This window comes from Amphibalanus amphitrite, unplaced genomic scaffold (assembly GCF_019059575.1).
Source record: "Amphibalanus amphitrite isolate SeventyFive unplaced genomic scaffold, NRLGWU_Aamphi_draft 000081F_arrow, whole genome shotgun sequence".
NCBI classification, from domain to species: domain Eukaryota; kingdom Metazoa; phylum Arthropoda; class Thecostraca; order Balanomorpha; family Balanidae; genus Amphibalanus; species Amphibalanus amphitrite.
This window is the reverse complement of record NW_024881577.1, coordinates 482,045-765,000: the sequence shown is the minus strand read 5'-3', so window position 1 is coordinate 765,000 and position 282,956 is coordinate 482,045. Positions and strand designations below refer to the sequence as shown.

Sequence of the window (282,956 nt, the reverse complement as noted above, 5' to 3'; positions counted from 1 at the left end):
TAAAGAACTCGTTGAGCTGCGTCTTTTCATGTCCTTAATTTGCAATTTGCTTAAAACCTCGATTTTTGGCGATTTTTTAAACATTTACCATTTTTTGACTGAAAACGCCATGTAGTTACATCACTAAAATCGATATATCTCAAAAATTTTTGGTTTTTTTTCTTAAAAATTGCACAGGAGACGTCAAATTGATGGGGGAGAAGGTATGCGAAGTTTCAAGTTGATAGCTCAAGCGGTTCATGAGTTATTCAAGAAAAACGGAGTGGGGGGGTCGGATCCGACCCCCCCCCAGGCGGTCGCGGGTTAAAATGCCAAAATCAAAGGGGGCACGGTGCCCCGGTGCCCTCCCCGTTCCACGGCCTATGACAGGATGGGGACGCTTTTATGGTCGTCGTTGGGGGCTCGGCACTAATGGGGTCTGGGGATGATGTTGAAGGTTTTGCAAATGTTTCATAAAAGAGATGCTATTTTTTGCACAACCTACTAAACATTTTTTTACGTTTGCTATGAAAATGTTAGGCCCAGTTCCTTCAAGATCAGGTCCACGACTCCACAGCTTACAACAGGAGCTAGCTAACAGTAACATAACAATTAACCCGCGCCGTGTTGGTGGCATGAACTTTCCGTCGAGTGCTGGGGGGGGGGGGGCGTTTCACGCCCCTCCGTCTGACTCAGCTCCTGGGCCACGTAGCGACACGCGGTAAGCGGCAATCGAAAGAGCGTCAAAAATAAGGAGGAAAACAATCGGTCATTTTAAGGTCAGGGCAAAGGTAAGGTCACCAGGGTTCATCAAAGGTCAAATTATGTTGATTTCAACGATTTTGAACACCCGACGGCTAACTCGGGAACCAATAGAGCTACAGCGCACTGTAGGCCGGCAGCCCGAAAAAGCGCTAGAAATTCCCCCAAACTGACTCTCCGCAATATGAACAAAATAGGTATCATTTAATCCCAAATTGATCGAAGAATACGATTCCGATGCCAGTTTTTCCCTAAGGTCAAAATTGAGGTCGTCAGTTGTCACCAAACACAAGACAATTTAGACTCTCTAGTGGCCACCACATTTACCGATTTTCATGATGATCTTCAGTGGTAATTTATTAGCTGACCAATCGTCGTTTTGAACGAAATTTCCTCACAGACTAGTTTAGGGCACTGTTGTTCACTGTGCCAACATCATTCTTACATATTGCATCGCTTTTCTGCAAGATAAGCTAGCTTTTTGCAAGCAGCTGCAAGACGTAATTAAAAATCATTTCTAATTTTTTAATTAGACTTTTATAAAAATGTGATTTCGAGCAGCTAAAAATGAACATTTTATACTAGCCTCTGATTACTCATCTTTCGTTCCATATAGGTGCTTTGCTGCTTTTCCCTGCTACTTTTCGAGATATGCGCAAGTAAACCACATGATGTAGGGGCAATTGTCACCTCGCCGCTCTACTGAAGGCCCGGCGCTCTTTAAAGCGCTGGAAGTTTTGAAAAACAAACGCGTATAATCAGAATAGAATATATGTCCCTGAGCTCAGAATTGATCAACGCACACAATGCTGTTAAAAATTTTGGCCCAAACTAAAAAATTCAGTCGTTATTAACCCCCAAACACAAGTCAGTGATAATCAACAACAACTTGCTCTTTAGTCAGACTTTTTGAGAAATGTTATTTCGAGCCGCTAAAAATGACCATGCCATACAAACCACTAACCATCTTTCTGTCATGCCCTACTCGCAATTTTTGCTAATGCCTGCTACTCTTCGAGGTCACGTGACCTCACCAATAAAAGTCAATGGGGAAATAAGGAAACTGCTGTTTTTGCGCAAGAAATGACCTCAAACTATCTCAAGCACTCGGAATCGTGATTTCATGCACTCCTTGCAAGATCCGATGCTTTACTTTTGCATTTTTGACCTTCCGTGACGTCATTTATGACGTCATTACGGTCATAGGAGTTTTTCGTCAATAACTCATGATCAAATTGAGCCAGCGACTCGGGAAAGCCACCAATGGACTCGGGAAGACCTCCCGAATCGAATGATATGCAATACGACTTCCTTCGATTAAGTTCGTGGCCTGATGGGCTCTGAACTGACCTTGACTCGAGGTCAACACCTTAAGTTGACCTCACCCGGACAAAAAGTATACCATTCGACGCGCCTGAGCCAGGCGAACACGATGGTGCCAAAATCGCTGCTCTGCGGCCATTTTTTGCGAAATTATTTACCAAAAACTAAACCCTACCTTGGGCTTTTTGACTTCACCTCAGAGGCTACCGGTTGACCTGGGACCTTAAAATCGGGTATCAATCGTTTCGTCTTGAAACGGCGCACACGCTTGTTTTTTCCGCGAGGCTCTAGCTCCATTAGGGGCGAAACGGCGAAAAGGGGTCGTACCAATCCTCCCCCTCGGCTGGCCGAGGGGGGGGGGGGGGGTCCGACAATAGGTCCGGCGAGGGTTAAGCAGCCCCACGTCGTTTTTAGCATGTTTGCTTGTCACTGAGATCAACAACTCAATCACAGATAATTTCTAGCACTTTTCCGGGCCCCCGGCCCAGTGTGCAGCGCCGCGGAAAAGCGCATTCGATAGCTCTTTTAACGCTCTTTCGCCGCCATGTCCTCAAATTTGACCTCAGATCAACGCTTTAGCCCCCACAGGGCACCGCTCTGATTGACCTCAAATTTGACCTCAGATCACCGGTGTTTTCACCGCTCTAGCACGTCTCTGTCAAAAGTAAAAAACTGCTGAAGACCTTTTAAGTCCTAAAATGACATCAGGGGCACACACAGGGGTCACAGGTGCAATTTTCCGATTCAGTGTGTCATGTTTACCTATGGACTGATGTTTGAGAGGGTGTAGAACGAAATTCGTTCAAAAGAGGCGCATTTCAATTTTCTCCCATTGACTTTATACCTAATGGAGCAGTCGCAAAATTGACCTGACCTTAGGTCACAGACCTAAAAAATCCGAGGTATCCATTTTATACATACTGTTACCCTAAGCAATTACTGAGAGTTTTAAAGTGATCGCTCAGTCGGTGTAGCTACAGCGAGCTTTCGATTTTTTTTCTGAGGTAAGGTCACTTGACGTTACCTGGTGACCTGACCTTGAATGACGCTACGCGTCGCGTCGCCGTTTTTGAGATATTCGCGAAAAACCTGAGGGGGAAGGGCGTAAAAACGCCCCTCCCCCCAGCACGGCGCGGGTCGTCGACATAGCGACTCGGACTGAACAAATGCCTTTCACGTTTCAACGGTTGAATAAGGTGAGAGGATTGAGGTAGGCTTGTATCGGATTTTCTTCTGCTTGTCGTAGTTTAGGTTGAAGTTAATTTCGTGAGCTGTCCATAATCATTCAAGAGGGAAAATTCAGCTGCACATCGTTCGGGTCAAAGTAATACCAAACATTCTCAAATTTTGTAGTAAAGAGCCGGTAGTCTACGAATATATTCAAAAAACAATTAGAAAAAGAATAAGCGGACCGGTTTCGTCTATCAAAGACTTCTTCAGCGCTTTTTCAAAAACGTATAAGAAGAAAACTAGCACAGTGACAATCGTTTGAAATAAAATTGGATTCAGTAAGGACTAAGAAAGAACTTCATTGTCCGAAAACCGCTGACAGTTGATAGCTCAATGACACTAAGAGCCGTGCATAAGGAGGCGTGAAAACACTCTCCTCATCTCGTTCTACTACGAGAGGAACCTGTCATGGCGTGAGAAAGGTGTTCTCAAAATAAATGACACTGTATGAGTGAATAAATAATCCGCACCCCCTTGGGCCATTGGCGGACCCTACCACCTGATCGGGTGGTGCAGCCGTTTCACCTTCCACTTGAGATCTCGGAAAGTTACCGACCGATTTTGAACATTCAAAGAGCGTTCGATAGCCCCACCAGGGAACTACCTTGTTACCAGGTTTCGTTGACCTAGGTGCAACCCATGACGCCACAAGTCAGGTCAAAGGTCGTATTTTTTCACCGATTTAGTCTAAGGAATGCGTTACAGTCAGTTAACACATCAAACAAAAGGCATGTTATCGAAAAACATCGATGTAGCGTTGGTTGTCTAATACATATGTTGCCTTAAGAGGTCATTGATGCCAGGTCAGTTTACAGAGGTCAAGTCACTAAGGGTCACAATATGAACCCAACTATGCTAGGGTCGTGTGATACATGTTTTATGGCTAATTTTACATTTAAAATTCAATGGTGTGGGCTAGACGGCCATTGGGGCCAGTTTAGATGACATTCTGGTGGAGGTCAGGTCAAGGTCAGGTCAAAGAAGGTCAGATTTCAAAGTTGATATTTTGCATAAAAGGGGTATCTTTTCGATGATGCAGCTCATCACAGGAAATCCATTGGTGGTCTTTGACTTGCTCTGTGTGTTCTGTGACGGCTGAAATTTGAATTTGAAAATTTTACGGAATAAATTTTGAGTAGTTTTTTTGCCATATCTTTGCTAAAAATGGAGCTATCGAGTTTAAGTTTGGCATATCTAGAGCAGATAGTTCTATAACATATATTTCAGTTTTAATTTTGAAAGTTGTTGGTATTTTGGGGGCGTTATACTTCTATAGTTTTGATGGTCAAAATCAGTTTTTGTTTGGAAATAAGAGTTTGGTAGCACTGTTTATTTTACATCTTTTTGATCTTGAATATTTTTCGTTACCTTCAAAACTGTAAGCGTGACAGCTCTTCCCGCTAAACCTTTTATTGGGTCGAAAATGACAGAACATGACATCCCTCTGACGTAATTTGTGACTAACCTTTCATAAGAGCTCTGGAAAAATTTGGTCACAAGGTGTAAAAATGATGCCCGGAGGGGTCTTGAAAGTTTAGTGGTGACATTTGCTATACTTTAGGAGATACCGACTGAAAAGGAGAGAGGGGGCCGTTTCGCGCCGCCCTCCCCCCTCAACGGGGCTTTCAGTTGCTGCTCTCACAGAACTCTTGGTTATATTACAACGTAGTGGAATTGCAAGTGGCAGTATAAGCTTCCTGCCAGCGCCGGCCCAGAGTTTTAACATGCAGGCTTAATTTTAACATTTAACTTTTGAATTTTTAAACCGTTGAGCTTTTTATAAGTTGTATGAACTGTTCAGCTCCTTTTTTGGTCCATCACAGCGGGCTTGTATGTCATTTGTCAACCAAAATCGAATTAAAAACTTTTTATTTGGTCTGGCTACCTCGCCAACTTCTTAACTGGATCGTTTAGTAGCTTTTGACTGGGCACTGCCCACGTTGTCTGTCTAGCTTTTCGTTTCATAGACACGAGAAGAGGGTGCTGACATCGTTTGTCGCGGTTGGATAATACCAATCCACGTCCCAGTGGCTGCTCGATCGCACTTTCCCTGGCCCACCTCTCCCACCAGGCTAGACTTTGCCCGGCACAGCCGTCGACCCAGTGCCTCGGGCGGTGACTCGTTCAAAGGGGCTCACAATTCGTATGGTGCCGAGGCTCTCAAACCAATACAGAACAGTGAAACGCAAAGGCTCACTTTCCATATAAGGCGAACGGCTGATTCTGGCGCCGGGGCTTCATTCATGCTAAGGCGCCCAATCACAGCGCCGCATTTCAGTTAGTGTCGGGCGCAAAAGCTACTATGCTCCGCCCCTCCATCACGTGACCCTGCCCTCACGTGGCCTCAGTCACGTGGTGTTTCCACTTCTTGGCGCATGGCGGCGCTAGTCTCGCAGGGGCGGTGGTAGCTTGCTCCCCCGCCGTCCGAGGGTGATGGGTAGCAACTGCTGGTGACTGTACGGTAGAGGCGGGGCCCGTCTACATGGTACAGGTGGTGAGTACGGGATACATGGATGTCAGCCTGGGAGATCAGCTGTCTTCAGGGACAGGGAAAGGGCAAAGAGCAGGAAGTAGGATAGAGCGGAGTTGTCAGTCATGCATAAGGGTTAAGGCTGAAACAGCAGACTCTTTGCAAGCGAGAGCCTATTCAAATTCATTAAATAAATCATGCACGCGTTAATCATCCGCACCTCCCTATGTACTTCAATGCGAGCGCAATTTAATGTATTTGAATAGGCTCTGGCATCCGATTTCCTGACTGCGTAAAGAGTCTGTTTCATCATTTACAAGGACTACGTGCAGGCCGAGATGGTCCATTGATCTCACATTCCAACGTCCCGTTCCCACTGCGGTTTCCAGGCGCTCGATAAGATGCACGCCGAGCGGATCGGTCACGGCTACCACGTGCTGGAGGACGAGGAGCTGTATAAACGCTGTATCAAGGAGCGCGTCCACTTCGAGTGCTGCCCCTCCTCCAGCTACCTGACAGGCGCCGTGTCACTCACACAGACTAAGCACCCTGTTCAGAGGCGAGTTTTTGTGTCTAGCAGAGCGTCATGAAATATTTAGTGCATCAAACAGTTTTAAATATTATCTTTGATCGATATACATATCTAGAGAATGCACAAAACTGTTAACCCGCGCCGTGCTGGTGGCCTGAACTTTCCGCCGAGTGCTGGGGGGGGGGGGGGCGTTTTCACGCCCCCCCGTCTAACTCGGCTCCTGGGCCACGTAGCGACACGCGGTAAGCGGCAATCGAAAGAGCGTCAAAAATAAGGACGAAAACACTTCGGTCATTTTTTGGGTCAGGTCAAAGGTCAGGTCACCAGAGGTCACCAAAGGTAAAATGTTGACTATTTCAACATTTTGGAAACTGCCAACGGCTATCTCGGGAACCGATAGAGCTACAGCGCCGCGGAAAAGCGCATTCGATAGCCCTTTTACAGACCTTTCTGAGTAATGTTCTCAGATTTGACCTCAGGTCAACGGTTTAGCCTCCAGAGGGCAAAAACTCCAAAAATAGCCGTTTTTACGAAAAACGTTTTTTCGTCAATAACTTTTGACTCATAAGCGCCATGACATTACTTTTGCCAGCATCGTGCTCCTCTCGTCGAGACGCGTCGAATGAACTATTTGTTGACCTTGAAAGGTCATTTTGAAAATTTGACCTCAGGTCAAGGTCATGACCTGACCGAAAAGGGTCATGTTGCATATCAGTCGATCCGTATCGTCGAGCTGAACACATCTGACGTGTTTTCACCGCTCTAGCACGTCTCTATCAAAAGTTATAGCCAAAAAACTGCTGGCGACCGTTCATGACCTGAGATGACCTCAGGGGCACACAGAGGGGTCACAGGTGCATTTTTCCTATTCAGTGTGTCATGTTTACCTATGAACCGATATTTGAGAGCGTTTTGAACGATATTCGTCCAAAAGAGGCGCATTTCAATTTTCTCCCATTGACTTATAATGGAGAGGTCGCAAAATTGACCTGACCTTAGGTCACAGATATCAAAAATCCGAGATATACATTTTATACATACTGTTACTCATATCAATCGCTGAAAGTTTCAAAGTGATCGTTCAGTCGGTGTAGCTATAGCGAGCCTTTGAACTTTTTCTGAGGTAAGGTCACTTGACGTGACCTGGTGACCTGACCTTGAACGGCCTAGGTCTGAAATTTTCACAACATGTGCGGAAATGATGTAGGAACACGTGTACCAAAAACGGCGGCGCTGCGCGCCGCCGTTTTTGAGATATTCGCGAAAAACCTGAGGGGGGGGGGCGTAAAAACGCCCCCCCCCCCCAGCACGGCGCGGGTTAAACATTGTAGACAGAGATGAATTCACCTTGCGTCGATGTATGTATAACAAATGTCATAGCTTGGCGTAGTAACGCGTTCTTTCCTTACGGCAGATTTTATGAGGACGGCGCCAGTTTCTCGGTGAACCTGGACGACCCGACCGTGATCCAGGCGGACATGGACACAGAGTACAGTCTGCTCCGCCGAATGGGCTTCAACGAGGCCATGTTCGCTACCATGGTGAGTGGCCGTCAATTCGTCGACGCGATGGGGACAAATGAAAAATACCCATGACGGGAGTACGTTAGATTGCCATCGTGGGCATGGAGAGCATGCCAGCTGCAAACCTACGCGTGCAGCTGGGAAAACTGATAAGTTGATCTTATTGTGAACTTCTCGTAGACGCTTCTATGTATCTTTGTATTTGGAACGCGGGCACTACTCAAGGAATCGGTTCGCCACCCAACATTCGGCCGAATGGCATTCCCGAGTCCCGTCATCCTGCCTTGCATAGACTGAAATGCATGGTGCTTTTTCAGAATTTCAACGCAGCGAAAGCAAGTTTCCTGCCCGATAGCGAGAAAAAAGAACTGCTGAAGAAGCTTCGTGAGGCTTTCGGTGTGCCGGAAACTGACTAACGACCGAACACACACCGTTGATACATTCCTACCATATCGTGAACTGCATGCTACGTGTACCGTCACTGCTGATTAATGTGAAATACAATAGTTACTGAGCATACGTTCCACTGTTTCAGACGAGATCATTCAGTGCATATTTTGGTGTACAATGGGAGACATGAGAATCACACGGGTCCCAGAAATTTGTGGGTGATCATCTGCAAGCGATAGTGATGTAGCGATGCTTCCAGGATGTGTGGTCAAAAATATCCTCCCGCCCATGAAAATGTTAAAATTCAACAGACGATTAATGTTTTTCCGGCGCCCGGCCAACGGCGACCATCAAATTTGATAGGCGTGGTGGTGGAACTCTTGGCACCGACTCCACCCTGGGTTTGGCATCAAACGTCCGTCATCCCAGCTCCCTCAACTCCTCAAAAAGTCAATCATACGGCCTCCGCTGATATTTATTCATCGGAAGTCGGTCTCAGGTATGATGAATGTGTTGAAAGTTCAATGATGTGTTCGAACTACGGGCGCCGAAGTTGGCACCAACCCTCCCACCTTTCACAGCAGTATCCTCCCTCCAGCGCCGCCCCCACCAGACGCAGTTCTCACCACAAACGCTTACGCTCTCACACTCTCGCCTCACAACGCCACGTCACTGAAGACTCGCGCTCGGTCCTACGCCCCCCGGCTGGCCGTTCACGGGTCGGTGGCACCTGTTGGTGGGCGAACCCCATCCGCAGCCGCCGACAGCGACACAGGCGGGCCTGCCGGCGGCGCTAAACATAGCCGGCGCGCCTCCCCAGATTCCTGGCACCGCTGCGTGCAACGGCAGGCTCCGCCGCGGCCCCGGTGTGGTAAGACCTCGCTCCAATGGGGACCTCGCCTCCAAAGATCTCGCACACAGGGAGACTCCCACGCTTGACGAGAGTGTGCTCGTTGAATCGCGTCGCCGCATGGCGTCAGCCGAGTCGAGGTTAATATACTGTCCGGTGTGGTGCCGCGAGTGAGTGGCAACCTCACTCAAGGGAACGCATTTATATCGCACAAACGGCTGTCTCGCTTTCCCCTATCCCCGTCACAGCGTTCACCCTTGTATCATTGACCCTTGGCAACGCGTCACAGAGCTTTACAAACTCGCCGTGCCCGCACCTGGTCACAAATTTACGACGCTACGTGAAAGCCAAACAAAACAATTATGTGAGCCCAAACAAACGGATGAACTACGTCGGTGGTTGCCACGAGCCGTCAGCCACGGTCGCTTTTTCAGCGAACGACCCTGGGATGTAGCGCAGTCGGTAAACAAATATAACTGCAGCGTGCCGCAATAAAAAGGAACACTAAGAACAGCTGTCGGGTAACGCGAGGGGCGGTGAAACGGTCGCGTGCTCCGGGGGACCGGGGACAGCACCTGGTCCGGAGAGGCCGGGTCGCTCAGTCCCGCAGCGCCAGGAACTGGTGGAAGGCGTCCAGCACGTGCGGGTCCAGGTCCTGGGTGAACAGCAGCGTCTCCAGCGTTTGGCTGTACTTGTGCACCTGCTCGTTGTGCTGTGGGCAGGGGGAGAGAAACTCGTCAGGTAAAGCAGCATGTGTTAGGCTACAGAGAATGAAGAGGCTAGTTTCATCTAGGAATCGCCGCCTGAAAGGTTGTTGTTTATTAGGGCTTTAGACGTAAGGCGCCTGAAAGGCTTTCGCCTCGATGATACCGGTCAGGACATTCTGAGGCAGAGTCTCTGCTAGTCGTTCTACTTCTAAGTGCGGATAAAGTGCCTCCACTAATCAATGGCCATGACCAACCAATAGCAAATCGATTTCGCCGCAGTGTAGACGAGCAGAGTGCACGAGCAATCGACTGAAGTGCTTTGAAGTGTTTACAAAAGTTAGCCGATTAACCACCAGGATTAATGCAAACAAATTCAATAATAAATGGAAAGCAACAGACGTCGATATATCAAAACTTGTCTGAAACCGTTTGAACTCCTACCCCGTTCAGAATTTATGGATGAGTTGTTCAATGATCGATAAAAAGACGATTAACCAACCGGAAAAAAGTCAGCGACTGATCCAGGAGCAGCCATTAGCTAGGTTTTGCTATGCCACAAGCGACATGCAGCTAAGTGAAACTAAAAATTGGCACAGAAACTAGTCGAGACTCAGTCAACTTCATGCCAGGTCCGACCAAAGTTCTCGACATGGCATACGACGACGAGCCGAGTGCACACTACATAGTTCACACTGCATGGGTTCATGTAAGTACTCGACGCTGCGCCACATGTTGTCGGGCGGACGCTACGTTCAATTGAAATTGAGTGCCGATGATAATGCGTGAGCATCCTGTTCAATCGGCACGGCAGTACAAAGGTCAATTCGGTTGAGAGGCTGATGGAATTAATCCTACTACATGGCCATGGCCGATGGATTCCACGTGGCGGAGTGGCCGGAATGGTTCAGTGTCTGAGAGAACATACAAACGAAAGCACAAACAAAAAGGCGGACGATGGCCGCCGAGGAAGCATGAAATCAGGGTAATCAAACCCGAGATCTGTCTCATAAATTACGCCAATTCATGGTACAAATCAATAGCTTCTACGCCAGTTATTCGTTGGACGTATGAAAGGCATCAGTCATTACCAGATAATGGCTTCTCATGTTCCAGGAAGTGAACAACGGTATATTGTGCCATTGCTCGTTAGGTACCTTCATACGGACGGCTGGAGCAGGCGGTCAAACTAAAGGTCTGCTGTAAGCCGGCAGCTGCTATGATGAATATATGCCACGTCCTCACGATTTACATCGAGTCCAATTTAGTTTCATGCTGTGGTCCAAGTACCAGATCTACCACACAGTGATAACGTTACCCAGCAGACAATAGCCATAGCATCTACAAACAGAACGCGAGATCGCTGCTTATCTGTCACTGCCAAAGAATAATAATAGTGGCATTGTTCATAAGTCTGATATAAGCTCACACTTACTCTAAATTTTTGGACTAGATCGCCACTGGCCTCCACGGCACGCTATCCGAACAACGCAAAGTGCCGTACTCCGTAGACGCGATACGCTCCACTGACCTGCATGAAGATCTGCTGGAGCCGGCCGAAGGTCCACTTCCACCAGTGGGTGCGGAAGTCCTTGCCGTCGGTGTCGGAGCGCACCAGGTGCTCCGACAGGATCATGATGAACCGCTGAAGGACACAAAGGTTTGTTAGCTCATACGTAATTGCAGCTTGTGGATTACAGATCATGCAATTATTCGTCTACCAAATAATGTCATAGTTGCAAAAATGTGAGCAAGCCATTTTATCATACAAGTCATACAGTCAGCCGGGTAACCTGCTCCGATGTCAGAATATCGCCTCCTACCAATATATCAGCGATCGGACAGGACAAAAACAATAGAGAGGGAAAACAAACATTCCAACATTCCAACAGACACTCACTCCAGCACATCAAACCGGCACACTAGCCAGCGTCGCCCCAACCGTCTTTGAGTCTCTAGCGCGCCCTACTCGGCATACTAACCTACACACACCTCATCCGTCAGCCTCCTAGCGACAGCGCCCTACCCGGCATACTAGCCAGCGTCAGCCCCAGCCACTACCCCACAGCCCCCCTTCCCGGCACCCTCACCTGGAAGATGATGAGGAAAAGCGTCTTCTGGTCGGACTGGGCCTGCTCGAGGCGCTCCTCCATGCGTTCCACCTGCTCGTCACTGGGCCGGTCGCGCCGGTCGTCGTCGCTGTCCGAGTCGTCGCCAGAGTCGTGGTGCAGCCGCGCGCGCGCCTCGGCCGCCTCCACCGTCAGCTTGTGCACGTGCTGACTCATCTTGCGGATGGTCAGGTTCAGGATCTCCCACACGTAGGACCTGCGAGGAGACACGGCGCCGGTAACTAGAGGGTTTAGCAGAGACCAAAATCTATCGGAATCGGTGGATAGTGTCTTATAATACGGTGTCTTATTATGCTTTCTACGTCCTACTAAACCACTACCCGCTGAATATTTCTAGGAATTGCTTACATTTTAATATTCAAACAAAAGGAGCAATGCAACGAGGCCGAAAGTTTATCAAACACTCCACAACCACCTCGACCATTCCAGGAAGTTTCTTAGCTTCGACCTTACTATTTCAAAACCGTGCTCACTTGAGGAAATCGGCGTTCATCTCCCGCGAGAAGATCCAGTTGGCCACTGCTGAGCACTCGACTATCTGCGTCTTGAGCATCTTGTCGACGAGGACGCACATCATCTGCGGGTGGTCCCTCCACACGTTGTAGAGACTCCGCAGCACGCAGATCTGGGCCTCCTCAGTCTCCGCCAGCACCTGGGGAGGAAGGGCGTGGTGAGAGGCAGGGAGAGCTGCGGAACAGCTCGCCGAAAACAGAGACTAACTGACTGACTGACTGACTGACTGAGTAGTGAGTGATGACGATCAGCTCAAATGAGTGCAAAAGCTATTGTTTTGAATTGCGAATGATTGAATACACCTTCAAAATGAAATTTTGCCAACCGGTTCACCATAATAATGTACATATTGTGCCGTGCCGATTCTGATCAAAATCAAACTAATAAATCACTATTAAAGTTACTTTAGAATTTAGAGCATAAGCTTCTACCAAAAAGCCCCAAACACATACCTTAAACACATAATGGAACTTGGCTATGGCGGCGAACGCGTGTGAGAAGCTCTTGGAGCCGACGAACAGCAGAGTCTCCGTGAACACCTCGATCTTGAGCGGGTTGTGCGTGGGCTCGGCGTCGTCGTCGGCCGTCTTCAGCGGATTGTGGAGCTCCTTGAGGAGCCGGATGGCCTCCTCGGGCGAGCAGCGCTCCTTGATGGCCGACATGAGCTGGTGGGCGATCATGGTGCCGGGGAGGGAGCCGGCGCCCTCCTCTCGATACCGCAGCCGCGGCTTGGTCTCCACCGGCACCAGTGCGGCAAACTCCTGGCCGGCCATCTCCTGTGGGGGAGTGAGTGAGTGAGTGAGTGAAAGAGTGAGTGAGTGAGTGAGTGAGTGACAGGTCTGCGAGGGAGAAATAAAAGGGAGGGAAACAGCATAAAGATGACAACATCACATATCAAGTGCGTGATTTGGGCATGCGGATACGAAAGGTACCCAGAGGCCAGAATGCACAGTCACAAGGACTGCATAATGCATAAATTCACAAGAATCCATGCCAATGTATCGCTGCATGAGGCATAATGTTTAAAGTCACAAGCAATTACCATGACAGTCCACGTAGTTCACGCATGAGCAATGGCATTATTTCCGTCCCAGGGGGCGACTCGCGATCACACACGTCCCTCGCCACGCCCGCCCTCACCTGAATCCGCTGGTGGTAGCTGAGTCGGAGACACTTTTCGAACGTCTCGCGGACAAACTTTGGTTTGGGGTGCTCGGGGTCGAGCGCCAGACAGTCGGCCCAGTCGGACCACTGCCATCGGAAGTGGAAGTTGCTCAGGTGGTAGCTGAACCAGCCGACAAACCTGACAAACGAGAGAAACAGGGTTAGCAAGAAGTTGACACGAAACAAGTGTTAAAACGGCGAACGTTGCCAGATACGTGCCATACGATCGTCATTCTCATTGACCTATAAATACCATTCACACAAGACGGATATCCAAAGGCAATTATCAAAATCATGGCGGCGCCGTAACTGAACCCCGATATCGACATCCTTCGGTTCTACTGCCTGAATAACCATGAGAAGCTACTAGCTAGACATCACGGCACGTCACTGAGCACAACCCATCACTTGGGTGATCAGTGATCACCACTCGCTGACTACGAATTACTGTGCATCTCCACACGGTGGGTAATTTCCCTCCACTCACACCCCGTCGTCCTTCACCCACCTCTGGAAGGCGGAGACGTTCATGGTGTCGATCCTGTCGAACATGATCTCTGTGGCCTGCGCCAACACCTGCGGGATGGTGCTCGGCTGCAGCTTACACAGCTCGATCAGGATACAGCCGTAGTTGATCTCCAAATACCTGGCGGGAGAGTGTGGAAATTCAGCGGATGGGAGGTAGGGGTGAATAGTAATACACGGTCACAACAGGCTCAGCTATGGGTGTGTATAAAAACTAAATCAGTGGGCAGAAGATAAACAGCGTAAAAAACGTGAAATTAACTACGGCCTTTAGTTTGAAACCCAGCCTAACCCAACAGACTATCGGCAGATTAACCCACCTGGGTGCCGGCATCTGGAAGAGCTCAGAAAAGATCACCTCGACAATCATGTAGTCCAGCGGGATCTTGGTCTTGTGCGGGAAGTTGAGAAGCTGCGCAGAGCTGGAAGTCGACACGAGTAGATGGTTAGAAACATCATCCAGTACCCGATCGCTGAGCGACTGTAGTGTTAGACCGGTGACACTCATTCAACGGACAGTGAAACACACTTGGACTTGATTATGGCTGGGTTACAGTGCTGGAATCTTCTCAGACTTGCCCTAGTACTTAGCCCTGTTCTTAGCATCCGAATACTTTTCGTGGTTTATCCGTTTCGAAGATATTTGTACTAAAACGACAATCATACATACTGCACTGGGACGTAGCCTGTCATCTTGACGTCATTTCCCCGACACTACTCAATGGAACTGGCGCGTCAAGCCCGGGCCAGCCGAACAGCGGGACAGACCAAACAGTCCGTGTTTGCCGTCAACAAACACGTCCGCCGCATTATTGGCAACCGTCGGCAGTCGGGTCTCTGCAAGCCGCCATTCCATTCTGCGTCCGACAATAACGTATCGAGAAAACAGCACGTCACCAACTGTGAGCTAGAATATGAAGTGTTCTTATCCCACCCTTACAGCGCTTCTCTTTCACATATATCTGGTCGGCGCGGCGACTCACCACTCCTTGCGGTCGTTGTGGTGCACCTCCAGAATATGGTGTAGGTGCTCCTCGATCAAATACCGCTCGATACTGTGAGAGCCGGGCAGAATCGGGCCGTTCTGAAACAGTAGACGAGCCGCAAGTGAACAACACGATTCGGAAGACGTTACATAGGCCGGTAGTCCAAGCCTACACTAGGATTCTGCCACAAACTAGACTAGGTTAGATTTAGGTTGAACTTCAGCGTAAACATTGAAAATCTAGACACTCGCATCGGAACAGAAGATTTGCATCCAAACACCCGCCTTGACAGGCCTTTGAACACCCGTCACCATTTTCACATTCAAACATTTAATGTTCATATTCGTCACAGTTACGCATAAGGTCAGGCTATTACCACACCGCACTAGACAGTTACATATTCGACACATTCAATGACCACCCCAAACCACCGGCCCGACCCGCCTAGTCTCACCTCGGGGCAGTCTGTGTAGTCGAACATGCGGAACACGACGCGCGGCTGTGGGTATACGTTGGACGCGTGGTGCGGCGGCGCCTTGATCTCCGGCAGCTTGTGCTGCAGTGCCTCCGAGAGGATCGAGTCGAACGCCAGGTACGGTCGCAGGATGTGCTTCTCCTGCCAATTGTCGGCGCGCAGTTTGGAGATCTGCGCCCACAGACAGTCGAGGTGCTCCTCCTGCGGGTGCGGGTCGTCGCCGGACCAGACGCGCAGCGCCGGCACGTGCTTCTTGCTGCGCCGGTCCAGGTAGGAGGAGACGGTGGCCAGCAGCCGGTCCAGCTCCGTCTCGCGCTTCTCGAACAGCTCGCGGCCCACCCACGGCAGGCAGGTGAGCACAGCGTACACCAGCCAGTCGGTACGCACCTAATGGAACGGAGTGGGGACGGGTCAGTCAATGATGGAGGGGCAACCGGCCAATGACAGAACGGCAAGCTTTAACGACGGGACGAGTGTAATAGGGACCACAGACGACCAGCAACGAAATCGCCCCCCCCCCCACACAAAAAAAAACAAGGAAACGAGCTCATACAAATTATTCTAAAATTTATTGGCAGTGAGTAATACCAGCCAATGTCTTCTGTACTTCGAAATCAACTTACCTAAGCTACGGTCGCAAATGCAGACTTCATACCCCTATCACCCACCGAACCTGTTACATTTCAGCCATCAGCAGCAACACCCCGAGACGGACTAGGGAGAGGAGCGGCGGCCGCCGTATCAGTCTTGTGGGGAGCGGCGGGGGCCCGTCTCACCTGTGGCACGCCCTGCTCCAGGGCCGCGTCCAGGAAGTTGTCGTAGACCGCCATCAGTGACGAGGCCGAGACCACGTGGCAGTTGACCAGGTCAGAGAGGAAGCGTAGGCAGTTGCGCGCCTTGTCCCACTCGCAGATCTTCAGACTGTCCTTCAGACAGCGCACCAGCGACTCGGCAAACTGCCACACCGGGGAGGGGAGGGGTCAGTCGAACCGCACGAGGGAGGGGGGGGGGGGGGGGCGTTCTGAAATCGGAAATATCGGAGGGTGGAGCAATTGTGCGCAAACCATACCGACATTGAATTTAAGAACAAGTAAGTACTGTTATAGTAAATGGAATTTTAACGAGCTTCCAGTCGAAAGAACGACGAACGTAATGGTTTGGAGGTAAAACATGTAGAAACGCCATGGATGAACATAATGCAACTAATGTGGCACAAAGGATAATAAACTGACATATTGACGTACCTCGCCACCGAAGTTGTAGTTTTTGGCGTTCAGAAGACCGACTAGAGTCGAGTAGACAGACGATCGCTCCGGCATCTTGGACGCACAGTCCACCAAAATTCTTTGGATTTTATCTTTGGCCTTGACCAGATCATTTTCCAGCACAGACGAGAGACCTTCGAGATTTGACTCCAGAGATGCTGTACTCTGAAAAATTAACACGTGCACAAATTCAAAATAATTTCACTTGGCCAAGCCAAGGCTGAATGCACTTATCTCAAGTGAATGAAAAAAGAGAAACAACTACAACACACAAATGAATAATTACCCAGAAGACAAAAATACATTGTCAGTTTCAGGTATGCAATGCTCTAAAAAATGATTGCTGATAAGACTTCAGTTCACACGTTTCACACACCGCCAAAATTGAGAATATCAGAAAAAGTAATTCCATGTTATGAATGTTTGTCGCACTACCACATACCCTCTCGCCAACACGGATAATGAGAGACTCGAGACGGTCTTCAATCTCGACGGCATCTCCCGACAGCCGGCGGCGCTTGGCCGATCTGTCGTCTGAAACAAACACGTATAGGCATTGAAATAAAGTAGCCCCTACACAAACTGCATGCATGGGCGAGCCCACAGACACACTGAGTATATTTTCAGCACATTCATCACATTGATCTTAATCCAGCAGTTGCTGGGGTATTTCGCTACCCACTGTTTGCTGAGGGGAGGGCGTTTAACGCCCCAGCCGATGACTCGAGAACCAATAGGCGTAGCGAAATGCACGAGGAGGCAAACGAAAGAACGCGACGAGCCGCTTCAGATGAGTATTTGAAAGTTGAATTTCGAGGTTAAAGGTCGGGTCAAAGTTGGGTCAAACACTTTCAATTGGGGGTTCAGTAGCATGGACTTTAGAACCTCGTACTGTCGCGTCTTTTGTCATAAACTCTGTCAAGACTATGCACCATCCGTGATGTAAATGCTACAATAGGTACCGTAAAATGGGGTGTTAAGGGACAGTGGGGTGTTAAGGGACAGTTGCATGGGAAAAACTTTGAGTCATATTAACTTCCTAATTTGAGAAGGTTCAATAAAAACTTCAGTGTGGTAGTTGACACTGTTTTGCTCTTAACCATAGGACAAAATGCAATGTTTTTTCATGCAAGTGATTTGGTTCAAAAATGGATTTGAAAATCATGCTACATTTTCACAAAATTGAAACATCTCCAAAACTCTGTGTGTACCTCATAAACTAGTGGGTGTACAGGGAAAATGAATGCATAGGTGTATTGTCACATGTATTGCACATGTTTCCTGAAAAACTTGTGCAAATCCACCCATTCATTCATCATCCTCTTTCTCTTTTCCGGATACATGCATATTTTGAGGTGGATGTGGGGTGCTAAGGGACAGGGAAGAAAAATAAAAAATAAAATCTAAATAAAATTTAATCAAGTTTTCTTTCAGTAGGCATGGAAAACACCAAATTCCACAAAAAATGCTGGCAAGTTCATGCTTTTATCTCTAACACATCTAAAGTTATGTCACAAAACATCTCAACACTCTCTTTTACAATGATGGGTCAATGGAGACTGATGTAGGGAAATGTGATGTCATCATAAATAGGCCAAAACAAAGAGGGCAACATAATGACAAGTGACTAGCTTCAACATGGGTTTTTATTGATGACAGAAGATTACTTTTTGGTTCTGTTTACCTTATAATTAGCACATTTTCCACAAGCGTAAACAGCATTACACGTAATTGGCTAAAAAGGTCATTAGTGGTGAATGAACCTGACTTGTTTTGTGACAGAATATGCAAAACATTTCAATAAATAAATTGTGTGCCCTTCCACACCCCAATTGTGGGCATTTGATGATCATTTCTTGGAATAACATAAGTGTCCCTTAACACCCCACATTGGGGTGCTAAGGGACAGTGATGAAAAATAATAAAAAATAATATGCAGGCAGAAATCTTCAAAACCTTAATGTGGCAGGCATGTTAAGCACCAAATTCCACATAAAATGCTGACAATTTGATGCTTCTATCTCCAACCCTTCTTGAGTTATATAACAAAACACCTCAAAACTGTCCCTTAACACCCCGTTTTACGGTAGTGACAGATCCATGTAGGGGTCAGTCAATCCTAGGTTACTTAGGGTAAAAGTCAGGTCGGTCAGGTAAGCACATATCCAATAAAATCAAAACTGCTATTCGCAGCAATTGCCTAAATTCACATCAAGATTTTGGAAAATGTAGAATGATAATCAACAATTGAAGAAAGCCATTTGACTGTTCATGGTATTGCCAGTCTAGTGTTTATGGGACCAATGTCTGTATGTGTTCTCTGTGATTTTATGATTTTTTTTTTGCATATGCCATTTTGGTCGAAAACTTAAAAATCAGGACCACTAAAACCTCTATGTCTCAAATGTTTTATGACTGATTTTTCATTTTATCGCAATAAACTTCATTCAACTCCCTACAGATACCCAAAATTTGGCATGTCTGTGGTGCACCATTTTTAGCTACAGCCAGGCAAAAAAGTGGGGGGGGGGGGGTGCACCCCCAGCAACTTATGGGCTAAGAAACTTACCATCATAGTCATCATCATACTTCCTCCTCACTGATTTACTCATTTTGTAATAAATCTGAAAAATAAGATAAGCCCAACTGTCAAATAATATCAACATCAAAATTGGGCAATGAGCATTCAAACACTGGTCAGTGGTCACAGGACATTTTCTGCACAATTTTCAAAACAGCCAAAGCAGGCCAGGCAGGTCAGACAACCTAAGAACTGTAAAATAGCACCTTTAACCGTGATTTAGCTTATCACATAGGTAGACTTTCAAATATGGGTAAAAGTATACATTGAGTCCGAGTGACTGTTAAAGGATAAAGTTTTCATATTCTTACATTATTTGACATCCTGAATCCATAAATGATGCTTATATGTCTTGGAAATAAAAGAAAAAACATAATCAAACCTGACCTAACCTTACCTATTTACCTACAACCTACAAACCTACAACCTAACAACCTAAAACCTACCAACCTAAAACCTAAAACCTACAAACCTACAACCTAACCTAACCTAAAACCTAGATTTTTTGCTGTTACATATTTGTATCAACAGCGTCACAATTGTCCACTCGGACCTAATATATACTAATACCCAAATATGTAGTAGGTAAGAGTTCTGGGCTGTGTTCTGTGTGCCTGCAGCCTGGGTACCTATGTTTGTTGCCCTCACTTGTTTATTGCCATTTGGCTTTGAAATGTTGTTTGTGGCATGAGAATACCAATGTCATAGTAAAGGCTGAAACACTCCTCAATCAGGAAATCGCATGCAAGAGCCTAATCAGCTACATTATACCTACCTATAGTTCGTTTTTTTTTAAAAGGACGCTGGCTCCAAGTATGTTTTTCGAACAAGCACGTGTTTTAGCGAGCAAAACGAGCAAAAACTGAACCTGAGAAAATCGAACGTCGACTAATTTTAACATGTGATTTCTTCCCGATAATTTCCATATGTGCGTTTTGGAACCAGATATGAGAACAGTGGTGACATCATGCTGTCGAACATGTATTGCAATGTAACGTATAACTATCATGGACGAAACCGCTTACTCGATCATAAGCTCGGCAACAGTGAAAAACTAAGTTTCACCCAAATTCGTTGACACTTGTCCCATTGCACGGACATTTGGGTGCCTGCTGCCACCAGTGACGTCATAATAATATGTTCATTTTTAAGAAACAATTTCCAGCTACTTATCATACACAATTTGAAATCGATTGTTTTTTTCGGTAAGAAATTCTTGGCCAGACACTGAAGTTGCCAAAACTCACGTGAGAGCTTCGATATTGAACTTTGAGCCAGCGTCCTTTTGAAAAAAAACGAACTATAGTTCTACCCGCATCAATCACATGTAGGAGGTGCATGCAATTGATGCATGCATGCTTCCATGCATCTGAATAGGCTCTCGCATGTGAATTCCTGACAGTGGAAATAGTCTGCTTCAGGCTTAAGACCGGAGGCGGAGCACACCTCTCATGCCACGGAACAAAGGGCATTTTGAAGCCAGACTGAGACAGCAAAAAAAACTGTTGTTGTATGGGTGTCAGTGATATACAATTGAAATATGACATTTACTTTAAGGTTTAAGACTTTTTTTGCTGGTGTTTACATCCAAACTTTCATGCATGACTGGCAGATGCTCTCACTGCTGGGTGCTGGCCCATATTCATACACAAGCATCTGAAAAATTAGATACTCTACAGTAACACTATGATTTGTTTATCATTTTTTAACTGTGCCCCTTCTTGTAACTATGTTCTGCCTTAAAAGTGTCTGCCGTCCAGGCATGTTTTGTACTGTATCAGTATGTACAAATCATAATCATCAGCATTGTAGTGTATGGGATGTTCTGATGTCATATAATTAAAAATCAAGCTCTTAATCACTGGGGTGGGGTGATGTCTTTCAGTTTCATGCCTTTAATTTATCTTTTTGTATCATTTTATTCAGAGCTGGGCAAGTGCGTTCCTTTAGTGCGTTCCTGCGTTCTTCCGTACGTACGCACCGCCCTTTTTAGGAACGCAAGAACGCAGGAACGCAAAGTTTTTCAAAGGAACGCAAGTAAGAGGAACGCACCACCCGAAATTTTAAAGCGTTCCCGCGTTCTTGCGGAACCACCCGAAAAATTATATTGCTGCCAATGAACTCTGTGTCAAATGTTTGAATCTCGAGTACGTGTGTTTGCCGGGAGGCGCCACTTGTCGGTCGAATCGAGTAAGGCTTGCTTAGATTTAGTGGTGATGTTTACTATTCGATTCGGTTTCAGGCATTAAATGTGTAAAGATTTTTAGTGGTGATGTTTACTATTCGATTCAGTTTCAAGCATTAAATGTGTAAAGTAAATATGATAACTTTTACTATGATTCATCTTTTAACTTAACTATTGTTTTTAAGCAGGTCGTATTTTTGTTGAAAACCCTACGGATGATATTGGTAAAACGTATTTCAGATATTCGATTCGGAAAAGAGATGTCGAGTTGCTTTTCGGCCCCACGTCGCCATTCTGGGTATTCTGTGATCGATTCGCCCCGTGTTTGGTTGGGCCCGCGCCGCGTGGTTCGGCGGTATTTTTGAGGGAGGAACGCAGGAACGCAGGAACGCTAACGCACCGAACGAAAAAAAATTGAGGAACGCTATTCCAGGAACGCACTAACCGCGGCCGGAGGAACGCAGGAACGCTAACGCACTACCGAAAATCGAGGAACGCGCCCAGCTCTGATTTTATTTGATTTGAAAGTTCAAGATGTGACAAGACTAGCTGAAGATAAAAAAAAAATATCCTCAAAATTAACCATCCCAAATTGACATTTAAATGCTCCACTGAAAGGAAAGGAAGCCAAGTAGCCAGGAATGAAAAAAAATTAACCAAATAGCACCCAAATATACTTACATAAGGCCAGGTAACAGCAAAAATAATCCAGAAATGCTCAAACAAAATACACAATTCTACCGGCTGCGGCAATGGCGGCAATTACCACGCAGCGAAACTTATCAAGGTTGAAAGATCACTTGGTCCGAATAGCGAATAGCCAATTATTTTGACGTCTTTAGCTCAATAAAATAAAGCTAAAGACTCAAAAAGTCCGACCGATTTGGACCACTTAGGGTGGACCAATAAAATTTTTTTTTTTATAAAAAACGGCACCGTTTCAGACAACGGCGCGTCTAATGGTGAAGGTTTCATCGAAATCGGTTCAGTAGTTTCGGAGCATGGGCTCGTCTGCAACAGATTTTAGGGGGTTTGGACCGATTTGGACCACTTAGGGTGGACCAATCAAAAAATTATCAAAAACAGCACCGTTTCAGACCACGGCGCGTCTAATGGTGAAGGTTTCATCGAAATCGGTTCAGTAGTTTCGGAGCATGGACTCGTCTGCAAGAGATTTTAGCGGTTTTGGACCGATTTGGACCACTTAGGGTGGGCCAATCAAAAAATTATCCATAACGGCACCGTTTCAGACCACGGCGCGTCTAATGGTGAAGGTTTCATCGAAATCGGTCCAGTAGTTTCGGAGCATGGGTTCGTCTGCAACAGATTTTAGGGGTTTTGGACCGATTTGGACCACTTAGGTTGGACCAATCAAGAAATTATCAAAAACGGCATCGTTTCAGACCACGGCGCGTCTAATGGTGAAGGTTTCATCGAAATCGGTCCAGTAGTTTCGGAGCATGGGCTCGTCTGCTTTTAAGGGGGTGTATGGTTCTGGACCATTTTGGTCCGATTGGTCCAGTCAGAGTGAACCAATCGCCAAAAAACGAAAAACGGCACCTATATAAGTTCCGTGCTATTGAATGGTGAAAGAATTATCAAAATCGGTCCAGTAGTTACTGAGCATGGGCTCGTCTACTAATCTCGTCTGCTTTTTAGACAAGCTCCCCACCTTAAAGGGACCCTCCCACCTTCAAAAAAGTTAATGAATTGGCATGAATGTGATGTCCCTTGGTTCAGAAAGAGCGAAAACGAATATCTACCAAATTTCACCGAAAAATATTCACTGGTTTTCAAGATATTAGGCTTTTACTTTTGTTTACTTTTTGGGATCTCCCTGTTACTAGCGACTTTATTTGGAAGCAATAATTTGGCAGCCTTAAAGTGCGGCAGACGTTGCGCGCAAAGCAGCGTATACCACCACGTGTTAACGATGGTTTTAGTCTAAGATTTGAAAATCGTTAGATCTCCGCTGACGTCACAAATTCTAAGGGGGCATACCAATGCATTAGCCCCTTAGAATCCGAAAACTGCAAGTTTGAAATTCCATATCTTCGAATTAAAGCATTTCTCGATGTTGTGAGTGCCCAAACCGGTATTTGCAGGCCATGGCCACCAATTTGGCTATCTCAACTCAAAACTAATGTTAAGGTGGGAGGGTCCCTTTAAGGATATCGGCCTATTGCGGCTAAAGTTGACCAGCTGTCATGTTTGATGATATCTCAAATTGTACCTCAGTTATTTTGGCATCAAATAACAACTCCCAATTTGTATCACACCCAGAAAAATTAACAAGAGAAAAGCTTTCCGGCACATCTGCAAAGGGCGCATTTACGGACTCCCCCATCAAAAAGCGCCCATGCCTCTCATGTAGGCCTAAAAGCGCCCTATTAAAAACAACGGTTTGTCACCTAACTAAGTAGCCTATTTGAACGTGTCAGCCCATTAACCATTTATGCTGTGAAGGTTAAGGTAATGGTAAGGTGAGCGCTCTAACAGGGCCTATTTTAACATGTTAACTGGGGGGCAAATGCCCCCGCACTCAACAGAATTGCCCCCCAGTCGTCGAGATGTGCCCACTATAAAAATGGGCATAAAGGAACACGGTGACAAACATACAACTGTGACTTGTTTTGCAATGGATGTCAAATGAGTCAGTCTGCAAGTAATGACCAGTGGTGGATCCAATGGTGGGTCATATGGGTTATGACCCCCGCCCCCTTTGGCCCGGGGACACCACAGGCCTCCCTGGGGCACCACCGGCCTATCAGGGGCACCACAGACCTGTTGGGAGCACCATCGACCTAGGAAGAGCACCATAGGTCTGCCAGGGGCACCACAGACCTGCCAGAGGCCCCACCGGCCTCGCAGGGGCGCCACCTTGGGCCTGTCAGGGATACCACCACAGGCCCGCCAGGGGCACCACAGGCCTGCCAGAGGCACCACAGGCCTAGCAAGGGCACCACGGACCTGTCAGCGACACCACGGGCCTGTCGGGGGCACCTCAAGCTTGTCAGGGCCAAGGGACACCACAGGCCTGTCAGGGGAACCAGAGGCCTAGCAGGGACACCACATGTCTGGCAGGGGCACCACCGGCCTCGCAGGGACATCTTGGGCCTGTAAGTGGCACCACGTGCCTGTCGGGGACACTCCAGGCTTGTCAGGAGAACCACAGTCCTCTCAGGGCCCAGGGGCACCAGCGGCCTAGCAGAGGCACCACCGGCCTAGCAGGGACACCAACGGCCTCGCAAGGGCATCATGGGCCTGTCAGGGGCACCACGGGCCTGTCGTTGGAACTTCAGGCTTGTCAGGGGCACCCACAGTTCTTTCAGATGCACCGACGGCCTAGCACCATGGCACCATGTTTGGCCGGGATTGCGATTCGGCGCATGTCGCCTCGCATTAGCCGCTCGTTTGCAGTCTTTTCGTGGTTTCAAACGTTCAAACATGGGATATGATGTTGCTCCCATGCATAAGGGTGGGTGTCAAGGTCACCGGAAGGTCAGGTCAGGTCATTTACCTTTGATGACCTCGGTTCACATTTTCGAGTTCTATAAGATTCTAGGCTAGTTTTTTTGAGCTAAATTCGAATTTAGCAACCATTTGACCGTTTGCGAAGTAGTTTTGGTGCCTTCGTAACATGTTACGAGGCTGTCAGAGGCGGTTGCCACCTACTACGAACACCCGGCAAAACCCCTACTGGTTGACCTGACCTGACCTGACCCGACCTGGCCTAAATGTATGAAGACATCATCTATAATCATAACTAACATGATATTCGTGATCATCACCCCGAAAAAACATAGCAGCCACCCTTTACGATGCTCTAACAGGTCTCGATTTTCCCGACTTTTGGGTCATTGACCTGACCTGGAAGGTCAAGTGATGACGACCTAGGACCTTAACACTCGCCGGCACAGGCCATTTTGCGTCCTTCGACGGCACAAGGGGGGTTGGTACGACCCCCTCGCGTTTGGCCCCTGATCGAGCTAGAGCTTCGCGGAAAAAACGAGCGTGCTGCCCGTCACGAGAGGAAGCCGATGATATCCAATTTTAATGTCCTAGGTCATCGGGTGACCTTCCAGGTCAGGTCAATGACCCGAAAATCGGGAAAATCGGGACCTGTTAGAACGTCGTAAAGTGTGGCTGCTATGGGGTTTTTCGGGGTGCTGATCCGAATGATATCATGTGAGTTTTGATCACAGATGATGTCTTCATGCATTTAGTCCAGGTCGGGTCAGGTCAGGTCAGGTCAACCAGTAGGGGTCCTGCCGGGTATTCCTAGTAGGTGTCAACCGCCTCTTACAGCTTCGTAACATGCTACAAAGGCACTAAAACTACAGGCTTCGTAAATGTTCATCGGGTTGCTAAATTCGAATTCAGCTCCAAAAACTGGCCTATAGAAACATGTAAAACTCGAAAAAGTGAACCGAGGTCATCAAAGGTCACTGACCTGACCTGACCTTCAGGTGACCTTGACATCCACCCTAATGCATGGGAGCAACATCAAATCACATGTTTGAACGTTTGAAAGCACGAAAAGCTTGCAAAAGCGCGGCTAATGCGAGTCGACATACGCCGAATCGTGATTCCGGCCAAACATGGTCTCGGAAAGTAGGTCACAGCCCACAGGTCAAAGGTCATTTGGGTCAGGGTCATGAAATTTTCAGGGTAGGTGTAAAATTGATAAATGCGAGGGTACTGAAAGTTTCGTTGCAATCGGCAGCTTTTTACGCGAGTTATTCGCGAAAAAACCTTAGGGGGGTTGCATCAACCCCCCCCCCTGTGTCGGCGAGGGTCGGCGAGGGTTAAAATTGGGTATCATCGGCTTCCTTTCATCACGGGCAACACGGTCGTTTTTTCCACGAAGCTCTAGCTCGAGCAGGGTCGAAACGGCAAGGGGAAGGTCCAACGGACCCCCCCCCCCCCCCCATATACGTTCGCAGCTGGAAAATACCAATACGGGCGAGGGTTGATGGATTATTAGAGACAATTTTCCAGGTTGCCCCCCCAGTCAAATTCCCTTAAAATAGGCTCTGCGCTCTAATAATCAAAGTGTTCAATGAAATGTGTCCCAACCACCAGATGCTGTTTCTCTGGGTTGAAGAATAGGGCGCAAATAGGGTGGGCGCAATTACGAATGGAACACATTTTTCATGAGCTTCAAATATGGCGACGACAGCGAAGCCACGGTGGTGATAAACTTTCAAAAGTCAAAACTACCATTAAACGAGCAAGTAACAATGATTATTAGTTGAATCACTATCTCTAAGATAAACCATGACACTAGCAAAGGTCGAAATAGACTGTTTCGCGTAAGAAAATAGAGGAAATCACAAAAAATGGTCTGCGAGAAAGCTGAGACACCTCACCTGCCCCCGTGGACCGGAATAAGAGCGAGTTATTGGTGGTGAAGTAAATGCACACATTCGAGTATTCGTTCGAATCGAATTTTGGGCAGGAGGAAGGTGTGGCGCAATATGACCTCTCTCCCCTACCTATCTATACCTAAGTCAATGGGAGAAAATTGAAAAGTGTCTGTTTTGCACGAACGCTATTCTAGACACTCTCAAACATCGAGATGTAGGTCAAAAATTGACACACTGAACCGGAAATGGCAACTGTGCCCCTTGTTATGTCCCCGAGGTCATCTCAGGTCACGAACAGAATCTAACAGTTTTTCGCTAATAACTTCTGATAGAGGCGTGCTAGAGCGCTGAAAACACCTTAGATGTGTTCGGCTCGACGTTGCGGATCGACTGATATGCAACATTACCTTTCGCGGTCAGGTCATGACCTTGACCTGAGGTCAAATTTTCAAGTTGACCTTTCAAGGTCAAATTATAGTTCATTCGACGCGTCTCGACGAGAGGAACACGATGCTAGCAAAAGTAATTTCATGGCTCTTTGGAGTCAAAAGTTATTGCCGAAGAAACGTTTTTCGTAAAAACGGCTTTTTTGGAGTTTTTGCCCTCTGGAGGACGGAGGCTAAACCGTTGACCTGAGGTCAAATCTGAGAACAATAGTCAGAAAGCTCTGTAAAAGGGCCATCGAATGCGCTTTTCCGCGGCGCTGTAGCTCTATCGGTTCCCGAGATAGCCGTCGGCAGTTTTCTGGTGACCCGACCATTGACTTGACCCAAAAAATGACTGAAGTGGTTTCGTCCTTATTTTAGACTTTCTTTCAATGCGTGTCGCTACGTGGCCCAGGAGCCGAGTTAGAAGGGGGGTGTTCAGACACCCCCCCCGGGCCGGCGCGGAATCTCAGAGCACAGGCCCGGCGCGGGTTAACATTAGTCTTATCAGGGCGTTGCATGAAAAGAATGGGACCAAAAGTCGGCAGTGTCCCCCCCTTAATTGAAGGTGTTCCGCCGCTACTGAATTGTGGTTACCTGGGGCATTCCACGATAGATCGTACCACTTTTTTCCAATTTGACACCCTCATCTCTCGGATTTTAACAATAATTGGTCTAAGGGGTAATCAGGGGCTCTGAATCCTCCTGTAACAATTTCAGGCTTATCAGATGAGTGGTTTTTGAGTTATAATGTATAACATGTTTCGGATCTTGCGTTGCAGCCCCAAATTTGGCGGGCTGTTAAGACGGATAATCCAAATGCCAAATGCTATACGGCATTCAACTTGCATTGAAACAAAGAATAATATACATTTTTAAAATTTTGAAATATATACTATTTTTGATATATAACACCTCGAGTTTCTTTTCATTTGCATTTGTATGCCTTTGGGACCAATTTTTTTTGAATTTTTATTTACTTAAAAACATTTTTGGATCATTTTTAAGTAGTATGCAAAAATTTAGGAAGGTGTTCTTTCTATAAATGTGCTTATTTTGCGTCACCGTAATGGTCTCGAATTGTGATTTCGGAAGAGAGCCTACAAATGGTGTGGTAAAGCTGCCTAGTGACATCACTGGTTACTGAAAGTTCAATTGAAGTCATTTTTGCCTCACTTTTGCATTGTTGACCTTGCGTGACGTCATTCGTACGTAACTAGGGTCATAAGAGTTTTCCGTCAATAACTTTCGATCAAATTGAGCTAGAGAGACGGGAAAGCTACCAATGGACTCGGGAAGACCTTGCGAATCGAATGATGTGCAATATGATCTCATTCACCCAGCTTCGTGGCCTGACCCGACTGTTAACCATCTCTGTAGCGGCGCTGTTTGTCCGGCGCCGCGCTGCACACTGCACAGTGGGCGATCCGGCCGGTGTAGCCTCGCGAAACCTATCGGCATTCATAACATCCATGTTTTTGAAGCTAGAACCACAATATTTAGGAGCAACCTTCTTGAATATCCAATGAGCATATGTTTTAAATAAGGACTACCTCTTATAGGATTTGTGCTCTGTGGCGAGCTTGCAATTTGCCTAATTGCTGTTCAAATAACGCATGAATATTTTTGAGGGTAGGACGAAATTTATGACGATATGAGCTGGGTAGGACATTGAAATGGTGTGTACCTCCATAGAAAATTGCTTCCAAACCAATTTTTTATTCAAACGATAATGCCCTACCAATTTATACATATCATGAAACAGCGTAAATCTCGCCCGGCAAGGCCCCATTTCATAACGTGACCCAAGCAGTGGGTTTGGTTTTTGGTAAATAACTTCGCAAAAAATGGCCGCAGAACCACGATTTTGACATCGTCGTGTTCGCCTTGCTCAGGCGCGTCGAATGGTATACTTTTGTTTAGGTGAGGCCACCGTAAGGTCAACCTGGCCTTGACCTCGAGTCAAGGTCAGGTCAGAGGTCTTCAAATCATGAAGTTGGTCGAAGGAGGTCATATCGCATATCATTCGATTCGGCAGGTCTTCCGGAGTCCATTGGTGACCTTGTCGACTCGCTAGCTCAATTTGATTGGGAGTTATTGACGAAAAACTCGTATGACCCTAGTGACGTCATAAATGACGTCATGCAAGGTCAACAATGCAAAAATGCAGCATCAGATCTTGCAAGGAGTGCATGAAGTAACAATTCCATGCATTTGAGACAATTGAATATCATTCCTGGCGCCAAAATAACAGTTTTCATATTTCCCCATTGACTTATAGGTGAGGTCACGTGACCAACCTGACTTTATGTGACATTTAGGAAAAATCTGAGATATGCAAGTTGTAAGACCTCTGAAGGACAATAAGTCCTGCAAGTCTCACCTCCCTGTGAAAGTTACTCTGGCACTGAGAGCGTTGCAAGGTTGCAACATCTGAGGATCGTGCAGAGGTTAATTTATGACGTCATAGGTCAGTGACCTGACCTGACTTGAAAGTGCGGCTGGTGTCACAAGATCCAGCGTGCATCAAAGGTCAGGTATGCCAGGTTGCAGCTCTCTATTGCCTGGGTGTTTTGAGCTATCGCGAAAACACCCTTTGGGGCATTTACCACTTGTGCTCAAGTGCACCAAGCCACGGCCAACCCTTAGAAGAAAAAAGTGTCTGGATGCTAGGGCTGCAAGTTGCTGCAAATTTTCACTAGCTCCCCTAATAGATAGTGTCTTAGTGCATGCGATACAGCATTATTTTCAGTTCATCCTCGTAAAACTGTTTTTGCTGGGCTTGGTTAATTCAGTGAACGTAATGTTCAGTGGTAGAAAAAAAAATATAAAAAGTTAACCTAATTATAAGACATTTTGAACTGATTTTGTCTACTTGCTTTCTATGGCGGAATCGTCTAAACACCTAAATTTCACTTTCCATGCGAAATGGATGCTCAACACCTAGCAATTTCATCGTTCCGCAAAATATTCAAAGAGCGTAAAAATCGGCTGTGATTATCCCCCTTATGAAGTGTTACGGAACGCTGTCTTTAACGATACTTTTGTCTAAGAAAAAATGTCTCCTGAGCCATGCAAATGCACTAATCGTAATCTTTGATGAATTTTCTGTCGACTAGTATGCATTGTTTTCCAATTTTCGGAAAAAAGTGTCTTTGAGGTTTCGCGAGGCTAGACCGGCCCGATCGCCTACCGTGCACTGGTCGGAAACGCTCCAGCGAGAGGCCAGCGGCCTTTCCGCAAAAGTTTTTTGCTTGTTATTCCACAACTAGTGAAGCAAACTTCATAAAACTTTGCATACCTTCTCTGTTATATGTAAGCTATCATTTGGATGTCAAGCACTAAATATATGACGTGAATCTGTTAAGTTATGACGTCATAATTGAGTATGATACAGGATCTAGCACCACTTTAAGTGAACAAGGGGAATTGGAAGCTGCTATTCGGGCACCGGGAATGGTTTCATGCACTCCTTGCAAGGTCCGGTGCTTCACTTTAGCATTGTTGACTTTGCGTGACGTCATTTATGACGTCACTAAGGCCATATAAGTTTTTCGTCAATAACTCCTGATCAGATGGAGCTAGAGAGTCGGGAAAGCCACCATTGGACTCGGGAAGACCTGCCGAATCGAGTGATATGCGATATGTCCTCTTTCAACCATTTTCGTGACCTGAGGGGCTCCGACCTGACCTTGACCCGACGTCAACGCCTTAAGTTGACTTCACCCGAACACCAAGTATAGCATTCGACGCTCCTGAGCTAGACAAACACGATGATGCCAAAATCGCGGCAGTGCGACCATTTTTGGCAAAGTAATTAACCAAAAACCGAGCCCGTGCCTTGTGGCACTTACCTGACCTAAGAGGTCACTGGCTGACCTAAGACCTTAAATCGGGTATTACTTGCTGCGTCTTATAACGGCACACAAGCTCGTTTTTTCCGCGAGGCTCTAGCTCAATTAGAGGCGAAACGGCGAGGGAGTTGTATCAACCCTCCCCGGTCAATTTAGAAAACCAATCGGTCCGGCCAGGGCTAAATACCGGAATTGTGATCTAAAGTAAAAAGACGGCCCAAGGTAACCTGACGCCAGTGACATGTGTCCTATTTTCGCAGCGTCTTATATTCACGAAGGTCTCAATTTCCACTTTCTTCAGCCGAGTGATGGTTACTAACAGCAAGGCTCTCTAAATGCAAGCCGTAATCGCCACGCAATATGTGGAAGGCTTTTGATGTCAATACATACATAAATGCAATAATAAAACCATATTGTATGCGCCTTCCACAAAATTCATAAACTCAAGCGCGTCTGTTTTTAATGACCAGTCAACTACGCATGGATGCGTGCAGGCCACACAGGTCAGCGTAAGCCGGGCGCGGCCGGCGGCCGAGCCGAAACTGGGGCGGGGCGGGCGGTAGTTGGGTAGGAATAGCGGCTCCTGCAAATTTTGCGCAATATGCGCAGTTAGCTTTTATGTTGCCCTGGTGTAAATTTAAATCCTGCTTCATCTCACAAAAAAATCAGAGTGGGACTAGATGGGACTACCTGTTGTTTCCTTACCTAAACTTTGCAGTTATATTCCAGAATCACTCTAGGAGAGCCCTCATAAAAAAGCTACAGTAGATCTTAGTTGGGGAAAAAGTATACCAAAAAATTTGCACTGACCAGTCGGCAACTTCATAACAAACATGTTGATGCATAATATGTGGGATTTCAATTTGGTGTCTATCAGCAATAAGACTCTGAATATCCGGCTCAAGAAACCTCTTGCTCCGCGTCAGTTTCCGAGTTCTGGGATACCCCATCTTCGGGGGCTGATTACAGTTATTTTTGGTCACCCGGATTAGTTTTTTGGCCTAATTATAATAATTTGATCAATTTCAAATCGATCTATATAAAAAATAATCCGAAACTCCGGAATCGCCCGTGGCCTCTCGTGAGGGCGTTTCCGACCAGTGTGCGCTGGTTGGCTTTGCCGCGGACTCGGGCGGTCACGTGATGCCCGGGGGCTGGCTGCCGGCTGGGCCGCCCGGTCGGGGAGCGGAGCCAAATACCTACACGGCAGTGTGCTGACCCGAGGTCAGCGACTTAAGCTGACCTCACCAGAACAAACAGTATACAATTCGACGCGCCGGAGCTAGGCAAACACAAAGATGTTAAAATCGCGGCTCTACGACCATTTGTTACGAAGTTATGGTGTCGAATTACGAATAGTGGTGTAGTTACGAATCGTGGTGTTTACGAATCGTGGTGTTGAGCGGGCCGGGACGCTGCACTGTCACTACAGTCCTCACAACTGGTGCCGTGCAGTGGTGCCGACCCCGGGCCGCCGACCGGAGCGGTGCACTCTGACAGGACGGAGCTGGCGCAAACTGGACACCGCAGGGGCGAGCCGCCGCCTGTGGGCTGTGGACTGGAGCCCTGTGTACCGCAGTGCTGACCCGGGCGAGCAGTGGGACTATTTTATCGCGGTGACTATGCCCATTATTGACAGTCTGGCCCCGGCCAGACGGTTCCGAGTGCGTAACCCGACGGCGCCCCCAGTAACGGAAGCCACAAAGGACCTAATGGCCCGGCGGCGGGCGGCGCTACGTGCCTCAGATCGTGCCTTGTATAAGGAACTGAACCGGCAGGTTAGGTCGGCCGTCCGCCGTGACACGCGAGAGGAGATCGACCGGCGCGTGCGGGAGAGCGGGCCGAGCTCCTTGTGGCGCAGTGTCCGGCCGGTCATCGCGGGGAAGCGGACGACCAAACCTTCACCGGACGCAGACACGGACGCAGTGAACCAGTACTTCGCCAGTATTGGGACCGCCACGGCCCGACAGGTGGACTCCGCGGGGCCCGAGCTGGCGGTGCGGCTGCCGCGCGTTTCCACCGGCCGTTTTCAGGTGGCACCCGTTACACCGGAACAACTGTCGCGTGTCGTTGGTAGGATGGCCAGCAGTACATCGTGTGGCGCTGACGGACTATGCATACGTTTTATCAAACAGTGTTTTGGCTCCATCTATCCCGTCATCACCCACATCGTCAACTCCAGCATCACCAGTCACAGCGTCCCTAGCTCATGGAAATTAGCCTTGATCCATCCCATCCAGAAATCACCCAAATCCACAGACGTAACCAACTTCCGCCCCATATCAATCCTTCCCACCATCGCCAAAATCACTGAACGCGTCGTTTACGAGCAGCTTTTTACCTATTTCACCTGTCATCATTTATTCTCGTCTAGTCAGCACGGTTTTAGGACGAACCATTCTACCGACACCGCACTTTTAGATGTTACAGACCGAGTGTTTGAGGCTATGGACCGTAAGGAAATCACACTTTTGTGTCTTTTAGATCTGTCCAAATGCTTTGACGTCGTACCGCACGCCGGACTTTTACGTAAACTCGAACTGTACAATGTCGACACGCGCTGGTTTGAGAGTTATTTGGCCGACCACCAGCAGCAGGTGGTAGCTGAGAGCCACTCTGGCTCTCGAACTCTGTCGGCGGCGCTGCCGAACCCCATCGGCACCTATCAGGGGACATCGCTCGGACCGCTCTTGTACAGCATCTATGCTAATGATATGTCGCTATTCGTTGATGACGCGAGCATCGTGCAGTACGCGGACGACACTCAGGTTCTCGTGGGCGGGAGGCCCGGAGACATTGGCGCCCTGATCGGATCCATGGAACGAAATTTGTCACTGCTCTCGAACTGGTTTGGCAAAAATTGCATGAAAATCAACGCTCAGAAAACTCAGCTCATTGTTCTCGGCACTCGTCAAAATCTCCGGCAGCTTCCAACAGTCAGCATCAACTTTATGGGCGCCACTGTCTCCGGCTCTCCCGCGGTGCGGAATCTGGGTGTCGTATTTGACCAATGTATGTCGTTTGCCGCCCATACCGATGATGTCGTCCGGCGCTGCACAGGTATTTTAATCGGATTGAGTCACTCTAGACATATTTTACCGCATTCGACGCTCACCACCCTAGTCCAAAGTCTAGTCATTTCGCTCATCCGCTATTGTATCAGTGTGTACGGCTCCTGCAATACCACTCAGCTCGCACGTCTGCAAAAGCTGCTGAATTTCTCAGCCCGTGTGATATCGGGGCGTCGGAAGTTTGATCATGTTAGTGACGTCCTGCGTGACCTGGGATGGCTGTCCGCGCGTAACATGTACTTATACCATGTGCTGACCCTATTGAAACGTATGCTGGTCACTGCGCAGCCCGAGTCAATCGCGAGTAGAATAGTGCATAGACGTGACGTACATCAGCGAGCCACAAGACAGATAGATATGCTACATGTGCCCAGAATCAAATCGGAGTCCGGGAGGAGACGATTCCTCTTTACTGCCGTGACAGCTTTTAATAGCCTACCACCGGCGATGTGTGACCTGAACCTGCGCGCGTTCAAGGCAGAGTTGCGCCGGCACTTGTTGCGACAACAGGCGGCCGACCGTTAGCAATACTTCATGACGACACGTTTGTGAGAGAGTGACTGCGAACGAATGTCTGTCTGTGTGCGTGCGTGCGTATGTTTTTCCCACGACACCCATCATTTTATATTGCGACCCTGGCTCAGGAATAGCCATTTTTGTGGAATGAGCCTACGATGTCAAATAAATAAATAAATAAGTTATCTATCAAAAACCGGACCCATAATTTGGGTCACTTGAAATGACCTCAGGGGTCACCAATCAACCCGAGACCTTAAAATAAGGTATCATTCGATGCAACCGGCGTACATGCTTGTTTTTTCCGCAAGGTTCTAGCTCCATTAGAGGCGAAACGGCGAGCTGGGGTCGTACCGACCCCCCGGAAACCCATTTTGTATACATTCAAATGAGGATCTTATAGAAAGAACACCTTTCTAATTTTTTGCATGTCGATTTTAAAGGACCTGAGGTTTATTTTGAAGAAATAAAAATGGCAAAAATTTTGGTCCCAAGGGCCATTATAGACAATTTAAAAAAATACTAAGCCTTTTTTCAATATGTAAAGCTTTTCTTTCCAATTTTAAAAATACTGTATTAATCTTTGATTCATCGTTAGTTCAAAGCTGTTTACCGTTTGTTGCTTGCTTAGCTCGTTTTTGAGTTATAGCTCATCAAACTCACCCTTACAATCTGAAGTTTAGAAAATATTATGCAATGTAACTCAAAAAGTTTTCATCTGAGAAGTCCGATATTTTGGCACGTGTTTTTGGAGCCTATGATTACCCCTTGTACCAATTTTCATTCAAATCTGAGAGATGAGGGTGACGGGCCTGGTATGTACGACCTATCGTGGAATGCCCCACCTGCCAGGTTGTGACATTGGACCGTGCTGAAGTTCACTCATGATGAAACGTCTCCAACTATATGCCTCCAACAGTTTTTGACAATAACTACAGACGGAAACATGCTAGAGCGCTGAAAACACCAAAGACGAATCGACTGATATGCAAGCTGGGCCTGTTCGGTCGCTGTTTTATATCAGCGTGCTGTCGGTTTTCCCCATATAACCCGGGAGGCGGTGGGCCTCCCAGCCACCTTCCACGCGGTGGGGGGGGGGGGGGGGGGGGAGGGCATTTTTTGCTCCCCCCTCGTATCTCCGAAACTACTGGACGGATCCGGAAAATTCAAACGGCGTTCGATAGCCCTGTCCAACTTGTGTCATGAAAACAAATTTCATTGACCTCAGGTCACCGATGACGTCACAGGTCAGGTCAAAGACAAAATGTTTCACCGTTCACGGGGCTTCAAGGGAAAGCGCTATAACATATCGGGCTGAGCGCCGCTCGCTGGCAGCCGCCCCTGCGTGCGCTCTGTCGTTTTACCAGTTTTTCCGCGGAAATAGTGCCAGTGTGCTTTCAAGTATCAGCGATGTCGAACAGTGCTAGCTTCGGCAATGCGTGGTGATTTTTCGCTCGTCCCTCATCTTGTGGGCTTGCGAATAATATTCAAGTTTTGTTTTACTCTTCATGACAATCGAAAGCCTATGCCATGGCCCTCGTTTCGTTCGACCAAAATTCTACCGGTTTTAGAAGAGCTCCACCAGCCAATCACACGGCTCGGTCGTCGTCTACCGCCGCACGTTCCACCGCCGTCGACTCCGACGGTCGTCGGACACTCGGACCAGGGGAGAAACCCTCATGGACAGACCCATTAATCTCTCACCCAGCGGCGGAGTAAGGAGGCACTGCAGGGGGAGACGGGCCGGCCGCCACGTCCAGGCGCGCCGCAGACGTGCCATAGAGCACGAGCGGCGCCCGAGCCGCGGCCGTGTCCTGATCCCCCTAACAGGCAGCCCCGGACTCGTCCATGCAGGACGAGACCGGACGGCTGAACCCCGGGCTGGGCCGGGCCTGCCAGCGGACAGCAGCCGGCAGAAAGGCGTTGGGGCCAGTGGGGCCCGCCGTGTAGAGCGCCACCCTTCACTGGGAGAAACCAACCGACGTCTACCCCGGCACACTCTGAATATCGGTCATTCAAACGTTCGCTCTATCGTACCGAAGCTTAATGAAATCAATCAACTGTTAACGCAACAAGATTTGGACGTTTTATGCGTGACGGAAACATGGCTCTCAAAACCCGTTCAGAGCAGAATCTTAGCTTTCCCCGGATATCAGGTCATAAGAAGAGATCGGCTATCCCAACCCGAAACGGGGCAGAGAGGTACTGCTCGTGGAGGTGGTGTGGCTATCATACATCGTGAGGAGCTGACTACTAGTGTTCTGCCAATCCCTGCAGCCGGGCCTTGCGAGACTCTCTGGCTCAGCATCAGCGGCAGGGGTCTTCGCTCGGTCACAGTCGGCGTGGTGTACCGAGCACCATCCACATCGGTGGCCAGCGCTGTCGACGACCTCCTAGATCAGCTAAAACACGCGCTCGGCTACGGAAAGCCAGTTTTTTGCTTGGGCGACACAAATATAAATTTATTGCAACATGACGCTCCTGGAGTACGTCAGTACAAAGCCGCCTTGAACGAACTGGGTCTAACTCAACTAGTCACCGAGCCAACACATCTAGAACCCTCTACTTCACTCATCGATCACATCATCAGCAATGTTCCGGATCAAAACGCTTCAGTCCTAACATCATCTGACCAAATCGCCGATCACCTCACCATCATCGTTCGAGCACAGCTCCGTCGTCAGAGCCGTCGGCCGTCCCCGTTCAAGGCACGTCCCTGGCGGAAAGTGAATTGGGATGCCGTTTGCCTATCTTTGCTACTATCAGACTGGGGTGAAATGTACAGCGCGGATAGCGTGGACAAGAAATTAGCCGCTTTTCTAAATCTGTGGTGGAAGGTTGTGGACACTCACTGCCCCCTAAAAACTGTAACCCCTCGTCGACCACGGTGCCCCTGGATAGAGGATAATGAAGAGCTTAAACAACTCATGCGTGAAAGAGATACGGCTTTCCGTACATGGCAACGTTCTCGATCCGTCGATGATAGAGATGTGTACCGGAGATTGCGGAACCTTGTGAAAGGGCATCTATTAAAAAGTAAACGCGACTTTTTGTCAGCTCACTTGTTATCTGATCGACGATCTTTTTGGCGCAACATATCTGAATTTGCGGTGCGTCCTGCGTGTGGGGGCAAAAAAGGCATATGTGGGATGCCGACAGAACAGGCAGATGAGTTCAATCGTCATTTCGCCACCGTCGGATCGAAAATTGCTGCGGAGCTGGCCGTCAGCGGTCCCTCTCGGCTCCCGCCAAGGCCGCCGCGTGTGACGTCAGCGGGTCTGCGCCTGAAGCCGGCTACACTATCCGAACTGTCTTTGGCGTTGCGAAAGTTGTCTGCATCTAGAGCAGTGGGGCATGACGGTGTGCCACTACACGCAATCAGAGCATGTTTTCCTGTGATTGGTCCACACTTGCTGCATATCGTGAATGCATCGATAATATCATGTCATTTTCCATTATCATGGAAACTCGCGACCGTCGTACCACTTCATAAGTCCGGCGACATAGATAACCCGAGTAATTTCCGGCCCATCTCTCTCCTGTCGGTGCTCTCGAAGTTATGTGAAAAAGTTGTTTGTATGCAGCTGTCGTCCTTTCTTGCTACTAATCACCTGTTGGTCAATTCGCAATATGCATATAGAGCTGCTCACTCGACGGAGGATGCTTTGACCGATGCTGTCGAGTGGATGACGCGGCGCATCGACGAGGGTGACATCGTAGCTGTAACTTCAATTGACTTGAGCCGCGCTTTTGATAGCGTTGATCACGACGTCCTCCTTACGAAACTCTGCTGGTATGGAATAGATCCGAATTGGTTCCGAAGCTACCTGTCTGGTCGGCAACAGGTAGTGAGAGGCGGGTCTCTATCTTTGCCTCTGTCTCACGGTGTTCCACAGGGCTCCTTAGTTGGTCCCATCCTCTTCAGCATCTTCACAAATGATCTTCCAGCATATGTTCCCCACGGACGCTTGGTTTCTTATGCCGACGATACACAGTTACTAGATTCCACCGACCCCGCATCTCTGTCTACCCTAAAAGCGAGACAGGAGGAAAGCCTCAGTGCTGTTCTCAACTACTTCACGTCAAACTCTTTGAAAATGAACCCATCGAAGACTAGCCTTCTCATTTCTAGCACCCCCCAGAACCTGAAGAAAGCCTCAGCTTTCCATTTAAACCTACCGGGACATGTACTCAAGCCATCTTCTCAAGTGAAGATGCTAGGTGTAACCATTGATCCCAGCCTATCCTGGGAAAAGCACATTTCCAGTGTCGCCAAAAAATGCAATGCCGTCCTTATTTCTCTCTACAAAATTCGACATCACCTCTCAGCTGATGTTTTGAAACTTCTCATTCAATGTCATGTCTTCCCCCACATCATTTACTGCCTCTCAGTCTGGGGCGGGGCTGTAGGTTGTCACCTCAAGCGGGTGCAGAAAGTCATTAATTTCGCAGCTAGAATCGTATCTGGGGCGAAACACCGTGATCACATTTCCCCCGTGTTGTCTGCACTGGGCTGGCCCAAAATCACGGATTTAGTCACCTATCGCGACAACATTCGTGTTTTCAGAGCGCTGAAGGACCCGCTCGCTCCCGCGGCATTACGCACTTTGTTCACAACACGGGCGGCTGTGTCTGCGCGCGCCACACGCTCCACGCTGTCGGGTGCATTAGAGTTACCAAATTATCGCTTATCAATGTCGAGACGAGCTTTTTCCTACCGAGCGGCAACCTCCTGGAACCACCTCCCACCCACCACCACTAGCTCTGGAACACACGCTGAGTTTCTTCGCCACCTTGCTGCCTAGCGCTTTTGCCTTCTGTCATATCCGTGAAAATTGTGACGCGCTGGCTGCTCTGCACTCATCAGTCTACTGCGGCAGTGTTTGTGCATGTGTGCGTGTACGTGTGTGTGTGGGGGGGGGGGACGGGGTAGGTGTACCATGTCTTTTGTGTGTGTGATCGAATCAAATACTAAACCATGCAATGGAATGATTCGAAATACATTGAACTTGTACATTGAACTTGAACCGAGTAAAACGCATTTTGTCGAAAATCAGCGATACGGCGTCAGTTGTCTAGTACATATGTTGCTATTAGAGGTCACTGGTCATACCAGGTCAGGTCACAGGTCAGGTCACCAAAGGTCACCAAGGGTCACCACATGAACCCAACTTTACTAAGGTTGTGCGATGCATGTTTTATGGCTAGTTTTTCATTTCCAGCTCAATGGTATTGGTTATAAGACCATCAGGTACGGTTTAGGTCACTTTCTGGTGGAGGTCAGGTCAAGGTCAGGTCAAAAAAGGTCAAATTTCAAAGTTGATATTTTTGCATAAAATGGGTACTGATTCGATGCAACTCGTCACGGGGAGTCTAATGGTGGTCTTTGTTTTGCGCTACGAGGTCTAGAATTGCTACAAATTGAGTTTGAAAATTTGACGTCATCAATTTTGAACAGTTTTTTCGCTATAACCTGGCCAAAAAAGAGGTATTGATCTCAAATTTGGTATGTAGATAGAAGGCGGTAGGGACTATCACATATATTCCGGTTTTTTCGAAATTCAAAAAACTTTTTGGATTTTTCGGCTATTATTTTCAAAAAATCTATTTTTTTATTTTTGGGGGTCAAAATCCAAAAAATTCGAAAAACCGAAATATTAGTTTTGTAGCCCTCTTGATTCCACACCTTATATGTCAGAAACATTTTTCTGTATCTCTAAAGCTGTAGGCCTGACAGCTCTTCCCGCGAAACCTTTTTTGGGTCGAAAATTGCAAAAATGACGTCACTCTGACGTCATTAGCGGCCAACCTATCATAGCCTTTGGAAAATTTTTTGGTCACCATGTGCGCTAGCTACTCCCGGGAGGGTACTGAAAGTTTGGTAACGATCGGCGCAGCGGTTCTCGAGATATATCGAAAAAACTAAAGGGGGGGGGGGCAAAAAAATGCCCCCCACCGCCTGGTAGGATAAGGAAGTTATTGCTGGCGCTTCTTGGCCTCTCATTGGTCCAACGAATAGACCACTTGAATTCGACCGATGAGGGGCCAAGAAGTAGCAGCATGCTCGCAGCTTGCTGATAAATAAACGGGGGACGAACAGAGCTCTGACCTTTTTGTGATCTTGACCTGAGGTCAATTTAAAAAATTGCCTTTCAGGTCAATTTATAGCTCATTCGACGCGTCTCGACGAGAGAAACGCGATTACGGTAAAATCAAGGTAACACAAGCTTGGTGTCAAAAGGAATTGCAGAAAAAAACGTTTTCTGTAAAAACGTCAAACTGAGTTTTCGCCCTCTGGTAACTAGCTCAACCGTTGATCTAACGAATGCGGCTTTCCGCGGCACTGTAGCTCTTTTGGTTTCCGACTTATGCGCCGATTTGTGAAAGGTTGTCAAAATCGGAACCAGAATTCGTGATAATTTTACTTTTGGTGACATCCAGTGATCTCAGCGATGACCTGATCGAAAAATGACGTTCATGATTCTGAAAGATCTCATAACGAGCCAGGCACGTAGCCAGGATTTCGCTCAGGGAGAGGCCACAGGTCGCGGACTGGTGTCGCACCCCCTCCAAAAAGGAACCTCCTCGAATTTGGCCCACTACCTATTTTTGGGGGTGTGGTGCAGCTGTTCTTATTTATTTTTATCTTTTATTGAATTTTAGTTTTTTTCGCCTTCAGGGGGCATGGCCCCCTTGCCCCCCTTGACTACGTCCCTGTAACGAGCTGTATATATTGTTATAGACATAGTTAGCTATGTCCATGTTTTCGAGTCTTCCTAGCTTTCCTACTTTCCGAGATAACCTGCTGTGGCGAAATATGTGCCCTCCCCTCCCCCCTCTCACAATGTCGAAGTTGGCTGAGAGGCCGATCCGGGAGCGTGTTAGTATCTAATGATTGATATTCATAGTGAATAATATCTATGCATTATCAATCAGCATCAAACATTGTTTTTGACAGGTGTATTTCAATCAAAATCATGTTTGACCGGCTTGGTTTGATAATGACTGGTCACTGGATGTAGAAACACAACGTTGAATCATCACGAATCATCATACATAGCCGTCATTTATTCGTTTCATGAGCAATGTTGAATCGATTTGGAATCGATTTACGGATTCATGAGCCATTCACGTGCCTCTGGTGCGAGTGCAACCGCTCTTCAGTACGTTTCAGGGAATCCAAATGCCTTACAAATCTTCTCCAAAAGCTCTTTCTTCTCATTCTCGGGCAGGAAACATGCTTTGGCCGCATGGAAGTTCTGAAAGAGAAAAGAGCGTTTTTAACGTCCCATAGCCGACTCGAAGGACAATATCCCCTGTTGGATGGGGAAATTCGCCTCATGCTAAGCTCAACAGTCGCAACAGCCTTTCTAAAACCTTCCTTAATCAAACTTCTATGCTCCCGGTCCAGGCTGAAGGAGAGCTTACCCAGGCAACCGATGATAGCAACTCCTCCAAGTAACCTTATCCTAGCCGGAGTGACAGACAGTTAAAAGGACGGCTAGATATTGCAAAGTAGGTATATTTATGGTGGCCGATACTGAGAAAGTAGGGCTAGAAATAAGTCAACAGTAAGCGCAAGCCATTGAACATCCCGCTCACTGTTGGCTGTTTTGTGGCTGAAATCCAGCTCACCATGGTAGCAAACATGGCCTCGTTGAAGCCCATTCGGCGCATCAGCGAATACTCGCTGTCCATATTCCCCTGGATCACGGTCGGGTCGTCCACGTTCACCGAGAAACTGACGCCGTCTTCGTAGAATCTGCCATCAATCCAAAGATCGACAAGTTAAAGTTATACACAGCACAGTAGCTGAACCAGCATGCTGAGCCTTCACGAAGTATAACAGATTGTTTATTGAAAATGAATCGAATGAAGTGAAATACAAGTGGGCTGATAAGTGACAGAGAAAAAACTTTAAACGATAGCATAGAAATACTATATGTTATTGATGAGACGTTTTTCATTGATCATAAAATGTCTCATGCGGTTATTTCATAATAACAGTGATCCTGACATTTTTAAATAGGTAATACGTAGCCAATAAAAGCCAACAATAAAACTATAACAAAAAATCACCAACGAACCGAAACAATGGACTCGCCTTTGAACAGGGTGTTTGGTCTGTGTGAGCGGTACCGAGCCCGTCAGGTGGCTGGAGGAGGGGCAGCACTCGAAGTGGACGCGTTCCTTGATACAGCGTTTATACAGCTCCTTATCCTCCAGCACGTGGTAGCCGTGACCGATCCGCTCGGCGTGCATCTTATCGAGCGCCTGTACACGCATAAAGCAATAAAGAGCGTTATGGTATGGTATTTTAGTTCATAGTTACTGGATATATGCTCATTAGAAGGATAAAGAATTGCTCATTTCTGATAGAAATGAGCAACAGGATGTATGTTCGACCAAACTCGCTTGAAATTTTAAAACAGCAGTTCATTGAGGGAAGCGGAATGCGCAACGAGAACAAACGAGGCCTACATTCTTTTCACTTTTTTAGAACGATATAAATGCCTTCGGTTACCACTGCGGATAATACAACTCGTGCGGCATCAACTATCAGTCACTTCACTGAGGTTTGAATGCCTCTATACCAGTGGTCGGCAGGTCATTCGGGGTTGTGCCCCCTTTTTAGGCGCCAGGCAGGGCCATTACCCCCCACCTTTCAGACCCCATTGCTGACACAACCAAGTTTACTGAAATTCCATACCTTTCTGGAACTCTTTGGGTATTTCTGCATTTCCGATGCATCAAATTTAAAACATGACATTTCGTCCACAAAACATTTAATGTATCTCATTTAACCCTCGTACATATAGGGGCGGCGGGTGGTTTTTCATTAAAAGCTCACGTAAAAGCCGTTGGATCACGACCAAATTGTACCCTCGAGCCAATCATTTTTTTTCTTTACCTGCCCGGGAAAACCTGAGGCCAGTTTTACCAACAGAAAAATAGCCGCCTGCCGGAGTTTTTGCCTAAAAACCACTGCATACGATGAGCATGCGCTTCACATACGATGAGTAAGCGCGATGAGCATGTAAGTGGATAGGGCTTTACCGCTTACCGTATTTACGCTTTACCGTAGGTTAAGCGGTCTTTAGGCGAAAAATTCCGGCAGGCGGCTATTTTTCTGTCGGTAAAGTGGCCTCTGGACCGATATTGATCATGATTGGCTAATGAGCTTTTTCTGGAGATCATCTTGAGCCATAAAATCTCACTTCAAGAAGTCATAGCGGGTCCCGATTTTCTCGACACTTGTCTTTGACCTCCTGAATGAGACGAAATGACCAAGGACCTTAGAAATGGGCAGCAGCGGCTTCCTATAGTCACGGGTAATACGCTCGTTTTTTATGCACAGCTCCATCTCAGAGTCCGAGAGGCCGCGGGGGTCCGATCGACTCATCCCCCTTACGTTAGCGGCTGTGGAAACGCCAACAGACGGGCGAAGATTAAAAATTGCAGCTGCTTTTGTACGAGGGGTGTTCAAAAAGTTCCCGGCCCAACCATGAAGGAGTTGGAATTTCGGCCTGCAACGCGGTGTGTTCAATGATGTGCTATTGGGATGTCCACTTACGTAGCCATTAGCCAATCTGCCCTGTGATTGGTTCAGGCTGCTAATTAATCGTAACATAGTTTGCCATTCCCGGTCAGAATGGGCGACGCCCAGAAGAGAACAGTGATTTGGTTCATGTGTTGCAGAAAAATGCACCAAACGTTATTCACGAAAAGCTAGTGCCAACACATGTTGAGGTTTGTCTTTCTTACAGTAGCGTCAAAAAGTGGTTATCTCTGTTCAATTTTGGTCAACAGATCATTAATGGTCACTCCCACACTGGGCAGCCATCAACAGCATTGACTCAAGAAAATATGAAAAATAAACACTTCTTTGTGAAAAATGACAAATGTTCTGGTCTGGAACAACGCAGCAGAAGCGGAGGTGTCTATCAGGTTCCTCAAAGCCATTCTTCGATAGCGTATTAATATGTTTAAGATCTCTGCAAGATGCATCCCCCGTTTGCTGACTCCAGAGGAAAGGCAAACTCGAAAGGAGGCGTAACGCGAAAATTTTGGCCCCTATATCGAAGATCTAAAAGAGTTCATTGAACTACTTGTTACCGTGGAGGGATTGTGGGTGTCACACGTTGACCCTAAGGGCGTGACCGAGTTGCACAAGTGGAAGCACACTGAGTAAAGGCCACCAAATGTGTGCGACGTGTTAAGTCAGACGGCAAGGTGACAGTGGTTGCATTTTGGGATGCTGGCGGGGCTCTGCTCGTCAACTTTCCAAAACAGGGGCGCACAATTAATGATGAATACTACACCTCCCTTCGATAACAGTAGCGAGCAGCATATATCAAGGAGAGACTAGGGAAGCTAACTAAAAGTGTGCGCCTGATCCAGGACCACGCACCAGCACACATGAGCAGGGTGACGATCAGCGAAGCAGTGAGCTGTGGCCTCGAGTTGTTGTCACAGCCACTTTTTTATCCGTACCTTGCACCCTCAGGTTGTCACCTCTTCCCCAACACAAGGAAATTGCTTAGCAGTGGCAACTTCGCTGACAGCAAGGAGACAAAAGCAGCCGTCTTGGACGTGCCAGATGCGTTCAAAACCCACTTGGCTGTGGAGACCCAGGGGCCTCTCGCGAAGCGCTGCGCGAAATGTTTTTGTCTTAACGCTGGTTATTTGACTAAATGAACATTTTTGGTCTAATAAGTCGACGTCGTATCTCTACTCCTTCATGGTCGGGCCGAGAACTTTTTGAACGCCCCTCGTACGACTGTACGGAGCCGCGGTGAGATGGTGAGGCGAGCAGCTACGTGAAAATTGGTATCTAATCAATGTGTGCTGTGCCTTTGACCTGGGCTAATCTTTGAACCCTGGGATGCAACAGTCACGATGGTTCCATCAATGGAGCCACTAACTCTAAAAAGATAAGTTTTCTCAGAATCCCTCATTACCCCCACCGAAAGGGCTCCATTACCCCCAAAGGGGGCATGCCCCACCATTTGCCGACCCCTGCTCTATACTGATCAGCTATAGCGCGGTACATATGTACCGGGGTGTCGCACTCACTATTTGCACCATGTAGGCGGGGCCCGCCTCCCCTGAATGCACGGTGCGGTGGATCCCGCGGCGGGCCGCCTCCTGGAACAGTGCAATCTCCCTCTGCAGTAGCTGCTCAGAACTGTGCACTGTCGACATGTCACTGTCACAGGTCAGAGAACCAAGCAGGAGCTGCATCTCAAACCATCGGCGTTACAGAGGTCTTACCAATGTTATCAAACCAAAAGTCCATTTCGTCAGAATATGTGAGGATGGATAATACATAAAAATATTTCAACACCTGTTTGAGGCATAAGAATCCCGTTATAACTCATGAAGTGCAGTGGCGCTAGGAGATCTGTCGGGCCACTCACTGTCGCCATCTTCGGTCGTGGCGGTTGCCTCGTCTCCCGAAATGTCCATTCCGACCACTCCCTTGTCCCAGAACTCAGTGCACATCTCCAAGACGTCGTCGTAGTATTCTGAAAACGGCAGACGGTGTTACGCATTGAACTCTGATCGCGCACGTAAGTCGCAAGACGACCGCTGAGCCGACAGTCGAATGTGATCTCTATACCTTAACTACTATCGTTCTGGAGAAGGCACGTCTACTAAACGGGCGCCACCACTATTGGGTTCTCAAGCGATAATTCAACTGCCATTGCCATTTTTGTGGACATTCTATTACGCGAGGTCGATCAGAGAGATGAGTGCTCCACACTGACCGGAAAACCCGCGGACGCAGCAGAGCAGGAGGCGGGCGGTGACGCCGAACTGTTGCTGACCGCGCGCCAGGCCGCGCAGCACCGCCTCCGTCACCTGGCGGGCCGTCACCTGGCCGCCGGCGCCCACCAGCAGGTGCGGGCTGAACCGCGGCTCCGTGTACAGCACCGCGCTACCAGCCTCGTCCTCGACAAACTCGAACGCCACGCGCTCCATCGCGGCCAGGTCCCCCCTGCGGCGGTATACTCGGGGGCAGATTGATGTTCCACCACTCCCTACCCATCGGGCTCCCATGGCTCAGCACTGGCTGCTGCCAGTGGCAGCACTGGCAGCACTGGCACTGGCAGGCAGTGCTGAGCAGTGCTGAGGGCAGGCAACACTGGAAGCAGCCAGTGCTGAGCCATGGGATCGCCCGATGGGTAGGGAGTGGTGGAACATCAATCTGCCCCCGAGTGTACATGATTTCGAGTGATTTTGTGAAATCGTCTGATGCAATTTGGCGATACTAGTTGCTTAGACGACTCAAGTGCGTTTAATTATTTTTGAATGAGACCTCAGACAGTGCATGTCCCGAAACACAGCCGTGTTTCCTTAGCTGCTACATATGTGCTAATTTGTGCTTATTGTTTAGTGAGAAACCTGACATTTTTAATTTGACATATTAGACACAGAAATCTGACATGGGTAGGTATACCCACTAAAAATGTAAGGTTTCGGACTAATCTATATCTATTATCTAATCTATATATTTGCGTAAAAGACCGAACATAAAAAGGGTGGCCTTTTACAACAATACTGAAACCACACACCACCATATAGTTCGACTTACATGCACCCTCCGGTTCCCGTTCACATGATTAAAAACTATTCTAATTTCCCTGTTCTCCAATAATACCTAGGAAAGCATTGATCAGTTGACAGTTATCATCGTACATGACTGCTGGGCAGATCCATTTGAATCTGGCTAGGTAGTTTGCCAAGTCCACCGGCGAGCGAATTTTCATAGTCTCTTCGAGCTCCCTCAGGCTTCCATTTCCAGGCAGCGGTAAATTCTTCTGTCTGAAAACGTCAACCGTAACGATCAGAAATGTACTGTAATTGTAAGCACTATCATTTGCATGGGACATGCCGTTCAAATCGTTGTAATTGCAGGCATATGCCATAGTGAGCAGATATAGTATATAGATAATACAGATGGCCCAGAGACGTGTGGATGTTGTTTAGAGAGACACTGACCTGCTCAGCTCCCAGATGGTGGAGGGGCGGATGGCGCCATCCAGGTGAATGTGGAGGTGCACCTGTAGAGAACGCACCGACGCGACGGTCGGATTAGGGGGTGTAGGTATTACCGTATTAGGTCACTGGCAATGACCCCCGCTATGCAAGCCTGAAGTGGCGATCAATATCGTGCTGCTTAATTTAGCGAGAAACGAAGGACTCGAAATGACAATTCTTTTGTGCGACGTGATGAGGCGGACCTTCCGGATTCAGTACTTTACTTAATACCTAACGTGTAAATACAATACATTGCATATTGTGTGGTGCTTCCGGTTTGCCTTTTGTGTTTATCGCTCAATAGATATCAGCGTTCTAAAAGCACATATTTAAGAAAGGTTAGACGTTCCTAGCTTTGCATAAGCAACAGTATGTAGATTACAAAACAACGTTTGCTCAAAGCACTGTGAATTCTCGACATACTATACTTTGTCCGAATATCGCTTGTTTGCTCTATCGTAATTATAAAGACAGCGCTGTCGATTATCGTCATTCGGTGGGAATATTCTTACCATATAACGCAAGTTAGGTATCATGTTTTTTTTTTACTCGGCTAAAGTGATAGCTATCTCGTCTCAAGCAAACTTATCCTTCGCCCCCACTGATATCGATAGATATCAGTGGGGTGAATCAGACTGGTGGTTTGTGGGCGCGTCTATGGTGACACGGGGCCAGTCAAATGGCTGAGTGAGAGTCGTTGTATGCATAATGCATATACCTCATATATGTATACCTATATTATGAAGGATGTGGTTTTAAATGTAGCTTAAGTGGCGAAGGACTTGTAAGGTATATACTATATAACGTTTTTTTTTTTTTAGAAAGCATGCACAATGCCATAGATAACGTGAATCATGATTGATTACCATGACACATGAATCATGACATGAATCAAGATTCATGCTTCCTATGACAATGCACATGAACAATGCATTTATCATTACGTTCACGTTTATATTTGTACGATATTTAGCCACAATTATAAGTGATGATCTTCGCTGATCTCCCGCATTGTGGTCAAAAGACGCAAGTCTTTTTGTCACCACGGTTCTAGCAGCCACATGCAAACAAACAACGCTTTATCTAAATTACTGTCACATCTTTCTTTATCTCACGACCGATAAGCAGACTCACCCGGTATTTGGCGGGATTAGCGACTCTCTCAGTGACCTCCATGTTCCTCAGCGCGTGGTCGGGACCGCGGGGCGCGGTGTGTCACGCTCCAGCTCAGTCAATAGTTGGTCGGTTACTGCTGGCGACCTTGAGGAGCGTCTGGCGCCGCCGGGAACACAGTCCGGCCGATGACTGGCGGCCCCGCCCCCTGCTGTGAGCGCAGCTGACCCCAGGCGTCGCCACCGTCACCGGGGCGGCGCCGGGCCGGAGACAGGCCAACGCCTGACTTGCTCGATATACCTATTTTCGAGAAATCAAAATTTCAGTCCCCAGGGCCAGGTGCAATGACTTGGTGCCCTCAGAGTGTTATTGTAGTAAACCTAATTACTTATGAGACATTACATCAAAGAATATTAGAACATTATTCAAAAATAAGTTTTAGGAAAGCAGAAAACCTCTTTTAGACTATTGTAAAGCATACCTTTAGAAGTTTTAATTTTCACACCATTTCTTTAGATGCTTATGCAAAATCAATGAAGTTAATGGGAAAAACTGCTGCATCAAAGTATCTCAGACATCTTCCTATTTATGCAGTTGTAACCGTTTAAATAATGCAGCAGCAATATCGACCTAGACACAACGCTGTACCTATCTTGCTGTTGATACACTGCTGACTGTAACACTGTAACTGATAGGTATTTAGCTCATTGCATAGTGTGCAACGAATATTAAAAACGTAGCTTGCATTGCAATATATTTTTTAATTTTATTTTTACTTATCAACACGATGCGCATAAACAATAAACTCATTGTGAATTATGATGATGACTTCATTCCGCCGAATTCAATGCTCTTGAAATAAGCGGCACATTTCGCAGTTGAACCTCATTCTCCGCCTGCGCACTCTGGTTTAAAGCTGCAACAGTTCTGACCTCTGGACATGTCCGTTTATCCCACCGTGCACGCCGCCCGGCCGACCCGGAACCGGGCTGACAGGGGCCGGCGCCCCTGTCAGTAGTACGAGTGTCCGTGCAGGACTGAGAGGGCACCGGGGTCATTCCACCGCCATGAACATCACTGAGAGGGTCTCCACTCCCGTCAAATGCCGGGTGAGTCGGTGCTGACGATGCGCTAGAATGGCGTGGATTTGCTCGTGAAATCTTTTAGTGAACAGCATGTATGGGCATTGGAAATTGTACATAAATGCTTACTTGCCTTATCCATCTCTCGCTGAATGTGTAATGCGCAGCTAACGCGGCTCCGGCTGGCGCTGCTTATGCCAGCTGACGCTTATTGCTGTGACGACTGTCTTCAGTCACAGCTATCGTGACTCCTGGTAATGTGTCTGTCATATCGTGCCTTGAGACGGTATTGTGGGACCAATCGGGGTGAGCCTGCAGATGGCGTCTTGAGGCTTTTTACGATACGTATGAAATAATTGATCTGACTTTCGCCCGACATTGAAAAGCGGATCCTTGTAACAGAACAGGTACATATATCTGCATGTTTTTATTTTGCAAAATATATGCATTGCAATGGATGCACCACCGTGTTGCGTAAAAAAAAAACACACTGAAGATGTTGCTACATACTTATTGCGCCAGCTGAACGTTTCAATTCGGCGCAGCGAACTACGATATCTATCGGCTGACCGCTGACGTATTGTCCGATAAAACGATAAGGACTAAAATGATGTGCCCTCTTCCTGCCGATACGATAATAGTGTCTGTCTCCGAATGCACAGTCGCAATTCGACAGAGAACATAATGTAATGCCTTGCCGTCTTGTTGTAGCGTAAGTTTGATCTACTCGTAATTTAAGAATAATTCTTGCATATCAACAGTCGCACTCACAAATGATGGATGAATTGTGGACCGCCGAAGGAAGGGGACGAAAAGGACGGTGATCTACATACATTAACGGATCATTCAGAAGCCAGCAGAGCTGATGACTTTACTGTCACCGGAAATTAGAGATAAAATAGTAAAAAAAATCACTGAAGAAAGGGACTGCCAAGGCTGTTGGCTTGAATCCCACGACACAGAATGCCACGCCTTCAGGGCGCTAACATAAAACAAAACATACTTGTAGCCACCAATGACAAGCCTCCGAGTTGTGCCATTCCTTTGTCAGGTTCATCTACATGTTCACCTGGAAGGCTCGATGCGCTCATCGACGCTCTGGGACCTCAGAAGGTGAGAACGAACAGTTTGCGACAACAGGTGACATTATAATTTCAAAGCGGTCTTCAAAGTATCGCGATATCTTAACTCGTATAAATTACCAATATGGAACATGCCTCATGTACGCTAGCCTTTCCGAATCTATCGGGAGAATATGCAAGTTATACCTTAGCTATGTGCAACTGCTTCAATTGACCATGGTCTTTGTTATTGCATGTGTCATAGATAACATGAATCATGTTATCTATGCATATGCTAATTTAGCGTCAGCTTTTCAACATCAAGTGATTGCAGACATGTGAAACACATTTCAGACAGAAGAACTTGCCGTTACCTGGAAATGGCGCTTTGAAGGATCTCGAAGAAACCTTAAAGATAAACTCGCCGGGTGATCTGGCGTTCTGCCTGGAGAAATTCCAATGGCTGCTGCCCGCACTTGAGTAAGACATGTTGGCCGAACGGTATCCCTACAAACGGCTTTTGCGACATATAAAGGCCGTACATATAAACGTGAAACGAAGACGTTTCACGTTTTATGGAGTGGGGACTTTGTATGTTTCATTATGAGTGCTTGAATGATTATTATTGTAAGAGTGTCTGGATGTCAATTTATAATATTCATATGTTATGCTGGATGTTACTGCATTTCGTAAAATCATTTTTATTTTGTCAATTTTTTTTTATAATACGGTATTTTATATTCAGGTCATGACAGCTGTTCTCACTACAAGGCATTCTAGGGTATTTTCGCACACCAATAACGCTGAAGCCTGTTTCATTGCAAGTTGCACTACATTTGTCAGTCATTAGTTGCGTGGCATGCAGTTTATGTAATTCAATGCAATCAATTTAGTCCCACTGACTTACTATTTATGTGGTATGACACGCGTCTTGACCTCAGTTTACGCACCGCCGCGTCGCAGGGGGGACCTGGCCGCGATCGAGCGCGTGGCGTTCGAGTTTGTCGAGGACGAGGCTGGTGGCGCGGTGCTGTACACGGAGCCGCGGTTCAGCCCGCGCCTGCTGGTGGGCGCCGGCGGCCAGGTGACGGCCCGCCAGGTGACGGAGGCGGCGCTGCGCGGCCTGGCGCGCGGTCAGCAACAGTTCGGCGTCACCGCCCGCCTCCTGCTCTGCTGCATCAGGGGGATGCCCGGTAGGAAAAGACGTCATGGTGCATGCAATAATGCTTTTATCAGCCGATTTGGTACCGGACTGTTGTTCATGGGAATGATGGGGTTGTGTGTGTTTCGTAGGGCGTTTCGCGCTGACCTCGGTCACCCTTATAACAATTCAGAGATGAGAGAAGTGAGAGCGTCCTTTGATTGTAGATGATTATGCTTGACCTTGCTCGACAGGTAGCCTTATGATGGGACCTTGCTATTTAATATTATATGTGAGGCATGAGCGTCTATTTCAATCGTAAGGGCCATCCGTAAGGTTCATCGACAATACCATGGTGTATTACGACAGTTTGTTTGCTTATGAAGTCACATTTGCCACCGAAACAAGTTCATTTTTCCTCGCCGATCAAACATGAAAATCTATTGAGCACAGCATATGTTAGGGAGCGTTCATTATCGTATATCCGCTGTATTTGCTCCCCAGAGAACTACATGGACACGCTGGACATTTGCACAGAGTACCGCGACAAGGGCGTGGTGGGTATGGACATCGCAGGAGACGAGGCGATGGCCGTGCCAAAGGACGGCGACGGTGAGCATATGCTTTAGCGAATGAATATAGCGAATGAATAGGAAGCGATACAACGTCTTTTGAGTGAATACCAGAGGATGGAGATTCTGAATCGTGTGAAGATATTTCGGGCAAGCCATCGAGCATTGCTATTTAGTATAAAAAAGCTCTCGCAAAATAACAAGCAGGTACGGTACATTCACTGGCGTCCCAGGGGGGGGGGCCACGGGGGCCATGGCCCCCCCCTTTGGTGCTGAAAGGTGGGGCCATACTATCTTTTGGCCCCACCTTTCAGATCGAACAAAAGTCCTAGAAAAGCTTTTTGTATGTTTCATTTTCTTTCTTGCGCCATCAAAGGACGTAAATTTCACTCATGAGTGGGCTAAGTTTCGTATTCTGTCAATTTGGCGGTCAGCGTCGCTGGCACCGGTTCACGAGTATGGCCGCATCTTACATGGAATATCAGCGTGGGTTTACTTGAGGCTCTCGTAGGCCCAGCAATGGCTGGCATGAGACCTCTTCGGCAGTGGCGGGTGGGCCCTGCCAAAGGAGCGTGGCTCTAAGACACTAAAGTAAGACCTCATGGGTTCGTGCTGTGCACCTCAGAAGCCCAGTGGTGACGCCATATGCCGGCTTGGTTTCTTAAGGATTAGCGTGGGATCTCCGGGGCCTGCATAGAGTTTGCATTAGCTAGTATGTAATTTCAGAGGCCTGTATGTAATGTGTACACAGTGGCGGTCGCGGGGGGCATCAGGGCCATGCCCTCCCAAGGCACATAAAGAGGGCCATCATATCATTTGCCCCCCCCCCCCCTCAAGTAACCGATGGGCCCCCATAGGTGTATGGGACCCTGGCCCTGATTCGATCGTCACGAGGCTAAAAAAACACGCCCACACCGGTCTTTGAGCGTCCAACACTGACCTCTGAGGGAACTTCAGTGGCGGTCAAGCGCCCATGTTGACCGCTAAGAGCCCACATCGACCTCTGAGGCCCCACATCTGACCTATGAGGACCCCTTACCGGCCTCAGGGGCCCCAACCGGCGTCTGAGGGTCTCACACCGGTCTCTAGTGGCCTTATTGCTGTCTCTGGTGTCCCAAGACGAACATTTAGGTGCCAATGAGGGCCCCGCATTGGCTGCTGAAGACCCGATGCTGGCCTCTAAGGGCCTGCATTGGCCTCTGAGGAGGGCTCATCTTGGCCTTTGAGGGCCCTCTGCTGGCCTCTGGGTTCCAACGACGGCTCATTCCGGTCTTTTAGGGCCCCACGCTGACCTCTGAGGGCCCCATGTTGGCCTGTAATGAGTAGGACCCACATAAGCCTCCGAGAGCCCAACTCGGTCTCTGATGGTCTCAAACTACTGGCCTTTGCAGTTTGCAGGCCCTGTACTGGTCTCTGAGGGCCCTAAACTGGCCTCTAAGTGAAAACATACATGGGTGGGCTTCTGAAGATCACAGGGCTCACGCAGACTCCTGCACAGCCGTACGTTGGTCCTGATCGAGATTACTTTACGTCCTGATGGTCCCGCGCAGATTCCCTCATATTTCGACGTCGGGACCCCATGAGCCGGTGTGGGTCCTGGGGCTGGCAGAGACTGATGAAGTCCTTAGGGCTCAGGGCCAGTCTTTTTAGCAGTAGGACTATAAGGCAGGCTGAGTGAGCCCCAATAGAGCCGTTGCGAGGCCCCGCGCGAGTCGTGCGCGGCCCTCAGATGCCAGTTTTGAAAACCAGGAACCTGTGGGGCTGGGGGTCTCCAGAGGTCGGTGTACCTATTCTCTCCCGCCGCCAAACAGCTATATGGGTAGATGTCGTAGTCTGAAAATGATCTCTGGGTTTCACATGCTTGTTCAAAGCAAGAGGTACCTATCCGTACTTTTCCGAATTGTTTTATTCTGGTAAGGTCATGAATCCGCGTGCCCGACCCGACCTTCCAGTATATGCTACACCGATCCGTCGCCGTGGTGCAGTGGCCCGACCGGTGGAAACACCGTGGGACGGGAAATGGAACTGGTGCTTTTGCCTTAAATGCTTAAAGATTTCACCCAAGAATGAGGTGGATGAAGCATAAGTAATGCCAACTGCGCGGCGCCTCGTGGACGTAAAAAATTAGCCGATCACCCCCCCCCCAGTGACTGATAAATGTTATGTCCCGCGAGTGTGACTTTGGCCCCCCCTTTTGCGAGCGGCTGCGACCGCCAGTGGGTACATTCTCACATACTTAGCTAACAAAATGGTGCTCCTATAACTTCCTAGCTGTCGCGTCCCTGATATTCCACTTGCTCTGCAATTTATAGGCATGCGTGGTGCTATAACAAAAGTGCGCTGATGTCTGCTTTGCTGCACATGTGTTTAATTTTTCACAGCCGCCAGCTGCATACAAAGCTCAGCGGCAGAGTTGGCAGTGTTCCAGGAGGCGGCCCGGCGCGGGATCCACCGCACTGTTCACGCCGGGGAGATGGGCCCAGCCTTCATGGTGCAGATTGTAAGTGTGATAGCACGGTATACATATAACCACCATACAGCTTGGCCAATCTTCAAGCTTCATCGTCCAGCCGAAAAATGGTGAATGTGGTTATTTACAGCAATGAAGTTGCCCTCTACATCATCAATACGTATGCGCACAACTCAAAAGACGTAATTGAGGCGTCTTGAAGCGCTATTTACGTGCTCCACCATGCTTTAAATCTGACGGAAAGAGTTTCATCGTGTCCTTTCTTTGCTCATCCTAGCAAGGGGAACACCAATATGAAGGAACTCTTTTTTCCATTTTGAGATAAGTACGTATGTGCTACAGGCGCTCGATAAGATGCACGCCGAGCGGATCGGTCACGGCTACCACGTGCTGGAGGATGAGGAGCTGTATAGACGCTGTATCAAGGAGCGCGTCCACTTCGAGTGCTGTCCCTCCTCCAGCTATCACGCCGGACTAGTGCCGCTCACACAAACCAAACATCCCATTCAAAGGTGACTCTTCAATTCATAAGAACAAAGCCGTACTTATTTGAAAATTATATAAAAGATCACTTTCTGTGATATGAGGTTATCGGTGGAGCCAACAAATAACTATGTAAATGAAATTACTTTTGCTGACGTTTCGATTCCAAGGAACCTTCGTCAGAATTACAAGTTAAAATGTAAAAAACCGTATCAAAGTGCACATATTTTAAGCACACTGCGACTGAAAACATGTCAGTTTTCAGTCGCAGTGTGCTTGAAATATGTGCATTTTGATACGTATGTTTACATTTTAACTTGTAATTCTGACGAAGGCTGCTTGGAACCCGAACGTTAATAAAAGTAATTTCATTTAGTTATTTGTTGGCTCCAGCGATAACCTCATAACACAAATATGTCCTTACATAATCGGCATCACTTTCTGTCTAGTGTATATTTAGTTTTTTTTTTTAGCTGTTACAGCAATAATAAAATGCAATTGAATGTTTGATTTCAGGTTCTGTGAGGACGGAGCCAACTTTTCAGCGAATTTGGATGACACAATCATCTTCCAGTATTCTTTCGAGGACGAACACACCCTTTTGCGTCGTATGGGCTTCACCGAGGCTAACTTCGCCTCCATGGTAAGGATGCCGTCGAGTGCCGTGATGATTGTATGGCCTTGGCCATGATGAAGTTTTTCGCTGTCTTGCTCTTCTGGCGCTGTTTATCGTTGGAAAAAAAAAACATCAGGTGAAAACCTTATAAGCTTGCTGTCCTTAACCTGTGGGATGTGATGATGATATTTGGATCTCGAACTGAGTATTCCTTTGGTGTGTAGTGTATTGCTAGTTACTCTGATAAAATAAAAACTGTTATTACAAGGTTCCTATCTTAACCAATTATATGTAAGGTAAGTGAGGCATGAAGAGGCTGGTTTTTTTTCGTTTCAGAACTTTAACGCAGCTAAAGCCTGCTTCCTACCTGAAGACGAGAAAAAGGAACTGCTGAAGACACTGCTCAAAGCTCATGGTGTTCCTGACGTCATGTAGCATTACTTTACGTGTGCGTAATTACCCAATCTTCGGGCAACTCACATATTGTGAATGGAAAATGAAATAAACTTTTAACATGGGCTTTGAACGAAACAATTTTTCCTGCATGCTGGGGATGCCTTTAGTATGTACAGCACAAACCGGGCAGTAGGGTAGCCTGGGGCAAGACGCCCCAGATAATTTATTTTGCTACATAAATTTTGTCCCACATCACCTAAAAGGCCGAATTTGTGCTCAATGCGTTCTTTGGACATTTTACTTTAAATTGCACCCCTCAAATTGATTCACTTATGATCGGACTCCAAGCTAGGAAGTGATTTGTGAAGCAACTGCAAATGGGGCATTTTGCCCCAACCCCAGGGCAAAACGCCCCACGGCCTGGGGCAAGTAGCCCCATACCTTAGATTAAAGATTTAACATGGTAGTTGGCTAAATCTTATGTGAGAGGTCCGTTAGACCTCTGGAGGCACGGCACTGAAGTTAGCACATTCCACCCTGTCAGGTGCTCAGCATATGACACTGTTGTATGAGCAGGTTTTTCACCTAACTCATAAGACCAAATAATAAATTATTGCAATGCAAATGTTAACAAAATACTTCCTTTGCCATCCAGTTGCTGAGGAAAATACACATAAAGGCATAGAAACTTACTGTTCGCCAGCTACCGAACATTAGAAAGTGGGTAGCCCCAACAACACAAGAGGTAAAACGCCCCAGGGGCTTTTTGCCCCGCGACCTACTGGGGCGTTTTACCCCATCACGTAGTTCGGTCAGAGAACAACGCCTTGCACTCCAGTAAGACATAATTTAACACGAACCAACCCGGCATGATAAGCGTTAGACAATAGTTGTTCAAAATACATAAAAGTCGTTAACCTAATGTGGACCATAAAAGAACGCCATGATTCATAATCTGACAACAAAACATAAAAATCACTCAAAAACACATTTTTGGCTATATCTCCCGAAAGAGTCATCACAATTTCTTTCCAGTCTGCTCATATAATGATCATATAGTGCACGTTTTATAGAAGAGATGATGTTTCCCCAGAACCTTGCCAGTTCCGAGAAACATCGGTGAGGCGTTTTACCTCGGCGGGGCGACTTGCCCCGGTCTACCCTAATATATATTTTTTCTAACCGTGGTAACAGTTTCCAGTTTTTGATTAAATGTCAGTTGATAAAACCAGCTGGCGTCAAATCCTCAACAAGCTGTTGCTACCTATAGTAGATCTTCATGCATTTATGTGCATTGTACAATGTCTGAGAACGAAACCCCTTGCTATAAGCGTGCTGTTGGATGTTATCACAATAAAATACACGGTAATGTTGACAATTTGAGACTTTGAAATATAATGAAATAAAGAGAGGCCAAACATACCAAGATTGATGCAAAATTACTGGACACAAGCCTTCCAAAATATGATGATATACCACAATACCATTTGTTTCTTTAAACACGGTGATACATGCATTTATTTAGATAAATGTGATCTGCAGTATTGTAAGAAAACTTCAAATATACGAGACAGAGAGGATTCTTCATGGCTCCGAGTGGAAGATAAGGATATCTTTTCCAAGCGGGTTACTGAAAAACCGAGCGACGAAGGAGCGAGGTTTTTCTGTAACACGCGAGGAAAAGATATCCGATCTTCCATGAGTGAGCCATGAGGAATCCTATATCTTTCTATGTTGAAGTTTATTCCTAATTAATTGAAAATTATATTTAAAGAGTAGTTTGTTTTTATTTCATAAGTTTCATACATAAATAGCCATTAAAAATGCCGTTCGGTTATTGACCCATCATCAGTTGAACTCTTGATTTTTGGCTATGAACCCTCGAGACCTTATCTTTGCATCTCAGAGAGATGCAGAGATAACAAATTCTTATCTTTGCATCTCAGAGGAGTGCGAGATAGAAATATCCCTGCACTGTAGACCCAATGGCAAATAAACCTCAACTAGAAAGATAATGTTATCAGTCATGCAGTGCTAAAAAACACAACAATTTGTGCAAATAGTTTCACCGGAAATCTGAAAATGTTGAGTTCCGATGAACCATTCGCCGAAACTCTGCGTCAGCGGACAACCGATGGGCTGTCAGCCAAGTTCACCGAATCCGGGTCTAAATTTCCACACCGCTGCCACGCTCCTGGGGAAGGGGGCTGACGCTGAAGGGAGTAACTATATGCATTTGACGAGCGACACCTACGGGGTCGTGCGGCAAAAACTTTCTCTGTCCGCGGGCGCCACTGCAGCGACACCTGCCGTGTGGCTCCAACACTATTGGCTCAGTCTGTGCGCCCACGCCGTGCCGCGAACACTGATCCTACACATTGTTCAGCGTTCTTACTTCTTGTCTTTCCGATTGTAGTTGGACCACATCTGGTGAGTTCTCCCCACGTGGTGGGTGCATTACGCCGAGATGGCCTGGCTGGGCCGTGGTGTCGTATTTTTATGTTCGCCCAGTGGGCTCGCGGCACTGGCAGCCGGCTCTCAGTTAGGAACTGCCAGACCAAAGTACCAGTCGCTGGCTGTTTTATATTTTTTTTTCTATCATTGCCTCTAGGGCCCTTGCCGCAGGTTCCTGCACCACCGACAACTGTGGTGTCCCCTACGGCCGCAGGGGCGCGCCGCGGCCCGCGATCGCGTCGTCGGCCATAGCGCGTTTGCGCCGGCGACCGTATACGCAGTTACGCTCGTGCCGCAATTCAGGGAGTTACGTCTTATGCTGCCACCAGACTGCTAGCCTCGTATCTTGTTGTATTCATCGCCCTGTCCACGCGCATGACCTAATGTCTCTGTGCACCCAAGGCCAAGCCACCCTGACGCCATCTTGGCGGGTCCGAGCAGCAATCGTGTGACCTCTACCCAGCGATCGCGTGATCGTGACGTCAGCGGTAGGTGTGGACACCTCCAGCGCTGGTGGCGCCGCGGCGGCAGCGACAGCAACTGCTGGTAGCCACGTGGCCGCCAGCGGCGCAGGCGCGGGCGTGTCATTACGTAACCGTCATCCGCGCCGTGAGGCGGCCCGGGTGATTCACCCGCCGTGTCGTCAGCTGACCGTGACCGTGGCCTAGCGGCCTTTGGCCCGGCGACCGGACCGCAGGTCCGCAGCTGATTGGGGGTCGTCTTGCACCGGGTCTGCAGCGGGCCATCTGGGCTGGAGTCAGGTCACTGCTGGCTGTATGCCACTCTGTGGGAAGCAGCGTTAGTCGGTCACAATTTGGCCAGACGTGTACGCAATCGTGTATGCCTGAGAGGCAGCGTTAGTCGGTCACAGATTGGCCTGACGTGTACGCAACCGTATATGCCTGGGAGGCAGCGTTAGTCGGTCACAGATTGGCCTGACGTGTACGCAACGGTGTATGGGCTGGAGTCAGCTCACTGCTGGCCGTATGCCACTCTGTGGGACGCAGCGTTAGTCGGTCACAATTTGGCCAGACGTGTACGCAATCGTGGATGCCTGAGAGGCAGCGTTAGTCGGTCACAGATTGGCCTGACGTGTACGCAACCGTATATGCCTGAGAGGCAGCGTTAGTCGGTCACAGATTGGCCTGACGTGTACGCAACGGTGTATGCCTGAGCTGCAGCGCTAGTCGGTCACAGATTGGCTGGACGTATACGCAACCGTGTATGCTATATCGGTTTCGTCCGCGTCCCACTCTGGGAGCGTCCAGGGCTTACGTAATTTTGTTTTTCTCATTGCAGGCATGCTCGTCGTAGGGGACAGCTATGCTGTCCACCTCCCCCGCCGCTGTTCGCCCCACCTTGCCGTGGCGGCGGCCGGTGTTCGCGGAGGCTGCGTCAATGACGACGGCTTCAGGCGCTGGGCCATCCGGGCCGCAGTTCGTGCCCGTCCTCGCGTGGTCACGCTCGTGGCGGGCGGAAATGACCTCGCCAGAAGGGACTGCCGCGTTCAGCGGTGGCTCGCCAACCTCCAGGAACTGACGCTCGGGCTCCTGGCAGCCGGAGTCGTTCGCGTCTATGTGCTGCCCATCCCTCCGCGCACAGGCTTTCCATCCAGCGGCGTGTCGGCGCGAATTTTCCGGCGGCGGCGCTGGGTGGCCAACAAACTGTTGCGCCGCCTTTTCCGCCAACCGCCGGTGCTCCTGCTCCACTTTGTGCCGCCACCTGACTTTCTGGCGTCGGATGGGGTTCATCCGTCCGCGGCCGGGTGGCGCACCCTGGAGAGCGTGCTACAGGAGGCTATGGACGCCTCCTCCGGGATTTAGCGTGTACCGGGTCGCTCCCGTGCTGTGTCGTGTGTGTCCCCCCCCCCCTCCTAACCGGCTGGCCGTTTAAATACACATTCCCGCTAACATCGTCGTCTATTTTCATGCGTTCGGAGCTGCTATGCCACGGGCCAAGTCGTCGGCGGGCCGTGCCCCGGCACGCCCCCTGCCAGCGCCACGGACGGACGCGCCGCGACGCGCCACTACGAGACGCTCCGCGGCGGCCGCGGCCGCGTCTGGCGCTGGTGCCACGAGCCGCCGCACGCCCGCTGCTGCGGCGAGGCGACAGGCCGCAGTGATGGCCACCACTCCGCCCAATCCAGGGCGGGGCCATGCTGCTACAACGTCGGCCGCCGCCGCCTCGCCCCGGCGAGCATGACATTGTGAGGAACTATCGCTTCATCGGTGCTGGTCGTAAATTTAATTAGAGATTTAGCGTAACATAAGCGTATGACAAACCGTGTTCTGTGGTAATAATTAAACGGAATATCAGCGTCTCTAGTTTTGTTGTTTAATCTTCTGAACGTCTTCTACATCCAGACGGTTTTTTCTATCCACCATGCATCCACTTCCAGTGCCCGCGACAAAGCTATTGGTTCTAAGCAGTCATGTCGAACTGAGCCACGGCAATAATCAGTGTCATGATGTCCTTCATAGTTTGGATAAAGAGGCTCCTGTCCAGGATGAAGTATCCGTTCATGTTCATGTGGACCTGCTGTCCATCCAGTTTGGCCAGGAGGACCGCGTAGTCTGGGTCGTCGTCGGTCCGGCTGCTGGCCAGGGTGTGGCCTCGCACCAGTTCGGCGGCCCTCTGCGCCCGGCGCACCACACGGTCACCGGCGTTGGTGGTCAGCTTCAGCAGCAGCAGCGGCACCAGCGAGGCCAGCCGCTCCAGCCAGACGAGCACTGCCGAGCCCACGCCCACTTCTCTCTGGCCGCTCCGTGCGCGCAGGTAGATGTCCAGAGACAGGTCCAGCGCCATCGTGTAGATGCAGATGGTGAGCAGGCCGCCGAACGTGCGGCAAAACACGCCGGCCAGCTGGCAGAGCTGACCGTGCTGTCGCACCAGGCGCCGCAGCTGCGGGATGTTGTTCCGGCTCAGCGCCACCCGCAGGCGCCGGCTGACCCCGCGGAACGCGTCCGCCAGACTCAGGCACGAGCCGTCCATGATCATGAGCCATACAGCTGTGCCATTGGCCATGCCGCACATGTTGATGATCAGGGCCACTTGAAACCAGACTGGGAAGCTGCTAAAAACTTCCTCCATGTGGAATGTGTAGAATGTCGTCAAGGCAACCATGAGCCCTACGTAATTACGAACGTACCGTGTGGCGTTGGGCAGCTCCAGTGGGTAGAAATTGTTTTCATATTGAGAGCATGCTTTGAAGTAAACTTCCAAATGGCGAGCGTTAGACCATACCCATACAACCATCCAAAACCATTTCAGCGGAAGGATCAGAAAACGTAGAGCAGAGAACACCTGCAGGGCTGATCCGAACGTGAAGAAGGTCTTTGGGTAGCTGACGAATGCGGCCGCCCCGAGCGCCAGCAGCAGAGCGGAGATGAGCGCACTGCGCACCGCGGCCGTCGAGAGCGGTCTCCAGGTGCCGTCCGAGCCGGAGACGGGCACCACGCCGCACACAGAGCCCAGCAGCAGGGCGGGCCGCAGCGCGCGCAGAAACGCGCCCGGCCGGCCGCCTGCGGAACAGCGCCCCGGCCTGTCAGCTGGGCGCGCCGCATACCGTGCACACTGCACACCGCTCAGTCCAGAAAAGAAATAAAGGGAGAAATAATCAGCTTTATTTACGATTATTCATAATTTGAAACGCTTTGGGCATTGCCTTTCTATCCCAGCAACTACCAGCAACAAACAAAAATCAAGGAAAATAGATTGCAAAGATAGAAGTGCGTACCTTGTGGGAGTGCTGGTTTGCTCATCGCGAAGAGTCCGGCCTGACGGTTCGAGTACAAGACGGGGACACTGCCGACGCGATCTCTCATGTCCGTCTATGGCCCCGTGTGACCTGTGGTCTGCGTCTTTGTGCCGCGGTCGATAGTGTGTTTGCGCACCAGAGCCGATGCTGTCAGGCCGGGCTGACTCCTGTCAGAATACGATGACTGCAATGGCAGTGCTGACACCATCCACTGGTAACACCTTGGCTGTTCAGCCATTCATCAACGTGCCTGCGTATACCGGGCAGCAAGACAGGTGGCTTGTAAAGCTGAATGCATAACTTTGCTTGGCAAACACGTCTGCATCTCGAGTTTGATAGAAATGTGGACACACGTTGCGCCATTTTGTGAATAGAGCGTTTTGCCCGGAACGAATGAAAAGGTGTCATCTTGTCGTTGAATAGTAGCGCTTTGAAACGTAAAGTAATTGGATGGATGGTAGTGAGCACTCGGAATAAGACCTAATAACAGGAAGTTACAAGGAATTTCTGTAACGATGGAGCTGATGAATTCAGAGTAGGTACTAGAAAATAGGACCTTCTCTTTGCTTTTTCTTTCATTATCTATATTTTTTTCTCGGCATTATGTTTGCAAAACATGCAATAGCATAGCAGGTATCAAAGCACGTATGGCATCGTAAAAGATGTAACAATACGGTACGAGCCACCGCTCTTCAACATTTTTTTTTTTTTAACCCTGAGGGGTGAAAGCAGCACCACTCTACGAATGGGGCCGAGCTGGTGATACTGACCGGCCCGAGTTGAGTGGGGACGCGGAGGGCGGGGGCGGGTATATAGGCGGGATGTCAGCGGTCCGGAGCGGGATGGCCGACGGCCCGCCCGCGGAAGTCAGCCGGACGTGCTGTGGCGGTACCGCGCCCTCTCACTTCCGGCCGGCCGGGCGGGGCGGGGCGGGGCGGGACGGGCGGGCGGCGGAGCCCCCGTCGCACCTGTCGCAGGCCCAGTGAGCGCCGCCCGCCCGCCGTGTCTGCCCCAGCCGGCCACCGGCGGCGGCAGCTGCCCGAACCGCCCGCATCAGTGCAGAGTGGATCGGGTGGGCAGGTCACGAGCGAGCAGCTGGGGTGCAGAGAGCTCCCAGCAGCACGGGCAGTCGGTCTGGCCTGTTGGAACCGAAACTGCTCCCTGCGAGAGGTGCGTGGAAGCAGCGACCCGGCTTGGCTAATCTGTGGGCACTAGGGCTTTGGAGAAATAAGTGTGGGAAGTTTGTGTGCTCTGAAACTGAAGACTGGTGATTTAAAGTGATTAATGTAAACACAGCTTTGGTAGTGAGATGACCTGTGAAGGCACTAGGCTCTTGTTCAAACGAACCGGAAAGAGGAAACGAGCGAAGAAGCTAGTGATGGACACGGGTCAGCTTCGGCCGGGAGACCGGTGCCGTGACCGTGACCCGGCTGCCCGTGTACAAAGTGACTGTGTGACAGCTCGCGGGACAATATGTGGTGTGCAAGGTGCCGCGGAGGCTGCGAGGGCCCGAGAAAAGGACTGCTTAGTGTGGACTCAGCCTGTGAGGAGGGGCGCTGTGAGGACAGCCGTACAGCTCTGCCGAGTAGTGACCGTATTTGGTTTGTTGGTGGTTATACTGCCGGGAGTTACGGGTCAGGGACGCACTGCTCCGATCATCACCATACGACAGGGATCGCTGGAAGGGGTGAGTATCATTTCTCCGCTCACAAAACGTCGAGCAAACTGCCGAAGGATTGGCAACTCATGACGTGGTGTGATGTCACAGCCTGATCACGGTCAAAATCATGCAGTTTATTTATCATACTGCATCGTCCAGACAGAACCGTCATCCAGAGCCGTCAAAATCATAAAATTCTAGAGAATCGGAATATTTAATTTTATATGCATTTTAATTCCTACAGGATTCTTAGTTTTCTTCATTTTCAATCGGTTTATATCATATTGTGATCTAGGTTGGTATGTAATTTAGCGTTATTGACGAGATTGGATAAAATGGTTACACAGAATTTCGTGTTACGCTGTTTTTTTTTTTTGCTTCTGGTCATCTTTTACTTGAGCTTGTTTATCCGTCGATAAGGCGCACTGAAAGATGCCAGTTGTTTGGCCTCACTCACGTGATGTCTTTTCAGGTTCGGGAGTACGTGGACCCTCGCCAGAGGCCAGTGTTTTCTTACAAGGGCATTCCATACGCCACTCCGCCGGTGGGAAGCCTCCGATTCAAGGTGAGAAACGCTATGTTATATACTTTAAACTACGATAGTACTCACGCCTTTATCAAATAAATGAACATTGCCTTTCGTATGGAGTGATGGTCGTTTTTATGATGCTCTGAATTTTCATGAATGTCATGCTTTCCCGTATAACCAATTAAAGCGTTAAAACGTTTTATAAATGAAATCATGACCCTACCCTATTATTCAAAGCTCCTGCAATCTATAAGTGTATTTTCTTCTTCCGATGTTGGCAGCCGCCGGTTCGCGACTATGGATGGAACCGGACCCAGCGGTTCGACCGGTTCGGACCCGAGTGTCCCCAGCTGGACGTCCAGGGAGTGCCCGAGCCGGGCGTCTCGGAGGACTGTCTCACGCTCAACGTCTGGATACCGCAGGTAGGTCCTCATTCAACGTCTGGATCCCGCAGGCAGGTCCTCACACTCAACTCCTGGATCCCTGAAATGTGAAAGTAAATGCAGTGAAGATCTGACGTAAATCGTTACTCTAGACTCGTCAGAAAATCGTTAATCGTGAATCGTGAATCGTTAAATCGTCATATATTTAGAATTTAAATCGTTTTTAACGTCAACTTGTTACTTAAGATTTAGCGATAAACGATTTACAATTAATGATTTTATGACGATTCTACAGTAACGGTTTACGAAACATTTGGCTGCATTCACTTTCCTGCCTAATTTCATCAACATCCCGAAAATAGGATCTCACAGATATAGGTCACATCAGCAATGCCATACAAGCACATGCGGAACTTTATATACTGTGGTGGTTGTAGCTACAACCCCAATTTTTAAAAGTACAACCCCAATGGCAAAACTACAACCCCAACATTGGAAAATTAAGAATCAGCCTAAAACACATGAAAATGAACAAAATATGTATCATACAGAAGCAGATAATCGAGAAATATCAAGAAAGTGAAGATATCAATAAAAAGTAGGACATCTTTTTGAATTCCAGATGCTAAAAACATTGAAAGGGCTCTGTTAAGAACATACTATTCCGCTGAGACAGTGAGCATATGAAAGTTAATCACTTCACACTTCTTAAGCATACCTACTACGTGAATCATATTGAAAGTGTTCCAAAAATCTTAACATGTAACATGAAAGTGTGAAGCAAAAAAATCAAACCATTCATCATACTTTTGCAGTGATGACTCCAGCTTAGAGTTTTTTTTTTTTTTGAGGGGGCAAACCATAACAATTTATCGATTCTTTCCATGCCTCGTCCATAGGCATACTGTTAAAATTATGCCGTTTGGGAGGGGCAAATGCCTATTTTGCCCCCCCCCCTGGATCCGCCCCTGTACTTTTGGGTTTTCTCACTAAATATTTCATACCTGTGGGCTGTGCTTATCAAATAGATAAGCGTAGATGAAAAGTTTGACACATAAGCTTCAGAAATAAATCAACCTACCCTTAGCCTTCACCCCATGTAGCATTCTATCACCATAATCTGACCGTAATATTGCGTGTCAACGACCACAGAACGCACAATCAAAATACATTTCTTAAGTGAAATATCACTCTGTTCGCAATTTTGTCAGTTGGCACAATACCACCAATCAGCACGAATATTTGGCTAAAATGACGACACTTAAAACCAACGTTGCCGACCATAAAAACCAATCCTGTGCGATAATTAATGCTGATAATCTTACTGACAGGTTCGCGAACAGAATGCAAACTAAGTCACATGTGAGCCAACATGACGCATCTGATACAAATGCAAGGTTTTGGCGACGTCTGTCAATTCAGCAGCAACGAATATCAGCCTCACAGCAGCATATTTCGGGGACTTTCGATTTGGCTGAAAATCGGTACCCAGGGCCTCCTTGATGCGCTGATTCCGAAAATATACCTCTTTGGGGTGGTATTTTGCACCGTTAACGAGTTAACGACAAATTAACATTTTAACGGGAAACGGCGGGGTCTTTCGATTTGGCTGAAAATCGGTATACAGGGCCTCCTCGATGCGCTGATTTCGAAAATGTACCTCTTTGTGGTGGTATTTTGCACCGTTAACGAGTTAACGACTAATTAACATTTTAACGGGAAACGGCGGGGTCTTTCGATTTAGCTGAAAATCGGTGTACAGGGCAACCTCGATGCGCTGATTCCGAAAATGTACCTCTTTGGGGTGGTATTTTGCACCGTTAACGAGTAAACGGCCAATCAACATTTCAACAGGAAACGACGGGGTCTTTCGATTTGGCTGAAAATCGGTGAACAATGGCCTCCTCGATGCGCTTATTTTGAAAATGTACCTCTTTGGGGTGGTATTTTGCACCGTTAACGAGTTAACGACCAATTAACATTTTAACGGTAAACGGCGGGGTCTTTCGATTTAGCTGAAAATCGGTGTACGTTCAGTGTCTCAGGGGCAGACAGACAAGCCGTTATGTGTTCCTAGCCATCGTGGCTGTGAAGAGCATGCGTTTTGTTTACGATTCGCCAAACAATGCATAATACATTTACTCGTTGAAAAAAGATAATCTATTTAATGGTGATATGAAAAGGCTGTGGCATTTATTATTTAATTTCCTCAGGTTGAGATTATTTAGATCCAGTGTTAGGTTCTTTTGCGGCATTGTGTTCGGTATGTTGTTCTCGTTTGCAAAATATATCATGTCTGATGAGACAAATTTGAGGAAATCTATTCCTGATAACATGCTCCAAGTCCCCGGGTATAGACTATTCCGGAGAGATCGTATCATCGGCAGGAAGAAGTCGGGAGGAGGAGTTGCAATGTACGTCAGAGAAGAGATGCAAGCGGAGACGGTGAACCCGAAACAATCGCCCGGAGAATCTCATCTGGAGTCACTGTGGCTAAAAGCAGCGTTACCGCTGGCGTCTCGCTGGTTTCCCCAGATTCTCACGAAAATTTCCCTTTTTTAAAAATCATTTCCCTAGATGCGGTTATTTTCATGGAATTTGATGTACTTTCCTCATTTTAACCATTCGTGTTATAGTCAGTAGCGGCGGAACACCTTCAATTAAGGGGGGGGGGGCACTGACGACTTTTGGTCCCATCTTTCCATGCAACGCCCATAGGGCTAATGTTAAAATGCCAAAATCAAAGGGGGCACGGTGCTCCGGTGCCTTCCCCGTTCCGCCGCTTATGGTTATAGTCGGCGTCCTAAAACAGCGATTAACTACAATCTGTTACGTTAACGTAAGAGATTCTGATGAAATTGCTGGCATATAACAAATTACTGTATGTGGTATAATATAATTGTGTGATATATCGCAAATTGTGGTGTGTTGCAGGACGCGGGAAACTGCCGTATGGGTAGCGGTAGTGCTGGCGTAAGAGACGAGTCGATGCATTATTTTGCACCGTCAGTTTGACCGAATGGGAGTGATATGCGCTAGACATTGTATAAATTGCGCCAAAACAAAAACTTTGATGTAAAAAATTAGCCGCAACCGAAATGGAACAACGCAGAACTGCAGGCAAAAACAACAATTTTTCGGGCTGGTGGCATTTCCCTAGATTTCGTGTGAAATCCATATATCCCTAGATCTTCGCTGATTTCCATAGAAAAGGGAAATTTCCCTAGCAGCGGTAACCCTGGCTAAAAGTCAAGCTGGACAAGAGGAGGGTCACCATTCTGGGCGGTCTATATCGCCCGCCGTCTACAAATCCCCGACAAGTCCACGCTGACTATAGCCATCTTGAAGAAGAGCTCCAGGCGATCATCACTGCGCACCCATCTAACCGCATCATCCTGGCTGGTGATATGAACTCAGACTCCAAAACCAGTCCAGTAGCACACTCTCGATTGCAAGAACTAGGCAAATATGGCTTGCATTGCCAGGTTAACGAGCCTACCTTTGTTCGAGGCGACACAAAATCAATTCTAGACGTGTTCATGCTTTCTGACGCATTGTGTAGTACAAACTGTCCACCAAGTGTCTCTGTCGATGTATGTGATTATGCCGCGCACCACAAACGCGTATCGTTGTTAACCATCATCCCACGGGCCAAAACAGCGTCACAGTATCGCACGGGTCGTAACTGGCGTGCTTTTGATGCACAGGCATTCATTGCGGACTTACAGTCCACTGATTGGAATTGTGTCGTAAAAAGCAATGACTCATGCGACCAGCAATGGAGTTCTTTCTCTTCTGAAATGACGCGTATTTTGAATGTGCATGCCCCACTGCGTAGGTTTAAAGTAAATAACCCATCACCTCCCCCAGTATCTGATGAAACTCTGGATCTGATGAATCAAAGACGATTAGCAAAATCAACCGGTGACAATCTGACCTATAGGACTCTCAACGCTCAGGTTAAAAGGGCCATCAGAAGAGATGTAAGGGAAAGTATCAAACAAAAGGTTGACGAATCGTCACCTGCGGCACTATTTCATCACCTGAAACCAGTCATAGCGCCAAAACGTGGTCGCCGTGTTGAACCAGCCAATATCTCTTCAGACGAACTTAACAGTTATTTTACGTCGATCGGCACGCAAACCAGAGAGAAGGTGATGAGAGACTTTCGGAGTTCCGGAATGGAAAAACTCAACGTTCGCTTGCCTTGTGTTAACGCGCCGGTGCCCTCACGCTGACGCCTGTGACTTTAGATCATCTTAAAGCTGTTATATTCAGTATGCCAAACAAAAATTCCAGCATTGAAGGAGATGTGCCACTCAAAATTTTGAAGTTAAGTTTTGGAGTAGTAGGCAGATATTTGTTGCGCATAGTGAATACAAGCATAGTGACGGAAACTGTACCAGATGGATGGAAGAAGGCAGAGGTGCTACCCTTGCACAAAAGAAATGACCCCTCAGAAGCGGCGAATTTTAGACCCATAACCATTGTGAGTGTCATTTGTAAGATCATTGAAAAAATAGTTCACACCCAGGTGACTAGTTATCTGACTCAGCAACATTTATTCACCATCGATCAGCATGGCTTTATGCCAAATCATTCCACGGCAACGGCACTCGTATCAATGACTGACGAAATTTTGAAAGGTATGGACAATTCGGAAATTTCATTGCTAGCTCTTTTAGATTTAAGTCGGTGTTTTGATGTGGTCGATCATAGTACTATTCTTGAAAAATTGAGTCTCTTACAGATTAGGACAGGGTGGTTCAAGAGCTACCTCGAGGGACATACTCAGAGGGTAAGGATCGGCGACGAATTATCAGAACCCTTACCGATATCGATGGGATGCTTCCAGGGCTCAACGTTAGGAAGTTTATTGTTTAATATCCTAAGCAATGACATCGCATGTCACATTCCGTCTTCTGTGAACGGTTTCCGAGTAACTTTAATCAGGTATGCGGATGATACTCAGCTAGCACTAACCGGGTCGAGACACAAAATTCGGGATATGCAGTGTGCTATGGAAGACGTTTTAGGTATCTTGAGTAACTGGTTTATGCAAAACGGTATGATGGTTAATCCTAGTAAAACGGAACTGATGGTTTTCGGTGACAGACGGCAATTAGTCCAGTTAGATGAAGTTCCAAAAGTGTCATTCATGGGTGAAGTGGTGATGTCTACCGAGAGCGTGAGGAACTTAGGTGTGATAATGGACCCAAACCTGTCATGGGAGCGCCACGTGCAGACTTGTGATCAGCTCAGTTGAGCCGGCTCAAAAATCAGCTCAGCTCATGAGCCGGCTCAACATTTTGCCAAATTGTTGAGCTGTGAGCTGAGCCGGCTCAGTAATGCATTGAGCTGAGCTGCTGTCTGAGCTGAGCTGAATGAGCTTGAGCTGAGCTGAGCTGAATGAGCTTGAGCTGAGCTGAGCTGAGCTGAGCTGAGCGAGCTGAGCTGAGCTGAGCGAGCTGAGCGAGCTGAGCTGAGCTGAGCTGAGCTGAGCTGATTGAGCTGAGCTGAGCTGAGCTGATTGAGCTGAGCTGAGCTGAGCTGAGCTGAGCTGAGCTGAGCTGATTGAGCTGAGCTGATTTAGCTGAGCTGAGCTGATCCAGTTCTAATTCTTTTCAGTTCATGCTTGGAAATTAACTCAGGATTTGATGCTTCAGCTATGAGCTAGCTATGGAGTGAGCAATTACACTGCCTTCGTGATCGCACTTAAAAATATCAAAACTCTAAAGAAATCAATATTAATCACTAATCAAGCTTAATTTATTTCATCCATGTTGCATGGAAATTGGAAGACCAGGGTCTTGGCCAATTTACAGGCTAATACAGCCAGTCTCAAGTTTCAAGTCTGACTGCAAGATGAATACCTACTGTCAGGCTTTGATGCTTCGCCTTGACACTCTGCTCCGCAATGTACAATTCAGCATTCTTCACTTTGTTATTTAAGCAGTTATTTAAATTAATTTTATCGATAAGGGTTCTTACCTCTGCATAAAATATTTACAATTAGGAATTAGCAAATGTTCCTCTTCGTTGGTTGAATGTGGGCTAAGCAACCATATCCTATTGAAAGTGGGGTGGGGCAGAGGCGCTAACTGGAACTCTCACCTTCTGATGTCCATAATATGGGAAAAGCTCCCTTATTCACACGCCGACTATGAATTCTAATTGTGTTGACATTGCCTTGGTTGAGATCAGGGTGGTGTTTGGTTTCACTCAAGGTTTCACTGATAACAGCACGCTGCTATCACACGTGTCAAATGGGGTTTCCATGGAGATATAAACAAACTCTTATCTCCAAGTTCCAACACTACCCCAAAATGTAACGTCAGCTCCTGGCAGGGTGCCAAGAGCGGATGGCGGCGTGGGCGTGCTGCTCTCGGCCGTGAAACACCGCCTAGTTGAGATGATTCCATGGCGTTTTTTTCGTCTAGCAGATTTTCGTCCGACTTTTCTTCGTCTGGCATTTTTTCGTCTGTACATTTTTTTCGTCTGTAAACTTTTTCGTCCAGACTTTTTTCGTTCGTATATTTTGAACTTATATGTTATGTTAACATCGCGGGTGCACACTCTGATAACATGTGATAACACTGCCAAGAACAGTCCATTTCATGTAACTATAGTCTGAGTCCAAGTAGAAGTAGACGCACGACTCGCAAAGTCTCAAGGTCTTAATGAGCTTATCTCTTTTGCCCATTGTGTAAGTTGCCTCGCTCCTTGTTAGAGGAGACTTACTTATGCGCCAAGAGTTGGTCTGTTTTTTAACCCTCGCCCGTATTGGTGTTTTTCCAGCCGCGAACGTATAAGGGGGCGGGGGTCCGTTGGACCCCCCCTTGCCGTTTCGTCCCTGATCGAGCTAGAGCTTCGCGGAAAAAACGAGCGTGCTGCCCGCGACGAGAGGAAGCCGATGATACCCAATTTTAAGGTCCTAGGTTATCGGTTGACCTTCCAGGTCAGGTCAATGACCCAAAAGTCGGGAAAATCGGGACCTGTTAGAACGTCGTAAAACGTGGCTGCTATGGGGTTTTTCGGGGTGCTGATCACGAATATCATGTTAGTTATGATCACTGATGATGTCTTTATGCATTGAGGCCAGGTCGGGTCAGGTCAGGTCAACCAGTAAGGATTTTGCCGGGTATTCGTAGTAGCCTCTGACAGCTTCGTAACATGTTACGAAGGCACCAAAACTGCTTCGTAAATGTTCAAATGGTTGCTAAATTCGAATTCAGCTCCAAAAACTAGCCTAGAAACATGTAAAACTCGAAAAAGTGAACCGAGGTCATCAAAGGTCAATGACCTGACCTGACCTTCCGGTGACCTTGACACCCACCCTAATGCATGGGAGCAACATCATATGCCATGTTTGAACACTTGAAACCACAAAAAGACTGCTAACGCGCGGCTAATGCGAGCCGACATACGCCGAATCGCGATTCCGGCCAAACATGGTCTCGAAAAGTAGGTCACAGGTCAAAGGTCATTAGGGTCAGGGTCATGAAATTTTCAGGATAGGTGTAAAATTGATTATCGCGAGGGTACTGAAAGTTTCGTCGCGATCGGCCGCTTTTTACGCGAGTTATTCGCGAAAAACAGGGGGGTCCGTTCGACCCCCCCCCCTATACGGGCGAGGGTTAAGCATGTCCGATTTAAAAAGAACGACTGAGCGATCTAAGCGTGAATTTAACTGAGCGGAAACTGAGCTAAGCTGAATTGAGCGGAAACTGAGCTGAGCTGAACGGGAACTGAGCTGAGCTGAGCTGAGCGGAAACTGAGCTGAGCTGAGCGGAAACTGAGCTGAGCTGAGCGGAAACTGAGCTGAGCTGAGCTGAGCGGAAACTGAGCTGAGCTGAGCTGAGCGGAAACTGAGCTGAGCTGAGCTGAGCGGAAGCTGAGCTGAGCGGAAGCTGAGCTGAGCTGAGCTGAGCGGAAACTGAGCTGAGCTGAGCTGAGCGGAAACTGAGCTGAGCTGAGCTGAGCGGAAACTGAGCTGAGCTGAGCTGAGCGTGAGCGGAGCACAGCCGGTTTGAGCGGAGCGTGAGCTGAGCTGAGCCGTGTTAAACTGAGCGGGAGCTGAGCGGGAGCGGATAAAACGGAGTTGAGCTGAGCGAGCTCACTTTTTTCTTGAGCTGTCACAAGTCTGGCCACGTGCAACATGTTGTTAACAAATGTTTTGGCATTCTCATTGGAATCTCGCACGTTAAACATACTCTACCGGCTTCTGTTCTACCTCGTATCGTCGATTCTCTTGTACTTTCTCACATTCGATACTGTGCGCAGGTGTATGGTAGCTGTGGCAAAAATGTACTGACCGAACTACAAAAAATAGTCAACTTCGCAGCACGAGTTATTTCCGGTCGACGGAAATACGACCATGTTTCGGATGTCATTTCAGACTTAGGTTGGCTCACTATTCCAAAGCTAGTTGACTATTTTGACATGTGCATGATTCATAAAATTTTATCGCTGGACGTACCAATAGGATTGCGTGAAGCACTGTTGTTTAATCATGAATCAAGCTCTCGAAGAACACGGCAGTCGGATCATATTTCAACCACTCGCCCCCGCAACAACCATGGAAAACGTACATTCATCTATCGTGCATCCAAATTGTATAACACATTCGCCATAGATCATCATGTGAACCACCTTAGCATGACTTCTTTTAAGCGCCACATTCGCAAAATGTTGGCTGATGCATCGTGATTTTTTTTTTCGTGACTAGTTAGTTTATTTTAAGTGTCCGCGATTTTGTTCTCATGAAGATGTGTGTGTGTGTGTTTTTATAACTTGTTTTTTTTTTTATACCGTGCGGTGTTACATTGTATGACGAGGGTATTGGAATAGCCCATTTTGTGTGGAAATACCTGATGATGTGAAATAAATAAATAAATAAATAAATGTCTGATCAGTCACTATTCCGGTTTCTACTACCCGTTTCCGTAATAGACGTATTCCAGACGACAGTGGCATTAAAGGTATTATCAGGGTTTTTTCCAAAATTTCGGACTTACTCAGTGAAACGTGTAGAAGAAGGTGACTGAAGCCCCAATCCAAAGTCATTCGTCTCAAAATTGCCTAATTTTCCAATGGTGGGCCTCCAAAGTTTTCGCGGCTGCCAGCCGCGTAAACATGCGAGTACTTGGTGGTCCATCTCTAAACGCCCATAGGGTTTACACTAGCGGAGACTTTTCTAAATATTTCTAGGGAAAATATAATGGATCTAGGGAAAATATAATGGATCTAAGGAAAATATAATGGATTACATGCTCCATTATATTTTCCCAAGACAAAATAGGGAAATATAGCATAGGTCCGTAACACAACGAACACAACCTTCTTCTCATTCTTCTCAGCTTCTCTCTCATTCTAGATATCCTGTGGGTTATCAAACTAATTCAAATTAAAAAATTGTGTTGTGTGCGTTCAAACTAAGCTCATCCCGAGTGTAATTCAAGAATGTCTTCGTTCAAGTAATTAAACTTGAAAGTGATATAGCTCAAGCAATGAAGAAGCTTGGATGGAACTAGTGTTGAATCAAAGTTACCTATCATTTTTAATGCTAAGTGCTGAACGTTACCAATAATTCGAGACATCCGTTGTAAGATGTATGACGCAGATCAACTTTGATCAAGTGAAGAAAATAGATTTCAGATGAAATAATGTCAATGTTCAAGGCTGAGCGACTGGCAGATTTCGGAGTGAGCACGAGTGGCCTTGAGACATTCTGTTTCTGTAGGTACTCAAAATAAATAAATTATCATGTTGTGTGCTTTGAGGTTAAGTGTTATCAGTGGTGCTTCATGGTTGTGCTTTGTTGTTGGTGAATAGGCATGTTTTGAGCACATTGCAGCATGATATTGGTGGTGTGTAAAGCAACTGATCTCCGCAGACTTTGCACTTACTTGCAAAGCCTGCGGACTGACTTTGCAGACTTTGGCTGACAATGAGCAATGCATTGCTGACTGATATCATTTATTCTGTGTTTGTAGCACAAAGTACAGAAGTGGCACATACATTGTTACTTTGAAAACCTGATGTGAATTTTGATGTAGAAAATTGGTGGCTGACGTTGAGTCCTGACGTATTGTGAGTAGTGTACATCTGGTGCATTGAGCGCAGACTTGAGACCAGTGACGTTTGTATCAGTAGACTGTGTTTGAGTCTATTTATATGGGTAGTCATAAAGCAGGCGTCACACTTCTTTTTGCAACCAAGGAGATGCGCTATACCCAGAGATGCTTTCTCACCAAACCTTACCAAACCAAACCTAACCTACAGCGCCTCTCTTCGTTCGTTCATGGTTGCAAAAAAAAACAAGTGTGACGCCTGCTATACTACTACCCTTATATGGTCTTGGTTTGAGTGTGGTGACTGAGTAAGCTGGTGTGTATAGCCATGCAATAAGTGTTTTGAAATATATTTTTGGGACAGTATTGAAATGGTGTGTTTTGGCCATCTGGCATGGATGATGGAAAGCCACTAACTCAACTTCAGGAACGCTTCTTCATTATGCTCATCTAAAGCACAATGATCTATTTTCTCTTCGCAAGGATTGATTCCTAATTCACTGTCAATTATAACCTGGGCCAGAAGGTTTCGCTGAGCCACAGGGTTCATACAGATTCATCCACAGTGCTCAGCAGTGTATGTTTTCAGATTTCAACAGACTGTATTTTTTTCTGTATGTACATATGCATCATGCAAGGGTACAACAGATGCGGTATTTGGTAAGCAGTTGGCAGCAAGGTGGTGTTTGTACTTATTGGCAGAACTAGTTGAGCAGGACTAAAACTATCCTAGTTTCTCTCCAGTTTACTCAGATCCGTCTCAACACATTGAACATATTGAAAGCGTTCATCCATGAAATGTCTGCATGTATACTCATTTCCGAGAAGGCACGCTCGTCGCTCATCCATTGCCGAGCAGGCACGTGCGTGCCCATCGCCGGCGCGCATTAGCGCGCGTCCATGGCTGGGGCGCACGCGCGCGGCCATGGCCGGCATGCACGCGCGCGCGCCCATCGTCGGCACGCAAGCGCGCGCCGCGTCCTTACCCGGCGAGCACGCCGCGTCCGTACCCGGCGCGCACCCGCGCGCGTCCACAGCCGGGGCGCACCCAAGCGAGTTCGTACCCGGCACGTACCGGCGCGCACCCGCGCGCGTCCGTACCCGGCCCGCACCCGCGCGCGTCCACTGCCGGCACTGACAGACCCTGACAGACGGGCGTGCTGCCGTCGGCGGTCCTGACAGATGAGCGGCGGGCCCGGCTCCCGCAGCTCCGGCAGCGGGCGGCAGCCATGGTCGGCATACACGCGCGCGCGCCCATCGTCGGCACGCAAGCGCGCGCGCGTCCATAGCCGGCGCGCACCTGTACCTGGCGCGCACCCGCGCGCGTCCGTACCCGGCCCGCACCCGCGCGCGTCCACTGCCGGCACTGACAGACCCTGACAGACGGGCGTGCTGCCGTCGGCGGTCCTGACAGATGAGCGGCGGGCCCGGCTCCCGCAGCTCCGGCAGCGGGCGGCAGCTCCGGTGACTGTTCCGGCAGCTCCGGCAGCGAGCGGCGTCTCCGGCAGCGCTCAGCAGCGGCGCCAAGCAGCAGCAGCGGCTGAGCCAACAGGCGGCCGCGGAGGCACGCCCCCCCCCCCCTTTGCACATTGTTCGTCCATGGAGATGTCTGCAAGCACGCCCATTGTTGAGAAGGCACGTGCATCCATGGCTGAGCACTGAGCAGGCACGTGCGACCCCTTTGCACATTGTTCATCCATACATATCAATATAATTTACCTTATGATTAGTGTGAGTCTTACAAAATCTTAAACTCAGAAATACCACAAGGCAGGCTGCCTGGGTGAGTTGCTAATATGAACATAATGAACATTATACATTAGTGCAGTACCTATAAGCATCCATGCTGTGTGAAGGACTTGGCCCTCACGTTCATTCGTTTGGTGATTGCACATGGTGGCATGTGTACCAATTGTTCTCCCTAACCCTTCTTACAACTTTGACTAGCAAGTAGAAGCTGGCAAAATGCAAGGAGCTTACAAAGCATGCCTATATGTAGATAACTGAGGATGATTCTCTCAATTGAAGCATGATCCGCACTCAGCAGCTTCTTCTGTTCTGTTCCACAAACTAAAACTGAAATGCCTCAATTTTCCTCAAAATATATTCATTTATCACTCATAAACAACAAAAATATACATTAAGTAGGTACCAGGGCAATAAAAAACATACAAGTTACATATTTTTTCATGTACCGTCCTTTCACAGCAGCAATATGTAGAAACGCACCAAGACGTTCACGGAGAGCCCACCCATAACAAACTATAGTTGAAGCCGGGGCTCTGCTGCAGCAGCAGGGGAGACGTACAGGACACAGAGGTCATGTCACGACATCATGTTGTACAACCTGTTGTTCGAAAAAACAGATCAACATAGATCTTGAAAAACTGTAGGTAGCGCTTTCTTCAGTCACTTAGGTAAGCTTTCTCGCAAGACGTTACATTAGATTGACCACTCTTGACAAAATAATCAGATTGAAACTTAGCTCTTGTGCCTGATGCACTTACATTTCAATTTATTGAAATAAAACACTCAAATTTACCCTTGAAAATTGTTGACATTTAAATGATATTAATCAAGATTTGATGATCAGCAAACAAGCTCAAGCTATTCAAATCACACCCAAATCAAAATAATAACATTGGCAATGTTGATAACTCTTGCTGTCTTATTGAAAAGCAAATCTTCAATTTGTTCATATCCAAATTCAATGCCAAGCACTGAAATCTTGTTGCAAGGCCCTAAAAACAACAGACAAAAACAAAACAGACAAGGCCCGTCTTGTGGAAATCGACAGTGCGGTGCGGCGGCCTTGGCGAAATTTCCCAAGGCTGCTCTTTGTTTACATTTTAGTGATGGGCCAACTTGGCCGCCCAAGTACTTGTTTTGCGTGAGTAAGTACAATTTTGTCAATTTTGAAACGGCTATATCTCGCAAAATTTGGTACCGATTTACATTTTATGCATATATTTAGAATCGGCAGAGTCTGGGGAGTTCATTGATTGGAAATTTATGCCGATTCCTTTCAATTTTAAAACCCTGATAATCCCTTTAATATACAAAGATGGACTCGTTTTAAGTTTTTTAGTCTAAAAATAACGTATTCCTGTTGAGGTCTTCGTTGTCAATTGCCACGAGTGGCTTAAATTGTTACTCGTAGGGAAAGAGCCTTGCTCCAATACTGAGTAGTGTTTGTGTCAAATGTGGAAAGAAACAAGTATTCATAGGGACTGTGATTTTGGGCGTTTACCTACCGTTTCCGAATCGCCACGACCAGTAGCGGCGGAACACCCTCAATTACGACTTTTGGTCCCATTCTTTCCATGCAACGCCCATAGGGCTAATGTTAAAATGCCAAAATCAAAGGGGCACGGTGCCCCGGTGCCATCCCCGTTCCGCCGCCTATGGCCACGACCATGGTGGCGATACCCGAGTACCTACGAACAGGCACATAGTCAATGGAGGGACGACAGGGTCAGCCGTCTCTCCCTGGAGATGGACCACTTCTATTTTTTTTTTTTTGTAAATGAAAATGTGGGCCCCTCCCGAAAAATAGTGGGCCGAATCCGGGGACTTTTCGGGTTTTGGTGGGGGTATACCCTGGGCTCCGGCAAACTACAACCCCAATGAAAAACAAAAAGTTCCACCTCTGCATACAAGCGCGTAAACAACAGTGCACCGATGACAGAGATATGGGCCAAGTGGACACAAAAAGCAGCGGACAGATTTTAGATAACGCAGTTGAATAGTTATCAACGCACACACGCTGCATCCAGAGGTTTAAGTAAATAGGTGAGGCTGGAATGTGGGAGGCACTTATCACATACAATAGAGAGAGGACAATAGGATAAATATTATTAATATGTATATAGCGTTAAATTAAAAAGAAGAATGGTGATTTATCAGATTAGGTTCATTGCATACCACCTATAGTAATGTTACCGTATGGAAAGAAAGATCACTTGGTACAGATACCGCCTCGTCAGCTCAATGTCGAACCGCCATCCATCGATGCCTCATAATGCCTCATCGCAATGAGCGCCATGATTTAAGTGCGTAGCACTTTTGCGCCAATTGCATACTTTATTTGTTATATTCATCTGTTTGTTATTGAATAAATGGTCTCTCTCTCTCTCTCTCTCTCTCTCTCTCTCTCTCTCTCTCTCTCTCTCTCTCTCTCTCTCTCTCTCTCTCTCTCTCTCTCTCTCTCTCTCTCTCTCTCTCTCTCTCTCTCTCTCTCTCTCTCTCTCTCATCGAACTGATATGATTCGATGACTGGCAATCAGCGCCGCTTTCCACGCACGCCACGCCGGGCCGGGGGCTGCCACGCACCACGCGCACCGTTTCCGGCACCGTGGCCGGGGGAGGGGGGGGGGGGCGTGGCGGCCAGTTCCACACGTGCGCGGTGTGCCCCGCCCTGTCAGCACCCCCTCTCAGTCCCCGATCAGCGGAGCGTCACCTGACCCGGCAGACCGAGCGGCGGTGGCCCGAGGGTCTGGAGGGGCGCTGGGGGGGGGGGGGGAGCTGGGCGGGGAGGGACCGGTGCGCGGCTGCGGTAGGACGGACTGACGCCACCCGACCGTGACGTGTGACGTCATCGGTTAAACACCGGATCTGCTCTGTCAACGAGAGCGAATGGGGCCGGGGAATCCTGTCACGGGTTGAAACGAGACCAAACGAATGTGAACCTCTGCTCTGTATCAATATAAATCTATGTAAGGTGGTAAGTGGGAGATGTCTGCCGCCGCGCTGATGCGCCACAGCGGTCAAGTTCGTCCCATAAAACAGACCCAACCCGATGTTTCACAATTCACGCAGTGGCGCAAGCGGCCATACCGAAGGAATGCGCTCCTATTTTGACGCTTCCTTTCTGCGTTCCAGGTCCCGGACGGCTTCCAGCGTTTTCCCGTGGTCGTGTTTTTGAATGGAGAGCTGTTTTGGAGACAGAGGGCCTCCCGCTACCCTCTGGAGGAACTCAGCTCCGAAGATATTGTCACAGTCTCCGTCAGCTACAGAACTAACTTGTTCGGTGAGAAATTATTCAAATGCTGCTTCTGCAGCCGGTTTTTTGTTTGTTATATTTTCCCTTCGAGCTGGATAATACATCGGCTCACTTATTTATATCACCATTTCATCTCGAACTGCTAGCTCCACCAGTTGCACTCACTTAACACCCAATTTGATAAAATGTCATTTGCTAGCTAAAAGTTTTGACCACTCCTCTGGTCCCGCCAGGTTTCTTCACTCTGCAGTCGTCGGCGGCTCCGGGGAACCTTGGCCTGCGGGATCAGCAGCTGGCGCTGCTCTGGGTCCGCGAGAACATCGGGGCATTCGGCGGTGACCCCCGCCGGGTCACCCTGGTGGGCTTCTCGGCAGGCGCAGCTTCCGTCGGCCTCCACCTGGTGTCGCCCCAGTCGCAGGGTCTGTTTCAGCGCGCTATGCTGGTGTCCGGCTCCCCGCTGGCGACCTGGGCCCACATGGAGGCCGGGGAGGCGCGCCGGATCGGACAGGAGGTGACGGCCATCATGGGCTGTCGCAGCGGCAGTGACTGGGAAGCGGTGCGCTGCCTGCAGGACCAGGACTTCATGCGCCTGCTGACGGCCGCGCAGAGGATCCTCGAGGTGGGGAAGCACTCAGATTTGCGTTGATAAAATGATTTGTTTTTTGCCTTTTTAAGCAAAAAATGCAGATGCATAAGGCCTTTTTTCTGTACTGCTGAAAAGATATAGTATATCAGATAAAAGACGACTTTTATCTGATATGCTGATATTAAGAAGTAGGACAACCTATACTTCTTTAGAGTTCTTCTCATGGTTTGGAGTCTGGTATTACATCCTCACCAAGAGACACTTGTATTATTTGAAACGGCTGAACATCATTCACCAATATCAATGTTGCAAACACGTACACGTACTTGACTGTGTGTCCCGCCCCATTTCAGTCGCGTGGTCGGTTCCACCCGGTGTTCGCCCCGGTCACCGACTCGTTTGTCGTCTCACGTGACCAGTTTCTGCCCGAGGACCCTGACCGTCTCCTGAAGCGCGGTGACTTCGTCAAGGTGCCCGTCATGAGTGGAGTAGATGCGGACGACGGCGTTCTCCTGCTCTGTAAGTCCAACGAGAAGTACTGATAGAGATAAGCGAACTGTTATGAATGCCAAATGACAGCAATGCCATTTATTTCACTGGATTAAACTTACCCGTGGTGTGCGTCTTACTTACTTGTGGATTGCTTATATCTGAGCTGTTTCATTGCCGGTATGTTTACGAGTGTAGGTGCCAGACGATTACTTGGATTCTGACGTAGTTTTAGAAACAAGTCTCTGTAATTAAATGTTGATGTTAACCATGGCTCGATTTCCTGACGTTTGTCACCGGTTCACAGACCAGTACCCGGGCACGGACCGCCTGACGTTCTCGAACCTCACCGAGGTGCTGCGCCGGGTGGTGATCCCTCGCCTAATGGACCAGCAGGGCCTGACGCGGCGGCGCGCGCTGCTGACCGGCGTCCTCAGCTACCGCTACGTGGACACGGTGCCGCCCGGCAGCCAGCAGCAAATGCTGACCAGCTTCGTCAAGGTCAGAGGACAAAGTGCTGGTCCGGATGGAACCGACAGTGGGGAAGATGTTTCGACTGCATGGTGAAGAATGAACTGGCCCCTGTTACGTTATTCGTTTACGATTACGTGTATGATGGGTAAACAACAGCATTGCTCTTGTTGAGCATAATACAAAATACAGTGGCATTTACATAGCTGGCCATCCTGTTACAGTAGAATTACAGACATGACTTTTGTGTTTATTATGCCTTTTGCGATGCGTTTGTTAAGTGCACGGTATTTTCAATAAATATTGTTTGTTTTACAGATATTCAGTGACGCCTATTTTGTGGCGCCGCTGTACTCGTTTCTGGACCTGTACGCTCGCAGCGGTGCCGATTTGTACGCCTACGGCTATAATGGAGAGGGACCGGACATCTTCGGGAACATCGTCTCACTACCAAGTGCGTCTCGGGATGGGATGATTGTTCGCAACAGCGGTCCTGGAATTCGAATTTTTCCCGTTACACTACCGGCAACGTTTACGCTGCTCCTTCTTAAATAAACTTTTTTGGTTCTCTGTTGACGTAATCTGTGAATTAAATCAAAATAATAATTAAATCTTGGTGTGATAACGAAATATTGCATTCATTTATTTATTTGAAGGTAGGTAAATGTGAAAAGCTGTTATAAGCCACGGTTATTAGCCAATATTCTGGTACGGAATTCCAACGCCTGTGCCTACCCTAATCCATTTGTTATTTCCCGACTGCAGGTGCCAGCCACGGCTCTGAGCTTCTGTACGTGCTCGGCCCATCCATGTACCGGGATCTGGTCGGTGGAACGTACGGTGCCGTCCAGCAGAGGCTCGGTCAGAAACTGCGCACCTACTGGAAGGGATTCATCACCGACGGGTGAGGATTGGGTGAACAGGAATAGGGTGAAACGCTTGAACTTAAATGATCAGTACAAGTTCAGATGCAGAGCGAACTGAACTGCTGAGCGTGCTTTTTCGATAGCGGTGCCGTGCAAAGCTGAGTTCTTACTTTACATCGTCCCTCTAAGTAAGCTCTGACTTCTGAGACATCGGTGCAGCATGTATATACCGGATAAATTGTAGGTACGTGTGACATGGCGTTCGGACATTGGTCGGTGCGGGGATCGAATGCAGTTATGTCTCTCCGGCCAATGATCGGTGAAGTGACCTCACGTCCCGTGACCCGGTGATGTGACACCGCGTCCCCTGTCCCGCAGTACCCGGTGATATGACCCTATGTCCCACGTCCCCCGTGACCCGGTGATGTGACCCCACGTCCCCAGTGACCCGGTGATGTGACCCCATGTCTCCCCTGTCCCGCAGTGACCCGGTGATATGACCCAGTGATGTGACCCCGCGTCTCCCTGTCCCCAGTGACCCGGTGATGTGACCCCATGTCCCCCTGTCCCCGCAGTGACCCGGTGATGTGACCCCGCGTCTCCCTGTCCCGCAGGGACCCGGTGCGCGGCCGGTACGGGGAGCGCTGGGACCGGTACACCCTGGACCAGCCCGTGTTCCAGGACCTCGTCCACTCCGTCTCCGTGGTCGGCTACCGACGAGAGGACGCCAGCTACTGGAACAAGTTCCTCAGCTTTATTGCCGCTGAGAACACCGGGCCGAGCCCGACGGAAGGAGTCACTACTGAACCACTCGGTGAAAAACTGGGGAGAGCCTACAAAGAGATAGAAGTGCGGATTGCGGAAGTACATTAATTTTCGGCCAGGGAAGTGATGCAATGCATGACCCAGCTCCCGTCAGACGGTAACTTCTCTTTTTGACAATGGCCACCAGGTGTCACTAGGAGTCAACGCCTGAATATATACTGTACCGCACTACAGCTTTTATAACCGGAACTTCTTATTCCGCATAACAGTTGTCAATTAATCAAAAGAAGGTTATTAGTTGCTTTAACACAAGCTACTATTTGAAGCATTTTTTAAGCGAGAAAATGAATGCTCATTTTGGCCTGATCCTTCTCATAAAACGCGTTATGTTTACCGAGATTTGTCTTCGCTCTCAAGCCTTATAATGTTTTGTCCATTGCTACGATGGCCAGCTGATCTTCGATCTCCATTCCATGAAAGTTGCGATGTGTTTTTTATTCCAAGCTCCTTCCAGTAAACCATCCATCTGAATTCCGTGTCATTTTCTGCCGGCAGTGGGCTCGGGCCCGCAGTACGAGACGGCCACCTGGGTGCTGCTCGCCGTCCTCCTGCTGCTGATCGTCGGCCTGCTGGTGGCCTTCCTGCTCACCCGCCGACGGCGCCGGCTCAAGTCGGACATGGCGTACGGGTAGCAATCCGCCGCGGGGCCGCACGCGATGTACCGACGCAATTCTCTGGTAGCAGGTTTGTCGTCAACGTCTTCACGAGCGGCACGCCGGCGGGCGGCGAGTTCCGCCTCGGCCGACCGGATGGCGCGCAGGTCGCACCACCAGGGGGCCGCACTGGACGAGCCCGGCTCGCTCCGGCGGATGGCCGAGCTCAGCGCGGGGGTGGAACGGCTCGACCAGGGGGGACGCGACTCGCCGATGTCCGGCAGGTCGGGGAGATCGGGCAGGTCGGCCAGGTCAGGTCACCAGGGGATGGTGCCCTCCGGGAGAGGTCGTGACCGGCAGGAGCTCGTCCTGAGGGACGTGGCCGGCTCTCTGCGCCACCTGGCGGTGCTGAGCGCCGGCCGGGCGAGGCTCGACCGTCACGCCGCCGAACTGTCGCGAGCCTCGTCACGGGCCTCCTCTCGACCGTCCTCTCGGGCCTCGGCGAGACCCGGCTGGTCGAGGAGTCGCATCACCAGCGCGGTTCGCATCGAGCTGCACGAGACAGGCTCGCCCCGCCTGGATCGCTCGCCCCGCCTGGACCGCTCGCCCCGCCTCGACCGTCCCTCGCCCCGTCTCGACCGTCCCTCGCCCCGTCTCGACCGTCCCTCGCCCCGCCTCGACGTTCCTCACTCCTCACGGTCGGCCGTCCTAGATCGCGACGAGCTCGACCTGGATTGGTCCGACGGGGACGTCAGTGACACGGAGCGACCCGAGTGTGACGTCACCGACGCCGCCGAGCGGCCCGAGTGTGACGTCATCAGTCGGGGCGGCGGTCGCGTCGGGCGTTACGGTGTGCAGCGGCTGCCCTCGGGCTACGAGGGCGAGGTGGCGCACGAATACTGCGTGGTGGTCGATCATGTGCCCACTCCCGTGCCGCCGAACGCCGTCAGCGGGCTCGCCGACATGGAGACGCTCTTCTGACGTCATCTGTGTCTGCTGGTGACGTCATTTGTGCTATTGGTGAAGACGTTACGACGACAGAGCTTTCTCGGTACACAAAGCGTGCGGTCCCGTGGATCGTGTCAGGTGGCTGATGATGTATGCCGTTTCAGCCGCTGTATGTGTGGGTGTCTGCGTGTGCGCAAGTGTCCTAGTAACGTATGGGTTCACGTTTATGTGTGTGTGTGTGTTTTTTTTTTAATGGGTACTGAGTATTGACACGGATGTCCGGTTGTGCTGTAATGTCGCAATTTTATTATGAAAAGGGTTCAGTGAGAGTTATTTTATTTCTGCAGGAAGAGATGCTATTTGAATAAGAAAAGGTCTTGTTTTGTAATCACTCTAGACTTATAAATAATCCGCAATGCACCGAGCCATATCCGCTTAAGTAGGTAAATAAATGTCGCCCATGAATTTCGTTCTTTTAAAACTTTGCTAGTATTATTTGATGAGAAACGTGCATGTGGGTGCTAATTGATGTCGATGATCAGCATTTAAATGAAGTAGTTTGTAACTTTGTATGGTAATCGCATGACCATTCGATCAGCAACCATCTGCTGCTTTTATCAGGTGTAGGTAACTGTAGCGCTTTATGTAGAGTAGCGATTAGACTTGTCCTCCCGTATTGTTTTAGCTCAAACGGTATTATGTGCGTTTTCGTGTTAGCAATGAGCGCAAATTTGGAAGTTTTGCGTGCTTACATCAGCATCGGAACAAAACATTTTAGTTCGGAACAACTGTCTTATTATCTTACGAATCGTGTCACAACTCTACTCTCCCAGTGTTTACCTTTTTGAGCCATCTTAACCCTCGCCCGTAAACGGCGATCTGCCACCTTCGCCCATGCAGGGGGGGGGGTTGGTGCGACCCCCCCCCCTTGGCGTTTGAACACGGAGCGTCGTAGAGCTTAGCGGAAAAGACCAACGGATTGCTCTCGCCGAGATCTCGCGATTGGTGGTATATTTTTTGGTCCTAGATCAACATTTGACCTACTTTTGACCGGTCAAAGGTCAAATTTTCGGAAAAATAGACTTTTTCAAATTTTCCGCGGCGATTGCGGCAAAACGGTGGGAGATATCGACTTGAAACCTTCACTATCGTGTTCCTTGATCAATTCTCTATCGTTTGGTATGTATTTCGTTTCCCTAGCTCTAAAAATGGCGCGTTGGGAGCGCCGGAAGTCGGCAAGGTCACAGTCGGCGGCAGAAATTCGAAAAATCAAAATTTAAATTTTTGAAATCTGATTGTATTTTTGGATTTGGGATGTCCATTTGCTCCCTATAGAAGCTAATATTGCTGCATATTCCCATTGCGGTGACAAGAATTAGCAAAATAGTGGTTCGGGCGCTTTTCAAAAATAGTACCGGACGTTGTTCCTCTTGTGACGTCATAGCCCCGTGACCTGACCTGACCCGGTCAAGTTTCTTATACCATAATACCATATGAAAGCCAATACGTGCCCCAACATGCATGGGAAGTTTCATCACGATCCATCAACCGATGTCCGTACCACCGGCAGGAAACCTCGGGCGTTGGCACTCAGTTTGTGAAAATCCGGCCGGAGGCTGTTCCCTTTGTGACGTCATAACTCCGTGACCTGACATGACCCGGTCAAAATTTTTTTATCAAAAGATGCGCAAGGTTTGCCCCATAAGGTACCCAAAATTTGGCGGCGCTGCGCGCCGCCGTTTTTGCACTATTTCCGAAAAACCTCAGGGGGGGGGGGGTTGCACCAACCCCCCCTACATGGGCGAGGGTTAATATATCATTATACATGTCTCGGATGAAATTATTCATCGTTACTATACTGAGATTGCATGCTTCGTCATCATATGATGTCTCTGACGACTGAAAATAAACTCTGCTTCAGACACCCTGTTTTCTTTTTCTTTTTAATAGCTCGAACAATGGGGAAACTGAACGCTATTTTACTTTAGCGTTATTTACTGAGACAAAACCACATCACTGAAAGCCGTTAGTCGATAATAATTACCTGCGCCTACATCTACATCTACGTCTAGTAAAACGCATCAGGAGCAGCATTTTACGGGAGCGTTACTTTTGTTTTGTGATAACGTTATTTTCCATCATGTTTTAACGATGGAATTAGCAATTTAGAAGGACAAAAAATGTGACTAAAACTCGTAGCCTTACAATGATTTGACCATTTTTGGCACTATTTTGCCAAAGAATTAAAAAAACGGACTAAATGCACTTGGATACCAATATGTTCGCTATCATTGACTCATTGTCCATCGCTACGCTGACGCCCGGGCGATCAATGGCGCGTCCCTGGCGCTCTCTCCCACGGCACCATCCATGTTTTATTCGCTCCCACCCGGTCGGGCAGCGACGGGTCAACACAGGCTGCGTTCCGGTCCCTGAGGGCGACCTCAGACCGGCCCATCGACACTGCTGCAGGGAGTCGGGGCCTTCCCAGAGCGGGACGTGCAGGCGCGCCGCGCCCGGTGTCCCGCGGAGGTCACGGGTCACAGGTCACCCGCGGAGGTCACGGGTCACAGGTGACCCTCAGAGGTCAGCGTGCCGAGACAAGATGGCGTTCAGAGGGATCCGGCGACTGCTGGTGCTGTCACTCCTGGGACTGCAGGCGACACATCTGACAGGTTAGAGGATGCTTGCTCTGCGTTTGTATGACACAGACAAGAGGCAGCCAGCTGGTCCTGATAAGTTCTTTTCATTGTTTGAAGTTTGAAATTGGCGCAGTTTCTGATCTTTTTTTTAATATCCCTATCCCTCTTCCTCGATGTTTCCTATATTCTATGTACCTATATTGTTGTTAAATCATTTCGAACTGAATGTGTGTATTAGAAGTGATACTAAAATATCCTAAGGATTTCAAAGCGGGGAGCCCTGCAGTGCATGTAGCGCTCTTTTCAATGCAAACAGAGGCAGTAAGTCTATTCGGGTCGTTGAGCGACGCGATATAAGCTTGGCCATTCGTTTCCAACCATCCCGCGCCGCTCCCAGCTCTCTCACGACTCTGCGACCCCCCCCCCCCCCCAGGTGTATCGGCCATCCTCGTGGAGCGTCAGTGGGTCGCCTCAGACGAGTGGGCCGAGTCGCAGTGCCGCTGTGAGGGCGTCACCTGGCCAGAGAGGCACGTCGACTACGCCGACCCCGTCAAAGTGCTACCCGATGGTCTGACCCACATCGATATCGACGAGTTTATCCAGCTAAGACAGCAATTCCTCGAGGTAATTAGTTGAACGTGCATACATGTTGCAAGCATGCGGGTCTGTGGTTATTAGGTAGTGGGCACTGGGCAGTGAATTGAATATGTTTATCGCATCTATGCGACAGCATCATGGAATGGACGAATGTGGGATGATAGTTATTTCTCATTTTCCCGTAGCGACCATACTTACTTCTGGAATTGATTTAAGTGTGACACTTTCCGTAGAGTAAAGAGCGATGCATATGATTTATAAAAAAGGAGCGGAATGTCTTCACAACCTTTTTGCAAATCTCTCGACGTCCACATAACCACAAATCCCCTGTCCGACAGCGTCTGCACGGCCACCACTTCACGGACCTGGGGGCTCGGGTGGACCAGGAGCTGGACATCGCCTCAAACGACCCCAGTCACCCGCTGCGGGTGCTGGAGGACATGGGCTCGGCCGATTACGGGGAGTTTGCGCGCACGGCGCACCTGATGGCCGACGCGTGGGGTCTGCGCCGCAGCCTGGCCGTCCAGCGCGGCTCGTTCCTCTCTTGGATGAGGGTGCCCGGCGACCTGCTGATGCCCTGCATCTGTCCCACTGGTGAGAGAGAGAGAGAGAGAGAGAGAGAGAGAGAGAGAGAGAGAGAGAGAGAGAGAGAGAGAGAGAGAGAGAGAGAGAGAGAGAGAGAGAGAGAGAAAGAGAGAGAGAGGAGAGGAGGGAGAGAAAGAGAGAGAGAGAGAGGAGAGGAGGGAGAGAAAGAGAGAGAGAGAGAGGAAGACGAGAGAGGAGGGAGGGGAAGAACGGAGAGAGAGAGAGAGAGAGAGAGAGAGAGAGAGAGAGAGAGAGAGAGAGAGAGAGAGAGAGAGAGAGAGAGAGAGAGAGGAGAGGGGGGTTTCCCTTCCGCCGCCCTATCGGTTCGATAGGGCGGCGGAAGAACGATAGGGCGGCGGAAGAAGAAGGACTGGAAATCAGTCGGACGGGAAAGGGAAGCAAGAGGTGTGTGGTTTGCCAAATGTTGCGATGATAATTTATACCACTTGAAATGCGTTTAGGAGTTATACTGACTCTATATAAGCTTTCGATATAGTAACACGCTCTGTTCATGCTTCAGGAGCTGTAGTGGCCGTCAGCTTTAGGTTCCCAAACGAAGAGTTTGTGGATGAATTGAGGGATCCGACCTCCGAGCAGTATATAACATTTACGAACAACATTCGCGAGCAGGTTAGTCAATATTCTACTTTCTACTGAAAACTCAATGAAAGCACAGCAATATGTGTAGTGGAACAATGGTGCATGCGGCCTTGGTGCATGCACTTGTTGCATCATTACATCTGTTTTTAACCGACTTTATCTTGCATTTTTAAAACAATTCTGAGCAGCTCCTGGTGCTCTTATGCAGTTGCTCTTTAGTTACACTCCCAAATCGATTGCCTTTGATCCCGTCGAAGCAATTGAGCCCAGTCAGCACAAGGCTACTGGACACGTTACCACCGTTCACCCATTATGCAGGTGGCCTCGGCGCTGGCTAAGGTGGAGCCTGCCATCGTGGACCTGCACGTCATCTCGCTGGAAGCCGGCTCCGTGGTCGTCAATGCCGATGTCCTGATGTCCACCTCCATGGACAAGGAGGCGGCTCTTTCCAAGGTCGGCAGTTCTGCGTCGGGACCCACTCAATGTCAGACAATAAAACGGCGCAGTTTCAGAAGGTCATAGAACAAGGACCAGTTTTTTGTAAAACGCATGATGCATTGTAGAAGGCAAAGGTCATGTAACGTTAACTTCAATGGGTAAAGCTTTGAGTAGAGAAATGTGAAAAGAAGGTAGGCGGGCCTTTTGATAACTTGTAAATGAAGGATATCGAAGAGCCATAGATAATGGAGTCACAACTGCCGGTGCCGTTCATTCCCTCATAACCATTATTGTGCGTTATAAAAATACCTTTTCTAATCTGACCAGGTGCAGGCGGCTCTGAACGCAGCTAGTGGCCAGACTAGCCCACCGAGTCTGGCAGGCATGGAAGTCGACTCCGCCGGTTTCGTATATGAAGGTGACGTACCGATTATGCTTATTGCCTGGCTTGTAGCTTTGAGAGGTTTCTTAGCGCCGTTCTTCTTTTTCACTTAATTTCCATACTTTGTCCTCAACTTTCAGAGTCATCTAAGTGACTGGTCAACCGTATCAGTCATCGCGAATCTGGTTGCGATAATGCTAAGAACATTAACACAAAAATGTCTGTTCGTCCCCGAACCCTACTGTCTCTCTCCATCTGTCCCCTATGTTCTGGCGGCAGTGCTCGAGTGCGAGGAGTCCGCCCCCGCTCCGCCGGCTAACATGGAGCGGTCGGTGCCGAGTCACCGCACTACGGGCACACGCGCCACCTACACCTGTTCACCGGGCTTCGAGTGAGTGGCCGCACCGGAAATACCACCGGAAATGGGGAGGAGTGTCACTCAGTCTCACAGAGTCTCGATTGGACTGACGGTTTGACCGAACGACGAATAACAAATTCACATAGTAACCAGTGAGATGACTTACATTATTCTCGCCACGTATGACTTCGAAGTTCGTGAAGTCCTGCGAGTTATCAATCACCGCGAATATCTGAACTTCCTGCAGTTTTCACGGCATTCGATTCCACTTCATGGTGTTGGCAGCGTCGTACTGTTATAGGTGCAAAGTTAGCATAAATGATATCGATATTTTGTAATATTACCCCGACAGTATTACAAAACAATCTTACGATTTTATCCTCGTTTAGTTCACTTCCGTTATTATTCCTACTCGTCACCCTTCTTCCTTGCATTATCCGCTATTCAAGGCCACTTCCCATAATTATTTTGCTTCTTTCTCTGGTCTTATCTTCCCTCGCTCACTTCTCCTCTTCTTTCTTTCCTTCCTCGTCATATTTGGTTCTGTTCAGCCATTCATTTTCATTATGTCATTCATTCATTCATTCATTCATTCATTCATTCATTCATTCATTCATTCATTCATCCATTTATTCATTCAGTTGCTGATGATGATTTGGGGGCTTGGGGCACCCAGACTGCAGTAGTCATCGGTGCCCTTCATTCATTCATTCATTCATTCATTCATTGTAAGATCCATTCCTTTTTTGCTGCTGGCAGGTACCCCGACGGAAAGGCCTCCGAAGTGCTGACATGCGACCATGTGACCCGCACCTGGAGCAACGTGACCCAACTTTGCGAACGCCCGCGCACCACCACCACTGTGAGTGGTGAACGCACCACTGCCAGCACCACAACGGCGGCACCACCGGTCACCACCGAGGAGCCGGAGCTCGACTACCTGACCGTGGTCACCGTCCCAGCCACGGCCGGTGAGTGCCCGAGACAGGGGGCTGTGGAACGTTTGAAATACACTTTTTAACATTTAAAGGCAACCGTTTAGTCTCATGAGACATATGCTCGTGTATAGCAAATTTTCCAGCCGTTTGCGCAATAATTGCGCTTTTGATGTGTTGTGTTGCAGTGATGCTGTGTTAGAAGTTTGAACCACGATTGAACAGAACCTAATATGTAAATCCCGTTTGTTTCAGGCCTGATGACCTTTTTCTTCCTTTTGATCTGGTGCGTTTCCACGAAAGGGCCGATCTGCTCTTTGATCACAGACAAGGAGAAGAAGAAAAACTCCCAAATCCCTTAGATAAAACAGCAACTACCTGTACAGTAAACATTCAGGAAGAACGCAATCAGAGCAGCTGTGCAACAAAAACCGTGTTTCAACTTTTCAGCTTTAATCATGTTACTGACGACTTTACTCTCACCCAGCTTTCTCTTTTTGTGACGACTATAAATAGCGATGCTCTTGACGAGATGTTTGTTCAATGTTCACTAAACATTTTTTTTTTCTCGGCGCTATAATCTGTTGTGAAATAAACGTAGCTTTGACACTCACCGCATCGTTTTTAATGCTGATCTGAGGACATGACATGAAAATGTGAACTCCCAGTCTAGTCACCATTACGAAAATATATAATGCTTATAAATTTGTTATGTAAGCACCCGTCGGTTTAAGGACATCTGTGCAGACTTCCTGACTTCCCAAATGTCTTTTCCCGCAAGTGGGTTACGAGTCTATAATCAGCCTAATTTGTGGGAAATGTGGAACACTATCCCAACCACTTCACCAGTACCGCGCATTTACACCTTTCTAGAAACAATAACTCGGACCGGGTATTGGTGGTTCAGCCGTTTCTCGGGCCGACGCTGACCTCGCCTTCGTCGCCGGGCCTCTGGGCACTATCAGACATCACGCGAGCCTGCTTACCGTCCGGGGTTGCCCCCCGTAAGCTACCCCAGTGACTCAGTGGTCGTGTGTGACTCGCCGGGTGACCCACTCACACGCTGAGCGTCCCCAGTGCCCTCTACCGCCTCCGCGCAGCTCCCCACAGAGCTGCCGAGCTCCCCGCACAGCTGAGCTGCCCAGCCCCAGCCCTGTCGCGGCGCCACGCTGACTGCTCCCGCCGCCCCTGACCTAAATGGGCCTCCACCGGGCACCAATGGCGTGGCTGGTCTCAGACGGGCCGATACTCAGTCAGCCAGTCAGCAGAGACACTGCCGCCGCCGCCGCCGCCCCGCCGTCCACTCAGTCAAGGCTGGTTGCCGCCGCCGGCGCCAGCCTCGCCTGAGGTGGTGCCAACGCCCCCTGGACCAGCAGCACCAGGGGGCGCTGCGTGGTGCCGCTACTGCTGCTGCGGCTGACTGGCCGCGTCGCCCGCCCGCGCCGACCAGAAGCTGTCGGGACTGGAGTAGCTCGATGGGATATTTCCGGTTCTCAGTGAGCGGATGCTGGATTGGTGCGCTCGACAGACCTTTGGGCTCGGCCCGCTACGGAACTGCCGGGCCCGCACCCCGCGCGTGCCTTGTAGACAGCCGTGCGCACGGGCTTCCGCAAAGAGCCTGGGGGACTTCAACCTGAATTAGTCATGCTTCCGACCAACACATTGTATGCATAATGCGTGGTTTATGTTAGATGCATGATGCATTTCTTATGAGGCCATCTCAGAAGCCTTGGAACTCCCGCTTGTTGACGAGCTAGTGAGACAAAAAGTGAGCAAATAAGTGCGTGACAAGAATTTGGCCGGGTCTATTTCCTTGTAAGTAACCACCCTAATTCAGTTATTACAGGGTGATCGAAAAAAAGTGTCACCCCTAACTTAAAATCTACATAACTCGCGACTGGTAGGTCGGATGACTTCGCGCCAGGCAGCATCGGAAAGAGCAGGCAATTTCTCTTCAATTGAATGTATTCATGATTGTTTTCTATTCCAAATCATGTCCCCATGGGCTCAAAAACCAGTCAATGTGCGGCTTTCACGTGAAACGAAATTCACCGAACGTGATCGGACACCGCTGAACGAGAACAATGAGTATCGTAACTCAACATGACACACACCTTACACATTACACATGGAGTGTATGTTGTTCACTGCAGACTGTTTCTCAGCTGACCTTAGACTCGTTTCTCAGCTGACCTTAGACTCGTTTCTCAGCTGACCTTAGACAAGGAAGACCTTATCAGATCTTTCTTGCAAACATGCGGCCTCATTATTCACAAATTCGCCGGTAACTAACGAAACATTGCGACAACCTGCACTACAGGATTATCAATTTTATGCAGCGGTAACCATGGAACAGTTAAGAAAATGCTCACGTGAGCTGTCACGTGGGCTGTCAGATTAAAAACTCGATCAAAAGTACAAATTTGCACAACCAAACTTTTGAACACGCCAAATTGCGTCCTTAACATACTTTTTGAATAGCTACATCTTCGTTTGCGGCATAAACCATGCATATTTGCATCCATTCGAAAGGAAATTGTATGCTCTTTCCAATGCTGCCTGGCGCAAAGTCGTACGACCAACCAATCGCGAGTTATATGGCTTTTAAATTAGGGGTGACACTTTTTCTCGATCACCCTGTACAAAAACAGTTGACATTCTAATCCATGCGGCGCTAGGCCAGTGGTTTCCACCTTTTTTTTTGTTTCAACAGGGAATCCTTCATATATTTTCTTAGGTAGTGTTTTCCTTTTTAATTAATAGCGTCAATGATACCACTCAGGTCACAAAGGTCACTAATGTTAGCATTGGACACAGCGCCGTGAATCCTGGAGACTGAGATAGAGGTGCGTCGCGCGATTTCCGAGGCTCCTCCACTGAACCCAGCAGAACAAGAGGGATAGTCACAAATATTATCTGACTTCTCTGCGGGAACTGCTGTAAAAGAAAGCGAGTACCACTGGGTCAGAAGGGTATGTCGGAGTTTCCGTGTTTAGGCGGGGCGGGGAGATAAAACAGGGAGCCGGTACAGTCGTGCCACACAGTTAATCCTACTCGGGTGTCGCGTCCGTAAACGGAGACCGGTCTTAGTGGAGACTGGGCGGGAGTTTGACACTGATGCGTGATATCCCACCTGCATCCTGAAAAAACATCCCAAGTTCATGGCTGTCACCTCTGATAAACTAACGGACACAGAACGCGAGCTCCCTGGCCATCGAATATAAAGATTTATTCGAGTGAAACACATATTCTACCCTGGGAAACACATATCCTAAATATATTATATATTTCCCCCATTCAGAACAGATAACATTATTTTTGTGTACACCATTTACATTTTTTTATTCAAAATATAGCTTCTACCTTAATCAATGACATCTTAATGCTTAAAGTATGTTCGTCCTCCATGACCTCATAAAAAGGTTGTTCAAAAAATATGATAAAGGCAGGATGAACTTATTTATGTAAGGTAAACAATCTATATGTTTGATATTTAACAAATACATGGGTAAATTATTCCTTTGTTCCCCAACAGCGCATTTGCTTGTTTTCCCTTCCTTTATAACGTTTTGCATTAACCGGGACAATTAACGCAGATTCATAGCTGCGTTTAGGCTTGTCTCAACCGTGGGTCCATGGAAAGGGTACGAAATTGATGTTGGAACTTTGTTTTACCCTTGAAGACATTGCCTGTCACGTACCATATGTTGGTGTGAGAAGAATGAAAACATTTCCGTAAAAAATGTTTTCATTCCCATAAAAAGAATCCCATTTAAATATTTCCACTTGCGAGCGTTCCCAGATTATCCCAGGCCACCCGGTTGTTCGATCACGACGCCTTTGATTGCACTTCCTCGTCGCGGCGTTAACGGGAGCTCGCGTTTCCTCGGTCCCTTTCCTCTCCCTCTCCCTTCCACCCCGACCGTGACCTTCGAGCGCGAGAGAACTCGATCAGCGGGTCAGCGTGACAAGTAACAAACTCGTCACAGCGCCTTACATAACGCAACAATTACCCTGCGCGATGGCCTTTTTATAGTTCTGGGGCGCCCGCGGGGACAGCCGTTACGTAACCGGCAACAGGCGGGGATAGGGTTCAGCGGGTGCGCCCAGTGCGGAAGTAAGCACACACTGCGTGGGAGCTGCCCAGAGGCGCACGGGGGGCGGGCCAGAGTGACAACTCCATTTTCTGACCGGCACGCTGCTGAAGGCCCAAAGCTTACCACCTCGTCACTCCGGAAGAAAGGGGAAACTGAGACACTGTATGTGTGTTTGCAATCGATGCATAACTTTGTAGGCATCAACTTATTTCTATCGAGCATTGCATGTGATAAACCTAACAAATGGTCCTTAAATATGTGTTCTTTCGCGTCAGAACAAAATGGGCTGAACCCTTTCAGCATCGGAGGCAAACGAGCACATTGTACAGTCCACAGCAGAAGTAATGTGTGGTTTCAGTCATGGGTATGTTCTGCTTCTGAAGCCTAGGAACGATTAGCCAGACTGCAACGAGACTTTAAATGTAGATTACATGTATCTTCACCCTCGCAGCTACAACTTTATCTATTGACGTCTTCTTTTCAATCAGTCCGCATTTAAAAATCGTCGGTCAGAGCCATCCGTTGAGATTGGTAAAACCACACATTACTTAAGCGGTGGGCTGCACCTACAAGTAACTGAGCGTCACTGAGATCACCCGCTTAGACCTATTCGTGGCAGTCGCCGAGTCCCAGTTCCGCTGGGCTCCGTCGCCGGCGTCTGACCGATGGATTTACGGTGACAGAGCGCGGCCTCGTCCTCGCAGGGCCGGTGTTTAGGGTTTTACCCGCTCACCCGAGCCCAATGGCGGCGTAATGGAAGCCAATAGCCATGTACCGCTAATAATAGCACAATCAATCACAGAGGATGGTGGGATTCAATCAACTCGTCACCAAACCCCAGCCTTAGCACACGTTCACGATCGATTAAATTGAAGGACTATGAGTGAAGCCAGTTCAATAACTATCGGTGCACACTGCACAATTCACATTGTTGTAAGACGTATGAGTGTATTGTTTTGCATAGTGTTGTATCGTATTGCATAAAGAAGAGTTAATGGGGTTCTTTCACAAGCGCCTTTGCTGAGCTCTACTCTCTAAACACTAGACAGTAGACACAGAGGTGATGCACAGAACATGCAGAACAAACAAACACGTCACTTCTGAACTTCTGCTGACCAATGTAAATCTTATTGATCTAAGTGCACCTCCTGGCGGCAACCTACATACAATTTGCGGGACGTTTCACATATACAGAGGCCAGTTTTACAAACAGAAAAATAGCCGCCTGTCGGATTTTTTTGCCTAAAGACCGCTGGCCTCTGAACTGGCCTCTGAGTGCGTTTTGTTGATCTGCGTTGATGTCTGTTGTTTCCTTATTTTTCCTGTCGGCACTGGTGCCACGGCAGTTTGCTGGCATGTCCGAGGATGGCTTCGGGCCTTCCAGCAAAAAAGTCTCGGTGGGACACTTGGAGCCGTATACTCGGGGTCAGCCAGACGGAACAAACAGCGCCATCTCCTGCCATTATCCAGTGCGGTTACAGTTCGGAAGTGGGTGCGCGCGCGGTCCGGCCACCCAGTGTTCGGCATGTCCGGCCGGCCCGCGCCTCGGCATGGGACATCGGGACCCTCCTCCCCACCCACCGCCAAGGCCAGGGTCACACCGCGGCGGACCGCTCCAGAGCCGCTGTGACGTCACCAGGTCTGGTCACGAACCGGAAACTGCTCGGGGCGACGGGGGCGGGGAGGGGGTCTCACTCCCACGCCGCTCCTTACCTATATCCCGTCGCGCCGCAGACTCGCCTGCGTTCGAGCGAGGTTCGCAGAGACTGCGCTCTCGGGCACCGTGTCGTATTTCCGAGCCTGTGTCCAAGGGCACCGCTCCTGGGTTACGGTTGTCAATCGGAGGGGTTTTCCGGCTCTGTTGTCCAGCTAGTAAACGGGTCAATGAGATGGCTTTTCCACAGTGTAAGGGGATATCGCTGTTTCACCCTATGGTGACGTCATCGGTCTTGCCGCTAAAATGTGCCTATGGGTATACTCGTAACTCGAGCTGTTTAATGCGCTTTTCTGGGGCACTGAAGCTCTAATAACTTCCAAGTTTTGCGCCGGTTTGTTTAAAATTGTCGACATTTAACCTGAAAATTGGCAAATTGTGGCCTTCGATGACCTCTGGTGACCTGACCTTTGGTCTGACCTTAATTAAAGAGGTTGAATTAACTTCTTCATTATTATTGACGCTCTTTCGAACGCCGCTTACTGCGTATCGCTATGCGTCCCAGGATCTAGGTTAGAAGGGGTGTTCAAACCCCCCCCCCCCCAGCAGGGCGTGGAAATCCAGGACCCCCAGCAGGGCCCGGGTTAAGGTGTAAGTCATCATCTAGTTAGCAAGAACATATGTACATAACAAGCAAAATGTGATCCATAGACCACATTCCCCAGTTTCATCCATACTCTAAATGGGACGCAAATCAGCGCTGTGGGTGTCTCCGTGAGAAAGAGTACAGGGAAGTTGGGACATTGATAATCTGTTACGCCTAATTAGGCTGGCAGAAGCTGCGAGTTTCTTACGGTTGATGCTCGCACAGTGACGCCGGACACAGAGCGCCAAGTCAGCCCGACTCTGAGTGCTGGAACTGGGCCATGACGATGATGTAGGTGACGATGGTGGAGGTGACACTGAGCATGGTGGAGCGGCGAGCCGAGAAGAGGCCCAGGTCGCCGAGCGTCTCCAGGTCGCGCGAGACGGAGCGGAGCAGCAGCTGGCACCGCCCTGCCAGCCGCGGCTGCTGCCACTCCAGCTGCAGCAGCAGGTCGCGGCAGTCGCCCAGCCGGCTCAGCAGCTGCTGGCAGGTCTCACACAGGCCGGCCAGCGCGACCAGGGCGGCAGACAGCGGCAGCAGCAGGCGCATCAGCGAGCCGGCCTCCAGGCTGGGCAGGTTGATGACCGTCAGGGCGAGGACGATCTCGACCAGGATGCCGTAGGACATGACCAGAACCAGCTCGGAGGTCATGTCAGAGGTCAGCCGGGCGAATATGTCAGATAGTCTTCTCTGCAGACGGCCAAGGCGGTGTAGATAGGCGTCTTCGCAGCCGCTCGACGCCACCGCCTCCAGCTCTCTGTTGATATCCGAAAAGCCGGAATTTACCAGCAGGCCAACGAAAGCGAACTTCATCACCAGAAGCTCAAGAGCGAGAAAGTTATAGCCGTACAACACCGTTTCACCCAGTTTGTAGGCGCAAAGAAGTGCTGATTTCTCGCGGCACACAGGTGCAGCCGAGAGACCACCCTGAATCGCGTAAGTCGTCGTCAGCAGAAGAACCGCAGCCCACATGTACTCTCCGGCACGGTGTGCTCTCTTGCCCTTGTCGGCGACGCTCGGAAGCTTCTCGATTTCGGTGAGAGCTGAGAAGACATCGTGAAGTACCGCGTCGTACCGCCTTCGTCCCCAGAGGAAGCCGGCGGTCAGCGCAAGCCACTGCAGCAGGTTCGGAGACGCCACGTACCGGCTCTTGAACAGGGCTTGGAACAGCGGAATGCCGGCCGTTCGGAGTGAGGTGAACACCAGCAGAGACAGGCGCAGCAGTCTGTAGGTCATACCCGTCTGCAGGGCGTACAGGAGGCCGGACCACAGGTGGCCGGGCCACCCAGGGAGCGCGCACAGGCCGGTCACCCTCAGCAGGGTGACGAAGGCGCGGCTCGGCAGCCGCTCACGGTGCGGGACGTCCTCGGCACCGCTGCGAGACATATCCTCCTCCGAAACGTACTCAGCAGCGGGGGGAGACACAGAGATTCGCATGGACTTCTGTATGCTGCTCATTCCATTGCCGCTTACTCACTGCTTCAAAAATGCGATGGTGACCTTCTTCGGACGGTCGGTTCAGCACCCTCGACCGTTTCTTTCTGACCGTGGCGGACGACTGTCGTGGAAGAAGCAATGGCCTCACAGTTGACATAGTACCCCACATTGTGAGGGTAAAACAGAAAACACGGTCACTTCACTGGCAAGCCCGGTCGTCCAGTGTTTGCCGTCGACAGAGCATTCAGTGCCCGGCGAAAAGCCAAACATCTGAAAGTGCTATCGATTTGTGTGCAACCATACCGCCATTGCGAAAATGTTTCCCCTCCCTTCACAGAGGCTGTGCAGAGAGTACATAGAGACTGTTCAATAATCAACAAAGACTTCCAGAATGTCGCGGGTGTTGACGACAATAAATAAGCTATTGTACGATGAGCATTCGATCGAAGATCAATTATAACAAATGCCTACATATAGGTATGTACACCGCTCGACGTTTGCTGCCTTTGGTCCTTCGGTCAATTGTCAAATAGATTTCAGAACAAATATGACGACTTAGTGTCGTAGAAATTTGTCCTCATATGCCTTTATCGGTCAAAGGGGCGCGGCCAGTGGACATCGTGCAGCACTCAGTAATATTTATAAGATTATTTCATAAAGAAGCTGATTTGTTAAAGTGTGATTGTCTCGCGTACCGATCAAATGTTACCTATCAAAAACAATCACGAAGGTACTGTATGTAACGAATGCGTATATAACACCGCTGATGCCTAAATACATATTATTGATATTGTTTTTGCATTGGATCTGTGACGTAATGAGGATATGTTGTATCAGGGACTCCTCCTGATTTCCACATAGTTTATATCGATTACCAACATAATTACATTGTGCACCCAAAAACCCCACAAATTCAAGATTTGATTTTTTATTATGAAGGAATTCGAAGCATTACAGGAAGCGTTTATTAGATGTCTGAGAAATACTGAGCTATAAAACTATGTCCATGATTCTATGCTATGTCTTTGCATTGAGGTCATGTTAGTTCACTGAAAGGTCACCATTCGTTTTTCGACGATGACTTTTGATAGGCATTTTAGGACTTTGCGGATACTTCAAGTGTGCTAAACTCAAGTGTGCTATTCAAGTGTGCTAAAAACGAAGGGACCGACCGATGGCAACATGACTTTCTCCGGTCAGATCCTGGCTATGGGCTTGGGTCTAGTTTTATAATTGACCTTTACATGTCAATTTGTAGTTCACCTGAAAAGCTTCGACAATAGAAAGTCGATGCTTGATGGCCTCTGAAATAGCCTCTGGGGACCTGACGAGAGGTCTTCACCTACCGAATGATCACAATATTCTTTTAACTTTTACAGCCCTTCAACACTGTTTACCGCTTGTCGCTAGAGCCAAGTTGGAGCCAAACTGTGAACCTAGGGCCTATTAGGGAGGGCGTAAAACTTCCATGTCCCGCCTCCATCTGTTATAGGTACATAATTAGACCAAACTACACCTCAGCGACACGAGTTATCATGGATCATCTATAAAGACGACTCATCTGCACATAGGGGTTACACTTTCGCACACCCTCGCTCTCCGTAAGCCGCACCTCCGTCCCTAAGGCCGCCGATGATGTCCGGGCGAGGGTGACCCGTCCCCGCTGCCGCGGGCACATCGGTCTAAATCTGCGCAGTCGGCGGCGCGCCCCGCCCCCATCACTTCCGCTGGCCGTTATCAGAGCACCTGGCGACGCGCGGGTGGGACGGTCTATGATGACGTCCCGCCGCGAGGGCCGGCGATGACGTCTCAGACTCGAGATCGGAGTTCGAGGACAGAGCAGCGTTCACGGCCAAGGCCTGTCCCCGCTGCACCTTCACCCCTCCTGCTTCACATTTGCTGGTGATTTATGCCGAGAAGGATGAACTGATCGTGACTCGATGCACAGAGCCTGGGTGGATTTCTCAGCGCGAGCGTCTCTAATAAGCGGTAATGTTTGAGGAGGTGCCGAACGGAGCTGCATCCGGTGACGTCTCGGCAGGCAATAAATCGACAGACTATGAGTTATGAAACCAAACATGATCATGCTAGTGAGCAAAGCGTGACTCATATTGATCCCCGGGCGCACTCAGTATCAGCTGACTTGAATATTTATAGTGGGATCAAATTTATCTACGTTATGTTACTCCACCGGAACCCTAAAAATTATTTGTTGGAGTTATATTGCAAATATACAAAGCTCTTCCCTTTGTCTTATAATTGAGCGGATCACATCGTAAATTCAACGAGTTCCTACTATTAGAGGGATCATCCCCGGCATTAAACAGAAACACAATATTGAAGACTGGAGGGTCAGCGGGTACGAATCCCTGACAGCGGTTGTTATGAAGTCTTGGATCACTTATTTCTCAGGCCTGCCGACTAGAAGTTCAAGTGGTTCATTTTTTGTATTTTGCATTTGTATTTTGTATTTTGTATTTATATCTTTGTGGGATCCAAACAATGTTGGTTTTTACCACCACAGTGTCAAGTTACATAAAGACAAAGGTGAACACGGTGAGACTAGCAAACACATATGTAAAACAGTATTAAAAATAGAAACTGCAGTTTTCTGGCTTTCTTTGGGCATATCATTTTTATTTAAGATTTTAAGAATATGTTTGGAAAGTGCACATGTATACAACAGTCAACAACTATCAATAGCAAAAGTACCTAAACTATTTTTTACTTTGAAGTGTTTACCTAAATGTTTTGGAAATCTTAGTTTTCAAGTTAGGTAAGCTTTCTTAAAGTAAAATAAAAGCTAGCTGACAATAAGCAGACCACCTAGCTAATAACCATGCTCATTATTTTCTCGAAATTGGAACAGCTTAACTTTATTCCCACCCTGACCCACGTCTACAATTATGTATATTTTCACGCTTCATCCTTTCCTAACTGTTGTCTTATTTCAAAGACTCCTTACGCTGTAAATCACTCGTAACACGGTTTCTGAGGACCAGGACAGGCCCAATCACCTGCAGTCGGTCTACGGAACACCCGCGCAGCTCCGGATGTGGGCGCACCGTGTTAGATCGGAGTGCCTCTTACCTATACCGTGCTCCGGATGTGGGTGTACCGTGTCAGATCAGGACCTCGGGTCGGTGTGTGACCTCACCCTGCGGTTAGCCCGTGATGAGTCCCGGGCCGTGTTCGGCGACACCGGCCCCTGTTACTCACGTCGTTCTATACGCACTGTTCACACGAGCCTCAATGGCGGCTGGGTGGGGCTGGCACTGATTGCATGGGTTTCCCAGAGCGGTTCTACACTAACACGGCGTTCACCATTGACAGCATGGCGGCGGCGACAGTGAGAGGACAGGTACCGGGAGCCCCGTGCTCCGCCGACGACGTGAGCGGAAACACGGATAAAAGCGCGGACATTATTCATGGTGGGATGTTGCGAGAAACGTTAATAGTCCCCGTCATACTGACGTGCATGGGACCATATATGTATATTGTATATAGGTACACACATTATAGGTACACATAGGTACACATTACAGAAAGGCTTCCTCCGTAAATGGAGGCGATTTCTGGCATGGTATATATGGACACATGCTTGAAAAGAACGCGCAAATGTGCATTCTCCTTTCTCATCATGCCTGCCACAACGCCTGTCATCAATCATATCAGCCTATCGACTCGTCAGTATTCCCAATCACCAGTTATCCAATAACCATGCACATACCAATAATTGTACGCTAGCGCTGCAGATTTAGTGTGGTCATGCATTGCAAATTCATTGTTGTATCAGTATGTAATCACTTTTCCACTTTCCAGACGGAGAACGCAAACAAACGGAAAAATTGCCTTTTCGACTCTATTTAGTATGTACTATAGGGATTCCGATCCACTCTTTCTGCCTTATGGCTGCCTCCATTGCAGTGGTGGATGGTCCATAACCGAGGGCTGCTTTTGCTGCCTGGCTGCATGGTGACTGAAGAACGCGCTTCAAGTTTAAAAGATGGAATTTCCCAGGCAGCCGCTGAGAGGCTCAGATCATCGTGTTTATGAGCTTTTCACACATTTCGACTCCAGTTTTCCCTCTGTTATTACATTATATTACATGAAAGCAGATCCTGGTTGTGATGCTACACGTCGTTAGGAATCCGAAACAGCTGCCGGACCGGCAATCAAAATCGAACAAGGCCAATATAAAAAAGTCATATTTTTATCGCTTATAGACCGGTTAGGTGGAACTTGCGATTCATGCGTTTTGAGGAATGTGGTAACCAGTTGAAGGCGCCGTGTTTCTGCGTGCATATCAAAGCCCAAAGGAACCTCTACCAGGAATTCCCAGGCATTAAGGAAGCAAGTGTCCTGTTCTTACCGAAAGTTTGCAGATGTGACATTGCCCTGAAAGCCGTGCATAAGACGCGATTTGTGTGCGGCCTCAAAAGGCGCCGCAGCGGGGCCTCACACTGGCCAGTGGGTGCGAGACTGGGGGCTGATCCGTACCGTTAGTCAGAAACCCCTGCGCTGATCGCAGCCGGACACCAAGTGGCGCGGGGACGAGCGGGTTGGGCCCTACTTACAGGCGCGGCTGGACAATGGACATTGCTGGAGGAATTAACGCCCGGCTCATATGGATGGGAGCACGGGAGCGGCGGCTGATTGACTCGCTCTTATGTTGCAAAGTGAATATATTTGATGATAAATGGCACCTTTGAGTTTATCAAAATGCATATTTTTATGTTTGTTTCTCAGCCTTTTGTCCAAGAGTAACAAAGCCCAAAGCAAAACGTAGGCAAGCGTTTTCAGCGCCGAAACGGCTCGAACAAGGCTCTCATAATCAGCAATCAATCAGGCTAAAATAATTGCATGACTTAGTTATCACATGGCTTTCTTGACAACATTTCGAAGATTAAAAAAAAATCAAAACAGAATTAAGTCCTGTACCGCGCGCGCGTATATGCTATACCCTCTTGCATTGAAAGGCAAAGGCTTAGCAGCCATTAAAGCTAACAAGCGTTGGTGACTGGGATTTAATATGAAAGTGCATAAAATTAAACTGGATGAAGAAAATGAACGAACCTAGATTCTATCCACAATCTGTACCTATTTAGGGTAGGTATGACAACTGACTACTGAGGAAGATGCAAGCAATAGATAAAAGCAGCTGATTTCAATAATACGACAAAAATGCATAAAATACCTTTACCTTGGAAAGGGGACGTGATGGCAGCATAATAATTTTGCAATTTGTTTTGCGACGATGTGCTTAAAAGCTATTTGCTATTCAGGCTATTAAAACTGCTACAACACTTACCATGTGGTACCCAGAACCGCTTTGGCTCGGTGATGGGGTGGAACTGGGAATGAGTAGCTCCTTCCCCGAGGTGGGAACACCTTCATCCAGTGAGACTGAGAGTTGGTCTGAGTCATATGACCTGCCCTCCCCGCCCGACCCGGCCCGGCCCGCCCGGCGGGTGGGTGCAGGGGGCGGGGCGGCCGGCTGCGTCCCTTGGTCCGGGCGCCAGCCGCCGCCGCGGTCAGTCTTCACCCAGTGGCTGTGCCGTTCAGAGTTGACCGACACGCTCCGCTCCTGGCCGACGTTCACGCGCCTCCCCGGGCCTTACAGGCCGAGCACGACACTCGCCTCTCTGCAGGACAGGAGCCGACACAGCTCGCAGCCGAGCTGGACTCGCATTGAAACGAGACGCAAATAACTGGACGATATAATAAGCGCGAGACGCTCGGGTTTACTCGCAAAAGAGTCATCTGTAGTAAGCTTTCAAGCAAAGGTTATAATTGACATTTTCTTAAAAAGCCTCGTTAAATTATACCCCCAAGCAAATCCACCAGCATCAGCCGTCCGTCGACAACCTCCCGTGTTGTCGGTCTCCGTCCGCCTTCCGTCTGCCCCCCGGACGTGAGTCGAGCGGCAGATTTCGACCAGAATACCAGCACACCGGCAGACATGGTGGCTCCAGAGAAAGTTCGAAAAATCAAGAAGCTGATGGCCGCCGAACATCCCCTCCACGGTAAGTCGACAAACGGCTGATGTGCTGATTAGCTGGTCCACTGAATAATCTGAAATCTGAATGTTGCCGCAGCTCATTGCCATTTTCTACATGCCAAAGTGCTCGAGTACCTTCATGGACCTGCTCATAGTAATTTTACATTGTCAATGCATCCAAGAGTCTGCATGATAAAAGTCTGTAAAGCTAATATTATGGTTTATGTTATCCCGCGCCGTGCTGGGGGGGGCGTTTTTACGCCCCCCCCCTCAGGTTTTTCGCGAATATCTCAAAAACGGCGGCGCGCAGCGCCGCCGTTTTTGGTACACGTGTTCCTACATCATTTCCGCACATGTTGTGAAAATTTCAGACCTAGGCCGTTCAAGGTCAGGTCACCAGGTCACGTCAAGTGACCTTACCTCAGAAAAAGTTCAAAGGCTCGCTATAGCTACACCGACTGAACGATCACTTTGAAACTTTCAGCGATTGATATGAGTAACAGTATGTATAAAATGTATATCTCGGATTTTTGATATCTGTGACCTAAGGTCAGGTCAATTTTGCGACCTCTCCATTATAAGTCAATGGGAGAAAATTGAAATGCGCCTCTTTTGGACGAATATCGTTCAAAACGCTCTCAAACATCGGTTCATAGGTAAACATGACACACTGAATAGGAAAAATGCACCTGTGACCCCTCTGTGTGCCCCTGAGGTCATCTCAGGTCATGAACGGTCGCCAGCAGTTTTTTGGCTATAACTTTTGATAGAGACGTGCTAGAGCGGTGAAAACACGTCAGATGTGTTCAGCTCGACGATACGGATCGACTGATATGCAACATGACCCTTTTCGGTCAGGTCATGACCTTGACCTGAGGTCAAATTTTCAAAATGACCTTTCAAGGTCAACAAATAGTTCATTCGACGCGTCTCGACGAGAGGAACACGATGCTGGCAAAAGTAATGTCATGGCGCTTATGAGTCAAAAGTTATTGACGAAAAAACGTTTTTCGTAAAAACGGCTATTTTTGGAGTTTTTGCCCTCTGGAGGCTAAACCGTTGACCTGAGGTCAAATCTGAGAACATTACTCAGAAAGGTCTGTAAAAGGGCTATCGAATGCGCTTTTCCGCGGCGCTGTAGCTCTATCGGTTCCCGAGATAGCCGTTGGCAGTTTCCAAAATGTTGAAATAGTCAACATTTTACCTTTGGTGACCTCTGGTGACCTGACCTTTGACCTGACCCAAAAAATGACCGAAGTGTTTTCGTCCTTTTTTGACGCTCTTTCGATTGCCGCTTACCGCGTGTCGCTACGTGGCCCAGGAGCCGAGTTAGACGGGGGGGCGTGAAAACGCCCCCCCCCCCCCCAGCACTCGGCGGAAAGTTCAGGCCACCAGCACGGCGCGGGTTATCATGACATTTTGACCAGATACATTGCTGATATAATTCCCAGAAAATGCAGCCTTCTGAAGGTTATGTTTATTTGGCCTGTATTATTAGTATTGCGTGCCTAAAAACCATGTTACCTGTATGTCCAATGCGCGTCAATCTCAGGGTAGGCCAGAACTTCTCAAAGCTGTCAAAATCCCGCCGAAGGTTCACATTGCGACACCTGAACAGTCGCTAAGCGGCTCTGTTGTTCTGAGTCGGGATGATGCCGGGTGCATGACTGCAGATTTAGGTGGGAAAGACACGCATCGGAGCAGATCTAGCTGTGAGAACGAGCACAGCCCGTGTGGCAGATTACACGATGGGACACGCGGGCGTTGAGCCACCGGATGGAATGAATTGCACGCCTGGCACGTGCGCTAGTTAGCCGCGATTTATGTGTAACGTCGCCGTCTCATGGTATGTCGCTGACACAACATGCATCGTACCCGGTGGGGTAACACAATGACTGGCTATTGAGCTCGCCGGGGCTACCGGCACTTTTTGTCAGTTCATCCCATCGCCGAGGGCCGCATGGATCATTTTTTCATCGATAGGATGTGTCAAGCGTTATTGCATCAGTCATTACTCGTATCGCTAAACATAGGTAGGCGCTTAATAGAATGCATGTCTGAGGCGTACGATGTTGCTTTGGAGAGGACCATCGCAACCAATTGTAACGTCTGTTTCGCTGTATATACTAGATTCGCAAAGTGGATAGGTTCACATTACGCGCAACACGCTTCCTAGTACGTTAGTCCATAAAGAATCGATAAAAAACGCAAAAATTATAGTTGTCGGTTCTACCAAGCATGACAAGGTCGTCTCCTTTCATGCACCATGGGCCTTGCCTGCTGCCTAATATGGCAAAAAATACGATACACAATACATGTTCAACTCTAACTGTTTTAGAATCAGCTGACTATCTATGGTCAATCAAAAATGACCTGTACGCAAAAATCTCGCAGCGCATTGTTCATAGCCGGTGTGTGCGCTAATTCACTTGCTCATGTAAGCGTTACGCCTCCTGGAATAACATATGCCGGACCATAAATGACTTTTGAAATATCTTCGCTTGGTAAAAATGACAAGGACGTTACCGCGGCCGCATCTATCCTAACGTTCGTCCGCCACCCCACACGGCATAGGTCACGTTCTTCGTAATGAAGAATAGCGTGACTCTAGCTCGTTTCACACGCGACAACCCGTTCAGTTAGGGTGTGCTTCGCCCCGGCTAAGTGTCACTTCATAAGCTATCCACGCAGGCAGCCCGCAAATGAGCCATTAAAACGGCTGAGTGTGAGCGGACAGCCAGGAAAACCGCGACACCAGGAAGGACTGCCGCAAAAATGGACGGGGACCAGAGTAACAGCGCTACATGTTGCTCAATACTCGGGTGCGTCGTGTTTGGTTTGACTAATGATGACGATAGAATCAGCGACAATTGTTGTCGGTGAAATATAGTGTTTGATATGTATCCTATCCAAAGTATATGTTTCATATGATTCATCTTAAAAGTTTGAACATAGCACCATTGCTAGGTGAACCGGTCAATTCTCGATAAGCTACTCGACAACACTTCATTCTGTCGTCTGGTTCCTAATCAACGGTTGATCATCTTTTTTTGGTTCTTGGTTAGCTGGCCGTCATGTTTTCTTCCGGAGTTCTTGCATCGCCCTATCGTCTGGTTCTCGATCAGCTGATGGTCCGCCCAGCATCCTTTCGCAGCTGGTTTAGCCGTCCGCCAGACCGCCGTTCTGTTAATCCCTCGATCGACGTCAATGGGCAGCGTCCGGCTGTTGTGAGCCTCCAGGCACCGTGACCTTAACCGGCACGTCAGTTACTGGGCAGATGGCGACCTGGCGGGCTCCCTGGTTCGTAGGGACGGGCTAGGGCTTAGCTCACTGTCTCAGCTCGCGTGGCTCAGTTCACGAGCCTCCTCACTATTTGTCTTAGCTTAGAGCTGCAGCTCAGCAGACTCTCCTTATTTGCCGTGGTCGCTTGTTGAGGTTCACCGTTTAACATGAATTCAACATCAGAATGATGTTTGGCAAGTATCCTGAGCGCAATTTTTTTTTTTTCATAGGTCACATTTCGATTTAAACCGTTAGACAGAGAGGGATTTGTTTATCGACTCTTCAACGTCCCACGTGTTGTTGACGCACGTGCCATTTCGGAACTGATCACAGCTCGAGACAATAGCGCAACACCGCGCTGGCACAGCCGGAAAAGGGTGTCTGCTGAGCTGTCGTCCATCAGCTGCGGTGAAAGGAGAACACCCGGCGAGGGGCCGCACGGCATTGCTCACCCTGGCCGGTCATATCATTACCAAACTGATCTGAAGCAGCTGCAGCGGCGGCCGGTGTGTCCCAACTCTTCATGACGCCCGTGGTGACTCCGTATGGCGCCCGTGCCGTCACCTCACCTCTGGCCGACCCATTGACGGCCCGGTGACGACGTCAGGGGGTCGATGGTCACTGCGGTCACTGGGGACCGATCACCCCTCCGGTGACCGATCAGCCCCCCCCCCCCCGTCCCCCGGCGTGGCCTATATAGCGCGCTGTTTACGGCACTCCCAGACGGTGGCGCCGGCCGCCGCGGCACGGCAAATTGCCATCGGACCAATCAAGGACACGACTCCGACCGCAGGGGGCAGTGAGGCGAACAGCTCGCCGCCGGCACTGCCGGACGTTGGCGTGGGAACCCGCCGCCCTGAGGACGTCTGGGCGCTGGACTGGGCTCTTTTACGCTCTGAGTTGCAGAAAACCTGTCGGATAGATAATTTGCTACTGACTACGTTGTGTGTTTTATGCAAAGCTGTAAAACTGAATCAAATTCTTAAAACAAACGTAAGGTAACGCGGCAGTCCTGATATACGAAGACATCAATGGTAATTGGCGATATTGCTGCTAATTAGGTGCCACTGCGCCGTAAATTTAGGCATATACTCACGTCTCACATATACCTTTTCATATGGCATGGGAATAATAAGATTACAACCTGGTAAATGTCATCAGTGTTACTACCGACATAATCGGTACCTAACGTTTCACAAAGGATAATGTGCAAAGGAGTTGTTCGATACACAATGAACGATTTTTATTAAATTGTACTAGTCATTGCGCATTGTTTCGGTGGATCAATTACCTACTTGTTTACAAGCTGATGTCATTTACGATACGATATCACTTCTTAGGAAAAAGAGCAAGCTTAGGTATATTACCATGGGAGTGTGCAATCTCAAAAGAAAAGACGTGACGCGACATCTACCCATACAAACAAGGCGACCAAATAAAAGAGTGGCATTTCGCAGTGTTAGCCCCAGCATGGGCATAAGAAACCGGATAGGCTGCAATAAGCAATGAGTGGCGTAAGGCGTTGCTGGTGCACCTTCCAACGACGCCAGGAGGCCGCGATGTTGTTTTGTCCGCCGACCCGACCTGGCTGGCACGCCCGATGGCCCGCAGCTATTTTAAGGGCCGGCAGAGGTATCTGTGCGTGGCGTGTCTGGCGTGAGGCGAGCCAAACGGTCCGCGTGTTACGCTGGCGGTCAGCTGCCGCGAGGGTCATCGTGCCCTCAGCAGTGTCAGCACATGGTCCCCACGTGTTCAATCAATCTTCATGTATTCATGCAGCGTTACTAAATTATCAGAGCGCCAGCAAATCTAATCAGTTTATCATTGTGAACGTGGATACAGTAAATGCTGCTTACAAAGTAGCGCTCTGTAGGTACAGGTCTCGCGGGTTTTAGCGGTAGGTTTTGCACCTAGAACCTACAAAATTTAGTGTACTTAGGCTATATCTTCGTCGTCTTAAGCTTTTAACCCGCGCCCTGCTGGGGGGGGGGGGTGTTTGAACACCCCCCTTGTGGTTTTTCGCGAATATCTCAAAAACGGCGGCGCGGAGCGCCGCCGTTTTTGGTACACCTTATCATGCATCAATTCTACACATGTTGTGAAAATTTCAGACCAAGGTCATTCAAGGTCAGGTCACCAGGTCACTTGAAGTGACCTCACCTCATAAAAAGTTTCAATGTCTGTCATAGCTACACCGAGTGACCGATCGCTTTGAAACTTTCAGCGATTGCTAAGAGCAGTAGCATGTACAAAATGTATATCTCAGAATTTTGATATCGATGACCTAAGGTCAGGTCAATTTTGCGACCTCCCCATTATAAGTCAATGGGAGAAAATTGAAATGCGTCTCTTTTGGACGAAAGACATTATAAACACTCCCAAACACTGAATTACAAGTGGTTTAGACACACTGAACATGAAAATGGTGTCCGTGACCCCTGTTTATGCCCTGAGGTCATCTTAGGTCACGAATGGTATCTAACAGTTTTTCGCAAATAACTTTTGATAGAGGCATGCTAGAGCGATGAAAACGCCTTAGATGTGTTCAGCTCGACGATACGGATCGACTGATATGCAACATGACCCTTTCCGGTCAGGTCATGACCTTGACCTGAGGTCAAATTTTCAAGTTGACCTTTCAAGGTCAAGTTATAGTTCATTCGATGCGTCTTGACGAGAGGAACACGATGCCGGTAAAAGTAAGCTCGTACAAGGCTTGGGTCAAAAGTTATTGCAGAAAAACTGTTTCCGAAAAAATCGGCTATTTTTGCAGTTTTTGCCCCCTGCAGGCAAAACCGTTGACGTTAGGTCAAATCTGAGAGAATTACTCAGAAAGGGCGTTAATAGGGCTATCGAATGCGCTTTTCCGCGGCGCTGTAGCTCTATTGGTTCCCGAGTTATGGGTTGGCTTCTTGGAAATTTTCGACATTCGACCTGGAAATCGGCGAAATTTTGCCTTCAATGACCTCTGGTGACCTGACCTTTGACCTGACCAAAAAATTGACCGAAGTGATTTCGTCATTATTTTTGACGCTCTTTCGAACGCCGCCTTCCGCGTATCGCTACGTGGCCCAGGAGCCGAGTTAGAAGGGGGGGTGTTCAAACACCCCCCCCCCCAGCAGGGCGTGGAAATCCAGGACCCCCAGCCGGGCGCGGGTTAAGTGTTGAAGATGCGATCGACTTGTTGGTCCACAAGCCGGCCATGATCGTGTAAAATGGCTTCATCGTAGATCGATTAGTTTCTGAGATTAACCGGAAATGTGAAAGTGCAAAACCTACCGCTTAACCCGCGCGGGGCTGGGGGGGGGTAAATTTTACCCCCCCTCGCGAATTTTTGCGATATCTCAAAAACGGCGGCGCGCAGCGCCGCCAAACTTTCAGTACCTTTTCTTACATCAATTTGACACGTTCCCTGAAAATTTGAGCGAAATCCGTCGGAAATTTTTTGAGAAATTGACGTTTTAGTGACGTCATGTTCGCCATTTTCGCCTCAAAAACGGCAAAAGTTCAAACGCCGCTAACATCTTCATTTTTAAAGGAATCAAGACGTAACAAAAAAGGTTATACGTAATTTTACTTGGTCTATCAAATGGCTATCTCGGTTTTTTGAAAATTTTGGATTTTGGCCTAAATTTTTTCAAAAAACTGACTTTTTTTGGAAAATCATTATAAAATCCAAAATTTTGATTCTATCGAAAAAACCGGAATATATGTCAGAGAAGTGGTCTATGTGCACCTACATACCAAATTTTAGAAGAATCGGTTCAAAAATGTGGGAGTTATTCAAAATTTTATGACGTCGCGACACACAAATTTTTTGAAAAATGACTTTTTTGGAAATTCTAGACCTCGTACGGAAACAAAAATAGCACCATTCGATTCGCCGTGAAAAACTGCATCAGATAGACACCTTTTTAGGCCTTAACAACCAACTTCAAAATTTGACCTCACTTGACCTCACCTTGACCTGACCTCGACCTGAAATTCATCCAGAGGTGGTCCATATCACTTATTGAGTGTGCCTATTGAATTCTATGAGTAAAATGACCCATAAAACATGTGTCGCACATGCCCTTTTCTATATTTTGTTTTTTGGTGACCTGACCTGACCTGACCTGACCTTGACCTTGACCTCTGAATGATATTGTATGCAACGAATATTGTCTTGGTAGCCTAAGAACACGTTTTGGGCGATCAGTCTCAGTCCATGACTCCATTCTTCGGCAACTACGGTGCAAGGCCGATACTGTAGAAACTTGCAATTTGTACCCTTGACCTGACCTTGACCTTGACCTTAAACTTTAAATTAAGTACATGTTTTTAGTAGTTCGTGATGAGAGATTTCGATTGGCGTTTGAATTTTCCAAATCGGACCATTAGTTCGGGAGATAACAGGGGGGGTAAAATTTACCCCCCCCCCCAGCCCCGCGCGTTCGGCTGGAGACCCCAGCCCCGCGCGGGTTAATCTCGCGAGAGCCGTACCTATTATCACGTAATTCGGCCTAGAATTGTTTGGGATAAACATGGGTGAGGCCCGGCGGGCCCAATAATTACCAAAAAATGAAACTCATAGCAATGGGAAACGATTCGCCGCAGCTCTTCGCACGAAATTTTCACATCCATGGGACTTGATACCAAATCGGGTAAAAAGTAAGCTCGACGCGAACAAATAGGTACCTATACTGCCAGGCCCTATCAGTGTCTCATACATTACCGATGTTGGACGATTGTCCATCTTATATCAAGAGCAATAAAGCTACCCGATGACATACACGAATGTACCCAATATTTGTCTCAACCTTCGGTGACGACATACAAAAGAGCATCTGATCCATTCTGTCAATGTTTATTGTTTACATCCATCACCTCCACACATGGCCAGCTGATGACCCATGAAACCGTATTCTGACCCCGTGTGCGTCCGTTGCAGGCTGCTGGCAGCTGCTGACCACGCAGAAGCCGTACAGCCTGTACCTGCTGGCCATCCTGCTAGCCACCTACCTGCTCTCGCAGATCAACCAGTACGTGATGGCCGTGGTGGCCCGGCCCATGGCGCAGGTGAGACGATGGCGCGGCAGCGGGAGACGTTGACGGTAAACAGGACTGATAGTTGATACACAAATTGCCATTGTAAACATACCTGATAGAGACTGAGATATGTGTTGTTACACTTACAAATTTTTGCTATCGGTGGTAGGATATAAAATGGCATGTAATTCACTGACATTGCAAACTGACGTTCACCCTCGTCCTTTCTTCCAGGAAATAAAATTTGGAGAACGGTCATGTTTCGTCAACGAGACGATTTGCAATGGTGCAAGGTAAGTTTGCCTATGGGCTATGGCTATAGTCCCTCAAAATATAAATACCTATTAACATTTCATTGGCCATTTATACGATTATCAAACTAAGAAATATCACAAGCGAACTATTTTGAACATTTAACTTGAAGGCACCCAACCCCTGTCGCTCATTTCGAATAACTCGCTATTTCCGTTCCAGCTGTGCGGCAAACGCCTCGCACCCCGCCTTTCCCATCTCCGTCGGCAACGAGTCGCTGGCGCAGGTGATGGAGGAGATGAACAACATCACCCTGCTCTCCTCCACCCGCTCCAAGTCCAACTCCAACTCCAGCTCCAGCGGTGACTGTGAGCGTTGGGAGTACCGGCCGGCCGGCTACCAGTACACGGTCCTCATCGGACCGGCCTTCTTCCTCTTCTTCACTGCGACGGGCATCCCGCTGGGCATCCTGGCCGACGTCTACAGCAGAAAGGTGGGTCTGCGGGGACGGCAATGGTGCTGTAAGGGAAAGAGTAATTGGTTTCGGGGTCTAGATACATTGAACCCTCTGTTAAATAGCGAATTCTTCCAACACTTTTTTGTAAAGCTTAAATTGCGAGCAAAGCAAAACATGAAATCAGTCGTCGTTGTACCTACACTGTGTGCAGCCCTGATAAAGACAGACCGTCTCTGACCCAATAATGCTCCATCTGATGCCGCTGATGACTGTCTCCGCGCGATGTCCACCTGGAAGATGTCACTCGTGTCCCGTATGGACCCTACTGTCCCATGTGGACCCGGTCACTGGTGCTCTGCGCCCCGTGTGAACCGTATCATCGATGCACCAGTGTTGCAGCTCTGACCTGTTTTGCGGTAGTCCTGAAGTAACGCAAAACAATGCAAAAGCCTCTAACCATCTCTTATCAAAGTAAACGAATGAAAAAATAGTCTGACAAACACACAAACCACCTGACCTGACCTGACCGGTGACCTGTGCGCCCCCAGGCGATCCTGGGTGTGTGTCTGCTGCTGTGGTCGGCCTGTACGACCTGCACCGGCTTTGTGACCGGCTACTGGCAGCTGCTGCTTCTCAGGATCGGAGTGGCTGTCGGGTGAGTACGGAACGGCGCTCGAGCGAAACTCAGAGGGAACACTGCTAGAGTAATGCTGTAGTGGGGATTGCGAAATGACGGATCGTACCGATTTATTCGAGCAACAAAATTTCGTATTACTCCACACATCATTACACTTCCATGATAATAAAAGCGGTCATTTTTATAGAGATGTGACTATCCGTATGACATGACTATCCGTAAAAAAGTACAAATGCCCTAGCAAATAAGTGAATAATTGCCTGGCATAACAAAGCGACAGAAACTGGCATAGCAAATCGTATTTCGGCGATCATCATGCTGGAAAAGTCCGAAAAAGCCTCACTTGTCACAACATTACATTATTCAATTCCCATTCAGTAAGCCAGTAATCACAATTCTTACCGTGTGTTCTTTGGACTGTCTAGGAGCGGGGCCATGTAATCCGTGCATTTGTAAATGAACCAAGTTGCTGTGTCACTGTGATTATCCCCGCTCATTGTTGCGCTGCACTATGAGCCACTCCTCTCTCCGCTGTGTCACGAGGCACGAGCCCAAACCTTCACAGACCTGTGCCGCCACCCCTCCCCCACCTATACCCGCAGATCGAGGGTCGCTTCCCCACCTACCCTCCTGGACCATGGAGTCGCTCCACTCTTACCAGCGCCTTCGTAAACCAGAACCCCTCCCCAGTCCCCTCATAGACAATGCACCGCTACCCCTCCCCACCCTCAGATCGGGACCGCTCCCACCCCTCCCCCACGAACTGGGGGCCACTCCCCCTCCCATAAGCACCCTCACGGACTGGGGGACCACTCCCCCTCCCATTAGCACCCTCACGGACTGGGGGCCACTCCCCCCCACAGCACCCCACGGACTGGGGCGGTTCCCCACCGTGTACACCTCCCGCCCCGACGCCCCACGGGCCGCTCCCACGCCGCGTTTGGTATAGGTGACCGGCCGGAGCGGATGTTGGCGCGGTCGGCACACACAGAACGACTGACCCAGTTCCTGTAATTATCACAGCCGTGAGGTGTTTGCTGGCGCTCACAATACGACACTGTGCACTGAGTGTGCAGTTGAACAGTCGGTGCACTGCACATTTCGGGCGGCGGGGGTGACAGGGAGCACTGTTGAGGGTGGAGCGGTGTCGGTGGTATCAAACTCAGGGGAGCGGGAACAGATAAACAGGAGCGGTACCTACACCAGGGCGGTGTTGACTGTTGATAATGATAACAGGTATATTACGTGAGCGATGGCTGCTTGTTTTGACGGTCGATGTGTAAAGTAGGTTAAAACAAACCGTTTACCCTCTTGTTCCATGAGATGAGCATATTAGATTTAATTGCTTCTGATGGTGAATATGTTTGTGTTTCATGAGCGCCTGTCACATATTTTACTGAGCTAGTAATTTTCCTCATTTTCAGAGCATAGGGGAGAGTGGGGCACATTCGTGCAAAAAATGGATAAACCCATATATCTGTTCTTTGGTTAGTGCAATGGCAAAATTGTTGATTGTAGTATGGAAAGGAACTATTGCAGATAGTTTTCCTCTTTAAAAGTTATCCTCTAAAATTATTGCTTCCATTAGAAAAAATGACTTTTAATAACTCTGAACATTTGCACGAAACTGCCCCACCTATGGGGCACATTCGTTCAAGAGGTGGGGCACTTCCGTTCACCCTGCAAAGTTCGAGAAATTACCGGGCATTACCAGAAATTTACCAAAGGAAATTGGCAGGGGGTCATTTCACTTGATTCCTTTCGACAAGAATGCATTGCACAACATATGTAGAAAGAATGGGCTGGCCAACAAGAATGTGCCAACTGCCGGCCTCCGTGACCTCGCCAAGTTCGCGTGAATTGCTCGTCACGACGTCGCAAGCAGTCGAGACTGAGTCAGGCGAACGTCATTAGAGAAACCTACTACAGATAAAGTCATAAATCGCAAAAACTAAAAAAAATATGCACGAATGTGCCCCCAGGCAGTGCGTACACGAACCTGCCCCACAACGTTATTAGTAATATATTTCAAAATTTCTTTTTGAAAAAAATGACACTTTTTCAACAAACAAGTTTGCAGCAGTTCCGTGAATAGAGTGAGCTTCTTCACCCCCAATTTTGAAAAGCTGAACCACATTTCCGAGTCAGGATCACGAAAATGGATGATATGAGAAAAGTTTGGAAAGCTCACGAATGTTACAAATTTGCGTTTTTATCAAGCATGACAGCAGGTACAGTGTTGTCTTCTACGGTGAACGAAGGGCGGCAATGATAGACATATTTCCATAATTTACCTTGAGCTCGTGCAGTCACTCGTGTTCCCATAAACTGCTGAAAACGAATGTGCCCCATGCACGAATGTGCCCCACTCTCCCCTATATAGGGGGAAATTCCGCCAAATCACAAACGTTCCAATATCGCTGAATTGCCACTAAATTACCACTTTTTCAATTAGTCAGTGCAGGCAAATCAAACACCATAATGTTTATATCTAGACCCATTTTACGTAACTTCAGTCTTTTGAACAGTTTGCAACAGCTGTTTCTACCATGCTAAGTTTGCTAATGTTTTGCTCGCATACCACAATGTTCGGCGCCCTCTCAATAAATTCCCAACCATATAACGGGTCTGCCTCTCCTGTTTTCTCAGAGAGTCGGTGTGCGTGCCGCTGTGTACCAGTCTGATCGCCGACCACTTCAGCCAGCGAACACGCGGCGCCGCGCTAGGAGTGTTCAGCCTGGGCACCAACGCCGGCTACAGCCTGGCCTTCACCCTCGGAGACCTCATCACCAGGGCCAACTTCTACCAAATGGTCAGTCAGCGGCCGCGCACCTACAAAGCAACCTTCAGTCCACTCCAGACTGCAGCAACCCTCAGTCCACACCGCAGCAACCCTCAGTCTATTCCGCGGTAACCCTCGGTTCACGTCTCGTGAGCCTGGCGCACAACAGTCACCTTCGCTGTCGACACACTGCGATGTGATTTTAGTTACGTTCTTTCAGTTTCATAAATAAAAATCAGGTCGCGCACTAATATAATGTAGATAAGTTTACCGCATATGAAAACGTAACAAGTATCAAAAATCTAACGGCATTGTACACTCTAGAGTAACTATGTATATAGATTCATGTATTTCGGTCCGCCAGTGCTCGCCGCATTTCCATCTCCCACCCACAATGCGGAAGTGCTCGCCTTTGTTATCGAGTGGCGGGCGCGCCCTGGGAACGGTTCAGCGTAGCCTTGAGGCCGCCACTTCCTCACACACTCCCCGACACCTGTCACCTGGCCGTCATCTCCCCTCCATCTCCCCCTCCCCTGCCACATCTCCCGCGGACGACATACAACTGCTTTCCGGTCCTGCCGCGACAAATCCGTCACCTGTCGAGTATCATGTATTGTATATCAAAACGGCGCATCATAACCGCGACATCTCACGGACACATATCCTCGCTGCGGCAGGGCTGGCGGTGGGCGTTCATCCTCACCGGTCTGCCGGGCATCCTGCACAGCTTCATCATCAGCTTCACCGTCACCGAGCCGCCGAAGGTGGCCAAGAAGCGGCAGTTCTCCTCCAAGGCCTTCACCCGACACCGGCTGGGCACCAACGTGAAGCGCGTGCTGCAGCCGTTCGCCAGCGTCGGCCTGATCGCGCTGACGGCCGCCGCCGCGGTACGCACCACTGGTGAGTACTGATTGGTGAACGGAACCTGGGCTAGCACCACTGGTGAGTGCTGAGCAGTCCCTGGTGGTGAGCGATCCCAAGGCTAACACCACTGGTGGATGGTGAACTGTCCCAGGGGCTAGCATCACGCTGACTTGTGTGTGAAACAGGTGGTTATTGCAGAGAACGCCAGCTCCATAGCGTAGCTGTAAATTGAGTACAGTGCTATAGAGCGGCGCAGATAGTTGAAGCAGGTAAATAGACAGCGAAATTCGCGAATAACAATTATTGGACCCGTATTTGTTTGGTCGTCATAACTGAAACCTACCATCTGCATGAACAAAGGAACCGGTAACTCAAGACCGAATTTCTTCCAGATTCACGTGGGACATAATTAGAAGCCTCCGAAATTTCACGAGTCTTCTAATCCAGGATGAGTCACTTGACCGGCTCCATCCATCCGATTCATTATATAAGAGCTACTTGACTTGCACCCGTTATATAAGCGTTGTGTATAATCTTGCCCAGCGCAGGACAGACACCGCGGTCAGTTCACTCCAGACGACGGCGTTTCACAACGGAAAGCGCTGGTCGTAAAACGCACAACAGCCTGCTCGGCCGACACATGATATCGTCTGGTTTGTGGTAACGGCCTTGCCTTTGCTTAGCAGCGATTCTGAGACATCTCGATGTTTACGAGCTAACCCGTTTAGAGACCGACCCAGTGAACCGGCTAACGACTCACGAAACGTGTATCGTGTGTTGTCACCAGTGGTGAGGAATATCAATGCAGGTGTATGATACTTGCTCATAACCATGGTACGTAAATATTATAGAGATATGCATCCGTATGTGATCATACATTGTCTGTCCTCGCTAGCCACTTTGGCAGGGAAATGTGTCACCAGTGCTGGTTCTCAAATAGAATGCAGGAGCATTCATTTCGAGCCATGCAATAAAGGCAGTATTCAATTGCAAAACCGTATTAACTATTTGAAGCAACTATAAATGGGAAGCCTCCTACATCATACATAATTATGCGAGGAATAATTTTTCATGCAAAACTCATGCGAAGTTCTAATCGAAGCAATAATCAATATAAATAATTCATTTAATAAATATGCGATCACAGTTTCATAACAAAAGAAAACTGTTCTTGAGTAATATTAGCATAATGAACATGGGTAGATAAGTTGATAGTCCGATATATTCCGGACATCACTAAGGATAATCGGTCCGGCGCGGATGTAACATTTCCTGCGCCTCTGCCTGGTATTTTCCCGTTCACATCGACCGACCCGAGCGTGTCACAATTGTCCTCTGCGGGGGCCACTTTTCCCGACGGCCCGGGCCATGGAGGGCCAGTCAGGGACGTCTGAGCCAGAGACTCATCCTTCCCGAAACAAACCGGTTGATCGGTCTGCGTGACAGAGTGCCCCCGGCTCACTGCATTTGATGACAGAGGTCCCCCCGCGTTAGATGAGAGGCCCCGCCTGAGAACTTCCCGGGTCAATAGGTGTGCTTCTATCGCTTCCCATGGCGAGCAGACAAGGCTAGCTATATTTTACAGTATATTGCTGCATATACATAGGCATCGTGTTTTTGGCGTTAGTGAACCGGTATCCAGTCGATATACGCAGTGACCTATAAAATTTAGCCTGGACTCAGTTCCGCTGACCACAGGGGACATAAATATCCAGTCATGCTGAACATGTTGACCAGAGTGGCCTCCCCAGGGCCCGCTGTGTATTTAACAGCCTGACCAGTCGTGTGCTGGGTCGGCCCACCCCCTTATGCACACTGAAGTGATCTGAAGAAGGCTGTTGCTTCCTGTTCGCCTTGTAACATTTACGGTCATGTGACGAGTCATAGAAAGACGTCCTAGCACAACTCCATGCACCTCCTCTTCCGAGTAAATAGATTCTCTCAAGTTCTGTTAGTTTGGCCGGAAGACAAATAGGAAACCATCTCATGTTTGAGGAGAGCAACATGCATAAATTTGAACAGAGCGGCGGCCTTGATCCTTTGCCGTGTGTCACCACTCTTCACGAACAATGAACAAACCAACCGAAAATCGACCGAATCGAAATTAAATAGCCGTTCAACCAGTCTTTCAGTGTCATCCATCAAATCGAGAAAGCCTCACTTATCCTTTCTTCAACTTCGCTGTTCGGTTACCACCCCATGACCGAACTGAGACCCTGGGTCCCATCACTTGGGCTCACTCTCGCCCCGCAGACTTCTCCTGTCCCACCGACCTCATTGACCCTTCCCCTCTCTCTGCGTTCTCAGTGGGCATAATGTGGGCGTACAACGTGCAGCTGTATTTCGAGGCGGCCGGCGAGTCGTCGGCCGACATCGCGCAGTGGCTCTCCTGGATCCCGCTGGCGGCCGGCTCGCTGGGCGCCGTGCTCGGCGGCGTGCTCAGCGACGTGCTGTACGCGCGGCGTGGCCTGGCCGGCCGCGTGCTGGTGCTGGTCGTCAGCCAGCTGGCCACGGCGCCGTGCGCGGCCGCGGCGCTCTACCTGCGCCCGCCGCAGGCCTACTACCTGCTCATACCCGTCTACATACTCGGTACGTACCACCTGCTCATACCCGTCTACATACTCGGTACGTAATACCTGCTCATACCCGTTTACATACTCGGTACGTAATACCTGCTCATACCCGTCTACATACTCGGTACGTACCGCGCTACTTCCTGCTCAGTGCTCATACCACTCGGTGGGTACCGCTACTACCTACTCATACCCGTCTACATATATGTACTTGGTGGGTACCGCGCGGAGACTTGTCTTGGGGTTTAAGAGTAGGGGACAGGATGGCTCCATTAACTGGCATAAAACATTACAGGAGGTAGTCCATGACTATGTATCAAAATGTCCGTTCTGAGTAAAACCCGATCTTCTCAGGAACCGGTTGGTAATCTTCTCAGTAATAGTAACCTGCTGCTGTCACAACTCTGTACAGTGGCCGTTCTGTTATTCTAACACCGCTGTTCTTCTGTTCCCTCCCCCAGGCGAGATGTTCATCTCAGTGTGATGTTCGCCTCTAACACCCCGGTTCCCTCTCCAGGCGAGATGTTCATCTCAGTGACGGCGTCGGTGGTGGTGGAGCTGGTGCCCGAGGACCTGCGTTCCTCCACGGTGGCTGTGTTCACCTTCATCACGACTAACGTCGGCGGCTCGCTGCAGCTGCTGCTGGGACCGATCGTCTCGGCGTTCCGCGCGTCCGGCGCCTCCTACGAACACGCCTTCCGCAGTGAGTGGCGGCGGGCCGGGGCGGGTGGGGCTGCGGGGAGCCGGGAGTGAGAGGCGTGGGGTGGTGGGATGTAGACTTAGGTAGGTGTTAGAAGGTGGGAGAAAGGATTATTCAGCACGAGTGCTCTTTGGTTTGGTTTGACACTGGGTTCCAAATATGGCGAGAATCCTATACCAAATCTGCATTATCTATAATATCATCTTACCGCATCGCTTTGCATACAGTTTTGACTGATAAGTGATTCATCCTACCTCAAGCCGACCTCCGAAAATTTCCCGATCCCGAACCCGAGGTCGCCCGGGTTTATCCGTTGGTAACGCAACAAACAATCCAGTCTAGGAAACGGGAATCATATGGCAAAAAAAGGCGCGGGTCAGCACAGCTGTGACTTTCCGTGGCTCAAAATTTCCTTCCCAGAAGAAACCGTTGGCGCAGAGCTACGCGGATAAATGTTATCCAAGGAAGCTTTGTGCCCCAGCGGGTCTGAGGAAGTTGACCCAGTTCTGCAGACTAAATTCCTTTACCGAGGATCGTGTCTCAGCGATTCAGGAACATTCCGTTGTCTCCCGAGTCCCGTATGTCGTGCAAAGCTGTTTCCCACTGACATCCGCGTGCGCCCCGTTCCAGTAGGCCTGTATCCTTACTGACGCCCCGCTGTGTTGTTCCAGTAGGCCTGTATCCTTACTGACGCTCCGCTGTGAATTGTTCCAGTAGGCCTGTTCCTGCTGTTTCCGGGCGGGTTCGCGCTATGTGCCTGTACCCTCGTCCCTTACTGACGCTCCGTCACTGTGCCGTTCCAGTGGGCCTGTACCTGCTGTTCCCGGGCGGGTTCGCGCTGTGCGGCCTGCTGTTCGCCGTGGCGGCGCTGTGCGTGCCGCGTCGTCCTCCGACCGTCACCCCGCGGGACGCACTGCGCCAGTACCAGAAGAACTCGACCGACACACTGTATGGCGAGGAGCCTCCGGTAGTGGTGCCCAGCGTGGCCTACGGGGACCGGCCAGTGGCCGGGCTGCACTCGGAGGCGTGAGGGGGCCCGTGGCCTGGCGGGTGTCTCCGTGACTGATGACCTGAGGTCACGGAGAGAGGGGAGAGGGAACGAGAGGAGGGCTCCCGTTGAGTTTCGGTTGTCCTTGACAATTGGTTATTGTCCTCGGTGGATCCGCCGAATCGGGAATGAACCAGACCAGAGAGACTGCCACGCGGAGATAACAGCTACGTTAAATGTTAGGGATAAGGCATAATGACGCTAATTTTTCGATACTGTTTCTCATTACCTTTAAATATAAGTCGATTCATAACGGTTCCGATACTGAAGCTTGCCGTCAGCATAACCAAACTGACAAGGCAATGGCTTTATGCATCCCCAAGAAATCATGGACATTATGCATGGGGATAACAACACCTAATCAATCTCAATGATTTTCACGGCTTTCCGTTATCTGGTTTTGGGTTTCTTGACTATGGGGAAAGGGGGGGGGCTGTTGAGGACTATCGCGGCTTCTGGAAATGCTGCAAAATCATTTTGTTTTGTTGTGTTTAGTGAAAAGAGTTGGTGAAAGCTGTGTAGACATGTGTTCATTGTAGGGCTCTGGAAGCCATTTAGAAAATCATTCCACATAGTAGAATTTGATAGCTGCTGGTTGAAGGGCATAGACTCGTTACAGTTCGTGTTTTCGCTACATGTCTGTAGCCAGTGTACTTTTTGTAACTAATGATACGTTTAGGAAATGTCCTCACACCTGCATCTAGATGTTATCGGCTAGTTTTTGACTGGGTTATTCAATGCCACTGACGGATAAGCGGTAAATTGATCGAACCGTACAAAGACAGATTATCTTTCTACGCGTATCATATCCTGGTCTGCCATTCATACATTGACTGCTAACTTTATATTTCTTCGAAAGCGAAGCTCGATTGCGAGCATGCCAAATTATGAGATTTAGGTATCCAATATTACCCCAACAAATATTCCAGAAGTTAATGGCACAAGAACAAGAAAAAACAGCTCGGTTCCATCAACTTGCCGCGTTTCCGATAAGTATTTCCCCCCATGTCAACACCTAGAAATGCCAGAGAAGCGGTGCAGGAAGGACACTGATGACGCCACACCCTTATTATGACGTCATACTGCACCTTCAGTGCCATCCGCTCTGGCGGTCTGTCAGAATCTCAGCAGTATTCTGTGGCGAATGTGATACCGTCGATATGTGGATAGTCGGCGCGGTGGAGCGATGTTCATGCCATTAATGTGGGCGAGAAAAGCGCGGCCGGCGGCGCGGAGGGGTGTTTACGGGGAGCCCCCTGCCGGCACGCGCTGTCGTAATCCCGACATAGCGGGAGGGCTGTGTGTGAGATGTGTTACTGCGAGTACCCGCTGCACACGACACTAACGACGGTAGTGTGCCGTGTGCACACCTAGGTGTGGCGAGTGAGTTGTGTCTATTTGGATTATTTATTCGTCTATTTACAATACATATTTATGCCAATTCAGCAAAGACTTTCCTAGAACCAGAAAAAAACATGTCAGTGTTGATTCCATGAGCCGAATCCCCACGTTCTTCGCACTAATACACAGGAAATCCCATGACGCTTATTAAGAGTGAAGGAATGTTCCCATGCATCGCAGTAAAAAAAAAAAAAAATACCCACACCAAAGAAGACCAAACTGTCCCAGCTTCGGTCTAAACGTTACTGATATGAAAATTTGGCATTTGCATATTCTATAAACGCGTTCCCCCTGTCTACTTTGTGTGTGTGACAATGATAGGCAAAACAGGTCCTTGAAGTGAAACGGACGTGCACATTACAGAAGAGCTTGGTCAAGGAAACGTGTATCAACGTCTACCAGGTAATCAGTTCATAGAAAGTTGTTGCCTACCATTCGTTGGATAGGGTGTATTCGTTCAGAGGAAACGTAAAACCGTGTTAACTGTAAATGGTAAAACACTCATACGTTTTGACATAGGCAGCCGATCCACCAATGCCACAAAATTAATCTATAATCCAGTGCAGTTGTCACCAGCCTTCCGATTGGAATTATCACACCGTTTAGTTTGTCAGCAGAATAATTAAGCAGAAGCAAAAAAGGCTCTGAACAGGTACATTTTATATCAAAATCAAATGCATTTACATACTGTCAGTTTCGCAAAGAACAGTAGCCAGCGAGCTCCAATCACATTCTACAATGAAATCAAGTCTACAAAACACTTAAAAAAGTCGTGCGATAGTGATGGCAGTGGAAGTACTTCACTTATAATTGATGGCGATGTACATATGAGCAAAACCCAAACTACGTAACAAACAACTCGGCGGGTACGCACTCAAATAGCGATATAGACTTGGCAACCAAATATGCTGAGCATCATTGAAAAATTGCCGGTGTCATGTTCACGCAAATAGACTAACAAAGTTACAAACCAATAGAATAGTAGGTTTGTGCCCCATTGTCCCCGATACAGTGACGACAAATGCACAGCACGAAAGAATAACTCGTTCAACACTTCAGTTATCAGGTACCACTAGCTTTTCCACGAGATCGCTACATAACACTCACCACTGGCGCCGCCTTCCGTCCATTCTCCGAACCACAGCCTGCTCTGTTCACCAGTAGAAGGCGGCCTTTTCGCGGAGTGTGCGGACGCCGTGTGTGCGCCACTCGGCCGGCCGGATCCACAGCTCGCCGGCAGACTCCATACAGGCCATGATGCAGGCGCCCTTCCAGCCGACCACCTCTGGGTCCTGCTCACGCGGCTCAGTCACCACCTCCATGTGCTCTGAGGGAAGGGGGGAGGGGCACAGTCACAACCCCATGTGCTCTGAGGGCGGGGGGGGGGGGGGGAAGGAGCTCCGTCACCATACGAGGTCGTAGGTATATGAATTAGCCACCGCACCTTGACCAGACTGAGCAAGTACGAAAGTTGGCCACTCACCGGGTCGGAACTGGTATGTAATCTGCCAACTCACCGAGGCTGAATTGGTAGGGAATCTGGCCACTCGCCGTGTCGGAACTGGTAGGGAATCTGGCCACTCACCAGGTCGGAACTGGTAGGGGATCTGTCCACTCACCGGGTCTGAATTGGTAGGGAATCTGGCCACTCACCAGGTCGGAACTGGTAGGGGATCTGTCCACTCACCGGGTCTGAATTGGTAGGGAATCTGGCCACTCACCAGGTCGGAACTGGTAGGGCATACCTATGGCCACTCACCGGGTCTGAATTGGTAGGGAATCTGGGCACTCACCAGGTCGGAACTGGTAGGGGATCTGTCCACTCACCGGGTCTGAATTGGTAGGGAATCTGGGCACTCACCAGGTCGGAACTGGTAGGGGATCTGTCCACTGGTAGGAATCTGGCCACTCACCGGGTCGGAACTGGTAGGGGATCTGTCCACTCACCGGGTCTGAATTGGTAGGGAATCTGGCCACTCACCAGGTCGGAACTGGTAGGGCATACCTATGGCCACTCACCGGGTCTGAATTGGTAGGGAATCTGGCCACTCACTGGGTCGGAACTGTTAGGGCATATGGCCACTCACCGGGTCTGAACTGGTAGGGTATCTGCAGGGAGAGCCTGCTGCGGAGCCAGGTGGCGAAGCCGGTGAACTTGGCGCCGCCGCCCACCACGATCACGCACGAGTAGAACTTGCGCTTCAGCTCGTCACTGCCTGTGGGTGACACAGGACAGAGGGCGCTGGTGAGGGCGGGGAGCGGGCTGAGATAGAGCGCGTCTAGCAAATACGGTCATCACAGGCAGCTCTGAGCGCAGTGACAGGATGCAATACCCAACATACTGTAAATAAAACAGCACCCCAGGTACAGCTGTATCTCAGCGTAAAAATTGACAGCAGTCCCCAATAAACAAACGAGAACTCATGAAATAAAGCCCCTAATCCAATCCCCTGAACAAGTAAACTCCTCAGTACATCCACCGCTACTGAGACATCTTTCAAACTGCATGAAGATCTTACCACACTGATCCACGCTGTGAAGGATGGCCTGATCCAGGCTGAGCAGCTTGTCTATCTTGATCTGGCCCTTGCTGTCCTGTGATTGGCTGGGCTCTAAGGCATCGACCTCATCGTCGAGCTGCGATTGGTCCACCGCCTCGCTGGCGGTGTCAGCCGTCTCCCGCTTTCTCTGTAATATAGACGAGGGGTACGGTCAAACCATGACAGCAAGGCAGTTGACTATAAAGATCATACACGCAGAGCCTCATAACAAAGCAAACAGTCAAGAAAACACAACCAAGCAAATCGAATACCAAATGTATCTTTTATTTACATCTGCAGGAGCTGGATTAATGACATCACTAAAGGGAACGTAAACTAAAAACATCAATTTGGACGAAGTCAACAAAATTATGGTATCCACCACATCTCATTAAAGTTACTCGCACAATGCACACCAGCTCCCTGTCAGGAACCCAGCCGACCATCCACAACTGTCGACCCCCTCCCCGCCGGCCACTCACCCCGGTCTCTCGGAGGTAGCCGGTGTCGAGCGGGTCGTCCGAATCGCCCCGGTACGGGTCGTACAGCCACGACTGCTTCGGGCCGGTCAGCTGGAACAGCGACGCGTTGAAGTAGCTGTAAGACAAGGCGACAGAGGGTCACAGGTCATCAAACGTCGGGGCTGAGCCGGTGGAGGTCACGCCAGTTATGAGGTAAGAGCTGCAGAGGTCACTGTCGGAACAGCGAAGAGGTCAAGGGACATAAGAAGAGGGACATAATGCATTACCGTGACAACTGACAACACAAAGTGACGAAACAAATGTCAAGCAACTAGTGCTTGCTGTACATTGCTCTGCAAAATGTTCATACGATGGTAACATATTAGGATTTTTAAATAGCACGGGACTTAACGAAAAATGCATGTCCTAATGTCGTTCATTAACATCGATGAACCAGAAATATGGCCGTCACCACCGTCCGCTGATAAATGCCTCACTTCCCCCGTACCTGAGCGGTGCAATGATGCACTCGTCCCCCAACTGCAGCGTGTACTGCAGGGACGGGTGGTGCGGCTTGCTGACACGGAACGTGTGCTCCTGAGGGCCGCACGTGTCCTGAGGAAGTGGCAGGAGACACGGTCATCGTACAGCTGAACAAGTGATCCTGCACTCAGCACGGGCCCTGAGAGGGTGCTTAGGGGGAGCTACGGTCATTTTACAGCGACGGCGGCCGTGTTCTTCAGGTGGCGCGAAATTGAATGGGATTCCGGCTCATGACACCAAGGATGTCATCATACCATAAAGGAAGAACTCATGTGAGAATGAGGTCGAGAAAATGAATGACTTCTATTTTCTATGAGGATGACGTTATATCACGATTTCCAGTCATACCACGATGACAATTAGTTATGTAGCATACACAGGAGCAGCGTTTTCGGTCCACTGTCAGACGTTCTTACCAGGTCCACATGGCAGTAGGTCTCCTTAAGTTTGTGGAGCAGCAGCGCATCCAGCCGAGAGGCGGGCGAACACTGCTTGTACGGGAACGCGCTGCGGCGCAGCAGCCAGTAAAACACCTGGGTGACGTCACTGCCGCCGTAGTCCAGGTGAATCTGTCGGTGTGAGATCAGCTGGTGACGTCATAATGATGTAGGAGACCAGTCAGAGCAGGGCAACAGAAATAAACACAAACCAGTACAGACCGACAATAGCAGTGGTTTCAGGCGCCCAAGTCATATTATGCTATGAGACACGTGGGCGTAGATGAGACTTCATCATTAGATCACCCACACACGGATGTCTGGGAGCTGTCAACAGGGAGTTGTTAACGCCTGGATAACTTAACAAAACAAAGCATGTGTAATTACTCTATTTAGAACGCAACTGAAAACCAAGTCATGATAGATAATATGGTTTCAACTCTTAACTTGAATCAAATGCGTGCGATGGGCAGCTCCACAGTTCACATGAGAATATTTAAGCTACAGCCAGCCCCCAAAAAGACAGTTCCTGACCTGAATAGGTTTGGAGCTACATGCTTGATGCCTTGACAAAGTAGTTAACAATGACTGATTTGGTGATGAGACGCACCACAGATTTAACTCGTTAAGTCACCACATGCACTTACGAGGAACACATAAAAACAGCATCACATTAGTTAGGATCATCATCTTACTACACTGGACAGCTGTCATAAAAACATGAAAAAGAGTTGCGTATTTGGAGACCAGTCCCCAAAATGGCGGCGTAATTTGGGCGCGTTTCCCAGAAGGGTGTCCACCCCTAAGCGGGCCGATTCCGTTCCTGATGGGTTCCAGACGACCAGCGCTGCCGACGGAAGTTTGTGTCGACCTTTGACCAAGCTGCCATGGTTTTAGGGCGTGGATTGAGGCCGAACGCCGCGGGCCGCAGAAAACGGACCAAAACACGCAGACTCAAAACACAGAGAGGACACACAGAGCCACAGAAAGAAAACAGCCGATAGAGCTAATGATGGCCCGTAGCATAGAAATACCGGACCTTTTAGGAAACGTACTAAAATGCAAACAACAGTAAGAAAAGCAACGCATGCTGATTCAGATGAGAGAGCCACAAAAAAAAACGTACGAAATACGCGATACCGACTGAGGAAGGCGTGAAATTCATTGCGCTATATTGGATCTGAACATAAACAAAATCTGGCACATATGCTCCATGTGTTACACAACCTAAAATGTCGCGCTTCAAACCGCGCAGCCAAAATTGGCCAATGGCACGATATGCGTTGCGTCATTTGGGGCGAAAGGTCATTATAAACTGCCATCGAGGAAGCATAGGGTGAAGTCGTATAAGAGTACGCACTTAGTGGATTTCTTGCTCTCATTTGTTTAATATTTGAAGGAAAGAAATCGCAAATAGGGAATATTAAAGTTCATTGAATTAGCCATCAACCCATGGGGCACCGATCCTTCAGCGTAAATGGAAGTGGTCTAAAACTGACATTTTCTGAACCGTTGCACTTGCGTACTCTTACCATATGGGGTGTGTAAGAGTACGCACGCCAGGCGGGTGGAGTACGCAAGCATATGAACACACACCTATGCAGCTTGCACTGTCCAAATGCTTAACTTCAAACTCAGAAGGCATTTAAGTTAATTCTAGTATCCAAAAAGAAAAACATAAAATAAATCTTTCAAGTCTATAAATCAGGAAATAATCATGTCGTGTGTTTCTTAAAAAAATGCACAATCAAAAAGGAGAATAACTCGTATTTGGAAGAATTTCGGGTACGCATCTGCATCACAGTGCTCCATTGATGATATACCTACAAAACAATCGTCATTGAGCGATAGATTAATAATTCTATATTTCTGTATATTCGATTTAATGTATAATTCTGCGTACTCTTACCCTCCTGAACAGTGCGTCCTCTTACCGTACATGCAATTCGCGCACAAAACAACCCCGAAACGTTGTGCAAAGCTTCGCAAACAGAATATTGCACTGTACAGTATTTCCCCAGATAACCTCACAAGTTTCCCACAACAATCACGGAAATGTACCTTGTCTCAACTGCCAAGTATCAAAATTATTGTACCATATCATAATAATATCATAACGCTCGAAAATAATATTCATCGCCTTAAACTCAACAGCGTCGCCGCTCAACGCCCACGTTCCGTTGGTGACATGCACGCACTGGCGGCTTCATGTCACTTCATGAACTCGACAAACCCGCGTTGCTAAGCAACCGAAACAGCTGATGCGTACTCTTATCGCCCGCGTACTCTTACCCGCCCTTACCCTACTTACGACTGGCATTAACCCGCGCCCCACTGGGGTCTGTGTATAACACGCCCTACTGGGGGGGGGGGGGGCTATTCATAGCCCCCCCTCCTAACTCCGAAACTACTGGGCCGATCGTCAAAATTCAAACGGCGTCTGATAGCCCCGGAAAAACTGTCGAGCGAAACCTAATTTCATTGACCTCGAGGTCATCGATGACGTCACAGGTCAGGTCAAAGTAAAAATTATTAGCACTTTGGCTTGTTCACATTTTGGGCTCTGGCCGCCGTCTTACAAGTCAGATCAGGCTCATTTTTGGTTTCCACACTCGTGAACAGATGCTCTAGATACCTTGAGGGTACCAAACTTGTACTTTGATTTTCAGGTCAGGGTCAGGTCATCACAGGTCACGAAAATATTATATCATGCGTCGGTCACGTGACACATGTTTTATGGTCCATTTAGGCCATAGATTTCGAATTTGATGTCCTCTGTGTCATTCAAGGTCATTTGGAGTCGAAATTAGCTTAGGTCAGGTCACTTTCAGGTCAAAAAAGGTCAAATTTTGAAGTTGAAATTTTTCAACAAAAAAGGTGTCTATTGGATGCAGTTTGAGCTCAGGAACACGATGGTGCCATTTATATTGGTGTACGATGCCAAATACGTACTGAAAAATTGATTTGAAAAATTAATAATTGTGAATTTTTTGCAATAATGCGTATAACTTGGCCATTTTTGAAGATATTTAGCTAAAACTTGCTAAAGTTAGTCATAATCATGCGTTCTGTCACATATATTCCGGTTTTTTCGAAAAGTCAAAAACTTTTTGAAAAAAATATAAAAATATAAATTTTGAATATTATTATATAAAATTTTCGAAATTTTCAAAATTTTGAAAATCCGAGATAGCAGTTTGATAGCGCGGTCAATTCTGAGTTCTTTCATGCAAAGAAATTGGATCTAGCTTAAAAACTGAGCTCTTGGGAGCGATTGCCGTGGTTCAATGTTTTGCGTCGAAATCGGACGAACATGACGTCACTCTGACGTCATTTCCGGCCGACCTATGGTAGCTACGAAGTTCAAATTTTGACACAAGGTGTCAAATTGATGCAGCCGAAGGTACTGAAAGTTTGGCGTCGATTCGCCAAGCGGTTTAGAAGTTATTGCAGAAAAACGGGAGGGGGGGCTATAAATAGCCCCCCCCCCCCCCAGTGGGGCGCGGGTTAAGAGGGCTTGAAGAATCTTATACCTACTCATGCAAAGAATCAAAATGTGATTTTGTCCCATGTGACGACTGGATAATTTCACCGGTCCCCAAGGAGCGGTTACAGCACCTAGTAAAGAGGAGACTATCAGACAGGGGTAAGCCGTCGAGTATGTATTAGAGCAGTTTTTTTCCTAACAAATTCCCAGTTCTCCCCGTCGCAACTGATTCGCACTTCCAAATGACACGCATCCATCAAAGGACATGTCTTCTGCTGACCCATCCCGTCCTCATCTAGCCCACCTCGCTCCTCTGCTGACCCGCCCCGCCCCTCCGGCCTCCACTGACCCGCGTCTCTCGTATGGACATGCCGTCCGTCCACTGACCCGCGTCTCTCGTATGGACATGCCGTCCGTCCACTGACCCGCGTCTCTCGTATGGACATGCCGTCCTCCACGCAGGAGACGGACGTCTTCTGGTCTCCGACGTCCACCACGCAGGCTGAGGGCACGCCCGAGCCAAACGCCGCTGCCACGTGGTCCTGAAACAATGGGTACGGAGAGGCGAGTGAGAGCGTGTGATATCCAAAAACCTGACGCTTCCTGCGACTATACGACAGAGGAGGTCAACCCACGCCAGCCGCATGTGGGCGACATTGTCCAACTCTAACTCTCTCTATCCAGCTCCAATATCGGCTTCTAAAGCTGGTCAGTTTAAAGGTAGTGTGCCACCTTTGAAAGATTTCCCATTTTATTTTTCCTAGGATAAGAAGCTTCTGTTTTTACCTAATATCGCAAAAAAAATCAAAAATGGGCCTGGAATAGTGCCTTTTTCGCCTAAAAGTTTTTCGGTTTTTAGATATGTATAACAACTGTAGTGGGCTCACCTGCAAACAGGCGTCGGGCAACAATCGCGAATGCGGCGCACTTGTGACAATAAGCAAAGGTCATTATAGTGTTACGACCATACGACGTACGGGAATGAGTTATCAGCTGTCTAATCGTAGACAACACAATGTCGAGCCTTAAACTGTAAGCCCGTATTGGTATTGTTTCTTTTATTTGGCTGTCGAACATTATTTATGGTTTGAAATATGATTTTATGTAAAATAATTGATATAAAAAAGCCGTCTTATAAGTTATGACCCCATTTCACCACACGCAAGTGGCAGAAATGACAATGATCAGCTGACGCATTTTTCTTGGCCGAAGTCAGAGCGCGCGGCCCGACGCACCACGCGTATTTGGAAATTCCGACCTCGACGAGCATCAGAAGCCACCTAACAGGCGTGTTCGAAACCCCAGGAGATGATGATGAACGGGTTTATCGAAACTTGATTGGATGAGCATATCGGTAATAGCGATTTCAGTGTGTGCATTTATTGTTCATAGTGGTGTGAAATGTGGTTGGGGGGGTACGACCGACAACCCGTCGGGGCGAATTTCGCACTGGGGTACTCAAAATTTGAAGAATTTAAGACGTTTCCATGAGTTTTGAAGGTATGGATAAGTTCTAAAAATCCGGTTCTCCTTATCTGGGCCATTAACTCCATACGGTCCAAGAAAGCTGGCACACTACCTTTAACCCTCGCCCTGGCAGGGCATTTTTCATAACACAGCCTGGCAGGGGGGGGGGGGGGTCGATGCGACCCCCCTCGCGATTGGCTCCTATGGCACCTAGAAACACCAAATTTGGTAGGTAGGTGGGCCCCCTGGAGTTCTCGCCCCTGTGCAAATTTGGTTGCTCTAGGTCAATATTTAGGGGGGTTTTGGGGGGTATAAATGTACAAATTTCGCTAAGAACAGGTCAAAAGTTTTCGCTTATAACTTTTGATCTAATTAAGATAGAGCAAAAAGAAAAGCACCAGTGAACTCAGCACGTCAAGGCGCGTCGAATGATATACTTTTTAGCTTGCTTAAGTGTACTTAAAGTTTTTCTTAATTTTTAAGTAAACTTTAATTAATTAATTAAGTTCATATTAACCAAATTGCATAATATCGCATATCATTCGATTCGGCTGATCACCAGGAACACAATGATACCATTTTTTAAGCTCTAGCGTCATTATGTGCCAAGTTATTAGCAAAAACGTCATTTGACCTCAGTTGACCTCATTTGACCTGACCCATGGATAAGTACACCAAACGAAGAGGCACCAAGTGACCTGCTGTTAAGTACTGTGGTTTCAAAGCACAAAAGTGATAAAACGAAGCGGATATCTCCAGTATTTTCCGAATTTAGTATTTTCCCATAGGCTTAACATTACGACGTAATGACCTCTCACTGACCTCAGGTCAGTGACCTAAAAAAAAACCCGAACTATATGTTATACAACTCGGTGAACTTAGCACATCCTGAAATTTTGAAGAAAATCAGTCCAAAACTGTGGGTTGGACAGGTGCAAAAAGAAAATTGAAGTTTGACCATGGCCTTGTTGCGGTTTTTCTGACCTGGTGACCTGACCCAACGTCACCCGGACCTGAAATTTTCTGGTCATATGTAAAAAGGTTGCCCCATAGGCTGTGCCAAATTTGGCGGCGCGCACGACCCCCCCCCCCCCTGCCAGGGCGAGGACTTAAGAAAAAAGGGAACTGAAATGACTGAGAAAATGTCATGGGCAGCTAGCACAAAACAAGCTCGATAAAAAGTGTCAGAAATGATCAATTATCGAGGCCTCACCAGTGGGGCCAGTAAAAACCACAATCCCTAGCAGTTGTACAATGGACAAGCTGTGGTGTAAATGAAACGCAGAGGGGACCAGGGCCTTGGGAGTTGGGCCTCGGCCGCTGGAGGAAATAAAGTACCATTCCAGCAACAACAAGCTAGCACGCCCAGCAGTCTTTCAGGAAGGACATTGGATAAGCTAAGTGATGTCTGTATACAATAATAGCTACCTTATCTGAGAGAGGGAAACACCGATACATGTGTTGTGGCTCTGAGAGGGGGAACACCGATACATGTATTGTGGCTGTGTGTCGGACTTCAACGGACTGAGGGAATCCCAAGCATGAGCAAAAGCGAAAATGTGGTTTCTTCCATTTCCATACAACACAAATGTAACGTTTTTAAATGAAGTGACCTCTTCTCACGATAATGCTTCATGGTTCACTTACGCTACACGTAAAAAAGATACCATGCAAATAAAATAAAAAAGCGCGCGGATCGATGAGCCTTGTAGAATGCGTCACCGATAAGCATCCCTAACCACTACACACTAGGTACACAGTACACCGAATATACAACATTCGAACATGACTCATCCCCACAGAAGATGCCAACGAGTTGACTTCCTTTACAGTCATTCAAATTTATAGAAATCGTTGATTTTAGGTTTGCATTTATTCGGTGCCAAATCCATCTGCACTTTGATGGATTCCACCTCCGGCTCTGTTTATGCATGAAATTTTGTTACGGCTCCGACTCCCTCCGGACAAAAGGTGCCGGCTCCGGTTCATGCTCCGCATCCCCGCATGGCACACATTGGTACAAAACTCGTATATTGAAATAGGAAATCCGAAATGTTTCGAGCTCAAATCATCGTTTCGCCGCATTGCTCTCCAAACAGTGCAATGTCGGCAGTGCCGTGACGTCACCCGATCTCGGTGCTCGGTGATGAGTCTGTCTCTGAGCGGCGCGGACGTGATTGTGCCGGAGAGCAGAGTCGCTCAGGCGGCCGTCAGCCGGCGACCCTTGGCCGGCGGGGCGGGGACGGGGGCGGGGGCGGGGGACGGCGGGGGCGGCGGCACGACCACACCGTGTCGGCGCCGCACCGGCAGCAGTCACCGGCGGCACCTCGGACCGGCACCTCGGACCAGCAGCTCAGACCGGCACCTCGGACTGACAGCTCGGACCAGCAGCTCGGACCAGCAGCAGTCACCGGCGGGAGCTCGAACCGGCAGCAGTCACCGGCGGGAGTTCGAACCGGCAGCCGGTCCAGCGGCTACAGCACCAGCCGGAGAGAGACCAGTTCGAAACAAGGTAAGTATCTGGGCAGATCGGCGCATACCGGTGATAATAGTACAGCCCTCCGCAAACTGCGTGGTAGGTATTCTTATTTCGACAAAACCGATAATATCTCAAATGTTATGATTATCAGTCGGTCGGAACACATTGTATATACAGGGTGATTTTTTTTTTAACTGTTAAAAAGTAAACGTCAATGATGGTCCCTAAATCGAAAAATCGCGTGCAAAAAAGCAATGCACGTGATAGATAAATCTGGGACATTTTGTATGGTGTCATCATTTGTCCCTTTTCACCGACGGCCTCGGCCCCAATGGAGCCTGAAAATGTCCCACCAATCGGGCACGCATGGTCCACTGCCGTTCAGTAAGGAACGACACAAAACGATGATTTTGAAGCATTGAGGCAGTTTGAAGCATACGATGATCAAGGAGATACCTCAGAAAGACGTTAAATAACGCACGAACAAGTTTGTAGTCATAAATAACCTTCAAACGGTCTATCTGGCGTAAGTGCAGACTCTGAAGAATCAGTCTTCAGAGAGAAAGAAAAACAGCGAATCAGACACGACCAGGGCCGTCAGTATCAAAATCCTCGACCTGCCCTCCCTAGACTTCTAGTTTCTGGACCCATCTATGGCAGATATAATGAGAAAACAGTGGAAATATCTGGCAGAGCTGAAAATGGGCGATAGGAGCCTTTTCAGTCCGCCTAATGAGTATGGGAGTCCATGGTGCTGTTCAACACGTGCTCAGGCGGGCTGATTCGTGTCGGTGAGAGAGGGGGTAACTTCAAGCACAAGTAAAATACACGATGGACGTTCCTTCACATCGTGTCTGCATGAAATCAAAATGTCCCAGAATGCTCGTCATCCTGGTATATAATTTTGCAACATATATTTGCATTTTAACGCCACTAGACCTCATTACTTTTTAACAAGTAAAAAAATCACCCTGTAGATGCGCCATGCTCCACTCCTTCGATTGATTCAGTCACTGAACAAAGTGTACGCCTACCGTAGCAAAAAAAAAATTGTTTGGGGGGCAAATATAAACTTTTGTGTGTTGTTGTCAAACTAGATGGAAAACGTATACCAAAATAAGCCCAATCTAAGGTGCGGAGTCTCGCGCGTCTTGATGTTACGATTTCCGAATGACCGTTAGCATAGTATTCGCGTTATTCTCGGTTTTGTCGAAAAAAAGAATACCTACCACGCAGTTTGCAGAGGGCTGTACGTTAGCGGAGCAATGCGGCGTGCATTTGTCGTTTTTCTGCATAACTCAAAAAGTGATCATTTTCTACTCATTTATGATTGCGATTGCGAATTGCGATTTCGTCTCACAATCAACGAAATATTTTTATGGGTAATTACAAACGTAGTTAATACAGTTTTACAGTTTTACTTAACTGTAAATTAATAAAAACTGTAATTATAATAATGGTCGACGATCAATAAACCACGATGATTACACCATTCAATTACACTTCATGTTCAATCACACATTTCTTCCATACCTCAATCAATTTAATCGAAGATTAATTTAAAGTCAAGTTGAGGGAGTCAAGGGAGGGACCTGCTCATAATAAATCGTAACTAATCAATAATCAATATTGATATTCATCTAGGGAAATGACAGGTAAACAGACTGGGATTCGTTTCCGAGCCCCGGCCGATCGAAGCGGTAACGCTTCTGATCAATTTTGAAAGCTTGGCATTCAAAATTCCTGCTTGCTAGCCATTGCCGTTTGTGGAACATGAATTCCGCTTAATAAAATGAATGGATCCATAGCCACACAAGTGAGTTATTAAATCAGGCATTCCATTTGTTCGGAAATAGTCAACTTTACCTTCTTTTACCAAATAAACTTAAATTTTGATTCAAGCAATAAGTAACAAAATATTTTGTACATACAAAACTGGTCACAAATGACGAATTATACCGTCTTACCAACAGTTTTGCAAGACGTGGGACCAATCTACTTTGCATGTGAAAACCGTTTACTTTATGTTCGAACCGGTCATGCCAATATGTGATGCTCTCTTAAGTCTTAGGTCACATCAGTTCAAACCTCGTTCATCATTCGATTATGGTATCAAACCATCGTCATTACCTTTTTTCCCAAATAGGTATAGCCACTGCCGTCAGTTATAACTAAATATGCTCCACAAAAATGGAAACAGCTTGGATTTCAGCTACGCTGTCTTCTCATCGCTGTCTCATTGGTCCCCAAGGCCCACAATAGACAAAATGGACAGGGCACAAAAAATCTTAGTTTCCCCAGCGCCCGCTGTGGCAATGTCGCAGTCAATTTTATTAGAAGACAGGTCTCCATAATTCAGTGGAGGAGCATCCCTGGGAGTGGGAATAGGGGCCTTAGTCCCAGAGTAAACATTAGATAGGCCGACTTTTCTGGTCAAAATAGTAATCCAATCACAAACTACGATACTCGTTCGTTTTCTTCAGCTTTTATTTTCTTCCACCAGTGCAATCCGTGCTGCATATTGCGTTTTCCACGCCGTTTGAAAACGTCTCCGACCCCCTGATTACGTCAGCAGACACCAGCGGTCCATGCAGAGTTCAACACATACGCCGGCGTGCCAGACACCGCCCCGAATAAACTGTTTTGCTTACGCCGCAGACGCATGGTTTTCTGAGCAGCTCTTTAGACTGGTTCAAAGTCCCAGCACGGTCTGGACCGATCGTTACTGCTGTTATAAACAAGCGTGGCCCTAATGCAAATCAATAAGTGTCCAGAGGACACAGACGGTGGTGTCATTGCAACAACACACAGTGAATCAATGGGTCGGACAAAATGCACTGCTGGCTGTTTAACCATGATAATCGGGCTATTTGGACTGAAAACTTTTGGAATGTCAGTTAAGCCCCGCCCCCCCCCCCACACGTGACGTGCGAGAGCCACGCCCCGTTCATACCAAGGCCACACAGAATACGCAGTTCTCATGTCTGGATCCGGTCAAACTGAGTGCATTTCAAGTTCGACCCATATCTTCTTCACTCAGACGATAAAAACATACAACTCCCATTCAATGGCGCAACAACTGTGCCGCTTAAACGGTTCCACATGGATTTATTTGTATTAAATTTATTCTTTTCATAAAATTGAATTATTTCTATATCAGCTGGTCTGTCTACGGTATTGTCCCCATATTCTTGATAAGCTACATGTTTAATTAGCTTCTTCGCCAAAGTTTTGAGACAGCACTTCCTGTGATCCCTGGAAACCAAAAAGGCACGCATACAATGACTAGAGTTAGTCAGACACTTTTTCTGGTGCGGAGCCGGTTCACCTATCATCTCAAACCAGTCCGCGCTGATCGGTTCCAACCAGGGACAAGGCCGTCGGACCGCCGGCAGGTCCCTATATATATATATATTTGACCCTGGAAACTGTGCCAGTCATACTCCCTCTGCATGACTTCGAGGACGTCTGCAGAGGCGCCAAGGGCAAACACGCACCAAAAACGTTTATAATCACGCTAATCAAGTGAGCTAAATGCGTTTTGGGTCAAGTTCCACTTGCAGTCTGGCACCACGGCCCCGAGAATATCGGCTAGTGATCTGACAAACATTTGGATTGTGCAGCTTCAGGCGCCCGTGCCGCCAGTTCTAGGATAAGCTGGACCTGTTCCTGTTTTTCAGCCGACTGAGGAATCTGACGGAGCGGTGATGACGTCATCACAGGCCCACTGTGCGGTGTGGGCACTGGTGATCTGCACAGTCTTCGGCGCCCCCATCGTCCAAGGTAAGTTCCCATATACATGACGTCAATGGAAAGTCACGGACGGTGATTGCACCATTATGGCTTGAGGCAGTATGTGGATAAGGAGAGCCCGTGCCCCGTGTGCATTAATTAAAACATAGGTACCGTACCCTTAAGTCCTAGAGTCGTTAAGTTTTAATCGCGACGTTCGCGAGGCAGGGGGAATTCCTTCTTCACTTCGTGACAATCGATCTCACTGCAGTAGTGAACTGTCCGAATGTGGCCGCATAGTGCTGGCACAATCCACACAAGTGACAAAAGCGAAAATCCCTTGCTGACCCCTCGGTCCCTGCCGTGTCCCTCCGACTCTGTCACAGAGGCGGAGATCTTCCCTCTGGCGCTGCCACAGGGGCGGAGGACCCCTCGCTGACTGCCGTAGAGGTGGAGGACCCTCACTAACTCTGCCCCTGAGGCTGAGGACCCCCACTGACCCTGTCGCCTGTCCGCAGACGAGCAGGACGCCGTGGACCGGCTGGTGGAGCAGTTCGCCCCGCTGCTCCTGCTCCACCCGCAGGAGCGATGGATGCCAGACGACGTGGACACGTTCCTGCGGCACGTGCACGTGCAGACGGACAGTGAGACGATCGTGCCGCTGGTGAACGGCACGCTGCCCGTGGGGCCGGACACGGCGGACCACTACATCATCGCCGAGCTACCAACAGGTGAGTGCCGGGGAGAGGGACGCGAAGGGAAAGGAGCGTCGTCCGGACCATATTAACTCTGTTCGGAACTCGTGAGCTGAAAAATCAAATTAGCTCACCTCGATTGTCAAAGCAAACCAAACCGAACCATGGAGAGAACTCATATGTAGAAGCCAAGCTTTACTGCTGTCAGCACTGCAGACGGTCGCTACTTCCAGTGGCTCTGGGAATCCCGTGAGGCATGAGCAGTTCATGGGCATAAAGAGGGTGATCATAAACTGGTTTATGTAGTCGAGATTAGAGGTGCATTAGTAACGGCCGAGTTCCTACCAGCCCTCCGGATAGTCACGACTACGAGTCACGAGGGGTTTCCCACTGAACCTGTTATGGTCAGAGAGAAATGAAGCGAGCCGATACGAGTGAAGGACATAAAAATGGAATATTTCAATGACTATACCAGCCTTCTAGCGAGTCGATGCTACGTCAATCTCAGTGGTCAGTGGTCATGTCAATGTCAGTGGTTGTCGATGACAGGTCCTGACAGACAGCACACAATAAGTCCGAACATCAGATGTCGGTCATTACTGAGACTGTCCACAAGCCTACGCCACTCCCTACCACTCGCACATCGTTCCTCTGTATATACTGTCCGAGGTCACCTAACCAGTAACCACCGACACGTGTCCCAGCACCCAAAACGAGAACTCTCACAACACCACACAAACGCACATGTCCGGTAGTGACGTCAGCACCACCCTCTATGACGTCACGAAGTGTAGTGCGGCGCGTCCGGCGACAATGAACCGACAATGAACTGATTGATGCGGCCAGCGTGCTCCACACGTGTATGGGGTACGCTCGATCGAGCTTCCAGTGACCTTGTTCACGACACATCAGTGTTGAACAATGGCTGCCCGGGTGCGTGACCCTGCTGTAACCCCGGGACCAGCGGACCCGGGTCAGGGTTACTACAACATTGCGGTGGAACGTGATACCCGTGCAGTGTGCAGTGAGCTCAATTGCTGATCAAATGGGGTTCATGTAAGCAGATACCCGTGTCTTATACCACAGGGAACGCCGGGTGACCCAGTTCAACTTCATAAGTAGCACACACAGGTGCTCCCAAAAAGAGAATACCTTTCATTTCATACTCTTGACAGCATTCACTTAACCGCGGCCGTAACTCATCCTTCATTCTTTGTATCTTCTTCATCACACTCCTGTCTCTTTAGCCTCATAGAACCCCTCCCCTGCCCTCCCGCAGGTGTGGGCTCCCCGTCAGTGACCCACCAGCCGTTCCTGGCCGGTATAAACCCCTCCCCTGTCCTCCCGCAGGTGTGGGCTCTCCGTCGGTGACCCACCAGCCGTTCCTGGCCGGTATATAATCCCTCCCGTTTGCCCTCCCGCAGGTGTGGGCTCTCCGTCGGTGACCCACCAGCCGTTCCTGCCCGGTATATAACCCAACTGCCCTCCCGCAGGTGTGGGCTCTCCGTCGGTGACCCACCAGCCGTTCCTGGCCGGTATATAACCCCTCCCCTGCCCTGCCGCAGGTGTGGGCTCTCCGTCGGTCACCCACCAGCCGTTCCTGGCCGGCACTGCGCCGGAGAACGCGCCCGTCTACGTCACGGTGACGCGGTGTGACGCGCTGAGCACCAACCGACTGGAGCCGGCCGGCCGGGCGCCGCCCTCGTTCCACGCCACCTACTGGACCTTCCACCCGTTCAACGAGGGCAAGTACGCCCTAAGACAGATGCGCGGAAACCATGTCGGCGACTGGGAGCACGTCAGCATCAGAGTTCAGGTGAAACGCGGGAACCCTCAGAGTGCACAGCCAATTCTTAACGAAGTCAACATTCTGCTCCAAAGTCAACATATCAGTTTTCAGCTTTCGGTTCAGTCGATCAGCTACTTGTCCTCTCTTATCCATGCATTGGAAATAATATCAGAGATAACATCCTCATTTTCCCGCAGCCAGCTGTAGCTGGTTGCCGACTTCCCATCTCTCTGGCCCAGCCCTGCGCGTCAATTCTCTCCCCATATCTCCCTATCTGACCGCTACCCCGCGCATCCCCCCCCCCCAGGAGGGTGAGCTGCAGGAGGTGTTTGTCTCCTCCCACGAGTTCGGCGCCTACTACACCTACCACCAGGAGAGCGACACGTTCAACTTTACCTCCCACGTGTCCAACAGCTTCCTCTTCAGCCCGCAGTACCCGCCCAACGTGAGTGTCCCTCTGCGCCCCGGGAGGCGCTTTTAGCGAGGCTATGGTAGTTCAAATGCAAGGCTCTAAGACCAAACCGTCAACAGTGTGACCATATAAAAAATGTCACAGACACCAGTGTAGACACTAATGACCTTTCATATATGTCATACCTCTCGTGTCCCGTGACCAAATGTGACCGTTCCGCACGCCATTTGCGCTGAACTGACGTGTCCCTCACCTTTGCCTTTCCGACAGCTGGAGCTGAATGGAACCCACCCGGTCCTCTATGTGGCGCGTGGCTCACACGGTCTCTGGCCCACACCCGGTGAGTGATCAGAGGGAGGCGTAGCAATGGGAGAGGCATTGCATTCGGAGGACAGGGGAAATATGGTAATATGATCTGTGAATTAGTTCTCCCACCATCGCACTTAGAAGAGTTGATCACCAGACGATCAGCTAATCTTAACTCTGGGAACATGCCATGCTCATATTTGATTGCCTTCCTCAGTCTAAAGGTCGGTAAGTTTCGTTCGTCTCCCTAACGAGCCCTTATTCTCTCCACCGCAGCCGAGCACCAGTACAACAAGGTGGCGCAGCTAGTGGACGTCACGGCCGACGGTGGCGCCGCCTGGCACACGTGGCGCCGCCTGGTGTCGCTGGGCCGCACGCCGCCCCACTGGCTGCAGTACGCCGGCCGCTGGGGTAACCCGGCCGACTGCGGCCACTTCGTGGAGGCCTCCTGCCAGCTGTCGCACGGGCCGCTGGGCGTGGCGGGCCGGCCGGCCGACTTCCACTGCGCCGGCCGGCCCGACCGGCGGCCCTGGTGGAGGCGGCTGTTCGGTCGCCGACGGAGGAGGGACGCGGGGCGGCCCGAGCAGCTCAGCTGAGCGGCGGCTGGGGTCGTACCCGGGGTCCAGGACTGAGGGGCCGCTGGGGTCGGACTCTGGGCCCAGGACTGAGCGGCGGCTGGGGTCGTACCCGGGGTCCAGGACTGAGGGGCTGCTGGGGTCGGACTCTGGGCCCAGGACTGAGCGGCGGCTGGGGTCGTACCCGGGGTCCAGGACTGAGGGGCCGCTGGGGTCGGACTCTGGGCCCAGGACTGAGCGGCGGCTGAGGAAGAGGCTGAGGGTCTGACAGGGCCATCAAATCCGGCGAGACTATTACCGCAGGGCGGCATAGAAATACGATGACAGGGTCTCAACACTTGTGATAGGTATGCGAGGCTGTAACGCTGGAGCTGGATTGACAGTCACAAACTTGTGCTCGATGCCACATGGTATATCGTCCGCCACATGTATCCCAGTAGCTTTGAGACGCTACAAACAAAGGCTATCAAGTATCAAATGTCAGCTTTGCAGTGGTAAAATGCCGGCGATCGGCGATTCGTTAGATGACCAGATGGGCATCGTGTTAGTGATCCGAGTGTGAGTGTTCGACATTTTTAGCTTACGCACTGCTGCTGCTGGGACTGTGAGTAAGCCTAGCTTTAGTTATGCTGTACGCATCCATGGAACCTTCCCTGGGTTCGGTAATGCGGGTCCTTAGAGAATAAGTTGAACTATAGGATATCCTCGATGAAAATACGAGACATTTTGAAAGCCACCAAAACACACATTTGTGATCAATTGTTGGTAAAGCGACATCAATCAGTCTTGTATTGCTGACATCACTTCAATGCTAGACGTCGGTGCAGTGTTTATTGTTCTTCATGCTCGTGTCATACTTTTACGCCGAAAGCCGAATGAGTGGATAGCTCGAGCACTGCCCCACTGTGCAATGCAAACGATGAGAATTGCACCACGAACAGATAAAGGTGTATGCTTGAGTGTATGATCGAAACGCGAAAATATATTGTACTTTCCCGTGTGCGCATTGCACTCCACGGATGTGTGCCCATTGTATGACAAAATAAAAATATGCCACAAACTTGGTTCTGCGTTGAAAATGAGCGAGGACAGGAAAACAAAGAAAAATGAATGGAAATGGCATCGTGAACTACACTCCAAGAGCACGACAAAACAATTCAATATTCATTATAATCACGTTTTAGAGAATGGCATACTTTTCCTTGGCTAAGAATTCAAGCGAAAAATAACGATTTTAACTTTTTTTGTAAAGCCGAGGCATACCATGACTCAAAAGTCAAAAGTGATCAATGATCAGAGAGTGAAAGCGGTGCCCCTCCCCTTCATTGAGCTATGATCTGATGATTCCACTAACACATCCATTAAGTAAATATTTACATCGGCCGTGCTGAGTTTCGCGCGGCACGCATGCCACTGCTGTCGGATATCGCCCCCGCACGTCACTCCAACCCTGGCTCGAGCCATCACGTGCTCCATAAACAATGTATCGGGTGTCACCACCGGCCGGCCGGCCGTTGGACACCACACCCCGCCCCCGTGATCGGTTCGGTCATTGGTCAAGGATCATGGAGATGGGAGACTTAATGGCGACTGGCCAAAAATGATATGGCTTTGAATTACATCAGTTTTAAAATACCGAGGTGTGCCATTGAATTCAAGGTAAATACACATGTTCACGTTCATATTCATGTTCATGTTCAATGTTCATGTTATCCGATGAACATGAATACATTCTCACATTCATTCATTCATTCATTCATTCATTCATTCATTCATTCATTCATTCATTCATTCATTCATTCATTCATTCATCCATTCATTCATTCAGCCATGCCGACGTCAATCATTTCCCACCTCGCCCGTGCAACTCACCTGAATCAGGAAGAAGGAGGCGAATCCGAGCCCGTTGACCAGCAGCTCCACCATGGCCTTTACCGCGGCACGGTTGTACACGCATGGTATAATCAGCACGGCCCGGTACGTCTGTCGAAATGGCAGGCGTTGGTGATACAAAATGGCAGCATATTAGCCAGCGAGGCAGCATATTACTCAGCTTCTTGGGTCTCGTCAGCTTCGACAGACAAGAAATACTTCAACAATCTTTTTAAGTGTTACTAAATCTACGACCATTATGGCCATTTATTCTTGCAAGCACGACAAAACAGCCGCCATCACTGACGGCACTTATCGTGAACAACCACATTCGTAAGAGAGCATTACAATCAACATCCATCTACCCCGATTTACCAGACGCGCCCGCCCGCTGACTGTCATCCCACCTCGAGCGCGGAGCGTTGGATGCCCAGCAGCCGCTCGATGCAGTGCAGCCAGATGGTATACAGGTCGGCCATCACGGCCGTCAGGGAGCCGCCCGGGCCAGGGTGCACGTTCAGTCGGCCCCGCCGCACCGGAAAGTGAATGTTGTACGGACCGCTCGGGTCCAGCGTTAGAGCCTGACGGCAGAGCGAGAGGGCAGAAAGGTCATTGACATATTAGGTCGTTGACACAAAAAAAGCAAATAAAATGGTAAACTTAGCTAAATAATTGAATCCTAGGCATCGTCTGAGAGAGAAAAATCGTCATTGAATATGAAGTCGCATTCCGTAAGCAAAAATATTGCTGAATATCATACCTAACGTAGACGGCATAGTCTTACTAGTTGGCACATATCAGTCTGCGCAGTGCGCAGCCAACAGATATTACGTCGACCCAAGGACAGTCAACCACCCCCCTACCTGATCGCCGACGACGTAGTCCGCGCCGCCGGGGGTCCACTCAGGCACACGGTCCTCAGTTTTCACCGGCTGTGAGTTCTTGTTGAAGCTGGCAACCATTTGGGGAGGAGCTGCGAACCTGGTGGAGCAAAAACCCAGTATGAGTCAGCTGTAAAATAGAGGAGACTTACTGCTGAAGATGACAAGATGCGTAATAGTTAGCACCCGATATCCCCCAGGTAGATAATAGAGTTCCGATCCTGATAAAAAACGCACACCCTCTGAACACCGGACTCTGGAGCATTAAACACGAAAGACAACAGTAGGGTGCGAGTGTTGCCCTCACAAGTCAAGTCTGTCTCTCCTCTCGTTACCGCAGGTGACTCACCTGGCCGATCCATCTGACTTAAGGCACGACTGCAGGGTATGTGACACGCTCAGTCGCGTCTCCTCCAGCTCCATCGTCTGCTGGCGAGTCTAGGGACACAAAGAGAGGCGAAGAAAGGTTAGAGACGGACGGCGAGCCGCATCGCCACACTGCCTGATCAAACGGGGCTGGTGGGCAACTGGTGTGATAGGAATGTCAATGGTGAAAAGGAATGCCATAGTAGACATATGGATAGAACGAAAGGTTTTGCAACTGGCCACCTTTAGCCTATCTGTCCGACGCAGTACGCTTCCTACAATCACTTCTACCAGCTTCAGCCTTCACCTCCGCTCTCTACTGCGAGTCTCACCAGTTTGACGTCAGGTGGCAGCACCGGGTCCTGGTACGCCAGCCCGCCGGGTTTGCGGCGCCGCGCGATCACGTGCGGCAGCACCGCCGGGTTCACGTCCGTGGCGCGGCCGATTCGCAGGAAATACGAGCCGGGCTCGATCACCAGAATACGGTCGCTGATCACAGAGGTCTGGGGAATAGCGGCAGGGCTGGATTAATCACTGGGGTGTGGGCACTGAACGCAAGACTATGTAGAGTACAGACCAGCCAGGGGCCCCTCAATCAACAGAATATGATCAATGACCACTAGGCTGAGGGCCCTTGGCGCAGAGCAGGGGCAGTCAGATTACAAGATAGGTATGGTTGCTGACCACTGTGCTCCAGAGTTGCACCAGCTAGATATACATCCCAGCCAATGGACCCTGGTCACTGCCCACTGACTGACCAGTTTTTTTTTAACGTCTAAAAAAATCAGTCACAGGTCACAGCACATTGTCGATGCAAGTTGTGTAAAGCCCCAAAGTAATGTAACATGGTCATGTTTAGACTAACTGAAATAAAAATAATGCTTACTTAAGCAGCCACCAAAAAAAAAAAAAGAGTGAAAAATGGTATCCACTTGGCAAGTGTGCCAGACCAAGACTGGTTCAAAGCTTCCCTCTCATCCTCTTCACCAACAATACCTTTCACACCACCAGTTGTACTCACCTCTGCTGATGTGTCAGTGCCCATTATCTCGTCACCAATTGTAGTTTATAACCTGGAAAATAAGGAAGAAATATAAATGCCATAAGAGATCATCTATAGCAGTAAGAAATAAATGTTACTTAACAGTAACTCAAGTAAGAGCAAAAAAAAATTCCCAATGAAACAAATCCATGATGATGGGGATTCAGGAATGGGGAATGGGGATAATTCTGATATGATTTTTACTACAGGGTGTTTCACAATAAGTGTTACTTTTGAATAGCTTAAATGAAGATCTTACTTGTTCGTAGGCGTGTAAATTTTATATGCATTTTGCTGCAAATTTGTTGCGGTTTTTAGTCCTTATATTTTTTTTTACAAACCGTTGACGGTTCCATCTGTATGGACGTGCAATGCCAACACCGCCAAAACGGGTCAATTCGCCGTGTACAGATGATGAGGCGGTATGCGTGGTCATGCATTACGGCGCTTTGCGGAGTCTGACTGCAGTGCGACGGAGTTTCGGTAGCCATTTTAAAAGGAGAAAGGATATTCCGTCAAAAATGTCTTTCAAACGGGTGGTAGAAAGGTTCCAGAAGACTGGAAACACGAGACCAACCCCGCCTCCTGGCCGGACGGCGATCCCAGAAAATCTGGTTGAAAAAGTCACACGGAAGGGTGGCATAGTGGAGAACCCGTGAAGGGTGCTGAACTGAAAGTTGTACCAATGTTCATCAGTCCCACTGTTCTGCTGTCTCATGTGGTAATACTCATGAGCCATATGTAATACATGTCACTGAAACATCGTCGTTTGAAAAGCAACATTCATTGTGAAGGACCCTGAAGCTTAAAGGGACCCTCCCACCTTAACATTAGTTTTGAGTTGAGATAGCCAAGTTTGCGGCCAGGCTCAGAAACCACTATTTATCCTGGTCGCAACCCCCGCAGCTTTATGGTGTTCAAGAAATTTCTTCCCTTTACTTGCAGGGTGGGACCAGCGTGGTCCCTATCTCTTAACCATTACGGGAATCTGATGACGTCATCAGGCTTTCGGACGTCCGTTAAATGTTTGACTAAAACGTTTTGTAGCACGCGGTGGTATATGCTGCTTTGCGCGCAACAAATGCCGCACTTTCAAATAAAGTCGCTAGGAACAGCGGAGATCCCAAAAAGTAAACAAAAGTAAAAGTCTAATATCTTGAAAACCGGTGAATATTTTTCGATGAAATTTGGTAGATATTCGTTTTTGCTCTTTCTGAACCGAGCGACATCACTTTCATGCCAATTCATTAACTTTTTTGAAGGTGGGAGGGTCCCTTTAACAGCGAATGGACCTGTTTTGATGGTGTCGACATTGCACGTACATAAAGAATGCAGTTGATGATTCGTCATAGTTTTTATAAGGATAAAAAAACGGAAGAATTTGCAACAAAATGAATCGAGAATTTATGGATGTAACGGAAGTTGGCACAGATTCAGCACAGATTCAGCACAGCACAGATTCGGTAGGGGGAAAAAAGGCCCCGGTAGAGGGAAACCTTTATGACCCGTTTTCCCCTAGAAATGACGTCACAAAGAGGTAAAAATGGGTATCAATCGAAAGCTCTCGTTTACCCAGACACAGTCCTGCAGGAAAATTCCACTTTTTCCCCATAGGAAAGTTTTTACGGGAAAATCAAAATTTCGGGTCAATGGGGGGTCCCCCCCGATTTCGTTCAAAATCGGCACACAGGTGCCCCACCACCAGCCGAGAAACTTTCCCCAAAACGGTCCCCGTTGCATTGACGTTTAAGGCCCTTAAAGCCCCGTAAACTCGTAAAAAATCCGTAAATTCGCCCTTGTACGGCCAAAAACGGGGCGCTAGGGTAAAAATGGGTATCAATCGAAAGCTCTCGTTTACCCAGACACAGTCCTGCAGGAAAATTCCACTTTTTCCCCATAGGAAAGTTTTTACGGAAAAATCAAAATTTTGGGTCAATGGGGGGTCCCCCCCGATTTCGTTCAAAATCGGCACACAGGTGCCCCACCACCAGCCGAGAAACTTTCCCCAAAACGGTCCCCGTTGCATTGACGTTTAAGGCCCGTAAAGCCCCCTAGACTCGTAAAATATCCGTAAAATCGCCTTTGTACGGACAAAAAAGTGGTGCTATGGTAAAAATGGGTATCAATCGAAAGCTCTCGTTTACCCAGATACAGTCCTGCAGGAAAATTTCACTTTTTCCTCATAGGAAAGTTTTTACGGGAAAATCAAAATTTTGGTTCAATGGGGGGTCCCCCCCGATTTCGTTCAAAATCGGCACACAGGTGCCCCACCACCAGCCGAGAAACTTTCCCCAAAACGGTCCCCGTTGCATTGACGTTTAAGGCCCTTAAAGCCCCGTAAACTCGTAAAAAATCCGTAAATTCGCCCTTGTACGGCCAAAAACGGGGCGCTAGGGTAAAAATGGGTATTAATCGAAAGCTCTCGTTTACCCAGACACAGTCCTGCAGGAAAAGTCCACTTTTTCCCCATAGGAAAGTTTTTACGGGAAAATCAAAATTTCGGGTCAATGGGGGGTCCCCCCCGATTTCGTTCAAAATCGGCACACAGGTGCCCCACCACCAGCCGAGAAACTTTCCCCAAAACGGTCCCCGTTGCATTGACGTTTAAGGCCCTTAAAGCCCCGTAAACTCGTAAAAAATCCGTAAATTCGCCCTTGTACGGCCAAAAACGGGGCGCTAGGGTAAAAATGGGTATCAATCGAAAGCTCTCGTTTACCCAGACACAGTCCTGCAGGAAAATTCCACTTTTTCCCCATAGGAAAGTTTTTACGGGAAAATCAAAATTTCGGGTCAATGGGGGGTCCCCCCGATTTTGAACGAAATCGGGGGGGGACCCCCATTGACCCAAAATTTTGATTTTCCCGTAAAAACTTTCCTATGGGGAAAAAGTGGAATTTTCCTGCAGGACTGTATCTGGGTAAACGAGAGCTTTCGATTGATACCCATTTTTACCATAGCACCACTTTTTTGTCCGTACAAAGGCGATTTTACGGATATTTTACGAGTCTAGGGGGCTTTACGGGCCTTAAACGTCAATGCAACGGGGACCGTTTTGGGGAAAGTTTCTCGGCTGGTGGTGGGGCACCTGTGTGCCGATTTTGAACGAAATCGGGGGGGACCCCCCCATTGACCCGAAATTTTGATTTTCCCGCAAAAACTTTCCTATGGGGAAAAAGTAGAATTTTCCTGCAGGACTGTGTCCGGGTAAACGAGAGCTTTCGATTGATACCCATTTTTACCCTAGCGCCCCGTTTTTGGCCGTACAAGGGCGAATTTACGGATTTTTTACGAGTTTACGGGGCTTTAAGGGCCTTAAACGTCAATGCAACGGGGACCGTTTTGGGGAAAGTTTCTCGGCTGGTGGTGGGGCACCTGTGTGCCGATTTTGAACGAAATCGGGGGGGACCCCCCATTGACCCGAAATTTTGATTTTCCCGTAAAAACTTTCCTATGGGGAAAAAGTAGAATTTTCCTGCAGGACTGTATCTGGGTAAACGAGAGCTTTCGATTGATACCCATTTTTACCATAGCACCACTTTTTTGTCCGTACAAAGGCGATTTTACGGATATTTTACGAGTCTAGGGGGCTTTACGGGCCTTAAACGTCAATGCAACGGGGACCGTTTTGGGGAAAGTTTCTCGGCTGGTGGTGGGGCACCTGTGTGCCGATTTTGAACGAAATCGGGGGGGACCCCCCATTGACCCGAAATTTTGATTTTCCCGTAAAAACTTTCCTATGGGGAAAAAGTGGAATTTTCCTGCAGGACTGTGTCCGGGTAAACGAGAGCTTTCGATTGATACCCATTTTTACCCTAGCGCCCCGTTTTTGGCCGTACAAGGGCGAATTTACGGATTTTTTACGAGTTTACGGGGCTTTAAGGGCCTTAAACGTCAATGCAACGGGGACCGTTTTGGGGAAAGTTTCTCGGCTGGTGGTGGGGCACCTGTGTGCCGATTTTGAACGAAATCGGGGGGGACCCCCCATTGACCCAAAATTTTGATTTTTCCGTAAAAACTTTCCTATGGGGAAAAAGTGGAATTTTCCTGCAGGACTGTGTCTGGGTAAACGAGAGCTTTCGATTGATACCCATTTTTACCATAGCACCACTTTTTTGGCCGTACAAGGGCGAATTTACGGATTTTTTACGAGTTTACGGGGCTTTAAGGGCCTTAAACGTCAATGCAACGGGGACCGTTTTGGGGAAAGTTTCTCGGCTGGTGGTGGGGCACCTGTGTGCCGATTTTGAACGAAATCGGGGGGGACCCCCCCCATTGACCCAAAATTTTGATTTTCCCGTAAAAACTTTCCTATGGGGAAAAAGTGGAATTTTCCTGCAGGACTGTATCTGGGTAAACGAGAGCTTTCGATTGATACCCATTTTTACCATAGCACCACTTTTTTGTCCATACAAAGGCGATTTTACGGATATTTTACGAGTTTAGGGGGCTTTACGGGCCTTAAACATCAATGCAACGGGGACCGTTTTGGGGAAAGTTTCTCGGCTGGTGGTGGGGCACCTGTGTGCCGATTTTGAACGAAATCGGGGGGACCCCCCATTGACCCGAAATTTTGATTTTCCCGTAAAAACTTTCCTATGGGGAAAAAGTGAACTTTTCCTGCAGGACTGTGTCTGGGTAAACGAGAGCTTTCGATTGATACCCATTTTTACCCTAGCGCCCCGTTTTTGGCCGTACAAGGGCGAATTTACGGATTTTTTACGAGTTTACGGGGCTTTAAGGGCCTTAAACGTCAATGCAACGGGGACCGTTTTGGGGAAAGTTTCTCGGCTGGTGGTGGGGCACCTGTGTGCCGATTTTGAACGAAATCGGGGGGGACCCCCCATTGACCCAAAGTTTTGATTTTCCCGTAAAAACTTTCCTATGGGGAAAAAGTGGAATTTTCCTGCAGGACTGTATCTGGGTAAACGAGAGCTTTCGATTGATACCCATTTTTACCATAGCACCACTTTTTTGTCCGTACAAAGGCGATTTTACGGATATTTTACGAGTCTAGGGGGCTTTACGGGCCTTAAACGTCAATGCAACGGGGACCGTTTTGGGGAAAGTTTCTCGGCTGGTGGTGGGGCACCTGTGTGCCGATTTTGAACGAAATCGGGGGGGACCCCCCATTGACCCAAAATTTTGATTTTTCCGTGAAAACTTTCCTATGGGGAAAAAGTAGAATTTTCCTGCAGGACTGTGTCTGGGTAAACGAGAGCTTTCGATTGATACCCATTTTTACCATAGCACCACTTTTTTTGGCCGTACAAGGGCGAATTTACGGATTTTTTACGAGTTTACGGGGCTTTAAGGGCCTTAAACGTCAATGCAACGGGGACCGTTTTGGGGAAAGTTTCTCGGCTGGTGGTGGGGCACCTGTGTGCCGATTTTGAACGAAATCGGGGGGGACCCCCCCATTGACCCGAAATTTTGATTTTCCCGTAAAAACTTTCCTATGGGGAAAAAGTGGAATTTTCCTGCAGGACTGTGTCCGGGTAAACGAGAGCTTTCGATTGATACCCATTTTTACCCTAGCGCCCCGTTTTTGGCCGTACAAGGGCGAATTTACGGATTTTTTACGAGTTTACGGGGCTTTAAGGGCCTTAAACGTCAATGCAACGGGGACCGTTTTGGGGAAAGTTTCTCGGCTGGTGGTGGGGCACCTGTGTGCCGATTTTGAACGAAATCGGGGGGGACCCCCCATTGACCCGAAATTTTGATTTTCCCGTAAAAACTTTCCTATGGGGAAAAAGTGGAATTTTCCTGCAGGACTGTATCTGGGTAAACGAGAGCTTTCGATTGATACCCATTTTTACCATAGCACCACTTTTTTGTCCGTACAAAGGCGATTTTACGGATATTTTACGAGTCTAGGGGGCTTTACGGGCCTTAAACGTCAATGCAACGGGGACCGTTTTGGGGAAAGTTTCTCGGCTGGTGGTGGGGCACCTGTGTGCCGATTTTGAACGAAATCGGGGGGGACCCCCCATTGACCCGAAATTTTGATTTTCCCGTAAAAACTTTCCTATGGGGAAAAAGTGGAATTTTCCTGCAGGACTGTGTCCGGGTAAACGAGAGCTTTCGATTGATACCCATTTTTACCCTAGCGCCCCGTTTTTGGCCGTACAAGGGCGAATTTACGGATTTTTTACGAGTTTACGGGGCTTTAAGGGCCTTAAACGTCAATGCAACGGGGACCGTTTTGGGGAAAGTTTCTCGGCTGGTGGTGGGGCACCTGTGTGCCGATTTTGAACGAAATCGGGGGGGACCCCCCATTGACCCGAAATTTTGATTTTCCCGTAAAAACTTTCCTATGGGGAAAAAGTGGAATTTTCCTGCAGGACTGTGTCTGGGTAAACGAGAGCTTTCGATTGATACCCATTTTTACCTCTTTGTGATGTCATTTCTAGGGGAAAACGGGTTATAAAGGTTTCCCTCTACCGGGGCCTTTTTTCCCCCTACCGAATCTGTGCTGTGCTGAATCTGTGCTGAATCTGTGCCAACTTCCGTTACATAATTTATGGGCATACGAATAGTTGAAGTCATTTTAAAAGCTAAACAAAAGTAACGTTTATTGTGAAACACCCTGTAGTGAATAAATGGGCATTTTAGGAATATTTATTATATTTTTGGCACCCATAACAATAAGCTCAAGTCTCAGTCTCAAGCTAACTCTCAAGGACATGGTCCATGGTCCTGCACTCAGGAAGACAAGGGTCCTAATTCTTAACTGGTTTGGTATTTTGTTTCTTTGTTTAGAAGGATTAGGCCCTTTTGGCTTTCAGTCTAACAAGACTTTCTGCACCAGAAGAATGAAAGGAAGTAGGGGAGACATTGGTCTGGACAGTCGCCCTGGCATGGCATAGGTTGACTGTTGGGACTGTTGAGCCCATTGCAATGGACTGGGACTGGCCGATCAGCCCCAACAATAGTCGTTGGTTTGGTCACCCCAAGGCTATATAAACCAGGTAGAACGTTCCCGACGAAAAAGTGGTGACAAGCGATAATTAGTAGCCGCGACCCTCACTTGTTCAAAACTATATCCGCAAGCAGCATTTACAGGCTAGCGGAAATCGACCAATCGGCGTTCGGCAATACTCGACGCTGATTGGCCCGATGCTCGTGACGAAATTGCGGGGGACTGTAGCTATTCCCCTATGGCGTTTAATAGACTTACGGCTTTTGAAGGGGATTTATACCAGTTTTGTTGGGTTTGAGGCCATTTTTGAGCTTGGATATTCTTTCTGTGACTTTTGACTGTGTAATAACGACATTTAATCATGACATTCTATATACTACCGGTGTCACATCGGCCAAAAAGACCGTAAGTACATGGGATAGACGGACCACTGCTGATGGGGCCACACATGTCGGCGTGTGGTCATCGGAGGTCCGTGAGGGTTCGACATAGACCCTTCATGGGTCGGTATAGGCCCGGTGGGTCCAGTGTGCAAGCCTATCGGGGGCCGGTGCTGACCCAACAGGGCCCAGTGGCATATAATGTAAGGCTGTCTAGGCCGACGTTGAGGGCTCATGGGGGCCATATAGGACCAATAGGGACCACATCAGTCAATCAGGGGCCATTTAGGCCAATAAAGGCACTTCAGGGGACTTGAAAAGGTCATTCAAGAGCTGTGGTGGGCCCATGAGGGGACGGCATTGGTCCAGCAGGTGCAGTCAGGGGATGTTGTACGGGTTTCTCAGTGGCCCATTTGGGCATATCAGTGACCAATTTGGACCCAGCAGAGGGCTTTGTAGACCTATCAGGGGCTGGTGATGGTTCATCAGGGGCCAGCGTTAGTCCATCGGGGCACGGCATATGCCCATCAGAGGTAATTGCGAGCCCACGCTGAACAATGATGGCCCTTCAACGGCCCCTAATGGATCTACATTGACCCATGGGCCATGATGTGTCATGTATGCCCCTATGACAGGCCTACTCAGACCCCTGATGGACATTCCCGGCCTCTGATGACCCTATACTGAATGCTAAAGGGGCTCTAAGTTTCTCCAATAACCCTTCGTCAACCCATTATTACCATACGCTGGCACTAGGGGCCCCACATCAGCCGCAGGGCAGTCCGTGCCATGACAGCATGTCTTTTCGGCCGATATTACATCGGTAAATGGTAATATTTATTAAAATCATGATTTTATGGTGTCATTATATAGCTAACAGTCATAAGAAATATATTTCAACTCGAAAACAGCTCCAAACAGCATATAATTTTAAAGAAACTCCTCCGAAATCCAAAAGCCTATTCGGGTCCATAGAGAATAACTGCGGTCCCCCGCAATTTCCTCACGAGCGTCGGACCAATCAGCGTCGAGTACTGCCGAGCGCTGATTGGTGAATTTTCCGCTAGCGTGTAAGTACTGCTCGCGGAACAAGAGTTCGTCGACAATCCTCCACAAACGTCTGTCACCATTTTTCGTAATGCTAAACAGCCGGAGCGTACCCCCCTGGGTCACCCCACCACAATGGGCCTGCAGCAGCTCCTGATGAACTACCCAACCCAGATCAGATGAAGGTAGTCGTCCTGCCTAGAACAGGGAGTTCAAGGTGAGGAAGAGGATTTGATTGTCCTGAGATTTTTGAGTGATGGATGGCGGTCTGACTCTGAGCCTGTCATGCTATTCAATTTCAATTTATCAACCCCAAGACAAGAAGCACAAACATCATTCATCCTTATCAGTTATCATAAGTTTTTTTATAAATAATGTGATATCCAACCCACAGAATAAGAAGACCATCCAAACACACCCACGCAAATTGCAGATTGAAATCTAAATTGAAATGAAAAAGCAAAGCATTCGCGGACGCTATGTACACGGACGAGTGAGCAGCTTGTATGGGAAAATGTCCCGTAAGGTTTCAATCTTTCTGCTCGTTTCAACAGATAAACAATACCCATAAGAGCGCTTTTCGTATGCTTTAAATTCAAGCGCTGATTTTGAAGTTGCTGCGCCAGATATGAAACATCAAGAACTCCAAATAAAATCATAGCGCTACAGCTCCTGCGCACAAGCTACAAAAAAGGTAATGATACCATCTGTTCTAAAATTGAATCGACAAACGCGTGAAGAGCAGTTGCCTAGAAACTAGTGGCTTTTTACTGTGGTTGCTAGGCAACAGTGAAAGCCGAAAGTTTTGCTTCCGTAAAGCTAACTTGTTGAACAGTTCAAGGCACAAGGGCTTGTTGGTTCCTCACGTGTGTCGCGTGTCGGACGACGGTGAAAACAGGGCGCCTGGGGCGATTTGATCAAGGTTCGTTAAATTTACACGTGACGTTTGGCACATGAAAGGCCCATTGAGCGGGAGAAGTTCCAAATGTCACGTGACTAATATGCCCTCCGGCGCCCTGTTTTCACCGGCGTCCCGCGTGTCGATTCAGACTATATGATATAGATGGCCTTGGATTCAGATTGAGGTCAAAGTTTCGGTATTTACAGTGTTTTTATATGCCTTGGTGTTTATGTGCGCTGGTAGCGTTGCATAAAAAGTTATTAGGGCTTTTAATAATAATAATTCCCTTTATTTCGTTTCATCCTTGAAACAAGCTTCTGTTTCTGTGGTGTCAGTGTTGAAGTTCATTTTGACAGAGGATCTGGATATGGATGTTGGGAATCAGAGTGTGGCATTAGTAATATTGTTCACATTCATTAACAATTCGCCTATCACTATTGAATTAGTTATAATAGTTTGAGGAGGGTACCTCATCTGACTGGAAAAATGCCTCCACTACGCTGAAGTTCTCGGCGGAGGTGATGCGCCAAAATTTCGGTGCAAGGGCTTATGCGCTGAAATTATTTTACCAAGCCATGCTTCATGCGCCGAAAATTTTCAAGGCTTACTGATGGCTGCAGGCTGTAGCCACGCACTTTTCGTAGAGGGGGGGGGCTGGCGTGTGTGTGTGACTGTCTTCCAGTGACTACTGTCTACAGACGGTTGTTGGCACGGTCGACGGGATCGGGCAGACAAAAGACATCAGCAGGCCATGGTCACTGAAACTATGAAATCTGCAGCCTTGATCTCATTTACATCTGCATTTGGTATTGTTAACCCTCGCCGGCACAGGCCATTTTGCGTCCTTCGACGGCACAAGGGGGGGGGGTACGACCCCCCTCGCGTTTGGCCCCTGATCGAGCTAGAGCTTCGCGGAAAAAACGAGCGTGTTGCCCGTCACGAGACGAAGCCGATGATACCCAATTTTAAGGTCCTAGGTCATCGGGTGACCTTCCAGGTCAGGTCAATGACCCGAAAACCGGGAAAATCGGGACCTGTTAGAAAGTCGTAAAGTGTGGCTGCTATGTGGTTTTCCGGGGTGCTGATCACGAATATCGTGTTAGTTTTGATCAGAGATGATGTCTTTAAGCATTTAGACCAGGTCGGGTCAGGTCAGGTCAGGTCAACCGGTACCTAGGGGTTGTGACGGGTATTCGTAATACGTGTCAACCGCCTCTGACAGCTTCGTAACATGTTACGAAGGCACCAAAACTACTTCGTAAATGTTCAAATGGTTGCTAAATTCGAATTCAGCTCCAAAAACTAGCCTAGAAACATGTAAAACTCGAAAAACTGAACCGAGGTCACCCGAGGTCACCAAAGGTCAATGATCTGACCTGACCTTCAGGTGACCTTGACACCCACCCTAATGTATGGGAGCAACATCAAATTACATGTTTGAACGTTTGAAACCACGAAAAGCTTGCAAACGCACGGCTAATGCGAGCCGACATACGCCGAATCGCGATTCCGGCCAAACATGGTCTCGGAAAAGAGGTCACAGGTCAAAGGTCATTTGGGTCAGGGTCATGAAATGTTCAGGGTAGGTGTAAAATTGATCAATGCGAGGGTACTGAAAGTTTCGTCGCGATCGGCCGCTTTTTACGCGAGTTATTCGCGAAAAACCTTAGGGGGGGTTGCATCAACCCTGTGCCGGCGAGGGTTAAAGGCTGTAGAACAGTGATTGCCAGTTTTTCCATGTGTTGCAATTTATGACTAAGTTGTTTTAAATAGAAGTTGTGCATGCCTCTATCAAAAGTTATTTGCAAAAAAAAACTGTTAGATGCCATTCATGACCTGAGATGACATCAGCGGCATAAACAGGGGTCACGGACACTATTTTCATATTCAGTGTATCTAAGTTACTTGTAATTCAGTGTTTGGGAGTGTTTATGATGGCTTTCGCTCAAAACCGGCGCATTTCAGTTTTCTCCTATTGACTTTTAATGGGGGGGGGTCGCAAAATTGACCTGACCTTAGGTCATCGATATCAAAACTTTGTGATATGAATTTTGTACATGCTATTGCTCTTAACAATCGCTGAAATTTTCAAAGCGATCGGTCGCTCGGTGTAGCTATGGCAGACATTGAAACTTCTTATCACAGGGCACTTCAAGGGCTAGAGATGAGGTCACTTCAAGTGACCTGGTGACCTGACCTTGAATGATTTTGGTCTGAAATTTTTACAACATGTGTAGCATTGATGTATGATAAGGTGTGCCAAAAACGGCGGTGCGGAGCGCCGCCGTCTTTAAGATATTCGCGAAAAACCACAGGGGGGGGGGGGTGTTCAAACACCCCCAGCAGGGCGTGGGTTATTGAAACCACTCAGTACATGAGGGTGTAGTTTTCTTGGGTGTAAAATTCACCTTAATGGAAAATGCTACCAAGCTCAATGAAATTGGCTGCTGGATGCTGGTTGGTACAGAATCATAATTAGCTGGTGTGGAGTGCAGATTTGTGTGGAGTGCAGTACAGATTTACTCCAATTTAGGTGCAGTGCAGATATTGTGTGGAGTGCTGCTGATGTGGGTGCTATCATGGTGCTTAGATACTACTTGCTGTGCAGAACTGCTGAGCTCACTGGCGGTATCCATAGGCCTCTACTAAACCTAACTACTAACCTGCATATATTCCGTTTCAGTCCATCAATTGATTAAAGGATGGGCGAATTTAAGAAAACCTTGGTGAAACAATACCCAAGACAAGGAACAGGATTAACTCCTGATAACATCTATTGGAAAAACTTCAAGGTAAGCTTTACCAGCGAATGAGTCACTGTGGTTTGCTTACAAGGAAATTTCATTATAACATGAATTATGTTGATCTCGTGTGAAGGACTCAAGGCATTGTTCAAAAAGTGTTCAGGGTAAGTTTTTTACACAGTGATTTTATGCATCATCCTGCATCTTGCATCATAAACTATGGAACACTATACTATATGCAAGCATCCCTGTAGGTATGTAATTGTGTTTTGTCATGCCACCCAGTGGTAACACCATGCCTCTTTCCAGTTTCCAATCACAGTTCAGGAGTTCGGCTGTGCTGATTTCGTCCATTTCTCGTCGGATGGGGACTATTTTGCCGTGACTGCATCAGCACGGGTAAGTAAAAGTGTTGTTAAACCGCATTAAAAGGACATTTGGTCCATCAGCTTTACTAATGGGCACATAGTGGCCCTGAAGTCAGTGGCGCAGCCAGGATTTGGTTTCGGGGGGTCATCGCCTCCAAAGCGGGCCCCCTAGTGTGCGGGCCCCCAACCATTTTTCAGAATCTTTCCATATTTCATACGCATTCTGCTGAGCGGGCCCCCTTTACCTATACGATAACCCTGAGCGAGTTTGAATCGGAAAATTTTGATAGAACAATAGCTCGGTAATCACCCGGTGTTCAATTTCTACGCGAATTGACCATGCATGACAGAAATATGTTACTATGAGGTACGAATTCGTATCTTTCGAGGCCGAAATGTGCCCCTTCCGCAATATGCATAGCATATATGCTAACGGAGCTGTTGCCTGCTTCTATCAGACAATATTTAAGTAGTCCCATGTGCCTGTCTAAGTCATCTATTGGCTGCTGTAGAAGATTGTGCCTTTATCCTTCTTCATTACGTAAATTCGATCACAAGAAGTTTTAACCCTCGCCGGCACAGGGGAAGGGTATGATGCAACCCCCTAAGGGTTTTCGTGAATAACTCGCGTAAAAAGCGGCCGATCGCGACAACACTTTCAGTACCCTCGCGTTGATCAGTTTTACACCTACCCTAGAAATTGCATGACCCTGACTCAAATGACCTTTCACATGTGACCTACTGAGACCATGTTTGGCCAGAATTACGATTCGGCGTCGGTATGCCGACTCGCATTAGCCGCGCGTTTGCAGTCTTTTCGTGGTTTCAAGCGTTCAAACATGTGAGTTGATGCTGCTCCCATGCATTAGAGTGGGTGTCAAGGTCACCTGAAGGTCAGGTCAGGTCATTGACCTATGATGACCTCGGTACTTTTTCGAATTATACATGTTTCTAGGCTAGTTTTTGGAGCTGAATTCGAATTTAGCAACCATTTGAATATTCACGAAGTAGTTTTGGTGCCTTCGTAACATGTTACGAAGCTGCTAGAGGCGGCTGACACGTAGGTACTACAAATACCCGGCAGGACCCCTACTGGTTGACCTGACCTGACCTGACCCGACCTGACCTAAATGCATAAAGACATCATCTGTGATCAAAACTAACATGATAACTATTCGTGATCAGCACCCCGAAAAACCCTATAGCAGCCACACTTTACGACGTTCTAACAGGTCCCGATTTTCCCGATTTTTGGGTCATGGACCTGACCTGGAAGGTCAACCAATGACCAAGAACCTTAAAATTGAGTATCATCGGCTTACTCTCGTCACGGGCAACACGTTCGTTTTTTTCCGCGAAGCTCTAGCTCGATCATGGGCCAAACGCGGGGGTCGTACCAACCTCCCCCTTGTGCCGTCGAAGGACGCAAAGTGGCTGGAATGGCCTGTGCCGACGAGGATTAACGCGCTCATATGGGACATGTATTGCCTTGGGCCGGATTTGTTGTGGTGTGGTGATGTGGTGACGTAGATTCTGTCTGCTATCAAGGTCCCGGCATGGTGTTACTTAGCGCGGTGTACAGGCCAGACCGTTGCGCCTAGTGCGCTGAAATTTTCACGATTTATAGATCAAGGATGGGCAACGTGCCTTTGAGGGTCTCAGCTCGATCGGATCGATAGCGAGCACATGGCGCGTGCTTAAAAAGTGCAAATTCGCGTCATAGACTTTACAGTACATGTATAAATCGGCTTGCAAAATCGTGCGAAATTGGCTAAATTTGCCCGACACTGGTCCGATCCCCGTGCAGTATCTCGGTAACCGTGGGTCCGATCGGCACGGGGAACACAGTATCGTGTAGACTGTAGGGAATCGAACAGGCTATCGAATGGTGTGCGGTGCAGGGATGGCACGCGCCACGTGCACCCGTGAGGGCACTTATGCTGGAAAATTGACGTTTCGGACAGATTTGGGACTTAATGCTATTTTCGGGTGACTGTTTGACGGAGAGGGTTCTAACAACGCCTGTTGGCAAAAGAAATGCACAGCCTCGCATGGAAAAATTGTGAAGAGCTAATTGATCAAAAACAAGGTGGAACAAATCGCTGGAGAAAATGGTAATTGTTAATGACTTACTTAATTACACAGGTTTTACTGCATAACCTGGTACGTTTGACAAATGAAAATGGCATATTTGGAAAGAGCATTCAATTTTGTCCAAAATCCAACCATCGCTTTTGCATGACGAGCAGCAGTATTCTTAAAAATATAAATGTTTCAAACCTCTACATAGTAACTCATCGATGGCTTTCATTTTTCAATAACCTTCGTCAGCCTTTGTTATAAACTACACATGACATGTTCTATAGTAGAACGCATGCTCATCAGACACCAGCACCTCGATTCGATGGATATTTTTTCCCAAACCAAAATGCATAGCCGTCAAAAAGCAATCGACCGGAATGGATACATAGCCCACGGACACAAGACCAACCAAACGCCCACCGATCGAAAATACACCTTATTCGCGTTGCGGAGCAAGCGGGTCACCCTAGCGGGCCCCATTCAACCGCGGACCCGGGCCCTATCCACAAGGGGGCGCGGGCCCTATCCATATGGGGGCCCGGGCCACGTTCACCTTGGGCTCCGGGTCCCGTCCACCCGGGGCTCCGGGCCCCGTCTACCAGGGGACCCGGGTCCCATCAATCCGGGGGCCCGGGCCCCGTTCTCCCGGGGGCCACCCGGGGGTCCGGGCCCCGTCCACCCGGGGCCCGGGCCCGTTCTCCCGGGGGCCCGAACCCATCCACGGGGGCCCGGGCCCCATCCAACCGGGGTTCCGGGCCCCGTTCTCCCGGGCCCCGGACCCATCCACGGGGGCCGGGCCCTATCCACGGGGCCCGGGCCCCATCCACCCAGGGGGCCCGGGCCCGCTCTCCCAGGGGCCCGAGCCAGTTCTCCCGGGGGCCCGGGCCCGTTCTCCGGGAGGCCCGGGCCCTTTCTCCCGGGGGCCGGGGCCCCATCCAACCGGGGGTCCGGGCCCCGTCCACCCGGGGGCCGGACCCATCCACGGGGGCCCGGGCCCCTCCACCCAGGGGGTCCGGGCCCGTTCTCCCAGGGGCCCGAGCCAGTTCTCCCGGGGGCCCGGGCCCCATCCAACCGGGGGTCCGGGCCCCGTCCACCCGGGGCCCGGGGTCCGTTCTCCCGGGGGCCCGGACCCATCCACGGGGGGCCCGGGCCCCATGCACCCAGGGGGCCCGGGCCCCATCCACCCAAGGGGCCCGGGCCAGTTCTCTCGTCCGGTTAGATTAGGACCTCTCTCCTCCCTCTCTCTCTCTCTCTCTCTCTCTCTCTCTCTCTCTCTCTCTCTCTCTCTCTCTCTCTCTCTCTCTCTCTCTCTCTCTCTCTCTCTCTCTCTCTCTCTCTCTCTCTCTCTCTCTCTCTCTCTCTCTCTCTCTCGAGCGGGCCCCTGACAGAAATTTCGGGGGGGTCAGCTGACCCTCTGACCCCCCCCTGGCTGCGCCACTGCCTGAAGTCAACACATATGTTTGAGCTTGATCAACTAATAAACTGTCAGTGACTCTGTATTCCCATCAAGTTCATTGTTCATAGCTCTCATGTGAACGTTCATAAGCTATTTACGTACCAAACCTTTTCAGGTCAAGGTTTACACATGCATCAACAATGAGATATCCAAGGGGCTGAGCAAGTTTTCCAAGACGGCGTTCGGCGGACGATTCCGGAAGGATGGCCGTCTGCTCTGTGCCGGCAGTGAAGACACGAACGTTCGAGTGTTCGATGTCAACAACAAACATCTACTGCGGGAGTTCAAAGGACACGACAGGTACCAACATTTCAACATGAAATTTACAAATTGGCTGACTTTAGATGTTCTTTTCAGTTCCACGTCATTTATAACATCACTGTAAGTTTGTATAACCGTAAAAAGAGAATGGTATAATTACGGTCGACGTATTGTCTAGGAATTACTCTCGCCCGTCGAACCGGCGTCAGTTCGTCTCACAATCCTCCCGCTCCCCCCTCTCCATGCAGGCCGGTGCACCGGTGCGACTTCACTGCCGACGGGTTCCGAGTGGCCAGTTTCTCCGACGACCGCACCGTGGCGCTGTGGGATGTCGGCGGCGAGGCGCGCCTGCACGCGCTCGAGGGACACACCGACTATGTTCGCGCGGGCGCGTGCAGCCCGGCCTCGGCTGACGTGGTAGTCTCTGGCGGCTACGACCACGCCGTGCGCGTGTGGGACGCGCGCACAGCCACCTGCACGGAGAAGATGGACCACGGCGGCCCGGTGGAGGCCGTCCTGGTGCTGCCCACCGGCGGGTTGGTGGTGTCGGCAGGTGGGTCTCTGTGGCGACAGGGGGCGCGCAGGTCGAGGGAGGGGTGGGGTGAGCATAGGAGGGAACGTTGGGTGTGTGAAAACTGAAAATGGGTTCCATGAATGGTTGGCTGAGTATTGTCCGCCCAGCTTAGGACGACGCTGTTTGTGGAGAAATTGGTTTACTTTGCGACTACAGGGATTGAAGACGTTAATTCCTTGCCGACGTCGCCAGTCTCATGTCTGCTCTTTCACCGGTGCACAGCACTTCATATCTCGCTGTCAAAAGACTTCTGGAACGCCCTCACCTCAGGTCTGACCTTCACCTGTCCCACCTTGCCCCCGCTGCCCCGCAGGCGGTACCGAGGTGCGTGTCTGGGACCTGCTGGCCGGCGGTCGACTGCTGACCCGGCTCTGTCACCACACTAAGACGGTCACCTGCCTGACGGTGTGCTCAGAGGGACGCCGCCTCGTCACCGGGTCACTGGACAGGCGGCTGAAGATAATCGACACGGCCTCCTATCAGCCGGTGCACACGCTAGAGTACCCCTCGCCCATACTCAGCGTCGGTATTGCGGTGAGTCCTGGTGGTAAAGTGTTGAGCCGTTTGATATAGGCGTTATTTATGGACTGATTGAGTGTGACTGAAACCGAGTGTTAAGTTTGATGTGTGTACTCGTATGACAGACTAAAGTTGACAAATCGTCAGCACAAAAAGTACACACATCTTACTAAACAGCGTTAATTCGCTATTTTTTCTCCATCTGGGAGATTTGTTGAGCACGTCATCAGAATCCCTTCTTAGCACTGTGGCCACATACCATGACTTACCATGTCCGTATCACTGCAACGAACCCTTTCGTTCTTACCCCACCAGCCGGACGACTCTAAGATTGTGGTGGGGATGTCGGACGGCCTAGTGTCCATCCAGGACCGAAAGCCGGAGCCGGAGGGGGAGACGGCCGAGCGGCGGCCGGCGCGGCGGGCCTTCCGACACAAGACGGACACGGTCAGCCAGCCGGTGCGATCGGAAGAGGACGAGAAGGTGAGAGTGGTGGGGAGAGAGGCAGAGGGTGGGGACTGCGGAATGGGGTGGGACATGGAGCGGTACTTGGGTTCAGACGATGGATAGCTAGCTGTTCTAATTATGCATGCTGAGCGTTGTACGGTTTTAGATTGTATTACTGCGATCACACCGATGAGAGTGTGCATGGATCCGTAGGCTACCATGGATTTTTTCCTTTGCCTCTGCGTCTATCTAGTCACAGTGTCACCTCTCCACCCGCCTGACCTGACCCGACCTGACCCGGCAGGCGTCGGCGGCGCCGATCCGTCAGCAGCTGGACAACTACGACCGCCACCTGCGGCGCTTCGAGTTCTCGCGCGCCCTCGACGCCGTCATGGAGCGCCAGGTGACGCGCAAGCAGCCCGAGCGCGCCGTGGCCGTGATGCAGGAGCTGCTGCGGCGCGGTGCGCTCTCGGCGGCTGTGGCCGGTCGGCCCGCCCTCTCCGTCCGCAAGCTGTGCACCTTTGTCGGGAAGCACCTGTCGCAGCCGCGCTTCTCTCTGACTCTGCTGGACGCCGCCGAGGTGATAGTCGAGGCGTACAGTGACCGCGTGGGCCGCGGCGACCCCGACCTCGACCTGGCGCTGGACGGGCTCCGCGCGGCCGTGGAGAAACACTCAGAGTACCTGGAGAGCCTGTACGCGCTGCAGGGCGGCCTGGACATGCTGCTGGCGGCCGCCGCGGCCGGAGACGGGAAGAAACTGGCCGAGATACCGGCGGTAGAGAGCTCAGAGAAAATGGAGGTGGAGACCGTCACGGCAAGTTGACGGGGGTGTGGCGACTGGTGGGGACAGACGGCGGGGAGGGTTGTAGGTGGTTTTGAGGTGGGGACGGGGATAGGAGGGGTTGTTACATGACGCCAGACAGACTGTGGTATGGTTGATATTTTAGAAGTGTGAGTGGTTGAAATCTGTATAGCTGAGACGTGTGTGACTGCCGACTTCGACCGGTATTTGACGTGTATTTTGTGTGAGATCTAAACGAACACAGATTGAAGGGCGTTTGCGTGGATGAACAACTTGAAGTGTTGGTCATGTTTTCATTGTTTGCCATCAACTCCTGCCTGCGTCATTTCAAGCTCAAGTCGTTGAAGAACCGATTCAATAAAATGAAACATGATCGCTAAAGTGGTCTCTGCAAGGAGAACCAAATTCATAAACAAAAACCTTAAATCGGAGGGCCGGAAGCTGATCAAATTCTGCAATATTTATGAGAAGTGGCTGGCTGGCCGATGACTGGACGCACCTTTTATGATGATCGGTAAATGACTGACCTTTTTGAGACTCAGTGCCATTAAAATCCGATCATGCTCGGTTGCGTGACTTAGGTCTTGATGTTTACATGCGTTCGCTAACGAGTTAATAGTTAACGATTTCCAGTTATTGCATTGTATGTACGTAAACCTTCATATTTATTTTAGCTGGATGCTTGCTGGGTATGAGTTATGAGTACCTACACGGTAGATTGGTGTCTTTATTCGTAGAAGGCCCATGAGAGCATAAATCGGCTACCTATTGCCATGACATGCACTTTGGGGCTCCAGGAATCGAATTTGGTGCTCGAAGCTGTTACCTACGCCAATACTATTTCAAATTCACGCTTTCGTGGTAGCAGCTTATCCTCCCGGGACTTCTTTATGAAAATTGGTACCGATTTTCTCGAAGGATTCGCGGGATTAATAGCTGCAGTTAGGCTATCGTTCCATCCCGATTCCCAACCACCGTTCCGTGCCAGAGAAAACCTGGACCTCGAGCAAGACAATGATACTTTTTCCGAGCTTCAGTGAAAGTACTATAGATCGCAGGGAGCCGGCTCTTACCTCATCACATTCACGAATGCTCGGATTCAGTTAAGCTCCCTAGCCTTTTTGGGACATGTTGATGCGTCCTTTGAACCATTGAGCGTGTTGATCTCTTGAGGACAATGTTGGCGCACAACGCATTTGTTTCTCATCAGTGGATGAATGACACAATTGATTTTCCGGTTGGTCTTCAGGTGTCTTATCAGGAATGTTGTGCACCAATTTATTCACCGCTCTCATGACTTACCTAAACGCTTCCCCTTCCCCTTCTGATGTCCTCTGCCCATGACATTGAAGGGGGATCCTCTTCTACGATTCTTCTCTTCGAACAAAGGCAAACAAACAACATTGAACTTGCTAAACAAGCAAGTACAAATAGCTTTCAATGCATATATCTGTATACAAGGTCAGCTCCTGATCAGTAGATGCTATTGCGCAGATCGAGATTATGGGCTCCTTGACCCTTGCGCTCCGGGCTTCGAGGAAGGGTCAATGTCACGGAGGAGCTCGTATTTATTTCCATCGATTGTGCGAGTCCCGTAACTCTATTTGCCGTGTGAGCAGCAGCGCATGTCATGATCACTGTTCGTGACGAGGATCACCAGTCATCACGGTATCGCTCAACCCCCATTTAACCGACAGTGGTCTGGGATACCTCGCATCGCACAATGTCTACAATAGCATCCAGTTTCTAATCTGTCCCAAAAATGTCCTTTATTGACGGCGCGCGACAGCTCTGTCTCTGCGTGAGGTCACTGACCCCGTCCTGCCGCCGCCGTGTGGGCGGCCTGTTACCAGGAGGTCCGGGAGGACTCCAATTTGTACCTCTCTGTCCTCCGCCCCAGGCCGCCGCCGGCGGTCGCCCCAGCTTATCGGTCGCTAATCGGGGTTTTTACTCCGAGTGATCCCCGTCATTAACCCGCGCGGGGCTGGGGTCTCCAGCCGAACGCGCGGGGCTGGGGGGGGGGGGTAAATTTTACCCCCCCTGTTATCTCCCGAACTAATGGTCCGATTTGGAAAATTCAAACGCCAATCGAAAGCTCTCATCACGAACTACTAAAAACATGTACTTAATTTAAAGTTTGAGGTCAAGGTCAAGGTCAGGTCAAGGGTACAAATTGCAAGTTTCTACAGTATCGGCCTTGCACCGTAGTTACCGAAGAATGGAGTCATGGACTGAGACTGATCGCCCAAAACGTGTTCTTAGGCTACCAAGACAATATTCGTTGCATACAACATCATTTAGAGGTCAAGGTCAAGGTCAGGTCAGGTCAGGTCAGGTCACCAAAAAACAAAATATAGAAAAGGGCATGTGCGACACATGTTTTATGGGTCATTTTACTCATTGAATTCAATAGGCACACTCAATAAGTGATATGGACCACCTCTGGATGAATTTCAGGTCGAGGTCAGGTCAAGGTCAGGTCAAGTGAGGTCAAATTTTGAAGTTGGTTGTTAAGGCCTAAAAAGGTATCTATCTGATGCAGTTTTTCACGGCGAATCGAATGGTGCTATTTGTGTTTCCGTACGAGGTCTAGAACTTCCAAAAAAGTAATTTTTCAAAAAAATTTGTGTGTCGTGACGTCATAAAATTTTGAATAACTCCCACATTTTTGAACCGATTCTTCTAAAATTTGGTATGTAGGTGCACATAGACCACTTCTCTGACATATATTCCGGTTTTTTCGATAGACTCAAAATTTTGGATTTTATAATGATTTTCCCAAAAAAGTTAGTTTTTTGAAAAAATTTAGGCCAAATTCCAAAATTTTCAAAAAACCGAGATAGCCATTTGATAGACAAAGTAAAATTACGTATAACCTTTTTCGTTACGTCTTGATTCCTTTAAAAATGAAGATGTTAGCGGCGTTTGAACTTTTGCCGTTTTTGAGGCGAAAATGGCGAACATGACGTCACTAAAACGTCAATTTCTCAAAAATTTTCCGACGGATTTCGCTCAAATTTTCAGGGAACGTGTCAAATTGATGTAAGAAAAGGTACTGAAAGTTTGGCGGCGCTGCGCGCCGCCGTTTTTGAGATATCGCAAAAATTCGCGAGGGGGGGTAAAATTTACCCCCCCCCCAGCCCCGCGCGGGTTAATCCTGGCGCTCGTCGCCGCGACGCCTCGGTTACTCGGCCTGGCAGCTCGCCACTTGCTCGTGTTAGATCTGTGAGGTGATGGCGTTTGAAATTTGATAATGATGCGTGAGGTCGGTGGATCCATTGCGTTAGATTTGTTGCTCTTTTCGGTCTATTATGTCAACCCGTTCCGGATCTTGAGATGGGAGCATAGGAGGACATTGAGCTGATTTCAACGCTGGCTGATATGCCGTTCATCTAATTTATCTTCTTTACTCATGATATCAGATTTCGGGTGTCTCGAGTACGGTAAGGCTGTTCTTTGTAATAATTGAATGAGGACTTTACTCCACAAGAAATCGTTCCTCATTCAATTATTACATTAGCAAACTCCACATCATGTCCTTTAGTGCTGTTCTTTGTTTTGCTATCAACGTGCTCGGTCGTCTTGCTTTTCATCTAATCGGGCTGTCTGGTCCACTGTCTTATCCACTGTCTTATTCAGCCGCTGTCCACCTCAGAGTCCACTGGTTCAACTGTCTCCTGTTGCGCCTGGCTCAGCTGTCGCTGGTTCAGTTGACTCCCAATGGGCGGAACCAACCTTCAATATTCAGCTGTCTCCGGCATGAGGTGCTTGGTGCTCGTTGTGACTGTGTAAGTGTGCTACGAGCCTATATCTCACGGCTCAAGTGGGTTGGCCTCGGCCTTGACTGTCAGGCCGACACTCGATGTCTGGGCAGGTGCAGAAGCACCCTGTATCGCGGCAGATGACCGCTCCTCTCTGTCACGATCCCCGCTCTGCGGTCGTCATTGTGCATGTCGACAGCCCCTAATGGCAACTTATTGAGCTCTAAACCAGCCGTAACATTAACCGGCCCGGCTCGATCGAAAACAAAACCTCGGCGCCAGTGACTGGCAAGGTGACTCAGGTGCTACAACAGGCAATGATGAGGCGCGCATGATCATAAGAGTAAAAACCGGCCGCGTCGCCGTCCGGCTGGCCCGGTGGGTCATGTTTCCCACGTCTGCTGGTGGTGCTGGTGAGTGGTGCTGGAAGTTATGTAAGTAACGGCTGGCAATTACGCGTGACCGGGAACACGTGACCGATTGCTGATAGAGGCGCGCCAGACTGGTGCTCACGTGACCTTGTGCGATCAAAATTTGCTGGGTGGGAAGTGGCTCAGACGTTGAGTTGATTTTTTTCCTTGCCGTCAATATTTTCAACCGTTTTTCGGGCATTCCTTTCATTACTCATAACAATTATTTCAAAGTCTCAGTAAATGACCGCTTTGGTCTGTTATGCTTTTGATCTGCTATATCTCTCACAAAGAGTCGCCTGTGGCATTTCCTGTCTGACGGCGCCACACCCCCGACTAAATCAATTACACGGGCACCATCTGCATCAGCCGTCTGTCGACGGCTCGCCGACTGCGGATAAATCATCGGGGGCCGGCTCCGGCGCCGCAGCCCGATACGTTCGAGCTATGGTACCGAGAGAGGCACTAAATATGTCTTTGGCGATCGGTATCTGCCGTCTTCTCCTTCGTCCGGGGCCTCGCGGTGCCCCTCCCAAGGCTATCGGTGTCGGTCAGAGGCGGCTGACGCTGATTTCAATACCATGAGAACGGCTCGGTGGTGTCAAACAGGTACATTGATAAATACTGTAACAGGATCTCAGCTTTCAACCAGCAAGGTCGGTATCGATCTACTTCTATTATCTACTTATATTGTTAATAAAAAATATTTTACATCTCCAAAAGCCGTTGATATATTGACAGTGGTAAAAAACTGGAACTGTTCACCGATTTATTTACATACCTATTTTATTTGATAACGCACTTAATGCGATTGTAAACTCGATTACTACAAAGCAGCTAATCTGGAGACACAAAAACTATGAGGGTTGTTTTAGATAGGCATGCTTATGTCCAGTTTCGTTGTTTGATCTTCTTTCAATGAGTTTCCTGAACGACGGGCATGTGTTTTCCAAGTTCTTGTGCTGGAGATGCCCGTGCTGTTGATATTGATTGCCCATTATTAATCCGTCTAGTTCGCCACGCTATTACACCAGGCACGCGATACAAGTCAGCCTCCGTTAGCTGTTTTTCGCGCTGCCGCGGTCTCGGGTTATTGCCTGTCTGCCCGTCGCATTCTCCAGGTTAGTGACTAGGTCGCTGTTGCAGTCTCCCGTTCAGGTTGACGCGCATACGTAGTCGCCGGTTAGATGCTAACTCTTCGTCGCAGTCTCCGTAGGCTAGATACCAACTCGCTATAGCAGTTCCTCGATGAACGGCAAAGTTCATCGCTTACGTTCGTGGAGGCCCACTCAGTGATTATTGTTGATGTTTATTGTTTAATGAGATCGATCTTATCTGTCTCGCTCTGACTGCAAACTAAAGGTAAAGTAATTCCTGACATCCTGTCTTGTTCTACATCATTCCTTCGCAGTCTCGTCCATCCCACCTACCAAGTCCTGCTTGATCCTTCCCATTTTATCCTAGTCCTGTCCGCACCATCGCATCCCATTCCATCCCATTCCATTCCATCCGATCCCATCGTTTCCGGCGCCGTGCCGGTCGGGTGCAGCATCACTGAGTTTTGATGTGTCCGACCTTGTCGGCTCGCTCCGGATGTTCGAGGACACGTGGTGGCCGCTCCATGACGGGCCACGGAGGAGCGGCATTAGCCCCGGCTCGGTACGGATCGCTGACGCCGTCTGACCCAGTTATGATCGGAACACGCACTGATGGCGGGCATCTCAGAGTCGGCAGCCGTCACAGGCCGGTGGTGAGCCACTGGAGTGGATCGGTACCGTATGGCAACCAGCGCTATTGTGGAGTTTTGACGTGTTTTCAAGCGTGCGATTATTTACTGTGTTGAAACGGAAGTGTGGACTGATAAAAGTGTGCACTTGTAAAACAGGACAAGAATGAAGAAAGTAAAGAAGCAAGATTGGGGCTTTGTGCTCAAAGATATGACGTACCTAGCCTCGTGTTGTGCTCTTAACCCTCGCCGGCACAGGGGGTTGATGCAACCCCCCTAAGGTTTTTCGCGAATAACTCGCGTAAAAAGCGGCCGATCGCGATGAAACTTTCAGTACCCTCGCCTTGATCAATTTTACACCCACCCTGAAAATTTCATGACTCTGACCCAAATGACCTTTGACCTGTGACCTCTTTTCCGAGACCATGTTTGGCCGGAATCGCGATTCGGCGTATGTATGTCGGCTCGCATTAGCCGCGCGTTTGCAAGCTTTTCGTGGTTTCAAACGTTCAAACATGTGATTTGATGTTGGCCGCTCCCATACATTAGGGTGCCTGTCAAGGTCACCTGAAGGTCGGGTCAGGTCATTGACCTTTGGTGACCTCGGGTGACCTCGGTTCACTTTTTCGAGTTTTACATGTTTCTAGGCTAGTTTTTGGAGCTGAATTCGAATTTAGCAACCATTTGAACATTTACGAAGTAGTTTTGGTGCCTTCGTAACATGTTACGAAGCTGTCAGAGGCGGTTGACACGTATTACGAATACCCGTCACAACCCCTACCGGTTGACCTGACCTGACCTGACCAGACCTGGTCTAAATGCTTAAAGACATCATCTCTGATCAAAACTAACACGATATTCGTGATCAGCACCCCGGAAAATCACATATCAGCCACACTTTACGACTTTCTAACAGGTCCCGATTTTCCTGGTTTTCGGGTCATTGACCTGACCTGGAAGGTCACCCGATGACCTAGGACCTTAAAATTGGGTATCATCGGCTTCCTCTCGTAACGGGCAACACGCTCGTTCTTTCCGCGAAGCCCTAGCTCGATCAGGGGCCAAACGCGAGGGGGGTCGTACCAACCAACCAACCCCCCCCCCCTTGTGCCGTCGAAGGACGCAAAATGGCCTGTGCCGGCGAGGGTTAATAGCAGCAGTGCGTAACGGGATAACGCAAACCTTCGTGCACGAAAGGTGTGTCATTACACGCTTGGCACTTTTGCCGGCAACGACTGCGGCAAAACACTGAAATTAGATACGTGCTGTAGCTCGTTGTGGGCATGTAAAATGGGATGTAACGTTTACCACCAATCTCCTGCCCTTAATTGATCATATCTGTCATAACTCGGTTGAATTTTATGGCCGTTTAAGATTTATGGGCGTCCTGAAAGGCCACTGCGTAGAGATCCAACCCGCCTGAACGCATAACAAGTGCACGGGTAATACGTCAGCGGCAACGACTGCGGCTTCTTTAGATGTCGAGTTCGACAAGCTGCTACCACGGCACATCATGGCACCAGCCAATTTATAAATGATATACCGGTGCATAAATTGATATCAGTCCGGCTCATTTACGAAATCCGCCCTGACGCAGGTGTGAGGAGGATTAATCAAACACTATATATCGCCACTTTGTCACTGGAGGGGCAGTTTCGCTCATTAACCTGCCGCTGAGCCTTCCAGGCTCATCCGTCACTGTCTATACTCAGAGAGCTAATAATTCTTCCCGGTGAGGTTATCATTCCTCCAGGTAAGTTTTGCACGTCGTGGTCGCTGATCAGATCTCAGCTGGGAGCTGCCGAGCTGCCGGAAGTGTTCACAGCGGGAAAGTTTCGCGGCTCCTGTGTCCCATCAGCAGTGGTCTGCAGCTCTTGTGTCTCAGCAGGAGGCCTCTGCAGCTTCTGAGCCTCGACAGAAGTGCTCCTGTGCCCCAGCGGTAGTACTCCACAGCTCCTATGTGCGCGCAGAAGAGCTTCTCATCTCGCTCCTGTGTCCTAGTAGACGATCTCTGTTGCTTTTGTGTGCGGGAAGGAGCTGAGGCCATCGTCGGCAGAGGCTCGAGCTATAATCATTTAACAGCTACCAATTCGGATCAGCGCTAGCTCCTGATTCGGATCAGCACTCCCTTGATAGTGATGAATGGGCAAGAGCTGCCGACCAAAAGGCATGTAGCTTTCAGAGAGGCTTTACGATGACCTCTGCCGAGCGCTGCAGTGAAATTTACGGGCGCTTCATCAGCAATTTGCATGTAAAACCGCCGATTTCGCCAATGCCGTGTGTAGGGTGGAGCCACAGGCCTGGGTGGGGCGGCATTACACCGCGCGCGCTCCAATGGAGCTGGGCTGAGCAGAGAGCTCATGGGCTGTGTCCAGCGCCTCCTGGGATTAGCCCATACGTCTTCACAAGTGGTTCTGTATCGCGCTTTATATTCCAAGGACAACCGTTCTATTAGCATTTCTATTGCAGCCTGAAAGAGCGGTGTTTCGGCGATGTCCGTCAATGAATCGTGTGCTAGTGTGCTTCTCGAATGTTTTGAATTTAAATGCAGCTAAATCAAGACAATTTTGCGGGTTCAAACAGTCACCTAGGTGGTTGCATGTGATATGCATTATGTTTTCATTGTCATCCAAATGTCAGATAAATGCGCCCCCATGAGGTGTCCATCACTCTGATCATGGGCATCATGCTGTGCGGTGTATTCAGGTGCGGCTAGCGCCGTTGTAACTCGCGGCTCTTCCGTGCACCCTCCATAGTGTGTGAAATATGGGTTGGCCGAGGTAGTCGCAATGCATGTTTCATGCAAAATATGAGAGCTGTTTTCTGAGTAACAGTAAGGTGAGGATAACCAAAAGATGCAAAACACCAGCACTCCCTCATTGCTCTTTTATGGGAAGTGGGAACTTCGCTCTCGGTAAATGTGTACAGTCGTGTACAGGTTGATGGTCCCCTACTCTTTATCCACCGGGTTCCTATGGCTCAGCATTGGCAGCAGCCGCCTGGTACCGGTAGGCTGTGCCGCATGACCCGAGAGTGAAGCGGCACAGTCTACCCACGCCGTTTGACATCGGCTCGGGTCGCCGGGTGGAGCGCTTTGTAGACCAGCTGTTGCGTCAGACCAGCGCGGGGGGAGGGGCTCGTCTCGGTGGTTGGCGTGGGCTGGCGAGTGGTGTGGGGCGTGTTGGTGGACCATGGGGGTTGGGCGGGTGTGTGTGGTCACTTGCTGCATTGCACATTTTGCGTCGCTTAACAATTGCATTCCTGTTTTTGCTAGGCACAATGCACGGAAGATCCAGTGAATATAATTTACTTTATTTGTGCATTGTGCAAAACGCGATTTGGCACGGTATCGAGGCAACCATAGGTCTTGTGCCTAAGCATGATATTTAGGCAATACGTTTATGAAAACGGTAGATTGATGCTGGATGTCAATTCGTATTGCTAAATGTCGGCACGTATTAAATGAATGAATCAATCAATCAATTCATCAAACAATCAATAGACATGTATAAAACCGTTTAAAATGGCTCGCAACCACTAATAGCAATCACACCATCCTAACTCGGAAAAGCAGCCGGAGCCCTGATGAGGCTCGAACCGGGACTCCACGCTGTAAATTTTGCCAATGATCCATCATCATTCCACCAAGCTAGAGTATCCGGCACCCGAACTAGAGGTGGCAAAAGATGAAAATTTTGGAAACCAGACTCGAACCAGACCCGGCTGGACATTTCTGGAACCAGTCGGACCCGGCCTTAGTTGGAATCGGAGCCAGTTGGACCCGGTTCCCCAAAAGTCGATTAATACAAACTACTTGTAGGTATCATTGATACCTACAAGTAGTTTGTATTAATCGACTTTTGGGGAACCGGGTATCATTAGTTGCATCATGTAAAGCAGCCTATTTCCCACTGGGAATACTCATGAGCTACTGTGTGCCAAGAAACATTCACTTCATTCACCTCATATTTTGCAATAATGTGTAGTTTGCAAGATGTACAGTTTATGGTAGGACCCGGTTGGACTCGTCAGAAAATTTCCAGGAACCAATCTGGACCCATATGGGTCCAGACTGGTTCTTTGGACCGGGTCCTTGGGTCCACATTTTGCCACCTCTAACCCGAACCCACAAAAACATTAATTGACTTTGCCGCCGACCTCCCGGCCCCGCCGCCCGCCCGGCCAGACTTTGCCCCGGCCATAGCCACCATCCGGTGTAGCTCAGCGTAGGAGTGCTCGACTGTGAAACTGACCGGTAGTGAGGGGCCCGGTTCGAAACGCTTCGGATGCTGGATGTTTATTTCTCGGTGGGAGGCTTTACGTTTAGTCCACTTTTCAGAAAGATCATTTGGTGACTGACTTGTTTTCTTTCTTTGCTGCAATTCATCATTCATGAGGAGACCGTATGCACCCTTACCTGTCCTTCCGCACCCCACTTGGGAGATGGGTGGTTGCCCCCCCCCCATGGGTTTGTGAATATCTCTAAAACGAATTTTTGGAGGGGGGATACGATCGGTTCTATGCGACAAGTGACCACACACGCCCAGCCCCAGGTCCGCTCACTCCCTACCCATATCACCCCCTCCCCACACCACACTCCAGCCCGCCTCATCCACCGAGCCGAGCCATAACGAGCCTCAGCGCCCCGAGGCGCGACCTGTCAGCGAACACTGTATATATAATAACAGGGACAATATATCAAATCCGTGAACTCTTCTATAAATGTCGTCTCGCAGATCCGGCAGTTTGGGCTTCAACGACTGAATGTTGAGGTGTCCAATTATCAGGTCTGGTCCAGTGTCGCCGTGGCGGCGCCAGCTCGCGCCGCCTCGATGTCCCCGACGCCTGGACGCGCCCCTGCCCCCTCGGCGCACGCAACCGCCGGCCCGCGTCCCCGCCGGTTCGCTGACAGGTCGCGCCCCGGGGCGCTGAGGCTCGTTATGGCTCGGCTCGGTGGATGAGGCGGGCTGGAGTGTGGTGTGGGGAGGGGGTGATATGGGTAGGGAGTGAGCGGACCTGGGGCTGGGCGTGTGTGGTCACTTGTCGCATAGAACCGATCGTATCCTCCCTCCAAAAATTCGTTTTAGATATATTCACAAACCCATGGAGGGGGGGCAACCACCCATCTCCCAAGTGGGGTGCGGAAGGACAGGTAAGGGTGCATACGGTCTCCTCATGAATTGCAGCAAAGTAAGAAAACAGGTCAGTCACCAAATGATCTTTCTGAAAAGTGGACTAAACGTAAAGCCTCCCACCGAGAAATGAACATCCAGCATCCGAAGCGTTTCGAACCGGGCCCCTCACTACCGGTCAGTTTGACAGTCGAGCACTCCCACGCTGAGCTACACCGGATGGTGACCATGGCCGGGGCAAAGTCTGGCCGGGCGGGCGGCGGGGCCGGGAGGTCGGCGGCAGTCAATTAAAGGGACCCTCCCACCTTAACATTAGATTTGAGCTGAGATAGCCAAAATGGGGTCCCTGGCTCACAATTACCGGTTTCGGCACTCACAACATCGAGAAATGCCTTAAATCGGAAATATTGAATTTCAAAATTGCAGCATTTTGATTCAGAGGGGCTAATGCATAGGTATACCCCTCTGAATGTGTGACGTCAGTGCAGATATCTAACGATTTTTAAATGTTTGACTAAAACGTTTTGTAGCACGCGGTGGTATATGCTGCTTTGCGCGCAACAAATGCCGCACTTTCAAATAAAGTCGCTATAGGAACATCGGAGATCCCAAAAAGTAAACAAAAGTAAAAGTCTAATATCTTGAAAACCGGTGAATATTTTTCGATGAAATTTGGTAGATATTCGTTTTTGCTCTTTCTGAACCGAGCGACATCACTTTCATGCCAATTCATTTACTTTTTTGAAGGTGGGAGGGTCCCTTTAACCCGGCGGCCGCTGGGCCTCCGCGCCACCCGCCGGCCGCTGGGGGGGGGGGGCATATAGTTGCCCCCCTTTACTTCTGTGGCGCTATCGTCGCAACGCGAAGAGATAGAGAAGCGAAACTTTGCACACACCTTCCTGAATACCTAGCCAAGGTTGTGTCCAAATTTGGTGTCGATCCCATTTGAAATGACGTCACAGTGACGTCATAAGTGAAATTATAGATTTGCGACTCTCATATTCCTCACGATACATCAGATATGTGGGACCGAATATAAAGGGTCGATTATTGGTCAGAAACTAGATGGAAGTGTAGTTAGATGTTTTAGGATGACAGCAGGTGCTATCTAGTTCATTTACAGTTGAGTTTCATGCTCAGCGTCATCAGAAACGGTCCATGTCGGAAAACGACAAAACTTTATGACGTCACTGTGACGTCATCTTAGGTGCTACAACCACCAAACTTTCCTCAAACATTGCCTAGGTATTCATTTGAAGCTATGCCAAGTTTCACGTTCGTAGCTCATCAGGTTTCGGAGATATTTCACAAAACGTAAAGGGGGGCAACTTTATGCCCCCCCAGCGGCTCGTGGGTTTGTTTTTGTGGGTTCGGGTGCCGGTTACTCTACCTTGGTGGAATGATGATGGATCATTGGCAAAATTTACAGCGTGGAGTCCCGGTTCGAGCCTCATCAGGGCTCCGGCTGGTTTTCCGAGTTAGGATGGTGTGATTGCTATTAGTGGTTGCGAGCCATTTAAACGGTTTTATACATGTCTATTGATTGTTTGATTGATTGATTGATTCATTCATTCATTTAATACGTGCCGACATTTAGCAATACGAATTGACATCCAGCATCAATCTACCGTTTTCATAAACGTATTGCCTAAATGTCATGCATAGGCATAAGACCTATGGTTGCCTCGATACCGTGCCAAATCCCGTTTTGCACAATGCACAAGTAAAGTAAATTATATTCGCTGGATCTTCCGTGCATTGTGCCTAGCAAAAACAGGAATGCAATTGTTAAGCGACGCAAAATGTGCAATGCAGCAAGTGACCACACACACCCGCCCAGCCCCCATGGTCCACCAACACGCCCCACACCACTCGCCAGCCCACGCCAACCACCGAGACGAGCCCCTCCCCCCGCGCTGGTCTGACGCAACAGCTGGTCTACAAAGCGCTCCACCCGGCGACCCGAGCCGATGTCAAACGGCGTGGGTAGAATGTGCCGCTTCACTCTCGGGTCATGCGGCACAGCCTACCGGTACCAGGCGGCTGCTGCCAATGCTGAACCATAGGAACCCGGTGGATAAAGAGTAGGGGACCATCAACCTGTACACGACTGTACGAGCGAGTAGTGATGGCCTTTGTTCGCCCTTTATTTCTTTTTGTAGGATGCTGAGCTGTCAGCATGTTATGCGAAATTATTTGTGAAAATATGATTTTTAGAGCTGCACTGCATGTCCCTAGCTCTGTCCATACGTCGTCATTTGTTTTATCGATTCATAATCTAACACGATATTTCACCGACACAACCAAAAGACAGGATTATAGTGCAATGCCCTTATTATTATAGCGTTTCGGCGATAAGACTGCGTAAGCTTCATCGATGACATACTTCTGATATGACGATTATGAACTGACCAATGGCCCACCCAACCGAAAGACAAACCGGCTCAGAGCTGCTGCATACGGCCGCCTACGCTGCCGGCGGCCACGCCACGCCTGTGAAGATGATCGACTGCCCTTGCTTCGTTATACAACACGATAACTTCTAGACTTTGTGCTACCACTCCATGCTTTACAGCTGATGTAAATGGAACTCGGTGTAGCCTCACAGTCGATAAAAATGAAATTCGATGGAGCCAACACACACACGATATGCATGGTTAAAACGCAGCGGCACACCTCCTCCAACGTCCAGTCGCAAATGGCACTGTCACCGGGCACGTATTTCCGAGTCGGCGCCACACAAAGCGATGACGCACTCCATCTCACCGTCATCGACAGCCACTTCTGATGACGACCTTGATGATGCGTGATGGCGGCGATGACGCTTACGCCGCCCGGCGGGTCCGGCGAGGTCTGACGGCAGCGTATGTCGGCCGGTCGCGGCAGCCGTCGCCACCGGCTGTCTCACAGCCTCAGGAAGTGCGCAAGCGCCTCCTCAAGTAGCCGCCGGTCGACGCTGCTGTCGGCGGCGTACTTGACCCCGCGCACCGTGCCGCCGCCGTGCACCACGCCGTACTCACCGACGATGAAGCCCGCCTCGAGCGTCTCCTCGTGCACGATGGTGGCCTGCGCGCGGCCGGCGTCGCCGCCGATGCGGCGCGCCTGCGGCCGCTCTGTCGCTGACGGAGGTACGGGGATGAACGGGTGGCGGTAGGGCTGCGGGGTGGGTGTCGGCGCGGACGGGATGAACGGATGCTGGTACGGACGACTGGTGGTGCTCGGTGCGGTGGGGATGAACGGCGGTCTGTAGGGCTTCTCTGTCGTGGAGGGTGGTGTGGGGATGAAGGGAGGTTTGTAGGGCTTTTCTGTGGTGCTGGGAGGAGTCGGAATGAACGGATGCTTGTACGGTTTCTCAGTGGTGGTGGGCGGACTGGGGATGAAGGGGTGCCGGTACGGCCTCTCGCTGGTGGTCGGCGGGCTCGGGATAAACGGGTGTCGGTAGCCGGTCTCGGCCTGTTCGCGGCGCTCCAGTTCCTCCAGTTGCCGGCGCACCTGCTCGGCCAGCCGGTCGCCGAGGCTGGGCGCGTTGCTGCGCCGTCCACCGCCCGTCAGCGACACCCGGCGTCGGTACGGTCGGCGCACGATCGGCGGCACAAAGAACTCGGGCGTCTCGCGCGGCTCGTCCAGGTTGGCGGCGCGCAGCTGGTAGGCGAGCACCTTGTCGCTGCTGGAGCCCTGCTGCTCGAACGGTGCCGTCGACTGCTGGAAGCCGCCCGCTGCCTGGTGCTCCAGGTCGATCTCGTTCACTTCCGAGTGGCCCTGGCGTACCTCGTTCAGCTGATCGTGAAACGTGTCACCCGAGGCCGGCTTGGACCGGGTGTACGGCTGCTTCTTGTTTGCGGATGGCGAGGCTGTGCTGGGTGGCTTTAGTGTGGATGAAGATGTCGTTGTTGGCGATGGCGTTGATGTGGTGGTCGATGAAGTTGTGGTTGATGAAGGCGAAGCTGTGGTTGATGAAGGAGCGATGGTTGAACTCGATGGAGTGCGAGTCTGCGAACTTTCCGTAGTTGTTAACTCAGCCGACGTCGTAGCGTATTCTACTTCCTCAAGATATATTCTAGATTCATCGAGAGAATGCTCTGAAACTGGATGTGAGACCACGCCCTTCTGCTCTTTACGCTGCTCTTTTGGCGTTGGGCTGGAGGAAGCCGCTGTCGGGACGTTTGTGTGCGAAGTTCTTATCGTGGAACTCGTCAAATCTGGCCTGACAGTCGACTCCGACTCCAACTCAGGCTCCAAGCCATACTCTGGGCTCGCACTGGGTTCTGTTGATCTCACCGTGACACTACTAACGGCCTGCTCCTCTGGTGTCGGACTCGGAGACGCCCGGGCCGGCGCGGCGTCGGTGGCAGCGGCGCTGGACTCTGTCGGGGCGACAGCTGCAGCCTGCCCGACCTCCGCCGTGCTGACGTCCGCGTCCTCGGGAGGCAGGTCGTCGTACTCGTACACGTAGTAGTAGTCGTAGTCGCCGGTCTCGCCGTACTGGCGGGGCTCCCGGGAGTCGCCGGGCGGGGGCGGCCGCTCCGGCGCCGCGCTGGCGGCCGGCGTGGCGGGCACGCCGCCCAAACGATCGGCGATCATCTGATGCAGCACGCGGCCGGGGGCGGGGGCGGGGGCGGCACGGGCCAACGGAGCGCCCGTGCCGCCGCCCAGCAGAACCGCTAACAGCACGCAGACCTATGGACAGAGGAAAACGCACACAGTTACAAAACGGGAAGGAAAGCATTGAACCCTTCGGTGCCAACGTAGTCAACTGATAACCACGTTGATTTTTTTGTGAGGGTCCTGTGATTCATCTGTCAGATCTCAGACCACGTGGGGCGTCTTTGTGAATAGAGGCCGGTCTCAGGCGGCTGGAAGGTGACGTTGTATGTGCGAGGCATGCATACTTTTCTGTGCGTATCGTTGCGAGAAATTCATACAAAGTCGGAAGCTTAGGCTTGACACGACTGCTGTTTACTTTGCTATTAGGTGAAATGTTCGAATAAAGCGACACGAAATTACTTTCATAATAATCTGAGGCCCATAAAAGGTGAGCACCTGTTCGTATAAAACCGTTCATTAGTGTAATGAATACAATTAATGAGGTGTCTGAGCTTAACTGTTGGGGTGAAACAAAGCCAAACGATGATGCAGACTGACAGTTTCTCATTAACAGAGTGAAATATGGCTGTGGTGCCGAGATGGCTGGGTGCTCTATGGTTAATAGGAGTACACGAGCAGCATGGTAACCGATGTAAGGAGCCAGGTAAGCTCACATTAACCAAATAAATTAGAACAGATGATGAATACTCTGAGCTTCATCGGAGCATGAAGAAGCCAAGGACATACTGCACTGTTCTTCCCGGCAGAATATGATAATCTTGTCATACCAGGGCGGCGAGCCACCAATAGTGGCGTTTTGCTCGCTATGGGCTATTACAGGCCTTGGAAGGGCCAATAGCTGTAATTATCCAAACTCATCTGGAGAACATGACCGCAGCATGGCCTCATTACCGTGATTTATAGTTATCGTGTTAGTTTGAATTAACGGTTCTTATCTGCGGTTACTCTTGCAAATAGCTACTTTGTATCTGTGGCATTCAGCACGGCATTGAAGTAAGTGAAGTTTCAGCATTTTTAGCTCACTTTTAAGTTGTTTTCTCATGCAATGGTGATATGCATTATTATTATTAGCAGACATGATAGACGAATATTTGCATATCTAGAAACGTTCCTCAAAGTCTAGACAGCGCTTACAATATCGCGTGGGTTACGCGTTCCATGCAATTATACTTGCAGTTGCTGTACTGTAGGTACAGACAATGTTCGATACCTGTCAATGAACAAGTTATGCTGAAAATCTATCTTCTATATATTTAAGCATGAGAGTTCTATGTACAGGCATCCCGATGTCCATATTTTAGTCCTAAGCATAACTCAGCCAATGAATCATTTTGTTCGAAGCTGATGAAACAACCGTGTTTCATCACTTTTTTTGCTTCCTGCAGTTTGAAATATTTATCCTTAGTTTGTAAATTACGGATTAAGGGTTAGACGAACGTTAATTAGAAATAACTAAGCCACCGAATGGCATATAACTATCATGACTCTTCCTCCCACCATGTTGGTTTTTAAATATCAGAAACGAACATTTGAAAAAGATAAAAGCGCATGGGTCTCCTCCTCATCATAGTATGTATACCTGCATTCACCCCCTGCGTTGCTCTCATTTGCTGCTATAAACCGCGGCGGTCGTGGACTCGACGCCGCGAATGTTACGAGTCCTATCGGGCCATGATCGGCCTGTAACTGTCACCGTGAACGCCCATCTCCTCACTACCATTCATAAACGGCAGAGCCGCGCCGCCCCACCGGACCCGTTCACCCGCCGCGGTGTGCAGCGCGGCAAGGCCAGGACGCCCCCGGCTCGCCATCGATCAGATCGATCGAACGCCGCCGTGTCCGTTTTTATTTAATTGAACCAACTCTTGCCTGTTCGTGTCGCGGGTCGTTAGGTGGTGAGGATGAACAGCAATACTATGTGATGTAGGAGGAGCACACACGCGCCGGGTTTTGCCGCGTGGAAGGGATGCGGCTGGGAGCGCTTCGACGAAGTCAGGGCACGTGGCAACAGCTCGTGCAGGGCGGAATGTTGTTGGCTATCCAAGGCCACCAATGGCTTTATTGTGAACCAAAAGTGCTTGCAAGTTCATTGTCGGTGAGTTTATGATCTAGGGTGGCGGTCATGTAAAATGATTTGATGTCGGCAATCTCGGACAGTGCTTACACGCTGACAATGGAGAATTGTGAGGCTGCGGTTGGATATTCAAAGGTCTTGTACTTTCAAAATTCCTCAGGTGCTGACCGACGCCCATACCTATTTGCCTTGCATTGTAAAGGCATAATCAACATTGCTTTCATGAAGCTATGCCATTTATAGAAGCGTTTGCATTAACGTTTCTATCATTGCCGAACAAGAAAAAAGACTAGCAACGGCGTCCACAGACATTTTGACCTGTCACGAGAGCAATATTCCTACTGCCTACATGCCTACTTTTTTATATGTATAACGCATTTTATCATTACCTACGTTCCGTACCAGCCATATTTTAGGTTTCCATTTATTAGTTTTTTTTTCTTGTGATGGGCAAAATTTTATTGAGTGCGACAATAAAGAATTTGGGTACCTGAGACAATAGGTATGTGCAAAACTAAATGCATCAAAAAGCAAATGACTCAACCTTGGTAAAGTAAAAATTGACATAAGCGCTACCTAATAAGCCGTTAAAACGGGCTGGTTGGTCCTATTTCCATGTGCCATTCTTGCACTGGCATTTAGCGCTTCTATAGGGTGCGTCAAAAGTTTGATACCTTTTAAACCGTCCCCTCCTTTCATAAAGATAATGCAACAGATTCATTTCAACGGTCAGCCTATTCTCCATGAAGATGGACACAGCGTGAGGCACCAGCAGGTATGCTAGGCACAAAATTCTGGAGATGCTAAGGGCTGACGTTTGCCCAGGCCTACCTGAACGCCTTTTCGAGCTGTCCCGGGTCGCTGGTTGGCTCAGTCTTGTCAAGCTCCTGCTGCACGACTCTTTGAGATAATGTGATTAGATTTAGGGTAGACCTGTTCCCTAGCCATGTGCCTTTCGCCAAGATATCGGATAGATGCTCTTAGTGGCACGAACTCTTAGTTCTGGCAGACCGATGGGCAGGAGCAGCGTCCTGCATGAAAAGGCTCGCTGACCTGTTTTCCGTTAATTTTGCTCCTACACGAGTTTTGTGGGTCTTGAATACGAGTTTGCCCCTCCAATACCGACGGACAATTGTCCCAGACACCGGATGATTTCATTAAATTTGCCTTTATCCACCCTTTTTGCAGAGTGCTCGGATTTCCTAGGTGATTTCGTAATGACGATATTGGTGGCGGTTGAAATGTGGAAGAGCCGCCATGATTGGGGTCTACATTTGACGCTCTCCTTCTTCTTTAACTTCTTCCTCCAGCGCTTAAATGGTAAGAACTGGTAATCTTAAGTGTCAGGCAGTGTCTTTCTGTGTGTTGCCAGCTTAGAAGGTGCTAACTGCGCGATTACGCACCTCCGAACCGTAAAGTTAAACCCCTATGTCTAGGCAGTATCATGCGCCGATCACTGGGTAAACAATAGCCCAGGCTAGTCACCCTCTGGGTCAAGGTCAGCTGTTCAGCTCATCTCCGTCTCAGGGAAGGATGCAGGAATGCAAGGACGCTCTCAGGGCCCAATATTTGGGAGCATCTTGGAAATATACTAAGTTATCTCGGATAGATGAAACTGGTATCAAAACTTTTGACGCACCCTAATAGTGAAGTCATAAATGTGCGCCTCAAAAATATTAATATTGTCCATTGACACGACATTTATCTATTGTCGCCAAGCCTGAGCATCAAATACAATTCATTTTGAAGAAAAGGACGCATTTCTCTTTTAAAAACCCGCAATGCGTCATCGACAAAGCCTCTGGACTCCTCATTAATGCCCACCGTCTCATTTAACAACGAAGGCAGACCTCCTGCGCACGATGGCTTGCCGTAGGGTTAACTACTGTCAATTAGGCCCAGGAGTGCGCCTTGCTCAGCCATAATTATCCTAACTGCGCCTTATCAAGATTGAATCGTTGTGGAACTAATAGTTAAATTGACTATGGATATAATCTTTGAAGCTGGTTGTCACACATTTCATTTCAGCGAGCCGAGAAGCTGTCAGGCCGTTGATCATAGACAAGTCTCGTGTTACCCACCAACCATACGCTGCAGTACGGCCATCACTGTATTCGGACACGTTAATGCATGAGCCCCTTGATTAGTTTCTTTAAATGACTAAAGCAGATGAATGAGCAATGACCACAGAGCTGAGAGCTCCATACACTGACCAATATCCGACCAAGACAGCTTTGAAGTATTTAAGCCCGGGTGGAGGACTGTTGACGGTGTAAGACGGTGTACATAAGACGGTGGCTGTGTTGCTATATGTTTATCCTCAGCTACCTGGAACCTACGATATTTAACCTATGATATTTATGAGGACGCGACTTAATTACACCCCCTCCTCTGGAGCAGCTCATAATTATAAAGCAAGTATCGGGCCATTATTTGATCGAACTGTCGGCAATTGATGGGATTGATCAGGGAACACGTGTTCGAAATTTACTGTGCTATTCCATCAAAATTTACTGCAAGCATTTAGGCCTCATTATCAGATAAAACCTGCACCACGGGAATTTCGACAGATTCATCCTTTCCACTGGGACAAGAAACCGTCACTTGACGTAGATTTTACCATTGCATTAAACCAATAACGAGACCATCATCACCCCAAGCACATGTGCTCTGAGCAGAGCTCACCCGGCCGCGGCCGACGGAAGCCGGTGGTCTTCTGGCGAGGTCGCAGGTGCGCTACCCCATTGTCTGATCGAGGAGGGATCCGCGGACTCCTCTGCAGCGGCGCTCAGCCAACTCGGAGCGGTGCGCTGCAGCGTTCTCCACAGGGCGTGGTCCGGCCTTGGGATTCGCCGGGTCAAGGTCCCCGCCGAGGCCGCTCCGCATCCGGGGATGGCCGAGGTATGCAGTGGGTAAAGGAGATGGCCAGACGGGCGCAATATCAAGAAATACTGCAGCACATGTGGCGAATGATACAAAAATAGCCGAGTGGAGAACCGGGGAGGAACAGGCTCGTGCCATTTCGACTACTCATCCCGTTTAATTGCAGAGGCGTGAGTCGCAATCTCCTTGTGGTAGTTGGACACGGATGTGCTCCGAGTTTGGTGTTTACGCTGTCACCAGCAGTGTAAAACAATACGTTTGCCGCTAACGTTCAGCTGTGCAGCTCTCCGCAGCAGCGATTCATCACCACACCGTACTGTAATTTCGGGAGGTTAGGCGCGTCTAATTGCTTGTTATGTGGCAGTGATTTAGACATATCTGTAAATCTTCTTCGGGTGCTGCCTACCGGTATCTTACCTGTCAATATGACGCTTATTGTATAGCAATTTAGCAGATAATGTACGACAAACGAGATGGTTGCGTCAAATATAGTGCGCCATTTATTACGGAAAACTCTAATAAATCACAAAGTTTTTTCCCGTCAATAAACAACATGTTTTGAGGCGCACTTATCTTCGCTCAACAGGGACGTACAGCAAAGAATGCTACCAGTATAGCGCCTTTTGGGGCGACTAACGGAGCGAGCGAGGGGGTGAGTCTTGCACGTGCGAAATTTCGAGGGGGTACCTCCAACTGACTTGTGCACGGCACCCTACTGACTGGTCTCTAGCGATGTGCCAAATTTGGGCACAATCGGCCCAGCCGTTCTCGAGATCTGGAAGCGGCACCCTGCACGTGCGCACGTGCAAAATGGGTCCCAACTGACTTGTGCACGGCACCCTAGTAACCGGTCCCTAACTGTGTACCAAATTTGAGCGCAATCGGTCGAGCCGTTCTCGAGATCTGGAAACGACCCCTGCACGTGCGCACGTGCAGCGGCACCCCAACTCTGGCACATGGATATGCAGTGCCTAGTGGGTGCCTACCTACATGCCAACTTTCAGCGCAATCGGCCAAGTAGTTACCGAGATATTGCAACAATTACAAAAGTGGCACCTCTTCGTTTTGCACGTGGCACGTGCATAAGGGGTCACCCACATGCATCGGGAATAGTCCAATACTTGGTAGAAGGAATGAAGCTACCCTACAAAAATTACCGCATGTAAATCGGTCAAGTGGTTGCTGAGATATAAGCCTCGCAAAAGCGTCCGCACGGCCGGCCGGCCGGCCGGCCGGCCGCTCATACTCAGAAATTTCCGTTATTCTACGTAAGACTCCGCTCGCTTCGCTCGCTCCGTAACGACTATATGCCTAAGATAAATAAGCTGCACTTATAGATACCAGTATAGCGCCTTTTGGGGCGACTAACGGAGCGAGCGAGGGGGTGAGTCTTGCACGTGCGAAATTTCGAGGGGGTACCTCCAACTGACTTGTGCACGGCACCCTACTGACCGGTTTCTAGCGATGTGCCAAATTTGAGCACAATCGGCCCAGCCGTTCTCGAGATCTGGGAGCGGCACCCTGCACGTGCGCACGTGCAAAATGGGTCCCAACTGACTTGTGCACGGCACCCTACTAACTGGTCCCTAACCGTGTACCAAATTTGAGCGCCATCGGTCCAGCCGTTCTCGAGATCTGGAAACGACCCCTGCACGTGCGCACGTGCAGCAGCACCCCAACTCTGGCACATGGATATGCAGTGCCTAGTGGGTGCCTACCTACATGCCAACTTTCAGCGCAATCGGCCAAGTAGTTACCGAGATATTGCAACAATTACAAAACTGACACCTCTTCGTTTTGCACGTGGCACGTGCATAAGGGGTCACCCACATGCATCGGGAATAGTCCAATACTTGGTAGAAGGAATGAAGCTACCCTACAAAAATTACCGCGTGTAAATCGGTCAAGTGGTTGCTGAGATATAAGCCTCGCAAAAGCGTCCGCACGGCCGGCCGGCCGGCCGGCCGCTCATACTCAGAAATTTCCGTTAATCTAAGGAAAGACTCCGCTCGCTTCGCTCGCTCCGTAATAATGACTAAAACGACGTTTTTATATTTAAAGTCAATAATTTACCGTACTTTGGAGACAATGTACTCCTCCTTCTACCGCAAACAAATAACGAAGGAAAAAGGAACAACTTCGCACTTAACGACACCCCTATAACTCCAGACGGATTAGTGACAAGAAAATCTCACGTTCTTCTCGAACCGGCACGAGACCGATCATCCCAAGACAGATTGCCGGGGCAAACGGCCTCCTCACGACTGAGAGAACTGGTCATGTCTCACTCGCTCTCGCCCTGAACCTGCCAGACTAAAGGGTGCGCGCGGTTCCCAGACCTCCCTCTCTGCTCCTGCCTTCGGCATTTTCAGCTGAGCCGTGGCACCGAGAGAGCCCCTAGAGGGCCGTGACGATCCCACGTCGGCCCCTCCCCACCCTCCCCCGCCTCCCCCGCCCTCCGCTGCCCTCCCCCGCCTCCCCCGTGCCCCGCGGCGAACCTTTGTTCGGTCGTGCGCCGCCGAGAGATGTCGTTTTTGTCCAGGTCACGTTTACGGCCTTCATTAAGGCGCCGATTTAGTGGGAAGCGTCCACCGCCTGCCCTAACCCAAGACCATTTACCACCTTTCTGGAAACAGTCACTGAGAGATTGAGTTGTTCTGGTTTATTTTGTCCTGTAATTGTCCAATTATGGTGCTAGTAATACAGGGGCCCGGGAACGATTTTCAAGTTGGGGGGGCGAGCCTAAAATGCCTGACATGATGCATATGAAACAGTGGCGTAGCAAGGGGTCTAAGGGGACACGTACCCCCCCCCCCCCCCATCGGGTTCAAAGGGACCTTCGGGTCCGAGGGGCCCTGCGGCGCCATTTGACCGCTGAAGGTCAAACCGCTGACGCCCCATGGGGCTCGTTAGAGCACCTCATGGGCCCTAAATAGCCACACTAAGATCTCCATAAGGGCCCCACGCCGGCTTCCGAGCGCCTCTTGCGCCTTTTCAGGGCACCTCGGTGGTCTCCAAAGGCCCGTTACTGGCCTCTGCGAGTCCTTACCGGCATATGAGGAGCCAGTTCTAGGGGCATTTCCCGCCTGTGATGGTCCCACTTATTTTTCTGAGGGCCCCATAACGGCAACTATGGAGCCCTCATCGGCGCCTATGAGGGCCCACACCGGTGTCTCTGAGGGTTTCACACCCCCAACTCTGAGTGCCTACACCATTGCCTATTAAAATTAAGCCCTGTATCGGCGGCTCTGAGGACCCAACCAACACCTGTGCATCTGAAGGCCACCCACTGGTGACTTTTGAGGGTCCCACACCGATGAGTCTGAGGGCCCCACCGGCGTCTGACAGTACCATGCCGGTGTCTAAGGACCCCACAGGATTTCTTCTGCCGGCCTAAGGACCCCTTGCTGGTCACTGAGACCCCCTGCCGGCTTGTAGAGAGTTCGCGTCATTATGGCTGTAAAGCCCCCACACCCGTCTGCAACGGGCAACGGCTCCACACCAGCGTCTATGAGGGCCCACAGCAACGCCTGTAAGGACCCTCATCGGCGCCTCTGAGAGAATCACACTAGCACCTCTGAGCGCCCACACCGGCACCTGCATGACGGCCCCACACCGGTGCCTCTAAAGGCCCCTTACCGGCGGCTCTGAGCGCCCTACGCCGGTGATTCTGAGGGTGCTGCCGATAACCGAAGGCACCACATAAGCCCTAAGTGTCGCTGAGCTTTAATCCCATAACAGCCCTCTAATGTATCCCATGCATCCCATCCCATACCGAGGGCGCCACGTCAGTGCACTCATTGCCCCACACCCCTCCCTCACACCCAGAGCGTGTAAACTGTGTTATTCCTATAGCAACGATTTTACCACCGTTGTACGTTATGCATTTCTCAAAGTTGACTCAAAATGGTCCAGTATAAAACTGGCCTGCCAAGCTTATGGCCAAGGTCAGGCCCAAATCAAAGCGGGATGACAAATACAATAGCAGATGTTGTCAAATCGATACTGGATCAGCAGAAACCATTCAGATGGCAAGGAAAATGCCGTGTGTTGATGTTTAGATGTATAAAGGAAACAAGAAGGAAAGAAGTCCGGAAAAGGGAGGAAAGACCTTTTCTCGCTGCCTCAATGTTGAGGGGGCGCCGCCCCCTCGGCTCCCAAGTTGGGGGGGCAAGCGCCCCCGCTGCCCCCCCTGTTCCCGGGTCTATGTAGTAATAGGAATGTGGCCTTGAAGGAAACATTTTTCTGAACTGTGTACTCCATCTTCCTCTGTAGTTGCGAGCTTTTATTTTCTTTCGAAACCATGAAAGCGTTTCAATGTTATGCTGAAGTGAGTGCGTTGAGCGTCTGTATGCGAAGCTCCTGACTGCATGCAAGGCAAGATGATGCTAGTCCGTCATTTGCTCCACATAAAGATAGCATCACATGCGCAGTTTTTGTGAAGCTGCTTGCATAACTTACTGGGAATGATCCCAGCGAGATTCAAAAACGAGCTGCGGCACGAAGTTTCAAGGCAGCCTTCCTCGTCACAAGTGAATATTTCACCAACTATATTCATGGTCACTTGGTCAGTAGGTGATTTTGTAGCAGTTTCTCTGTTCTGCAGGCATTGCCTGCTTGCATGCCCGTCTGTTCTGCACTAGCTATCTGCTCTCTGTTCCTTGGTCTGCCTGTCTGTCTGTTTGTATGAGTGCCCGTCCATATGTCTGTGTGTCCGTTCGCTGGTCGTCCGTCAGTCTGCCTGTCCGCCGTGCAAGGATGCGCCTCTGTTGGTCCTGAGAGCCCACCACCCGCTGTGGAGAGCCGCCAGCGAGCCAGGGTCGGTCGGTCGAGCGGCCCTTCCCCCGCCCGGGGCGGCGCGCCGCGCGGTCCCTCACCCGCCGCCTCCGCCGCTGCGGCACCGGATCCCGGGTCCCGGGTCCAGGGTCCGTCTGACGGCGGGCGCGGGGCGTGGTCGGACGGTGCTATCCGCCTCCTCCCGCCTCCCCTCGCCTCCTCCCGTCACTGACCACCGCCATTCCCCGGTCAGGGGTCATCGCTCGTCAGACGGGGAACTGAGGCACGGGACGGCGTCACCGGAGGGCGACAGACGGGTGCCGCGACTGAGAGCCCCGCGCGGGACCGAACCGGTCGGACGGACGGAATTTCGGTGAATTGGACAAGGTCGTGGCGTTCGATGTCCGATTATCGGACGAGTAATGGCCTATCGCAGCCCGGACTGTTACGGGGAGAGGGGCGGCGTGCATCTCTGACGCGGGGCGCTGAAAGGGCTGCGCCGGCTTATCAAAGCAACTAGCAAGGGTAGGTTATACAGTCGTCCTCAAAATTATTCATACCCTTGTTAATTTACGACATATTTTGCTTTTTTGATGAAAAGAAAACATTTTGTCGAGCTTATTTATGATTTATATATGACCAACAGGGGAATGAATAACAGCAACATACAACTGACAAAATATTCAGTTTCAGGTCTGTTTTATTCATGAATCTTTGAAAACACTAATGTTCAAAAATATTCATACCCTTGGTTTTCAGAGTTCAGTGTCTTTCTTCAGTAGTCGATAGCATATCTTTTGTTCCTTATTACCGCTTCTAGTCGGTTCCTGTAGGTGCTCACAAGCTTGCCACACGTTTCCTGTGGGATTTTGGCTCATTCTTCCCTGGCGAAAGCCTCCAGCTGGGTCAGGCTAGTCGGTTTCCTGGCCGTCACTCGGGTCTTCAAGTCCCGCCATAGATTCTCTATGGGATTCAGATCAGGACTCTGACTAGGCCACTCGAGGACGCTGATATCATTGTCCTCGAACCATTCCTTGACTACTTAAGCCGTGTGTTTGGGATCATTGTCTTGCTGGAACTTCCAGTTGTTGCCGAGTTCCAGCTTCTCTGCAGATTCCTTCAGGTTTTCGTCCAGAATTTGGATATAGTCCTCCTTTCTCATGGTGCCCTGGATCCTGACGAGGTTTCCTGTGCCTCTAGCAAGGCTCGCCTGGCCTTTGCTAGAGGCAATATGCAGCAAGATTCCAACTTCTGGGCAAACATCCTGTGGTCTGATGAGACGAAGTTGGAGTTGTTTGGGCACATGGATGCTGCATATGTTTGGAGGAGTAAAGGAGAGGCCTACAATCCCAAGAACACGGTGCCAACCGTCAAGCACGGTGGCGGAAACATCATGTTGTGGGGATGCTTCTCTTCCCGCGGCACAGGAAACCTTGTCAGGATCCAGGGCACCATGAGAAAGGAGGACTATATCCAAATTCTGGACGAAAACCTGAAGGAATCTGCAGAGAAGCTGGAACTCAGCAACAACTGGAAGTTCCAGCAAGACAATGATCCCAAACACACGGCTGAAGTAGTCAAGGAATGGTTCGAGGACAATGATATCAGCGTCCTCGAGTGGCCTAGTCAGAGTCCTGATCTGAATCCCATAGAGAATCTATGGCGGGACTTGAAGACCCGAGTGACGGCCAGGAAACCGACTAGCCTGACCCAGCTGGAAATTTCGCCAGGGAGGAATGGGCCAAAATCCCACAGGAAACGTGTGGCAAGCTTGTGAGCACCTACAGGAACCGACTAGAAGCAGTAATAAGGAACAAAGGATATGCTATCGACTACTGAAGAAAGACACTGAACTCTGAAAACCAAGGGTATGAATATTTTTGAACATGAGTGTTTTCAGAGATTCATGAATAAAACAGACCTGAAACTGAATATTTTGTCAGTTGCATGTTGCTGTTATTCATTCCCCTGTTGGTCATATATAAATCATAAATAAGCTCGACAAAATGTTTTCTTCTCATCAAAAAAGCAAAATATGTCGTAAATTAACAAGGGTATGAATAATTTTGAGGACGACTGTATGTAGGCTAACATGATGACAAGGAAAATTCCTGCCAGTGAGTATTGTTTGAGTTATGATAGTTATCGAAAAACTGAGCATGTGCCCTTCAATATGCGATGATGAACCTATTTTATGCGATAATCGAACTTCAAATGATGTGTTTAAGAATCCATAATGCATTTTTGTTTTACATTTGACCTGAATTATGTAAAGGAGCAAGCAAGACCGCATAATTCAAAGAAGTCGTAAATTGAGAACCTGGCTGTTGTAAAAATCCCTTTTGTGTAACACGTTTTGTCTCTAAAATGATCTGAATATCATGCCAGACTTCCGCATTCCACGCTTTCAATGTGCAGCAAATTCAGAGCAATATTAACGGCAAAATCTTGCTGTTGAATTGTCAGCTCGATTGCCCCAAAACGGCCTAAACCCGCATAGTGAATACATGTGTAGGTAGGTAAAGTTTATGAGCACATCTATTGCAAGTGCGAACCCCTATCAAAGCGGGTCCTGCACAAATCCAACATGTCACACCAAAATGTCTGGAAAACATCTGGGATGATTAATCAATGGTGAGCAGGTTAGAGCTCTACCGACCCGGCTGTTTTCATGCGTCGCACGAATTGATACCGGCTCATCGGCAGATTCAAGGTGACCTGCGCTTTATATAGCATCAGAAGGCCGCTGAGATATCACTGTATCAAAGACTGACCGTCATTATCAACTTATTGTTGGTTATTATCGTACGCTGTGAAGACGACCGAAAGGTTTGATGGTGTGCGATGAATACCCATCAGAGCGTGCTCGTGATTAGAGTTCGAGCCATCTTCGAGTCAAGGTCTGAGGGGCATGGTCTGATGATACCGGCTAATGGTTCTCCGATATTCGCTCTTACGATCGGCCGGCCAATACCTTCACCAGCCACCCCTACTTGGCTTTGAGCTCATAGGACACTAATGATGCCATGATCGAAGCCTAAGTGCGGTGTCTGTGCCTTTTTACTACCGCGTTCAATTTTCTTTCCACTAAAATGTTCTTGTTAGCATCCCATAATTACACAGTGTTACAAATTTTACGTCATGACAGATGGCTTCGCCCGGCCGTCTGCGACTCGCCGGGTTAAGCCAGGTCTCTGCTATCGCGATGTGACGGCCCCATTAGCATTCAGCGGCCGTCTCGCCGGCGGGGGCGGCCGCGCCGGTCGCCGTGGGCGGCGTCGCGTCGCGTCGCGTCGTGGCTGCCCTCACGACCGGCAGCGGACCCGCACTAATGACACGGGACAGGGATCGTGACCGGCACGGGTCAGCTCCGTCCGCTGCAGGGGAGGGGGATCTAACAGACCGGCCGGGCCGTCCCGCGTCCTGCCGGTTACGGTAGCCCAGGGACACCGGACCACTCCGGGCCATTGGTCGAGCCCAGGGGGATGACAGCTCAGCTCTGCCGTGACCTCAAGCTGGTTACCCTCCCCAGAGTCATCGGTCGATCGGCTTCACCGGGACAGGTCACGTGCCCTAGCCAGTCCACGTGTACCAAAGTCACGTGTCCCATCGCTAACGCCTCCTGCTTTGTATGCCAGTCAGGGAGGTGTTATTAGAAGCATAACTGAACGATTCGGCAGATATTATTCTCAGAATGACGCTTAAGGTTAAAATGGCTTGGCCTTATCACTGTGAAAATAGATATGGATGGTTCTACGAGCTGAAGCGCTTCAAAGACCGCGCTCTTTAAAATGATCGGTGTTCGGCACACGTGCATTAAAAGGACCCTCGGCCAGTCCGACCTCCAAAAAGGTTAACCCGCGCGGGGCTGGGGTCTCCAGCCGAACGCGCGGGGCTGGGGGTGGGTAAATTTTAACCCCCCCCCCTGTTATCTCCCGAACTAATGGTCCGATTTGGAAAATGCAAACGCCAATCGAAAGATCTCATCACGAACAACTAAAAACATGTACTTAATTTAAAGTTTGAGCCTTGAGGTCAAGGTCAAGGTCAGGTCAAGGGTACAAATTGCAAGTTTCTACAGTATCGGCCTTGCACCGTAGTTGCCGAAGAATGGACTGAGACTGATTGCCCAAAACGTGTTCTTAGGCTACCAAGACAATATTCGCTGCATACAATATCATTCAGAGGTCAAGGTCAAGGTCAGGTCAGGTCAGGTCACCGAAAGCAAAATATAGAAAGGGGCATGTGCGACACATGTTTTATGGGTCATTTTATTCATAGAATTCAAAAGGCACACTCAATAGGTGATATGGACCACATCTGGATGAATTTCAGGTCGAGGTCAGGTCAAGGTCAGGTCAAGTGAGGCCAAATTTTGAATTGTTGAGGCCTAAAAAGGTGTCTATCTGATGCAGTTTTTCAAGGCGAATCGAATGGTGCTATTTTTGTTTCCGTACGAGGTCTAGAACTTCCAAAAACTTCATTTTTCAAAATTTTTGTGTGTCGTGACGTCATGAAATTTCTAATAACTCCCACATTTTTGAACCGATTCTTCTAAAAATTGGCATGTAGGTGCACATAGACCACATCTCTGACATATATTCCGGTTTTTTCGATACACTCAAAATTTTGGATTTTATAATTATTTTCGCAAAAAAAGTCAGTTTTTTAGAAAAATTTGGCCAAAATCCAAAATTTTCAAAAAACCGAGACAGCTATTTGATAGACAAAGTAGAATTACGTATACCCTTTTTTGTTACGTCTTGATTCCTTTAAAAATGAAGATGTTAGCGGCGTTTGAATTTTTGCCGTTTTTGAGGCGAAAATGACGAACATGACGTCACTAAAACGTGCATTTCTAAAAAAAAAATCCGACGGATTTCGCTCAAATTTTCAGGGAACGTGTCAAATTGATGTAAGAAAAGGTACTGATAGTTTGGCGGCGCTGCGCCCCGCCGTTTTTGAGTTATTGCATAAATTCGCGAGGGTGGGTAAAATTTACCCCCCAGCCCCGCGCGGGTTAATGAATTGGCATAAAAGTGATGTCCCGTGATTCAGAAAGATCAAAGATGAATATCTACCAAATTTCTCCGAAAAATTTGCACTGGTTTTCAAAATATTTAACTCTAGCTTTTGCTTACTTTTTGGGACTTCCGCAGATCCTACGACGTCATTTGGGAGCAATAATTTGGAATCCCTAAAAGTAAAGCGCGGCAATTGTGCACAAAGCAGCATATAAAGTACCAACCACGTTTCACCGACTGTTTAAATACAAGATTTAAAAATCATTAGATCTGCATTGACGTTACAAATTCTAAAGGGGCATTCACATGGATTAGCCACTTACATACTACTTATACAGCATATTATACAGTAGCACAAGGTAGGTCAAGGTAGTAGGGGAGAGTGGGGTAAGATGCCCAGGGTGGGAAAGACGCCCCACCGCCTCTAGCGGCGAAACAAAGAATCGAACCTGGAAATTAATGTTCTTAGCGTAAAGCAGAAGCCTGCCTTGTTAACTGCACAAGAATTTGCGAAGATCAGTTGGGCAACGGCTGGCTGGTGATTGCATGTTTTTTATTTGCTACTTTCAAATATTTTGGTGTCAAAACATTGTAAATATCAAAGAAGGTAGAAACTGTTTGCGTCCCTTGCTATAGTCGTGATACATTAACATGCGTGTACTGTGTCCCAAACAGTTTGTTTCAGGGTGTAGTTTTATGGCTAACAAATTGTACTGATTTAATGTTACTTCGGTACCTTGGGGTAAGACGCCCCCTGTCCTGATGGGGAAAGACGCCCCCCTAAATCCGTAAGCTGTCCTTCAACCAGCCCGTCAAATCATTTATTACATACTTGTGATGAGAGACAAAAGCAAATCTGGGACTATAGAGAGTCCAGTACGGTCAGGTGCTCCCCATGCCGGTCTCTCGGCCCACACAGCGACTTTTTGGGCGGCATTTGACTCTGAGAGCCCTCACGACGGCCTCTGTGGGCCCCATTATTGGCTCCAGGGCCCCTCACGACATCCTTTGAGGGCTCCCACGTTGGCTCCACGGGCCGCGCTGGCATCTGAGGTCCCCACGATGGGCTCGAGGGCCCTCAAGCATTATCAAGACCTATAAGGGCCCCACAGTGGTCTCCAAACGCCACCACGGAGGCTTGTTTGGCCGCGCTGGACTATGATGTTCCTAACGATGACCCCTGAAGCCCCTTACGACTACTTTTGAGGGCCCTTACGATGACGTTTGGTGTCTACTGCAGGCTCGAAGGGACTATTGATTGGTTCAGGCGATTCACGTGCCCATTTATGTCACTTATAGTGCAGGGGGCATCTTCCCCAACGCCAGGGGGCGTCTTTCCCACCCTGTGGGGTAAGATGCCCCCTTTCACTTCTTCAGGAAAATGCTTAATAGCAAAAAAGTTATCATATTTCAGGCACGAAATTGTGATATTTTTGGAGAAAAATGATGTTGGCTTGCGTTGAAACTCCAAGTTTTTGCTTTCCGATCGTCATTTTCGAATAATATATGACATAGTAAAACCCTGGGCATCTTTCCCCACTCTCCCCTATAGCCGTGCTCAAATGAAACAATCAAATGTTACCTACCTGTGCTGAATTCAATATGAACGACTCCAATCAAGTCACACGAGAAACCACTAACCGCAGCAGCACAGGCCATCAGGAAAACCTGACCGTCAAAACCCATAAAAACCAGAGCTGGTTGGGGTTGATCCATTGATATGACGTCCCTCAATGCACTCTCCGCCCCTAGATCCATGCTAGATCCATCATTTAGCTCCCCCTCGGCTACCCGCATGAGAAAGTCCTTCGCCGAATTCCGATAGTAAACTCTCCACGGGGTGCAGGGGAGTTCACTGCTGGGCATCTCTCCCACGGCCGGGCGGGGAACCCAAGGCAACAGCTCCTCACGGCAGTCACTTCAGACTGACAGTGCTGCAGCGGGGCGGGCAGCTGAATTCTGCCGCTACGAAACGTCAGGGATGCAATTTGGAACCGTGATAGCGAAGGAGTTGTGAAGTTGATAACGCAGCGCAGTGGTAAAATGATAATTATGAAAGTTACCGGCGACAATAAATATACTCTGGTATCGAGTAAGCTCGGCAAGTTTGGCTAGTTTTCAGTTTCTTTCCATGAATTGCCTCACCGAGGCCAATGTCAGTCAAAAACATATTTTCTTTAATATACCTATGTGTTACTAAGAACCTCAAGTTCTGAAGCAGGTCGATTAATGCTGCATTCCAAAATAATGCGGTTCAATAATTACCGCCTAATGACGCATATTTACAAGACACCCTCCCGGTTTCTCCCCTGAGGCGTTGCGCGGCTGCACCTCCGTCCGAGCCCCGTTCGGTCAGTCCCGAGTCCCGACCGGCCGGGAGGTCGGGACGGGACAGCTGACCTTGGGCGGCCGGGAGGGCGCGGTCGGGCGGCGGCCGCATCCTCCCCTGGCTCCCGCCGCATGGGTCGGAGGGGTGCTGTAAACTGTATCGCCGTGTCCATCACCGCCCCCGACCCGTCCTCTGACCAAGGTAATTTACTGCCCACAGAGGCAGACCGGAACGGATCTATCGGCTAATTTGCATAATTCTGAAAAGGCGAGAAGCATCTTCAGATGGAGTCATGCGAGAATGATAGCTTAATTAGCTAATCCGCCTCACAGCATATACCGCTGGGCTAGCCAAAGCGGATCACAGAGAAACAGAAAAACTGCACAGAGAGGGGGGGGCCATGACAAATTTGGATGTCATATGCGACTTGATAAACGACTGCGCTGAAACTGAAACCGATAGTGAACGTTTGGTAGAGCGCCTGAGGCAGCCGATAAATACCTACAACCTCATTGAGGGGGTCAATAAATTTCGGCTGGGGGACAGGCGCTGGTCAGCAGCGACTACCATGGCGGCAGGGCGTCGGCACCTGAAATATCGGCACTGCAGGGAGGAGGGAACGCGCGAGGTGTCGTTTATGGAGTAAGGTGACTCCAAATACAGCCCAGGCCCGGGGCAGACCAGGCGGATTTACGGGCGCGGCCCTGCCTCTGCTGTGTGTGGTCCATCAGCCCCCAGCCAAATGTAAAATCAACGGCTAGGCTGCATTGTTGTGCACTGAATCTTCCATTCCAGTCTGGCACGAGCCACGGGAGAGTGAGACCGACAATGCTGCTTATCTGGTCTTGACGACCAGCTCATGCAGATCATATTCACACCTCATTCATAAAACTGAACACAGGAACATGACATACAATAAAAATAGCAAATCTTATCGCACATCGCTAGATATTTGAAAAGGAATAACCTTGACCGGCCACTTTACTGTCTGAAAGGGGGTTGTCTTGGCTTTGCGTAAGAAACCGTCCACGATATTGTGCCGTTTACCAAACAATTTTACCTAAGGTACTTACAGCAGCAATTAAACACCATGGACATTGTTCGTAATTTCTCGGTGATAGGCACAGATAAAATGCTAATGGGCCATAATTAGAAAAGTCCATCTCATAAGACACCCTGGGAAAAGGACATTTAAAGTAATTGCCGACATTAGGGCAGTAAGTGCTCTAGTTACTCCATTCAATCGCAAAGCTGGTAAACCAGCTTTGCTTTGTTTGAAAAATAATTTTCTGAAACGAGCATTACTATGCTTGTAAATGTCATCTACAAGTAGCAGGGTTACCTAAGATGCCATCAAGCTTATCGCTTGATCTGCGTTTACCAAGGTGCTCCGTGTGGAGACTAGCTCAGCCGTTTCTAACCGTCTTCCTTATCACAAAATACACTCGCGTTTTCACACATTCTTCAGAGCGCGAATATCCTGATCGTTATGATCTCCGTCAGCTACTCCTGCTGTGCGATCCACTTGGACCGCATAGCTGGGGCATAAATCATCCATCACGCGGATCCGGGAATGTCGGGCTGCTTTGACCCGGCCCGTGCGCCCTGTGAATACAAACTGGGCTCGCATTCCGTCCGCCGCTCGTCCCTCACCCTGCGTCAGTCGAGAGTCAGTGCGCGCGCCGGTGACATTTGACGACACGTTGCCGCTGCGCCATTAGCGCCGCCGCCGCCGCAGGCAAGGTCGACCGACACCCGCCGTGCTCACTGGGCCGTGGCCGGGGGGGGGGGAGGGGGAGGTTCTCCTCTCCTCCTCCCTCCGCCACCGGTACCAGCCGTACCCCGGTCACTGACCAGAGCCGCGCGGTGGCCGGCCAACGGGCAAGGCTGGGCGTGCCGCTCTGAAGGTCGTCCGGCGCCGCCCCGGGGCAGATTCCCCGCCCGAGGCGGAGCGGAGCGGCCGGCCGAGCGACGCGCAGCCGAGACGGCTTTGTTTCGACTGTTTTTAGTCGTCTCTCCGCAGGTAGGTGGCCCCATTCGCATGGGAACGTCTGGCATTTGTTCTTTATGACGGACGCAGTCATCTGGGTAATCTAATTTGTAAGGTTAGAGCGGCTTCTGTCATACGTAAAATCGACTGCCGGCCCTGACGTCTTTGTTGGTGACAGTTTTCTTATCCCGCCGGCGGCACGCGAGACGAGATACCCCCACTCGCGAGCTCGGTAGGCGGGGAGCGTCGCCGCCCTGCCCGCAGGCTGTTTACGCGCTCTCAGAGGTCACGGGTCAGAGGTCAGCGTCGTGTGTGCCTCAGTCCTGATTAGCAAGTCACGGTGTATGTACACGGGAACAGAGCAGGGCGGGGCCCGAACCGGCCCTGTTCCACAGCAGTGAAAGAGCGCGTGGGTGCTTCATAATTCAGGCTTCGGTCGTAGTCGCTGTCGGCTGTCGGGGCTTCTGGAGGGAAATGGACTGGCTAACTAGCCAACGGCTCCTTTGAAGCTCCTGACCTTGGCTCACACTGAGGTGTGTGTGAAAAGTTAATAGGTCTGTGGCGCTGATCTGATTGATTTCATCTGGATTTGACGGAAGTGCTAAGGGAGGATAAAGTGCAGTTATCGAATTCACAAGTAATATAAACGTTTGCCAGCCGACAGGGTCAGAGCCAATCCAAGATAGATATGAGACTCGTCATAGCAGGTTTATGGATACACTTTGCATTGATATTCAGTAAAATGTTTTTCTCTAGAGTTTCTATAGTTATAGCTTGTGAATTTCAGCATGCCTGTTTGTCGTGCTTTAGTCCTGAATATTGAGCCTACATATGGGCATGTGGGTAAATGTATGGGGGGGGGGGGGACTGAGGATGTAGACGGCGCTTGCCGTTCCCGTTTCAGTATAATGAGTATGTCTCGCTTCAGTTTATTCAGCTTGAGAGTAGGTACTGAGGACAAAGGGTACATTCTTACCTATAGACTATAGATGAAAACATATTTAGGCAAGGTTTCGTATCAGAAATAAATCTAATTAGAGTCAATTTTCAACATTTCACATTAATTGTTGGCTCAGCCATTGCCAATGTAATGCAAAGATGTGCACCGGGAAGTTTAAACATATTTCAGTGTGGTTGCGTCGATTGTTCTTCGTTTGGTTTCTCGACTCTATTCTTCACTACTGGCTACAATTTCATTGCGGTAAAGGCTATGGCAAGAGCAAAAAACATCAGCGCGATAAAAGCTGCAGCTGATTGATGAATCTCGCGCATTGCGTCCTACAAGCTGTGCGCTTAATCCCAATGCTGACGTTTCACCCCTTCCGTCCATGTGCTCGGCCTTGGCGGAGGCCATCTGGCGCCGGGTCGGCTCCCGGTTTCCTCATCTGGCACATCCCCGATTCCATGGGCTTTTGTCGCACTCAGCGTGCGGATGATGAGTTGGCAGCAATCACGTGAGAAGAAGGAGGCGATTGAATTATGGCGCCATTACAGAGCCATTACCCAGTGCGGGCGTGTCGCATCAGGCAGGTAACGAACGAACTGAGGCCCGCACAAAAAGCCATTACAGTTTGTGCTCGGCATTCCTGTGCGATGACCGAAGCGCTGCCGGCGACCTTCGAGGACGCCGAGACGTCTCCGAATGCCCGACTCTGTCATGGGTGTAATGAACTGGAGCACATCTTTGGACCTCGACGGCACAATGCACGTGATGAGCATTGTGTCGGATAACAACGGGAACAGCCTTATAATCACAGCCCCGCGCGGTACTTTTAAAAGGCGCAGTTGGATATTCGTTAAAACCACGGTTCAAGTAAGCCATGGAGTGACAACAACGCAGACAGAAAAGCCTTTTCAGTTTTCTCCTGGTCATGATGAGGTTTGCTTCAGACCTTATTGGCTTGGTGCTTTCACGTCGTCAATCACCACATTATAATGAGCAAGATCCAGTTGCTAATAACACGGTGATGTGCGGCCACCCGTTGACGATAGCTCAGTTGATGACATTAATGTTCGGCATCCAGAGAACGTGGCTGCTGTTCAGCTAATAATTTTTAATTAAAATAGCCAGAAGAAGCTACTACGGAGTCACGGACATGCTTATTGCCTATCGTAATTACGTAATGTAAATGTGTCATATATAATGTTATGTTTGCACATGCAGTATGGATATTGCTTTGCACTTGCTGTTTTGCATCGAAATCTGATAAGGCCCGATTGCATTGCTCCCTAAACAACAGCTAACGTTATCAAACGTTATTATAGCATATCTGGCAGAAATTGTCACATTGTCACAATATTCCAGAAAATATTCACTGCGTGTGTGAGCAATCAGCCAGGGTACCTTATCTGTAACCTAATACATTGCTCAGACTGGTATCTACACAATAACCCTACACTGTAAACCAAATTGACAAGTCTTGTGTAATATAACCAATCATCTCTTGGTATGTTTGCCAACTGATACTTTTCAAACAAGCCGTTGTCTGGTGCATTGCTTGTCAGATGACAACTACGAGTCAATAGTTACTATGCACACCAACTTCTCAGTATCCAGACCAACTCTACATTTGTTTCAACGTTTGTTTCTTAACTAGTTTTGGAAACTTGTTGCCGCATGGTTATTTAACCGGCGCCTAACTTGTACTGGTCAGCTGGTCAGCATACACATGGTCAGCTGCGCCCGTGACGTCAGACTTGGCGGACCAATCAGCGGTCGCCGTCCGGCCCCGGCGCGGCGGTTTCAAACCGTTCAAACCAGCAGTTGTCGCGCGGCCGCCGTGCAGCATGGATCAGCGACGAGGGCTGTTCCAGCATTTGTGCAGTAAAAAGTGAAATATGTGAACTGTGGTGTTCGTGCTGTGAGTGAGGCCCGCTCTGGCCTGCGGGACGCACTAATCGTGCCTATACCCGCGGTCGAGACGCCTCCCTTCCCCTGCGCGCGCAATGTAAGTGGGCCAGACCTTTGCATGCACATGTGAGCAGATGTTTTGCGGTCGGTGTTTTTTTATATATAAATACATTTATTTGCCTTTAATTCAACTCTTTGTATTTTTAACTTAACTGATGGACATATATGGGCTGTAAAAGCTAATCTGGTTGGCGATCATGCTTTATTCGAATTATCTGCGTGATCGTGCAACTGCCATGATTGTTATGGTCAATGTAGAAATATTCGTCATACGGGCATGTTATACTTCTGGCTTGATGCGATGCACAAAACCATGTTCTTCCACATACGCAGCAGTTCTTGCTTCAAAGACTTATATGCTGACGGTGCACGATAGGTATACCTTATACCTCATGCATTTACCACATCCATTCGAAAATATGCACTTGGAATTGTCTCCAGTCAATAGTATTAATTACATACTACGTGATGTAGGTACGTGACCGTAATAAATACTAATGATTCCAGAAACTTCCGAATGGATGTGGTGTATGCATTCATCGATTATATAACCCATCAGTATTTCGTTTCTTGTCAGCACAAGCCTTTGAGCAATAACTGATGCCAGTCATGATTTTGTGCACCACTTCCAGCCAAAAAATGACCTGTCCGTATAGAAAATATTTCCTGAATCAGTATCGTGGCAATTGAAAACGAACGCGAATCGTAAGTTCTTAAGGTTATCAACGCAAACAAAGCGATTGTAAGGAAGAACAAGTTCGAACTGAGCGTTAGTACACTTACTTGTTGACAATTTGTAAACTAGCAATGCCCAGTCAAAGGCTAGTTCATCAACAAACCAGGGGTTGTTGAACCGACAAGGAAACGGCTATGCCTATCCAGAAGTTGGTAGGTTCACAAGGCCCAGACTAGTACTCAACAAGGTGACGCCTATGCGAATTGGAACCAAACTTGTAGACAAACTGTTAGTTTGTTGGCCAACAAGCCTGGGGCTGGTGAATCGACAAGGTGACGCCTATGCGAATTGGAACCAAACTTGTAGACAAACTGTTAGTTTGTTGGCCAACAAGCCTGGGGCTGGTGAATCGACAAGGTGACGCCTATGCGAATTGGAACCAAACTTGTAGACAAACTGTTAGTTTGTTAGCCAACAAGCCTGGGGCTGGTGAATCGACAAGGTGACGCCTATGCGAATTGGAACCAAACTTGTAACAAGGAGCCAACTTGTAGATTTGGTTTACAGTGTATATTGAGTCAGCGAAACTGGTTACTGGAGGCGGCAGTTTGTCACATCGGCTATATCCCGTCAAACATCGAGCATTTAGCTCACCGTTCCAGATCGGATCAGCACCACACCATGATAAATGACTTGCTACACTGTGACAAATGTCATCGGTAGGAAGCAGCGTTAGCCTGCAGCCGCCTGCAGCCGTCGGAAAGTGAGACGTATGGTTGGCGTGCCGTCTGGCAGTCGCCTATCAAATCGTCAGCTGTCTTCAATGGTTCTGACGTAATCATGATTAACCAATGCGCGTGGACATTGCAGACTGATCGTTCTTTGTCTGATCGTGACCCAATTCCGAACAGCTGATATTCGGCGCCGACTCGCCGGGGCGTTTCAACACTGCTCAGCTGTTATGTGACGGGCGAGACAGCGATGCAGCACCAAAAAATGCCACTCTCAGACTGGTCAGACTCAACAGATGGCTGAGAAAACGACAGAGACCGTTTTCACGATGCAGAGGGAGTCGCTCAGTCGAACTACCTCAAGATCTAGATCATCGATATCCAGATATGGAGCCGTAGATAAGCATCAGCATCACAAAGGTCTTTAAGTAGAACGCCAAGTCTGAGAATCTGGAGCTTTTTTGCCGGATGTCTGTTCTTCTTCCTGGTCTTTGTTGACCGTGCTAAGTAGCCGGGTCGAGGTCGATGAAATTGAAAGGCGACCAAGACTAGAGGGGATGATAAGTGAGACATACGAGTAAGACTTGTTGTTCGCTAATGCGTTAACGTTTAGCCTTGCAGTTGCAACACTTCACAGCAGCCTGGAACAGTAAAAACTACAAAGCTTTAGAACATATTGAAAGATATGTTCTACTCCTTTAAGTGCTTAAACGTATGCGTTACGTTACGCTACAGTGCCAAGCATTCCACTTCTGAGGAATTAGACAAAACTCCACTCTTCTGCCGTTTGTTCCCAATAGCCTGGTAAGTTTATGCTGCTCAAAGGACATATAGTTAGGGAGCAATGACCCGTGAAGAGTCATTTCAGAGAATATGTGCTTGCTTCTTACGCCTGTCTTCTCTCATCCGTCTAGCATATGAGCTCCGTGACGAGATATATTATGATGTGGGATATATTATGATATATTATGATGTAATTGATAGGATGTTTACATGTAGTGAGCCTATAGGCTCACTGACACTGATCTAATTGCAATGCTTCTATAGAAGCATTACAATTAGATCAGTCGTACACCTAGGTAGATGCCATTGCGAGACACCATTTTATTCAAATATTGTTTGAGCTTAGGGCTGTTAAATACTTATGCTTTTTTTAACTCATCAAAATGATTATGGAAAGCAGTATTAACTTCTAACGATGAGTATCCATGCTCCAAAATCGCTGCAGCTGCCAGCGGGCATGGTCTAACTGATATGCTGGAATACGATGCAATAATTGATGTCGTTAATTTTTCAGACCACGTAGGTAAACTAAGCCTCTGCAAAAACGAGTAACTGCGGTGACCAAAGAAACTGCCTAAATAGATAGGAAAGTAGGCACAAGGCATGACAGGGTCGTTAAGCAGTAAGCACACAAAAATCATGAGCCTTAGCAGTTATTTGCGCATCAATTACACGCACTACGGCAATATAAACGCCACCGATACATCTGAGCTTCCAAGTCGAACTCGTGGCTAAACCGTCACGGAAACGACGACTGGCTGTGCTAGCCACGTGGGAGCTGACACTGACCGTGGGAACCATCGCGACCTTGACCTGGGCGGTCACGTGACCGGGACTGACCTGTGCCGGAGTCATGTCGGGGCGCGGCGCGCGCGCTGGGCTGGGCTCACAGACGGCCGGCTCCGGCCCAACTGACGACGGCCGGCACCTCCGCCGCCGACCACACCCTACATACTGGAGCGGGGAGCCGCGGCCCCCGCCCCGCGCCGCCCCGGTCCGCCGTGACGTCAGACACGCCCGTGACGTCACCGGCGTGTCATGACCGGTCCTCCACTTTGAGTTGGACCCGAGAGGAAAGTTAGTTCGGTAGTGGGTTTATTTGAACATTCAGGTGTGTGATATGGTGTGAAAACTCACCGCTATCCTGGCTTGAGAGGCTAATGCCATGGAAGACTCATCCCATAGGATACCTAGGGCATAAATAATACACATGATAATGATGGTACCCGAAACTCGAAAGCCTGTCCCGTAGCTCAGTTGGTAGTTGGTACTGGGTGGCTTGTAGGTTTCTTTGGGTTAGGCTCTTGCGGTCATTTGTAACCATTGCAGAGCCGGGACTGAGAATGATAGGAATTAGGGCGAGACATTGGTTTGGGCGGGCAGGCGCGCACACAGGATTTTTGAATGGGGGGGGGGGGCACGACCTTCGAACTGGGCCCCCCATGCCGAAGGGCCCCCCCCCCCCAAAAAAAATAGGGTCCACGGGGCTATATTTCGGTTGGTTTGAAGCTTGAGCAATTGGTTTGTCAATGCATGGTAGGTAAAACAATTATTTCGGTACCAGCTTAATTTTCAAAACATATATATTTTTACTCTAGCATGTTTTTTTAGCATGTTTTTTTCGCGGACCCCGGGCCCGCGAGTCACCCAGTGGCCCGGGGTCAGCTCAGGCAAGGATGTATCCAGGACCTTTCGATGGGAGGAGGAAGGCACGGTGGGTCCAGTCTCACTGGCAGACGGGTCTCTTTAAAACGGTCTTTGCATGAGAAAATGTGGAAAATCGGCAAGCAAAAGTATCATTTATGCCCGAGGAGTGTGCCTAATGTACACTAATGCCTAATTTACATGGTATTTTACGAGCGAGCGAAGCGAGCGAGCTCCTCAGAGTCACCGGTGTGTGGCGCGCTCAGAGGTGCCAGTGAAAGGCCGTCAGATGCGCTGGTGTTGGGTCCTCACAGGCGCCGTTGCGGGGTCTTAGGGCTTAGAGACACTGGTGGGGCCATCATTGGCATGTGTGTGGCCCTGCAAAATAGCCTGCAAGTGGAAAGTGGCCCGTCATAGGCTGGCAAGGACACTCGGAGGCTGGTAAGAGGCCCTCAGAGTCACTGGTACGTGGCCCTCAGAGGCGTCGGTGTGGGGACTCTCAGAGCCGCCGATGTAGGCCCTTAAGATGCGCTGGTGGGGGTCCCTTGGAGGTGGGGCGAGGGGCCTCGCAGTTGCCGTTGTGGGTGCCTTTAGAAACACTGGTGTGGACCGTGTGTCTATCACAGACGGATGTGGAGCCATAGCAGCCAATCCCTCGTTGGCCGTTACTAGGGCCCTGAGCGGCCGGCGAGGTCTCTCAGAAACCGGCATTGGGCCTTTATGAAGATAACTGTGGCTACATAGGAGCCAATAACGTGCCCCCACAAGCCCTGTGGTGTCCTTCCGAGTTGAAGTGCGGCCAGCGCGAACCCTCTGGGCTCTGCTACCAACTGGCGCCGCAGGGCCCCTCGGTTTTGAAGGAACCCTAAACCCGAGAACGGGCACGTACCCCCTCGCTCCCTTGCTATGTCACTGAATCCAAGTGATTAGGGGCCCTTTAGGTAATCAGGGGCGTTTCAGATGACCAGGGGTTTTCAATTGATCAGGGGCCCACCAGGTAACCATGGGCCCCTCTGGTAACCAGGCGTTAAGTAACGAGGAACCCCATCAATAACCAGGGCCCCTCAGTAAACGGGGGCCACTCAGGTAAGTGTAGAAGTCCTGCAGAAGGGCCGGCAAGGTTTCTCAGGTCCGTTTTTTGACAAGGCTCTTATTGACTCAGGTGCGAGCCCTTTGCCATCAGCAGGGGGCCCTTTCAAGCCTTTTGAGGGCCGTTTAACGTCTCTTGAGTTCCCATTGAGGCCTTCTAAGGGCCCTTTGAGCAGTCGAGGGGCCTTTGAGGCCTTTTGAGGGCCTCTTGACGCCAGCTGAGGACCGTTGGACGCCAGCTGAGGATCGTGTTTTTGGGCCTTCTGATGGCCATTAGACGCCAATGGATGACCCTCTGACACCAACTGGGGCCCTCTGACACCAGCTAAGGGCACTTTAAGTTTGACGCTAGCTCAGGGCCCTCTGGCATTAGCTGGGGGGCCCTCTGACGCTAGCTCAAGGCCCTTTGACGCTCTTTAAGGCCTTCTGAGGGCCCTTGAGGTCTTCTAAGGGCCCCTTGAGGTTTTCTAAGGGCCCCTTGAGGCTTTCTGAGGGCCGCTTGACGCCAGCTGAGGACCGTTTGAGACCTTCTGATGGCCATTTGGCGCCAGCTGGGGGCCATCTGGCACCAGCTGGGGGCCCTCTGTCACCAGCAGAGGACTCTTTAGAGCCTTCGGAGAGCCGTTCGACGCAAGGGCATGGCCCTCTGACGCCAGCTCAGGGACCTTTGACACCCTTTAAGGCCTTCTGACGTCCGTTTGACGTTAGCTGAGGCCCCTTTGAGGCTATCTGAGGGCCCTTTAAGGCCATCTGAGAGTCCTTTGAGGTCATCTGAGGGCTCCTTAAGGCCATCTGAGGGCCCTTTGACACCATCTAAGGGCCCTTTGACACCAGATGAGGGTCCTATGACGCTAAGTGAGGGCCCTTCGAGGCCATCTGAGGGCCTTTTGAGACCATCTGAGGGCCCTTTAAGGCCATTTGAGGGCCCTTTGTACACGGTCTTCGGTGGTCTAAGGATTAGTTAGAGGCCCATTTGAGGCGGCCGAAGGCCGCCTCAAATGGGCCCCTTCCTTCGAGTTGGGCCCCCCAACTCGAATGGGGGGGGGGCACGGGCCCGTGTGCCCCCCCCCCCTTGTGTGCGCCCTTGTGGGCGGGCACGTGAGTCGCCGGGGCTGAGCCCGTCAAACGGACAGGCCGTCCCAGTCCAGCCCCCCAAGTACTTATAGGTAGGGGAGAGTGGGCAAAGCAACCACCCAAACGCTTCTTACGATACCGACGCTGGATTTTTAGACTTGGAAATATTCTTTCTATACCAGTGTGATTCATATTAAATTGCCTTTTATTTCAACTGCGTTTCACTTCCAAAGGCGTTCACATAGAAATTGGCAAAACCTTACCTAAACCTATGCATTTTGGCCACTTTGCCCCGTACCTACCCTTGCGCAAAGCGCCGCCACCGGCGACTTCTAAAATTCCGATATGAGAAGCAGAATAGTTGCCTCATGTACTACCTACGCCACGACTATGGTATTTGATGGTGACATGGGATGGATGTTTAATTTGTCTTCTTCCCACCTGCAGGTACCTAAACATAAAAAGGACATTTATGGAACATTTAGTGGCATTATTTGGTAACCCATATAACCGAAAAATGGCTGAAATGAGTGCATGACGACGCATTTCAATATCTGACAATAGCGTTTGATGTCCAAGTTACCGAGACTTATCGTCCATAGACGGTTCCTGGTCTAATGAAAAGTTGTGGGGCACCGCCCCCACGGCCCAAGAGTTATGGGGCAGGCTGTGGAAATGTGGAAAGAATGGGACAAAGCAACCACCCATCGTTTCAATTTCAATATCTGTGGAAATGGCCACCGGGGGGGGGCATTCTACGTTGCCCCGGGTAGGGGTAGGGTAGGGTATGGTAGAGGTAGGGTAGGGTAAGGGTAGGGTAGGGTTGAATTGAGTAACATCCTAACTTACAACGTCGGCCCGAGTTGCGGGGTGGTCGGTCTCCGAGGGCGGTGTCGGGGGCGGCGATGGAAACAGCGTATAGGCCAATTCGGGCTGGCCACTTTGTCCCGTCCACTTTGCCCCGACCATATACCATCTGGGACAGAAATATTCCAGCTCAGCTATTAGCGGAGAAAATAGCTTTAAAATTGGTAAAGCACATCTACGATAACCACACAAAGCATGAACGAGACCGCTTAAATACAATTCCAAACGGTTATGGAATAACACAAAATTCAAAAACGTAAAAATGGTTAGTAACCTGGCAGAAATGCCCCATGTGGCCGCTATACAGAACAGAACAATACAGAACAATAGCGATAGGCCGGAAACCCCGGTGTGGCTCATTCGTACGACCGCGAAGAGAAGCATAATTGGTGACCATAAATCGGAACTGACGCCAGCTGTGGAGGGCTAAAACGATGGGTGGACACTTCGCCCCGGGTGGCCGTTTTGCCCCACTCTCCCCTACTCACTGCTTGCACCGGGCACCCGGCTACGGGTGTGCTCCGATGGGAGCTGTCCGCATGGGAGAAAGTTGCCCGTCCAGCCCGGAGCAGGGGTTTGAGGGATGGAGGAGTAGGATTTAGATGTCCTGAGCATGGAAGTGACGGGACGGTACGGTGATTGGCCTTCGTAGCAGCTTCGTAGAGCGGTGGATTTTCGTTGGTATAAGAGCTCAAGCTTGAGTCTCCCGGCGTTCGGTTTATATGAAACTCCTGATGAGGATAGTCGGCGGTTGGTGGGAGCAGCCGCGAGCCAGTTGGAGTCAATTGATTGGTCAGGCCGTGTCCGGCTTTGATGGGCGCGTTGGCGTCTAAATTCGCCCGCTACCTGGAATTGCGCGATGGGGTGGTGGGGACGGGGGTCAAGACCTACGTAGCAAGCTCTGCTCAGCATAGAGTCCGGCTCTGTCAATCTGTTCATCCAATAATTCGTGCTAAATTTATCACATTAAGTCGCAAGTCCTTTGGCCTTTACCATTGCATAATCAGTGGTCCACCAATGCCTTTAATCAGCGGTCGCTAAAAGAGTGAATCACTAAAAGTCAAGAGTCAATCGCTTAAATTGATAATCACTGAAAACGTTTCTTTTAATTTAGAAAATTTAGAAAAATACCCTAGCTCAAATGTTGTACGCTCAAATGACGCTCATTCAGGTGTCGCAGAACCGTCCAAACACACTCCCGCGGTTTGGAGCTGGGTGTCATTCGACTCAGCTTATAATTGTGATATGTTTCGATATGACGCTCTTTTGCGCATATATGCTTATTTCACGACATTTACAATGTAAACAATATATCATAACGTATGCCTCCCTAATACCCTCCAATCATAGCCTTTGCTTCCAGTTCCCACTTCCCATGTTGTAAAATAGAACGAACGGCAGCGGATAAAATACCTTTGTAATTGACGAGTATATGGTAGCAATATGGCAGTATTTTTGGTCAGTGAAAACGACGCTACTGAGACAAAATATGTCTAAGCGCTCCAAATTTCATTTGTATTGATGTTGATGTAGGGTGGATGTAGGTAGGCGTACGGCCTTCTTGGGTAGGCGTCAAATGTTTTGATTTGCATGAATTGCTGTTCATAATTGATATCGTGATTCCGTATGTTTCATACAATTATTTTGTAAAAGGAAAAATAAGGCGTTGAAATTATACTTTCTACCTATCCCTAGCTCCAGCGCTTACTATTTCGGCTGTTTTCACAAGGCATTGTTTCGGTAGTCCGTACCTACCTAGTTAATTCGAATTCAATTGATGATATTTTATGCTTGTAGGTTTTGTGGTTGAGTTCCAAATTGAAATTGAAGGTCAACAATGTCATTGCATTTTTTGCACACATATCACAAATTCAAATAGCAGCTGGTTATGAACAAATATGTCAACGTAGCATATTAACAAAAATGAATTTGAATTGAAATTAGTTTTAATCTTATGCGGATTCTGGGTAGTAAAAGACAGTAATCTGAGGCCAGTCTTACCAATAGAAAAATAGCCGCTTGCCGGAATTTTTTGCCTGAAGACTGTTTCACATACAGAGCGTAAAAGGCAACAATACCCTATCTGCTTATGTGCCCATCGCGTATACATACGATCTGTATGTGAAAAGTGGTCTTAAGGCGAAAAATTCCAGCATGCAGCTATTTTTCTGTTAGTAAAACTGGTCTGTGGTTCAGAATTCAAGATTATACTGTGCCTCTGCCCTCTAGATCCTGATCCATTCACCTATTACCTGATTCCAAATCCAGGCTAGGAAGTAGAAATTTCCTAAACTATTGGTGCTGTTTGTCCCTGGATTCGGGAATAGTGCAGAACAGTGTAACAGAATAGCATAATTGAGAGTGTCAGTATTTACTTGGTTAGATATGATGTTACCTAATCCTGATTCCATCACACTCTAATGCTGTCAAATATATTGATATGGTCTAATACTTTTGCATCATCTGAATCTCAAATAAATGAGGCAGATATCAGTCCTCCTCAAACTGAATAAAGTAAATAGATTAATGTATAGAGTTAGGACTAAATAGACCAGTTTTGGATTATCCGTTTATGCAATTGCTCTTATTTCCAAGTGGGCTATCAGGCTGAGGAAAGAGCAAATAATGACATTGGGAAAACAACATTTTGAAAACTTCATCAGTTATCTTGTGAAATATTTACACTGGCTCACTTCCCTTAATTCTACAGAGACTCCGATCGGCTCTATCACTGTGATGACGTCTCAGGCGGCCGGCGCTGCGTTCACGCCCGTTGGGTATGACCTGTATCTGGAGGGCCGGGACGACCTGCCCGTCTCGGAGGTGGTGCCGCGGCTGCGGGCGCTGATGGCGTTCCTGCGCGCTCAGCAGTACAGCCTGGACCGGGTGGCCGCCGCCGGCAGCTTCCCGGTGCCGTACCCGGCGCTGGTCGCCGACGCCGGTCTGCAGCAGCGCTGGCACGGCCAGCTGGAGAAGGCCGTGGCCGGCGAGCCGGAGCTGTTCATCAGCCTGCTCGGACTGGCCATGTACCAGCTGCTGCACGAGGAGGCGGCCGAGACGGGCGGCGCGACAGCCGACCGGGTGCCGCGCGTCGTCGGCCGCCTGCAGGGGTTCACCCCGACCACTAAGGTGCGCGCCGTCAAGGCGGCCAGCTTCGGCCGGCTGCTGGCCGTCAAAGGCACCGTGGTGCGCGTCAGTAACGTCAGCCCCCACTGCCTCAGCATGGCCTTCGAGTGCACGGCCTGCTTCGACGTGCGGCAGCACGCGCTGCCGGGCGGCCAGTATCAGCTGCCGAGCCGCTGCGAGCGCTGCAACGGCACGCAGTTCCGGCCGGTGAAGTCGTTCAAGACGACGCGCACGGTGGACCGGCAGACGTTCCGACTGCAGGAGTTCTCCGAGGAGGACTCGGCCGACAGCGGCCGCGTACCGCGCTCCATCGAGTGCGAGCTGCTCGCCGACCTCGTGGACGCTTGCGTGCCGGGAGACATCGTCTCCGTCTGCGGCGTCGTCAAAACGTTCGACGAGCCCACCGGCAAGGGCAGAAACGCAAACAAGAACATGCACTTGCTGTACATCGCCGTCAACAGCATTAGCAACGTGAAGGCGGGCGGCAGCAGCAAGGGCACCAGCGGCATCCAGTTCACCAAGAAGGACTACTACGCCATCACGGAGGTGCACGACCGGCCGGACACGCTCCGCCTTCTGGTGCAGTCGCTCTGCCCGGCCATCTACGGACACCACATGGTCAAGGCTGGCCTGCTACTGGGTCTCTTCGGCGGCACCACGCGACCCGCCGGCGGCGCGCAGGAGCTGCACGTGCGCGGCGACCCGCACGTGCTGATGATGGGCGACCCGGGCCTGGGCAAGTCGCAGCTGCTGCAGGCGTGCGCGGCTGTGGCGCCGCGCGGGGTGTACGTCTGCGGCAACACGAGCACCACGTCCGGCCTGACGGTGACGCTGACACGGGAGAAGCACAACGACTACCTGCTGGAGGCCGGCGCGCTGGTGCTGGCCGACCAGGGCACCTGCTGTATCGACGAGTTCGATAAGATGACGGCGCAGTACCAGCCGCTGCTGGAGGCCATGGAGCAGCAGAGCGTCAGCATCGCCAAAGGCGGCATCGTTTGCACCCTGCCGGCACGCGCCTCCGTATTGGCTGCCGCCAACCCCAGCGGCGGGCACTACGACCGCGAGCGCAGCCTGGCCGATAACCTGAAGATGGGCGCCGCGCTGCTGTCACGGTTCGACCTGGTGTTCCTGCTGCTGGACCGGCCGGACGGCGCGCTCGACAGCCTCGTCTCCAGCCACATCATGGCGCTGCACGCGTCGGCCAGCGGTCGCTCCAGCTCTCTGGACACGAGCGCGGCGGCCTCGGCCACTCCGGCCGCCGACTGGGACCCCGAGCAGCCGCTGGTGGAGCGGCTGACGGCCGCCGCCGCCGAGCCGGGCGCCGTGCTGCCGCCGCCGCTCCTCCGCAAGTACATCGCCTACGCGCGCAAGTACGTTCACCCGCGGCTGTCCCCCGAGGCGTGTCGCACCCTCCAGGACTTCTTTCTGGACCTGCGTGCGCGCCACCAGGGCGTCGACTCCACCCCTGTCACCACCCGTCAGCTGGAGAGCCTGATCCGACTCACCCAGGCGCGCGCGCGTCTCGACCTCCGCGAGGACGCCACGGCCGCGGACGCGCAGGACGTCATCCAGCTAGTGCGGTTCTCGATGGGAGCAGGAGGTCTGGGCGGTGACGACGCGGCCGCCGAGTACCCGGTGGCGCGCGGCCGTGGCGGAAAGCGACGCGGCAAGTCCGGCCGACTGAAGGTGTTCCTCAGTGCCGTACAGCGCAACGCCGAGAGGCTCAACAAGACCGTCTTCACCGAGGACGAGCTGCGGCAGGTGGCACTGCAGGCCGGGGCGGGCGCCGACTGCTTCCGGGAGTTCCTGGACATGGCGAACCAGGCCGGGCTGCTGCTGAAGAGGGGACCCAAACTGTATCAGGTGCAGGCGGACTGAGGCGTTTAGGGATCTGGGAATTCATATTTGGAGCATATAGAAACGCCCAGCGGGAGACATGCAAGCTGATTCTTCTCAGCTGACCCGCGCGGATGGGCAAATGGACAAACGTGCTATCCCGTGAAACGATATCTGATAGATCCACATCAGACCTCGCGTGGGCTGCGGAGCGCGGTGAAAGTTATTGACCATTATCGTCATGGCCGTTAAAGTGTTCTCGAAGCTGTGATATTGCATTACATCATGCTGTTGTTGTTATGGAAACGTACGCATTCGCTCATCGTTTTTATTGTGTTCATTTCTCCCTAACTAAGGTAGCTTATCAAAATATAAAGAAATAGAAATGTTTGGCTTCATATCTCGAAAGGTCCTTGCATACAAGACTGGTATGTATTGCTCCCGAACACATGGATGAGATTGCAATGAAATATCGCGGCACCTCTGATGACGAGGCGACTTACGCCATGTTAGTGACATACACATGACACAAATGGCATACACTGATACAGGACGTCACCAACCCCGCCGACCCGAGCCTTGTCATGTCATAAATACGCACGATCACCCAATCATGTGCAGGAAACCATTCTGACGCCGCGGCGCTGCATTTTGTGGACCGTCCAGTCGACAAAAAAGCACCGCGGATGCCACCTTTTTGGGTTAGCATCTCAGGTTGTGAACGCTAGCCGAGAGCGGCAATCACTCGGGCAACTACCGCGCAACAGTATAAAGCTCCAACGCAGCGCTGATCACTGACCAATGACCATATCACCATAGTTAAGCAGTCGACCATTCAGTGTCTTCGGACATTTCCAAGGCAAGGAACGTCTCTATCGCTACTTACCGCTCACAGGTCGCCTTATTTCCATCAATGACAAACTATCACTAACATCCCCGTACATTGCACGACACCACGCACATCAAACGGTGCTCAATAAAACTGGTGCATGAATCAAACTAGCAGCAACCATACTTTTGGCAACGACTTATTCAATCACCCAGTCATCACCAAGCTCTCGCTTCTCACTCGTTCGCACATTTTGATAGGACGAATCAAGCGTATTGGTTCTGTCTCCAGGGAGACCCTGTCGTTGGTTTTACCTACTCACCCGCAGCGCTATATCGATTTGACCGCCGACAGACCGTCGGTGGGGTCGAACATGGTGGCTCGGTCGACCAGTCCCAGCCCGTAGCCTGAGTACTGAGAGCTCTTCTTACTGACAAACTCTGGCTTTTCCACCTGTACTGCGAACGTGCTGAACCCCAGCTGCCTGAACACGGACGTTACCTGAGGGAGGGAGGAATGTCAGACAAGTGAGAAGGAGGTGTCAGACCAAAGGAGGGAGAGGGGAGTGCTTAAACGGGCGGCGGATGGGAAAGAGAGCCGGGTAAGGTAATTTTTCGCCAGTTTTTACGACACATTTACACATCTCACAAAGGCCGGTATGGCAGTACGTAATCCACAAGAAAAAAAAAACACGTAAAACACGACAGCCACCTACCACCACAATCTGACTGACCTGTCCGATGATGGTCTGCTCGCTGGCCGTCTCCTTGACCTGCACGTGCAGCGTGCCCACCCAGTGGTCGGCCGAGTGGCTCCAGAAGTGCGGGTCGCTGTAGCTCTGTACTCCTTCCAGCAGCAGCACCTGCCGGGTGGACGGCGTGGTAACGCTCAATGGAATGGGGTCATAACTGAGTCATGGGCGGGCTGTTGAATCACTCAGCATGCTCGGAATTATTCAGAAAGGTGTTATCTATGCACACAGGTGCTGTCAATTATTCTGCAGCATCTGAATTATAGTACCCAATGATTCGAGAAATTACAAATGTTGCTCATTCAGAGACCATAATCTTCATCTTCATCTGACATCTGGCTGATAAAAAGACATAACAAGGTCAGTCAGCGGCTAGTTCGTCTGCCGACTGCCCGGTCACCAGAAAACTAGTTTCCCGCTCCTTCCGCCCTTGTGTCGGGCCTCTATCCCCCTCCCGTATCGACCTACCTTGTCGAGCGCCTCTCGGAGCTGTCGGTCCCTGCCGGCGGGCGCGCGCAGCACCAGCACCAGCGCCGTCTGTCTCAGCAGCGGCAGCACGCTGACCACGATCAGCACGGCGATCAGCGCCGAGCAGACGGGGTCAGCGGCCAGCCAGCCGGCGTGGCGGACCAGCAGCGCCGACACCAGCACGCCCAGCGAGCCCAGCGTGTCGGCCACCAGGTGCAGCCACACGCCGCGCAGGTTGGCGTTGGGAGAGTGACTGTGGCCGTGCGCGCCGCCCGCGCCGTGTGAGTGACCGTGAGCGCCGCCGAATACCAGCAGGCCGGCCACGTTCACCAGCAGGCCGAGCACAGAGACCGTGAGTAGTCTGAGGGGAGGGAGAGCGGTCAGCAATCTGATAGGGGAGGGTTAGCACTTGCCAGAGGGAATTATCACACCAAACGTATACGGTAGGCAGTGAAAGCACCGGAACAGAAGTTTCCCCCCCCCCCCCCTCCATCCCGCTGACAGCTCCCGGCTGTAACAGGCAAACTACCAGTCGTCCCTCACCGGTCTGTTTTGATGTCCGGCGGGTCGAGCAGCCGGCTGACGGCCTCCATGAACACCATGTAGGCCACCACCAGCAGGAAGAGCGCGTTCACAAAGCCCGACAGCACCTCCACGCGGCCGTACCTGAAACGGGGAGCGTCAGTCGACTGTCTTAAAATGTAATGAACCTGATCTTGTCATGGATGAGCAGCGAAATAAGACATGTGCGGGAGACACGCACGTGATGGCTCAATCGCTCACCAATTAATTATTTGAATACTCATAAAATAAGATGAAGATATAAGATTAGAGGAAGGCCACAGCCCACAGCCAACAGCAGCAGCTGCCAGAACACTCTGGGTTTACCCGCCTCTTACCCGTAGGAGAACTGTTTGCTCGGTTTCCACTGGGCGATCACAGAAGCGGCCAGACCCATGGCCAGCGCCGAGCAGTCGAACAGCATGTGAAACCCGTCCGAGATCAGGCTCAGACTGTTGGTCCACACGCCGTACGCAAACTCCACCAGCATAAAACCTGAGGAAACACGAGAAGTGCTGGCGACATTACTGTCTACTGATGTGTTAAAATTCATGACTGGCGGTGTGAGATAAGGGTCAAACTCACAATCCATAAAATCATCTATCAGCTGTCCATGCAGCATCGGTACTTGGTAGCAAGTAGCAACAAAACCAATTGTAGGTACGACACAGCAGTACAACCTGAGGCAGTACAACCTTACAAAAAAAAAACTGATAGAATCGTTCTGTCCTCCAAATACCCTAAAATGCCTCAAAATTTTCCCCATTTCATTCAACCACAAGCCATCCTTCTCCTTCCACCGGCCTACCTCCGTTCAGAAGGAGCAGGTAGAAGATCCGTTTGCTGTTGGGATCTGCCCGGACGCGTCTGAGCGCCATTCGTATCGCAGCCATGGCCGACACGGAGCCCTGAGGTAACAGTGACGAGGACAGACTGTAGAGGGGCAGGCCGCCGGCCGAGAACCCCACCAGCTGGCCGCGGCCGCCAGAGCCCGACGACGTCAGCGCGAACGTCGCTGTAAGGGGAGCGGGGATCAGCCGTCACACAGGGTGAGCAAAAAGTGTGGGGAATGGGGTTATCAGTTGTTGGCCTGGTGAGAGTCTGAAGAATGTTTGATGTATAATGATGACGCAGATGACAAAAGAACTATATAATCTGCGAGAACTTGCTCTTTGTGTACTCATAATACGTCTCATCAAATCTAGGTTTTTTTTAAGTGGATAATTGAATGCAGTTTCTAGCAGTGAGAAAGCCGACGTACGACCCACACTGCCATTCCCAGCTGCCAATCAGCTGGCACCACCCTGACCACTGCCGTGCTTCTCTCCCCTGCCCCGTCCGACCTCCCACCCCACCGACTGACCTGCCATGAAGAGCAGCGCGCTGGCGATCACCCCTGCCGAGAGGCCGTGGTGCGGCTGGTCCGAGCCATCCACGGCACCAGACTGGGAGAGCCAGCTGAGCGTCAGCGCCAGACTAGTCTGCACCAGACAGGCGACCCGCGCCAGCTGCGAGCCGTCCAGTCTGGGGGAACGGAGGACAGGGGTTAGGTCAGAGTCTGGGGTAGCTCACAGGATAGTAACGTTAGATAGCGAAATCAAGGCCCAAACTAATCGAATTGAGGTACCTATCTTATATCTTCACATATCTCCCAAAGACCAAGACACGTCTCTTCTGGTTCGTTTCCTACCCCGCTCGTTTTCCGATATGAAGAGCAACTAAACCACCAACCTGTTGGCGCTGATGGACTCGACGTAGAAGTCGACGACGTACAACATCAGCGCCAGCATGACCAGCGTCGGCACGTAGCTGGTCACCGACTCCACCTGAGACTCCTGGAACCGCCGCGGGAGAGGTTACATGGCGGAGAGGAGTGGTAGACGGCGTTTCTATGCCTATTACGATACCAGGACAGCGTATACAGCTGTAGCCTCCCTAGCTCCACCATGGAGTGAACACACACCCGTATGAAGCAGGACAGGAGAGCTAGCGGCAGCAGCAACGCCATCTACTCCAGTGTATTGATTCCCCATCCCCACCTGTATGAAGCAGGAGAGGAGAGCGAGCGGCAGCAGTAGCGTCGCCTCTCCCAGTGTAGTGACCGTCTGCAGACGCTTGGCGCCTCCCACCTCCACGGAGAGTTTCCGCCCGGCGTTATTGTAGGTGATTCGCAGCGCCACGCAGAGCAGCAATAACACCACGCCGCCCTAGGGAGGGAGAAACGGATGGGGTGAGACGGGTCCCCGTAACAAGACAGGACAGCAGCACCACACCGACCTGAGAGGAAGAGGCGGCTGAGATGGCACGTAAAACCACAAGAACGTCATAAGCAAATTAAGTCTAACATTAAACCAATTTTAAATTGGTGGTCGTAGCAAAACAACAACATATAAGAGGTTCATTGACACCTCCAATCAGTGCTAGTTAACACTTCAACGACTAAGCTTCCACGTTCCTATAATGAGTATAGCCTTCACGACAGCCACTCGACAAACCATGACGGCCACTGGACTATGTATTGCACGTACATACCTTGTGGTCGGCGACGGCCAGCGTGCCCAGCAGGTGTGAGGCCAGCAGCGGCAGACCGACCCGCTGGCCGGAGCCGTCCGGTACGTCAGACACGTCATTGTCAAATAGCAGCAGCGCCAGCACGGCCAGGACGAAAAACACGGCTCCGCGCAGCCGCGACGGCGTGCGGTTACCTGTCGGAGGGGAGAGGGAGAAAGGGGGTTATACAGAATTAACTGTCATCGGGTGTTAAAATACTGTGTAAAAACCTACTAAGACAGGTTTGCAAGATTAACCTCCTAGGATTATGATAAATAGCATGGGACAGCGAACACCGAAAGTGAGATCACCAAGTTAACCCATAACAGAATTTAGCACTTCGTCACTCACCTGAGAATATGGTGACCAGGACGGCCACGGGGACAGCGTCGAGCTGACCGTACAGGAGCACGGTCCTCAGCGGTCCGCACAGCGTCAGGCCGTACAGCCACAGTATGGACAGGCCGATACCTGGAAACGATTATTTGGCCCTTGACAACATGTGGGAATGGATGTTTGAGAGGCACAACACTGTAGTGATTGTATTGGCATATTTAGCAACTCAACCTTCCTTGTGTTACATCTTAGGACAAAAAATGAACAACATGCAGATGAGCACAGCCAAAAGCAGCCTTGAAACAAAATATCGAACTGGTAAGAACTGGTCATCGTAACCGGTAAGAGAATCGAAAACGGCCGAGAATCCTTTTTCATTAACAGCAAATCTGGCCTTGCTCTCTCCTCGGCAAAAATACGACCAAGCAACCACTTTGTGACAGGAGGAAAGGGTTCCAAACTATGCAGCAGAGGGGTGGGCGGTAGCAGACGACAAAGAAGCGTACCTGCCACACATCTCCGGACGATCCTGATCTGAAGAGATCGGCTCAGCGGCTGACCGGCGAATGGCTTCTGAATGGCCACCAGGCACACAGCCGCTCTGCAAAAACAAACAAATGTTTAACTTAGTTCTCTGCATGGGGATGATGAGGCGAGTTTATCATATTATTGACTGCATGCTAGAAACATCCTAATATTTGGATATGATGACATATAAAACTTACTATTGCTTTGATAGTGAATTTCTGGTCCTATAGAGGTAAAATATTACAGTACAATGGTTTCAATCTGTCTTTATCTAGATAATTACTTTCTTTCTTCCTAAGCTTGCTGGTTAGCAGGTAGGTATTTATTTTTATATCACTTATTTTTGTACCATAAAGTAGCAAAGCAAGAAGAAAATGTCATAACTCACATAGATTTTGTGGTGAAGAGCACTTGAAGAATTGGAAGACCAAGAAGGGAGGAATAAAGAGAAATTATTCCAAAGACAAACAGGGCTTTTCCCAAGGCCAGAAAACCTGTTGCCCTGAAAAAGATGTTGCAAATTTGCAATATGTTATTTATTGTCACAATACAGTCAGAACACAATAAGGCATTACACAAACACATATTTGAATAAAATGATTGCATATTACCTACATTTGATTGGCAACATCAATTTTGACCATCAAAAGTAAAGAAAAAAAGCTCAATATCAAGTTGGCATGAATAGCAAAGAACACTTGTTTGCAAGTTAACAAGACAAGGTTGATGTAGGTATATTTCTTAGTGAGCATGAAAATCAGTGCTTTAAGCTTGTAAACATCCCTCAACAAGTCAACATTAAAATAACAGACAGGTAAAGTCACTTACCAATGAGCTGCACCCAGACTGCTAACCACATGATCACTTGAAACTGATTTTCTCATCTCTTAGCTGGAAAAGAGGTGGTATCAAATATAACTATTGTATGCAAGTCTAAGATTTACACCTGTTATATTACGATTGTTTACATTAAACTGCAACAAGATCAGCAACACAAAATTAGAATTAACTTCCCTTAGTGAAAATCCATGCAGTTCACCTAAATGGCAATAAAAAGTTATCATCACATGCCAAACAGAGAGTTGGAGGTAGGTTTGTATATCAAAGTCAGGTAAGAACTTAAAAAAGAAGCAGGATGTTAAAAGTTTGCATCAAAAGCATAAAAATGCCTCTTTAGTCCAGTCGGGGAAACTATGGCAAAATCTGCTATTTTTAGCAGTCTGCTATTTTTAACAGAAATCTGCCAAAAATGGGTACGCATGTGACGTCATCGTACCCAATTATAGCAGATTTGGGTGGAGCCCCATACAAAAGCAGATCTGCACCCTAATTGAAGCAAATGCGCATCAAATGCCTGGCAGGTTCATGATGAGAATAGTGCTGCAAATGTCCTCTGATATTTTTGTTCAGATCCGACTATTTTTAAATAATGAATTTGAAAATAGTCGGATCTGAACCAAAATATCAGAGGACATTCTCAGCACTATTCTCATCATGAACCTGCCAGGCATTTGATGCGCATTTGCTTCAATTAGGGTGCAGATCTGCTTTTGTATGGGGCTCCACCCAAATCTGCTATAATTGGGTACGATGACGTCACATGCGTACTAGGGTGGCACTTAAAAATCAATTTTTGATTTTTAATGCGTGCGGGTGGTTTTCCGGTTCCATTCCCGTAAAAAATAAGGGAGGCAAATTTTTGTGGGAAAATATTGATGTTTAGAGGTCGCGAATCAAGGTCAAAATTGAGATTTTGGTAGCAGATTTCAATATCATTAAAATCGTTTTTGACATTTCTATTACGCTGTAATCGGATGATAATAAGGCATTTCTTAGTCATTTTCATATTGTTTATTGATATTCCATGCAGCTTCGGTCACGCCAGAACGCTGGTCTATGTGCTCCACTACTCCAGTTCCTCCTCTTTAGTAGATTATTGGCGCCTCATTGGAGGAAGGGGTATCATGGGCAACGGGCACCCAGATCACTTTGTGTGTAGCCTGGTTAGCAATTGCAGTCGATCTTCGGGTGTCAGGTTAGCGTTTTCTGTGATCTTTTCAACAACATGGAGGAAGAACTGGCGCTAATCTTTGTCTTTCATCAGTGTCAGTCCTACATAAGCGCCATACCGCGCCTGGTGAAGTCATTGACCACCCGCAGCTCCCGGACTACACGAGCTGCGGTTTGGTAGCTGCTGTCCTCCCAGTGACCTTGGTCATTGATGATTAGCCCCGCGTCCAGATCGTGTATCCTTGAGAGCTTTTTGAACGATGGTGTGAGGAAGCTCGCGAGCCGCGAGCGTCTCGGTCGCGAGAGCGGTGTCCACTTTAGACTTATGGGGCGGGTCCTAGTCCTCCCTTTCCTACAAGTCTATTGCCCGCACCATGTCTTGATTGAGCCCGAGGGTCGGGGTCTAAAAGCTCCAGAGTCACCAGCCGATCACTCAAGTACTACAGGTGACGGCCGAAGACCGGGACTCCAGTTCCTAGTCCCCCAGCGCTGTGAGCATGGCCTCCTGTGCTAGTTTTGGAACGGCGAGGAGCTTGGCCACCCCAATCCCTCCCCTCCCTATCACCAGGACCTAGAATCGGTCGACGCTCCTTCTCTCGCGGTTCAGGATTCGTGGTTCAGCCGGAGTCGTATCCTTAGTTCCGTGCCGCAGTTGATAACAAGTTCACGTGTTCTTCACACATTACTGATTACGGTTGGGCAGTTTGGCCCGGTCGAGGCCAGTTCACTGTTGGGGACGTCCGCTCGCCTGCATGCGCTTGGGAGTGTGAGTCGACGTTTCTCTCTCATGGTCGCCATCGTCAAAGACGTTCCCTCCTTGTGCGCGCCGCAACGGCCGGGTAAGTCTGTTGCTGGCACTGGCACTATAGAGTCTGAAGAAGCGCCCACGGAAGAACATCCCGAAAGCACAATAAACCAGTGCAGCTCAATGCACACTCTCGTCTCTGTTTTCGCCCGCCGGCGATAGGCTGACTCCAACTTCTTCACATTCTCTTTGACAGAAAAGGAGCATGTCTCAAAAACCGGTAGAACCGTGGGGCACGTCCTCCCTTTGGAACAGGAGTCACTCCCCACACTAATCAGTCCCCCTTTGGTCACTCCCCACACTAATCAGAGGATATGACCTCCACTGTGAGAAGGCACCGGTCGCAGGCCAAAACAGGCCTGACATGGGTAAAACAACCCCAGATCAGACCTGTCTTGGCCTGACCTGGACTGGCTACGATCGGCCGGAAGTGATGGGATAAATAGTAGTTATACAAATAAAGGTCAAAATACGTCGGAAATGACGCTTAATGACCACATATGTCATCCCAAATAGGTTTAAAGTAGTTTCCGAAAAGTTGATTTTTTCCCCAAAACTGCCAACTTTGAACTCAATTCGCGACCCCTAAATATCAATATTTTTCAAAATCATTTTGCACACATTTTTACGGGAATGGAACCAGAAAACTACCGGCACGCCTAAAAATCGGATAACATAAAATTCACCCTATTGCTAAGTGCCACCCTAATGCGTACCCATTTTTGGCAGATTTCTGTTAAAAATAGCAGACTGCTAAAAATGGCAGATTTTGCCATAGTTTCCCCGACTGAGTCTTTTGTATGATTTCTATTCACAACTGACAATGTTGAATACATATTTATGCATCATACCACAATCATGTCTTATTTAATATAGGAACCTATTATTATTTTCCATGGATTTACTAAATTAAGTTTGGACAATTGAGACACTAACTAATTTGTGAATTGATTGCTCGCATGCCAATGAAGCGAGTCACACAGGCCAAGGCCTGGCCTCTCCTGCAATAGATCAGAAAATTCCGATTCAATCAAAATCATTCAATTTGGACTTTGGAAGCATAGGTTCAGCATAACCAGCGGCTGGTCTCGACTCTCGAGTGCACCCATCAAAGCCCAAGCAGTCTCAGTCTGAAGCAGTCTTATCTGCCCCATTCATCCATATTTAATTACCTACCTTGTTTAGACAATTTCCAATTGTTTTTCAATATCAATTCGAAGAAAAATGGCATCAAAACAGTCGACAGAGAACACGACCGTGGCGGTGGATGAGTTCAAGTTGCGCCAGTCTGCAAAACGTGGCACGTGCACGCCCGAGGTGCGCCTAGATTTCTGGGAATGCACGCCTGGGATACGCCTGGGCATTTCCATTGCACGCCTGACGGGTGCTAAGAGCGAGCCCATCCCCATGTAATGCGAGCCCAGCTTTCATACCACAAGTAACCCAAAAATCCTTAGCGTATGGAATTATTAAAATGACAAACTAAACTTTTTACTTCATTCTCAATTTACACATTTATTTTGTTATGGCTCAAATAACCATATCCTATTCGAACTAAGGTCTTGTCATATGCGTTTGTCGTCAATCTTTGTTCAGTCTATCTGGCATAATGGGAGATATCTGTTATCAGTGACAATAAACGGGTGCGCTTTTCGCCAACAAGGACGACTATTTGAGCATTTTCTTAGGCTGATTCCCTGCTCCAGTCTGTGTCAGAGATCGATAAGTCACAGTCAACATCCACCAACAGCGGGCCGATCACTGGGGCAAGTCTAAGCAGGACTAGCACTGCATCGAACGAACGCCGCCACATTGCAAATTGACGGGGTGTATCGACATGGGGTACTCCGAGGCTTTCTGTCGGGTGTGTCAAAGTGAGGCGGTTAGCTGCGGTACCGCTGCTCGCGCGGAACACGCCTCCAGCTGCAAGGAAACATCTACGATCAACCTCACCATCTACGGCGAGACGATGTGGTGTAAGTTTTCATTCCTGCCTTGACATCAGGGTTTAATTTAACGAAGTATGTAATTGGTCAGATGTGTACCTTCAGACCAATTCATAGTTTGAGACACTGCCAAACCCACTGGGTATCACAGCTCATCATTCCAGACTTAAGAAGACAGTTTGGTGTGTCATAGAACATATAATCAGCAGCGTCCACGAACACCATCCCTGTCAACGGAATGACCATTGAGATCTCTTTGTAGCATGTCTGTTGCTCCTTGTCCGTTAGCCGGAGGCGCGGTAAACCCGCAGATCACCTCAACACTGGAGTCCATACCGGCGCAGCAGGTCTGCCATCGAGCCGCTCGCCTCCCACCCAGCACGGAGACCACGCAGGGCCGGCAGCCGGGTAGCGCCGAGCAGCGCCAACACGAGGCGGTACCGCAGGAAGACCATCAGTGTCGCCTCCTCCGCGCCCCGGTAGCGCCAAAAAAAGAAATCTGTTCAAAACAGCAAAACAGTGTTTTGCTGTTTTTGACCGTTGTGGCCTTTGGCAGCCATTCTATAACTCAGGAACTACTGGGCCGATCGGGACGAAAACACCACCAATCGATTCAGCGTATGCGATTTCATCAGCTGTTTCGAATGAGGTCATCTGAGGTCACCATATTCGACACGGCTGATGAAATCGCATACGCTGATTCGACTGGTGGTGTTTTCGTCGCGATCGGCCCAGTAGTTCCTGAGTTATAGAATGGCTGCAATAGGCCACAACGGTCATGTGACCTCCCAAGGTCACCGAGGTCACCTGAGGTCACCATATTCGAAACGGCTGATGAAATCGCATACGCTGATTCGACTGGTGGTGTTTTCGTCGCGATCGGCCCAGTAGTTCCTGAGTTATGGAATGGCTGCCATAGGCCACAACGGTCATGTGACCTACCAAGGTCACCGAGGTCACCTGAGGTCACCATATTCGAAACGGCTGATGAAATCGCATACGCTGAATGGACTGGTGGTGTTTTCGTCACGATTGGCCCAGTAGTTCCTGAGTTATAGAATGGCTGCCATAGGCCACAACGGTCATGTGACCTCCCAAGGTCACCGAGGTCACCTGAGGTCACCATATTCGAAACGGCTGATGAAATCGCATACGCTGAATCGACTGGTGGTGTTTTCGTCACGATCGGCCCAGTAGTTCCTGAGTTATAGAATGGCTGCCATAGGCCACAACGGTCATGTGACCTCCCAAGGTCACCAAGGTCACCTGAGGTCACCATATTCGAAACGGCTGATGAAATCGCATACGCTGAATCGACTGGTGGTGTTTTCGTCACGATCGGCCCAGTAGTTCCTGAGTTATAGAATGGCAGCAATAGGCCACAACGGTCATGTGACCTCCCAAGGTCACCGAGGTCACCTGAGGTCACCATATTCGATACGGCTGATGAAATCGCATACGCTGAATCGACTGGTGGTGTTTTCGTCACGATCGGCCCAGTAGTTCCTGAGTTATAGAATGGCAGCAATAGGCCACAACGGTCATGTGACCTCCCAAGGTCACCGAGGTCACCTGAGGTCACCATATTCGAAACGGCTGATGAAATCGCATACACTGAATCGACTGGTGGTGTTTTCGTCACGATCGGCCCAGTAGTTCCTGAGTTATAGAATGGCTGCAATAGGCGTCAATGCTGAGTTGACCTCTTGAGGTCACCGAGGTCACCTGGGGTCACGAGCTTCGAAACGGCTGATAAAATCGTACCCCCTGATTCGAATGGTGTTTCGTTCGTTCCGATCGGTCCAGTAGTTCCTGAGTTATAGAATGGCTGCAAGGGTGGCGGTCGAATAGTGTTGTCCAGACTTGCGCCAGATCTCCCTATGCACGCCTGAGTTTCGGCGTGCACGCCTGAGTTCCGGCGTGCACGCCTGAAAATCGGGGGTGCACGCCTGGCGGGTGGGCTGGAGCAGCCCGTGCACGCCCGAGATCTCGTCGAGATATGCCACGTTTTGCAGTCTGGAAGTTGCGTGAGGCGTGAACGGATCAGGATGTTTGCAAGGCCGTATCTACCGGTACTTGAGGTATATCAAAGAACCGACTTGTGATGTATTGAATTTAGTAAAAAGGAATGAATGATTTTATTCAGGGCACTAAATTTTATTAAAATGCCTGCTTTGCGCGCTTTGAATCACTCTGAATTGGGCATTGGCCATTGAATGGGACGACGGTGAAAACAGGGCGCCTGGGGCGATTTGATCAAGGTTCGTTAAATTTACACGTGACGTATGGGATATAGAAGGCCCATGGAGCAGGAGAACTTCCAAATGTCACGTGACTAATATGCCCTCCGGCGCCCTGTTTTCACCGGCGTCCATTGAATGAGGCTGCGCAAGATTTGTATCAGACTCGTCACAACATAGAAGCTGCCAGATCTCTACCAAATAATTCCCTTTACATCCTTCCCTTCGCTTAGCACGTCGCATTTGCAAAGCATTCCAGCCAGCTAATCCATTTTCAATTTTAATTTTTCAATCAATTAACTTCCAACCAACGGTTTCCAGATGGTCAGCTTGTATTGGTATGTTGCAATATCTGCGCTTATGCTGCTGAGTGCTGACGTTCGTGAGAAAGAGAAAGACGGCTAAAATAATTGAAAATAATTTTTATTCTTGAGCGTTGAACGAACAATTCGGGTTTACAATGCAAACGACATGAAAATCAATAGCCAATGGGCCAGATACCCGCAAGGCACCGGGTAGACATAACCCGCACTGATATCTTTGGTCAGCCCCGCGATGGCAGCTGGCGCTAAGCAGCCTCCTTGAAGGACAGTGAGGTGCCGGTGCCGGTGACCGAGGCGGCCTGTGTGACGGCCGGTGGCGGCGGGGTCTGCGGCGGCGGGCTGCGGATGTCCTTGATGATCTGCCAGGGCCGGCCGGCCAGCAGGGTGCACTGTCCGGGCGCCAGGTATCTCTGGGTGATGTCGTGCTGGAACACGGCCAGGATGGGCACTGGCAGCGGCTCGTCGCGGCGCAGCGCCTCGACGGCGCGGCCGCAGGTGCCTCCATACAGGTCCCGGTACACCAGAGCCAGGTCCAGCTGCGGCCAGACGGCGGGGCCAGAACGGTCAGCAGACGGCCTACAGCCCTACATACACTCCACAGATCGGCGATATACATGCTGAAGGACGGAATGAACTATTTGCGTTAAGGGTTGATAGTAGTCCACAATAATATGATCGGCCTGTCTGGATAACATTGCAGTGACGATTCCCTTGAAGTGAGTTCACCTGGAGCCCCCATCATCACTGCGTCCCGTGACCTTTTAACCCATGAACTGTGCTGACCAGTGACGCTCGTAAACAAGCGCGATCGGACGCTTACATATAGGCATTTATGGCCTTCACCGGTCGGCACGGGGGCACTGCTTATTGCACCGTTCCTATCGAGAGCCCAGCAGCGTCCAACCCCTTGCCCGCTGTCCCGCTGCCAGCCACATTTCCCTCCCGATCCCGACTCCGAGCTTACGTCCAGTCTCTGAAGAGCCTGGGGCATCAGCTCCTTCGGCAGCACCATTGTCCTGGCCAGCACAGTCCTGATGGCGTTCAGGGTGCTCCTGTTGCCCGTCTCGCCCACTCGTCCCTGCCGAAAAAGATTTGGCTTTACTTGCCCTCTTAGCGGTCGAAGACTGGCACCCGTGGAGCAATTGACATAGAGAGCGTGACAACCACAATAATTTGTCTCTTGCTGCATAGTACATCTTTCAAAGAACTGAAGCCGCTCAAAGTCATCAATCGATACGCAACGCCTTTGTTGACGAAGACGATAGTAATCGGAAGTACCGATCATCCTCGTTTGACTTCATGGGACATAAGGTAATTAATCGCGTAAATGAGTTCCAAACACTGCCGAAATATAATCGAACCGTTTTTCAGTCATAAGTCGATAACTCTTATATGCGTCCTCTTATATGTGTCGCTGACGTCCATCGACCTGAGCAAGGCGTTCGACAGTGTCGACCACTCCATGCTGCTGAACAAGCTGGAGTGGTATGGCATCTCTTCCCGCTGGTTCAGCAGCTACCTATCCTGCCGTTCTCAGATCGTCTGCGGCGGCACTCTTCAACTTCCTCTAACCCATGGTGTCCCTCAGGGGTCCATAGTCGGCCCAATCCTCTTCCTCACCTTCGTTAACGACCTGTCATGTTTCCTTCCCCACGGCCGACTCCTATCCTATGCAGACGATACCCAGATCCTTGACTCAACACCCTCTAAACCTAGTGAACTCCAATCCATGAAGTCCCGGGTCGAGGAGAACATCAGGATTTTGCAGGTTTGGTTCAGTTCTAACGGTCTAAAAATGAACACCGAAAAAACATGTTTCACTATTTTTGGTTCGCCTAACTCCGTCTCCAAATCATCAGACTTCATCTTACATGTGGATGGAGTGGACATTCGGCCTCAAAAGCACATCAAAATCCTAGGTGTTCTCTTCGACCAAACACTGAGCTGGGAAGCGCACATCTCATCCTTGGTCCGACGCCTGAACACAATCCTTCATCCTCATATCCCTATACAAAATCCGTCATTTCCACTCCCCCAACATTCTCAAAATCCTTGTCCTTGCCCACGTTTTCCCCCACCTCCATTACTGCTCGTCAGTGTGGGGTGGTGCTCCTAACTCCCGTCTTGACCGGCTGCAAAAAGTCCTCCATTTCGCAGCTCGGCTGGTCACAGGTCTCCGCCGATACGACCATATCGGCCCCGCTCTCGCCGCGCTCGGCTGGCCGGACATTCGGGAGATGATCGCGCGTCGTGACGCGCTGAACGTATATCGCGCTCTCCACGTTGTTTCCGCGCCCGGCCCCCTGCGTGCGATGTTTCGCCCTCGTGCCGCCGTATCGGAGCGCGAGACGCGCAGCGCTGCCGCGGGGGTGTCGGTGCTGGAGCTGCCCCGCTACCGGCTCACCATGGCGAGGCGGCTCTTCCCATACAGGGCCGCGGTATCGTGGAATGAGCTTCCACGAGATGTGACCTCATGTCCGACCAGGCGCTCCTTGTGTGGTCATTTTAAAGCCTGATTTGATATTTATGACAGATGCATGTCTCAAGTTTTTACCCTTTTAATGTGCTTTGTTTCATTGAATTTGTATTGACTGGGCCCTAAGAGCCACTTTGTGGAACGGCCTTTGAATACACAATACACAATACATTGCGTCCGAACTGCACGCTCGGTAGCGCCAAACCGACTCACGTCCGAGCTGGGTGTGGTGGGCGGCGCCTCGGGCGGGTGGGTGCAGCAGGAGGGCGCCAGAGCCGTCCACGAGTCCAGCGTGTGGCCGGCAGGAACGCTGATGGTCAGCTCGTCCAGCAGCTGGGACCGACCGCTGTCCACTGCCGGTCGGAACGGGGCTTTTTTAAAAGAACGTCTAAAAAGACCGTGCGCGGCTATGTGCGTACGCTCAACTTTTGACTCCAAATTCTGTCATTGATCAGGAACTGCGCGATCGGAGGGTAGATAACCCTATATGGCCTTGGATAACCCGTCCGTCGTTTCCATTCTCAGGATGTTCAAATCCTTCTCCTCCACGCGCAACTCTCGCCCCGGGCTGGACAGACAACTTTATCTTATGCGGGCTGCTCCCTTGGAGCGGCACCTCTACTCCCAAGGGAGCACAACAAGTTCTGTTTAGCCGGGGCTCTGTCCCTGTGAATCCTTCCATTCAAAAGGCTCGGACAAAATTTATAAAAAAGACATAAATAATCATTCTTGCATTTCCGATATCGAGGTCTCTCATAATCCACACACCGGACCAGAATGTCACACCCATCACCCCTGTTCCGACCCGCTCACTGACCGGATCCCACGGCCGGCGCGGAGGTGTGTGTCTCGCCGCGGCTGTGCGCCCCAGAGCTGCTGGCGGCGCTCCGGAGACTGACCAGACTGCCCTCTCGGTCGGAGGAGCTGCGCTGAGAGGAGGTACTGCCCGGCGGCGCCGCGCGCTCCGCGGAGTTGGGGGCCACGGGGAGCTGCTCCAGGGAGTCGCCCAGGTGGTCGCCGTGGGAGTCGCCCACCATCTGGGACGGCTGCGGGACATAACGTGGGGTGAAAAAGGGTTCGAACAATGAAGACGTTCTTAGTTTAGTCTCTTGGGTTTGGTCTTGGTGGTAGTGACGCATGAAGCGTTGCAGTTTTTGACGGTTTCTTCTCATGTAACGTGCCGTCATTGAAATATCGTTAGACCTATTGCAATGTGTAGCACTACATACAGTTCCCACTATGGAGAGCCCGCTTTTATATTACTAGTGTTATGTGCCTGTGCGACATTGCAGTCTTTGGTGGTTCTGTCTTGTGAGGCGTTGCAGTCTCCAGTAGCTGCTGATGGTGTTATGGGCACATGCGATATTGCAGTCTCCACTGGCACTATTGATGATCGATATTGCTGTTAATGCATGTGCGATGCTGCAGTCTTCAGGGATGTGGTGTTAGTGTCTTGTGAGAAAATGCAGTTTCTGCTATTTTATTCAGTTGATTTGCGCTTTACGTAACTCCTCTATTCCGCCATTGGCTTTGTGTGGAGTCACACTCCCCGCCATAATTTGCTACTCGTATTGATGTAATGAGCGACATAGCTGTCCCTGGGATGGTGACTTAGCACCATGTCGAGTGTCGAATTCGTTTCACCCAGGAAGAATGAGTAATGGTTAGAAATAACTTGCATACATATGGCAAGGTATTTGTACTAACGATGTATAGCTTCCTTCATCCTACTGCAGCTTTTATCCAAACAAATAGAATCCCGCTTATCAGACAACCCGTGCGCGCTTACCGGTCGGCTCATGTCCATGGCGTCCTGCAGGTGGTAGGCGTTGGAGCACGTGGCCTGGAGCACCACCTCCTTAGGCGTGTCCTCCGAGCCACCCTCGTCATCAGCGTCCTTCGTCACATGTAGTGGCGCGCTCTGGGTCAGACGCACTTTCCTGGTGACGGGTGGAGAGAGAAAGAAAATAGACAGTGAATGAGGGAGACGGGAAAGAGAGAATGAGAGAACAAGGTAAACCTAAACCTCTTTGCTCTGAGTGGGCAGTGTAAAAGCGTTGTGAGATCATAAGCGTTTGGCTGACGAGCGGTTGAACACAAGAGCTATTACAGTAAGAAAGCATTTATGTTGTTTATACGGTGTCAGAAATGTCCGATGAATATTTCTACCGACCTGGGGCGATTATCGGGCCGGGGAGACGATACGATTCTGTGCATGGGCAGTGACTGAATACGGGCGAGGTCCACCCTCTTCCGTGGGTAGTATTTCTCGTCGTCCTCCGGGTTCGATATGAAAATCGGCTTATCTGTAACGTAATTACATAGGTCTGCTGAGTGCTGGAACGAAGTCACGGACACGTCCGAACAAACAGACATAGTAGTGGACGTCCGGCGTTACGGCAATATCGTTAAACTAAACTGCTGTTATAGGACATCAAATAAAAATAATTTACGCTATTGTTGAGCGATAACCACTCGCGCCCCGTTACCTTCCAGCACGGTGAGCGCGCAGAGGAAGCTCTGGAGGAGGTCGTCGCTGCGGCTGAGCCAGGTGAGCAGCGTCTGGTAGTCGACCGTCTCGTCGCTGGGCGCGCCGCTGATGTCCACCAGAAGGCGTTTGGTGTGATAAGGCCGGTTATAGGCCTCGTCCAGCTCCTCCAGACGCGGCTTCATCCAGTGGACCACCTAGTGTGACGCATCGGGAAGAGACACAACGTTTTAGATCCCTGGATTGACGGTCGAGCCCACAATCTCGAGTATAAACGGTTCCAGAACTCGTTAGTTTATCTTTTCGGTACAGACTAGAAAGTAGAAATATCGGATGCTAAGAGAAGGACTTACGTCTTCTGTAGGTGAAAGGCTTCAGCTGTTAACCATATGTGTTAGCACACGTTTATGCCAGATTGAATTTAATCGTACCAAAATCTTCTCCCAGACATACCGTGAGCGCCTGTTCCTGTGTGATCCGTCCACTCCGCTGTGGGTCAAAGACGTGAGCGATGGCCAGTGCCTCGTGGAGATCGAACTGGTCGGGCCGATTCCACGGCTCCAGCAGGTCGTACAGCAGGCCGCGCCAGCTCATCACCTGAAGCAAAATGCACATTGCACACGGTCAGTCCTGGTGCACTGTATCCTGCCTGGTTGGTTGAAGGCACGTTGGAAATTGACATGCGTCGGTGCAGCTCCTTCCTGCCGTGTTTCTTCAAACATGATTTTTGTCGTTTCACAAGCAGCAATGAAGCGGTGAAAGGATAAGCATATTGACCACCCTACCGCGTTCTCACCTCTGCTCCCGCCGCTATCCGCGCCGACAGGCTCTCGATCTCCTCCTGCGAGAGCGACATCCAGAGCGCGGGCAGCTCCTGGGTGCCGACGCCGCACGCCACCAGGTCCTGCAGGATGAAGCAGAAGGCGCGGGTGGTGATGATGCCGGACGGAGCGGCGGTGTGCAGCTGGCGCCACAGGCCGGCCGCCTGCAGCAGGCTGAGCCGGTCGCGCACCAGCGCCTCCTCGGTGGGCGGCGGGCTGGCCGGCAGGCAGGGCAGGTGGGTCAGCACGCCGGTGCGCACCAGGAACCGGTCCTGGTCGAGCAGCAGCTGGTAGTGGGCGCGCTGCTCCTGCTCCACCAGCCCGCGCAGGTAGTCCGCCATGTGGGTGGCCGCCTGCAGCTCGCGCCGGTACCGCTCCTCAATGGCCGACCACATGCCGTGGAAGGCGGCCACGGCCCGCTGCCGCAGCGCCGCTAGCTCCGACACGGCCCGCGAGCGGATCAGCGACAGACGAGCAGAGACGCGCGATGACTCCTCGCGGGCGGCCACCTGGAACTCTGCCAGCGCGCGCTCGGCCCACTCGTGGTGCGTGGCCAGCTCGGCCTCGGCAGCGTCCTCCTCGGGAGCGGCGCCCTTCTTACCACTCTTTGCCTTCGACGCGGGCGGCTTCTTGGCTCCCTTCTTGCCCCCAGCTGCTTCTTCAACCGGCAGCAGCGCCTGCCTCACCCTAACATCACCCTTCTCCTTGGTATCGTGCACAAACGACAGCATGGACCTGCAGGCCGAGTCGATGACGCCCTCCACGGCTGTGGTCACCTCGTCCGCCTGGTTCTTGCCCCTGACGAACTGCACCCGGGGCCGCAGCTGGGGCAGGTTGATGGTGGTCAGGATGGCGCTGCCGGAGCTGCCTGGCCCGTCCGCTCCCTTGCCGCCCCCTCCGCGGCGCAGCGGCCGGGCCGAGCTGCTGCTGCGGCTCCCCGAGTGACGGTCACTGCCGGCAGACGAGGCACCCGACCGGTCCGCCGGCTCCCGGCTCGGAATCTCGATCATCGCTGGGAAGACAGACGAGATGGGCGTCCGGTGATTTCGGTGAACACCTCACAAATAACGAGCATTCCGCATAAGAAATTCTGATTATTTGAGCACAATAAATTACAAAAAAAAACACGCAGTGTCTGACTCGTGTCATATGCGTTTAAGCTAAGGTCACAGACGACAAGTTTTTCTCCTGAAGTACGATATTTTTTCGTATGCTAACCCTGTTTGAATCCATGCACGCGCCCGCTGCTCTCGGGCAGCTGCGCTCCGCTCATGCTGACGTAGTAGTCCTCCAGTACCATGCAGGTGTCCTGGAAGCGGTCCATCTCGCTTTGCATCACCATCAGCCAGTTGTTGGCCGACAGCGCCAGCCTGACGGCAATAATCGTCAGATCGTCATCTCCGTACCATAACTATATTCACATTCACATATAACGATTTTTAAGCTGTAACTCGAAGAACATTCACGATTAGACGGGAAAAAACGTGCTCGATTTTCCTAAGCACGTCGTTCCTCTGGAGCGCACCTGTCCTCAATCCATCCAGAGGTCATGGCCGTGTAACGCTCCTGCTCGGCCTCGCAGCGCCGTGTGTCGGTGATGTTCCAGATGGTGCTCTCCAGCTCCTGGATGCGCAGGTGCCACTCGCACTTGACCTCCTCGTCTCGCTGCAGCGCCTCCTCCATCTGATTGTACTCCGTCACAAACCTGAGGAGAAGAAATGTTACAGGCCAAGATACTCAGTTGGTTCATTGGTTGGTCATAGGCTGGTGATACTATTAACCATTTAGCCTGACAAGAAGGATGACGTATTAGCAAGCAGCCGTGCTAAGTTGTTGCTGGGCCTTACCTGTCGAGGAACTGCTGTTTGTGATCCGGACGCAAAAGGAAGGCGTTGAACGATACCGTGATGGCATGCAGGTGTTGGATAACAGCAGCATGTTCGAGCCTTAGCCGTCCCAGCCACTGCTTCAGGTTCTCGGTGTAATTCCTCTCAGTTTGTTGCCAGAGTAATGCCAAGTACTGGAAAGCAGCATAAACGTTTAAATTAAGACGGCACGAGATATTATCTCACCCTATTTTCCATTGTTTTAGTTCTACGGATGTTAGTTTGTGCGTACAGTTAGTCTACAAAATACGAGTAAGTCCCCGACGTATGCGGGTCACCAGTGGGCAGTTAGCGCCTGAGCGCTACTCGGACGCCACCTGCCCGCATACGGAGAGGACTTATTTTGTAGACCCACTGTACAAACGATTTGAACAATGTTTGTATTAAATGTGTATTAAATGAAATGTGTATTAAATGAAACAGAGGAATGGAATTGCAACAGGGACATGTAAATTAGTACGCGAACGACTTTCGAAATTCACCTGTGCGACGCCCTCCGGTACCGGTGCATCCACGAAGTAATAGCCCATCTCGCCCGGGGTCGGCATGGGCGGCGGGGCCGGAATCTGCGGCAGGTCCTCTGCTGGCGGCGCTGGCTCTGCGTCACCCTTTCCCTTCCCTTTGCCCTTCTTCCCCTTGTCGCCGCTGTTCTTCCCGCCCTTGGGCGACTTGCCCTTGCCCCTTCCCTTCCCGGAGTCGGGCTCGGGCTCCGGCTCTGGTTCCGGCTCCGGCTCCGAGTCCGGCTCGTTCTCAGCAGCTGCCAGCTGGGCGGCGCGCCGCTCGGCCAGACGGTGCTCCTCGCGCTGTTTGGCCCGGCTGGCGCCGATCAGCTTCTCCAGCTGAGTCTCCACCGAGGCCAGGTCCTCGGCGCCCACCATGTGGTACACGCCCCGCTCGCTGTAGAACTCGATCAGCGGCTCGCGGAGCCGGCCGTAGCTGAACAGCTTGCCGGCCAGCGTGACGTGGTCGTCGCTGGCCGACTGGCAGGTGCCCGAGTCGGGCTGTTCGGGCACCCGGTCAATGCTCTGACAGCGCCGCTGCTGAGCCACCTCGTCGCTGACTGCCAGCTCTACCACCAGGTCCAGGCCGCTGGTCGGTGGCGGTCGCTCCCGGCGATTGGCGTCAGGCACCAGCTGGCTGCGTCGGAACGGCTTCACCCTCAGTCGCACGGGCTCAGGAGGTGGTGGTGGCGGTGAGGGAGGCGGCGTCTCCGCTGGAGGCTGTCCTTCCTTCTTATCCTTCTTGTCTTTCTTCCCGCTACCCTTCTCTTTCTTTTCTTTCTTTTCCTTCTTTCCTTTTTCCTTGGTGGCAGGTTCCGCTGGAGGCTCAGGTTTTGGCAGCGGCGTCACCACGATTTCCACTTCGTCTAGTTCCTCATCCGAGTCGTACTGCTTGCCGACCAGCTGCTCCTCCAGCAGCTCTGCCTGCGCCAGCGTGTTGGGGAAACCCTCGATGATCCAGCCGGATCCGTCGGGGAGCTCGCGCCAGGCCTCCAGCAGCAGGCCGGCCAGCGTCTGGTCGTGCACCTCCTGGCCGCACTCCAGAGCCTGTTTGACCTCTCGTCCCAGCTGCGCCAGTCGGCTGTACTCGAACACCACCGTGTCCTCTGACGCCGAGTTGGTGTCCTCGTCGCTGACGCCCTCGCCGTCCGTCGACAGCTTCGACTTGTCCTGCTCGCCGGAGCTGATGTCCTTGGTGGATGGCAATGCTGGTTGATCGGCGCTGGATGGGGGAGTGCCTGGTTCGGTGGGGCCTCCACTGGTCTGAGCGGATAACTTTCCGGTACCGTTCTCAGCGTCACCGGTTTGTTTTTCCACATCTGTGGACTCTGCGCCATTTGAGATAGACGACTTTTTAGAATCAGCTGAGTTGGTTGCATCTCCGGATTTTCCTGAGCCCTGTGTGCTTTCCTTGCTCTTGGCGTCCTTCAGCTTTGTCTGCGAGCCCTCGGTCTGTTGAACAGGTGGCCTTTCTCCCGACGAATTCTCCCGGGAAGCGTCGGCTGATGTCGGCAAGCCATCAGATACTGCTGTTACGTCGCTGGCTGGTCTTGCCTCCTGTTCTCCGCCTTCGGGTGCATCAGCTGCAGCATCCTGTGGCGGCGGCTGCTGCTGTGACGGCTGTCCAGAGTTCTCCCTCTGTATGTCCTCGCAGCTCTGGTCAGGTCCGAGGATGTCGGCTATTCGCAGTGTCTCCATCACCCCTGAGCCGGCTGCCTCCAGCTCCATCCGCGTCTCCTGCTCTAACGTCGCCAGGGAGCGCTTCACCAGGTCGTGCATCACTATGTGCCGCACATCCAGCGAGGACTGCACCCACTGCAGGCAGTGCGTCTTGCCGGCGTAGCTCTTGCCCATCACCACTCCCATTAGGGTAAATGTCGGCCGTTCAGGGGCCTGGACGCTCGGTTTGGGAGGGTACACGAGTCGCAGCAGCCGGTGCACCACGAACCCAGTCACCACTGCCGACTCGACTCGCAGCGCCATGTCGTCGCGAGCCTGGGCGCTGGGACTGCGCTTCTTGCCGCTGGCGCCGGGGATGATCCAGCGCCCGCTGACGGCCAGGTAGTCGTCCAGGTCGTGCTGCTGCAGAAGCGCCTGCTGCCGCTCTCCGGGAGCACTGGTGGCGCTCAGTTCGGCCGGCTCTCCGCCGCCGGACAGCGACTCACCGCGCAGAAACAGCTCGCGCCAGTCGTTCTGCAGGAGAGCGGGGACCTCCCTGGAACGGAGGGATCATATGGTTCCACAAAACAATCAGGTCATCCAAGCATCCTCAGTGAACTGTGAGACAATGGCTAGTTATTTTGGCGTCATATTTATAGCTCCTATGCAGATGCCGACCATTTCCGTCAACTAAAATTCATTTTTATTTCGAGAACAACGCCCGGTGCCTACCGACTTCCTACTCATTTTGAGTTTCAACCACCAAGTACCCACTTGTCTCCCGACTTTGTCTTGTAGTCGACGGTGAGCACGGCCATATCGAGGCAGAATGTGACGACGTCGGCGGCCAGCTGCCAGCGCCGCTGGCTCTTCTGGTCTCGGCGCTGCTGCAGCAGACGCCGGTGCAGCTGCGACTCCTTGAGCAGCTCCTCCTGGTGCTCCATCCGCTTCTGACCGAGCAGGTCCATCTGCTGCTGCACGGACCTCTCGTACTCCTCCTGACGCCGCTCCTGGAACGGGAGTGTGGGTATGGTGGTGCTATAGGGATCGTGAAATGAGCGCCACTTACGGTGACCTGACATCATGTGGAAAAGAAGCGATGCTTCTTTGACATATTGACATGGGGCCGAACAGAACAGGGCTGTTTATACGGTGCCGTGAGATGGGGTCGTAAAACGAATGTGCTTTCATAAATGGTGGCTACATTTTGTTGTGTTGTCGATGAGTTAGTGCTTTTTATATGAACTTTATTATTCATTTCACAATACAGCCGTGAAGTTATAGCATCAAGTAAGTATCCCTGATCCGAAAAATGATCGAAACCTCGTCTACCACGACTTCAGCCAGCTATGCGAGCCTGTTGCTCGGCGGCGATTTTGCATCTCCAGCCATGCGCGCCTGTGTTATGTTTGAGTCTCGTCGTGTCCGGTCGGCCTTGAACCCTGGCCATGAGGGACGGTTTGGACTGCTCAGACGGTTAGTAGTTATCGACGACGGGGCAGCGGTGGTCGTTAAACTTTGCGTGGCGCGTGGGCTGCTTGGAGGGGTTTTGAACGGTAAGTTTATTTCAACAACCATTTTCTCATTTTTATGTGGTGTTTATAAACAGGTACTACTTGTTACTGGTAATGCTCGTTGTCTCATGGTAATTTGTGCACTACTGCTATTTATTTTATTACGTAGCTAGCGTTTCCTAGACTGATATAGGTAATAAATAATCAAGAACAGACTATCGATCAGTCTAAACACAAGCAGGTCCATTTTCTTTTTCAGTGTCTGCGTCGCCTGATCGGCATCGTCGTCGTCGCCCGACCGGTCACCACACATGCAAAGCAAAAGAACACCTGACGTTTCCAGTGTCTGAAACAGTGCGTCCCAAAATGTCACCGAAGCAGAGCGTGCTTATGGTGGGAGGCAATGGCCTAATGGGAGGCGAGACAGCGTCACTTCTGATCTCCGAGGGCACCTTCGACCTCACTCTGCTGAACCGAGGCACCGTCTACTTCGACTCAGCTCAGCGAATAGACCCTCACGTCAACCACATCCACTGCGACCGCAGAGGCTCACTCGCCGAGCTAGAATCCGAGACGACCTGGCGCGGTCGCTGGGACTTCGTCATAGACTTCTGCGCCTACCGCGCGTCTGACGTCACCAATCTCCTCGCAGCCCTGGACGGCAGGTTCGGTCACTACGTCTACATCAGCTCCGACTCTGTGTACGAGGTGAGCGCACCGTCCGCTGGAGAAGGGCCCAGCGTGGAGGAGGATGCTCGCCGGCCCGAGGACCCGGCCGAGCGCGCGCGGCTAGCGGCTGCCGATCCGTACGGGGACGGTAAACTGGCGGTGGAGGAGGCGCTGGAGGCGGCCAGAGTGTCGTACACGGCACTGCGTCTGCCGGACGTACTCGGGCCGCGCGACACCTCGCGACGCTGGTGGGTGCACCAGGCGTGGTTACAGCACGCGCCTCTGGTCGGCCGACCGGTACCGGTGTCTGCGTCAGTGGCAGGTCGCACCACCAGCTACGTGTTCGCTCCGGACGTGGCTCGCGCCGTGCGTCGAGTCATGGAGCTGGTGAGCACGGGCCAACCACCCACGGGTGCCTTCAACCTGTCTCTGGGACGGGACTTCACCCTGCCGGAGCTGCTGCAGGAAATCGCCACTGAGCTCGGCGGGCTCACACACCCACTGACTGAGCTGACTGACGACCCGGCTCGGCACGGTCTCCTGCCGTCAGTGGACGATACGCTGCCCTCAGTCACCCGCGGCCCCGTGTCCATCGCCCGCGCCCGCCGGGAGCTCGGCTTCGAGCCGACCCCGTGGCCACAGGTGCTGAGAGAGACGGTACAGTTCTGCAGGGAGGCGTTCTACAGGTTCCCAGAGGAGCGGCAGCATGTGCTGCAGAACCTGAAGTATGTCGCAGTGGACGATGAACATCGACAGCGATTAGAAGACGCATTTGCGAGGCTCATAGAAGAGGGTGCCATGAAGTCATTGTGATCGGATTTGTGACTTTGTGATCCCTTGTCAGCATGGCGATAGTATTTCCCGTAATGCAAATAAAACGATAAAATTTATTATTTTCTACAGCCTCAGCAAATCTTCGCATCCAGTCACAGTTACCCCTCACCTGCATTTGTTGGTCCTTCTCGAGTCGGTTTCTGATGATGATCTGTTTCTGGCGCTTGATGTCGGTAAGGTGGGCGGCCAGCCGGAGCTCGTAGTCACCCTGGCGCAGCAGGCGGCGCACCAGGTCCAGCTCGCGCTGCTCCTCCTCCTGCTGCCGCTGCTGGTCCCGCAGAGCCAGGTACATCTGCTTCCGCCGCTTCTCGCGGTCGAACCGCGCCCGCGTGTCGCGGTCCAACTGGTTACGCAGCTTGTGCACGAACTGCTGGTTGGCCTCGGTGTTCACCAGAGCCTCGGGAATCATGTCCGGGGTGACTGTCGTCTGGAATGGTGAGAAGAATGTGCTAGGAAAAAATCCATCCATTTATAACATTTTATTACCGCCTGATGTCATTCTCAGTAAACTTCACCGCTTAATTTCCCGAACAGGGTAAAAATATTTTAAAATTTTACCACGGTACGTCTTCCACTCTTCACTCTAACCGTAAAACTATGGCCTGTCGAATTCACGGCCTCATCCGCTGACCTGCAGAAACTCGGCGTTCCGGACGTCCTCGTACTTGCTGCGCCGCAGGTCGGCCGTGTTGTCAAAGTGCTCGATCTGCTGTCGCACGGCGGCCGCCTCCGCCTTCTGCCGGTCCTTTTCTCTGCGGGCGGCCGAGCGGACTGTACTGCGGAACGAGCGGCCCCACAGCTTCGCCGAGTCTCCTGGGGAGGGGGAGGGGGCAGTGAGACACGGTCAGTGGGCTGAGATGGGCTGACCGAGAGGATGTGCATTGTGATAGACGTACGTACATTGGTCCCGGAGACGCTTTATAGCGAAAACGCTGATGTATGAAGATCTAGCCACTCACCTTTCATGTATTCCTCTGTCATCTGTTGTTTGATATCCTTCGCCCTCTCCTTCTTCCTCACTCCCTCCTTCGTGATCCTTTGTTGACATTCTTTGACCAGGTGGCCTTCAGTGATCCTCGTCTGGAAGTTATTAGAAATTAATATATCGGACAAAAATCATAAAAACGATTAAATCTACTAATCATTGACCTTCTATTTCCGCAGTCGTTTGCAGAAAAAAAGTTATTTCATATAATCGTTCCACTATAAATGCAGCTTGCTGGAACAGTGTCACATGAACACATCTACCGGTCACAGACACGTCTTTCCAGTTACCTGAGTCACGTCTCGCCCGTAGCACTGGCAGGTGAGTCCCAGGCTGGTGACTCCCGAGTCGCGCAGGTCAGGTTGCGCCGACTCTCGCAGTCGCTCCTTGTAGGCGTCCGGCAGAGGTTCCGGTGACGGCTGCCGCAGGTGGTCGCGCGGCTTGTGCAGCGCGAGATATACCTGACGGACCGTGGCGGCGAGAGGGTGACAGATCGATGAAATAATTGTCTGCGCTCACAACCACAGCATAAAAAGTGGCTGTTCCCCCGAAAAAAATATTGGAACCTACTCAGCATATGCAATAACCGAGCACTTCAAGGAAATGAAATATGAAATAAAAGATAAATGCCTTCTATTCAATCATTAGATATCTACTTTATTACCTACTTTATTCACTTTTACGTCTACCTTATTTACGAAGAGCAAAGAAACAGATGAACGTTAACTTATAGCATCGAATGATTTCTTGGAAACTGCCATTGACAAGAACCAAGTTTGAATTAAACGGCATTAACTGATTTAATTAAATTAAACGGCACTAGGCTAACTATATTTGCGAACTCAATATCTGATTGAATTAAGCGTTAACTAAATTAGCATCAATTGAATCAAGTGATAGCATTCATTAGATTAAACGGCTTTAGGCTAACTATTCTTTACCAACTGATTACCTGATAGATCAGGTATGTGAGACTTCCCGGCTTGTCGGAGAGAATGTCTCGGGCTTGTCGTACTGACAAATTGACTCCCAGCGACTTCATGTACGGACCTATCACAAGGAAGTTGTGCAGCCTGTGAAAACAGAACGGTCAACATCATGTGGGAATGTTTGTCTATATAGGAGCATTATTCTATAGAATCTCTTGTACCTACATTTTTGTTACATACTTGACATGCGTCCCTTTTGATTATCCGCAACACGCACCTGTAAATATGGCACCTATCTTTCAAACGCTTCCGGCTCATGAGTCATGACTATATGCCACGCCTTTTTCCCACGCTCCCCCGGCCCCTCCCCCCGTGGCAATCGAGAGCTCCATTCGGAACGGCCGCCGCCGGCGCCTGTCAGCCAATGAGAGGGCGGTGTCCTGTTACGAGGGTGGGATCGCTCGCTCCCACGGCGTCCGAGCCAATCGCGAGTCGGGATCATATAACAGACGCCAGTTGGCTGTTCGCTCTGAGCCAATGAGATTGTTGTTTTTTGTTTGGTTGGGTTAGGCCCGAGCGGCCCGAGCCAATGAGAGCCAAGAGAGCCAGAAACGGGGCACTTGAGTGGCTACTGCCGATTCCATTTGTGAAAAATTCCCGTGGCATAAATTAAATCAGGCTAGACATTTAATCGGCTAAATAACGATGAACAAGTGGTGCACAAGACTACATACCTGTCTTCATACAGATCGTTGGTACGAAGCTGATCGAACTTCTTGTCGGGGAGAACTCCTTCAACATGCAGTACTTTCCCAATAAGTTGACCTGGCGGTAAGACAAATTAGGCATTGGTTACACGGAACGTTTATTTTTCGTTCGTTACCTAAGGAAGCGTCCACAGATAGGGCATCGGCATAATCATCGTTTGAAGGTAGGTACCTAATCTAAGGACCAAGCAAAGCAAGAGATGAAGATAAATGGCTTGAGCAGGCACTTTAGAGCTGTAAAACAAATGGTTCACTGTGTCTTGTTGGACAGGCTGTCAGCATCGACTCACCATTGCTGAACTGCTGTAGAAATGTGTCGGCATCCCTCGCAACAGGTATTCGTAGCTCCTCGTCAAGCCAACGATACAAGATCTCAGTCATATTGTTATTTGATTGTTTGAAATATGCTATGAAATCGCTTTCATTCCCTTTTCAGGCCGGGTTCATACTGATGACAGAAGTTTTTTCTGTATTTTACGTGAATCATCTGGTTATCATCACATTTGAAAACTTTTGAAAGCCAGCGTTCCAAAGAAACCGAGACAAATATGCCGTTTATCAATAATAAGCATTCTATCCTATTGAATAAATAAGGAAGCTTTTACACATGTCACTCCAAAGTCACTTGCAATTTTCTTGGCGCTTGATTTTTTACCCGCTCGTGCTCTTGTTCTCTTCAAACGCCAAGCGTGAGGCATCGCTCGACGCTTTTGCCTTCAACCACCATACCTGTGTTGATATGTTTCGTGATTCTTTTTTATTTTGAGGCAATTAATAGTTATCGTTTCAGTTTATTTTCCTCACAAATCAACTATTATGTTCAAGGTATGTAGGTAGTTGGCTATTGGCTAAGTGGTCTGTACTACTACAATCCTTATGATTGGTTTTCAAAGCAATGGCTTACGTTTTTGTCATCTAGAAAACTTTGTTACGCTTCAATCTGAGTCACGTTTACATACCATAGAAATTGTTTCATTATATACACATTAAGTTTATTCATTTCCACAAGCAGAGAGCGGAATGACCCCGGGCATGAGATGCAAATGACTTACTGAAACGCATCGCATGCACCGATCGGACGGACTTTTCTTTTCGTCTCTCTCGGCGTGACTGCTAAGGTCGCCAGTCTCGTAACAGCATTCCATCAATGGCTCTGTGGCAGCGTTCACATTCGAAGGAGGCTAAAAGATATGAGCACCTGGCGCACACAAGAGTACTACCTGTTACATTTCGAGCTCAATACATTACATTCATTCACGTCGTGTTTGTTTTTTTTTTTTTTGTTGGGTTAGGCCCTTTCGGTCGACAAGACCATTGCAGAGCCGGAAGGATGATAGGAATTAGGGGGAGACATTGGTCTGGGCAGGCACCCTAGTGAGTCGCCGGGGCTGAGCCCGTCCAGAGGACAGGCCACCCAGCCCCAAGGCACTCACTGCACCCGGCTACGGGGTGCGCTCCCTCAGGAGCAGCGGTGCCGCTCCAAGGGAGCAGCCCGCATGAGATAAAGTTGCCTGTCCAGCCCGGAGGGGGGTTACGGCGTGGAGGAGAAGGATTTCAGTATCCTGAGGATAGAAGCATGGAAAGGTGGATTCACGTCGTGTATAGCCAACGCACACATATCTCATCCATGCAGGTCCTTCGATAAATTTAATGTACAGAGTGTGCAGGCATAAAGCAGGTCTCATACGAAGATATGAAGATCATACGAAGTCTTTCGCTCTTTACCGATGCGCAAAATGCACGTTCACTGACATCGTCACCTGTTGCACTTCATGCTAGCAAGCATTCAATTTTATGAAGTTCATCACACAAGCACAACGGACACAAACTCGCTGGCATAGTTCCAATGGTAGCAAAGACACCGCAACGTACAGGCTTTTTCATGTTAGAAAACCCAGTGTCACGGCTACCTAAACGTTAAATAGCCACAGCAGACATGAGCAGATGAGTCCTTCAGGCCGCAGCACAGGAGGAGACCTACCTCTCCGCAGTGTTTTAGTCTCGCAAGTCTGCCAGTTCCGCCATTGGCCATTATAATTGGTATGGCAGCTTCATCCCGCGAAATGTATAGCCCCAAGACATTCACTCTACACCCAATTCACATACATCGCACACAGGACTTTGCTTGAAGTTCCCACCACTCCCCAGACTGCGTCCCTCCGGATTGTCCTGCTACGTTGGCACGTTCAGTGGTCACCATGAGTCAAACAGCGAACAATAAACACAGTTAAACAGTATTTCAGGCGCCTGCCAGCCGCCATCCAGCCGTCGTGAATATCTAGCACGGGTCTCCGACGTCCGTCTCTAACACCAGTCTCTAGCCCCCTCAGTCTCTCCGAGCTGATCGAACACACCTCGTACCGTCCCAGTGACGTCATTTGGCCACTGAAGACTGGCGGCTCATGTCCTGAAGCACGTCATAGTGACGTCATTGCGGGCGGGCGGGCGTACGCCTTGGGGATAAAGCCGTGCTTGCGCGACTTGGGTGAGTAGGCCCACAGCCAGCCGTCCACCGTCTGGTTGTTGAGGTCGGCGTATATCCAGTCTCCCCGCCGCACCGACAGGTCGTCAGGAGCCTGGGCCTGCGCGCAGCGGATGGAAGGGGACAGGGGTCATAACAGGGGTCACTGGCATCTGTCCGGCATCTTTGATGAATGAACGGTACGGGTCATTTCTCGTGGTCCGTAGCTTGGAATTAGTATCTAATATTTTGAGTGCCACTAACTCACCAATCGTCCTCTCCTCTGCCTGTTCCTAAAAGGGCGCACTGACATGTGCCAAATATAAACTATCAAATGTTGTCTAAAACTATCAAATCATAAAATGCTGACAAAATCGCACTATACCCCGCGTTGCTGTCAGCAGAGCCGCCTGTTAACTCACCTTGTAGTCATAGAGCATGACCAGTTCTGTGCCGTGGAACCGCGGGTCATCCTGACCCGGTGACCCCATGTGGTGACCTCCGTGACCTCCGGGGGACGAGGGGAACTGCTGGTGCGTCGGGGGACTGCCGCCCGGACCCAGATCACCTGGTGACGGGAGCAGGTCAGATCACTGGGTTAGATGCATTTGAATGCATTTCGTTTTAGGTCATTCTTTAAATAATTGTGTATCAAATGCCTGTAAAATATAAACATCACCCATTTAGAAATATAGCATTCGTATTTATCAAACACGTTTGATGTGCCACTGACCTGACACCGTTTCACCGGCACCGTTTCCGATTCTATCAGTTATGGCATTGACGGAAACTCGTGACATGATAGTTTCCTTGGCATAAAATTGGTTATAAATTGGGTGAACTAGACAGTAAAATAGATATTCTTCAACACACTGAAGAAAATCTCACAATAATTTCGCCGAGACCGCCTATATTTGCCGTTGCTTACCGCCGGGGCTGCGTTTATTCCGGGGCGGGTCGGCCGTGGTGCGCGACCAGAACGCCTCGCCGGGCAGCACGTCGGCCGGGTACACGAACGCCGACGGCACGAAGCCCTCCTGGCCGTCGGAGCGCTCGATCCAGAACCACTCGTGGTCCTCCTTGTTGAGCACCGTGACGAACTCTCCGCGCTCCACCGATACGTCGTTCTCGTCGCGCGGCATGAACGTGTAGAGCACGATATAGCGGCCCGCCGGGTCCTGTCGGCCGAAGCGCGAGCGGTCAGTGGGCGGAGTACGTATGTACAACATAAGTAGTGTGAGGACGAGATATTAGGAGAGCGTCGCGTGGTATGAACCCTGAAGGGTAATGATCCTTGAAAGGAAAGTATCGTGCTGTGAACGGTTCAAGACTGAGATTCAATCCCATAGCTACAGCAGGTTGAAGCTCCTAGCCAGCCACAAACAAGCGGAAGAATGCTTTTATAGTCAGGTTTTCCCAGAGAAGCGTTAAACGACACGGAAAGAGTGAGCCTGAAATGGTAAACTTAGACAGAAATAGGCCCAACCTAGCATGCAACGCCTCGGAAGCAAGCAAGCCGGGCTGTAAGGCGAGCTGTTCCATGGGAACGGGAGATACCACATCATTAGTATGCATCAGGATCAGGAATGATGATTTATCAGAAATACTATATAATGTATTTTCTGTTCATCGAAGTAGAGAGCTGAACGTATTTTAGCGAATTATTTGTGTACTTGCCAATGTGTAGATCTTTTCCATCAAAATTCATACAGCAGAGCATGATCCTCTTTGAAGAATATATTTTATTCAGACCGTGACGTTTCAGGAGCGTCATGTCTGCTCTTCTGTTTACCTTGAAGAAGGGGTGGACGTCGGGCGCGGGTCCGCTGTGTCCGGAGGGTGTAGAGCGCGGCTCCGGCCGGCCACCCTCCGTGAAACTGTCGTTATCCGACGTCTCGACACCATTCCGATCTGAGAAAACCGGCGGTTCTGTCAGCGACACTCGGTAACTGAGGAGTGGACCGTCAGTGGTTTGCTGTCCGCTGTCCTACGGGTCTGCGGACCAAAGCGGAACGCCGCGGAAAACCGCGGAACACAGCGGGCCGAACGGCGGGGGATGCTGCGGCGGACAATTAGGCGACCAGCTACGAGAGCATAGAGGGCCGATTCATCTGTCATGAGGTGTCGTCAGACATCGGTAATCATCGATATAAAAGAAACCGAATGTATCGCTTTGATCAGCAGCCGCGGCGCTATCGCATAAATCGGACATGCGCAATCGTTAATCAAACGAGCCATACAGTTTGGAAGTTTGGAGAATGGGAGTGCGTGGGATCGTGTGCGGCTATATTAGGATAGGTCTTTGTTCAGATAGTCTCTTGAGTAAACGTGAGAGCTGAGACGATCTCCATCAGATGCCAAAATGTTAGTTTTATTCATATTCATCTTTTGACCTTTTAATTACCTGCTGGGTGGTGCATCGCACCTTCCAGGCGCACCTGGAATCGTTTCACTACCAACTGACCGAACAGTAATGGCTATTGGCTAGGGCTGAAGCCTCAACAGCTCAGGAAAATAACTAAACAGTAAACACATAGCACATCGCTATCTCAGTGCCATTTCTCGGCCGTTTACCTGTGCTGGCGTTGCCGATGATTGTGTTGTGGTCTGCCTCTCCGCCGCCACCGCCAGGTCCAGCCCCGCTGCCATCCGGAACCGTCAGCTCGCGCGGAAGCTTCTTCTGCGGAAAATAACACAACGGTACTCAACGACGGTGGTGACTGTGTGTTAGACGGCAGAGCTCAGTAAGCTACTTTAAGTAAGACATGGAAAGTGAATAGCAATCATCAGCAGAGTGATAGGCAGAACCTATTTCAATTTCTATCGAACTTGGCGAGCGTCCTGAAATGAAATGACCGTTATGAAAGCCCTATGGGAGCACTTTGTGAATCGTGATGGATAGCTGGAAGTTGGAACAGCATGATGGAAAGTGTCTGAACGTAAGGTGACTGGCAGCTTACAGTCAATGGCAGTATCGGACGTAAAGACGACTGAGTCACCAGCCAAGCGGCACATTTGTCAACTCAGACGACTGCCTCGACACGGGAAACAGCGTCCTCACGCGAGGCACAGTGGGACATTTTATACCACCGGCGACGACGTCTTATATCCCGCGCCCTGGTGGGGTCTGTTTATAACGCGACCTGGTGGGGGGGGGGCTATTTTTTGCCCCCCCCCCCCCCCTCGTATCTCCGAAACTACTGGACGGATCCGCAAAATTCAAACGGCGTTCGAAAGGCCTGTCAAATTTGTCGAAGGAAACCAAATTTCATTGACCTCGGGGTCACCGATGACGTCACAGGTCAGGTCAAAGATGAAATGTTTCACCGTTCACGGGTCATCTAGGGAATGCGCTATAACACCGAAGAAAACGCATTTTGTCGAGAATCAGCGATAGGGCGTCAGTTGCCTAGTACATATATTGCTATAAGAGGTCACTGACATTACCAGGTCAGGTCACAGGTCAGGTCACCAAGGGTCACAGGTCAGGTCACATGAACCTAACTTTAGGTACTAAGGTTGTGCGATGCATGTTTTATGGCCAATTTTTCATTTCCAACTCAATGGTGTTGGTTATAAGACTATCAGGTACGGCTTAGGTCACTTTCTGGTGGAGGTCAGGTCAAGGTCAGGTCAAAAAAGGTCAAATTTCAAAGTTGATATTTTTGCATAAAATGGGTATTGATTCGATGCAGCTCGTCACGGGGAGTCTAATGGTGGTCTTTGTTTTGCGCTACGAGGTCTAGAATTGCAAAAAATTGAGTTTGAAAATTTGACGTCATCAATTTTGAACACTTTTTTCGCTGTAACTTGGCCAAAAAAAGAGGTATCGATCTCAAATTTGGTATGTAGATAGAAGGCGGTAAGGACTATCACATATATTCCGGTTTTTTCGAAATTCAAAAAACTTTTTGGATTTTTCGACTATTATAATAAAAAAATCTATTTTTTGATTTTTGGGGGTCAAAATCCAAAAATTTTAAAAATCCGAGATAGCAGTTTTGTAGCCCTGTCAATTCTACAGCTTTTATGTCTTTATCGTTTTTCTGTATTTGCAAAGCTATAGGCCTGACAGCTCTTCCCGCGAAACCCTTTTTTGGGTCGAAAACGGCAGAACATGACGTCACTCTGACGTCATTTCCGGCCAACCTATCATAGCCTTTGGAAAAATTTTTGGTCACAATGTGTAAAATTGATGTCCGGGAGGGTACTGAAAGTTTGGTGACGATCGGCGCAGCGGTTCTGGAGATATATCGAAAAGTCTGGAGGGGGGGGGGCAAAAAATAGCCCCCCCCCCCCCACCAGGGCGCGGGATATCTAATGTGACTTAGATGTGCATAATAAAATATTTTAGAGGTAATGTGTTTTCTACAAATAACTAACATTTTGGACAACAGACCTATGAAAAATAGGAACAGTTGACCAAATGCAATCCTCAATAGTATACGGCTAAAATGATAATTTATAGTCGATTTAGCGGCATGGGTGGAGCTTTTCCAGGGAAGTTGGTGGGACAAAAAGTCGTCAAACCCACAATATGGCCGATCATGAAATAGAATAAAATGCCACACGGAATCAATTCCCATCATAAGAGATATAATATTTTGCATTAAACAGACATTCCAAAGCTCTTAAATGCGAAAAAGAGATGCTTGCAAAGCAACAAAGTCTTAGAAATCAGCTAAAGTTGGTGGGACAAAACGCTTATTGGTGGGGCAAAACACCACGCCCCACCAACTGTATAGGAAGCTCCGCCCCTGTTTAGCGGCGTCTTTAGCACATTTAGAATGCATTAACCACACTTATGCCGTCTTTAAATACCCGAGCCCACTCTAACCATAATTCGACAGAGGTGACTTAGAGCGGCCACAGACCAGTGCCCGCCTCCTCACCTTGACACTGAGCGCGAGGTCTGCCAGCTGCGAGCCGTGCGGCGCGCAGTACGAGTGCGGTATGAAGCCCTCCTGCTGACTGCTCTCCGATATCACATACACCCAATCGTTCTCCTGGTACAGCACGTTCACAACCTGCCGGAGGAGGTGGGTCGGCGTCAGGTGTCCATAGGGTCAGGTAGTTGTAAGGTCAGATCAACATCGGATCAGGTCACCCGTCGTGCCAGGTAGCTACCGGGTCATAATCGCATACTCAATCGAAAATTATCGTCGAAGAGTCAAGAAAAGAGATCTACATACGTAAAAAGTGTGATGATTACGATTATCACAGACAACAGTGACACTAAAGCAGAGGCTGAACTGAATAAAATGTCGACACTGTCCGATTATTGTTCCGTGTCCATGAGAAAAGTATCAGGTCAATGGCCTCTAATGATCCAGCGTAGGCTGTACTCGATGGCTGACCATTATTCGGGCGCCTTTCGTCTGTACTCACAGCCATTGCGTGTCCAATGAGCGTAACTTGTTGGAAATGTCCCGTGGCGACGATCAATGATCAGAACCACGTAGAAAGTGGTGACACTCCGCCATCCGTCATAATTAAACCGTAAAAGTCCAGACTGCTGGGAGATATCGGTGTCTGATTATCCCGAGTGACCTATGTTGAATAAATTCTGGCATACTTTTTTGTAATTTATCGACTACATCCGTAGGGGAGAGCGGGGCCAGTTGAAACACGGGGTCAGATGAAACATGGTTTTATTTTCAACACTATGCAACATATGGCGTTGCCGACACCACTGCGCATCCGCGCTCGACCACTTCCTTTGTCAACGGCGTTTGGGCGGCAAACGGACGGTAATTTTGATTTGACACTTGTTTTTGTGTTTTTGAGGGGCGTTTGGGAGAAATCGTTTTTATGAATGTTTTGTGATATCTCATATACCTTTGTTTGCTGAAAGAAGAACTCCTGGCTCCGGAATAACACCTTATTTGGCCCTTCATTCAGCATGATGCCGTCTCTCCAGGTCGTTTGACATGTGCTTTGCGGCGCGTGCGAGATGGCGGGAGCGGATGGGGTCAATTGAAACGCTTCTCTGAGGGTCAGTTGAAACAGGGCCACAGGCCGTTTCAATTAACCCCGGTGACCTTTGCAATGGTTATTGTTCAGGGGCTGTAAACATTAAAGGAAATAGTCCACCTTTGAAATGAGCTTTTAAACTGAAATAGTAGTTTAAGAGAGCTTAATTTTTTACCCCTTTTTCTCCAGCCTTTTGCTTGAAAGCACACTATAGCCTGAGATATTTCTCATTTTTCTCATCCGCCCATTTTACCATAGTCTATGTACTTTATGTCACCTATTATGAGGAACTTTGCACTTTTAGCTTTCCAACGACCTATTGAATGTAGCATTTGGAAAAGTAAACCGGACAAAATATCTCCTTAAGGAAGTGGCCTTAAAGAGGAAAACATCCCAAACATGCATTGTTAAGGATAGGTGCAATTGACCCCATGGGCTGGTTCAATTGACCCTCGCATCGGGGTCATTTGAAACGGGCGTAGAGCTGTTTTATAAGCATGCGTTTGGCAGCAAAATATGTTAGAAACATAATTTTACATACCTTAAAATAAAGCCAAAAGAGCATATTTTTTCATGGCATTGTGCATTTTTCGATATGACAACTAGATCTCGCTGTGCATGTCAATATATAAAAAGTGGTTCAACCGGCCCCGCTCTCCCCTATGTACCCGTCATCAGATGGGAAATCTTATTCTACATGTATACACTTTACAAGCTCATAGCTTTCTTTAATGAAAATATGTAACTTTATATAAACTTGCTGCTTGCTTGAGGCAACATACACAATAAAGGAGTAATAGTCCCCACTCTTATACGTGCCAGATGGATGATTCAAGAATACCAGGGATGCCTTGCATAACCAAATGGATAATTAACCCAAGACGGGGAAACAGGAAGACCAAGTATAATTAGTATGTTTTTTTCTGTCTACTTACTCCACAAAAGAAAAAAACTGAATATTCATATGCAGCACTGTTTTGTCTGTTAATCTGCTAATTTAGAGCGCATAGAGATCAGTCGCGTGACTGGCTGCGGTCCATCTGGCGGGAGAGCGGCCCTCTGAGTCGGGGTGGGTGCCCGTGTGGTGCCCCCGTCGGTGGGCAGAGACCGTTACCCAGCTGCTCATAACTGGTTCTGATGGCCGGAAGGCCCCATGAAAGCAGTGCGGATGCCTGGCACAAAGCATAATGCATGCATGCACAATGCACATGGCACAGCACATGCTACATGAGGCCAGCTTGTAGGCTCGGCTATATATAGAGGCAGCAAAGGTTGTTCACTGCTTCAAAATGCGAAGACAATTGCCTCCGGACTCGGATCTATTCTATGTAGGTACCGTAAAGTGGGGCTATTTGAAACGGATTTTACTGTTTTTGGCCTCTCCTTTCAAAACGGTTGATATTTCCTATAGCATGTAAATTGCAAAAACGTAGTTCTCTGTAACCGCTTTCAGATAGGTCAATTTTTGTTCAGCTAGAAACCATAAATAGTTATTTTTCTAATTGAACCCTGTTTCAAATAGCCCCATAGTGTGGGGCTATTTGAGACAGTTTTAGTTGCAAGGATATTGAAGAAAATTGGTCAAGCTAGGGATAATTCTTTTAATGCCATGCGATTGGAAATTAGATTTTGATACTTCTGGCAAAAATCATTTCTTTCATCTACAGTTATGCAACCCTTATAATCAAATTTTTCGTTTTTCGTTGGACACAGCATTTCGGTTTGCTAAAAAATTGCATTACTTTATGCTAGGACTGTCATAATATGATGTGATCCTAAGTTCTAAAAATATCAGGATGATTATCTAAGACTATTTTAAAGTAAACGACAGAGAAATTTTCAAATAAAGTTGTTGTGTTTATATCTGGCGGCGTAAAACATATAGGCCGAAAGTTGGTGGGGCTATTTGAGACAGGCTCGCTACTGCATTAAACGCTCCGTAATGCATTAAAAAAGGGAAAGCAGTTTCCAAAATGGTTGAATGAATGATACGCATGATCGATTGTTCCATTGCACATCGACTTGTGAAGAAATAATAGAAAAAGGTCAAACGGTTTTGATTTCATGCCGATTTTCCTAGATCACTGCATGTTGTATCGAATGGCCGGTTACCGCACTGCATCAAGTACGGATGCATCAAGCATGTATGATAAATAACCTTAAATGGTGCTTATGGTCAACCAGACTAGACATGGGTCGATTACCGACCACGTCAGTGACTGATGAAAAACGTTCTATGCACGTTGCACATATTCATACAGGCAACTAATATCGTCACAAACTGGATGGTCGCATTAAGTTATAATGTGTAAATATTGCTTGCTGCTAAAAGTACCATGAACCCATGGCCGATTCATCGGTGTTCCTTAGGTCAAACGTTTGATACACCTTAGGCAGATGGCGGTAAGTCTTTAGGATGCATCATATCACCCGTTTTAGGGCCTTGGCATCACAATCATCGGCTGTATTTGGTATACGTTGAGGTTTAACGAGGTGGGTATCATCGGGATTCTGAGACATCGGGTTACACAATTGTCACTACCGCTAACAATATATAATGTCTTCATGTAAAATGTGCGAAGCCCATAAGTAAAACGATAGTTACGATAGATTTGGTTGCAAAGTTTTTAAAACTTCAACAATGTTAAGCTGCAGGTAGGGGTGCTTTTCGTATAACTGAAGTTGTGGTTTTTCTGTATTTCTCATTAAATGGCAAATTTCTTTCCAAAATTTTCAAAATTTTCAAAAAACCCTATCCATGGAATTCATTAATAAATTCCACATCAGCTTGAGCAAAAATTGATCAAAAATATCAAACGGTTTTAATTTTTCAGCAATTTTGCTAAGCCACTGCCGTGCTGTCTCAAATAGCCCCACTGTCTCAAATAGCCCCACTTTACGGTACTCGTGAAAAAACATCAGCAATTTCTATTATACTAGTCAGACCAGACGGGTCGTCATCACAATCACGTCCATGTAAAATTTTCCCGTACGTTCAGTTTCTTCTGCATGCAATATTTTGTCTGACTTCAGTGCCAGCTTTTATGACCCAAACTCTCCAATCTCGGGGTCAAACACGGCTCCGTCGTTGGCTGCGGGCCCGACCCGACATCCCTGTTCCTGCGTCGCTCGGCCGGCGCTGCTCAGTAACCATGTTGCCTCGCGCGCCGGCCACCGCTGGCAGACGGCTGGGAAGCGGATGACCTCTGACCCCGACCCAGGAGGCCGCGCCGCCGGGTCAACCGTTCGGGTCGCCAGGCGAGAGTCGGCTGCGCGGGCCACATAGTAATGCAATGTAGCGCTGATGACGACGTCCAGGGAAGGACAAACAGTCGGCAGGCGCAGTGGCGAGACAGTAGCACAACTATCAACAGGAAAGTTCAGATAGAGCTACCTATACCTGTGGAACGCAAACGCACGAGCCGGATGTCCGTTCTGAATGCATGAAGCGCACTGTGGAGCTGCTCTGCGGTTACACCCTGTAACCGCAGCCAGTTAAAGCTGGTAACAGGGGTGGATTGTTTCCGACATCACCGGCGCGCTGAGCTTTGGCCTCAGAACCATCCAGCCTATCTGGCATTTCGCAACTGGATGGCAAAGAGAAATATCTGCTCAATGGATCGGTCTAGACGAATATAAAGAGGTGCTTCGTAGGCCACTTGCACTTCATATGTTTCATGTTGATTTAAACTAAATTTTATTTAAGTTTTGGACATTATGCAAATGCATAGAAATCAGAAACACAAGCACAGCACGAATTTCACGGAAGGTTGCTTTAAACTAAGTCTATTGACCACCCAAGAGATACACTGAACAAAATCCTGTAAATTTTATGCAAATATCAACACAGGACAGTATCCGTCTCCTACTGGAGGCTAGGCAAACATCACTAACAAATTCTTTCCCAACAAAAAGATGTTTGCGGGTAAAGCACTGAGGCACAAAGATCTCAATCAACCTCAAGCGAAAACACAAAACCTCTCCGAAAAACCTCGGCCCCGCTGAGTCGACCCATGCTTCTTTCATGGATGACCGAAGCCGTGGCTCCACCAAGCCGTATCAGACGTCCAGCGATGTTGCGCGCTCCGGGCATCCCGGTGTGCCCACCGCTGGATCGTAAAGCAGCTCGGCCGCCCGGTTAGCACATCCTCGGCCCAGCGCGACCACCGGCGTTCCCACGGTCTGGGCGGCGGCGGCGGCGGGCGGCGGGCGGCGAGCCCAGGCGGCCGGCCAGCCAGCGCGGTATGCGGCGGAAGGCAGGCGGCGGGGACAGCCGAGCCGGCCCAATCCGGCTGGTCGGTCGGGCCGACGCGCCGGGCCTGCGCTCTCACCACGCGGCAGCCGATCGGGCGGCAGAGGCGGGGCGCCGCCGGCGGCCGGCGGGTGGCGAGCATCTGTGCCGCCGCCGCCGCTGCCGCCGCCCAGGTGTGGGCTGTCGGGGCGGCGGCGGCCGGCGCGTGGTGCGGAGAGTCCACGGCAGCGCCGCTCGGCTGCACCGCACCGGTCCGGCTCCGGCGGCCATACCGATCGGCTGCCCTCAGCGGCGTCTGCAGTGCGGTACCGAGCCGGCGGCGACGGCCGTGCAGTGTCGGCCGACCGCAGCGGCCTCCAGTCGACCGCGCCGCGCTCTGACCCGGCGGGGGAGGAGTCGGATGACCGCCCGATTGGCCAGTTATCGCTAGAAGTGCCCCGGTGATGGGCGAGCCCGCGGCGCCGGTGGGATGGTCCAGTCACGCTCCCACCAGCCGCCCACTCCGGTCGCTGGCGATAGGGATGACCGATTCAGAAACGGTATCTCTAGCGCCTCGAATACCGCGGCGATTTCGTAAAACCGTGATAGCATCGATCGCACATCTGTGTCGCCAGGAGCCGAGCCATTCCATCAGCAGAGTGGTCCGTGCCTGAGCGGTCTGTCTTGACATCTCGGCAGCTGCTCGACTGCCCGAGCCGTCGACTGCGTGTCGTCCAAAAACCCGCCCCGTTCGGCAGCCCGGCTGTCTGTGGCGTCAGCTGTCGTCCAACACCGCCGGACGGCTGGTCAACTATTTGTCGGCGGTCGGTGATTGGCCGTCTGACCGGGATGACGCTGGTCACTGAACACCAGAGCGTGACAAACGCGGCGATAACCGGCCAGATCGCCGCCACTAATGGTGGTTAAGTACCGCACATTCGGCGATTAAATGGCGCACGCGTGACTGAAATGAGCCGGCTAATATATCCGTTCAAAGCAAGCTCCGCGAGCCAGTTTTGGGCCTGTTTCAATAACAGCCCAGATGCCTACGTCAAGAGCTTTGTTTCTTTCATTGCCCGAATCTCTTATTAAAACATTCATTTTCGTGTCCATGGGCTATAAACGGCGTGACATTCGTGTTAGAGTTATCTCACATTGTTGTATAATAAAAAAGCCGACCGACACAGCATCCATCACGCTACTCAAACACGACACACACGTGTTTCCCTGTACGGCTTTCTGAACCACCGTCGTTCATATACGCAACTGAGCGCAAACTGCCCGCAAGTGCTGACCGCAAGCACCAACCTCTCCCCACCCAACCACCAGCGAACGGAAGTGCGCCGCCGACTGGGCTGCCCTCGGCCGCCCTTCTGCGATCGGCAGCCCTTCCCTTCCCACCGCCCCGCGAGAGATTAGCAGTGACTAGCACCGCCCCACCGCTCCCGTCGCCAGGGACCGGGAGGGTGGGGGGGGGGGAGGGGCCGGAAATACAGCCCGGTGAATCGCATCCAGTTGATTGGCCGGCGATGGGTCTAGTCGATAGGCGAGAAGGATGTTGTTTGAAGTGGTAATGAGCTTATGCTTGACGATTGTGATGTTTTATATTGTTCATATAGAAAACGAAAGTTTTTTTTTTGCAAAAAGCGTAGTTAGATGGGAACAACGATATCACAAGTATAGCTGTAATGTAAATGTAAAATTAATTACTTACGAATTCAGAAACTTTTTATTTCATTCAGTTACTTACGAACTGAAGTTTTGAAGTATGCAAACTTATTCACCCAAAATAACCAATGTGGGACGATGATTTGGAGGAAAAAGTTGGTGAAACAAAGAAGTTTTGCAAAATGGAAAGCCGGTGGATTGGCTGTCTATTCACACAGAAGAATATCAACCACTGTCACCTAAGCCTCAAGGGATCCTTAGACCAGAATCCAGGACACCAGTTATTAGCTTCCAGTCCAAACACAAAGGACACCTGTCCATGGGCGCTGGGCTAACTTGTGGCACCTTATACGGTCGCGTCGTCCCAGTCCGTGAACAGAATACCTCCGAATCACCAAACAATGGCCCCAGTGAGGCAGTGTAAGACGAGAAATCGGACCTGCCGCCGCTCCAGGGCTCGGACAGTGTGTTCTACTCACAGCGGCGATCTGAGCGATAAACGAGTCTCGGGCTGAGAGACATTTTCCGCCCGACGGTGCCACCATTATCGGAAACCGTGCCTTCAAAGCAGAAATGTGCGCTACAGTTACCGCGTGGTATTCTGTGTCGGGGCAGCTCTGTCAGGGCACTGTGTCAGGGACCAGAGTCCCTGCTAGCGAGGCCCTTCTAAATCTAAGGGCCTCGTAACAGTAAATTCAACCCGGGTTATTGGTAATGGTAAGGCATAAATTCAAGTGTGTAGCGATCACAATTCAATAACGACATAAATGCAAACTGGCCGTGCCAGTAGGAATAGCTAACTAGAGCTGGCCGGAGGTCGAAAATAAGCGCTACTGCAGATCAATAGTATGCAAAGGTCACCAGTCACTGGTTACTAAAGAGAAGAATTTAATCTAAGAAGTCCAGTAAAACTGTTGTTACAAAGCAAGTACCTATATTTAAACATTCATCTATCCTTAACTTATACCATCGACTATCGAGAGTAACAGACTGCGACACTTTCCTTTTTGGGTGCCTAACTACACACTCAGACCCTGCCTTCCGCTGAACCGCACCTTCAGCTGGATCTGGTGCCTGATTGGCTGATTGTTACTTAGGTAGGTATACGTCTGACTGCGTTCAGACACTGAAATTAGCGGGTGTCGGTGTTTGGTCAATCTTCCCAGTAACAGCGCGGCCAACAGCGCACCAGCTCGGCAATCTATCCAAATCAGTTTGGGAAACAGCTCATTATGCCACGCGCGATCGGCGCCGGCCGCGGGCGCGCATTTGAATAGGTTTTATTGATTGTTTCCGTCACCGCTATCACTTCTACAACGGCTGATTTGCTGTGCTTTGAATCGATCAGCAGACATGAGCTGCTTTTTATTTCACTATTTCATCACCGAGTTTCCCGCACGGTGAATAGAGCGGCGCATTCGGGCGGGCTTCCACTCCACCTCTCTCCACCTCTCTCCACGGTCTGTGCTCTCTTTCTCTCTCTCACTCTCTTTCCCTCTCTCTCTCTCTCTCTCTCTCTCTCTCTCTCTCTCTCTCTCTCTCTCTCTCTCTCTCTCTCTCTCTCTCTCTCTCCCTCTCACTCGTCGCTGCTGCCTGTTTCAATCATCTCGCGTCTCTCAGGCCTTTGTTTTTTGTACCGACTCCATTTTATGCTCCTAATAACTGGAGCGATCGAGCGCAGGCCGGCAGGCGCCGTTCTCTGGAGGTCCGCAGCGTTTTCACCAATTTGAGCCGCCGCGTCCGGCTCTGTCGGTCGGCCTCCGCACCGCACCTCAGCGCGCGGTCCGTGACGCGCCGCGCCGGCCCCGACCGGCCTCGGTGCGGCTTCCAGTGCCCGCCGGCGACATCGGACACCTGGCAGGCGCTCCCACCGACAAAAGGAGCCGACCCGCACCGGACTGGCCACCCCGGCGCCGTCAGTTAGTTCTTTGTGAGACGGGCTGACCTGGTGGGGACGGTAACTGAGGGAACACGACCGGTGGGTACCGGCCGGAGACGGAGCGATGGTGTTTGAACGCGTGGGCGCGGACTCGGTGTTACATTCCACGGATGGTGGCGGACATGCCGGTCAGATGAGTCCGATAACGTATCTATGAGGGGGCGCCGCGCCGCGCCGGGCGCCGGGCCGGTCCCTGGCCTTCAGAACCGACATGGCAGCGGCGGCCGCGGCGCGTCCGTGACCTTGCTGTCAGCTGACCGGGGGCACCGACTGCACGGCCGGCGCCTCTCCGCCGCTGCAGGCGGTCGGATGAGTGAGGAGCCGGGCACCTCCCACCTCTAGCCCTCGCAGACGGCTGGGGGCAGCGACTGCACACCAGAGTTTACCGACCGACACCCTCCACCCCTCTGCATCCGTTCAGAAGCGAGTGGAAGATCACGGGGGAGTGGGTGGGGATTAAAACTATTCCGAAAATGAGATTGTTCTTTCTTGACATTCATCCGAAAAAAACCACAGCTTGCAACAAATGCGCGGCAGTAAGAAACTCAAACAATCAAAGTAGCAAATGAGACGCACTTGTGAAGTTGCAATAACAAGCCAACTGGCATGTTTCATTCAAACGTTTGCTTTTTGCAAGTCGATATTACTTTAAAGAAAAGGAGGATCGTCCAGGATAGCGCAGTACAAATATTATTCTGAAAAAGATTGTCAGTGAAATCGTCCTTCGCTAAATGCTTATCGGCGAATCGCTTTCTTTGGTCCCATTCGCTCATTCTCACAGCTCGGGGATCGTTATGCTTTCATATAAAAGCGTTCCGAGTGGATTGACTGGAGGAATTTCGGTCCACTAGCCGGCACAGACTGTCTGTCTATCGCCGAGCGCCTCACAACTGGGCCGTGTAGGCTCCCGCGTGCTCCTTTTTCATGGCCTGCTCGCATCCATTATCCAGAATTACCCTCGTGATTTCTGGCTCTCACATATGCCGGCCTGATCAGGTGGGCCATTGGAAGTGGCTACAAAGACAGTGAAGCGAGCGGCATTCAAGTGGCAACAGATGGCGCGGAACAATGAACAAGTTCCGAGACTAATATTCCCTTGAAGGCACGCCCACATAGCTGGCCAAAACCAGCCGACATCCATTTCACATGATACAAGCTGAATGTTTGTATCCGCTCAGCTATCTGTTATTTGTCAGTGAGATCGGGGTGCGTAGCATAAGATATCAACTCAGCAAGAGTAGCAAATAAGACTCGTTTTTTACTCTTTCACTTTCAACAACACTAGAAACACACACCTTCATCAAAATATCGCAGGCGTTGTGCACGCAAAGAAAGCCAAAGCAGGCCGCTGGCGTTTGGGTGATCGTGATCGCATCTGAATATGAAGCTACCGATCCAAAGCTGCACAATGCACATATCCCTAATCCTTGTAATTGCAAGTAGCCCCCCTCCCCCCGCTCTAACAGTGCTAGCACTATCACCTCCCCGCAGTGGGTACTGACCGTGAAACCCTCTCCCCCCGCAGTGGGTACTGACCGTCACCCCGCCGCCACCCCTCTCCCCGCTGTGGGTACTGACCGTCACCCCTCCCCTGCAGTGGGTACTGAACTACTGACCGTCACCCCTCCCCGCAGTGGGTACTGTCCGTCACCCTCTCCCCCACATTGGGTACTGACCGTCACCCTCTCCCCCGTAATGGGTACTGACCGTTACCCCCTCCCCACAATGGGTACTGACCGTCACCCCTCCCCGTAGTGGGTACTGACCGTGCCGCGTTTGACCTCCAACTCGTCGTCCACGCACGGAGTGAAGTCGTGTAGCACCACCATCTTGCTGTCGGCGGAGAGGCCGTTCTCCTTCTCGATGCCGACCCGCACCAGGGTCTCGATACTGGACGAGCCGGTGATGCGGCCCATCCCCGGTGTCCGCACCGAGGCCGTGTCATCGTTAGCTGAAGAAAGGTCAGGTCACGTCAGGTCAGGTCAGGGTAACGGAATTACACAGAACAACCTTTTTTAAGATATCTTGTAAAGAAGAATGGGCTCTCCTGTAGTGATCTTGATTTTTTTCTGCTTATTTTATCGCGATAATTAGTGCGTTGTTTGTTTTAAAAACGTTGTTAAACAAGGGCTTCTAATTAACCCGTCACTAACAGCTGCAAAGCAATGATCAATAAGAGCAACCATCAGTTCAGAGGCTGCTCTTTTATGTGACCTCTAGTCTAGTCAGTCATTTGCTCGGGCTTCGTCATGAGACAGCTGCCATCAAACGCCCGTAAAAAGGTCCCAATCAGGGGCCTTGAGGAGCCGGAAACACGAACCCCGACATCAAGGCCTATCAAAGGGGCACGAATGAGTGGAGTAGAGTCATAAAAATCGGCATCAGCCAGTGCTCATTATTCATTATGCATTACTCTATCCAGAGGAATTAAGTGGAGATCTTTCTGTTTGTCATTTAACGGTGTAAATAAACGGGCATATCCAGTAGTTGTTCGACCATCATTCAGCATTAACAAACAGTTAGCAAACAGTTAGTAACTGTTTGCAATTCAGACGAGATAGCGCTTATTTGGTATGTGTCGCCGTCCATGAGCAGCGTCAATGACTATACAGCTTCCAATAGCACGTCGTGTGTGCTATTTGTGCTGCATTTATCCACAACGCATCCTAGATCTACTGAGGAACACAAGTGACAAACCTTAGCATGAGAGGCTCCCTTATCATGGCAACGACTGAGCCAGCCATGACAGAATGGTGTGTTATTTACGTTTACTGCACACATGTCCTATTGTAATTCCAAATTTAGCTTGGCACGCCAAGACCGGCTTTGTAGAGTTGCTTATCGGACCGTCGCTTCAGAATGCATGAGGCAGGATTAACCCTCGCCCGCACATGCCATTTTCCAATCCTAGAACGCACATGGGGGGGGGGGGTTGCCACCCCCCCCCCGCGCCATTTCGTTCCTGTTGGAGATAGAGCTTAGCAGTAAAGACCAAAAAGATTCTTTGGGAAGAGACGAATCTAATGATACCCAGTTTTACCTTCTCAGGTCAGTCATTGACCTTCCAGGTCAGGTCAAACTAAAAAATGTTGCTGTTTTGGGTCACCGTTGGATATCAAGTGCGCTGCTTATCAAATACCGATGACGATGCTGTTTTCTGGTGCCAAGCCAGCTAGAACCTCTTTGTCACACTATCCGACCAGAATTTTGCTGCTGAGGTCATTTCAGGTCAAGTTAGGTCAAGGTCAATTATATGTGTTTGTATGTCTGTGTGTGTCTGTGTGTATACTGATGTGTGCACCGATTGTTTTTGGGTCCATATCACATGAAATCATGATCTGAGAAGCTTTTACCAAAAATGCAGTCAAAAAACTTCACAAAAAGTAAATTCAGCTTGCCTAAAACGCAATTATCTTAGATGACCTAGGTTGACCTTGACCCTGACCCCTGTACATCGTCGAACAACATGTTCCATGATAGGTGGGAGGTAAGACTGGCGAAAAAGGCCGAAATCAGGGTGTCAAAAGCTCACAAGGCCCATGGAAAACGCAAGATGTTGAGAATTGGCCATTTGGGTCATGACATGACCTGAAAAACAAGGTCATATCTCCGAAACCAAAAATCACAGAAACTTGAAATTTTCAGTGGACATCAAGAAAGGATAGACGAGCAGCTATACGAAAAATCAGCCTTCTAACTCTAAAAATGTGGAGTGCAGAGCAGAAAAACTGCCTGAGGGGGTGGCAACCACCCCCCCCCCCCATGTGCGGGCGAGGGTTAAGGTTCCTCCTCAATCGACCATGGCTGAATGAAAGTATAATGTGATAGATAAGACATACTGAATTAGGGATTCAGTCATGAGAAACCAGGTGGAAAACCCGAACAGCGGTGATCAGAAAAGTAACACGCATGCTGAAGATGTCATGGAAACAGTGCCTATGCAGCAACCTTTTTCTTCTTGCCTTTGCTACTTTTAACTTCTCACCCAACTGCCGCCGGTAAGATCAATTACCTATCATATCTACCCGTATGTATTATAAATAATAAATATGCTCTTTATCACACATTTCCTGCAACGCTGAATGATATTAATCCTCCCAGTTTCTGAGGCAGCTCGGCCACAGGCCGGCAGCGGATACTGAGCCGCCCGCGCCGGCCCGGCCCGGCCCGGAGACTGCCTCGCTGCATGAGCACCTAACGGTCCGGAGACTGCAGTGGGGCACAGGAAGATAACACCAGTGGAGACTGTAATAGCTCACAGGCAGATAACAACGGCGGGACATGGGCTGCAACTAAGCGCATACTGCACTCGGACACACTGGCTAATAACACCAACAGTCTCCGGGAGACTGCAATAGCCTACAGGCAATAACACCAGCGGGCCACGGGAGACTGCAATGACGCAACCCAGATACTCAGGTAGCGGCCGGGTAGGGGAGACTGCTATAGCGCACAGGCAAATAGCACCAGAGGGCCCTGTTCCGTGGAGACTGCAATACCGCAGGGTAGATAACACCAGTGAACATAAGGAGACTGCAGTAGCGCACAGGCAGCTAACACCAGCGGGCCACTGGCGACTGCGGTAGCCTACAGGCAAATAACACCAGCGGCTAATGGGAGACTGCAGTGACGCATAGACAAATAACACCAGCAGCATCGGGTGACTGCTATAGCGACAGGTAGATAACACCAGCGAGCCATGGGAGACTTGATTGCTGATGCTTGAATTGCTTGATTACTAGTGCTGATGCAGAAGCCTGCATGCCAATAGCGCCTACGGCCTATGGAAGACTGCAGTAGCCTGCATGCTGCATGCCAATAGCGCCTACGGCCTATGGGAGACTGCAGTACGGCCTATGGAAGACTGCAGTAGCGCACAGGCTAATAACACCAGCAGCTAGCGGCCCGTCTCACAGAGGAGATACCGTTGGACGCAGAGGTGCGCACGCACGGCCACTGTTTGATATCGGGCACCCAGAGGCACCATCGCTAAAGCGCATACATATGACGTGTCACAACATGTCGAATTGGGCGCTCGGCGCCGGCTGATTACGATTCGTGTAATCAAGGATCGGACAGCGAAGTGAGGGAACGTGAGACCGATCGGCTGACCTCTCAGACACGACCGTGATTGATTGTGACAGCCCACGTTGACCTGGCGACGCGTGGAGACCCGCGGGCGAGCGAGTCAGCTGGTGGGGGAGGCTGGGGAGGGGTGATTTTCCCCACCGAACCGGTCCGTCCGGTCGTTCAAAGGGTTATAGGACATAGGCGTCGTCTGTCGCATACATAGTCAGAAGGGCTTCCTCATACATAACCATCATAAAGTACCATGACAGCGACATTGGAGCTCACAAGAAACTCATTAGAATACAATTAAGCAAATCAGTGTCCGTGACAGTGCTTTATCATATCTGAGCAAAAAAGTTTTCCCATTTCTCTTCCACCATCTCGCTTTAAACCGTGAATCAAATCTCAGAACGTCTGAATAATAAAAACAGTTTCAACGGTTGCATGGTTTTGATGGAATGATGCTCACCCACCATCTTTTAGGCCCTACTACATCCCACATACCGAGCATCGCTAATCCCAAGAACCTGCTGCTTTGTTACGGGGCTCCCCACCGTCCACCCACCCAACTACTCACATTTCTTCTTCTTGTTCCGCCGAATCCTGACAGGACAGAGGAACGCCATTGTTGCTGTTCACCGTCGCCCGACGCCACCACTGCCGACCGATCCGCCGCGCAGCTGAGACTTTCACAAACACGGCACTGCGCGCGGCCCGTCCGCCATACTGCAGCACTGCCGGCTCCCCGTCACTGCGCGTCCCACGGCCGTTCGCACACCGGCACAGCCCCGCTGCCCCACCGCTCACACAGACCGTCCCCAGACTCGTCCTGCCCACGCGGCACAGCGCGGCCCCTCACTCCGACAGCGGCACACGGACAGAAGGCGACCCAGACGCCGGCTCAGCGGTCAGCGCGCCCGGCCCGCCGCCGCCCGGTCCCGTTTCTGACATCGCCGCCGGCCATGCTCCATGCTGGCTGACCTTCGTGGTTCGACACCTGCCCGCCAGTTGGCGCTAGCGGCCGGACAGGCGCGGCGGAGGTGGTTCGGCTGTCTGACGCTAGATAGCGCGGAGGAGGGGTGGGAAAACGACCTACTATGCCCGGCTGGTTGTAGGAGAAGCGCCACCTATTGTGTGATGGTTTGGCTAGTTCACGGTCTTTCGGTCTTTCTATGCATCGTAAAAATGGATTATGGATGCTGGATGTAATGTTTTTTACAAGCAAAATTACACGGGCTATGTCCAAAAGGTTAACAATTTAGGATGGATTTGGCTGCATTTGAACGGATTTGCCTGCAGGCTGCACTTCTTAAACAAAACAAGCAGGTAAATACATCTCTTGAATCTACCACACACAAAAGGTCACAGCGTACTTAAGCTTAAAGTTAGTCCTTACCCAGTTTCCTCCACTGTTCCGTGCTTCTATCCTTAGGATACTAAAATCCTTCTCCTCCACGCCGCAACCCCCTCCGGGCTGGACAGGCAACTTTATATCATGCGGGCTGCTCCCTTGGAGCGGCACCGCTGCTCCCGAGGGAGCGCACCCCGTAGCCGGGTGCAGTGAGTACCTTGGGGCTGGGTGGCCTGTCCTCTGGACGGGCTCAGCCCCGGTGACTCACTAGGGTGCCTGCCCAGACCAATGTCTCCCCCCTATATCCTATCATCCTCCCGGCTCTGAAATGGTCCCATTGCACCGAAAGGGCCTAACCCAACAAAACAAAAACCAGTTTCCTCCGTTCCGTCATTTCCATCCTCAGGAAAGTCAAGTCCTTCTCAATTTCTCCGCCCCACCTTCCGGGCTGGACAGGCAACTTTATCCCATGCGGGTAGCTCCTCAGCTATAGGAGCAAGCTCGTGGCCGCGGGCATGCCGGGTGCGTTGACTGTCAGGAGGCTGGGTAGCCTGTCCTCGCGATGGGCTTAGCCCCGACGTGCGCGCCCAGACCAATGACCCTCCTTAGCTCATATCATCCTTTGGGATCTGAAATGGTCCCGTTAGACCGAAAGACCTAACCTAACAAAACAAACAAACAAACTTACCCAGTCTTCATTGAATAAAGTCCAAAGTCCTTACCAGTCGCCCGTCCAGCCCCCTGATCTGTCCTCAGGCTGCACAATCCTTGTCATCGCCTCGAAAACCCTGTTCCGGACTCGATGGTCACTTTAAATCGACTCGAGTAGCTCCCATCGGAGCATGCTCCTGTACGCAGTGGGGTGGGGTGGGGTGAGGTGAGCATTTGGAGGCTAGATGGCCTGTCCCTCGAGACGGGCTCATCCTTGGTGGAGCACAAGAGCTTCAGTTTTTAGTATAGAGATCACACTCATTCAACGCGAAAGCAATAAAACAAAACAGCGAGCATGCGTGGTTTTTATGTTGAGTATGTCGTACAGCTAGGTAATCCTTTATTAAAGGTAGTGTGCCACCTTGGAAAGATTTCCCATTTTATTTTTCCTAGGATAAGAAGCTTCTGTTTTTACCTAATATCGCAAAAAAATCAAAAATGGGCCTGGAATAGTGCCTTTTTCGCAGGGCCTCCTCTAAGGATTTTTCACTGGGTGGGCAAAATTTTTCGCTGCTCCCCTGCCCAAGGGCAGATCCAGTCACTTGTTTTGGGGTGCAACCATTTTCACCTGCGACTGGGGGGAGGGGGGCGGGTTAAGGCCTATGTCACTTTCACAGTCAACCAACTGTGCCATTTATAGTTTAACGTTTGTCGTGTGTGATATGGTATTTCGTGTGTATTTCACCTTATAGGTATGCATATTGTTTACATTAGTGATATCAATAACGGAAAATCAGGATACCGATACCAAACCAAATGCCAACCAAAACCATGAAAAATACCGAAACCAAACCAACTTGGGAACATGAGGGAAATACCAACTTTTTACCGAATTCGTATCCTCTTATACATTAGCCGGATTCGTAATACCAACAAAATACCAACAACATTAGGATCAAAATACCAAATACCAAGTTGGTATCAGTTTGGTATCGGTATACCAAAAAGTTGGTATCCGATTGACATCTCTAGTCTACATACATTTAAAATTTTAAGAAGACTGCAAAAGTGCAGAGTTAAACTTACTATGATTGCTCCTTGAACCAGAAATCGAATAGGTAGGTGATGCTGGCTGCCTCTTTTTAGGAGGCATGGTCAGCTTACTCTTGACGCGTTCTCTTGATCTAAATACGGCTTTTATTGACCTTAATCTACTTGTAATACATCCTTGGCCTTGTAGCGCGCTACCCTGCTGGCCCATGCCGGTCTTTGAGGGTCCCACACTGACCTCTGAGGCCCCACGCTGGCCTGTAAAGGCCCATATTAGCCTCTGAGGGCCCCGCACTGGATTCTGAAGACCCGATGCCGGCCTTTAACCATCCCCTGTATTGGTGTTTTTCCAGCCGCGAACGTAGGTACTCGTATAGGGGGGGGGGGGCGTTGGACCTCCCTTGCCGTTTCGCCCCTGATCGAGCTAGAGCTTCGCGGAAAAAAACAAGCGTGCTGCCCGTGACGAGAGGAAGCCGATGATACCCAATTTTAACCCTCGCCGGCACAGGCCATTGCGTCCTTCGGCGGCACGACACCCCCCCCCCTCGCGTTTGGCCCCTGATCAAGCTAGAGCTTCACGGAAAAAACGAGCGTGTTGCCCGTTACGAGAGGAAGCCGATGATACCCAATTTTAAGGTCCTAGGTCATCGGGTGACCTTCCAGGTCAGGTCAATGACCCGAAAACCGGTAAAATCGGGACCTGTTAGAAAGTCGTAAAGTGTGGCTGCTATGTGGTTTTCCGGGGTGCTGATCACGAATATCGTGCTAGTTTTGATCAGAGATGATGTTTTAAGCATTTAGACCAGGTCGGGTCAGGTCAGGTCAGGTCAACCGGTAGGGGTTGTGACGGGTATTCGTATTACGTGTCAACCGCCTCTGACAGCTTCGTAACATGTTACGAAGGCACCAAAACTACTTCGTAAATGTTCAAATGGTTGCTAAATTCGAATTCAGCTAAAAAACTAGCCTAGAACATGAAAAAAACTCGAAAAAGTGAACCGAGGTCACCCGAAGTCACCAAAGGTCAATGACGTGACCTGACCTTCAGGTGACCTTGACACCCACCCTTATGTATGGGAGCAACATCAAATCACATGTTTGAACGTTTGAAATCACGAAAAGCTTGCAAACGCGCGGCTAATGCGAGCCGACATACGCCGAATCGCGATTTCGGCCAAACATGGTCACGGAAAAGAGGTCACAGGTCGCGAGTTATTCGCAAAAAATCGAGGGGGGTCTGTTCGACTCCCCCCTATACGGGCGAGGGTTACCCCCCGAGTTGCTGGGGGGGGGGCGTTAAACGCCCCCACTTTTTTCGCTGGGCCATAGCAAAAAAAAAAACGGCGCGCCGCAGGCACGCCAAATTTTGGGTGCCTCTAGGGAATTGTTTGACGTTTATTGTGACAAAATTTCAAAAAAATCGGCCGGAAAAGTTTTGAGATATCGAGGTTTCAGTGACGTCATGATTTCTTGGTTTTCGACCAAACACGTTATATGTTCAAAAAATCATATAAAATCACAGAATAGACATACAGACATGCCGTAAACGCAATTAGACTGCCAATACCATGAACAATCAAATGGCTATCTTCGATTATTGATTATCGTTCCGCATTTTCCAAAATCTTGAACTGAATCTTGGCAACTTCTCATGACTACTTCACGACCATGATACATGCATTTCTTAATTTGAACTTTTTGACCCAAACACGTACACATATGATAAAATGAATGTCACCATCGTGTTCTACGCCCCAAATTACCCATAAAACATGTGTCACAGGCTGCGAATATCAGTTTTGATTTTCGGGGATATGTGTCTACCCGGTTGACCTGACCTTAACCCTGACCTATGCTTGACTGACCCCTACATGGAGCTGACACTCTTGTAGGCCTTATATGATGGATTGTGCACCGTTTTGACAGAGTTTATGACGGGAGGCGCTCATTGTGAAGTCCTGAAGTCCATGCTACTGAAAGTCCGATTTCAGGTGTTTGACGTGACCTTGACCCGACCTGTGACCTCAAAATTCAACTTTAAAGTACTCATCTGAAGCGTCTCGTCGCGTTCTTTCGTTTGCCGCCTCGTTCGTTTCGCTGCGCCTATTGGTTCTCGAGTTATCGGCTGAGGGCGTTTAACGCCCCCCCCCCCCCAGCAAACGGTGGGTGGCGAAATACCCCAGCAAATGCCGGGTTAAGGACCTGCATCGGCTCTGAGAGCTCAACTTGGCCTTTTCTGGACTCTGGGGTCCAACACCAGCCCAAGCCTGTCTTTTAGGGTGCCACACTGACCCCTGAGGGTCCCATCCTTGCCTCAAGGACCCGCATTAGCCTTTGAGAGCCTAAGTCGGCCTCTGATGGCCTCAAACTGCCATTTTCAGGCCCTGTACTGGTCTCTGAGGGCCTTAAACTGGCCTCTGAGGGCACAAACCGACCTCTAAAGGTCCCACACCGGTTGCTGATGGCCCATTTTCTGCCTCTGAGATCCAAGACTGACCGTTTTGTGCCTCTGAGGGCAGTGGCGCAGCCAGGGGGGGGGTCAGAGGGTCAGCTGACCCCCCCGAAATTTCTGTCAGGGGCCCGCTCGAGAGAGAGAGAGTGAGAGAGAGAGAGAGAGAGAGAGAGAGAGAGAGAGAGAGGAGAGAGAGAGGTCCTAATCTAATCGGACGAGCCCGCTTCGAGAAATGCCCACTGCGACACCTCGGGTGAGGGGTCGGCCTGGGGCCCCAGGTGGACAGGGCCCGGGCCCCCAGGAGAACGGGCCCGGCCCCCTGGGTGGATGGGACCCAGGCCCCCTGTAGATGGGTCCGGGCCCCCGGGTGGATAGGGCCCGGGCCCCCCGGCGGATGGGGCCCCGGTGGATGGATCCGAGCCACCGGGAGAACGGGCCCCGGGTGGACGGGGCCCGGACCCCCGGGTCCCGCGAGAACGGGTCCAGGCCCCTCGGGTGGATGGGGCCCGAGGCTCCGGGAGAGCGGGCCCGGGCCCCCTGGGTGGAGGGGGCCCGGGCCCCCGGCTGGATGGGGCCCGGGCCCCCGGGAGAACGGCCCTGAGCCCCGGGTGGACGGGGCCGGACCCCCGGTTGGATGGGGCCCGGGCCCCGGGAGAACGGGCCCGGGCCCCCTGGGTGGATAGGGCACGGGCCCCTGGGTGGATAGGGCACAGGCCCCCGGGTGGATGGGGCCCGGGCCCCGGGAGAACGGGCCCGGGCCCCTTAGGTGGATGGGGCACGGCCCCCCGGGTAGATGGGGCCAGGGCCCCCGATGGATGGGTCCGGGCCCCCGGGAGTACGGACCCCAGGCCCCGGGTGGACGGGGCCCGGGCCCCCGGCTGGATGGGGCCCGGGCCCCCTGGTGGGCGGGCCCCGGAGCCCCGGGTGGACGAGGCCCGGAGCCCAGGTGAACGTGGCCCGGGCCCCCGTATGGATAGGGCTTGGTCCCCCATGTGGATAGGGCCCGAGCCCCCGGGTGAATGGGGCCCGCTAGGGTGACCCGCTTGCTTCGCAACGCGAATAAGGGGTATTTTCGATGGGTGGGCGTTTGGTTGGTCTTGTGTCTGTGGGTTATGTATCCATTACGGTCGATTGCCTTTTGACGGCTAAGCATTTTGGTTTTGGGAAAAAATATCCATCGCATCGAAGTGCTCGTGTCTGATAATAACCATGCGTTCTACTATAGAACATGCCAAGTGTATTTCATGACATAGGTTGGCGTAGGTTATTGAAGAGTGAAAGCCATCGATGAATTACTATGTAGAGGTTTGAAACATTTATATTCTTAAGAATATTGTTGCTCGTCATGCAAAAGCGATGATTGGACCTTGGTCACAATTGAATGCTCTTCCAATCTATGCCCATTTCAATTGTCAAACATACCAGGTTATGTAGCAAAACCCCTGTAATTAAGTAAGTCATAAGCAAATGCTATTTTCTCCAGCAATTTGTTCCACCTTGTTTTTGATCAATTAGCTTTTCACAATTTTCCCATGAGAGGCGGTAGGTACATTTCTCTTGCCAACAAGCGTTGTTTGAACCCGCTCCGTCTGACAGTCACCCAAAAATAGCATTAAGTCCAAAATCCGTCCAAAACGTCAATTTTTCAAGCATAAGTGCCCTCACGGGTGCACGTGGCGCGTGCCATCCCTGCACCGCACACCATTCGATAGCCCGTTCGATTCTCATGCACGATACTGTGTTCCTCGTGCCGATCGGACCCACGGTTACCGAGATACTGCACGGGGACCGGACCCGTGTCGGGCAAGTTGAGCCACTGTCGCCCATTTTTGCAAGCCGATTTATGCATGTAAAGTCTATGACGCGAATTTGCACTATTTGAGCACGCGCCATGTGCTCACCACCGGCCCGATCGAGCTGTGACTCTTCACAGGCACGTTATCCATCCTTGTTCTATAAGTTGCGCGAATTTCAGCGCACTATGGAAGTTACGTCGCGATCAGCCGCTTTTTTACGCGAGTTCTTCGCGAAAAAAACCTTAGGGGGTTGCATCAACCCCTCCCCCCTGTGCCGGCGAGGGTTAAAACTTCTTACGAGCGAATTCACGTAATGAAGAAGAATAAAAGCACAATCTACTACAGCAGCCAATAGATGACTTAGGACAGGCACATGGGACTACTTTTAAATCTTGTGCGACAGAAGCAGGCAACAGTTCCGATTGCATATAATATGCTATGCATATTGCGGAATTGGGGCTCATATCGGACTCGAAAGATACGAAGTCATACGTCATAGTAACATATTTCTGTCGTGGTCAATTTGCGTAAAAAGTGAAGACCGGGTGATTACCGAGCTACTGTTCTATGCAAATTTTCTGATTCAAACTCGCTCAGGGTTATCGTGCAGGTAAAGGGGGCCCGCCCAGCAGAATGCGTATGAAATATGGAGAGATTCTGAAAAATGGGTGGGGGCCCGCACACTAGGGGGCCCGCTTTGGAAGCGATGACCCCCCCGAAACGAAATCCTGGCTGCGCCACTGTCTGAGGGCCCCGTACTGGCTTCTGAAGGATCGATGCCGGTCTCTGAGGACCAATGTCAGTCTTATAAGGGCCTCACACTGATATCTGAGGCCCACATTTGCCTCTGATGGCTCCAAACTGAGGCCCTATTTAGTCCCCAATTAGCCTACAAGGTCTCTGATGGCCCTATTTTGTTGTCTGGCTGGGGACCCATGGCTTACACCTTTAGGCGTCACGCACTGGCCTCTGAGAGCCCACATCGGCCTCTGGGGGCCTTTGAGGCCGCTATGGCCATGGGCCCCTGTAAGCTAGCACCGCCCCCCCCCCCATCCGAGGGTTGGCAAAGTTGCCAAGTTGCCCCCACCCCCAAACGCCAAGTCTGCTACCGCCCCTGCATTCAGATGCATCCATTTTAAAAAATAACTTGCACTGCAGTGATTGGGGGCTGGGGCACTGGCTGCTAGCAAGTTTTTTTTCCGGGAAACCGAAGTGGTAGTTCCTACCGGACGTCTGACCGGACCTTTATTTTTGCATTTGCTTCTGGGTGGGCAAATCGACGCCACTGGGTGGGCAATTGTGGTGACTGGGTAGGCATTTGCCCACCCAGTGGGTATGTTAGAGGAGGCCCTGCTTTTTCGCCTAAAAGTTTTTCGGTTTTTAGATATGTATAACAACTGTAGTGGGCTCACCTGCAAACAGGTGTCGGGCAACAATCGCGAATGCGGCGCACTTGTGACAATAAGCAAAGGTCATTATAGTGTTACGACCATACGACGTACGGGAATGAGTTATCAGCTGTCTAATCGTAGACAACACAATGTCGAGCCTTAAACTGTAAGCCCGTATTGGTATTGTTTCTTTTATTTGGCTGTCGAACATTATTTATGGTTTGAAATATGATTTTATGTAAAATAATTGATATGAAAAAGCCGTCTTATAAGTTATGACCCCATTTCACCACACGCAAGTGGCAGAAATGACAATGATCAGCTGACGCATTTTTCTTGGCCGAAGTCAGAGCGCGCGGCCCGACGCACCACGCGTATTTGGAAATTCCGACCTCGACGAGCATCAGAAGCCACCTAACAGGCGTGTTCGAAACCGCAGGAGATGATGATGAACGGGTTTATCGAAACTTGATTGGATGAGCATATCGGTAATAGCGATTTCAGTGTGTGCATTTATTGTTCATAGTGGTGTGAAATGTGGTTGGGGTACGACCGACAACCCGTCGGGGCGAATTTCGCACTGGGGTACTCAAAATTTGAAGAATTTAAGACGTTTCCATGAGTTTTGAAGGTATGGATAAGTTCTAAAAATCCGGTTCTCCTTATCTGGGCCATTAACTCCATACGGTCCAAGAAAGCTGGCACACTACCTTTAATGCGATGCTGATAAATCAAATTTAAAAAACGATCGAACCAGTTTTCATGTTGATGATGCTCTTAACCCAAGAATCAAGTAAGTGGGCTGCTAGCTGTAATGGACAGACCCCCCCCCCCCGGCCCACCGTTTCAGTTCTCTCATCGTACGATAACGGTAGATGGCGTGGATGAATACGATATCATTTGCAGCAGAGGTCGCCAGTCTGGCGACCTCATGGGACAAGACATTTCGAGGGGATTATCTTGTAAAACATAATTTAGCCCTTTCTGGCTGCACTCACCAGGTTGTAAAATTTGAGACAAGGATTGCTGGCTTGACAGAGCTATAAAAGTCGTTTTACAATTTTCAAACGAAAACGCTTATTATTTCTTCGAGTGCTTCATGAGTGCTTATGAGGACCCAACACGAAAAATTATATGAGCGTTTATTTTTATCTATAGTTCTGCATTGACATCCATAAGCACCGGTGTACGTACATCATAGAGCACTGCTGTATGCTACCAAGATGCTCACACTGAAAAAAAATGGTAACTAATTTCCATGTTATCCTGGCAAATCTCAATAAGCCAAAACGTGTTCCATCGCCATCTCACTAATGCAGCTTTTCAATGTCAATTTAACACGCCTTGGGTTAGTGTGCTTTGCCAACATATCACGGAAGCTATATAAGTAAATATTTTATGCAGTGTGGTGAGTGATTCAGGTGATAGTAAGCGCTCATATGTAAACAGCCCTAAACTTCTCCCGAACTATGTAGTTAATGTAAGACCATAGGAAGATAAAAATACAAAACTAGACGTCTGAGATGTACAGTGTCTCTTGAAAGTGACGCAACACGGAGAAAGAAAGTATCGTCTACCAACGGCTAAAATGGTTCGGACTCGTCTCTCGTCTTCTTCCCCGCCATTCTCACCCATCCCCCAAGCCACACTGAGAGAAAATTTGACTCTTCCCAGCACATTAGAAAGAGCTGTCATTTTTTACCCTCGATGCAACTCTTCTTCGACATCAAACTCGGATAAAATTCATCTGAAACCCTTCTTTGACTCGACTATGACTCCACAAATATTCTTTGTACCCTTACATGACCCTTTTCATGTTCTTCAAAAGCACACTTTAATTTTGAATAGTCCTTCAACTATACTCCTCTGAATTCTTGTAGAATTCTCTCAAAACTCTGCGCCGATCCATGTGCTTCTAAAATGCCCGGCTATTCTAACAAAATAATCCGCAAAAACTGGCTCATTAACTCTTCCACAATTCTGCAACTCCAAACTGAATTATATCATTATTTCAGACGGCTCACCAGCAGACGGAAACATCTAAATATTTTCATTCGAATATATCTTGAACAGCATGAGCCGAATACAACTTTTCGCGAACCGACATAAAAGACGTACAAAACAAAAGGCGTTCTCTCCTTCCATGTAACTCCAGAAAAGGACGTTCACCCGTCCACCACCTGTATCAAATCATGTATCATTCATCCGAATCAAAACAAGGGGCTTCCCCTCTCTCCACGAATCTCCAGAGACGAACATTATCCCACCCGTCACTTGTAAGTTGTCCTTCGTACATACGAATCAAGACAAGACGCCCCCCCCCCCTCTTCCACGACACTGAGAGCTGTTTTGATTCCTTTTAAGCATATTAGGGGAATTGGTCTAAAACAACACCCTGATCATTTCTCCGAATATACCCCAAATACACTTTCTTTGAATATCACTCTGAAATTCTTCTAATATACCCTACACTGAGAACCTTTTTGATTCCTTTTGAGCATGTTAGGGGTTTTGGTCTAAAACAACACCCTGATCATTTCTTCGAATATACCCAAACTATACCCTTGTTCTTTAAATAGCTCCCTTGAATTCTTCTAATATACCCTAGTAAGTACCGAAGAGGAAAGGAATATGATTCCTGTTCTATTCCCTGCGATACCCACAGTACACTCCTTTTAACCTACCAAAATACCCTTACATCGAAACCTCTAGTATTCCTTCTAAGCGTATAAGGGGAATATTTTGCAAACTATACTCGCATTATACCACGTAACACTCTCGTATTATTCTGTGATTTCCATCACTGATCTCAATGTATTCTTGCATTAGACCCCACATAAACCCAGAAGGGAAAATTATAATGCCCTAGGTATATTCGTCGTAGAACTTGCTCAGAAACTGTCTCATTACTCTCAGCTCCCTCGTCCGATTTCCCTTTATATATCGTAACACATCCAAAACGAGGGTTAAGGTTCTATCCCCAGCAGGGCGCGTATGGCTGAATAGCCCAGCGGGGCGCGGGTTAGTGGTCAGCAACACGTCCAGGGAGCGACTGCCCGTCCTCCTCGCCCGCCCGGCCGGCCAGTCCCGGCCCGCCGACCGGTCACCGCCGGAGGCGCCGAGCGGCACAGGTACGGTATCTGACAGTAGCGGCAGAGACTGTAAGTGTACACTAGGGTATATTAGAAGAATTCAAGGGAGGAATTTAAAGAATGAGGGTATAGTTTGGGTATGTTCGAAGAAAATGATCAGGGTGTTGTTTTAGACCAAAACCCCTGATATGCTTAAAAGGAATCATTTGAGGAATCATTTGAGTATCTTAAGGGCATTCCGCCAGGAAAACGGCAGAGTTATAGGAGCATGACACACCATGATCAAAGGGAATAGAGAATCGTTTTGGTTTTCAGTGGAATCTCCTCACGGTGGAAGAACGCCCTTCACCCGCAATGTGAAGCCTCTGCATCAAACCTTACACCTTGATAAAAAAAGTCGAAGTTAATGAAATCTCAAAATTACCTTACCTTTTATCAAAAACCAAATGCGTCAATCCTCACACCGTAACCATGTGTCCTCAGAGCACGTCTTTATCATGCAATCATTCGTCTCATACTGATAAAGAAAATAGATAGGTACGTGAAGAATCATTGACCTTTTCCTGGAAAATGTAAAAACAATGCCAAAAGTTATATTGAATGCGGTGAGCCGAAAGCTCGAAAGCTCACCGCATTCAGTATAACTTTTGGCATTGTTTTTACATTTTCGAGGAAAAGGTCAATGATTCTTCACGTATCTATTCTCGCTATGTTCCTCGCTAAAGCACTTCACACCATTAATTTCTGATAAAGAAAATTGAAGCTAACCACACACACATTTAGGCATTGGCACAAAACATGAACACATAAAGAGAGCAGTATCATCGCCTTATAAATGCAATGCAAATTAATGCAGCGAGATACTGTATGCTTCACAGCTTCGTGTGCACTCTCCCAGAAAAGCTCATGAATGTTTGGCGCAGTAAAAGCCCGTCTCTTTCCCCGGTGCTGCCCGCGCTACCGTGACTGGTAGTGGGGCTCTGGTGGCCGGCAGACTGACCGTTCTGTTTCGATCGGTTCCGCTCGGCTGACCTGGCATGTGCAGTGACCCGCGCCGCGACAGCCTCCACCGTCGCTTTCTGCCAAGTGGCGCGACACAGCGGCCGACGCTCTCATGACGGCTGTCCTACCTACACCGTCTTCTCCCGAGCTGGCTTCCACTGATCTACTGATCTACTTCCACTGATCAAGAAGAGAAATAAGCACGCTTAAACTATTTCACAAAATCAAGCACCATGCGCCCCGCTATCTATTAGACGTCATCCCCGGCACAAGATACGAACAAACTCAGCGTGACCTCAGGAACTCTCGAAGCATAAGTGTACCATTCAATCGCTTATCTTCCTTCAAAAACTCATTTTTTCCTTCGACCATTAAAAGATGGAATCGACTATCAGAACAAATAAAATCAATCAGAAATGCTATTGAATTCAAACAAACCTTAGAGAAGATGTATGGGGTAGCGAAACCTTTGTTTTATTATAGCTTAGGAACCAAGGGAGATAACATTTTGCACACTCGCCTCAGGCTTGGTATGTCCAGCTTAAACTCTCATTTGTTTCAAATAAATTCATCTTTGGTAGATTCACCATATTGTAAATGCAATTCCCTCACAGAATCAGTACACCATTATTTCTTGTCTTGTCCGCAGTACGCACAAAAAAGGGAAGAGCTTGAAGCATCGTTAAGACATTTAATAAATAATTACCATACGCTTAACTCAAAAGATAAATTAACTATTATACTTCATGGTCCTGGAAAAAACAGTAGCCTGTGTGTGGCTGTGGCTGCTTCGGTACAAAAGTATATCAGGGAAACCAAGCGCTTTGAGTCTTAAATATGAGATACTGTAAAGAAATATGATTTGTTAAAGGTAGGAAAGCCACGGAAAAGTGATGTGTGATGTGGGGTGTTTGTTGTCAATTATCATGGACCAGTGTTAATGATGTACCCCGACTTAAGCACGTAAGTGCTTTTGTACTAATTCATAGGTACATGCGTCTGGATGTTCAAATACATGTGATTGATTGATTGGTCTGCTAGCTTCTGCTGCTCCTAATGCCATCCCTGCTATCGTCCATGCTGCTCATACTGCTGTGAGATATACCGATCTACTCATGGAGAAACACAGCATTGAGAGCGGTAATTAATAGGCGTTTTATTGGGCGCTGTTAATTGTGACTGATTGTGTCTAGTGCACTTAATGAAATCTAGGGACGCCATTTAATTGCGTCCCAGAAAAGCTATTTCTGGCACCTAAAAGCTGACTCGCCCCAAAATTGGTCCTCAGCACCTATTTGGTGGATACCAGCACCAATCATGGAAAATGACCTTAATTAGCTGTTTCTGGCACCTATTCATCGGTACGCCTTACTCTTTTTTTCTGAATCTGGCACCTAAATGCTGAGCGTAGCACCAATCTAGTAGAAAAATGAACTACTGTCTGGTAGAATCATGTTGTTCTGGTATAATGACCCCTGGAGTCTAGCCTAAAGGTTGCCAGTGCAGCTACACTCTAAGACAGCCCCGTAGTGTTCTCAGCAATCAGCATTGTATTATATGACGTTTAAAGGGACCCTCCCACCTTAACATTAGTTTTGAGTTGAGATAGCCAAATTGGTGGCCATGGCCTGCAAATACCAGTTTGGGCACTCACAACAACGAAAAATGCTTTAGTTCGGAGATATGGAATTTCAAACTTGCAGTTTTCGGATTCTAAGGGGCTAATGCATTGGTATGCCCCCTTAGAATTTGTGACGTCAGCGGAGATCTAACGATTTTTAAATCTTTTACTAAAACGTTTGGCAGCACGCGGTGGTATATGCTGCTTTGCGCGCAGCAAATGCCGCACTTTCAAATAAAGTCGCTAGGAACAGCGGAGATCCCAAAAGGTAAACAAAAGTAAAAGTCTAATATCTTGAAAACCGGTGAATATTTTTCGATGAAATTTGGTAGATAATCATTTTTGCTCTTTCTGAACCGAGCGACATCACTTTCATGGCAATTCATTAACTTTTTTGAAGGTGGGAGGGTCCCTTTAAGTAAGCAAATAGGTAATATTAATTTGATTGAAAAAAAACAATGTCATTTAAATATTTAAAAGTATTTATTTGTAATGCTTAAAGGAAAACATTTTTGTGAGTAATTGTCTCGATTTTGACCATTAAAACGGGTATTGTATTTTTTGACGTCATCAAATAGCTCCAAAAAAGAAATGTAATGTTTTCATTCCGTTCAAGGCCGCTGAAGAAACGCGGGATCTTGCGTGGGACATTGTCCGTTGTGGTCCGTTGTTTGCCGCGCAGAGTTGTGCCGTGGTTGTGCCTTTTTCATCCGTTTCTTACGTATGGCATATGTGTGCATGAAGCTTTGATTTTGTTTTTGGTTATTGTGTGGCCGGTGAGTCAAACGCCCCTGTAGAAACCGGATGCTGCCTTTGATCGAGATGGAGTCAGACGATGATTGCAGAAAGCTAATAATATTGAAAAGAGGGCCGGTTGCGTGGCATGTCTGTTCAGAGTTGACATTTTGCTTTACTCCAGTTTATGACCTGAGAGCCTGGCTGGAAGTGACGGATCCAAACTTTTCACGTTAAAATGGCTGAGGGTGCAATAATCTCTTAGTCTCTACATAGCGGGCTGGTATAGGAGCGTCTTGCTACGCTGCACCATAGCTGGCTAGTGATTCTCTTTTGGCTAGAAATGGCATTAATCATTATCTCCACTGGCGAAAATGGCACTTGACATCACCGAATGCAACGTTCATGTTGTTAGGATACGTAAAATCAGGAAGATTACGCGAATTAGGTAGGCAAACGTGGAATAAAATAGGTGCTGGATGTTTTGGTTTTGGTGCTGAATCAGCAAACAGCAAATACGGAGTTCAACTAGACGATCTGGCAACTTTAGGCTGTGTGGAAGCAATTAGGTGCCAGATTCAGATATTAGGGTCGAATAAGCATTTTGGGGCTGATCAGCAATTAGGTGCCAGAAACAGCTTTTTAGGGACCAGAAACAAATATTCCCCGAAATCTAGCAGCTGGCAGACTTCAGATAAAGGTTACGCAATGTCGTGATCAGCTTTCTTACGCCGTTGTGTATATGCATATGTGTTTATTCGATAATTGACTTGGAATCCGGATGCAGAAGGCGTAAAAAGCGAATGTAAAGTAGTCTAGCCACTAAGCCTGCCATGGCTGACAACACAGGCGGATAGATAAGGTCGGTGTGCAGTTTCAGTGGCTTCATATCATTAACAAATAACAAGAATGCAAATAATACTTTTGTTATTGTTCAAAGGATTTTTTGTCATGATAACAATTGCATTTTGCACAAGTGTCCTATATTGCAAAACAAAAATGTACGACTGATATATGCATGTAAGTAATTTCCCGGTGCCTTCTACTCACCACCTCATTATTGGATGACTGTTATGACTGCTTCCCACATTCTTCGTAATTTATAACTCTTTACTGCAAACAGAAACAGTATACCCTATCGTCAGCACCAGTAGCATTAACAAGCAAAAACAAACGCCTTGCGCATCACTTCAGCGTTATTTATCCAGACCAGGCGTAACTGCCGAGCGCGTGACGAAAAGGGCCGGGGACATAACATCGCAGGCTTAATCATCAATGCCGCCTATATCAATACCGCCGGAGATCTATTGCCTTGATCAATACCCGCAATTAAAATTGGAAGTGAATGGATACAGATGTTGATCTGAGGCTTGGCGCGCCAGTTTCTACTTTCTTTTCTGTATAAATTTAGTCCGAACCTTTTGATAGGAAGGATTCGTAAGGACGGAGCCATGCCGCCAAGCGAGGCTTGTTGCAGTGACCCTGGCCTCTACCCTCCGATCGCGCAATTCCAGTTCTATGGCAGAATTTAGAGTCCAAAGTTTAATGTGTGCACATAGCCGCGCACGGCCGGTCTCCTCACTGACTTCTCCTGGCTACGGCCTGCCCCCAACCGCAACCATACCTGTCAGGAGGCCCATAAATGCCGAGCGCCCGTCGCGCTTCGAACCCGGACTGTTATAACCGGGAACGCGTGCTCTCACCACGCGGAGTCCAACGCTCTACCAACTGAG

At 49.6% G+C, this 282,956-nt stretch overlaps 15 protein-coding genes across 34 annotated transcripts in view; 8 read left to right on the top strand and 7 right to left on the bottom strand.

The window, feature by feature from the left end:
* LOC122379636 (adenosine deaminase-like) overlaps positions 1–8,341 on the top strand; it is an 89,771-nt gene extending 81,430 nt beyond the window's left edge. For both annotated transcript variants that reach the window (XM_043361980.1, XM_043361979.1), the window contains exons 8-10: positions 6,154–6,323; positions 7,711–7,837; positions 8,137–8,341. In XM_043361980.1, the coding sequence (XP_043217915.1) occupies positions 6,154–6,323; positions 7,711–7,837; positions 8,137–8,235 (396 nt within the window). In that variant the 3' untranslated portion in view covers positions 8,236–8,341. The remainder of the gene's footprint in view (positions 1–6,153; positions 6,324–7,710; positions 7,838–8,136) is intronic.
* Positions 8,342–8,666: 325 nt separating this feature from the next.
* Positions 8,667–22,601, bottom strand: LOC122379635 (nuclear cap-binding protein subunit 1-like). Of its 2 annotated transcripts, none has more exons than XM_043361978.1 (15): positions 22,268–22,601; positions 19,390–19,444; positions 17,263–17,354; positions 16,800–16,985; positions 16,332–16,511; positions 15,535–15,942; positions 15,078–15,178; positions 14,415–14,516; positions 14,078–14,215; positions 13,546–13,708; positions 12,858–13,181; positions 12,366–12,544; positions 11,854–12,088; positions 11,295–11,408; positions 8,667–9,771 (listed from the first exon to the last, which is right to left on the bottom strand). In XM_043361978.1, the coding sequence occupies exons 2-15, from the start codon at positions 19,430–19,432 to the stop codon at positions 9,658–9,660; spliced, it is 2,379 nt and encodes a 792-aa protein (XP_043217913.1). In that variant the 5' UTR covers positions 19,433–19,444; positions 22,268–22,601; the 3' UTR covers positions 8,667–9,657. The 2 variants fall into 2 exon arrangements, with proteins under 2 accessions (XP_043217913.1, XP_043217912.1); XM_043361977.1 differs by having other exon boundaries at positions 22,318–22,338.
* A 19,165-nt stretch (positions 22,602–41,766) lies between these two features.
* On the bottom strand, positions 41,767–49,484 carry LOC122379637 (adenosine deaminase-like). Of its 4 annotated transcripts, none has more exons than XM_043361982.1 (9): positions 49,000–49,484; positions 47,827–47,888; positions 47,524–47,649; positions 46,593–46,822; positions 46,242–46,349; positions 45,898–46,016; positions 42,926–43,095; positions 42,457–42,583; positions 41,767–42,080 (listed from the first exon to the last, which is right to left on the bottom strand). In XM_043361982.1, the coding sequence occupies exons 1-9, from the start codon at positions 49,039–49,041 to the stop codon at positions 41,982–41,984; spliced, it is 1,083 nt and encodes a 360-aa protein (XP_043217917.1). In that variant the 5' UTR covers positions 49,042–49,484; the 3' UTR covers positions 41,767–41,981. The 4 variants fall into 4 exon arrangements, with proteins under 4 accessions (XP_043217917.1, XP_043217918.1, XP_043217916.1 ...); XM_043361983.1 differs by having other exon boundaries at positions 46,593–46,841; positions 47,060–47,649; positions 49,000–49,476; XM_043361981.1 differs by having other exon boundaries at positions 46,593–46,861; positions 49,000–49,476.
* A 494-nt stretch (positions 49,485–49,978) lies between these two features.
* Positions 49,979–56,937, top strand: LOC122379638 (adenosine deaminase-like). Its single transcript, XM_043361985.1, has 9 exons — positions 49,979–50,087; positions 51,112–51,173; positions 51,476–51,601; positions 52,085–52,314; positions 52,767–52,874; positions 55,216–55,334; positions 55,647–55,816; positions 56,304–56,430; positions 56,740–56,937. Exons 1-9 carry the CDS (start codon positions 50,046–50,048, stop codon positions 56,836–56,838), a joined length of 1,083 nt encoding a protein of 360 aa, XP_043217920.1. The 5' UTR covers positions 49,979–50,045; the 3' UTR covers positions 56,839–56,937.
* A 7,167-nt stretch (positions 56,938–64,104) lies between these two features.
* Positions 64,105–87,357, top strand: LOC122379628 (acetylcholinesterase-like). The gene is made up of 11 exons (XM_043361968.1): positions 64,105–64,697; positions 65,143–65,235; positions 65,481–65,621; positions 80,537–80,684; positions 80,891–81,276; positions 81,597–81,762; positions 82,040–82,233; positions 82,522–82,657; positions 82,969–83,107; positions 83,684–83,883; positions 84,390–87,357. The coding sequence occupies exons 1-11, from the start codon at positions 64,320–64,322 to the stop codon at positions 84,524–84,526; spliced, it is 2,118 nt and encodes a 705-aa protein (XP_043217903.1). The 5' UTR covers positions 64,105–64,319; the 3' UTR covers positions 84,527–87,357.
* Positions 87,358–87,837: 480 nt separating this feature from the next.
* Positions 87,838–92,585, top strand: LOC122379629. The gene is made up of 9 exons (XM_043361969.1): positions 87,838–88,110; positions 88,511–88,701; positions 89,013–89,268; positions 89,780–89,889; positions 90,178–90,312; positions 90,625–90,715; positions 90,959–91,070; positions 91,797–92,008; positions 92,228–92,585. Exons 1-9 carry the CDS (start codon positions 88,041–88,043, stop codon positions 92,332–92,334), a joined length of 1,284 nt encoding a protein of 427 aa, XP_043217904.1. The 5' UTR covers positions 87,838–88,040; the 3' UTR covers positions 92,335–92,585.
* Positions 92,586–105,314: 12,729 nt separating this feature from the next.
* Positions 105,315–124,875, top strand: LOC122379594 (MFS-type efflux pump MSMEG_3705-like). The gene is made up of 10 exons (XM_043361911.1): positions 105,315–105,832; positions 114,020–114,147; positions 114,352–114,410; positions 114,592–114,862; positions 115,375–115,481; positions 118,113–118,275; positions 118,923–119,145; positions 121,417–121,698; positions 122,200–122,385; positions 123,186–124,875. Exons 1-10 carry the CDS (start codon positions 105,769–105,771, stop codon positions 123,410–123,412), a joined length of 1,710 nt encoding a protein of 569 aa, XP_043217846.1. The 5' UTR covers positions 105,315–105,768; the 3' UTR covers positions 123,413–124,875.
* Positions 124,876–125,474: 599 nt separating this feature from the next.
* Positions 125,475–156,751, bottom strand: LOC122379595 (actin-related protein 8-like). Of its 7 annotated transcripts, none has more exons than XM_043361914.1 (14): positions 156,654–156,751; positions 147,895–147,946; positions 147,206–147,376; positions 146,857–146,945; positions 146,490–146,607; positions 146,034–146,207; positions 145,627–145,737; positions 132,725–132,841; positions 128,792–128,944; positions 128,341–128,447; positions 127,854–127,968; positions 127,351–127,519; positions 126,919–127,047; positions 125,475–126,158 (listed from the first exon to the last, which is right to left on the bottom strand). In XM_043361914.1, exons 2-14 carry the CDS (start codon positions 147,916–147,918, stop codon positions 125,986–125,988), a joined length of 1,650 nt encoding a protein of 549 aa, XP_043217849.1. In that variant the 5' UTR covers positions 147,919–147,946; positions 156,654–156,751; the 3' UTR covers positions 125,475–125,985. The 7 variants fall into 7 exon arrangements, with proteins under 7 accessions (XP_043217849.1, XP_043217847.1, XP_043217848.1 ...); XM_043361912.1 differs by having other exon boundaries at positions 156,680–156,747; XM_043361913.1 differs by having other exon boundaries at positions 156,684–156,736.
* LOC122379597 (U3 small nucleolar RNA-associated protein 15 homolog) lies at positions 156,282–166,796 on the top strand. Of its 6 annotated transcripts, XM_043361920.1 has the most exons (9): positions 156,282–156,478; positions 156,816–156,955; positions 159,846–159,954; positions 160,216–160,305; positions 163,928–164,112; positions 164,322–164,626; positions 164,961–165,181; positions 165,482–165,649; positions 165,918–166,796. In XM_043361920.1, exons 3-9 carry the CDS (start codon positions 159,865–159,867, stop codon positions 166,434–166,436), a joined length of 1,578 nt encoding a protein of 525 aa, XP_043217855.1. In that variant the 5' UTR covers positions 156,282–156,478; positions 156,816–156,955; positions 159,846–159,864; the 3' UTR covers positions 166,437–166,796. The 6 variants fall into 6 exon arrangements, with proteins under 6 accessions (XP_043217855.1, XP_043217854.1, XP_043217860.1 ...); XM_043361919.1 differs by lacking the exon at positions 156,816–156,955 and having other exon boundaries at positions 156,337–156,478; XM_043361925.1 differs by lacking the exons at positions 156,282–156,478; positions 156,816–156,955 and adding an exon at positions 157,140–157,183.
* A 12,966-nt stretch (positions 166,797–179,762) lies between these two features.
* On the bottom strand, positions 179,763–207,229 carry LOC122379641 (flocculation protein FLO11-like). Of its 2 annotated transcripts, none has more exons than XM_043361987.1 (2): positions 207,067–207,229; positions 179,763–182,121 (listed from the first exon to the last, which is right to left on the bottom strand). In XM_043361987.1, exons 1-2 carry the CDS (start codon positions 207,079–207,081, stop codon positions 180,349–180,351), a joined length of 1,788 nt encoding a protein of 595 aa, XP_043217922.1. In that variant the 5' UTR covers positions 207,082–207,229; the 3' UTR covers positions 179,763–180,348. The 2 variants fall into 2 exon arrangements, with proteins under 2 accessions (XP_043217922.1, XP_043217923.1); XM_043361988.1 differs by having other exon boundaries at positions 179,763–182,118; positions 207,064–207,178.
* Positions 207,230–212,420: 5,191 nt separating this feature from the next.
* Positions 212,421–216,265, top strand: LOC122379622 (DNA helicase MCM8-like). Of its 3 annotated transcripts, none has more exons than XM_043361959.1 (2): positions 212,421–212,444; positions 213,611–216,265. In XM_043361959.1, the coding sequence occupies exon 2, from the start codon at positions 213,637–213,639 to the stop codon at positions 215,905–215,907; it is 2,271 nt and encodes a 756-aa protein (XP_043217894.1). In that variant the 5' UTR covers positions 212,421–212,444; positions 213,611–213,636; the 3' UTR covers positions 215,908–216,265. The 3 variants fall into 3 exon arrangements, with proteins under 3 accessions (XP_043217894.1, XP_043217896.1, XP_043217895.1); XM_043361961.1 differs by lacking the exon at positions 212,421–212,444 and adding an exon at positions 212,462–212,500; XM_043361960.1 differs by lacking the exon at positions 212,421–212,444 and adding an exon at positions 212,462–212,524.
* Positions 216,266–216,283: 18 nt separating this feature from the next.
* On the bottom strand, positions 216,284–226,343 carry LOC122379623 (zinc transporter 5-like). Its single transcript, XM_043361962.1, has 15 exons — positions 225,880–226,343; positions 222,717–222,779; positions 222,277–222,390; positions 221,867–221,961; positions 221,376–221,495; positions 221,007–221,179; positions 220,514–220,681; positions 220,206–220,309; positions 219,838–219,998; positions 219,283–219,489; positions 218,813–218,969; positions 218,457–218,579; positions 217,914–218,274; positions 217,428–217,556; positions 216,284–217,195 (listed from the first exon to the last, which is right to left on the bottom strand). Exons 2-15 carry the CDS (start codon positions 222,770–222,772, stop codon positions 217,025–217,027), a joined length of 2,139 nt encoding a protein of 712 aa, XP_043217897.1. The 5' UTR covers positions 222,773–222,779; positions 225,880–226,343; the 3' UTR covers positions 216,284–217,024.
* A 2,951-nt stretch (positions 226,344–229,294) lies between these two features.
* On the bottom strand, positions 229,295–245,537 carry LOC122379602 (sperm flagellar protein 2-like). Its single transcript, XM_043361934.1, has 21 exons — positions 245,031–245,537; positions 244,708–244,798; positions 243,997–244,117; positions 243,335–243,505; positions 243,019–243,139; positions 242,691–242,872; positions 242,169–242,486; positions 239,817–240,052; positions 237,366–239,598; positions 236,845–237,017; positions 236,523–236,702; positions 236,216–236,367; positions 234,973–236,009; positions 234,630–234,773; positions 234,178–234,373; positions 233,862–233,994; positions 233,478–233,628; positions 232,506–232,734; positions 231,902–232,041; positions 230,177–230,290; positions 229,295–229,748 (listed from the first exon to the last, which is right to left on the bottom strand). The coding sequence occupies exons 1-21, from the start codon at positions 245,119–245,121 to the stop codon at positions 229,458–229,460; spliced, it is 6,504 nt and encodes a 2,167-aa protein (XP_043217869.1). The 5' UTR covers positions 245,122–245,537; the 3' UTR covers positions 229,295–229,457.
* LOC122379604 lies at positions 240,520–242,115 on the top strand. The gene is made up of 2 exons (XM_043361937.1): positions 240,520–240,598; positions 240,816–242,115. Exon 2 carries the CDS (start codon positions 240,923–240,925, stop codon positions 242,036–242,038), a length of 1,116 nt encoding a protein of 371 aa, XP_043217872.1. The 5' UTR covers positions 240,520–240,598; positions 240,816–240,922; the 3' UTR covers positions 242,039–242,115.
* A 173-nt stretch (positions 245,538–245,710) lies between the features above and the next one.
* Positions 245,711–267,052, bottom strand: LOC122379603 (SH3 domain-containing protein Dlish-like). The gene is made up of 8 exons (XM_043361936.1): positions 266,660–267,052; positions 262,779–262,963; positions 252,094–252,228; positions 249,776–249,881; positions 248,994–249,112; positions 248,130–248,379; positions 247,624–247,769; positions 245,711–247,322 (listed from the first exon to the last, which is right to left on the bottom strand). Exons 1-8 carry the CDS (start codon positions 266,706–266,708, stop codon positions 247,158–247,160), a joined length of 1,155 nt encoding a protein of 384 aa, XP_043217871.1. The 5' UTR covers positions 266,709–267,052; the 3' UTR covers positions 245,711–247,157.
* Between the last annotated feature and the right edge of the window lie 15,904 nt (positions 267,053–282,956).

Excerpts from the sequence above, each read along its gene's own strand:
- LOC122379635 (XM_043361978.1), bottom strand. The coding sequence starts at position 19,432 with ATGAGTAAATCAGTGAGGAGGAAGTATGATGATGACTATGATG. Across the intron at positions 17,355-19,389 it reads GTATGATGATGACTATGATG|ACGACAGATCGGCCAAGCGC; the intron begins GTAAGTTTCTTA and ends TGTTTGTTTCAG. Across the intron at positions 12,545-12,857 it reads AGTTCCATTATGTGTTTAAG|GTGCTGGCGGAGACTGAGGA; the intron begins GTATGTGTTTGG and ends CTTCCTCCCCAG.
- LOC122379637 (XM_043361981.1), bottom strand. The coding sequence starts at position 49,041 with ATGGAGGTCACTGAGAGAGTCGCTAATCCCGCCAAATACCGG. Across the intron at positions 47,650-47,826 it reads ACCATCTGGGAGCTGAGCAG|ACAGAAGAATTTACCGCTGC; the intron begins GTCAGTGTCTCT and ends TGACGTTTTCAG. Across the intron at positions 42,081-42,456 it reads AGGCCATGTTTGCTACCATG|AACTTCCATGCGGCCAAAGC; the intron begins GTGAGCTGGATT and ends TTTCTCTTTCAG.
- LOC122379638 (XM_043361985.1), top strand. The coding sequence starts at position 50,046 with ATGAACATCACTGAGAGGGTCTCCACTCCCGTCAAATGCCGG. Across the intron at positions 51,602-52,084 it reads TGGCTGCTGCCCGCACTTGA|GGGGGACCTGGCCGCGATCG; the intron begins GTAAGACATGTT and ends GCCGCGTCGCAG. Across the intron at positions 55,817-56,303 it reads ACCAAACATCCCATTCAAAG|GTTCTGTGAGGACGGAGCCA; the intron begins GTGACTCTTCAA and ends GTTTGATTTCAG.
- LOC122379628 (XM_043361968.1), top strand. The coding sequence starts at position 64,320 with ATGACCTGTGAAGGCACTAGGCTCTTGTTCAAACGAACCGGAAAGAGG. Across the intron at positions 81,763-82,039 it reads CGACGGCGTTCTCCTGCTCT|ACCAGTACCCGGGCACGGAC; the intron begins GTAAGTCCAACG and ends ACCGGTTCACAG. Across the intron at positions 83,884-84,389 it reads AGTCACTACTGAACCACTCG|TGGGCTCGGGCCCGCAGTAC; the intron begins GTGAAAAACTGG and ends TTCTGCCGGCAG.
- LOC122379629 (XM_043361969.1), top strand. The coding sequence starts at position 88,041 with ATGGCGTTCAGAGGGATCCGGCGACTGCTGGTGCTGTCACTCCTGGGA. Across the intron at positions 89,269-89,779 it reads GCCCTGCATCTGTCCCACTG|GAGCTGTAGTGGCCGTCAGC; the intron begins GTGAGAGAGAGA and ends TTCATGCTTCAG. Across the intron at positions 91,071-91,796 it reads ACCTGTTCACCGGGCTTCGA|GTACCCCGACGGAAAGGCCT; the intron begins GTGAGTGGCCGC and ends TGCTGCTGGCAG.
- LOC122379594 (XM_043361911.1), top strand. The coding sequence starts at position 105,769 with ATGGTGGCTCCAGAGAAAGTTCGAAAAATCAAGAAGCTGATGGCCGCC. Across the intron at positions 114,411-114,591 it reads ACGATTTGCAATGGTGCAAG|CTGTGCGGCAAACGCCTCGC; the intron begins GTAAGTTTGCCT and ends TTTCCGTTCCAG. Across the intron at positions 114,863-115,374 it reads CCGACGTCTACAGCAGAAAG|GCGATCCTGGGTGTGTGTCT; the intron begins GTGGGTCTGCGG and ends GTGCGCCCCCAG.
- LOC122379595 (XM_043361914.1), bottom strand. The coding sequence starts at position 147,918 with ATGGGCACTGACACATCAGCAGAG. Across the intron at positions 147,377-147,894 it reads GCACTGACACATCAGCAGAG|ACCTCTGTGATCAGCGACCG; the intron begins GTGAGTACAACT and ends GCTATTCCCCAG. Across the intron at positions 145,738-146,033 it reads TCCAACGCTCCGCGCTCGAG|ACGTACCGGGCCGTGCTGAT; the intron begins GTGGGATGACAG and ends CCATTTCGACAG.
- LOC122379597 (XM_043361920.1), top strand. The coding sequence starts at position 159,865 with ATGGGCGAATTTAAGAAAACCTTGGTGAAACAATACCCAAGACAAGGA. Across the intron at positions 165,182-165,481 it reads TACTCAGCGTCGGTATTGCG|CCGGACGACTCTAAGATTGT; the intron begins GTGAGTCCTGGT and ends TTACCCCACCAG. Across the intron at positions 165,650-165,917 it reads GATCGGAAGAGGACGAGAAG|GCGTCGGCGGCGCCGATCCG; the intron begins GTGAGAGTGGTG and ends CTGACCCGGCAG.
- LOC122379622 (XM_043361959.1), top strand. The coding sequence starts at position 213,637 with ATGACGTCTCAGGCGGCCGGCGCTGCGTTCACGCCCGTTGGGTATGAC.
- LOC122379623 (XM_043361962.1), bottom strand. The coding sequence starts at position 222,772 with ATGAGAAAATCAGTTTCAAGTGATCATGTGGTTAGCAGTCTGGGTGCA. Across the intron at positions 219,490-219,837 it reads CGCGCTGCTCTTCATGGCAG|CGACGTTCGCGCTGACGTCG; the intron begins GTCAGTCGGTGG and ends CTCCCCTTACAG. Across the intron at positions 218,275-218,456 it reads CCGGACATCAAAACAGACCG|ACTACTCACGGTCTCTGTGC; the intron begins GTGAGGGACGAC and ends CCCTCCCCTCAG.
- LOC122379604 (XM_043361937.1), top strand. The coding sequence starts at position 240,923 with ATGTCACCGAAGCAGAGCGTGCTTATGGTGGGAGGCAATGGCCTAATG.
- LOC122379602 (XM_043361934.1), bottom strand. The coding sequence starts at position 245,121 with ATGACTGAGATCTTGTATCGTTGGCTTGACGAGGAGCTACGAATACCT. Across the intron at positions 233,995-234,177 it reads CGCGCTCACCGTGCTGGAAG|ATAAGCCGATTTTCATATCG; the intron begins GTAACGGGGCGC and ends ATTACGTTACAG. Across the intron at positions 232,735-233,477 it reads CCATGGACATGAGCCGACCG|CCGTCCCAGATGGTGGGCGA; the intron begins GTAAGCGCGCAC and ends TATGTCCCGCAG.
- LOC122379603 (XM_043361936.1), bottom strand. The coding sequence starts at position 266,708 with ATGGCGTTCCTCTGTCCTGTCAGGATTCGGCGGAACAAGAAGAAGAAA. Across the intron at positions 249,113-249,775 it reads CATCGGCAACGCCAGCACAG|ATCGGAATGGTGTCGAGACG; the intron begins GTAAACGGCCGA and ends CGGTTTTCTCAG. Across the intron at positions 247,323-247,623 it reads TCATGCTCTATGACTACAAG|GCCCAGGCTCCTGACGACCT; the intron begins GTGAGTTAACAG and ends CGCTGCGCGCAG.